We start from the raw sequence: 271,434 nt of genomic DNA, 5'->3' as shown, positions 1-271,434 counted from the left end.
AAAAAATTACATTTTGTATAGAGTGAATGTACCTGCTGATGTGAATATAAAAAAAATGTGGAAGAAAAAAAACAACTATGAATGTTTTTAGTAATGTAGTTCACCATTCCAACATTACACCCAGCAATGCTGTGGGGTTTCCCATGTTAAACTGTCAAGCTAAGGTATAACGGACATTTTGTTGAAAGCCATATCTGAGTATGCTCTGAGATCGTGTGATATGTGTTACTTTATGAACTGACTGTACCACCGATATCACATTACACCATGACAGAGTGAGAAATTATGAAATCACCGAAATTCAAGTTTGTTGTTTCGACATTAAGGAAGGTTACTTCATCAGTTCCTGTTTTATATAGAAAGTGTCGCCATCCTGTCACACAAACTGACAATTTAAGTAATGTCTGTACCAATGTCCATGACTTTGTTAGGTGTTGATAAATTGCAGCAGCCTTTTTGAAAACAGTGTCAGCTCCAATTTGGTCATTTTTAAGGATCCAGCGAGATGGGGGCAGTCGGGTAGCCTAGGGTTGAAGCGTTCGCTCGTCACGCCGAAGACCCAAGTTCGATTAGCCACAAATGTGTGAAGCCCATTTCTGGTGTCTCTCACTGTGTTATTGCTGTAATATTGCAAAAAGCGGCATAAAACTAAACTCACTCACTCCAACAAGATGAGTTTAGTCTGCAGAGGGTCACATGGTCTCCTATGTCAGACATTGCTGGAGGACTAACACAATCTAGCTAAAGAATCAGGACAAGTCCTAATGTATGGAGAGACACATACCTGTCACTATTGCTCATTATTTACTTTGTGATATTTACTCAACTTTATGTACATAGTTTGTAGCCTTGAATTCTTTTCAGAAGAAGTCCTCCTTGGGGTACTTATGAGCATTAAAATGTCCATTTTGAAACCTACGACAGTTGTAACTATATTTCAATAAAAATATTTACAAAACGAAAAAACATGTTCTGCGCTTATGAGACCACCCTACAGGTATGCCCCAGCGAAGTTCCCCACAAGCAAGAGCAGGTAACTCTAGCCGACAACCTCGCATACCTCACTTTTCATGCTGTCGTCTCAGAAGACAGACGTCGTGCGTAGTTCATTGTGAAAAGGAAATCAAAATGAGTGTTACAGAATCAACTAATGTATGTATGGTTCCTCTTTTCTCTCGCGAGACGGCGCTAGTGGAATTGTAGGTTGATTTTTCATTCATGATTGTTGTAACTTAGTCGGACAGGCTCCATTTTCCAGCCATGCGTGCAGGCAAGATGGCGGGGTCGGCTTGGTTTCCTTCTAATCCACGGTTGTAACTTTTTAAGTTACATCGCTAGGGGAGGAGAGTAATTTCTTTGTTATTACTATGGTAGGCTTGCCTAACGTTTACACTTTCAGCAAAAGGTGAGTTAGGGTAAGTTTTTTCATATAACATTTACACTATATATGTTACATGGGAAGCTTGCATTTTCACCCTTGTTCATGATATGTTAAAGGGTAAACCTGCCTTTAGCTTTTCACATAGGGTTTATCGCCTCGCGTCGTATTATATTTCACGGTAAGTTGCATATATGTGTGTTTTAGACTGTACATCAGTTTCCATGATAAATGGTTCTGTTTTGTTACAGTTTCACCCGTATGCGTGGCATGTCGCGGCAATGTTGCCCCTCAGGATTCGCGACGATGTGTGTGCCTACGTTGTTTGGCTGTTGAACATCATGATGATCAATCGCGTGAGAACTGCCAGATTTTCTCACCAAAGACGCATTTGAGCGTCGTTCCAGACTTTTGTTTTATACAAATCTGCTGCAGGCGGGGACTTATGGGCACAGGACCCACCATCTAAAGTGGCTAAAAGTAAGAAGAGTTCTTCTTCTTCTGGCGGGGAGTGGGGTAAAAGCGGGCCAAGGCGGGCGTTAAACCTTCTTCCCCTATCCCTCCACTTCCACCACTCAATCAGAATCTGCACCCATATGTAATAATGATTTAACATCCATATTGCAGCAACAGATGACTTGGTTAGGCTCGCTGATCTCGACGCGATGTCCGGTCTCCGTGAGAGGAGATCGGGCTTCCGCTCGGGAGTTAAAGCGGTGCTCGGAATGCGTCTGTCGAGGGTTCCTCTGCCTCGGGCTCCGGTCCGGGACGGGTTTACCCCTCGAGTGGGGTTACCTTGAGCCTTGTCTCTGGTGACCCTCTGCTGGTAAGCGCCTGTGGCTGGCCCGAGCCGGCTCCGCTCAGCGCAGAGTACTAGCGCGTGTTGGATACGTGGTCTCATTACCGCTTTGCTACCAACTCACAAAGGCGGGGTTTCCCTCGAGCCGGTGCTACCGGTCGACTGGGGCCTTCACGCTCCTTCGGGGAATCCTGTCACCGGCAGGCTCTTCCCTGGGTCCTCGGCAACCTGGCTCAACCTCGAGCCTAGGGTCGGTCGGGCCAGGCTGCTTGGCTCTTATGGCTCCCCTATCTTTGTCTGTGGAACCCGACTTCCGTGCCCTCGGGCTTGACTCTGGATACCGAGTAGTTGCTGCTGGGGAAGCGGGAGGAGGAAAGCCATGGATGACGACGGGGGCATGAGACGTCGGGGAAGGTTCCTTCGCTTGGTCCGTCCCTGCGGCAAGTAAGGGAGCGCGTGCGTCCTTTTGCGCGGGTGGTCGTGCCGTCAGGCGACCCGACCCAGCGGAGTTTGTCTCCTGGGGAGGCGTTTGCTCGATGTCGAAGTCGCCGAGGCCCACTTTAGCGTATTTTACCGTCACTGATCAGTGAGGTTATTAACCCTCTCCTCTCAGGAGGCGGTTACGCTTCGATCTTCGGGGAGCTGAACCGGCGCTACCTGATGGGAGAGGGGCTCTGACCCCCGGTGGTAGGCGAGTGTATTTATGCCTCAGTTAAGCCCTGGGAGGGTCATCTGGCCATAGCCACGCCAGGCGATAAAACTTCGTCAGGGTCGGCGTTAGCCTCCCTTTACTTCTAACAACCAGGTGTTGAAGTCGGTCTATCGTTCCTTTGAGGAACAATACCGTAACGCCGTTCAACACCTTAAGGTTTCAGTCCACTCAGCATACCTCTCCGGCCCTGCAGAGGAAGCTGGTGGACCAGGAGGCGCGTGGACGACGGCGGAGTTGCGCCCGTCCGTTAGCGGTAGGCAGCTCACGGGAGGTGCATTCACATCTGGCACGCATAGCGCCATTCGATGCGTCCGTCGCTAGCCAGATGATGTCTGCTTGGTCATGGGCCTCCGTCGGTTGTGTGGCTGTCTGTGGCCAGATACTCACCGGCTACACAGCGAAGCTATTGTCTTTGCCGTTCAGGATGGGCTCAACCCTGTTCCGGGGGCATTGACAGTGGTCAGGGAGGCAGCGGAGGCGGTTAGCCAGTTTAAGGACTCTAAGCCCTTACTGGAACAACCCTCACTGCTCGGCGCCCGGCCTTCCGTCCTTGCCTCAGCTTACCCTTCCTCTTCAGGAAAGGAAGCCGAAGTGGGCGGCTCCACTTCCAGGCACGAGAGCAAGGGCAAGGGTAGAGGTAGAAGGGGGAGCAAGGCTGCGCCTCTCAGCAGCATTTTCAGAGGAAGGGGAAGTCGGCCCCGGCTTCCCAGTAAGCATTCCTCGGGCCCTTTGTTGGTCCCGCACAAGCAGTTGTTACAGACTGCGCACTGCCGGTTCACTGTCTCTTACCCGACGTCCTGTAGGCGTGACCGGCTACCTCTTCAGCCGGGAATGGGAGAAGGCCACATCAAATCCCTGGGTCCTGTCCACACTCAGGGATGGGCATATGCCACAGTGGAAGCGAGGCCCTCCTCCTTTCTCGGGATTCGTTGCGCCAGTGCCGAACTCTCAGGAAAAGGCCGATGTTCTCTCGTGCGGAGGTCCAGGCGTTGCTGGACAAGGCAGCCATCGAGGTGGTTCCGAGGGCCAGGGAAATTTAGGGTTTACTCAACCTATTTCCTGGTTACCAAGAAGGGCGGAGGGTTCAGACCCATTCTCAATTTAAAGGGTCTGAACCGGGCTTTTGCTAGAGGTACCGTCCCTTCAAGAGGTGGAGACACTGCGGTCGGTGATCTCATCTGTGGAGGCAGGGGGATTGGCTTTACGCCAATCGACCTCAAGGACGCTGCGATACCTTCATGTACCAATGCACCCCTCGAGTTCAGGAAATACCTCGGGTTTTCCCCTTTCGATGGAGAGTGCTATCAGTTTCGATGGTGCTCCCCTCGGCATCTCCACGGCCAAGGGTGTTCACAAAACTAATGTTAGTGCCAGCTCAAGTCACCAGGGCACAGGGCAACTTTTGCTACCCGTACCTGGGCGACTGGCTTTTCAGGGTGCTTGCCACTCACTTGAGTCGGGACTCCACAGACAGTGATAGATATTCTCACCCAGGTTGGGTTGGGTCATCAACCTCAAGAAATCCGAGCTGGTTCCACCCAAGGATCTGGTTTTCTTGGGAGTGATTGAGACACAGCAGGCATAGTCTCTCTGTCTCAAGACCGCATTTCCAAAGTCCAAAGGGTTGTTTTACAATTCCTTCAGTCCCCAGGGCCTCAGCTCGCACATGGCTTCAGTTGCTAGGAAACATGGCGGCGGTCCGGTGGGCGTGGTTTGGCGTCGGCGCATCTGAGGATCACGGCCAGTTCAGCAAGCGTTAGCACAGCTGTGGTCACACTTTCGGGGAGCTCTGAGACTATCCTCAGAGTGGCTTCATCCTCACCTCAGGTGGTGGACCGACACCGGGAATCTAGTCAGGGGTATCCCTCTGGAGACCCGGTGCCTCGCCACGATTCAGATGGGCCTTCCCTCACAGGGTGGGGGTCCTAGGGGACCTCACAGCTTCCGGACTTTGGTCCGTGAGCGAGGCGACCTTACACATCAGCGTGTTAGAATTGAGAGCGGTCCGGCCGGGTATTCGAATGCTTCATGGAACAGGTTCGAACCGTGTGGTTTAGATCTAGAAATGGACAATCAAGCGGCGATGTCCTGTATCCTGAAGCAGGAAGTGTCTGTTGTCTCCGTCACTCCTCAGGAGCGTGGCAGTTTCTGCTGTGAGTGCGACCCGGTTCAACACGGGTATTACCTGTGTATCTCGGGGAGGACAGCGTCGCGTGCAGATGCACTCTCACGTCGTATCCTGGCCCTCACGGTGGTTACTTTCGACCGGGAGATATCTCGGGCTATCTCCCAGTTGTTCGGTTGCGTTCCAGGTGGATCTGTTTGCCTCTGGGGTGATTTAACCAGACTCGGTGTTTTGCTCAGGATCCCGGATCGGGGAAGCGATCACCTCGATGCCTTCCAGCTAGATTGGGCCGGACAGGGTCCTGTGGGCGTTCCCACCGATACCTCTGATTCCCAGAGTCCTATCGCAGCTAGCCACCCAACCAGCGCGACTACTTGTGCTTCTTGCACCTCTGTGGTCGTCTCAACGCTGGTTCGGTAATACTCAGATCGCTAGTACAGCCTCGGTGCTGTTACCCGCGACCGGGACCTCCTATCCCTGTTAGGGGCCTGTTATGCTTGGCTGGTGTGGAAACAGAGGGATACTTGATCCCTTTTCTTCCGACTGTAGTGAAGTTTTGGAGATTTTACAGTCTCGGTTAGAAGCCAGCCTAGCGGCGTCTACTATCCGAGGCTACTCCACAGCTATTTCAGCTTTCCACATTCCTACGAGGGTGCCCTTTTAGGACAACACCCTCTGGTTCAGCGTTCTTAGCAGGTGTGGACAGAGTCGCGTCGATTCGTCCGTCGGACCAGTCCACCATGGGATCTGTCCATCGTTTTAGATTGGCTATCTAGTCCTTTCTTCTCTGATAGGTCGGAGTTGTTGGCTTCAACTGTTAAGTTGGAAGCGGCATTTTGGTAAGCCATTACTTCAGGTAGGCGGTGGGAGACATTCATGCTATGTCTTCAGACCGGGCTTACCGTTTTCATAAGGATAGGGTAAGTATTAAACTACCTGATTCCTACCGCTAAAAATCGATAAAGCGTTTCATGTCACGCTCCTATTGATTTACCTGCCTTTCACGCTTCCTGCTTCGTCTGGTAGCATAAAGCGCCAGAGTACATAATGTTGGATATGCGATCGTAAGACACTTAAGGCGTATGTCAAGAGAACACAGTCAATCCGTGAAGATAAGCGGTTATTCTGCTGTTGCGAGGCGGTAAAGTAGGTCATAGTTACCACACAGACCATATCGAGGTGGATCGTCGGCAATATGTATGGGTTACATACACAAGGGTATGACTCCCCAGAGGGTTTAAAGGCTCATTCGGTTCGAGCAGTTGCCGTCCAAAGCGTATCGCGGCTGCTCTGCCCATTGAGGAGATATGCTCTGCGGCTATTTGGAGCCGACCGGGAATCGTTCATTACGCCATTATCAGCTGGACAAACATTGGCGTGGCGTGCTTTCGGTTTATGGCCAGGCGATTCTCCACAGTGGACAGAGTAGCGCGCCTCAGGCGAGGTAAAGCCTTGTGGCTGATTTACTCATTGTTTTATACTGGTGTCGGGTATATTCTCCTATTTTGCACTGGTGAAGGTATGTGGTGGCGGTTTTATTTCCGTTCTTTTGGTATGGTGCCTTTGGCTTCTATTTTCCATTTTTCCCGCTTGGCTAGCGGTGTGCTATGGACAGTAGTTTGTTTTGGCGAGTCCCTAGTTTTTACTCACCTCCACCAACCAGGATGGGAGGTGTAGTTTTATCTTGGGGGTGTGTACCCGATTGACCAATGGGCTTCTAAGCTTTGACCTCCCAGGGTCCTACGCCTTAGTCACGCCCGCCTTGATTGACATTGGCGGACCGCAGTGACTGGGTAAGTGTTCGATTTCTATTTTCATCACGGCTGTACTCGTTACTGCGTTAGGACCAGTGTGTCAGACAGAATGCCACTCCGGTTTTCTGATCTTTGGGGAGTCTGTTTTATGCTTATAAAGTACCCCAAGGAGGACTTCTTCTGAAAAGAATTATACACAACCTGTAGAGGTTATGAATTCTTTGAAGAAAGTCCTCAACTGAAGTCTGACTCCCGCCTCCCCTCATTCTGTCTGATCCGTTCAGCATGAAAAGTGAGGTCGCGAGGTTGTCGGCTAGAGTTACCTGCTCTTGCGGTAGGGGGCCAGCTGAGAACCCTGTAGGGAAATGGTCTCATAGCGCCCAGAGCGTGTTTTTCGTTTTGTAAATATTTTTTATTGAAATATAGTTACAACTGTCATAGGTTTTCAAAATGGACATTTTAATGCTTATAAGTACCCCAAGGAGGACTTTCTTCAAAGAATTCATAACCTCTACAGGTTTGTATAAATTTTACAGAAGTCAAAATGTTTAGTCCACCTGACACATTGATCCATCTGTCCACCTATTCTTAACATTTATATGGTGTGTTTTTTATTAATATGACAATGCCATTGGAGATTTTGTAGCTAAAACTACACTTTACTTGCTGACTTGCCAACAGAATGGACCATATTCATCCATGTTTTATGTTTTTATCACACATTTTTATAAAAGATTTATATTCAGCAACAAGAGCAAGACTCATAGGCCATTTTAGCTAACCTGAACAGTTGTTCAGCTGAATCTCACCTGGGAGTTGGCAGACACTGGTTAGGTTTTAGGTATTTCATTTATAATTTTATGAAATATTACATTGTTTTTTTTAATGTCTTTGCTTTAATGAAACTAATAACCAACTACTTTTAAAATATTTGTGAATCCATAATTTTATGTTTGTTAGTTTGCTTGAATATAGGCCAAACTACAGTTATATTTAGAAGGATGTTGACAGTGACATGCAAAGGAAAATAGCTAGAATTCTAGAATACCTTATACCTTTGTGTTCTGTCAGATTTTGTTTTATTTACATTGTATAGAAGAAACACTTTAAACCAATAAAGATGATCACATATACAACATTCTCAATTATGTAGCAAATTTTGCCATAGATTGGATAGTCAAAGAATTTTGGACAGCTGTGAAACCTGTTTAGGGCACAGACTATCTGGAGCAATAGAATTCCTATATGATGCAGTTACATAACCAGTCATTGATTTTACATTTATGTGTTGTTTTGTGATTTGTAATATCATACAGTAGACGTGATTTGACACAAACCTCTATAACAGTTTGAGACACGGTTTGGCACTGGAATCAGCTGAAGAGAGTTGCGTCCCTTGGGCAAACCAGAGAAGCCTTATTGTGGGTTGCAACCAAATTATATTGGACCGATCTACCAGCAGCGGCAAAACCTTTCCTGGCTACTCTTGTTATCAACTGCATCCATTATGCACATCTGGAGTTCTGTTGTTTTGGTCCTGACGTTTTGGATTTACTCTTTAACAGATTTGATGGTGGTTGCTGTTTAAAATTTGTTTTGTTGTTTAACTCACCAATATTCCAGCTATATAATGGTGGTCTGTAAATAATCGAGTCTAGACCAGACAACCCACTGAGTGATGCCATGAGCATGATCTACAAAATTGGGATACAGAGTAGTATACACAATGGGGCTACGGGACCAGGTCCCCAAAGGGCTCAATTTAAAAAAATGTTGAGCCCTTGGGAGATCCTAATCCCGTAGCCCATTGTGTATACCTACTACTGAGCATGCAAAATTTGATGAAAATCGGTCGAATAGTTTCTGAAATATTGAATAAGTGAGCATGGGGTTGGTGGGAAAAGGCAAAATGTCCAACTTTTTGTCGTAATTAAGTCTTAATTAATCTAATGAAGTCATTGAGAGTGTTCCCAATGCTGTTTTGCTATAGCATAACCATCTGCCGAGATGCATGCAAAATTTCCCGAAAATCGGTCAAATAGGTTAGGAAATAATAACTTTTTTAGTGAGCATGGGGATTAGGTCTGGCGAAGGCTAACAATCCAACGTATTATGCGTACTTGTTATATATTATCGGTAGAGGGTGTTTTTGCGAGATGAAGCGCGGGTCTCGGAAGTCATTACCTCGCTACCGTCTCGGGGGTTGCTTTGGCGGCCGTGGGCGAGTATATAAGAGTGTGTGTCTCGGCTCGGCTATAATGATGATGCGCGGCGGCTGACTAAGCGAGGCTACAGATGTCTGAAAGTGAATGAAACACATCTCTCCGCAGTTTCCTCCAGTTAGTCGTCTCCAGTATCACCCAGCGAGGCGAGGTGTCGCGCAGTGTGTGGCTTCGGCAGCGTACAGCCGACTGGCTGGCTGACTGAAAACAGCGTTATGTTGATCTCAACTAAATCATAACGCATCTCGGCAGTTCCCCGCGAATCGACTTCGCTCGCGGTCTCCCAGTGGCATTGGCGGCTGTGGGCGCGCGAATATGTGTATGTCACCGGCTCGACTATTTACCTACAGCTCGCTGAGATGGCTGGCTACGTTATGTTGATGTCCATGAAACAGTTTATTGTGAATCTCCTATGATTTGTTTGGTTGTGCGTGGTTGAGCGATTCGATTCAAATATGCGTGTGGGCGTGTTAGAGCTCAGGCATAAGCGGCTTTTCAGCATCGTGAAGGGACGGATTATGACATGCAGAAACAGTTAGTGGCTAACACCGAGGATGCCATTGCTAGACCGGTTGATCTACCGAGTGCCATTGAACGCTATCAAAACTGCAGCTAGAATCGCCGGTCGAAAGTCGACTCGTGTTCAGCGGCGAGACTGTACATGACTTCGGCCATAAGGCTTAGTCGATGGTTTACGCCGCGCGATGATTTGTGATCGGAGAGGATTCCTGGTTGGAGGCGGCTTCCAATCTGGTCCATCTCTCGTCTTCCAGGTCGCGCAATCTTTTCTCGATGATGTTTTTCATGGCTTCATCGTCGTCCACGATCCTGAGTTTTCTTTTCTCGCGAGCGATGTGCTCGTCGATTTCGTTCAGTTTACCCATGTTGTTCACGAGTTCACTGGCTTCGTCTAGACCCCGAAGTTCTCTAAGAGGAAATTTGAAACCGGGCAAGTTCAAGTACGTGACCAATATTTTTTAGATTTCGTCCGACGCTTCTTTGGCGCACTGGGAAATTTCTCTTTGATCGGCAGCGCCGGCATCACCGAGTTCGGTCCTTACATTTTGCAGATCTCGGACGACCTTCAGCGGAAGTTGTTTTGGTCGTGCGCTGCCGTAATCTAGCAGGTTTAGTTTGTCGCAGATCAGTTGACTACAGCCATGGCGACTGGCTAGCATCGACAGGGCGAGCGGTTTTCTCGTGTGTTTGTTCATGAGATCGACCTCTGGATGAGCTTTCAATCACAAGCGTCCCTTTCGTTTGTCGATTTTTGAACCCGGATAGTCGCGACCTACTTGTTTGGCGTAATTTTATCAGCTTTTAAAGCATGTCGTAATACTTTCGTCCACAGCCTGCTTTAAAAGCTCATTGCCCACGGTGTCCCCCATGAATGAGGTGTCTATGGCTGCTGCTGCATCATCATCGTTGTTCACCTGGTGTCGCGTCCGAAATCGTTCATGGGAATATCGTCAGCCATTTTATATTAAACTTATAATATACATAGTTTCAATATAAACAATATGCATATCTGGGGCCGAAAGCTAGATCCTTTCGAAAAAAAGAGATCGCTTCGGTGTAAAAGCCGTCGTCAGTCGGTGACCATCACCAGCAATCCAAGCACAATCGATCAAAACCAAGCGCTGCTGTTTTTGATTCCCCAACCTGGTAGCGACGGCGTCATCGACCCGGCGCGACTCTACTGGCTTTCACATCACTTTGGAGTCAGCGGACGACAAAGCGCGTATTGTGAACAACCTGGAGTGGTGCCATCGTCAAGAAAACCACCATCAAAATCAGCGGGAACGAGGTGCTGAGCATCGATGACAGCGACGTGTTTTACTGTTACGCAGACCTCTGGAGAACCTGGGAAGAACGCGATGACATGGCGTATCAAGGACTTAGTCGGAATAACGACATATCGAATGAAATCCGTGTGGGGTACGGTTTCATGCAAGACAATCTCGGCAATATAACAGCAGGAGAAAAAGCCGTCGCATACCGCTCGACTTCGAGCTGCTCGAGGGGCACATGACGTTTTATCAACCTAATGAATGTATGTCTTTGAAACGAAACCACTTTGTACTTACAATGTATATTAATGCAGACTTGTTCTCGTCACTATATGGCTGGAATAATGCCGATGTGACGTAAAGCTCAACTCAACTCAACTCAACATGACGTTTTACAAGGCCGCGCTGGGCAACAGGCTGGAATACGAACTCATTTTCAACGACTACAGCATGATGGACATGATCACGAGCGCACAAATCTGGCCGGAGATTAAGCACAAGTATCTCGCTGGACATCCTGTATGGCGAGCGGCACGGAATCTGGTCAAGGACAAGATTAAGCACGTTGTGGAACGGAAAACCTGAACCTGCCAGCTTGATCGATGATTCGAAGAGACAGCGAACTCACTTGGAATCCCGAGATCGCGAAAGTGGAAGTGACCGTCGAGGGTGTGCCCAACCAACTGTTCAGCCAAGGCATGCGAGCTAACCAGCAGTGGGATGAGATAAAAAAAACTATCAGCCATCAAGCGACACTCTCCTGAAGTCAACGACGTCGTCAAAGACCTGGGTTTCACCTATGTGACGCTCAGCAGGTACCTGGATAAGCATTACGCACTGTGGCTGGACATGCGATCCACGGATGTCGACAGACTACGTGGCAGCGGACGTCGCATTGACAACGGCAGCGAGGGGATCACCATCCAAATTACAAAAAAAAGCTCAAAATCCGGCCGGCAAGTTAAATTTATATTTGTACGTGATTATGGATTCTCGGGTCGACACACGAAGCACAGCATTTGGGTTCTGACGCAGAAATCAACTCGGTGCTGTAAGATTTATGGTCGGTGGTGCATTAGTCAATGCCCTCGCATTTTCAGGCAGCAATTATCTCTTCTCCAAATTATGAACGTCGAACACAGCCGAAATGGAAGCGGAACGTCAAGATTTGGCCTTGGAGAAACTGCAAGCCGAGTACACCACAAAACGCGTGCAGAGAATACAGTTCGTGGAAAAAGGCCTGCGAGGCGGGATTTCCATGACCTCCAAACGATACTCCAAAGCCAACAACAAGTACGTTCCAGGTCACGACCCCTGCAAACCGACCAAACACATACTCTATCTCGACGCCAACAACCTGTACGTCTGGGCCATGAGTCAGTATCTCTCCACCGGGTGATTCAAATGGGTCTCCTCACCCGATATGATTGACGTGAATAGCATCGTGCCGGATTCGAACAAAGACTTCGTGCTCGAAGTGGCTTTGACTATCCCGCAGAAATAAAAAAGACGCACAACAGCTGTCCGCTAGCTCCCGAACGATTGACGGTGAACGCGGACTGGATGTCCGAATATTAACGAAACTTACTGGGACACAACAAGCTGGCTAACGTAGAAAAACTTGTGCCGAACTTGATGAACAAGTCAAAATACGTCGTTCACTATCACAATCTGCAGCTGTACTTGTCGCTGGGAATGAAACTCACGAAAATACACAGGGCGCTCCAGTTCGATCAAAGTCCATGGATGGAACCTTACATTTGGTTGAACACGAATCTGCGAAAACAAGCCACGAGCGACTTCGAAAAAAACTTGTACAAGCTCATGAACAACTCAGTGTTCGGCAAGACGATGGAGAATTTGAGAAAATGCGTTAACGTGAAATTAGTCAGATCCAGCGAGGAAGAAAAACTGAGGAAACTTATAGACAGCCCGGCGTTCAACCGAAGCAAGATATTCGACGACGACTTGGCAGCGCTGCACATGAACAAAAGCCACATCAAATTCAACCGGCCCATTTACGCGGGGATGAGCATCCTCGACTTATGCAAACACTTGATGTATGATTTCTACTACAACGAGCTGAAAAAGCAGTACGTTGACAGGTGCGAAGTGCTGTACACGGACACAGATTCCCTGCTGATGGAAATTCACACCCAGGACATGTACAAAGACATGGAGAAACACATGCACCTGTACAACACCAGCGACTACCCTAAAGATCACCCTTTGCACAGACAAGTCAACAAAAAAGTGCTCGGCAAGATACAGGACGAATGCGCGGGCACGCCGATCGCTGAGTACGTCGGCTTGACACCCAAGATGTATTCCATCAAGAAAGCCGACGACGATGAAAGGCGAAAGGCGTGAAAAACCGTGGTGAAAAAACACCAAGCACGCCAGATTCAAGGAAGCCCTGTTCAAGAATAAAACACCAAATGAACATGCAGAGAAGCGACGGACACAGGATATACGGACTGAGAATCATAATTTCTAATCATAATTTTAAACACAATTTTATGTACAAAATTGCTGACCCCCCTAGTACGTGTGTACAAAATTGCTGACCCCCATAGCTTCCCATAACAAAATGGGTGGGAAACACCCCCACCCACCTTTAAAATTATCATCACCCCCCTAGCCATAAATTATGGACGGTCCCTAATGGTTGTAAATATCGTTTTCAAAATGGCTGCGTGGGCAACAAGGTCTGTTGCATTATATCTTTCAGGATATTCTTTGTGGAACAATACAATTTTCATACACGCTGAGGCCTCTACCTGTAGAATCAGCCAAAACGTATTGTAGGTTTGAAGCTTTGGTAAATATCAGTTGAAGTTGTACAAATGTTTTGTTTTTGTATGTGTGAGAGCGAGTATGGTTTTACGCTGCTTATAGTAATATTCCAGCAACGTCATTGCGGTGTACACGAACATACGCTTCACACTTGGAAGAATCGAACCCAGGCTCTTGGCTTGACAAGAGAACGCTTTTACCACTGGGCTACCCTGCCGACCTTTTTTTTATGTGTGAAAGTGTTACAGGGGAATCTGGGGCTCCTTTTACGAAGCAACTTTAGTCTTTTACTAGGTTAATCGTAACTCCCATTCTTTAACATTGCACTAGGGTTACCTTAGTGACTTACGATCACCCTAGTACTTTGTGAAATGAGGCCCAGGGTCTCCTTTCACAAAGCACTAAGGTGATCGTAAAGTCACTAAGGTAACCTTAAGTACAGTGTTGAAGAATGGGAGTTAAGGTTCCTTCGTGAAAGGAGCCCCTGGAACATATATTAGTTTATTTCCATATGTGCCTGTAACAGGTGTAAAATTATCAGTATGACGGAATCATGGTTGGAGAAGTTTATTCAATGAGGCAATCGTTCTGGTTGGGATTTTAACATCATTTGGTTCAGCGTTGGGGTAATTTCACAGGAAAAACCTGACGTTATTCGGAGATCACATCCTCTGTGTTTTACTTAAAGTAACAGCAACAACAACCACAACAACAATTTGAAAATGATAAGTATAAATGTTTTCGGAGTATCTTCCGAATTCGTAAATAATTGGAAACCGAAATCTAACCGAGATTTCATTAAAGCGAGTCGTGGCCTGGTGTCTTGGTATGTTTCCCAAGGCATGTTTAATCAGTCCAGTTCCTATCATCTTTCATTATCAATTAAGCGTACAGTTGTTCCAGCGGAATTAATGGCTTTCCCGACAATACCCATCACATCTAATTCCCTAGCTGATAAACATTAGGCGAATCTGTATGATGGACTATTTTCAGAATCTCGCCGAGTGAGTGAATTTTCTTTTATGCCGATTTTAGCACTATTCCAGCAATATTCGAACGGCACCAGAAATAGGCTTCACACATTGTCCCCATGTGGGGAAGAGAACCCGGGTCTTTGTCGTGTTCTGTCGTTAACGAGTTATTAAAACATACAATTTGCAGAATCGAAACATTTACGGCAACAGAAATTACTATAGATACGGATTGTGCTTCTCTGGATAAAACAAGTCAATGTTTACATTTTCATCCCATCGTCCAGATACATTTTGATCCGATCGTCCAGATACAGTTTGATCAGATCCTGCAGATACATTTGATCAAATCCTGCAGATACATTTTGATCGGATCCTGCAGATACATTTCGACAAGATCACGCAGATACATTTTGATCAGATCCTGCAGATACATTTTGATCAGATCCTGCAGATACATTTTGATCAAGATTCTGCCTGCAGATACATTTTGATCCTGCAGATCCAGTTTGCAGATCCTGCAGATACATTTCGATCAAGATCAAGATCGCAGATACAGTTTTTGATCAGATCCTGCAGATACATTTGATCAAATCCTGCAGATACTTTTTGATCAAGATCCTGCAGATACATTTTGATCGGATCCTGCAGATACATTTTGATCAAGATCATTTTGAGATACAGTTTTGATCAGATCCTGCAGATACATTTTGATCAGATCACGCAGATACAATTTGATCAGATCCTGCAGATACATTTTGATCAGATCCTGCAGATACAGTTTGATCGGATCCTGCAGATACATTTTGATCAAGATCACGCAGATACAGTTTGATCAAATCCTGCAGATACATTTTGACAAGATCCCTGCAGATACATTTGATCAGATCAGATCACGCAGATACAGTTTGATCAGATCCTGCAGATACATTTGATCAGATCAAGATCACTGCATACATTTTGATCAGATCCTGCAGATACATTTTGATCAGATCCTGCAGATACAGTTTTTGATCAGATCCTGCAGATATCAGATTTTGATTTTGATCAAGATCATTTTGCAGATACATTTTGATCAAATCCTGCAGATATCAGTTTGATCAGATCCTGCAGATACAGTTTGATCCATTGAGGAGTGAGTCACAACTCATCATAGGTCCAACTGGGCATTTAACGAGAAGACATGCAGTGAATAATATCATGGGATCTCATCTATGCAACTGGGACAGGATGTCATGCAGCAACCAAGTCTATTCTCGTCGGTCGCCTCCTACATGTGATTCGTGAAGATCCGGGTTAGAATTGGTCTTCTGCAACCTATGCAGCAACACAATGCTGCACTGAACAGATTTGAAGTGAAAAAACAACCAGGTGAATTTAATTGTTTTTAAAAATTGAGCCCTTGGGAAGTACCTAATCCCGTAGCCCCATTGTGTATACTACTTACGGTGACATGTATCAACCAAGTCAGTGAGCCTGACCACCCGATCCCGCCAGTCGCCTCCTACGACAAGCATGGGTTGCTGAAGATAAATTCTAACCCGGATCTTCACGGGAAGGTTGTTTCTTAAAGTCCACTGTGGTTGTTTTTTCACTTCAAATCTGTTCAGTGCAGCATTGTGTTGCTGCATAGGTTGCAGAAGACCAATTCTAACCCGGATCTTCACGAATCACATGTAGGAGGCGACCGACGAGAATAGACTTGGTTGCTGCATGGCATCCTGTCCCAGTTGCATAGATGAAATCCCATGATATTAACCAATGTATTTTATGTCTGTACAGACTGCCATCATGTTGCTATCTAGAACATTACTGATTGCGGCTGTGAACAAAGCATACCCAAAATAAACAGAACACTATTGGTTGGTTAAATACTTCGTTCATTTACTGGATTCTTGTTTAACACCACAGACAGCCCCACAAAAATCGTATGTGCGAGAAAATAGCAATTGTCTCACACTCACCTTCAGGGAACGACGACACGCAACAAGCAAAGACCGATTCGAACCATCTCTCATGATGAGCGTAGGTTGCTATGGTTACCCGTGAAGATCCGGGTTAGAATTGATCTTCTGTAAATTTTAACCCATGCTTAAGCTTATAAGAGGCGACTAACGGGATCGGGTGGTCAGGCTCGCTGACTTGCTTGTCACATGTCATCGTATCCCAGTTACGTAGATCGATGCTCATGATGTTGATCACTGGATTGTCTGGTTCAGACTCAATTATTTCCAGACCGCCGTTATATAGCAGGAATATTGCTGGGTGCGGCGTTAAACAACAAACCAACCAGCCTACTGTGGCACGATTCTAAGACGAAGATGACAAGAGATTGCATACAATATCCCTTTATTGAAGACAAGTCGAGGTTATTTGGTATTTCCAGTTTTTATTGACAACAAGCACACAAAACAAATAATATACCGGTATATAAATAAATATATATATAGGAACTTAGTGAATGACACTGGCCTAAGGTGCACCGGACTCCAATATATTCCATTTTACATGATAATTCAGATGCTTATCTCACAACACTTACAACACCCGGCAATACTTATGTACACAACAAAAATACTCTGTATCCTGACTGGAATTATACTGTGTAACATCATCATCACTAAAACATAAATAACCGTAAAGATCCACAAAATATTGTCTCAGTTCATGATTTTAAAACCCTGGCCCAAAACATCCGCCACACTGTAAACAATGCCTTGACATTGTAGAACGTACAAAGCGATCGCAGAGCTACGACTGTCGTAAGTCTATGTTAAAGCAGGGATAATTTACGTCTTCCATTCTCCCTGGTTAAAGTGTGGGAAGTACGATCGTCTTAGCACTACGATCCCTTTGTGAAATGGGGCCCTGGATCATGGTCTTGCTCGCGATTGACTTTCTCCAGCAGTTCTACATTTATACATACATGCTTTATGATGTATATGCATGTGCTTTCTATGCACGTCTTTTACTTTAAGGTACCTTACGAAAATTTCGACGCAGAGCCTAAAAGTATCAGTGCAATGTATGATGTGAAAAATGTTTCGACCACCGCAAAACTATATACCAGGGTGCCATTGTACAAAACAACCTTAGCGTTAAGACTGTCCTAAGTCCATGTTAAAGTATGGGACTTATGATCACCTTAGCGCTGAGGTTGTTTTTTACAGCGATACTCTCAGGATCCTTGCACAGAACGATCTTGGGTTAGGCTATCATGTGAATCTTAGCGCTAAGATCGCTTTGTGCAAGTGGATCAAGGACTAGAAGTCACCAGTTCCGCATTTGAACGTAAGTCCATATGGGTTGCCTTGGTAACGAACAAATTTGTGTATTGATCAGAACATCTAAAATCAAATATGTTCTTTCAGAGGCTAGAGTCTTGATCCCAAGGCTCCCCTATTCAAGGACTCTCCATGACCAACGTTGCTTAACTGTAACTGATGTGTGACCTAGTCTCCATGCACAAGACCACACTCGGGACCAGAAACATGAAACATGCAAAATATTCAATAAACAAATACAATCTCGATATCTACAAACTATAATGCACATGTATACGGACCAAACAATGTTTCAACTCTGAGTCCTATATTTCTTATAAGTGGAATTATTATAACGCCATAAATCTTTTCCTATTGTTTCACAAAACACGCACGTCATCATTCAGAGTAACGTCAGACCGAGGTTTAGCTTCGTCACACTGGCAGTCTCAAAGATGTATATAGTCTACCTCACAGTCCCTGAACCGCATTATTTTCTCTTCCGCCCAGCCCTTTGTGCAATAAATGAAGCAAGTCTAGATTTATTCAGGTTCTGAATGTTCAATTTTACCGGGACTGATTTTCAGCTATTTTTTTCTTCCAAGGAATTGTTTGTTTCTATCAAAATTAGGACAAGGATCTTTACAGAACTAAAACATACATTTTGAAAGAAGATAAGAACACTGGGGTACACTTTGAGCAAACTGGGTTATTGGCTAACGTGACAGTAATGTTGTCGGATTCGAACCTCTTCGACAAGGTCTTTTATCTTACCTCACACATAAATGTCGTTTTCTGATTGGCTGAACGCTCGTATATTATCTTCTATTATTTTTAATGTACCCCGCTTACAAGCGAGTAACATTTTCTATGTAACCCGCTGGGAATGCCGAACTGAAAATCTAGTATTGGCTAATTGCCTAACTCTGGTACTCCTTACTATGATCCGATACCAGTGCTTCAAACAGTTCAGAATTAACCTTGCGGTATTCTGTAGGATAAATACGTTGTTCACTGGTCACTCAGGGCCCTTCGGGCTCAGGATAACACAAACAAACATAAAGGGTACATCAGCCCATGCCCCCCTCGTGACCAGTGAACAACTTAGTGTCATCATCAGAGGAAACAAGCTTCACTGATGCCATTGTTTCAGAAGGGATACTGTTTAAAGTGACAGGCAATTCATTTTTACAAAATATGGGAGAACAGATTTAACAAAGCAAGATTGAGTAATTTTCATAAGGATTATGAATTTCCAGTTAAGTGCAAAGGTCAAATCAAGGTCAGAATGTTAAACACTAAATTACGGAACACATAAATTGAGTGCCACTACCAACAAGACACATACCAAATTTCATGACATTTTGAACACAAACGACTAGTTAATGGACCGTTCATAATTTATGGCTAAGGGGGGTGATGATGATATTTAGAGAAGCATGTACAATGTGAATGACACCCCCCCCCCCCCCTAAAATTTGTGTACAAAATAAGTGACACCCCCCTGCATGTCATGTACAAAATCAATCAATCTTTGTGAAACAATACAATTTTCATACACGCTGAGGCCTCTACCTGTAGAATCAGCCAAAACGTATTGTAGGTTTGAAGCTTTGGTAAATATCAGTTGAAGTTGTACAAATGTTTTGTTTTTTTGTATGTGTGAGCGAGTATGGTTTTACGCTGCTTATAGTAATATTCCAGCAACGTCATTTGCGGTGTATACGAACATACGCTTCACACTTGGAAGAATCGAACCCGGGCTCTTGGCTTGACAAGAGTTAACCTACCACTGGGCTACCCTGCCGACCTTTTTTATGTGTGAAAGTGTTGCAGGGGAATCTGGGGCTCCTTTTACGAAGCAGCTTTAGTCTTTTACTAGGTTAATCGTAACTCCCATTCTTTAACATTGCACTAGGGTTACCTTAGTGACTTACGATCACCCTAGTACTTTGTGAAATGAGGCCCAGGGTCTCCTTTCACAAAGCACTAAGGTGATCGTAAGTCACTAAGGTAACCTTAGTACAGTGTTGAAGAATGGGAGTTAAGGTTCCTTCGTGAAAGGAGCCCCTGGAACATATATTAGTTTATTTCCATATGTGCCTGTAACAGGTGTAAAATTATCAGTATGACGGAATCATGGTTGGAGAAGTCAATGAGGCAATCGTTCTGGTTGGGATTTTAACATCATTTGGTTCAGCGTTGGGGTAATTTTACAGGAAAAACCTGACGTTATTCGGAGATCACATCCTCTGTGTTTTACTTAAAGTAACAACAACAACAACAACCACAACAACAATTTGAAAATGATAAGTATAAATGTTTTCGGAGTATCTTCCGAATTCGTAAATTGGAAACCGAAATCTAACCGAGATTTCATTAAAGCGAGTCGTGGCCTGGTGTCTTGGTATGTTTCCCAAGGCATGTTTAATCAGTCCAGTTCCTATCATCTTTCATTATCAATTAAGCGTACAGTTGTTCCAGCGGAATTAATAGCTTTCCCGACAATACCCATCACATCTAATTCCCTAGCTGATAAATATTAGGCGAATCTGTATGATGGACTATTTTCAGAATCTCGCCGATTGAGTGAATTTTCTTTTATGCCGATTGTAGCACTATTCCAGCAATATTCGGGCGGCACCAGAAATAGGCTTCACACATTGTCCCCATGTGGGGAATAGAACCCGGGTCTTTGTCGTGTTCTGTCGTTAACGAGGTATTAAAACATACAATTTGCAGAATCGAAACATTTACGGCAACAGAAATTACTATAGATACGGATTGTGCTTCTCTGGATAAAACAAGTCAATGTTTACATTTTCATCCCATCGTCCAGATACATTTTGATCCGATCGTCCAGATACATTTTGATCGGATCCTGCAGATACGTTTGATCAAATCCTGCAGATACATTTTGACAAGATCACGCAGATACAGTTTGATCGGATCCTGCAGATACATTTCGACAAGATCACGCAGATACATTTTGATCAGATCCTGCAGATACATTTTGATCAGATCCTGTAGATACAGTTTGATCATATCCTGCAGATACATTTTGATCAGATCCTGCAGATACAGTTTGATCAGATCCTGCAGATACATTTTGACAAGATCACGCAGATACAGTTTGATCAGATCCTGCAGATACATTTTGATCAGATCCTGCAGATACATTTTGATCAGATCCTGCAGATACATTTTGATCAGATCCTGCAGATACAGTTTGATCGGATCTTGCAGATACATTTTGACAAGATCACGCAGATACAGTTTGATCAGATCCTGCAGATACATTTTGATCAGATCCTGCAGATACATTTTGATCAGATCCTGTAGATACATTTTGATCAGATCCTGCAGATACATTTTGATCAGATCCTGCAGATACAGTTTGATCAGATCCTGCAGATACATTTTGACAAGATCACGCAGATACATTTTGATCGGATCTTGCAGATACATTTTGATCAGATCCTGCAGATACATTTTGATCAGATCCTGCAGATACATTTTGATCAGATCCTGTAGATACATTTTGATCAGATCCTGCAGATACATTTGATCAAATCCTGCAGACACATTTTGATCAAATCCTGCAGATACATTTTGATCAGATCCTGTAGAAAAATTTGATCAAATCCTGCAGACACATTTGATCAAATCCTGCAGACACATTTTGATCAGATCCTGCAGATACATTTTGATCAAATCCTGTAGTTACATTTGAATCAAATCCTGCAGACACGTTTTGATCAGATCCTGCAGATACAGCTTGATAAGATCACTCGGATCCATTTTGATCAGATCCTGCAAATCCATTTTGATCAGATCCTGCAGATACAGTTTTATCAGGTCCTGTAGATACATTTGATCAAATCCTGCAGATCCATTTTGATCAGATCCTGCAGATACAGCTTGATAAGATCACTCGGATCCATTTTGATCAGATCCTGCAGATACATTTGATCAAATCCCCCAGATAAATGTTGATCAGATCCTGCAGATACATTTTGATAAGATCACTCTTATACATTTTGATCAGATCCTGCAGATCCATTTTGATAAAATCTTGCAGCTACATTTTGATCAGATCCTGCAGATACAGTTTGATCAAATCCTGCAGATAAATTTGATCAAATCCTGCAGATACAGTTTGATCCATTGAGGAGTGAGTCACAACTCATCATAGGTCCAACTGGGCATTTAACGAGAAGACATGCAGTGAATAATTTTGCTAAAAATGTTGATTGAAGTTACTTCTGTTTGTGTTTATCGCGTAACAACGTATAAAAGTGATAAATACGCGAGTCGTAACGCTTTTTCATGCATTATACACTAAAGCAGAGTCCATGCACCTTTGATGCCTGTAAATAAATATCCCTAAATAAATGTAGCTGTGCAAATTCATAAAGATACGCCGAGTAATTACGATGACTGTTGCTATACAATTGTTCTCCAAATTTCTTATGCCTACTTAATTTTATTTTGCTTATTTTACCCAAATACATGGTTCACCAGGAGCTTAGACAAGTCATGTTTAATTTTTTAAAATCCAGATCACCTTTATAGCTCAAAACGTTAACATGTATCAGGCTTATTTGTAGCCAAGGTCGCATAAAGCGTCAGACCGGCTTGCGTTTTGGAGGTCTTTCACAAGAGCACCGTGCAACTTGTTCAAACAGTTAACAAAACTAAAGTGTTGTTATTTTCAGTTCAGAAAGCCATCATCCATTAGTACTTCCCTTTCTTGCCTTTGTCAATGGACTTTAAGACGTCGGTGGATTTGCTGTCGGGCATGTAAGAAGAACGTTCGTATTCATCGCATCCGATCACTTTCTTCACGGCGGACCTGAAGGACCTGTTGCAGATGGTGTAGACGAGGAAGTTGGAGCTGGAGTGGAGGTGGGCGAGAAGGGTTGCAAACAGGTGCACTTCCATCGGCATTTTGTCCTTGACATCCAGGGCAATGACAACAGCGTACGGGACCCAGCAGACGACAAACACGCTAAAGACGACAAACAGTGTTCGAGATGTACGGAGGGTTTCGTTCCAAGCCTTCTTCATACGTTCAGGGTCGTCGGTGTCGATGCGGTAGATGTTGACCTTGGTCCTGTATATGTGGCAGAAGATGAGGATGTAACAGAGACACATGAGGAGGAGTGGTGAGCCAATCAGCCCCACGGAGACGACCATGGTGTAGGAGAAACTAGCGGTGCGGTCCCAGATACATTGGTGGTTTTTCTTGTCATAAACATGGCCGCCCCACCCGACGTGGTTGGGGAACTCTAAAAAGAACGCTGCAACCCATGCGAGGACACACATAATTATGCATACCGTGCGCGTGTAGATCTTGTCGTAGACGTGTTTGTGGCAGACGAAGGTGTAGCGGTTGATGCTGACGAGGGTGAGACTGAGGAAGGCACAGAAGCATGCCGTGAGGCAGAGGGTGGCTATGAAATCACAGAACCATGGTTTGTCATCAAACCATTCCTCTCCCTTCACCACACCTGGAAGAAAAGGAACACTGATTACACATGGCGGTTTCATGTTTACGGGATCTGTAACTGAGGTTCTCTGGGTGAAAGGCTGGTTGTCTGGTATAGAGGAGCGGAGGGCGTATGGGCTATATCTACAACACTCATGGGAAGTTTTTCCATATTTTCCATGTAGGAAGAGTCGAAAAAAGTTCTTTTAACATCACAAAACAAATAAATTCAGCAATACAATCATGCCCACAGGCCCTCGTGTCTTTGCGAGGATAAATGATTAAAAAGTTTATTTTGAGATGACCCCCGACTCTCGACTGACTGACTGACTGAGTGAGTTTAGTTTTACGCCGCTTTTAGCAATATTCCAGCAACATCACAGCGGGGGACACCAGAAATGGGCTTCACACAATGTACCCATGTAGGGATTCGAACCCGGGTCTTCGGTGTGACGAGCCAACGCTTTAACCACTAGGCTTTCCTCCTCCTTCCCCGCCGTGGAATTGCTTCACTGTCCAATATATCATGATATATTGTACTGTGAAGCATTTCGAGTCAGGGTCATCTCAAAATATATATTTTTAAATCATTTATCCTCGCAAAGTTTGTTAACGCTTATACTTCCTATCCAAATTGAAAGTTCGCGTTCCCTTACTTTTTTAAAGAGTATATTAAAACATATTTTTGAGATGACCCCTGACTCGAAATGCCCGACAGTACAATGTATCATGATATATTGTACTGTGAAGCATTTCGAGTCGGGGGTCATCTCAAGATATATTTTTTAATCATTTATCCTCGCAAAGACACGAGGGCCTGTGATCATGCCCAGTGAATATTTTCCTTCGATATATACTCTTTAAAAAAGTAAGGGAACACGAACTTTTAATTTGGATAGGAAGTATAAGCGTTAACAAACTTTTCAAAGACATACATCTGAACGCACCACCATTTCTCTTATCATCACCCCTACACACAACGCATGGGACGCACGTGCACAACGCAGTAGCCCCATACTGACTGACTGAATTTGGTTTTACGCCGCTTTTAGCAATATTCCAGCAACATCACGGCGGGGGACACCAGAAATAGGCTTCACAAATTGTACCCATGTGGGGATTTGAACCCGGGTCTTCAGCGTGACGAGCCAACGCATTAACCACTAGGCTACCCCACCGCCCCAGTAGTAGCCCCATACACGTGTATGGGGTATTATTCTTGATTTTGACGGTTTTCAAGAAGGTTGATTAAGCACTGTAGACCATTAATTTTGGCAATCATCTTGCATCACACAGTTGTTAGTGTTTGTTTCTAGCTGAGTTTGTTTTCTTTGCAAATGAAACTCGTACACATGCAAATTTCACGTCATACACCAATCATCTTTCAAGAGCGATTACTGTACAAACAACTATGGTCATAAGGAACTGCAAGTGGTGATGTACTCTCAAAACATTCATTATAATCATATCAACATAGATTGACTCCGACATATTTTCCATTTTTTTCAATCGTACATTAAAAATGAAGTTCCCCTACCTTTTTCTGAAGAGTATACATAGTGTGCAGGAAACACATCAGATGAATTCGGACAGTGACGCACATTAGGTCCGCGAAACCCAAGCCGACACAACACCACGTCGACTCACAGATGATGACTTACCAACGATGCACATAGGGTCTGCAAAACCCAAGCCGACACAACACCACGTCGACTCACAGACTTACCAACGATGCACATAGGTTGTTTGAGTGGCATTTTAGAATTTGAGACGTACAATATGGAACAAGTTTTTATGGATAACAACTTCTTTATTTCGTGAGTGCGACGTTTCGATACAGATTCTTGTACTCTTGCTTGACAACGGTACAAGAATCTGTATCGAAACGTCGCACTCACGAAATAAAGAAGTTGTTATCCATAAAAACTTGTTCCATGATGCACATAGGGTCTGCAAAACCCAAGCCGACACAACACCACGTCGACTCACAGGTGATGACTTACCAACGATGCACATTAGGTCTGCAAAACCCAAGCCGACACAACACAACGTCGACACACAGGTGATGACTTACCAACGATGCACATAGGGTCTGCAAAACCCGCTACGCAGAGGTCAGCAATGGCGAGGTTGACGATGAACTCCTTGCCCACTCTGTTCACAGACTTGACCAACAGGGACACGAGGATGATGACGCTGTTGCCGATGACCCCGAGGAGGAGAGCAGTCGCCGCGATGCAGATGTAGATGATGGCCAGTGTGGGAGAATCCTGGAGGAGTGGTGTGCGGCGGAAAATTGCGCCATTGTCATCTGATGCGTTCTGTGCTAAGACACTGCAGTTGGAAGTAACGTTCTCGATAACTGTATCCTGTAAAGTGAGTGAGTGAGTTTAGTTTTACGCCGCTTTTAGCAATATTCAGCAATATCTCGGCGGGGGACACCAGAAATGGGCTTCACACATTGTACCCATGTGGGGAATCGAACCCGGGTCTTCGGCGTGACGAGCGAACACTTTAACCACTAGGCTACCCCACCGCCCCTCCATCCACATCTTTAAAGAGTTAGTGAGTTGGGTGTAACATTCATTTATACAGTTGTTCAGTTCTTTTACGGCTGTCGTTGTGGGATAATCTTTAAGTGGGCTGGCACATTTTCACATTGCCGAACCTCCAAGTGTGATACTTGATAGAGCAACGATCATATTCGAAAAATGGAACCAATTATCATCGAATGTTGGCTTTCAAGGGAGGTAATTGCATGGAACGGTGGCGGCCTAAACATGGCATTCTGTGTTATTAGACACAAAGGCATGTGGACATAATTATCATAGTCTGGATTAGGAAACATAGTGGTCCACATCATGACTATCAGCCCACACCATCCGATCACATATTGCGTCCACCCAAAACCAAGCTCATAGACCCGGGATCTGTTTTGTCCAGAAGACAACTTGGTGCGGTGGGGTAGCCCAGTGGTTAATGCGTTCGCCCGTAAACCCGAACACCCGGGTTCGATTTCCATTGGTAAACTGTGTAAAGCTAAGTCCATTCCGGTGGTACCCATCGCGTTATTGATGAAGTATGGCCTTACCATATGTACTCCCTCACTTACTCCTAAAATATGACACGTGAAAACACACCAACCCAACAATACAGTTATAAACCGAAGTGAGGTATAAGATATGTTCAGATGAAGATTTCCTTTCCTAAACTGTACGAAGATTATCGAGAAACCAAAGGATAGGCTTATCGAAATGAAAGAAAATGCTATATCTGGAAACGTTGTGCCGGAAGAGCTATGGTTATGAGTTCCAACCCCGATTCGTCCCGATTATATTTTCAGGTTTTTCAGCACCATGCCCGTACGTGAGAGTTTCATTGAAGATGTAAACGTGTTCCATCTAGCTGACACGCCCTGGTGTGACTGGAATCCTGTTCAAAGTGGACATAAACCCAAGTCACTCTTGCGATGCGATTTGTCGAATCTAGACTCGATTATTTACATGTCGTGCTCATATACTGGAGTATGGCTGACTGCGACGTCTAACAAACAAACACACCTCCATGAACAAAGAAACACACCTCCATGAAGACACAAGCACACCTCCATAAACAAACACACCTCCATGAACAAAGGAACAAACAAACACACCTCCACGAACAAACACACTTCCATGAACACACAAGCACACCTCCATGAACAAACAAGCACACCTCCATGAACAAACAAACAAACACACCTCTATGAACAAACCAGCACACCTCCATGAACACACAAGCACACCTCCATGAACAAACACACCTCCATGAACAAACACACTTCCATGAACAAACAAACAAACACACCTCCATGAACAAACACACCTCCATGAACAAACAAACAAACACACCTCCATGAACAAACAAACAAACACACCTCCATGAACAAACAAACACCTCTCCATGAACAAACAAACAAACACACCTCCATGAACAAACAAAGAAACACACCTCCATGAACACACAAACACACCTCCATGAACAAACACACCTCCACGAACAAACACACCTCCATGAACAAAGGAACAAACAAACACACCTCCACGAACAACACACTTCCATGAACACACAAGCACACCTCCATGAACAAACAAGCACACCTCCATGAACAAACAAGAACACCTCCACGAACAAACACACCTCCATGAACAAACAAGCACACCTCCAAGAACAAACACACCTCCATGAACAAACAAGCACACCTCCAAGAACAAACAAGCACACCTCCATGAACAAACAAGCACACCTCCATGAACAAACAAACAAACACACCTCCATAAACAAACAAACAAACAAACACACCTCCATGAACAAACAAGCACACCTCCAAGAACAAACACACCTCCATGAACAAACAAACACACCTCCATGAACAAACAAACAAACACACCTTCATGAACAAACAAACAAACAAACACACCTCCATGAACAAACAAACAAACAAACACACCTCCATGAACAAACAAACAAACAAACACACCCTCCATGAACAAACAAGCACACCTCCAAGAACAAACAAACACACCTCCATGAACAAACAAACACACCTCCATGAACAAACAAACAAACACACCTCTATGAACAAACAAACAAACAAACACACCTCCATGAACAAACACACCGCTATGAACAAACAGACCCACCTCCATGAACAAACAAGCACACCTCCATGAACAAACAAACAAACACACCTCTATGAACCAAACAAACAAACACACCTCTATGAACCAAACAAACACACCTCCATAAACAAACAAACAAACACACCTCCATGAACAAACACACCTCCATGAACAAAGAAACACACCTCCATGAACAAATAAACACACCCACTTCCATGAACACAGAAACAAGCACACAACCATGAACAAACCAACACACCTCCATGAATAAACAAACAAACACACTTCCGTGAACAAACAAGCAAACACACTTAGATGAACAAACAAACACACTATTTTTCAAGCAAGCACATATCAACCAAAAGGAACAAAAAGACAACCAACTACGAACAGTAAAACAAACACAGAAACACAAAGACTGGCACGATCACGTGAGGTCACTGTTCCATTTAAATGACAACATACGATAGACACAGTATAGTTTCGCCATGACCATTAATCTGCCGTGCTGTAGCTTGGTAGCTCTCTGCCCACTCAAGTCACTGACGCTCAACCTCGGGCACCCAGGTGTGAATTTCCAGCCCAAGAAATAGACTTCCTGCGAATTGCATTGTCCTTCCTTCCTCTTGGAGGTGCCAGATAATGAGTCTGCGACTGCTCCGAGCTGTTCTTCCGCTAATGTTCTTCTAATGAAGCCATTCATCTACACGATGGCTTCTGTTCCGAAGACAAATACTATTTTCCTATCCACGTGTGGTTATGTTTTACATTGAACTGTGTTTGAAGTGTGTAATTGTGTGCTAACGTTAAGATACCTCACTAATGAAACATCTTCACGAATATGACCGTCAATATATTACATTGTTACCCATACATGATACTAATTTATGAATAAAAACACATCTCTAACAATATGATTAACAACATCAACAAGTAATCAGCATTGTCCTCAGAAACTCAGTAGTATAGACAAATGGCGACATTAAGAATATACTAGAAGGTAATGTACACGATAAACATTCTGTACAGAAGAGCCAAGGACGTAACAGTAACATAATCCCAATCCTCATTTCAGCAGATGGTTTCGGACACACAGTAACTAGATGAGCAATATATCAACGTTTATGTACCTTTCTTTGCAAGCTAAACTTATGTCCGGTCAACTAATAAGGCTGGGTCACTATAAGCATATGAGCCCGTGAAGATCAGGGTTAGAATTGATCTTCAGTAACCCATGCTTGTCGGAAGAGGCGACTAACGGGATCGGGTGGTCAGACTCGCTGACTTGCTTGACTACATGTCATCGTATCACTCGAATCAAACAATTCACCATCGGATAACCCATTTATTGTGTATTTCATTTTTAGCCACCTTCTTACGTGGGTGATATTATCTGTCGCCCGGTTTTTACATGTAATCTATATAAGATTTCAAAATGTATCTTCTAAAATCATTTGATATCTTTCATGTACATAATAAATTAAATATTCACATCATGTATTTGTTCTCTGTCCTATATTTACTTACACAATTTATTACCTCCCGAAACCTTTCATACCTTTAATGTGCATATTTAGTATTTCAATCATTTACTTGTTTTGTGAAAAGTCGACTTTTAGACAGATCTTTCTGATCAGTTCAATTGAATTGAATCAATAGGTTTCGATTAATGCTGTCCTTTTGAGGGCTAGCATGAGAACTAGATTCCTATTGAAAGGAAGTCCCAACACTATATAGCGGTTCCACACTGCTAACACTTTGACAACAGGGGACCGCCCCCTGGGGGGTTCATCAGAGCTGTCATTCGGACCAGGATTAGAATGGGTCTATCACAGACTATTGCTAAATTGGGCGGTCTGATATGGTGATTTGAGGGTCAGTTCCTTGGTATTTCTGTTTTCAAATATATTTGTTCCAGAAAAAGTAAAAAAACTTAATTTGGCCTCAGGTTTCAAAAACGTATTCATGCAATGTGTTGGATTTCGTAACAAAATATGTTTGGAAAACTGTCTTTCTGTTTATAAGAAAGGCATTATGTTGCATTATATTCCGTTTACAACAATGGGGTACAACAAGGACTGGTCGGCTCGGAGTCAGTATAATGTGTCTGAGTGGGGTATTCATTCATGCTTCACTGCGGAAGAAGTTTGGAAATATAAACTACTCATGCATGGTATCTCAGTGGGCTAGCACTATAAAACCAGCCTAAGTCTGGGCTAGTACAATTTCAGCCGCACGTACATATACACACGCATGCACGTCGTCATATGAGCGAAATATTCTCAAGCACGACGTAAAACCCAATTTTACCTCACCTCACCTTACAACAATGGGAAGACTTGGTGCATGATAGCCTTATAGGCTCAGATCATGATTGGGTGATTAGACTTGCCTAGATGGTGATGATCACACAACTGGCTAGCATCAATAATACATCGTTGTTAGCCATTAATTGCAACAAGGAAGTTAATCCTATTGAAAGGTTTGATAGTAATACGATGTCTTGAGGCGTTGCCTGATGTTACCGTTACAGCTTCAGTAATAACCGTCTTTATTGCTGGAAACCTGTGAGGATCAGGGTTACAACTGGTCTTCAGCAAGTCATGCTTGTGTAGGAGGCGACTAACGGAATCGGGTGGTCAGGCCCGTTGACTTGGTTGACACATGTCATCGTATCCCAATTGTGTAGATGGATGATCATGCTGTTGAACACTGGATTGTCTGGTCCAAACTCGATAATTTACAGACCGCCGTTATATATACTGACCAGCAATAAAAACGCAACTCAGTTATTCAATTCATGAAAATTGTACTTTTTCAGCATGAGTTTGGATTTGATACTTTAACACAACTGTTTTGATTTCTTGAATTGCGTTTCTTTTGCTGGTCAGTATAGCCGGAATATTGCTGAGTGCGGCTTAAAACTAAACTCACTCACACTCACTTCATTGCTGGATGTGTGCATTGTCTGGATGCCTTGTGCTCACGTGTTGGTCAGTTGCTTTGGAACTAGTCACAGAGCCATGCATCACGGTCATGCTATACAACATCCCTACCCGTGGGAGGTCCGATAATATAGATGACCACCAATCTGTGATTAGGGACCGTTAAGTTATCGCTAGGGTGGGTGATGATGATTGTTATGGAGAAGCATGTAGAATTGCACAAAGTAAGTGAAAACCCACTGCTTGCTATGTACAAAATCGAAAAGATTAAAAGCTTGCATTGTCTTTGAGGATTTAGATATACCTGTGCAGTCACCTGTTTTGAATATAATACATGGTTAAGATATTGAATAAACTCGAAATTGTAGCCTCCGAGCTGAAGAATATATTGCCATGTCTTACAACTTTGATGTCAGGAATAAACATATCGGGTAGGGTAATAGGGGGTGGGGTACCCGGGTAGGAAATTTGGACCCGTCCCAAACCAACAGGCAAGGTGATCCGACAATAAATGCAAATATGATTGAGGGATATAATACTGGGCTATTTCATTCTGTTTCCGCACAAAGGAATAATAGACGCTGATTACCAGGCACTGGCGTTTTGTAGTTTCCCGACTCGCGACTACAACTTATGCCAATTAACGATATACACCATCTATAATTTAACAATTGAATGAAAGGTGTAAGAATCGTCTTGGCAACGCCTGAAAGGCTCCCCCCAGTAAGCCTATTATGATCCCTAAAGGCTCCCCAGTAAGCCCTAAAGGCTATTATGATCCCTAAAGGCTCCCCAGTAAGCCTATTATGATCCCTAGTAGCACACTGACCCTTTAGTTAACTGACGTGGAGCGGACACATGGCATGCATTTAAACAACATTTTAACAACAAAACAACAGATTAACAGCAAAGGTTTAACAACAAACAACAGATTTAACAACAAAGTTTAACAACAAAGCAACAGTTTAACAACAAAGCAACAGTTTAACCACAAAGCAACAGCAACAGTTTAACCACAAAACAACATTTTAACAACAAAACAACAGATTAACAACAAAACAACAGATTAACAACAAAGCAACAGTTTAACAACAAAGCAACAGATTAACAACAAAGCAACAGTTTAACAACAAAGCAACAGTTTAACAACAAAACAACAGATTAACAACTAAACAACAGATTAACAACAAAACAACAGTTTAACTACAAAACAACAGTTTAACAACAAAACAAAACAACAGTATTCAGGCAGCGATGCAGTGTTACTAAATAAGCACCTTCCCGTAGGCCCGTGACAGGTAGATCTGGTGTCGCACGGGTCCTAATGGCCCGTTGTAAATGTCTATTTATTTGTTTCAATAAGCTGCAAATTTGTTTTGTTTTTTTACAAAGAGGCACTGAATAATTTAGTCAGTGAGTACTGCATCTAAAGTATTTAGTACTGGTGGCTGCCTGGTTTAATTTCATTTCACACACTGCAGTAATAATTACACAATTTTACAGGGTCGGTGGGGGAGCCTAGTGGTTAAAGCGTTGGCTCGTCACGCAGAAGATCCGGGTTCGATTCTCCACATACGTACAATGTGTGAAGCCCATTTCTGGTGTCCGCCGCCGTGATATTGTTGGAATATTGCTAAAGCGGCGTAAAACCTTACTCACTTACTCATGCAATATATTACACATGCAATTATATTAATGGCGTATGGAATCTGTACAATGTTAAAAGAATCATGAGATAGAAGGCATGACTTGTTCTACAGGAGGCCCTGAGGGCTCAAGTCTATAGCATCGGTCCTGAAACACCTGCTGGTGGTACAGGAGACTCACTCACTCACCTTAGTTCAATGTAATCGAAACAGGCTTGATTGTCTGGTCTACTTCGATTATTCAGTCTCATTGTATACGGGCAGTTTGATTAGGACCAGGCACGTGTGTCTATAGCAGTTTGGTATTAGTAAGACTCATTTTAAACTTAAAATCAATTTAATGCAATGTTTTCAAAATAACTACAAACCCCCATAAGAGCCTGTATAACGTCAGATACTAACCCAATGTGAGGCCATTTGCAGTCACAAGTAATCATTTTGGGTTTTCTCACATCAACGTGTCATATTTCACATAAACATTTTAGTAGAGACATTCGTTAACGACAGTTTTTTTATTTTTTTTATTTTATTACTTGCCAGGGCATTATTGTTTGGTACAAAAAAACACCTGGAAGTGTCACTTGTATCGGAAATACCTGAACTGGTCTCCTCACTTTTACCTATTGTCAATATCCAGATTTAACTTTGACATGACGTGCAATGAAGATAATAATAATAAAAATAATAATAATAATAATGGAAATTTATATAGCGCTAAATCCAACCACTAAGTGGGTGCTCAAAGCGCTACAAAATAATAATAATGTTTGAATAGAGTTAATAGTGCAGTGAAAAGAGGTGCGTTTTAAGATGTGGTTTGAACGCAGCAAAAGATGGGGACAGTTTTAATGCGAGGGGCAGTTCATTCCACAGCGATGGAGCACAAACACTGAAAGAACGCTTTCCATAAGAGGCCAGTCTTTAAGAAGGAGTTTTCAAAAAGAATCTGCTTTCAGATCGCAGTTGTCTGGATGGTTTGTAGGGGGTTAGCAGTTCACTTAGATATTCTGGTGACATGCCTTTTAGACTCTTGAATGTGATACAGAGTACTATAAACACTATCCTCGCCTCAACCGGAAGCCAGTGTAATGACTTCAGTATCGGCGTAATGTGAGAGTACTTTGGGGCACGTGTAACGATTCTTGCCGCTACATTTTGGACTTTTTGAAGTCTCCTCAGAGATCCTTTACTGATGCCTAGAAGCAAACTGTTCGCATAGTCCAACCTCGAGAGTACCAAACACTGTACTAATGTCTTGGCTGCATCAAGTGATATTAGATGACGAATTTGACTGTCACATCTGAGAAGATAAAAACAGGTATTGCACAAATTGTCAACTTGATAATCCGTGGACAACTCGGAGTCAAAATAGACACCAAGGTTTTTTACCCGGGACGAGAGTCTACAACAGAGTTGCCAATCAGAAGTTTTAAGTTCTTGTCAGTTGACATCTGAAGCTGTTGCTTAGAGCCTACCAACAGAGCCTCGGTTTTTCCATCATTAAGTTTCAGTTTGCTACATGTCATCCAAGATTTTATCTCTGATGCACATACACTTGTTTTCTGAAGGGATTCAGCAACTTGTGAAACTTCAAAACTATCCAGGACTTGAGTATCATCAGCATATGATTGGTGACCGAGATCATGCCGTTTTATGATCCCACCAAGTTGATTCGTATATATCACAAAGAGTAACGGACCCAGAACCGATCCCTGTGGTACTCCACATGTAAGATTGGCACAGCAAGATTGTTTGTGTCCTATGATAACATGCTGACTTCGGCCGTCAAGATAAGATTGGATCCAGGTAAGAGGAACACCAAGAATGTTCATCTCATCCTTGACTCGTTGGGGAAGCTGTTGATGATCCACTGTGTCAAACGCCGCTGAGAGATCCAATAATGTAAGAGACGCCATATGGCCCTTGTCAACCTTGGTCCTCAGTTCATTCAGTACCCGCAATAATGCTGTCTCGGTACTGTGATTGGTGCGATAAGCAGACTGAAAGTCATCCAGCAGTTTATTGTTCACCAGATGTTCTCTCAACCTTACATGTGCTGCCTTCTCCAAAACATTTGAAAGAAAAGTAAGATTAAATACAGGTCTATAATTACTTAATGAATTTCGATCCAGGTTGTTCTTCTTTATAAGAGGTCTGATAACTGCCTTCTTGAGGACGTCCGGGAAAACACCTGAAGACAAGCTAGTATTTATTATGTTAGTAATGGCCGGCAGCAAGATGTCCAAATGATCAAAAAGCAGTTTGGTAGGAAGTGGGTCCAACAGGCATGTGGTCCTCTTTGAAGACTTAAGCAGCTTCTCAACTTCCTCTTGGGTGAATGTTTGAAATTGCACAAGATCCTCAATTTCACGAGAGCTATCACTTGATGTCTTGGGAGGCAGATCATCATGTTTGAAACCATCCTTGATCTTTGCGATTTTATCCTCAAAATAGCCTGAGAAAGAGTCAGCAAGAGTCTTCTTGCAAGTATGATCCGGTAACTTAGGATCCTCTTCTCTACCAAGTAGTTGCTTCATACAATTATGAAGTTTACCAGGATTCCCTTCCATTCCCTTTATCCTATTTGTAATCACTTCCACTTTTACTGTACGAATAATCCGGTTGAGATCATTCCTAGCACTCTTGTAGATCTGTCGATGTACTTCAAGGCCAGACTTTCGCCACTGACGTTCAGCTATGCGACGTTTACGTTTAGCCTTCAGAACACGTTCATCATACCAGTATGAGCTTTCCCGATCACTCACTTTCTTTGTAACAACTGGAGCATGTTTCTGAAGAACATTTGTCAGAGTTTCATTGTAAAGTTGAACCAATTCATTCACATCCTGCGGTGGATTACATACAAGTTCAGAAAGAGCAATATCTCTTCTAAACTCTTCAACGTTCATATTCTTTACATTCCGACAGTAAATAGTCCTTGAGGAGTTCTTTGGTTTCCCCATATTCCAGGACATTGTTATCACAAAATGGTCCGACAATTGCATATCAGTAACTGTAGTTTACATTATGATGTGACCATTCTCAGATGATATAACCCAATCCAGGGTAGGACCAGATTTATGGGTAGCACTGTCCACAAACTGAGATAGGCCATGACTTGTCAATAACTTCACAAACTTCTTAGTGCCACTGCGATTTTTGTCCTCAAAATGCACATTAAAATCGCCCAAGATGACAGTATTCTTATTCAAAGTATAATCAAGTAGTGTTTCAAATTCTTGATAAAATTGGGCATGACTGAGTTTGTTGTTCTTGGATGGCGGAGGTCTGAACACACAAATAACCTTAACACATGTTGTTTGGGACCTCACTCTGAATGTAGCATCTCAAAAGAGCTGTACATTGAATTATCCTTACAAGCAGTAACAAGTTCAACATTCAATGAATTACGATATATGACTGCAATACCACCGCCTGTAGCATGTTTCCTAGGGACATGGAAGAAGTTGTAGTTCTGAGGTTCCAATTCCCTGACCTTAGCTTCATCGCCAACCTCTCTCAGTCAGGTTTCAGTGAGAATTAGTAAGTCAACATTGTTTTCAAGTATTAGTTCACACATTGCAAGGGTCTTATTTCTAGACGACTGTGTATTACACAAACATACCTTTAGATAAGGTTGGCACGAATTTGGACGGACACGATTCAGGTTTGAGAAGCACTGTTTTTGTGAAGAACTGGGAGATGTTTTAGCAAGAGCGTCAAATACACCATTTAATACTGTATTGTGTCTTTCTTGTGTATCCTTAACAGTCATTATATGTTTTAATTAAAAAGGCCGAATGTAAGGCCATACCGGTCTATTGACTGGAAAACCACCGAATGGATAGGTGAAGTACGGCAGAGGGACTTGAGGCTGTCTTGGTTCTCCTATGTAGGCATTGTGAATGTCATCTCTGAAGTGGGGTCTTGGGGGTAAGGGAATCATCGGTTCCTGATATTGCACTGGAGCAGGTGTAGACGGGAAGGTGTGCTCGTCACATTGCTTATCAGCACAGGACACAGACTCCACTATAAGTCTGCTCAGAAGTTTGACACCACCACGTGCTAAATGAATTCCGTCAGGATACCAGCCAGTGTAAACTTATAAACCTAAAATAATGTCTTTAATTGACGTGTACAGTGCCATTTTAGGTCAGCAGAGAAAAATGACACATCACGAAATATTTGTCGGCTAATCTGCCACTGTATACGTCAACAAGGACACCGTAACTGATTATTTCTAACGCTCATGTACGAGGGACGTCTGAAGGTTCTGAGCCTAACTACCAAGGATGTCGACTGCACTCATTCTAGTTTGCATGCAATACGTTCCACGCTTACTGGAACCAAATCTAATTTACACAACCGGGCTACACATTTATCACAAATCAAACTGATTAAATATTCTCTGGTGATGAAAATGGAGAAACATTGGCTTCCGTGCTTTAATCTTGGTTTTTAGAATGAAATGGCTAATTCGAAATGCATTGCACGCAGACATGATGGCAACTTGGGGATGATGCTATGGAATCCTAGGAGGGACATTGTCGCGTTGTCCCATGGCCGCCCTTACAAACACAGCAAGAATTGACAAAATTAACCAAATCGCGACAACACAACATATTGCCCATATGCCGCCATGTCGCGTTGTTGCGTGTGTCTTTCTGTTCTACGAAATGGCGACAATACAACAGTTTGCAAGCTCAAAAATTCACGCTGTGTTGCATTTTCGCACTTTTGTAGAATATTAATTATGAACATTATTCAAAGCGCGACAGTTGTTCTCTTTCCGTTGCGTCTGTGAAGTGAGTCGATGATGAGTTCGGTGAAGATAAAACCTCGAAGATTATCAATGATTATTGAGATTTTCAACTAGAACCACGCAGGAAAATGTTGATATAATACATGAGACGATTATGGATGATCGACGACTCGCCGCACAGCGAATACATCAGGTTTAGGTCAGTGAGTCTTCATCCCTACGACTTTAGGTTTCGGCAGTCACAAGACGACAGTTAAACTGTGAAAAGTACAGATGTAGAATATGAAGCTCCTCTCGTAATCAAACTTTTAAAATTTTAGGTGCAGGTGCCACGATTTTACAAACTGCTGCGACTCTACGTGGTGGGGAGTCGTATTTCATACAGACATAATCAGGTCGTAATCACAATTGACTGTCGATTCTAATTCTAATTCACGTTATCAAATCTTGATGATATTTATCTCTATCAAAATGGATGTTTCTTGAAAAGCGCATTATGCAATTTTTGTAATCACTATAAGAAACACCCCTACAGTTGGAATGGCGTATTTTCACCTTACGGACACCTGTGGTCAGAGATCATTGCTAAATTTCTGGCGAGAACTATATCGGTGCGTGGTTCTATCAGAACAATGCACTGGTTTCCGAGTGTTGTCTGGCTGCAGTGCATGCTTTTGAATTTAAATGCATTGAAAATCATTCACCAGATGTGCACTTCTTTCCAAATTTAAACTAAGAACTGCAAATGATCCAAGTGATGACGTCCTTTCTGCAGTGGGAGCCGGAAGGAAACCTTCCGGTAAGGCAGACACTCCAGCACCGTGGGCAGAGTGGACCTCGGACGGAATCGTTTTGAAAAATAATTATCAACCTGCTCCTTCAAGTCCATCATAGTTTGTTTCAGAGTTTTTCAGTCACCCCTCGAATATACGACATTTCATGTTTTAGTTTTTTATTAAGTGATCAATCATCTGACCATGTAATAATTTTTTGTGAAACTTTCACTGATCAGTTTTACATCAAATTATAAAGAAGAAATATAACTGATTGTAGGAATTCACATCAAATGAGGATAATGACAACAATCTATCAGATTGTATTTGAGAAGTAAAGAAAGACTTACCGTGTCTGCACATAGCGCCGCCACCATGTCCTCGCCGGAACCCATTGCTCGCGGCTCTGCGGTCTACGTTGTAAATGGCATATGTGACGAGTCTGCCGTAGATAAGATGCTTCACGGCTAGCAAGGGTGATTATAGCTCAATTTACAATCACCTTCGTTATCGAAACGGTCGGTGACGTCACTAACTAACCGCCCGGGAATTATAGGCAAAGTGGGTTTGGTCCAGAGGTAGCGTGAATACAAACAGGCTCATTTTTGACAACACATCTTTGTTAGAGGCATGCAATCAGGCAATGACTTGGAAGGTGTTTGAGCAAATCTGTTGATAATGGTGTACGATAACAGAAAGCCGGGTATTAGCGGGGACGGTCAATGGCGTGATTGACCGTTAATGAGGGGACAATTGTAAGAACATTAGAACATATTTCGGGTGATGTCGCATTTAATTAATGTACCCAAATCGATGGTGTTGGTAGTGGAAACTCATTTCCACATACATAAAAGTTACTTTTACTTTACAGAATGGAGCAGTATTGTGTAAATTAGGATGTAATGAGTAAAACAATTAAGTTAAACACGTGTGCCGTTAAACGCAGATGTGAACGTGTGTATAGCAGACATTGACAGTAACATAGCCGTTATTTCTGTACGTGCAGTAAATTACGGAAGCCTTTTAGGACCATGCGTTCTTTTCTTAAAATTTCAAGATACTAAGTTGAAATTTGAAAGATGCTAAGTTGAAATTTCAAGATAGGAAGTTGAAACTTCAAAAATCATGCTATTCATTTGTATAGCGCTTATATCTAATGTAGCAGTGCACAAAAGCGCTGTTGTCCATGAGTCACGTTTTGTTGTAGTGGGCACAACACAAATGAGTCTTTAGTTTTGATTTGAAGACATCAAGTGTCTGACTTGTTCTGATCTCTTCTGGCAAATTGTTCCACAGCAATGGTCCAGCAATTGCGAAAGATCTGGCACAATAACTCTTGGTTCTGGATTTGGGCACTTTAAGCAGATGTTGAGTGGTAGATCGCAGGGTGCGGGGAGGTTCGTATGGCTGAACCAGATGACAGATGTAGGCTGGAGCAAGATGATTAACTGCTTTGTAGACAATTGTTAATAGCTTGAAAGTGATTCTGGTCTCAACGGGCAACCAATGTAGGGACTTTAAAAGCGGAGTGACATTTTCGAAGTTGCTAGCTCGATAAATAGCCCTGTACAACCCCAATATGTAAAATCAAGACAATATGTAAAAACTAACGCAATATGTAACAACTTAACGCAAAACGTAAAATATAACGCAATATGTAAAATATTAACGCAAAATGTAAAAGATGTCTTTAACGCAAAAAGTACAACACCTAACGCAAAATGTAAAAACAATTTTTAACTTAATATGTAAAACATTAACGCAATATGTAAAATCCACTTTTAGGTTTGAATATTAGGGGTGGCGATCGAAATCCATTTTTGTCACAAGTGTGGCAGAAATTGACTTTATTTACAAAAACTAAGATATCGCAATGTTTCTTACAAAATAAACTTCATATTACATTTATTTACAAAATTTTACCTTGTTCAGTATACATGTAAGCAGAGTCGATAAACATATAATTTCCTTGTATATAGAGATATTTTAATCGATCTTATAGTCTATTTTCGAAAGTTTTAAAGGAATAATTTTATTCTTCAAACTTGTTTTCATAAATGGTATTTTGGGTTATATTCATTATGTCTTATTCAAGAAGGTTTGACCTTTCCTTCAAACTGTCCATTCCGTTGTTGATAATCTGTGATTACCGAATTGGGTTTTTAAAGAAAACCACTTATTGATCCTTCTTAATTTGGTTTGAAATAACATGCATGTTGTAGCAATGTTTCACCTCTATCATAAGAACAGAGAACCAGGTGATCACCATATGTCCCGTAAATGAGTTAATAAGGTTAAACACCCCTTCAGCATTTTTTCAGATATTGAAGACGTTAATTACACTGAGATAAACAATAGAATAGCTGGTTCCATTTGTACTAATGTTTGATACTACGTCAAATAATCACAGGAATGTCACAAAATACACAGCGAATGGCAATCTATGTGATTAAATGGTGAATTACGATAATAATTTCTTAGGCGTGGTTTGTGATTTTGCAATTCTATACATGTATCGTTGATCTTGGCTTTGGCATGTTTGATGGATTCAGTTTTCTGAAACCTAAAACAACAAGTCATGTTACCATTTACATCAATATTCCATATTACTTAAATTGCATCAAATACAATAACTTTATTTCATTAAATTTGAGCGATCAACATCGGGATCCAATCTCAATGTCTCTGGTATTACTTGATTTCATTGGCAGCAATATTACCTGTGACTTGATTGAAGGAAATCAGATGTGATTGGAATGCAAATACCCGAATCACTGCGATGCATCTTGCATGTCCATTATACCTAAAACTGCAAGATGGATTTACCATTTCTAAATCAAAGATATTTGTGTCCAGCGACACATTTATACTTAAACAGTAATTTTTCACATTTTGGAGTAATATAATATTTGTAAATACACCATCATAAATATGATATTTTCTCTAAAATTCATTCAAAGTGTTTCTGAAACTAATTCCCAAGTCTCTTGTAATTTCTATGGGATGGCTCAAACTTTTTATCAGGATTTGTTGCATTTCATTTGTGTATTTTGAGGTGAGATTAAAAAAACACTGCCACGAAAATAACTAATACATTAATTCCATAAAGGAAATATCACCACTAATAGGACAAATTTGAAAACAAAACTGGTCTCTCAACAAAAACAATGAATTCCAAGTTGAACCTTGGTTACCGTACCCAATGCGGAGGGTCATTTTATGTCCCCAACTTTGCGCTACATGCGCCTTGTGGGATAAAAAAAAGGCCGAAAGGTAAAACCTCCTAGGACATAATGAATACAACCCATATGACCATTTATGTAAAAATACTATGAAGAATTAAATTATTTCCTTGGATACTGTCGAATATAGATTATGATATCAAGTATCGCTATACATGTATATTACACAATTATCGGCTTTACTTTGGTGTTAAACGACCCAAAAGATCAATTAAGTCAGAAATGAGGTTAATCTTGTCAGAAATATTGCAATAGCTTAGGTATTTTAAAACACAATAAAGTAAAGTTTCTAAGAAAATAAATTTCAGTCGCCAAAACAATAAACAACAATAAAGCTGTATTTTACAGATTCCGTTAATCTTTTACAAATTGCGTTAAAAATTGTTTTTACATTTTGCGTTAGGTGTTTACATATTGCGTTATATTTTACGTTTTGCGTTAAGTTTTTACATATTGCGTTAGTTTTTACATATTGTCTTGATATTACATATTGGGCTTGTACAAGCCCTGTGTGCTGTGTTTTGTATCCGCTGAAGTCTCTCAAGTTGATGTTTTGGTAATCCATATAGGAGAGAATTACAGTATTCAAGCTGTGAGATAACTAGGGCTTGCATAAGCGATCGTTATCTTGAAATTTCAAAACAATATGTTGAAATTTTGAGTTACTGTCTTGAAATTGCAAGATAAGAAGTTGATATGTCAAAACAAAATGTTGAAATTTCAAGATACTAACTTGAAATTTCAAGATAATTTACTTCCAATATATTTTCATTTCGTATGGTAACTACATATTATCTTGAAATTTCAACTAACTTATCTTGAAATTTCAACTTACTTTTCTTGAAATTTCGGTTCAGTATGTTGACATTTCAAGAAAAAAAACGAATGGCGCTAATAAAAAAGACTTCCATAGTAAATACATGCACTTGGAATAATCAGGTTTGACAGTGATTGTTGAAGATCCGGGTTAGAATTGTTCTTCAGCAACCCATGCTTGTCGTAACAGGCTACTAATAGCATCGGGTGGTCAGGCTCGCTGACACATGTCATCGTATTCCCAATGCATGGATCGATGCTCATGCTGTTGATCACGGGATTGTCTGGTCCAGACTCGATTATTTACAAACTGCCGCCATATAGCTGGAATAATGCTGAGTGCAGCTTCAAACAAGGACAAATTACAAACAATTACCTGCAACATCTCAGTTGTATACTAGCAGTTGCAATCACTCACTCGCTGTTTTTTATCTATTGAAAGTGGAAACTTGTGAATTGTTTGTTTCCATGACTCTATTACTCATGTCTTGTAAAGTGTTGATGAGACTATTTTCCACGCTACAGATGAGATGACAACAGATCGTGATATGACTCCAGCCTCTGAAAATTCTCTAGCTGCGTTCCTATCCAATGTGTTACCTGACACGCCTCCAAGCAATAGCAACAAGAACGGTGACAAAAATACTGCAGAAGAAAATAGAGGTGACTTATTTTTTTTAAGGCAAATCTAAAAGTGAAAATAATTCAAATTAATTATTGAGTGGGCACTTCCTATTTCTCTTAGATGTAAAGAGTTTTGTTATGGATAAAACAGATAGCTATATTATGTTTTCATAAATATTTGCATTTACTACTTTTAATTGATATTTATCCCCTGTAATTAAGTTAATGTCTTACAGAAAATAATGCCCATGTTGCTTTGTTCTTTTGAGGTTCATGTACTTCAGACTACTGTTGATGCTGTGTTTTTGTCACTGCCATTATGTGAAGTCTCTTTCTTTGTACAGACACTTCTTCATCAGGAGCAGAACGGTAAATCTATGTTCCAAGGAAAATTACCTAACCCTATAGGAAAAGAAAGAGCTAATAGCATATCATCAAAACAGGTACAGCTTGTTCAGCTTGACCTGAGCTACTCTACATATGCATGACCCGGGAGGTCAAATGGCAGGTCGAGTTAACTTCATTAAATAGGGGTGCAGAGAATGTAATTAATGTTGCGTTCGTGCGAAGCATGGATACATGGATTCGTTAGAGAACTTGTCCCGGAAAACAGCACTTCTGAAAAAACAATCATTTCATGTTTTAATTGGATTGTTTATATGGTCATATGCTATCTATTTTGGTTTACTAACTTTACAACGTACACACGTCAGTTACTTTCGCAATCCGATTCACTCTCACTATCACTCTCTACACTCAGTTCAATTATCACTGGAAACACCGGCGTACCAGTTAACTGTTGCTGCTGCTGCTCGCTGCCTAATCGGAAACATTAAACCAGCTGTAGCTTCTTGTTTAAAGAAAGTTAGGAAATGTTGACAATCAACCGACAAAGGTGCACCCCTTTACAATAATAGACCCAACCAGTTGTGACACGGTCACGCAATGCATTAGTATTCACTTGATCAGGTCAAGCTGAACAAGCTGTAAGTATAAATGTGTTCGAGTTCCTTCTGGGTTTAGTTAAAATTGTTCAAATGAGTTCACTGATGAAGTTGTGATCAGCTCATCTGTGGCTTTTGTTGGGATGAGCTTTGTGTCTTGTTCCGTTTCTCTCAATTCCTGGCTCTGCGCTGACATGGCTTATCTTGTCTAGGTCTTTTGACTCGATTATTTACATACCGACGCCATATAGCTGGGATAGTGCTGAGTGCAGCGTTAATCAACCAACCAACATAACAAGTTGATTTTGTGTACGAAGGTGGTCTTTCAGAGTAGTGAAACAAATAGACGGAGATGCGGAGGAGGGCTTGACGATGCTTTGAAATCACATCTTTCCCTCACTCATGTTACTAGTATTTTCTCGTCAGTAATTAAAGTATTTGAAATAAATTCTAATACTGGTATATGAATTTGTTAAGCGACTCTACTTAACGGTACTCTCATACATATATAATTTAATTATAGCTTACTATATAATGTGTTTTCTTCATTAAATAAACATTGTCTGGTCCAGACTGGAATATCTGCAGACCGCCGCCATATAGCTGGAAGTCTCTCACTCACACATTAGAAAACGTTAAGTAATTATGGTATCGCCTGGTGGTATAATACTGAGTTTAGTTTTTCATTTTTCATATTTAGGAGCTGCAGTTTCTGTCTGTAACTTTGTTGTTGTCTTTTTGTTCACTAAATAATAATAAGAGTACAAGTGTGGGTGAACACCCAGAATCCGTTTCAGCAAAGAGTGAGTGAGTGAGTGAGTTTAGTTTTACGCCATACTCAGCAATATTCCAGCGGCGGTCTGTAAATAATCGAATCTGGACCAGACAATCCAGTGGTCAACAGCATGAACCTCGATCTACGCAACTGAGAACCGATGACATGTGTCAACCAAGCCAGCGAGCCTGACCACCCGATCCCGTTACAATGTGGTGATGGTTACAAACTGTCTTTCGCTTGACAGTTTAGGTCATTCAAATAAACTATTTTCATTTATATACACATGCATATTTATGTTGTTTTGTTTCCAAGGATAGGAGGGCGGAGGGGTAGCCTAGTGATTAAAGCGTTGGCTCGTCACGCCGAAGACCCGGGTTCGAATCCCCACATGGGTACATTGTGTGAAGCCCATTTCTGGTGTCCCCCGCCGTGATGTTGCTGGAATATTGCTTAAAGCGGCGTAAAACCAAACTCAGTCAGTCCAAGGATAGGTAAATGATGTTACATGTGCATTTCACTTGTCCAAGGCTCCCAGGGAAGCCTCAGCTAACCAATAAGGATCGATAAAGCAAAAGAGATCAGTCACGCCATACTAAGAAACTTTTCTGAAGATATATCTATTAGTATAATTCAATTCATTGGATGGCGAACGAAGTTCTAAACAGCACCTGGCATTGTCCAATATTGCAACACAGGAACTTGTTATGTATGGCCTTTTCGCCAGTGACTATTATATTAAAAGGTATATGATAAATAGACATTACTTGCGTACTGTCTCGCATGTTCACCATTATCTTTTAAAGATAATGGCTTGGCTCACGAAATACAATGGCCATACCGAGCATGAGGTATGTGTTTTAGGTGAATGTATTGGGGAAATGAGCACTTAATTGTATTTATATGATTAGGACCATGTCGTTCAGGGTTTGGGGATTTCTTCAGGTGTTATTTGTACAGGGACAGCGGAGATGTGATATACTTACATGTACATATACATCCACGTGTGCATTTCAATACTGTGTAACAGTACATTTTCAAAGGATGTCGTTAATGACTTGGCTTATTTCTTTCTTATTTATTGGTTGCTATAGTGACGTACGTCAATGCTGATTTGAATGTCTCTCGCCAGAGAATAGTCAGTTTGGATTATCCGCGGAAACAGATTGTCTCAGTCGTAGACAAATGAAACAGTGAAACAGTGAAAGCTAAACTGTTGCGGTTATGGTGGTGATGGTTGTGGGGATGATGGTTGTGGTGGTGGTTGTGGTGATAGTTGTGGTGATGGTTTTGGTGATGTTGGTGGTGATGTTGGTGGTGATGATTGTGGTGATGGTTGTGGTGATGATTGTGGTGATGTTGTGGTGATGTTGGTGGTGATGTTGGTGGTGATGTTGGTGGTGATGATTGTGGTGATGGTGGTGGTGATGGTTGTGGTGATGTTGGTGGTGATGTTGTGGTGATGGTTGTGGTGATGTTGGTGGTGATAGTTGTGGTGATGTTGGTGGTGATGTTGGTGGTGATGTTGGTGGTGATGTTGGTGGTGATAGTTGTGGTGATGTTGGTGGTGATGGTTGTGGTGATGTTGGTGGTGATGATTGTGGTGATGATTGGTGGTGATGTTGTGTGGTGATGTTGGTGGTGATGGTGGTGGTGGTGTGATGTTGGTGGTGATAGTTGTGGTGATGTTGTGAGGTGATGTTGTGGTGGTTGAAAGGTGATGTTGGTGGTGATAGTTGTGGGTGATGTTGGTGGTGATGTTGGTGGTGATGATTGTGGTGATAGTTGTGGTGTGATGTTGGTGGTGATGTTGGTGGTGATAGTTGATGTTAGTGGTGATAGTTGTGGTGATGTTGGTGATATAGTTGTGGTGATGTTGGTGGTGATGTTGGTGGTGATGATTGGTGGTGATGTTGGTGGTGATGATTATGTGATGTGATAGTTGTGGTGATGGTTGTGGTGATGTTGGTGGTGATAGTTGTGGTGATGTTGTATGATGTGTGATGATTGTGGTGATAGTGGTGGTGATAGTTGTGGTGATAGTTGTGGTGATGGTTGTGGTGATGTTGGTGGTGATAGTTGTGGTGATGTTGTGGTGATGATGGTGGTGATAGTTGTGGTGATGATTGGTGGTGATAGTTGTGGTGATGTTGGTGGTGATAGTTGTGGTGATGTTGGTGGTGATGGTTGTGGTGATGATGGTGGTGATGATAGTTGTGGTGATGATGGTGGTGATGATTGTGGTGATATTGTGTGGTGATATTGGTGGTGATAGTTGTGGTGATGTTGGTGGTGATAGTTGTGGTGATGTTGGTGGTGATGGTTGTGGTGATGATGGTGGTGATAGTTGTGGTGATGTTGGTGGTGATGATTGTGGTGATAGTTGTGGTGATGTTGGTGGTGATAGTTGTGGTGATATTTGTGGTGATAGCTGGTGAGGTGATAGTTGTGGTGATAGTTGTGGGTTGATGTTGGTGGTGATAGTTGTGGTGATAGCTGGCGGTGATGATGGTGGTGATTGGTGGTGATAGTTGGTGGTGATGTTGGTGGTGATATTGGTAATGATAGCTGTGGTGATGTTGGTGGTGATAGCTGTGGTGATGTTGGTGGTGATAGTTGTGGGTGATGCTGGTGGTGATGTTGGTGGTGATGGTTGTGGTGATGATGGTGAGTGGTGATAGTGGTGGTGATGGTTGTGGGTGATAGCTGGTGGTGGTGATGGTGGTGATAGATGGTTGATGGTGATGGCTGTGGTGATAGTTGTGGATGGCTGTGGTGATGTTGTGGTGATGTTGGTGGTGATGGCTGTGGTGATGGCTGGTGTGGGGTGATGGTTGTAGTGGTGATCATTGCCGTAGTATGGCTGTGTAAGACGGTCGTGGTGATAGCCAGGTGATGCTGGCGGTGATGGCTGGTGGTGATGAAGCCAGGCAGCGACGCCCGCGGCTAGCTGGGTGGTGACAGATGGCGGTGGCAGCGATGGCTGTGGGTGGACGAGGTGATGGTTGCAGTGATGGCTGTGTTGATGGTTGTGGCACGATGAGGTGATGGCTGCGGGTGATGTGTGCAGGATGATGGTTGCAGTGATGGCTGTGCTGATGATCAGGCCAGGTGATGATGGCTGTGATGGTTGTAGTCGATGGGGCGGTGTGGTGGAGATGATGTATAGTGATAGCGATGGTGATAGCTGTGGTGATGATGGTGGTGGAAGCTGGTAGTCAGGTTGGAGGTGATGATTGGATGAAGGATGGCTGGTGGTGATGGACAGGTGATGATGATGTGGTGCGATGGAGGTGGTGATGGTTAAAGTGATGGCTGCTGACACGGATGGCGGTGGTGATGATGGCTGTGGTACGTGATGTATCGTTGCAGGCGATGATGATTGTGGCAGATGGACGTGGTGGTGGTGGTGGTGATGGCTGTGGCTGCGGATGACGGCTGCAGTGATGGCTGCGTTGATGATCAGGTGATGATTATCGTATAAGTGATGATGGTCATGGTGATGATGGCTGTGGTGAGGATGTGATTGTGATGATGGTCATGACGGCGGATGCTTTTGTCCCTCGAGGGCCAATCTAGCGAATGACATTGAAGAGCCGAACGATCAGCACGTTCAGACCGTCATCAATCCATCATCCCTGTCCTGATCGAAAGGGTAGTGGATACGAACGATCTGATCATTGACGGTCCCATGGTGATATGACATCATGGTGACGATCTGACGACGGTCAACCAGTGGCGGTGGTGACGACGACCACGCACGGTCAGGACGCCAACGGTCCGTGCTGACGGCCGGGTGATAGCCACAGGTGGACGGCCAGGTGACGACGGTGGACGACGGTGACAGGTGGATGATCCACACACACACAGCGGAAGGGTGGATGGACAAGGACAGTAGTGGAGGACAGGATACGACGACACACAGGAAGGTGGATGGTGGATGACGATCCCAAGGAAGGACACATGGATGGAATGGTGGATGGATGGCCAGTGTGGATGGTGGATGGTGGACAGACGGATGGTGGTGGATGGAACACACAGGTGACAGGTGGATGATGATAGGTGGATGGAAGCGGATAGACACACAGTGGCATGGAAGACAAGGATGGTGGTGGTGTGACCAGGACACAGGACGACACAGGATACATGTGACCATGGCCAGGAATGGATTTATGGTGGATGGAAGGTGGACACAGGTTGGTGGTGGATGGATGGTGGACATGGCCATGACGTTGGATGCACGATCAGATGATAGATAGGCGGTGATATGCATGGATCATGGTATCGACGCATATCGAAATGACGTCGATATGATGGCCAGGCATGTGGTGGATCCCGGATCATCAGGTGGATGACGACAGACAGTGGATGGAATAACGTGGTGAAGGTGGATGGATGGACAGGCAGGAGGAACAGTGGTGGACCCAGGATCGACCACAGGTGGACACAGGTGGTGGTGGTGACGACACAGGTGGACGATCGACAACGACACACACGACGACCGGACACGACGAACGGACACGATAACGGAATGGCACAGACGACGGACGACGACAGGCGGTGGACAGCGGACGACGATCAGGCGGACCGACGACGACGATAAAGATGACGGACGACGACCAGTGACAGCATGGAGACACAGCGGACACACGGTGGTGGTAAAGGATGACGACCACGGTGACACAGGACACCGACACGGTGGATGGTGACGACAGGTGACACAGGACCGTGGCCAGGCAGCGGACGGAACACAGGGTGGTGGATGACACAGGTGGAGGTGGATGACACAGCACCACAGTGGTGGTGGATGAACAGTGGTGATGGCCAGCAGGTGGAGATGACACAGGTGGTGGTGGATGGACAGGGATGGAGGAAGGTGGCAGGAAGAAGTGGTGATCCAGGACCACACAGGAGCGGACAGTGGACGGACAGACAACTGACAGGAAGGACACATGGTGACGATGATCAGGATGGACACCGACAGACACAGGTGGAATGGCCAGGACACAGGTGGATGACTGTGGTGACGACAGGCACAGTGGTGGACTCATGGACAGGATGGACAGTGGACGGATGGAGGTGGATGGCCACAAGGACGGTGGATGACAGGTGGATGGACACAGGATGATGGACAGTGGACAGACACACACAGGTGGTGACAGCTGTGACGTGACGGACTGCCAGGACGGATGACACAGGACACAAGGTGACGATCAGGACGACGACAGTGGACAGACACATGGACCGAGGACAGGAACACGATGACAGACACTGACAAGGTGGACACAGTGGACAGGAAGGTAGTGGATGACAGGAATGGACATGGACGTGGACAACACGACCAGGTGACAGATGGCCAGGCTGTGGACACAGTGATGGACCAGGACACACAGGATGGCAGGCGGTGGTGACGACCAGGACAGACACATGGCCAGGACGACGACACAGGTGATGGACAGTGGATGGACACCAAGGACACAGCAGTGGTGGATGACACAGGTGACAGTTGTGGTGGAGGTGGATGGACAGGAAGGATGGTGGATGGACAGCGATGCATATGGTGGACATGAGTGTGGTGGTGACAAGATTATAAAGGCAGTGGATGGCTGAAGGATGATGAAGGATGAAGGATGGAATGGTGGATGATGACAAGGTGGATGGACACGTGGATGGTGGAAGGGTGGTGGTGGTGGATGATGACAGGTGGTGGATGGACAGGACACTGGATGGACAGTGGATGGTGGATCATGGAAGAAAAGATGGAAGGTGGATGGTATGGCCAGGTGGATGGATGAAGATGGAAGATGGATGATCAGGGTGGACACTGGACAGGTGGTGGATGAATGGATGGAAGGGTAGTGCATGGAAGGAATGGACATGAAGGATGGACAGTGGATGGTCGTGGATGGATGGAAGGTGGATGAATATGATGGTGGAAGAAAAGTGGATGATGATTAATGTGATGATGGTAGTGGACAAGGAGGAACAGTGGATGCTCGTGATGGATGATGAAGGGTGGTGGATGGATGGTTGGAAGGTGGACAGTGAAGGATGGAAAGGTGGTGGAAGATGAAGATGGATGGAACAGGAAGGATAGTTGATGGTTGATGAAGCGATAGTTGTGGTGGAGGTGGATGGATGGTTGTAAGCAGTGATGGTTGGATGTGGTAGCGATGATGGTTGTGGCAGCGATGGATTGTGTTGGTGGTGATGATGTGGCAGCGATAGTTGTGGTGGTGGTGATGATGGTGGCAGCGGATGGATGTGGATGCGGTGGTGGATGGAATAGGCGGTGATGGTTGGTGGTGGTGATGGCGGTTGTGGTGGTGATGATGATTGGTGGCGGTGATGGTGGTGGATGCCGATGGTTGTGGTATGATGGTGGATGGTGGATGGATGGATGGTTGTGGTGATGATGGTTGTGGCAGCGATGGTTGTGGTGGTGGTGATGATGGCTGTGGCAGTGATGGTTGTGGTGGTGGTGATGATGGTTGTGATGGTGATGGTTGTGGCAGCGATGGTTGTGGTGGTGGTGATGATTGTGGCAGCGATGGTTGTGGTGGTGGTGGTTGTGGCAGCGATGGTTGTGGTTGTGGTGATGATTGTGGCAGCGATGGTTGTGGTGGTGGTGGTGATGGTTGTGGTTGTGATGATGGTTGTAGTGATGGTTGTGTTGATGATTGTGGTGATGATGGTTGTGGCAGTGTTGATGGTTGTGGTGAGGATGTGGTTGTGATGATGGTTGTGACGGTGATGTTTTTTGTCCTCGAGGGCCACCCAGCGAAGGACAGCCCTCTGTGTATTTGAAGGGAATATGAACAGTGAGCGGTACACAGATATTCTCGAGGGACATTTACTTCCATCTGCTCACGTGTTCTATGGAAATGTTTGGATTTTCCAGCAGGACAACGACCCAAAACATCGTTCAAAGCAAAATATGACATTATTAGATTGGCCAAGCTATAGCCCTGACCTAAATCCAATAAAAAATGTTTGGGGACTTATGAAGGAAAGTGTTAATAAGAAAAATCTGACAAATATTGCTGAAATGAAAGAAGAGGTGGTCCGATATTGGGACAGCATGGACCACGACTTTCTAACTTCTTTGATCAGTAGTATGCCCCGCCGCATTGAAGCCTGCATTGCTGCCCATGGTGACTTGACAAAATACTAACTGTTCACCTGTCTTTAAATCTGGAGTTATGTTCTGCTAATATTCACATTTAATACGTGAGTAATGAGTGAAAAAAGAAAAAATACAATCTTTAAATTCTCAATAATTTGCACACAGTTTGATATACATGTACGAACATTTCTTAAAAACCATTATGTTGTTAATTGTGAACAGTGTAGAGACTGTGACGATTTCTTGGGTTACGAGATCTCAAATGATGAAATCTTGAATGCAGTTAAGAATCTGAAAAATGGTAAATCTCCTGGGGCTGATGGTATTCCGACGGAGGCCATTAAGGAAACTTGTTTGATACTATTACCTTTCTACAAATGTCTTTTCAACGAGATTCTCAACACTGGTAATTTTCCAGACTCTTGGAACCTTGGTCTTATCGTTCCGTTACATAAAGCTGGGGATAGAGAGGATCTCAATTACTACAGGGGTATTGCTCTACTTGACATAATTAGCAAAGTATTCACAAGTATTTTAGATACACGTATAAAACTTTGGGCTTCAACACAGGATATCATCTCCGAGTCGCAAGCAGGGTTTAGAGAAGACTACAGTACTATTGACCAAATATTTGTTCTAAATTCGATTATCCACAAGTACATAAGGAAAAAAACGTGGAAAATTTTACTGTATTTTTGTTGATTTTAAAGAAGCTTTCGATACCGTCGACAGAAACAAGCTCCTATATATACTTCTCAACAATGGCTTACATGGTAAAATTAGCACTGTTTTACGTTCAATGTATACTCATGCAAAAGCAGCTGTTAGGTGTACGAAGTACAGCATGTCTGAAATATTTAACCCAGTGACTGGAGTACGACAAAGTTGTATCTTATCTCCAGTCCTATTTATTATGTACATTGATGAATTAGTTAACGACATCATAAACAGCGACTATAGTGGCGCTTTTATTGATGAGACTATAAAGGCACTGTCAATTCTTCTGTTTGCGGATGATGTCGCTATATTTGGAGACAGCGTCGTGAACCTACAGAAAAAGATTCATATCTTAGAACAGTATTGTACGAAATGGGGATTGTCAATTAATACAAATAAGACAAAGGTCATAGTTTTTTTTAAAAGGTGGTAGAATAGCAGAAAGAGAAAAATGGTCTATTGGAACAGAGAACTAGAAACTGCCTCCTATTACAAGTATCTGGGATTAACGTTATCCTGTAGAAATGTATTCACAAAAGCTTGTGGTCTTTTGTGTAAGCAAGCAGAGAAAGCCTTATTTCCTATTAAGAAATTCATGTACAGATATAAAACAATTCCGCCCGATATATTTTTCAAAATTTTTGACTGTAAAATCCAACCTATATTATTATATGGAGCAGAAATTTGGGGAACTGTTATCCGTCATGGAATAGAAAAAGTACATTCAAAATTTTGTAAAAACGTTCTAAACGTTGGCTATCGCACACCGAACAAGGCAGTTTTAGCCGAATGTGGGAGGTATCCTTTACATGTAACGTATATGACACGAGTTGTTTCGTTCTGGATACGTCTGCTTCGGCAACAAGACACACGTTACTCACGTCGCTCGTATGATATGTTGAAACGTCTAGACGACAATGGAGATATTAACTGGGCTTCGGCAACCAGACATACGTTACTCACGTCGCTCCTATGATATGTTGAAGCGTCTAGACGACAATGGAGATATTAACTGGGCTTCGGCAACCAGACATACGTTACTCACGTCGCTCGTATGATATGTTGAAGCGTCTAGACGACAATGGAGATATTAACTGGGCTTCGGCAACCAGACATACGTTACTCACGTCGCTCCTATGATATGTTGAAGCGTCTAGACGACAATGGAGATATTAACTGGGCTTCGGCAACCAGACATAGGTTACTCACGTCGCTCCTATGATATGTTGAAGCGTCTAGACGACAATGGAGATATTAACTGGGCTTCGGCAGTACGATCAATGTTATTTCAACATGGCTTTGCTTATGTATGGATATATCAAAATGTTGGAAACTGGGAATTGTTTGTAAATCTTTTCAAACAACGTTGTAAAGACATGTACTACCAAGAATGGACACAAGATATAAGAAACTCAAAATCATTATACGTGTATGTGTATTCTGCCTTTAAAACCGATATTGTTCCGGAATTGTATTTGATTGCACTCTCTTCGTTACATCTGCGCAGAGTCTTAACAAAATTCAGATGCGGCTCCACAAATTTGAAAATAGTTTCGTATAGAAGATATAAAGACAATGACATTAGTGTAGCTATGTGCGATATAAATGTGTACCAGAAGATGAGTATCATGTGTTAATGAAATGTCCTTTATATGCAGCGGTAAGAACTCACTACATACCAGGTACCTATATTATGAACCCAAATAAACAAAAAATTGTACATCTTCTAAATACTAAGAACCATAATATAATACTCCGCCTAGCAATGTTTGTGAACAAAATCATGTCCATGCGCTCTGAAAAAGTTTAATCTAAGTTGTCATTTTGTACTATTGGCCTCATGGCCACATTTATGAAATAAACCTGTCTGTCTGTCTGTATTGTATTACTCTACCAACTTCTAAATGCCTATCAAACATCTTATTTTAGAATTTGGTTTGCGTGTATCCCTCTTCTGTCTAAATTGGGGTCGTCCATATGTATGTCGGTCAATATTTGTCAAGCTACTATCGGTGTCCAAAGATGAATAATGAAGAGGAGATTCAATATTTCTTATCAATTTCATCCAAAATCATTTTTGTCAATGAAATTATCGTCTACGTTGGTGTACGTATCATCTATATTCACTTTTTATTTATTTGTTTATTTTATTTATTTGTTTTTATTTATTTATTTATTTTATTTATTATTTTTATTTTGCTGCTATTTCAGCTATATATTATGGCAGACTGTAGGCTAATCAGTTGACTTTAGACCAGACCGTTTGGTGAAAGACAAATTTAAATAATAATGAGTGAGTGAGTTTAGTTTTACGCCGCACTCAGCAATATTCCAGCTATATGGCGGCGGTTTGTAAATAATCGAGTCTGGACCAAACAATCCAGTGATCAACAGCATGAACATCGATCTACGCAATTGAGAACCTATGACACGTGTCAACCAAGTCAGCGAGCCTGACCACCCGATCCCGTTAGTCGCCTCTTACGACAAGCATGGGTTCACTGGCCATTTCTAACCCGGATCTTCACGGGTTTCAAATAATAATGTTCAAACTCGTGTATCAACGCACAGACCACATGTCATAATGGTGTGATAATATATGGTCTCCGATCAGGCAGTTGCATGTCACAGAGTCTGGAATCACTATGAGTTATTTCTCATATATAACAAGTCATTGCCAGGAAAGTAGAACATTTTTTACATCTAAAGCTTATTTCCTGTGTGGTGATCAAGAGAAGGACGCAGGAGGTGTGCGTGTGTGTGGTGACGCCAAAATATCTCGCAATCTTGGGAGTAATCACTGAGACCATGTTGCATAAAATAGGGAGTGAGCGCGCGCGTGTTCGCGAGCGCGTGCGTGTGTGCGTCTGTGTATGCGCACACACAAATAATAAATGAACGTGCAGTCACTATATGAGTTAAACAACAAAACAAACAGATTTTGACAGACAAAGTCGTGCAAAAATTATTCGGAAACTTGACGTAATTTCTATGGACTTACATGTTAATTTAGTGTAGCATAAATAATTTTCTTGAATTTAATTTTCGTAAGATCCAAGTCAAATTTTGAACATTTGTGGGGAATCATCTTACCTACAATCACATAATTTCTGTTTAATTTTCCGTTGCTTATTTATCGAATGGCAACAATTTAATCAACATATGTACAGTGCTGTGAACTCCTTTAAAATGGCGGCCTGTGGGATTGTGCATTGTGGAACCATACGTAAGTTGATAAATGTGATGTCATTAGTTAAATAGTGGTTGGAGATGATTTCAAATTTGCCTGTCAAATTTGACAAAGATCGATCCTAAACTCATTTCATGAAAATTATTTATGCTACACTGAAATAACATGTAAGAAATGACGGCGTCAAGTGTCCGAATACTTTTTGCACGACTCTGGATGTTACACCATCAAAATGAAATAGATATCTACATGCATGCCTGATGGATTATGGACATTTTCATATGAAAATGCTTGTTGAAATATTACCCTAGTTTCAAATATTCACATTGTAGCGACCTAAACGCCGATAAGTACAACAGACATTTAATAGACAGCCCATGTTGTTCTTGTGGACATCAGAGTGAAAACGCCCTACACTATTTCCTCACTTGCCGTAACTATACTCGGATAAGACTTAATATGTATTTTTACACTACCGGTTATAACCTGGATACCATTCTTAAGGGAAACAAAGAACTTACTCCCTGTGTAAACCAGAAAATAGTTGAATCCGTCCACGATTATATAACCAAGACACAACGCTTCAAATTTTCTCAGGAAAATAATTAAATTTACTCAACAACCTTCTCATGATTGATTTATATTTCTACAATGGCTTGTTAGACACATACAACTGTAACTCTCTAACTTATGACTACTTAGAGAATAGTTGTATTTCATGTAATCTGTATATATTTATATATATTTAAAAATATTATATTTATGCAATGGTCAGTATCGATGACGTCAAATCCTCCATTTCATGTTGTATTAGATCTATATCTTGCATGGGAGCGGTGTTAATATAAGCAGTAATGCTTGTTCACCATCCCAATTCATCTTCATGAATAAAAATATGTTTAAATCAAATATTCACATTATAAGCGACATCTCGATTTCCATGGTTTCATGTAAACATCGCCGGTCTTTATAAAGCGGAAGTGACGTTTTGCTTGGATTCCATCAAAGCTTCAAAATGGCGGACCAGCGAGCAAAGCTGCAACAAGGGGGTTTTTGGAGTGCCCCTCAAGTACAATATAGTAAACAAACACATGATTTATTGAAAGGTAATCAGTCAAATATTATGTACATCTTTGATTAAATTAAATGTTTAAGTATGTCATGTCCCTGTTATTTCAAAGCAGTCGAAAAAGAAGAGAATTCATCACGTTATACCTTTTTCAGATGAATGTGTTATCATCTTTTCTACCATGACGACTGCTTGACTAAGATTGTGGACCATAATAATACCGATAATGTTTTGTCTCCTACGGACACAACATGGTTTATATCTTGAATTCATAAATTGTAATCATTTATGATATTAAAGTGTCACCATTATCCACATGCGATCAAACATGTATTCTCTGTAATTTTACACTTTCCGCCATTCTGATACCAGACTATAGAAAAGTATACTGGCTAGCGAACAGTTATCGCCATATTTTAGCGGTATTTACAAAATTAGGTAAGACTACAGAATACAAGATACCTTCCGCCATCTTTGAAAGCATGCGAATTTACTTAGGGTTAGAGTATGGGTAAGGTTTAGGGTTAGGGTAAGGTTTAGGGTTAGGGTGGCATGACACTAAACAATATGGCTGGTAGGTATCCGGTATTCTGTAGGTGTACCCAAAATTACTCCGCCGTTCATTAAATTAATGAAACAGAATTAATTATGATAATTAATTAGCTATTCACTGATGTGTCCAGCCCTTTCACTGCCGCCGATCGTGTATTTATATAACGCGGCAGAAGGGCATCATAGCAGTATAAATAGATGTTTTCTCACAACTAACTGTAACAGTTATCACCATTTAGAATTTCTCATGTCATTCGTGAAATAATATATATATCATATATATCATACAACAATCTCGATTAATTGATTGTGTGACTATTTGAGTGTTTCTTTTACAGTAGATTGATAGAAAATAAATCAATTAATGACTTGTGAACTGGAACTTGCTATTATATTGGTCGTGGGACATCCCCCTGACTAAGTTAAAATATGTTTATAGGGTTCATAACTTTATCTTTAATTTTTCTCTTATGTTACTTACCATGAAGAATTTTCTTTTGCTGTCCTTTATTGTTGTCAAATACCATGGGGAAGAATACTGGATTTGTAATTGATCGGGAATTGTGCACGTGTGATACTAGGGGTGACTATTGAGGGGGAAACTACTATTGCGATAGTGATAGTCTATTGCAACATACTGTTGTGATAGCGATAGTCTATGCGACCCACTATTGCAATACTATTGCAATTTTTTTTTTTTCTCCTTGAATTGTCTCATATGAAGTCATTTCTCAAATGAATGTATAGTTTATATGAAATAAAATCAAGTTGAAGTAGTTTCAGTCTCTTTTAATGAGTGACAAGAAACCTGAAACCCAGATGAAGTAAATAGTTAAAACAAACTCAATGAAGCTGCAAGTCTGCACCCAAACATCCTGTATTTTGCACTGCACATTTATCAACAGAAGTCAATAACTAAACTATCGATAGCCAAACATACTATCGATGCATTGATAGTTTTTCGTTTCTACCATCAATTAATTGCTATCAGAGACTCAACAATTGCAATGCATCGATAGTTCGATGCATTGTTACAGCCCTATGTGATACTGATGTATTGGTGATAACAGATGTTTGATAGGCAAGTATTAGCCCAGAAACGTCGTGTGTAAATAATAAAGAAGTTGCACATCCATATCAAGTGTGTGGTGATAACAGTTACGTGGCAATAACTGTTCGCTAGTCACTGTATGTTGCTGTTGTTAATGAGGGAGAAGACATGTTTGCATGAAGTTGCTGTCTGTTTGTAGAAAATCACAAACTGTCAGTCACAACTAGGCATAAACATATAGATCAGTAATAAATAGCCATAATAGTATCACAAGTGGTGTAAGATATCCTCATGCTCTTTAGGCCATTTGTTAAATATGGATATGGTTTATCCTAACTGAAACATTATTGTATTGTATTTCTCAATTGATTACCTATTTAATAAAAATAAATTAAGTGGTATTAAATTATGAAATCATAGCATATACATACAAACTATCATTTTTCTGTGGATGATTTTATTTTACAAGGAACAGGTAGTATTTGATGTATCATTTTGAATCTTCCCAAACCCTGGGTTATTATCCATTTTTTTTCATTTTTAGAAATGATGAAAGAGTCAAAATTAACCAATTTTCAACAAAGACATCTGGAGAAGTCTCTAAGAGGTAAGTACAGCAAATGTCTCTTGGAACATTCAATATAGGTTTCAAATGTGTTGGGCTTGTCCTACTCATAGGATCATTACAAAGGTCAAGATAGTTATAACCTAACAACAACAACAGTGATTGCATGTAAAATAGTACTACCATTGTCAATGAAAATGAAATCCATGTAGTTATGTGTATAGATATATTAGACCTGTGGGGGCGGTGGGATAGCCAAGTGGTTAAAGCGTTGGCTCGTCACGTCGAAGATCCGGGTCTGAATCCCCACATGGGTACAATGTGTGAAGCCCATTTCTGGTGTCCCCCGTCGTGATGTTGCTGGAATATTGCTAAAAGCGGCGTAAAACCCAAACTCAGTCAGTCAGTCAGTCAGTATTAGACCTGTGAAGATCCAACTTAGAACTGGTCTTCAGCAACCAATGCTTGTTGTAAGAGGTGACTAACGGGATCGGGTGGTCTGGCTTGCTTAAGTTGCTGACTTGGTTTTTGTATGTCATCGTATCCCCAAAATGGAGATCAGTGCTCATGATGTTAATCTCTGGATTGTCTGGTCTCGACCTGATTACTTGCAAACTGCCATCATAGAAATTAGAATTGGAATGTTGCTGAATGTGATGTAAACCAAAACACAAACTAAAAAATAGATATATTAGGTGACTGAGTTCAAATATTTCAACATCCAGGCTTGATATGTACAGGAAGTATCAGATTAATTTTGTTTGGAACATCATTCTTTTGTTGATTAAACTTGAAAAGATACATAGATTTTAATTGACACCTACATCCAAGATACAATAAGTAAAATGAGTACTGCCTGTCTTGAAATACCCTGTTTTAAAAACATGTTTAGTGTAACTGCACTAAGTTTCCTTAAAATTGAGGATAGAGATCGGTAATGTTTCTACCAAATGCAGTCAGTTTTGTTAAACATGTGAACATTCATTCATAATTACTGCATTTATCATAAAAACCTAAAATGCATTAAAAAGAAATTTTGCCACTCAAGTAAATTTTATATGGGCCACTTCGCAACGAACAAAAGAGCAATTGGTTGCCAGAAAGACATATGTCCCACCTCTTCAACCTTCACTTTCAAGTCTAATAAAATTCAAAATATATCACACACAAAAATATGCTTCACAGTTTTGGATTCTGTGGGAAATGTCCTGTTTCTTGATACTATCCATTATCATCCTAGGCAAACAAAAGGTATGAAAATGACCACTGAAAATTGAGTATTTTTGCCATTTTTGACACAATACGAAATTTGGATTCACAGTGTTATTTGGTGTATATGTTTTGAGATGTAAAATGTGGAATGTACAATATAGCGTAATAGTAATCACTGATATCTGTTTTAATCACCAATTCTAATTCTGAAACTTCACTGATAAATCTAGAATCGGTTTGGATGTTTCACTTTTAGAAGATGCACAAACACAGTGACCTTTCTACCATATTGAACCAGTTATGAGATGCCTATTACGTCACATATATTTTACACTCATGTGTGATAAATACACCATTGAATTCCTCATGCATTTTAGAATAGGATAACAAATAGTCTTTGTCACCAATACCAAGTGTGTAGATGAAATCAAATGAAATTTATTGGGTGTGAAAATTAATGCTGTGCTTGTTAGAGAGAACTTGTTGGAATTGTAAACAGAGAAAATGAAAATTATGCACTGTGCAGCATTTTATCAAATTTCATGATGTCAGAAACAGGAGAATATGAGAATCTAAGAATGAATTTACATATTGGATAGGGCCATCCATTTATGTGATTACGCTGTTATGTCATTTCTCCTGTTGTATGATTTCAACATTTCCTGACTTTGTGATGCTACCAAAATGTATCCAGTTACAATGTGGATCTTTGTGTAAACATGGTATAGCATAGCAGAGTTATGCCTTCTCATCATCATCTGTGTGGGACCTGACTATTGTCTTAGAGGAAAATCCATTTTCACCATTTAGGGCAAGCCATATTTTATATTGAATATATAACATTAAGCGGAGAAATTTGCTGTGACACTAAACAAGATTTCAGACTACTCTTACCAGTGTCCTTTCTTCAAAATGCCTAAGTATTTGAACTTGAATTTACCTCATCTGACAGAAAATTTATTATTCTACATTTCTGTGTAATTTTATAGTCTTAGGTAGTAGAAACAGTATAGCACAATTCTCCAACAACGCTCAATTTTCAGAAATTGTGCCTCAGAAAAAAGCCCTTGGCATCCAGGAGGTTGAAGTAGCCAAGGAGCATGAAGCTGAGCAATATAATGCAAAGTGACAAGGACTGAAAATAATTACACTGATTTCCTGGCTATATTGTGTCTATGGCTTGTGACATAACAGATGTAAATTTTTAATGCCATTGTTTTTAAAATGATACACCATCTGGTATAAACCTTATATTAGAAGCATGTTTGACATCACCATGTTGCTTGTTGCTGATAGCCTACTGGTATGTGTAATAGGTGGGAGCAGCCTACCCACAGCATGTGCTCCTACTACCAGCGCCAGGCCGAGACAGAAGAAACCCCCTCCAAAACCAAGCAAAATAATCAACCCCAGGTAATAATAAGTATGATAAGACATCTGTCCACCATCCAGTTTTTGTTTCCAGAGCAGACCTCCTCAACTGTAGAATTGTTCTTGAAACCTGCTACACAGATTAGTCTACTGGCAAACAAGGATAATTTGGACCGGCGCAGAGAACGCGTCTACGAGAAGTAGGCGGTGCACGGCAATGAGCAAACCCATTTGGTTTGTGAAAGGTAGAGCAGATGTAGGCTAGTGAACGTGCAGTGCATGACGATGGAATTGATTCCGCACGTAGCTGCACTCTCATGTGGTTGGTGTAGCAGTACACTTGATCATGGACAAGCTGGGGCCCCTTCGCTCACAATGGCTAAGCGCCAGTGGGCGGCACCCACACATGCTAATACAGGTCAATTTTCAGGTCGGTGCTCAACTTGTCCTTGTTTGCCAGTAGCGGTGAAGTGGTGCCGTTTGATGACTTGGTGTTTTTTTGCATGACAAGTTGGACTGAAAATGTGGGTTGTGCTGTATGTATGTTGGCCCTGATTGAAAATACAACACATAAAGACACTCACACACTTGCTGTCTAGTCAGTGGACTGGTCAGTTTTGCATCCGGTCCAGTAATCATTGTGTTGTTTTGAGATTAGGGGTGAAACAGTACGCTCTTACCACGATACGGTACGGATTGCGTTATAAACCCTTCGGTTCGGTCCGTTCCGGTTCTGTATATGAAATATGATCACAATGCAGAAAATTGACAAGAGCCAAACCTTACATTGTTTAATAACATCGGAAAAAAATATTCATAAATGTTTGTTTTTTTGAATAAACAAAACTGTCATTTCTACTAATACTGTGGCATATCATTTACCTCTACTTGAGATGTTATCAGATGTATGGCTTGCCTTCGACATACAAACTCCTCTGTTGTAGTTGACTTGCCTTCTCCTGTATATTTTAGGACATTATAACTCCTGTGTTGTCTATGACATATTCACCTGTATGTCATCCTGATATTTTGTTCCAGGACGTACAGTGGTGGTGTCCGAACAAAAGACACAATGGAAGAAATGGGAGCATTTCAAAAATCAGATTATGTTCCACCAAGACAGAGTAAGTTTGAATAATTTACACCACCTCAGGGACTGGTATTTTGTAGGATTTCATTAACAGATTAACGAAGTTTGCTTACTGATTTTCTGTTGTTCATGTTAGTGCATGTATTTAATATTTGCTAGTATTTTTAAAGCATTGAACACATTTGCATTGATGTTGTGCCAATGCTCTTTATTGAGGTTATGGTTGAGTTCCCATATTAATGTATGTGAATTCAAACAGAGAGGGTTCGGTGTTGGGTTGGAAATATTAAACAGACCTGCTATGTTGTCAGTATCATTCAGGGATAAATGAACATTATTTGATTTTCTTAAGACACACGGTCAGCTCGTGAGAAGGAGAAACTGGCAAACATCATGGCCTATGGAGAAGACATGGACCCCATCCCAATGGCTCGGGTACGGAAACGTGTTGACATGGAGATTGGAGAAGTGTCGGATGTGGACAGGTTCCAGGAATGTAAGTACCCTGACAAGCAGACTGTGTTATAGTAGTACAGAGAACACAAATTCTTAGTACCCATAAAACCATTTATCATGTAATCACTTGCTATTGATGTTGTTGCTGTTGAAATGTTGAAGTTAGGTAATCATTAAACGTATGTGCATTGATCACTGCTTGTGTCCAACAGTGCAAGATGAAATTAATGAAAGACGGAACTTTCTGGCTGACATGGAGAAGTTGGGACAAGGAGCTAAATATAAAGGCATCATAGAGACCGAAGTCTCTCAGGTATGTTCAGAACCAGATGTGGATACAGGTTTGAAGAGTGATAAATCAGTCGTTTGAGGCTTAATTAGTCTGTCATACAGACCCTCAAAACAAATATATCCAAGAAAGCCCATGCAAGTCTAGGGTATGTGGCAAGTCTAGATTTCAACAGTTTCCCTGTGAACTAAACCTTTCGATCAGATGACATGACTGTCTTAGTACTTCCAATTAAAGGTTTTCTCCTGTATGATACGACATCACTGTCACTTATAGTGCAGATAGAACCTTTGGATTTTGGGAAAATGTGAGTAACTTTATTGCCCTCAATATTGCTAAAAGTGGTGTAAAATTAAACTCACTCACTCACCCTATTCTTGTGTCAGTTCTTGTTGGTGTCTTTGATTAATGAATAGCTGATAAAAGTTTATTTATGCTTTGGTATCTCCTTGAACTTAAGCATACACCTGCTGATATTTATTACTCAATGATTCATGTGATATAAGTGAAGCAGTGGGATTCCTGGGTTCGATTCCCTTTTTTGGTAAGTTTTCCTGTGTGGCTTGCCAAATTGCTAGAAGTGAAGTGAAACCCAAAATATCGGATAAATACATGATTGAGTAAAGGATCTTGAACTAAACTTGTGTTTATTTACACAGAAAATCAGAGAAATGGAAGTTATTGACAACAAGAAGACTGCAGAGCTGAAACGTCTGATTGAGGAAGATGACAGAAATAAAGCTGTATCCAAAGGAATCCCGCAGCCATCTGTCTCCTGAAAGGGGAGAGAACTCTGACTCTCATGAACCCAGCCAGAAGCTGTAACGTTTTATTGATCACATGGAGAAGTCAAATCTCAGGCAAAATGTGGGAACAATCTTATCACTGTGATATCTGGACATGTTGATTCGGGGTGTGTAATCTGTCATGGTATTTTTTCTAACCAAACTAATAACTCATTGATGACAGACTAAAAATGTTTCCAATACACTGATCAGGTTATAATGGTGTCATGAAACTAGACAAGCGATATCATCACCGGCAAGCTACATTGCCGTTATATGCCAACATCAATACTGTTCTTCATACATTTACTTGATGCTCATGCTGTTGATCACTGGATTGTCTGGTTCAGACTCAATTATTTACAGGCCACTGTCATATAGCTGCTATATTGCTTAGAGTGGCGTTAAACAACAAACGAAATCAACCACTACCGACTTCTCTAACAGAAACAGAACATCCAATTGTGAGGAGTACTTAATATTGCTGCCTTCCACATTCTAATTTATGTAAAATATACTGACAGAGCCCAGTTTAGTCTTCAGTATTATTGGTTTGAAAGACAAAGAAGGATTTTATACCATTGCAAGTTAATTCAAGACTTCCACTTTCACTGTGTCTGTAGTTCTATAGCTTTTCATCGCGGCCAGTAAAAGATTCATTGTTATCCCAGCCTCACATTGTTACACATAAATTATTGTCAAGAACATTTTTTACTTGATTACCATACACATAATCCGTCCAAACATTCATCTTTCATGCGAATGGACAGCGTATTACAATGACCGAAAATCTGATGTTTAATTTTATGAATTATTTATTTTTATTATTATAATTAACAGGTGATTATTTTTATCTCCTAATGTATGCATTTACAATCACATTCCACCCTTGCTTGATTGTTATCATAAAAAGACCCATTGTTTTATCACTATTATATTATTTTTCACAATAATCTGTTTACGTGTATACTAAGTACTATGTATATTAAATATTTTTTTCAACTTTGTGTATCATCTTATTACTGCTTGGTGTCAATAATAGCCACCATATGTTCTTTCAACAGGGTCAAGTTAAATTGTCTGTCTAAACCGGCACCCCACGAGACCGAAATAATGCCGGATTAGACAGGGTGACGGATTAGATAGTGACGATCATTTTCCAACATGGCTGCCATTTACACTCGATAATCTCTCAATCTACTGTGCCGAGAGGTGTGTATTGAAATAAGGGACCAAAATTGTATGCCGGTTTTGACAGTGTGCTGGATTACACAGGTGCCGGTGTTGGCAGGTTTCACTGTAGTTTGTTGTCAGAAAGAATTAAAAGAACAGTGCTCACTGTGTTACGCGATAACAACTACAGGCAGCATTGTCAGGTTGCATTGACCCACTGCATTATCAAGGTTTCATCATTCGAAACTACTCGCCTCTTTCCATGACCTACAAGCTTGCCGGAATAACATGAGTAGTTACGAATGGGTTCTTCATGTCATTGGAACTTTGATTACCTCCAGTTTTGTTAAGTGACTTATGTTGTCAGAGGACAGATGCTGACCGCATTAATGATCTTTACAAAAGAAAGGATTATGGCTTTTGTGTACTTTAAAGTAGTTCCTAGCGCTTTACGTTTTTATGATGTATCAAACTGATAGCTGCCCGCCTTTCAGTCTGATAACTGTTGCACAATTTATGGAAAGTTTATACTTCTAGCTTTAAAGATATCACTTTTTTTGTTTTAAGCACATCAGCAAGATTAAAAATTCCATGGTTTTCTGTGAAAATAAAAGGTAAAAACCTTGTCACATCCTCCTTAACAGAAAAAATCATTCATTTACAGTAAGTGACTTTCGAAAAGGGGAAAGAACCTACAATGTTTATTGCTTTTTATTACACCAGATCTACATCAATGTGAGGCTGTCAACAGTTGGTTATAACACAGTTTATTGATGCCTCAAAAAGCAATGTCAATAAAATGCATAACATCATTCTATTCATTGTCTTTGATTGGGGACAGGAAGAATCTGCATTTTTCACTGCTATTTGAGCATTTTCAAGTCGGATTTGCAAATGAATTTGTGTTGGAAACACAGGGACTTGAAAAGCTAAAAACTGCCATCAAGGTATATACTGTCACTGACAGAGTCTTACAACCCCCGTCAGTGACAGTCATGACAAGAGATAAATTGGAATACTGTTCAAAATGATAGTACACTTACTCTTACATAAACATGCTTAATGTAAGTCTAGTGTCTAGAAGAGCAAGTATGTACAACTGACCATCATGGAATTTATGAACACAAAATTGGTCAAATCCTTGATTTATCTAATAAACCCACCATAATATTTCTGTGTTGGAAAAAACACAAATTACAATATCATTACACATTTTATTGTCAAAAAGAGCAAATATGTTAATATGTACAAATGATGTCAAACCAATGCTCTTATTTTATGCATTTTGCCAAGCAAAAAGGCAAGAAATATGACAGAAGTTTACACAATAGCACCATTACAGAGGAATAGTTACAACACAATATTATATATGTGCAGCTGCTGTCTTATGAACAAGCTTTTGTGAGTGTATAAGTGATATGCAAAATATGATCTCTAAAATATGACAACACTGACTAAATACTCCAACATTTGTCATTTGTTACATCTGGAAGTATGAAGTTATACAATTGGGTTACTTCATTCTCGCTGATGAATATGTTGAAGAATGTATTCAGCTTTGTCTTGTTTTAAATGTCATATATATTGAAGTGTACACTGAAAGTACAAGAACTTTTACATTGGATTTCCACTGCAGTATTGAGCAGAAGGAAGTTATAGCAGGCTGCCTCAGGCACACAGGTGTTCCAATGTACAGTGATAACACACTATAGACATATCATTGTTGATTATCATGACAAGATTGGGACATGTTAAAGTTCATGTGAAAACTATGGACATAAGAAATAGTTTTTTTCCTTTTGGTCCCTTTGTATTACGTCCCATAGATTCAGTTTGGAAGAATCCCTAAAGTAAATGTTACCCATTCATGGTGACATGCTTGAGAATGGTGGATTCATGCAAGGATCACAGTTGGGAGAATCTGAGATTTGGACACATTAACAGATCCTTTTACTACAAAGGGGCACAACTGTGCCCAGCAATGTGCAGCTCCTAAGACCATGTGTACCTCCCCTAATAATTCTAGATTTCTCCAAATCTAAATACATGAATTTGTAACCATTCTGATGAAAATAATATATAAGACAAATTTGTGTGAAGTGTTATGATGGTTTTTTGATTGCCACGTACATGCAATGTCATACGCCATATGATATGATATGGTGAAATATAAATGCTGGTTTATCAATTGAACGAATCAAATTGTAAATCAAACTTCTCATTTTGCCATTCTTCCATTTTTATGACAAACATATTCAAAAGTTGATGGGACCTTTTTTAAGTTTATGAATAATTTACTGAACATGATTCCTACTATGACTAGTTGATGTGAGACAGTTTGTTTTACTTCACAATGCATTATTGTACAAGTTATACAATTGTATCTATTACATAACTCAAAACTGCTTATTATTTATTTAACAACTGATTACAATTATTCTATGAAAATTGGGTTATAGCATAACAGTTTTAATACCATGTACACTTATGGTCAGCTATATTGCCACTGTATCACCTATATTTTCAATGTATCACTGCTGGCATTTACCCCGAGATACACCAGCGATAAACATCATCACAATGATGACTGCAGTGATATAATTAATTGTGGAAGGAACGTATCCGTGAATTATATTTTGCAATTGACACATAAAAATCTTCACACAACCGATATCAATACTGTCAATAGTGTAAAATTGAAGTAATCATAAATATTGCTCAAGGCATTTATTTTCTAAATACCCATATTTATCAATCCTGGAGAACCCAGAATGCACACCATGCCTGTACTTTGACAAAAAATATATAGAATATTTTGAACATTTCAGAACTTATTATTTATTTCACTTATCAGGATGCTATTACAAGGTAAATATCTCCACATCATGACTGTGTATTGTTAGAACTGATTTTCAACTAAAAACCATGTGTTAAGAAGATACCTATTGCAAATAAAATTGTTGCTTTAAGAAAATATATTATTCACTATCAACACTTCATAATGTTGATGAAAACTGCATCAAGTAATAAAATATACCATAAATCTATACCATTAGGGACTGTTCATAATTTATGGCTAGGGGTGGTGGTGATGGTTTTTATGGAGAAGCATGTACAATGTGAATTGAACCCTCCCCCCCCCCCCATTTATGTACAAAATAAGTGACCCCCCTGCAAGTCATGTACAAAATCAATGACCCCCTACCCTTCCCATAATTTCTAAGCATAAGTTTATGTACACAATTGCTGACACCCTAGCTCCACAAAATGGGTGACACCCCCAATTTTTTATCAACCCCAATACGTTATGAATGGTCCCTTAGCATTATCTCAAGGCACACTTCAAGCTTGTACAATGGAAAGCCGTTCTGTTTAATAGCATACCAACTTCAACAGATATTTGATTGTGTAATATTTTGATCTCTGCACTTGTAATATTCAAATCTATTTGATGGTCATCACATCTCACAGAGAAGGCAACGCTACTGTGATAAAGAAACAGTTTAAAGGACACATTTGAAAGACGAAAAGTTCAAAAATCAATTCTACTAGCTAATGTATGGATGTGCTAATTTGTACTGGAGACATGTTGATAAACTTATAGATTGTCTGGTTCAGCTTTTCCTATATTTGTTTTAAGATTCTGTTTTCTAAAACCAATGGCTGGTGTTTGAACAAGATTAGAAATAAGTTACAAAAAATATATGTTACTACATTAGTGGTCGTTAAAATCATGCGTGAAAGTTAATAATAAACAAACTAACTGAGAAAATGTGTTCAGATAGTGTTTCTTTTCTGGAGTCAAATATTTCCTTTCCAATATATGAGTAACATTTTGTTAGACTGGACTTTAATTTTTACAGTTATTGCACATTTTAATATCTTGGTTTAATCTATAATCAGAGTAGGCTAATAAAAAACATTTGAAAAAACTCAAACTATACATGCAAATTTAAAACAATACCACAAAAGTCTATGGAAATGCAAAGTACCTTATTTACATATTATAATTCAAAACATTGTCAGAATAACCATTTTCTTACAGATTGTCTTCCTACCAGACACTCCTGTGTAGCTGAAGTAAGATCATATTTCATAAGCAGTGATACAAATGAGTGACGTCAAGTTCATTTGATCATTAAATATGGAATTACTTCTACCACACAGATTTTTCTGAAAGAAAGTCAACGAAAATGGTACACCAGCAAAGTTTTGATAATTTATGACCTTACCTCAAATGATAAATATTAATCATACAGTTTCTAAGTAAACTACCATAGTCTTAATACATGAGAATAGCATATTATATATAACAGCACTATAAGGTTTAAGCACAGTAAAATGAGACATTTAGTTATTACATTAAAACCTTCATTATTTCAAACATACATTGTAGTTGAAATACAAAATACCTCTTACTGCATTTGTATACATATTTCTGAAAGGACAGTTTACTATTATGATATAAATACCTTTGTTCTGACTAGTCTCAAACAGGAGTGTTGGTGTTTTAATTACATAATAATGTTCTCTGTACATTATAAACTTCCGGACACATTAACACATTATCCTTATTATTTTAAACTTCTTGTATGTCATTAGGTGCAGTATTTACCTGTATTACAGATACAATATATATCAAAGGTAGGGCCAGAATAATTTCATTACTTGCTTTACAGAATTATAGCCTGGGAAAAAAAAATTATGAAAAGAAAAAACAACACCAACACAATGACTAAATGCTCAACTGGGTTTTTGGTGAAGACACGACTATCCATATTTGCTTCAGGTGAAGTCTTTGCTGGAGAATATTTGGGCATCAAAAAGTCAATATAAATTAATGAACACAATTATCCCATGGGATTTATTAATTCTTTTGTCGATTTGGCTAAAAGAGAAGTCTTTAAAGGAGTAACAAAATTACTCTGGCCTGATATACAGGGTTATCTCCCTTTTTGTCACTGACAACTACTTGACGACCCTCAAATCCAAATGGTGGTATAGTGTGTCATCCATGGTTGTTCTGCTTGATATTGGTCACTGACATGGAGTCAATGTTAGATCAAGGTGTGTATCAACATGTTTAAATACCTCAGAAATGTGCACCTATTGATAGATATACATCATCAAGAGTCAGGTTTCATGCTTCCCCTTGAAATATTGCAGCAATGTTACTGTGGACATGGATTGTAAACCACACAAAGTCTCCTGCTTGCAATCAACCCTTGGTGTTGACAAGCATCCCAATGGCTGGGACTTGGGTCTGATGCTGTATGTGATAACAATTAAACACTGTTGTCTTGGTCAGATTCAAGTATGGTTCTGGACACACTCTATTGCAGCTAAATAATGAATTAAGTATTTGTGTCTGACCAATGACAATCAGGCATGCCCAGTCTATTTGTCTGAGTTGAGACCTCCTTTAATGGTGTTCAATATGGAAGGGACACACTTGTGTGTGTGTACCACCAGGTGGGAGATACTGCCACATCAGTAATACAGAGTAAAACCACTGGACTTTGTTTTCTTCTCTTGATTCCCTTTGTGGGCCTTGGAAAATCCTGAAACAGATAAATAACAGTGTGCAAAACTTGAAAAACATTCACAACCATTTTCCCCTCCATAATGACTGAGGATATGAATAACAACATTTCATGGTCTTTGAGAGCAGCTTTGAACACTGAGCTTCTGTTCAAATCACATCATGGGAATAGAATTGTTAATATTTAAATGAAAATCTTTTATGTTTAGTGTAATTAATTCGGTCAATACAGCCTGATAAGCCACATATTGCAGATTGATGAAAGTTATGATGAAAGGTAATAATGTATACTCTCATAAAGTGAGACATGTTTTAAGGCATAATCCTGTGTTTTATAATGGCCATAGACATAGTTATATAGCCACTGAAGAGTAACCATTAGGTCCACATTTTGTAAGATGTTCAATCTGAAAAACAGAAATATGGTGGCAACTAACATGGGAAGTATCTGAGATTACACACCAATGTAGTAATCTGCCATATTTAGATGTGTTTAGTTTATATATGATTAGTTCTCATTATATGTACTTTGTCAACAACAGATACATTTGAGGAGCGAATATGTGAAAGATTTGTGCATAAAAATTAAAAATATATACATTGAAAATTAAAAACAGGCCACAGTGTCATGTACTTAAGCACATCCAAAGGTGGCCTCAGTTGCCAGTTACTCACCACAAGAATAATACAGTTGAGTATATACATGTTCCAAATTCCACTGTTTTAACTGATAACCCATTAACCTGTTGTTTTAAAAAACCCGTAAGATCCCTAAACATTGTCTCTCAATTCATCCCAGTATGTGACAGGCGAGAAACCTGATTGTCTGTGTGCTGTGAAACATTGAAAATAGCAGTAGAAGGGATCTTCCTCTAAGAAATGTGAATGTGCACAAAAAGAGGATGAAATAGATTAGAATTCTGTTAAAATCGACAATATTGGTTGGCTGTTGTACATGACTGAAATGACATGGGAAATGATTGCGTCTATTTTGTTCATATATACCAAATATTTGACCCCTCACTGCTATTATATATTACATTGATTGAGTGAGTATGGTTTTATGTCGCTTTAAGACAATATCAAGGTGGGGGCACCAGAAATTGGCTTCACACATTGTACCCATGTGGGGAATCGAACCTGGGTCTTCTGGGTGACAAGCTGACACTTTAACCATCAGCATTACATTGCAAGGATTACACGGACGGAACATATAATTAGTACACAAGCACACAGCAGCTATATTGCAATTGCAGCATTTCTCAAGCACACATTCAGCATGGTTACTTAAAATACATTCTTGTTTGAATCCTCGCTTGTAGCTTTGTCAATAATCATGTGAAATGATACAGCAGGATCATCACTGTTCACAGGTTTGAATACATCCATCCATCCCCTGTTAAAATGTTTGTCATCTGTGCTGTGGTGTAGCTGGCCTGGTTCAAAGAAAACCAGCTGCTGTTTAATCCAATGAGTGTATATTGTACAAATAGCGATGTTTCTGACTTAACATTAGTGTTGCGTCTTTGTGGTGTCAGATCGGCACATTGCTTCAGTACAAGAAGGGCTCATTTGTCTTTTATGTTTTAAAAACAGACTAATGTTTTTATTGAGACAAAAGACAGGCACATCTCCACTTGGGGCAAACATTTACAAGGTCACAATACGATGCATTTCTTGATTCATTTTGTGATATTTGACAAAATGTTGAGGGTGGGAGTGTCAAAGAGTAATTCATTGAACAAGTTGTTCGTCTTTTTCGTCAGCAAACAACATTGCATGAAAGCTAACAATGTACCAGCAGAGTAGTGTTTCGTTTCGCACCTAATCACCACATACTGACCCACTGTATTCACAGGTGACGGAGGAATTAAGTGTATACAAACCCATGATTTACTGACGATGCCACGACAAATGAAAAAGTCATACTACATAACAGTTCTGAAGGTGTCAAATACTGTACAGCATATTCACCACTAATTTTACTCCTTCAACCATGGCTTGTGAAGCCAAACACTTTTCTTACCTTCACTTGGAACTATAAGGCTTAAAAATTTTTAAATGTTGTGGTTCCGATTCCGAATTCTGGTGCCGACCCTACTTTTTTTTAAGCTGAATGATACCATTTTTTTTTTTCCAGCACCAACAGATATCTATCATTTTGATAGAGAAAGTTGATATGATGGCTGCAAGATTGATTTAATAAACAATTACACATTGATAAATGTGTTATTAGTTTGTACGTTACTTCTAAAAAAAATATGTAATGTTTTTTTAAATTCTGACCTACCTACCCTAAATTTTTAAGAGGTGTAATCGGAACCACAACATTTTTTCTATTTGGCCTCAAAAAGATTATATTCTCCTAAAAAATTCCAATGACCTTAAAACTTTCGTGACTTAAATATCATTATATAATATTACTAGTATATACAGCAAGCATTTGATTATAGAGTAAGTTAATATTTTATTTTTCATCATTGAAAGAATGATAAAACAAATTAGACATACACATGACATAAGTTTGAAAGAAGAACACCATCTTTGTGAAGATTAAAAGTTTTGTCTTGACATAAAATGAAAGAAATCAGAAATCAGAATGTCATGGACCCTAAGAGAGATAAGAAGTGAAGACAGAGAACGGTGCACCAAGAACTGACTAATACTAAAAACCTCACAAAACACATGTCAAATTTAAGTGAAACTGTGAAAACTATTCTGTAGGACAGATTTCTTTTGTAAATCTATGATGAATCATCACAAGAATGAGTTTGCAGTGTTGAAGAAGGCAACAAGACAGCGTTGTTGACAAACACGTAAGACCCAAACCCACCATGCTGCTATTAGCACAACTGTAACCATCATGCACTAGAAATACTACCTAAATCCACTGACGGCATATATGGGCACGTACGAATGCCCACCACCTCTGAATCCAACCTTGAACATAGCCTTGGCGCATGTGCCTTTGTCTGCTTCTCCGCACTTTAGACAAAACAGATATGTGAGATATGGTGGCCATTTTGAAAATGGGCGGGTCTTTGTCTTGTGTGAGTTGGTGTTATGCCATTTGCAACAGTATTTCAGTTATATCATGGCGAATCAGTTTTGGTGTGGCAGGAAAATCCAAATTGACAGAAGTTCCAGATCATCAGATCAACTGGCAGCTTAGAGATGCAATTCTGACAAGCAAGTTGCAGTGCAGGAAATAAGGACACCTACTGGAAGCTTGTGTTTATGGTGTTTTGTAACTACTATGTTATTTTGGTGCCTTCAAGGTATTCTTGAACTAAATCATGAACTAAACTCCTTGCTCTCATATAAATTCCGCCCTTTCCCATCTACTTGTGCAGTGAACTACAGAAGCTTGCATGTGATGTCATTGATGCAGAAATGAATCCTGATGCATCCTTGCAATTAATACTTTAAGTCAACAATACAATATGCCATAATCTACATTCTGTATCACTACATCCTTCCATAGCATGTAACTATCTGCATATCAAATGGTCTTCAAGGTTGAACTCACTGATATTCTGGCCGATATAATAGTTCCATAATGTATTGTTAAAAAACTCATTGAAATTCAATATATACAGATTTGGCAAAAATAGTATGCTTTTGTGTCCTAATTTGCATTTCAAAATTAGAAAAGGCTTCAAATGTTGTATCACAATATGTATTGTATAGTGACTTCAGTTATCGTTTCAGCTCGTGTATACTAGATGCTTCGTAATGGAAACGTTTCTGTAAATATCAAACACCAGTCTTGTCCCAATCAAAAGCTGAGTCCAACAAGCTCAATTTCCTTACTCCTATAAAGAAACATGTTTAAGTGAGAGTGAAGCAGTTTCATGCCTTGTTCATACTGCTATGTAAGTGTCTATGCCCGAACCTCACTCATCACACCGTCCTATACATAGCTTTACCTTTTGCTTCCAACATGATGGCAATATCTTTATCTTCTTCTTCATATCTGAAACCATTTAAGAAGATATTAGTCACCACTGTACCAATGTTCATTGTTACTTACGACTAGATAAACAAGAGTCATCAGAAGATGACATATCCCCCCAGCCCCCACATCTTTGAAAGAACAAATCATAAAGTCCAGCTTGATTTTAGACTAAGTGCAAATCGTTTCCATGGAAATCATGAAAAAAATAAATGACAAAAATCTGCAAATAGCAAAAAGCACCTCTTCAAGATCTGCCTCATATATCTGCCAAGTTTTGCTGAAAGATATTAAGAAGTTTTCGGGTTGTGCTCCGGAAACAAAACCTACCCCTCCCTTTTGAGACTAAATCCGAATCGTTTCCATGGAAACTGCGAAAAATAAAAATGCCAAAAAATCTGCAAATAGCAAAAGGCACCACTTCAAGTTCTGTTTGAAATATCTACCAAGTTTTGTTCAAAAATATTGAACGGCTCTTGAGTTATGCTCCGGAAACGAAGCCCCCCCCCCCCCCAGACTAAGTCCAAAACGTTTCTATGGAAACCGAGAAAGATAAAAATGACAAAAATCTGTAAATAGCAAAAGGCACCACCTTAGGTTCTGTTTGATATATCTACCAATTTTTGTTGAAAAATATTGAACGGTTTTTGAGTTATGGTCTGGAAATAAAATGATTACGGACGGACGAAGCGATGACCATATCACCCCGCATTATAAAAAGCGGAAAGTAAAAAATGTAATTTTCTGACTAAAATTGACATTTTATACTTATCCTGACTCATGCTTATTGCTTGTCTCCCTTTCCTTCCGAATGCTAGTGGAACACTTGAATCCCCTTTTGAAGCTCCCTTCAAAAAAGCGGACGTAAAATCACTTACCAGGAGTCACCTCCCTTGCCAGGTTTTGGCGGGAACGGCGCCACCCGTCTGCCATGCTCTTCACTCTCTCCCTATTATAACCCGACACACTGGTTTACTGGGAAATCCAGAGTGCCTTGAGGGGAGGTTGGGAGGGCTTACCTCATGAGTCAGGATAAGTATAAAATATCAATTTTAGTCAGAAAATTACATATTTTTCCTTATCCTGACTCATGCTTATTGCTTGTAGAATCTGACGGTATAGGTGGTGGGTCAAGCCACCTCTGGATTCCTTAGTGATGAATTTACATCCTATATACCCCCATGGGAACTTAAAATGGCACTGCTGCTGTTGATCCATATGTCGAAATAATTTGGTAATTTGGGGGGACCACAATATATCTCTTCTGTAACCGTACATGTGGATTTAAATAACTCTTGATGGTCGTATCAAGTGGAGTAGTGACCCTAACCATGTACAAGTAATTCCTTACTAGTACAGGGTCCAATATTCATGCTAGTCTCTTCTAGACGTGTACATGGACTATAAGCTCTATTCCTTGGAGTACGAGCTTTGCATGACATGCGGTAAAAGGGCGAGATACATCTCAGCGCCTTTGAGGGACCGTCAGCTGTTGAGCTACAACCAGAGGTCCAAACTGGTGGATACCGGAGACGTCCTCGGTAGCAAAGTCTCTGAGGTAGTGGTTAGCAAATACTGTCTCCGATTTCCAAAAACACCCTTCCATGATCGTGGATATTGAGCAGTTTCCATGTAGAGCGAGTGTAGATGCCAGTGCTCTAACTTTGTGCGGATTGGAGGCTCGAGGAGGCTCAAGTCCCGCTGCCTTGTAGGCTCGTAGTATGATTGCTCTCATCCAAACTGATATCGTAGTGCGTGAGATCTCTGTGGGTGTCTCCGACGATATGGGGATGAAAAGGCGTTTGAATTTTCGTCTCCTGGTTTTAGACTTCTGTAGATATATTTTCAGCGATCTGACTGGACATAGGGATAAATCTTGTATATCCTTTGGCCCAAGGATTGTAGATAATGCTGGGATGTGGGATTGTCTGTCCAGTTGACCTGGCAGTTGATTCTTAGCTATGAAATCCCACCTCAATCCTAGACGAACCGTGTTATGACGTGTGTCAAAACGTATCCGTTTAAAGTCCAGCCCATGTATTTCTGACATACGCGCCGCTGTAGCCAAGGTGGTCAGAAATAGCGTTTTCTGTGTAAGAAATTCGTAAGAAGTTGTTTCTAGTGGTTCTTACACATCACTGGTGAGATGTCGTAATACCACGTTGAGATCCCAAGCCGGCGCTTTAAATTTCATTTGTTGGTCTTCCAGTTTAAAAGAGCGTAGCAAGGCCAGTAACTCTGGCACCTGGGTCAGTTTCACTCCTGTCTTCATAGTGATAACTGAGCTGAGAGCCGCTAGGTATGTAGATAATGTCGAACCTTTTAATTTCCTCATTTGTCTGAGATGACAAAGATATTCCGCCACTTGAGGATGTGTTGCTTTCACTGCAGTGAAACCTTTCCTCGATGCATTTTTCTCAAAGCTTTGCCACTTGTCGGCATACAAGTTACCAGTAGATCTGCGTAAAGCTAGTGTAACTGCTTTCGCTGCTCTGGCGGAGTATCCTCTTTTCGACAAGCAATTCGTGATACGTTCCATACGTGTAGGTGGAACAATCTGGGATACTTGTGAACTTGCTTGGTGTGAGGATGAATTAGTAGGTTCGGCCAAACTGGAAGTTGTATTGTTGGTTTTCCGATTTCTTGTAAAAGAACGGGAAGCCACGTTCTTGCTGGCCAGTAAGGCGCGACCAAAATCAGTTGTAGATTGTTTGTCTGCCTGATTTTCTGTAATACCTGTGGTATTAACACTGGCGGAGGAGAACGCAGACGCTGCGTTTAGCCCTTCCCATGGGATGCTTAGAGCGTCTGTCGCCCATGCTTGCGGATCGGGGAGAGACGAATGTTGCCAGTTGATTGTTGAATCTCGTGGCGAATAGGTCTCACGAGTGGAGATCCTATCGTCTGTATGATGCATCTGAACGCCTTGTGGATGTAACATCCATTCTGTTGGGGATGGTTGATGTGGTCGAGATAGCGCATCTGCTATTACATTCCTGGCTCCCGGAATGTGACATGCTTTCACATAAATGTTGAGATTGGTTATTATGTTGAATAGTTGAAAGCTGAGGTCTAGAAGATTGCAAGATCTTGTTGATCCTTGTTTGTTTATGTAGAACGCCACTGTTGAGTTGTCCGTATGGATCATCAATTTTGCGTTCCTTAGTACTTTGGACCAATGTAGTAGGGCATTTACTATTGCTTTCATCTCGAGCATGTTGATATGCAGATTCATTTCTTGTTTCGACCATTTCCCGGCAACCACTTCTTTGTCGAGGTGTGCTCCCCAACCGTGCAGTGATGCGTCTGTGTAGAGATGGACGTTGCACCCCAGCTCTATTAAGTAGTTTCCGTCGCAAACATTTGACTTCTGAGTCCACCATAGTAGATATGGTTTTAGCCTGTCTGGTATTCCGAAGGGATCCAGACTGTGTAAGTGGGCATTCCACAAATCTCTGTAGTGGGCGCAGTTGTAGTCTTCCTCTGCGTGTCATGTCTTGAGCTGACGTGAGGAGACCTAATAGGCTCTGCCATTCTCGTAGTAGTAACAGAGAGAGTAGAACTTGAGAGATCATTTGTTGAATCTTGATCCAACAATCCTCTGGAACAAGAATGCGATTCTTCGTTGTTATAAGCCGTATTCCTAGGAATTGCAAGTCCTGAGTAGGCTGTAGTTCCAACTTGAGGAGATTTACTAGCCATCCTAGTTGAGTGAGAAGTCTGATGGTGAAGTTCAGTTGCAGTCTGAGTTGACTGGGATCTTGCTGAGCTTGAATCCGTCGTCTAGGTAGAGCGCACTCGTGAGACCTCGGCGATGTAGATATATATTGATGGGCTTTGTCACTCGAGTAAACAACCAGGGGGCCGACGATATTCCAAATGGCAGGACCTTCCATTGGAAATGACGTCCGTTGAACAGGAATCATAGATATTTCCTTGATTCCGGATGGATCGGGATGTGTAAGTATGCATCCTGTAAATCTATGCTGGCGAGATAGTCTAGCGGACGTATGAGCTGTCGTAGCTGTGGAAGATGTATCATCTTGAACTTTGCGGGTGGTAGGAGGTAATCTTTGTTGAATTTCCTCATGTTGTAAATGAGTCGGAACTTTTCTTTTGAATTTTTCTTTGGTACCAGAAAAATTGGGGAGTAGAAACCTGGTGTGACGCAGTGTTTTATCTCTTCTATTGTACTGGAACGGCTGGGGGTGGAAGACTCCAGTCGTTCAGAACCTGTATTTCATCGTCTGGAACTTCTGGCGCCTTGAAAGGGCCGACCTCTTCCGTAGTTACCTCTTGGAGCTGCGGATGGGCGACAAAAAGAATCCTTATTTCCTTTAGCGTTGCCTGATTTCTTATCCCTTGCTCTCTGGATGCCTGCAAACTTCGATTTGCCGGAATAACGTTGAGAGGTCTGACGTATTACACTGGCCAGTGTATCGATAGACTTGATCATCATTACTTCTCGGGAATCTTTAGCGACTTCATCAATTTCTCCTGCAAAAATGGATGGTGCTGACCAAAGGGCTCTGTAGAGTGTCTTGGTAAACTTCTCGCTCCAAGTACATGAAGATAACAGTCCTTGCCTTCTTGATAATGTTAAGCCTGCAGAAATGGATGATAGATGTTCAGACATGAACTGATGATCCTTTTTCTGTGTAAGTAGAGCTGAATAAATCATTCTATCTTCCTCTGAAGTTGAATTCTTAAACTTCGAGATGAGAGTCTCGTTGACAGCTCTTGACCTGGCTAGGCCGAAGAAGGTTCGTCTGGTTACTGTGTCTAACTGTGCCAGCTTTTAATCTTCTATCTTGTAAGCTTTAGTCCGAATGTCGTTGATGATCTTATAATTCTCATCTATCTCTGGGGCCTTCATGAAGGGTTCCATGTGGGGTAGAGAGAACTTCTTAGAGTTGAACGACGGAATACTCTGAGTCTGGTATTTAGTTGCCTTCTTGAAGGCTGTGCTGAGGTTGTCTGGAACGTCTAAGACTGGGTCGATAGGTGGCATCGTGAGTGAGTCTATATCATCATTCACCATCAAGTATGATAGTGCTTCGCTGGTCTCCTTAGGGGGTGATGCGAGTTCCAAACCGTTGGCCATCCATGACTTGATTTCCGAGTCGGAAAATATAATTCCGCCGTCATCTTCCTGCTCTGAGGATGGATGTCTTCTATTGTCGTCTGAACGAGGAGATCTGTAAGGTGATCTGTAAGACGATCTGTGTGGTGACCTGCGTGGCGATCTGTAAGGCGACCTGCGTGGTGACCTTCGTGGCGAACCATACGTTCGTGAATGTGTTCGTGACATCCTACGTGGGGACCTGCATGGAGATAGAGACGACCGTGCGTGCCTTCGCGCGAACCTGCGTGTTGGTTAACGGCTTTGTCGAGGGTTGGAGTCTTGTGAGGAATCTCTATGCCTTCGTACGGATGTTGATTCTCTTCTCCTTGGTAACGAACCGTTGCGTGCAGGTTCGTGACGAACGTCCGTATCTGACGTCGATGAAGATCTGCGTGGGTTCGGCGAAACGTCTGGTCCTTCCGTCGAACGTAGTTGGTGCGGAGTCCATGTTGGTATGGCTGCCAGGTATTCGTGCGAACGCTGTAGTCGAGCTGGAATCTTCCTGTATGCTTTGCAGGACGTTGGTTCCCAACAGACGTGGTGTGCTGCTCAGTTGACCTTCACTCGGGTTCGTCGCAGACGTCGGGTTCATCGCAGCTCTCTCGCGTGCGAACCGTTGATCCAACATCTGTTGGGTAAATTGCGCCCGGGTTGAAGGTCTGCGTTGTCTGTTGTACTGACGACGCATCTGAGATGGATGAGGCTTCTTCCGAAGGGCGTAGAACCTTCGTGCCGAACGTCTGCGTTGATAGGGTGACCTGCGTGGTCACTGTAGATAACGTCTTCGCCTTCTTCTTAGATGTGATCTCAGGGATGAGGATGGGCGGCTCATCGTAGACATCTATTTCTTCCAGCGGGACGATCTCAGTTGAAAAAGATCTTGTCTTCTGCGTTGCCCCCGTGTGGAGACTTCGCCAAAGTCTTAGCTGTAGCTGCCTTCTTCCTCTGGGAAGACGATGCCCTAGTCTTCTTAGACTGCGAAGAGGGTGTCTCAGATGTAGATGACCTCTTCCTCGAGCCAGCGTTGTCTAAGTCGGCAACCTTCTCTGTAGACGACCCCGGTAGACCACTGGAATGGTGTATCTCCAACTGCCGGTCCTCTGCAAGCTTAGCCGGTTTAGACATGTCGTGTAAATCTCGTCTGGACCTGTCCTTTGCACGTCTAGACAGATAATATGAATATTTGTAAAATGCAATATCAGACAGGTGAAAACACAACTGACAACGAGTGTCAGATAAACATATAGGCTTGCAATTAGGACATAGGTTATGCGGATCAACAGCAGACAAACGATACCTACAATTAGAACAAGATTTCATCAAATGTAAACAATGTGAATAATCACGTAAAAACGTGACAAAAACGGAGAAATTTGAGAATTAATTCTGTACAATATTGTAGGTAAATGTTAGCTAAAGCCTTATACAGCTAATTTAGAAGAAAAGCCTAAATAATAAAAGGATATAAAGCCGTATAGGGGACCAGGTGCTCTCACAACCGCCCACTCGGGCGAATCAGGAGAGAGTGAAGAGCATGGCAGACGGGTGGCGCCGTTCCCGCCAAAACCTTGCAAGGGAGGTGACTCCTGGTAAGTGATTTTACGTCCGCTTTTTTGAAGGGAGCTTCAAAAGGGGATTCAAGTGTTCCACTAGCATTCGGAAGGAAAGGGAGACAAGCAATAAGCATGAGTCAGGATAAGGAAAAATAGGTCAGATACTGTTCCTTTGAGCATTTTTCCAATGACGAACTGAAGAGTTACCTCCCTTTCTTTAATGAAAATATTTGGAATTGTGTTCACAAATACCTATATTTGTTCAGAGACAAAGAAGAAACAATGTTCGTTTTGAAACTTTGGATGCATGGATGTGTCCGCAGCTAAAATATAAACTCAATTTGGTTCAATCATACATCAAAACTGATTTGGAATTGGAAATACAATATACCTGATCCTGTCTTCATCGATACAGTCGACTATGCTGCTGCGGCGGTTGACAATATCCAGCTTCTTCTCTATAAGATCATCTACCCTCTTCTTCTGACTTTTAGTCTTCTCCAATTCTGGGGAAATATAAGTCTGTTAAATCCTGTTTCAGGCCTGATGGGCCAATCAGATCTCCAGGGTCACGATCCACAAAACGTTTGTCGCCCCACAACATTCTTAAGCCTGAGATAAGCTATAGAGTTACAACAGGTTGTAACTTTACGGATGCTTTGTGGATCAGGATCCTGGAGAAAATGTCAGTAACCTGTGTGAATGTCTGATCCTGCTGAATATAAGAGTTGAACTAAATCAGGATTGGGTTGTGTGCCCTTGTGTATCACCTTCACCTGACAGCAAGTGACCTCCTGTGGTCAAGGTCAAGGACTGGAGAGGTTTGTTGAGTGAGTGAGTGAGTTAAAATTTAAAGTCGCTTTGGCAATATTTCAGCCATATCGTGACTAAAACAACATATATATTAACAATAATTAAAGATAGAGTATAAAATCCTGTCAACGAAGGACAGTAAAATAACTAGAACATCACAGATATAAATGTAAGACTAGTAATTAAATCTAAAACATTTTAACTTTAGAGAACAACACAATATAAAAATAGGCTATAGATCACCAACAACTGAAGGTAGTTCACCATACTAGGGACCATGGGGACTTACAGTACCTTTGCTACCTGCATGGACCCTAGTTGGATTTACACCGAGAGCTTTGTTGGGTGTGGCAAGGAGGTGCAGGGTTTGTTTCAGAGTGTCCAGATTAGATTGTCTTGTTGGAAACAAGCTTTACTGTTAGTTACCTGGTATCGCCACAAGAAAATTCAGCATTTCATCGATGTCTTCCTGTTCATCCTCCAGATCCTGCTGTTTGGATCTGTCAATCATAACATTTATAGTATTAGATTAGGTCCATCATAAAAATGCTATGGAGCAGGAACTTGATATGTTCTTGTGTGGCTGCTGTTGAACTCTTTATGCAAACTCAGAACTTAACATTTGCTTGAATCTGCTTAGTGTGCCAACACAAGGGTGAGGTGAAGTGAAATGGGGTTTAACGTAGTACTTAAGAATATTTCGCTCATATGACGACGTGCATGTGTGTGTATGTGTGGCTACTTGTACTAGCCCAGACTTAAGCTGGTTTTATAGTGCTAGCTCACTGAGATACCATGCAGCAGTGAAGCATGAATACCCCACTCAGACACATTATACTGACTCCGAGCCGACCAGTCGATGTTGTACCCATTAATGCCGAGCGCCAGGCAGGGACCAACAAGTACCATATTTTAACGTCTTTTGGTATGACGCTGTGGGGATCGAACCCGTGACCTTGGGCTCTCCGGGTGAATGCTCTAACCACTACACCACGGAGGCGGTCCCCTCGACATGGGAGGGATGCAAGCCTTAAACATTTACCTCTCAGGTGAAACCCCCTTGCACCACAACTATTCATAATGAAGGATAAAGGTGATTCCCACCAAAGATCATTGGCGATGGTGAGAATTGGGCTTTATGCCTTTCTGGATAATTCCAGCAATAGTGACACCAGTAATGGTCGTCACACACTGCACCCATCAATCCAGGAGGGAATCAAATCCAACATCCACAGGGTGTCCCGACAACCATGGTACACCAGGTTCCTCAAGAGCCTGCTCAGACGTAACGGCCGCACACATACCACATTGTCCTTATGTCCCATTCTACCAGGTACGTTATGCTAACATAGAGTCACTAGGTTTAGGAGACAATCTTATGCAATTATTGGCAACATGATGATAGAAGAGAGCAAAATTGATCATTACAAACTGTGAATTCACAACCTATTTGGCAAAGTTAAAGGGCTATAAACCACATTCTAATGCTTGTCTGAGTTCCTGCTCGTATTTTCACAATATGTGTGTATATATATGACACATAATGACATATTCTGTGTCAATGGCAAACGTCACTACCAATTCCCCGCACTCACATGTATATAAGGTCAGCCTCTTTGCGAACCAGCTCGTTCTTGGAGTTGATGAGTTTGAACCATTCAATCATCATATCATCTTCCTCCTCTGTAGTATCCACTGAAAAACAAAATCAGATGCTAAACCTGAACCTGTGTCACACAGACATGTCACAGCTGTCAATCAAACCAAGAACTTGGAAACCGTCACGCAGAATACCACTCACTTGACACAACACACTTTTCGTATCCAAATATCCACAATATTTTTAGAGGCAATCATTCTGCGCTCATAAGTGTTATCTCCCTTTGTCTCCAACTGTATATGAAATAGCATATCAGTTTGCATACCAGGTATTTTATATCAGAAACGAAAACTGATTGTTTTCTTGGGTATCTGTGACATGAAGATGCTTTATGGTTTGACGCCATGACAGTGTTCATGTCTGTGGAAAGTCTTGGACTCTGTGTGACAGTCAATGTGCAACAGACAGTGTGATAATAACAGGGAGGATAAGGGGGTGAGACATAGCATCTCTAGATGCATCCAGATTAGCTTCAGATTATCTAGGTGTCACACTTGGGATTTCTGAAGACGAATATAGGAAGCTACATATTATACATTAATATAAAGATTCATCAACCATAAATATGTTATTTACAAGTTGAATTTTGGATAATTCTGTTAAGAAGCACGATAGGAAAGTTTTGGGAAAAAGGATTCAAGCCAATGAAATTATGTGGTTCTTAAGGTAATCCTTCAATACAGAGATATTGCTGCTCTTCTAATTATGTTTTTGCGAAAGTGCTATAGTAATGAGATCCATATATGACTAGATTGTTCACTGCAGGCACTATCAAGATATTCAGTTGTGAAACATGCAGAAAATGTAATACTGACAGTTTCTATCATGCATATACTCACTCACTCACTCATGGAAGGATATAACAAGATATACTTATATTCATACCAAAATAACAATTTAGTATCTAACATTACGCAGAAAGTAAGGTACTGTTACAACATATTTTCCATGCATACCAAGTATCTAGATATTTAGTGCCGAACTCAGCCACTGTCATAGAAACGATTATATGAGGTATATATTTCTGATATTTGCACCCAAATGTTTTTCTGGGTGCTCTCATAATGCCCAATCAAATCAATTCAAATACATGGTCCACACCCAGTTTAGACTTGTTAGGTGAATTTTGAAACTGGAGTTAGTGCCATTGATATGAATTGAAAGTACAGAAACCAGGTCTTGTTAAATGGCTGAAGAAAGTTCAGAAGGAAGGGAGATATATTTGATATCTTCACTGTGTGCAAATAATGTCTATAATCCTGTTTGTTTACATGCATGTATACATACATCATAAAACATGGTAATAAAATCAAATAAAACAGTTTTCTAACAAATTTAAAATATTACGGTTTAAATCATGGCATACATGAATGATTGCACAAAATAAATTCACTTCCTCTTCAGCTTTAATCACACATTAAAATACATGTAAATTGCAAACAGATTAACAACACTGTCAAGGCATGTTTCTTAAAACTACAAGAACATTCACACTACTGACAAAGCAAAAAACAAACTACATAACTATTCGACACAATAAGTTAAGAGAGTCGTCACCAGACAAAAGGCCTGTGTAAAATGCAAAACTGAAGAAACCATTACAAAGTATTCCTTGGATTCCAACCGAAGAATCTGGCCATTGAAGGAAAAAAATGTCACGCACAGGATGAGGTGGGATTATTTCCTGGGGGAGGTTAAATGAAGCATTGTACAGAAAAACATAAAAATTGAAATAAATAAACAATTGGCAGTATTTTGCATGATTGTCAGTTTGTTTTGATTTTGACGATGAAATGAAATGAGGTTCTCGGAGACACATGATGACACATGGGATGACACTGATGACACGGGATGACATAGATGACATGGGATGACACATGACAACATGATGATGAGGATACTGACGATACAAAGGGAGGTAATAACCTTGTCACCAGGTCTGAAGTACCCCAGTGCTGTACACGGTCATGCCATTACACTACCGGAAACACAACATAAAAAGCAACTGATGAAAATGGTTACCCCAGGAAAATCAACTTATTCTCCTTCTTGCCTCTCTGATCTGAAAGGTTAGAATAGCACATGAAATTCATTAGCGTAACAGGCGTGTTAGGCAAGGAGCTTCAGATGAGATTTTCATGCATGTTGATCTGCATCTCCCAGCGTGATGAGTGTTTAATGGATGATCACATGACTGGCACGAGGCATTCATAACAAACACCAACCAACGTACAGCAGAATGCTGAGAAATTCACAGGTAAAAGAAAAGAAAAAGAAACAGTGAAAAAGATGTAAAAAAATACAGGCGGAAAGACAAAAACAATTCAAAAAGTTAAACTATCTACTATGAATTGATAAAAAAAACCCAGCATTTTTTTGTTTATCCTCATACAAAGAAAAATCCTATTTTGCATTTGCCCAAAAAATGTTGTTTGTAAAAATGATACTTCAGGAATTTTTAAATACCAAACCATTGAGACTTTAAAATAAATTGTAATGACATTAAGCAATTTTTCATCAGGTGTCAAAAGGTTGAATTACCAAGAATTATTCTTCATATTTAAAATACATGTGAATTTGTCTGCTGTAAGTTAATCAGAATGAACAAATAATAGAATAACTCTTGAATATACAAACAATTAAAGCATACAGCTTTGATTATAAGTTTAACATGTTAAAGAACTGCAGTTGGCATTCTCAAACAATGGTGTATCTACTGAGTGGTTAGTGATTGGCTAGTGGTTGGCTACGGCAGGTGATACATGAAGACTAGGTGTTATAGACTATGGTACAATTGCTAAATAACCTACCATGTTATGCAAGGCAATGGTGATCTCTTTAAACAAACTTGGTGTTATCAGAATTCAAACAAAGTCAATTAATCTAACTTGATTACAATCGTGCTGTCGTGAAATAAAAACATCAAAATATCTTACAAAACTAGATTTATTTTGTTGAATTAATAAATAAAATCATGCTGTTGTGAAACAGAACAATTCATCTTACAAAACAAATTTAATATTTTTTGAATGAATACATATCATGAGTTTGCACTTGTGCAATTATGATAGATGCATATCTAAATATATTCACTGAAACCCAATATCCTTATATTTAACCTATAAGGCAATATTTAATAATCACAAATACGCATTTAATCCTATTTTGCTGATAATGTAGCCAAGGTGAAGCTAAAGGCAATAAGATGATAGAGTTATTAGTCTTAACAGTACGCACAATCAACACTGGAACAATGGTCAACACTCAACATGGGAGAAATAACAATGACGGATGTAAAACTGGGACGGCAATGTTCGGGTTACTATGGCGATATTTACCATTTCGGATTGAGTCCTCCAAATCTCGTCCTCTCATTTCCAGGTTATTCAGTTTCTTGTCAATGTCATCAAGCTGACGCTGGATTATGGCAGGAGACATTCGGCCTGGACTGACGGTCTGAGGACATTTTTAAGAGAAGACTATTTACTGGTAGATGGCAACATAACAAATACCAAATCAATGATTATTTTATGTTAAGGTCAGCGAAATATAGAGATGTAAAAATAGAGACTGCATGTAATTAATAACGAAGAATGACCGAAAGCAGTTTTGAAAATTAAAGGCAATACTTTTATCATTTATGGTTTGCAGACTTCTGTTGTTGCAGAAAAATAATCAAGAAATTCTTGTTGCCCAATAGTTTAGCATTCTATCTGGCATAAAATTGTCAATTTAGTGATGGAAAACATGCATAAACTGTTTGAAGTGTTTAATATTTTTACTGTGTCTTTACTTTTGAGGAGCCAAAGTTCATCAGTGATGGTGAGTACAGACAAATACAAAAACATAAATCAACTTATTTAATTCTATTCTGGAATTTGATTTTGAATCTGGTGTGTCAATTCCTAGCCTGAGGAATAGAAAAAATGTTGGACCATTGGATTCATGATATATACTACCCATCAAAAGTTTAGACTCACTTAAAGCACTCACTATATGTTATGCATATATATGTGGTTACATTGAAGATGAATTTCACCACTAACTTGAGGGAACAAACTGCAAACTTTATGCAGATGAATTGCACGAGGATCATGCATCAAATTGCTGAAAAGCATGTGCAAATATTGTGCATGTGAACAGCTGTGTTTTGGTGTAAAGTTTTGTTAAGAATTTGCCAATTTTCACTGTTTTGTATCAACTACTGAACTCATGACAATAATCTTTTCAACGTTATGAATTTGTTTTACAATACATCAGTTCATGTGTAAACAGTACCATTTAACAGTATGGAATATTTTGCAAAATGTAGTTTAGAACAGTTGCCTGAAGTAAGTAGCTATATTTACACTAGTGAGTCTAAACTTTTGATGGGAAGTATAGTTTATAACCCTAAGTCATTGAAAATCAGATCAAAGTGATTTTCAACAGTTTTTACCTTAGAAGGACTTCCCTTTGGTGCTGGGGGACGTTGAGGTGGAGTCTTCACTGGTGATGGCGGCTCCTTGTTCTCCTCCATGGAGTTCAACTCAAACCCTGGTCCAATTGAGATCTTTTTGAGCTGTCTGACAGGGGCTTTGGGACTAGGGGGAGGACTCGCTGCTTTGGGTGAAATCTTTAGCCTTGGCGGTCGTATGGGAGTGTCACCTATTAGGTTGGATGTCCTCGGCTTCTTCTGAGGAGCTGTTTGTGCTGGTTTAGAGTCAGCTGAATCTGAATTTACAGCCTTGCCTTTTTCTGGATCAATGAATGCTTGCTTATTGTGAGCCAATCGTCTCTGTGCTTCCAGTTGCCATGAAGGCTTCTCTGTGGAATCATCCAATATACTTGCTGACTTTGCTCTTTCTTTAACACCTGGGGAGCCTTGCTCATCTTTAGGCTTTAGTCTCAATTCCACTTGATCAGATTTGCCCTGTTTCTTAGAGGCAGACTCTTCTAACAAAACATCAACTGACTTTGGCCTTGCCTTTTCAGCTTTTCGTTTCTCTAAAGCCTTCATCCATTGAGGTGTGTCATCATCAGCAACAGGCTCAGACTTGTGTGTTGTGTTACTGTCCAGCAGCTGATCTGATTTATGCTGACCTTTATCTTGCATTCTCTGTTTCCATGCCGGAACTTGGTCTGATGCTTCCAGCTTTGACTTCTGTTCTGACTTGCTATCCTGCAGCAGATCAGATCCTCTTGTCTTTGAATGATCAGTTGTTTTCCAAGATCGTATATTATCAGAGTTTTTGCTTGGAACATTACTGTCCAGCAGCAAATTGTTCCCGTTTGATTTCTGATCCTTCAAACCTGTATCCTTCTTCCAACTTGGCACACTCTCCTCTTGTTTTGACTTACTTGTGTCCTTACTTTTTACCTTCTCAGCACCAGTTGTCAAATTTACACCAGAAGATATTGCACTTGTTTTGCTTGAAGAAGAGTCTGTGACTTTAGAAGTCTGTTCACCTTTTAATATTATGCTGTCACTCTCCTTTTTGTCATCCTTTTTGAAAATTCCTATTTTATCCGACACAAATGAAAAAGGGGACTTACTTTTCTTGTCCCTAGCAGTTTCCTTCTTCTTGGACACATCAGCCACAACTTTTGTTTTTGCAACACTCAATTCAACTTTAGATTTTGGAAGAGCAGATTCACTCTTTGGTCTATTTGAAGTTGTCTCCGTCCTCAACTCTGTAGTTGACTTAGCAACAGAGGGCATGTTATGTGATGATTTGTCTGTTGGTGATGTCACATCGTCTGTTTTACTTTGTCGAACATTAGCTAGACTTGCTAACAGTCCACCTAAAACCCTCTTTTCCTGAACCGGGTTCTTCTCAGTGGGGCTGACTAACACCGCAACTGGTTCAGACCCTGGTCTTGGATGCGAGGCTTTATGTAACGCCTCGTCCACATCCATCGGGCTCTCAGATCTACCATCGGCTCCGTATAACCTGGGGGGTTTAAGAGGTGCTACACTGGTTGAGGTCGTGACACTTACAGCGGTGGTGGTGGTGCCTTTCAAAACATTAGTCGTGGTGCTCTTTGGAGCATTGGTTGTGGTGGTGGTTTTGAGGATGCCCACCTTGTTTGTTGGTTTGGTGGAGGAGGTGGTGGTAGTGGTGGATAGGTTGACTGTACTGTGAGTTGATTTATAGGAGGATGGGGGCATGGATGAGGGGATGGGTGGAGCAGCCTCTGTATGTGGGGTGTACTTTGTGGCGAGTGCAGTGGGGGTTGTGACGTTGGGAGGGGAGGAGGGGGAGAGTCGGGTGTGGTCACCTTATCTTTGGCATGAGATTTATCATTGGATAACAACAACTTTTTCCCAAACAATGGTGATTTGTGTTTCACCTGGTCAGGTTTGTGGGACTTATCATTCTTTTTATCAAATGTCTTCTTAACAGGTGTTGGAGACACATGTTTTAATTTTGCTCCAAAAGGTTCAGATGTGTCCATTTTTTCAACTTTTGTAGTTTCCTTAAGGCCTAAATTCCTTGACTTTGGCACAGGAAAGGCTGCCTTACTACTTGTCTCTGTGGGCTTAGAAGGTTCCGTTTTAGAGGAAAGGAACCCTGACTTTGTTTCTTTGGGTTTTGATTCTTCAGCCTTTGTATTTGATTCTTTATTCTTTGAAAGAAAACCAAATTCATGTTTGTCAAACTTCTTTGCATTGAATGTTGGTGTGGGAGGCTCGGCTTTCTTACTATCATCAGGCTCTTTTGCGGCCGTTTGTAAAATGAGAGGACGATTTTGCTTATACTTCGGAACATCACTTTCTTTCTTGTCGACTTCCATCCTGCTTTTCAGCCGCTCCAACAATGGATCAGGTTTTGATGATGAACTTCCAGCTGCAGCTGTTGGCTGTGATCTTGCATCAGATGAAAACAAGGACTTACTTGGATCACTTTTACTGTTCTGCGACGGTTCCACATGCTTCAGTCCATTTGACTTCACCCACGATGGATTCTCATCAGTTTTACGCACCTTCGCTTTACTGGCAAAGTCGTCTGAAGGTGAGGTAAGAGATGATTTAAAAACCTTGGCAGTCGGGGATAGCTCACTATGGCGGAAACAGGATCTGTGGTACAGTTTGCCATTTTCAATCTGTCGTTCCAACAAATAAACTTTGTTGTTGCAGATCACACATTTATCTCCTAGAGTACTGGTCTTCTTGGTGTCATCGCTTTTCTTTGATGCTGCCTGGATGTAAAATATTACCAAGAAATCAGAACAATACAACAACATAGGATACATGTTCCCGAGAACACGGAATATGGTTTTACGCTGCTTTTAGCAATATTCCAGCAATATCACGGCATGGGCACACAAGAAATGGGATTCACACATTGTACCCATGTGGGGACTCGAACCCGAGTGTTGACGAGCGAACGCTTTAACCATTAGGCTACCCCACCGCCCCGTTTCTGAGAACAAGTATTGGTATTCAAACTACTGCTTTTATAGTGCTGAAGTGATTGCAACTCCCCTACTTTTTAACATACGCTTACGACTGTCGTAGCACTACATTTGTTTTGTGGAACAGGGCCCTGAATATTAACCTGTATTTTACAGTTGAACCCTGCTAGTTTGTGGAACAGGGCCCTGAATATTAACCTGTATTTTACAGTTGAACCCTGCTAGTGTGAAAAAACAACAACCCTACTTTCTGGAATATTAACATGTATTATCAGGGATGGCAACATTAATATCTAGTTTCAGCTGAAAACTTCATACTGTGTCTTTGAATAGGGGGTTTAGATGGATCAATGGATTTAAATGATTCACAGAATTGATCAATGGATTTAAATGATTCACAGAATTGATCAATTTGAAATAAAATCGTCGGATCAGCGGAAAATTGCCATCCCTGTATCATACATTGAAACCCTGTTAGTCTGAAATAAAACCTTTCCAGAATATTAGCCAGAAGACAATAGCAAGAATGAAACGAGGTCCCTGACAGAGTAGGTTATCACAAGAAGCGAGTACATGGATTGGGTGGTAGAGGGTAGAGACACGGTTGTTACTGTATTCCAGTTCTATGGATTGATGCTCATGATATCAGCTGCTGGACTGTTTGGTCCACACATGATGATTATTTTCAGGTTATGTCATTTGTGGAATATTGCTGAAGGCAGCAGTAAACAAGAAACAAACAAACAAATTTGGAACATAAATGTTGTGACAGTGCACTTATGTTAGAGTTATTCATGCAACAAAGACATTATCCTATTACAGAGAGTTTTGTATTAGACAGAGACAGTGTGTGAAATAGTTTCCAAATTTTGCTAGTCAGTCGGGCTAGCAATGCCAGAAAGTTACTAGCCCACAAAATAATTCACTAGCCTGAAATTTCACGTAGACACAGGTTTTGTCATTAAGATGCTAATATGATGAACAGTTTTATCAGGCCATAATCTTGCATGATTTAAAAGTGTATTATAACCTAACAAGTCGGAAAGAGTGATATATTTACGAAATGACCCCATGAAAATACACTAGCCAGTTGGGCCAGTGACTGTGGATATTTACTGGCTAAACTGGATTTTTACTAGCCACAGGCTAGCTGGCCAGTGGCTATTTTGCACACTGGACAGAGATATTGAAGGGATACTACTGTGTACCCATGATTTCACTTGCAAGTGTACCATCTGGAATAATGAGTTTCAATATATGAAAGAACAGGTTTCACTATCCGAAAGAATGAGTTTCACTGTAGACATTTCAGAGATAAATGTGAAATGGCATTTCCTAACAACAAGAACATTTTATTCATGCTTAGTTTGAAACAAGGAAAAACATTTTCAACCACATTTTCATATTTGCCACAGTACTTACGGATTCCACATTCCTATCATTGGCTGGAGCAAACCGCTTGATTTCTGGCCCAGTGACTGGTTGAACAGCAGGGGATCTCTTGTGTGAACTGCTTGACGTCTGCTTGGCTGTCACACCTGGTCCACCTACTGATAGGGCAGAAAATGGTGATGTTAGTAGCTGCTGTTGATGTCACTGTTCCAGCGTCATTAATAGTCTGTTTCTATTAAGAACTTGGTCAACCAACAAGGGGTTGGCATTTTATAGAAAAGAGGACAGTCTACATTTTCTTTCAGGAAAAGTTAGCATATGAAGACACATTGCTGTCATTGACTTAAAATACACTTAAATATTACTGTTCACTACACTGCATGCACTGTTCCAAATCTTTGAAATCATGACAAAAGGTTTTGGGAGTTTAATTTGTCATATATTGTACAAGATATCAAAATGGTTTCTGTATATGTAAAATACATTGCTGCCTGTGCATATCTTTATCTCATTCAGTATCTTTCAATCTTCGCCCAATAATTCCTATGCTGTCTAGGACTATGTGTAAGTATCTTACTCTGCGGAGCATCCTTGAAGAAGTTGTAGTACTGGGACACGTAGGTGACAACGCTCAGCTTGTCTGGAACACGGATGTCAACCATGTCCTGCGCTTCCAACAATGCCGGGATCCCCAACTCACGCTCCGCAACCTCAAATGCCTGAAACATCAACAACAACATGTCTGACAGCCTTCTGAGTGAGTGAGAGAGAGTGAGTGAGCGAGTGAGAAAGCATGTGAGTGGTTGGGCAAGTGGCTGAGTGAGCTGTAATTGAATGAGTGAGTGAGTTTAGTTTTACACCACACTCCAGCAATATTCCAGCTATATGGTGGCGGTCTGTAAATAATCGAGTCTGGACCAGACAGTCCAGTGATCAACAGCATGAGTGAGTGGGTGAGCAAGCAGGTGAGTGACTGGGTGAGCTAGTAGGTGAGCGAGCAGGTGAGTCACTGGGTGCAGGTGAGCAAGCAAGCAAGTTGTGGGTGAGCAAGGTGAGTGTGAGTGAGTAGGTGAGTGAGTGGGCAAGCAAGTAGGTGAGCGAGCCGGTGAGTGAGTGGGTGAGCGAGTAGGTGAGTGAGCAGGTGAGTGAGTGGGTGAGCGAGCAGGTGAGTGAGTGTGTGAGTGGGTGAGTGAGCAGGTGAGTGACTGGGTGAGCAAGTAGGTGAGTGGGTAGGCGAGTGAGTGAGTGAGTGGGTGGGTGAATTTTGGGGCAAACGATCCAAAAAACCCAAAACCACTTAAATGGAGGTATATAACAAATTTCTTGCAGTTTGTTATGACCATGTTTTGCGGAGTATCTTGACTGCACAAGTAAAACTTTATCATTTCTCTCCAAACCCAACTTGACGTCAACTTTTAAAGTTGAAACATGGCGACACCAAGAGTCAGCAGTATGTAATAATTGAAATGTTTATACAATAGTGTTCTCTGAATAATTCTCTTGTACTACCTTGACGGAGCAGATTGGAACATTTACTGACTGAGGCCTAAAATAAACACTAATGTCACATAACATTCACTTGCAATCTGAACAAATCACACACTGAACCTCCACTACCACGGAAACCTATATGGTTTGACATTAAAGTTGAAAACAGCTTTTTGCAAAACCCCAAACAAGATATCACATCACTTTTCTCTGGAACACCTGCATAGAATAAAATCTATGCACCAGTATCTATTTACTTATATCCCCTGGCCTCACACCAGGAAGTTGGTTGATAAACATGTTTTGGTCACTGCCCTGGTTTCTGTGTGACCTTGGGCAGGTAATAAATTAGTGCCATTCTGACCTTCACATTTCCCTCACAGGTAATTAATACTCTGCAACCATTAGTATATCAATTAATGAATCATTAATACATTATTAATTATTAATGAATTTAACAGCACAATGTTGAATAAAAAGACGATTTTAGGTAAAGGTCTCATTGTTCTAAAATTCGCTGTCAATCTGTAATGATCCCTGTTATGCAATTTGTAACATGCAAATATACATTATTAATATTCATAAAAAATAAAGTTGATTCAGATCTGAATATTTACATAATCAAAGTGAATATTTGCAGCTTAAAGCTTATTATCAACTAAGACACACACACAGGAAACTCAGGAGGGCCAATATGTGGATGGCAACATGCACAGTATTAGATTTACATCCCTACTATACACCCTTCATTCTAATGTCACGATTAGTGCTATCTTGGTGTAGCTTGGTGACAATAGACTTTGCTCATCACCCTAAAGATTGTGGTTTGGGACCAACATGGGCACAATGTCAGAAGCCCATTTCGGGTCTCTCCTGTTACAATATTCGAGAATATAGCTAGAATTATCATAAAACCTCACTTACTTCCTTAATTAATAAACCATGCTATATATACTGAGTGAAAATGCTGAGGGATCAAATATATTTTACTGGAAGCAAGAGTCCACAATTTTTATGAAACATCCCAAATATTCATAGTCGCTAATTTGTTTTGTTCAGTATATGTAGTCAAACCAAACACCCAAGCTCCACGTGAAGAAAATCTGTCTACGGTTAATATACAAAACAAAAATTTCTCCAACCTTACATTTCTGAAAATATGGACCAAATTTATGAATATATATGCATCAAAGTTTTCCGTCTTACATTTTTTTCAACATTTTCATCATATTTCTCAACTAATTCAATCAAACAAAATTTCTCCTGCCTTTTTTCTGAAAATATGGACAAAATTTATGAATAAACATGTAACACAGTTTTCCGTCTTACAGTTTTTTGATCAACATATTCACCACATTTCTCAACTAGTTCAGTCAATAAAGAAACCAAGTTCAGACTTAAAAATCACTAAGTTCAGTTTGACTGTCTGCCTCTTTTAGCTGCTATATATCCTAAATACAGCCCGAGTCTCAATACAATGTTTGTGTGCTTGACCGCAGATTGGTGTCTATATGTGGAACAAAATCAATAGTGCACTTGTGCACAGATGGTAGATAAAATCCCGATCTGACTGTACATTGTATGCTGTGCTGTTTTTCACCACATATGTACATATCTAAGTGGATTGTTCCATGCATTTTGTGGGATAAGCAGTAAATCCATCTTTGATATCAAATATATAATAATGACATTGCTCTGATTTTGTGTTCATATATAATGTTCATATATAACATATTGTCCACAGCATGTATATTGTTTGTGGGATTTGAATGATGGATATCTTCAATATCACATGTATAATAATGGACTATTTAAGTTTCACAACATTGTGTTATTTTGTGTTACAACATAATACATGCATGTTCATATATAACATATTGTCCACAGCATGTATATTGTTTGTGGGATTTGAATGATGGACATCTTCAATATCACATATATAATAATGGATGTAAATGATAGATATCATCATTGACTATTTAAGTTTCACAACATTGTGTTATTTTGTGTTACAACATAATACATGCATGTTCATATATAACATATTGTCCACAGCATGTATATTGTATGTGGGATGTAAATGATGGATATCATCAATATCACATATATAATATTGGACTATTTATTTAAATGATTCACAACATTGTGTTATTTTGTGTTACAGCATAATACATGCATCATGAATCGATACAAAAATGATACCTTACAAGGTTTGATAACATTTGTATCTTACTGCACTAAGTTGACTGATAGCAATGTAGACATTCTCTGTCAATTCAATCTGAGGAATTTCCTCTCTGTTTCCGGTTGCTGATGATATCTCCACCACAAGATATCTCAGATATCTAAACTGACTTGTGGACCTGACGTGACATTACCTACATACTGCAACATTACTGTAACAAATCAGCCATTGTTTAATAGGTATTACCCAGGTGGATTGTGCAGCTTCAGCATTAATTCCAATTAATAAAGGAAAAGGCCCATTAGAAGCAATAGACACAAAGAAAATTAAGTCAATTTTTAAATTGGAACTACAAACTTATGTTGACCATTACTCTCAGCATGGTGTTTCAGGGTGCTTGTAGGAGTTACGAGTGAGTATGTTTTTATGCCAGTTTTAGCAATATTCCAGCAATATCACAGCAGGGGACAACAGAAATGGGCTTCCCACATTGTACCCTTGTGGAGAATCTAACCTGGGTCTTCAGCGTGACGGGTGCTTGTTTTATATAATTTATATTAATTCTGTATTAAACTATTTGAGCTTAAATTACATTCATACATCATTAATTTGCCATTTCAATTACATAGTAACCAGAGATATACAAATCAACCACTTCATTTCGACAAGACTGTTGTTGGCTTGTTTTCTTACATGAACTCAGGCTTGCTGAGCTCCAAATTCATGAAAAGGAAGGTCTGCTCCCATTGCAAGATTCACCGTCTTTATCCATAGTATGTTTTGATTAAAGTGAGCGAGTCAGTGAATTTGGTTTTAAGCCACTTTAGCAATATTCCAGCAATATCACGGCGGGGGACACCAGAAATGGGTTTCACACATTGTACCCATGTGGGGAATCGAACCCGGGCCTTCGGCGTGACGAGTGAACGCTTTAACTACTAGGCTACCCCACCGCCCCTGTTTTGATTAAAATGTCATTTGCATCTTTAAACATTTGGCACCACAACTATGTTGTTGATTTTCTGACCCATGTTGGAAAAAAATGACAGTTAAATTATATTATGACATAAGCCAATCAACAGTTTTGTATCAGTATCAATAGCAACAGCAATGCTGTATTCTACAATGAACACTATCCTAAACATAAGCTCTTCTAGGTGACCTTACTATGACCTGTTCAGGGGACGATTAACTCTGCATCCGACAAATATTGACCCAGTCGCTGCAACGTGGTGTCCGGATGCTATATAGACACATAGACTTCAATCTTCGGACTGTCTGGGGGTGTGAGTGTGTTGAATATATCTGCATCTTTTATGCTTTGCATTTGAAGTTTGGCGGAGTAAGAGTGATATGTAAAAGGAATTTGGTTTCACGATCATGCTTTGGTCTCTTGCTGACCATGATAGGTGACTGAGTGAAACTGGACCACTAAGACCGACGAGCATGTATGTGGGGCTGACACACCTACAGTCAAGGTGAACCAGGATTAAATCCATTATCACTGGACCCGTGAAGGTCTGAGTTAGAATGTGCCTTCAGTAACCCATGCTTGCCGTAAGAGGCAACAAACGGGATCGGGTGGTCAGGCTTGCTGACTTGGTTGACACATGTCATCGGTTTCCAACTGCGCAGATCGATGCTCATGCTGTTGATCACTGGATTGTGTGGTCCAGACTCGATTATTTACAGACTGACGCCATATAGCTGGAATATTGCTGAGTGCGCCATAAAACAAAATTCACTCACTCACTCCATTACCACTGGTTTTAGTTTGCCCAAGGGATGCAACTGCACAGCAAATATCAACCCCTTGCCGAGTAAGTACATGCGTGAGTGAGTGCATGTATGAGTGAGTGCACGAGTGAGTTAGTGGAAAGTCAAAGATGAGTCATAAGTTGGTGTCTGTTGCTGAAACACTGGGATTTTCTTTATTGGGAGGATTTTGAAACAGAGAACAGCAGATTCTGACAGGAAATAGCTAAAACTTTTAAATGAAAACATAAGGACAAATAAGATCACGACATAATCATTTCCTCAATCTGTGCAACTGCACTACGAAGTCTGGCAAATAAGGAAAGTATTTGTTCTACTCACCAGATCATTGTTCTCGAAGATATTTTCCTTGGACAGGGAATCATAGTCACTGCAAAAACAAAGACAAATCTTTAAACCTGGGACACAGGTGGAATCATTTGTATAAAAACTTGAGTGAGTGAGTGAGTCTAGTTTTACGCCGCACTCAGCAATATTTCAGATATATGGCGGCGGTCTGTAAATAATCAAGTCTGGACCACACAATCCAGTGATCAACAGCATGAGCATCGATCTGCGCAATTGGGAACCGATGACATGTGTCAACCAAGTCAGATAGCCTGACCACTCGATCCCGTTAGTCGCCTTTTACGACAAGCATGGGTTACTGAAGATCAATATTCTAACCCTGACCTTCACGGGTAATAAAAACTTATTTATCAGTTTAGCCGAAACTGTTTGTTGTATGGTGGCATGCAAGCTTGATGTGCTGGGCAGTAAGATGTTTATAAGTATCAGGCATGAGTTATTACATGTTCAGCAAATAATACATAGGTTTCTGACATACCTAAGGGACACAACTCTGTACAGAGAACTGTGTCAAGTAAGACAACTGGGCCATCAATGACATTTTAATCTTTTCTTAATACTTCTAACAGCAGAAAATTCTGACAGAGGTCATATATTCAGCCATCCAGAAACTACAACACCATGAACATTTAGATTTGCATGCAATAATCCTGACGAGCCATACTTGCTGTGACATGATGTAAACTGTAGTATACTTGAATATTCAACTGACTGACTGAGTTTGGTTTTACGCCGCTTTTAGCAATATTCCAGCAACATCACGGCGGGGGACACCAGAAATGGGCTTCACACATTGTACCCATGTGTTGAATATTCAATGCCTGACAAAGGCCACATATGTCATCATGTTCTCCACACACAAGCACATTCGTAACTTCACTTTTTGTCCTCCTTGAAACATTAAACCTGCAGGTGTCACTACTCACTGTGTCTATTCATATACACTGACCGTGTTTATATTTGAGATTGTGACAGTAGGGATACAGGGAGGTACAGTGCAGATGGCTAGTCAGCCTTTTTATGTTTGATGGTTTTGTGTTGTGCTGCACTCAGCAATATCCCAACTACATAATGGTAGTCTGCAAGCAGTCAAGTCTGGCATAGACACACCAGTAGTTATGTCAACTAATGTCCCATATCATGTCATGTCAAGTCAGGGCATCAAGACATAATATGCCATGTCACTAAGCCTAACTGACGACCGATTAGTTGCATCCTATGACAAATGTCAGAGTTGGGGATCTTCCATTATCCTTCAGAACAATTTTGTCTTTCTACTACAATTTGCCATTAGAGTTGAAATATTGATTGAATTTGGTATGATAGTAAAATGAGTGATGATTATTGATTGTGTTTTTTTGCACCCAGATGGAGCAGTAAGATATCACAAACACTTGGTTTGTATGGCCCAAACTTAATCTTTTACAAGCAGTCATGAGTCAAACTTGGTATTGCTCTCAGCAGTTGAGAAAAGAAAGGCACGGTGCAAAACATTTCCCACATTTGTGAAACCCATGAAGATTTAATGAAGCTGACAGACACTGACAGTCACGGCAAACCATGATCTGAACCCAGAGCCACTGAAAACTGTTGCACCTTAAACCACTGGGCCACCCATGTGTGTTTCACAAGAACTAACATATCCCTTTATTCTGGGTGTAACAGTTAATGATCAAGGCTTACACTCAAACATGCAGTGCGATTAAACTGTGTTCCCAGTGACCTGCAACGAGTGGGAGTTATCTGTCACGGTTCAAGTACTGTCTCCAGATTGAACTTTTCAGTGTTTTATTGTTCACAAGTTGGTGGGAAACCACTCCACAGTATTTGTTTGATATCCAGGGTGGAAGTATGTAGGCAGCAAACAACACAAACTCAAAAGACAGACAGTATAACACAGGCCATGACTCACCAGATAGAAACCCCACATGTCATAAGCATACTGTCACAATTCATTTTTTTTTACAGATGTAATCTCACAAAAGCCAATTGTCCCCACATGCGCCATAAATATTTCATACAATTAAACTCACCATTCTGGAAGTATGAAACATTTTTAAACTTAAATTTTTAAACAGTATTCTACAGATTTCTGGGGTCACTGAGATGGACCCAAACACAAATGATGTTTTCCATCATGTAAAAACTCCATACACTGCAATAAACCTGAATAAATTAATCACAACACTTTCAACCTGCTCGCCTCACAACCAAACATGTCTTACATAATCATTTGCCCACAAGTCCATCCTATAAAATGAATGCTACCCTGTACATGTGTCCCCATCTCTCTCGACTTGGTGAAATACATTTCATGCATTGTTCTACCAGTCATGCTCTGTGTGAACCAAATCTGTATACCAAAAAGCTTTCTTCCTTAAAAACCCCCACAAGAAACAAAGAAAATGGATATTTAAAAAATAATTTATTGTGGCCTTAAGGTACTGATTGCTATGTATAGAAAAGACAGCAGAAGTATCTTACTTTGCTCCAGTTCCATACAGAGTTTAGTACTGCTTTGAACATGACTTGGGTTATATCACAGCATTTCATCAGCCAAATGTGGGGGAAAGACTACAGGTGAGGTGAGGTGAGGTGAGGTGAGGTGAGGTGAGTTGAGGTGAGGTGAAATTGGGTTTAACGTCGTGCTTGAGAATATTTCGCTCATATGACGACGTGCATGCGTGTGTACGCGTGTGTACGTGCGGCTGCTTGTACTAGCCCAGACTTAAGTTGGTTTTATAGTGCTAGCCCACTGAGATACCATGCCGCAGTGAAGTATGAATATCCCACTCAAGACACATTATACTGACTCCGAGCCGACCAGTCCTTGTTGTACCCATTAATGCTGAGCGCCAGGCAGGGACCAACGAGTACCAAATTTTAACGTCTTTGGGTATGACGCGGTTGGGGATCGAACCCGCGACCTAAGACTACAGGCCTGCAGACAATACCAGTTGACCACTCTACTCTGGTTAACCCACAGCACAGGTATGGCAATGACAGACCAAGGATGATAATCACAAAGAACCAGGTATTATACACCACCAGACCTTGGCATGGTTCAGCAAACCAGGTATAGTGGCATGAATACACAATGCCATTCAGAAAGTGGTCAAATGTAACATATGTTATATGTGGGGTTACACTGTCTCAGTTTAATGGCTGAATGGGTCAGACGGCTGACTTTGTGTACTGCGATTAGGTGCCTAGCTCTGAGGGTGTGGGTTCGAATCGCGGATGGACTCAACGAACAAAAATACTAGAATCTGTACCATACTGAGAAAGTGTAGTACCAAATATAACATGTGATATAGGTAGTGTCAGATGCAAGTGGACACTCAGACACCGATGTCCACTTAATACCTGATGCAGTAGCATGCTTCAGAAATACATTTCTAAGACCCCCCCCCTAAAAATATATATATGTGTGTTTAGGGTAACATGAAACAGGGTCGGTAGGTAGGGTTTATCTGTTTTTTCTTCTTACATTTTATTTTAAATGCACTCGCATATTTTTCATAAAATCACATAATTATGTAATATCAGGCACCAGTTTTGAAAGAAAAGAAGGGAAACCAGTATAAAATTTCAATAACTGAAGCATCAACACTTTCTAAATTCAACATTTATGAAAAACAACAGTAAGTGAGCACAGGTCACATATGGTCGCCCCCAACATTGGGGAGTACATACTGTTGGAATAGCAAAATGTTTCGCTGTCTTTTTAAAAAAAGAAAAAAAGTTTAGGGTCTGGAAGTTTGTGATGTGGTCGGTCTGGAAACTGTAAACACACACATTTTTGGGGGGGGCCTAAGAAAACTCAAGTTCAACATCAACTTCAGTCAATAACTAAGACTACACCACAGATTCCACAAATCTGTCCCCTACTCCATCACTACAGATGCATGTGAACACTGTCAAGTGTTTTCAGTTGAACTTAACCTTCTGTAAGTGGTATGTACAATTTGACAAATATTTGCCTCGACTTTGCAGTGCCTTCAATCACGCGTCACCTTCTGCATCATCATATTCCCCTGTGGCAGGCAGGGGGCGGGGTACCTGGCAATTAACCTGTGCAGGTAATTGACAAGGTAATTATGACAGGTATGTTAGCAATGTGTTACTGCACACTGATACACAGGTTAAATGTTCACACTCTGACCTGGCTGATTGATTTCACATGTAATATTCTCCTACTACTCATCATAGTCATTAATATCGCCATTAGTAATTAGTCTTCATTACTTGTAGTACAACAACCAATAGACCAAATCACTGGTCTAGCAAAATTAATTTTGTCTCCATTAAGTCATAACCGGTTTGTTCAGAGAGAAATCTACAGAAAAGATACCACATGGCCTTTATTGGTTTTATCTTAATTGGCTAAATGCCTCATACCCTATTCACTATATCTGCTATTTCTTCGTTTCAGTTATATATTTTATTAATTCATTCAAGATATTTATTTATCTATGAAAATCAGTATTGCCCATCATGCACTTATGAATTAATTGTAGACGGCTTCATTTGATTCTGTTACCAGGCTCTGGTTCTCATGTAACCATAGTGACATATTGATGGAACGACCGTGTCAGTTTGGATAAACATAAATGGCCATTTATTTTTATGTCACTAACATCTTATTCAGGCCATCGACTAGGGATACTTCCATAAAGCAATTATACTCCAAAAAACCAAACACTTCTTGTAGACATGAATTGAAGCACACTATCAATGCATTTTTCAACTACAGTCCGTTTGAGTCAGAAACGGACCGATGAATTGCAAATTTTATCATTGTACAAAATTGCCACATAAATATAAATAGTACACATGTTTATCATTTACTAATACCCAACAGCTAGCTTTCTTATATTTGAAAATTTTCCGGACTCCACCAAAAAGTTTGTGCGAGAAAGGATGGAGACGGCACAGCACAGGCTAATGAATCAATAACTTGGTGGGCACTTGTGCTTCTCTAACACCTGGCTGTCCCTTTCTCTGCACTCCTCCCTCGTAACAAACAGTGAACTGTGTCAAAATTTTAATGATAGTTTCTTAAAGAACTTTTTAGGTGGAGTCCAGAAATTTTCAAATATAAGAAAGCTGTTGGGTACTAGTAAATGATAAACATGTGTACTATTTATATTTATGTGGCAATTTTGTACAATGATAAAATTTGCAATTCATCGGTCCGTTTAACTTTTAATTTTTATATTTAAACTTTTTCAGGGTTTTTTTCTATGCAGATTCAGTTTATGAAATCATTTACTTTCAAAATTCATGTTTGAAAGTTTATTTTAAGTAATTAATTTCCTTTAAGGTTTACCAAAGCATGCCATTTTCCCTGTACAGTTAGTATTACAAAGCCTGTCCACCTGCAGGAAATCAGCTTCATTGTGGCTTGACAAAGGGCTAAACAAGACTGGGGATACACCTCTATTCTCACAGACTAACCCTGCCCAGTGACCACAATGCTTTCATCTAGAGTGATTTCCTGTGGTCAGCAGAACTAGGTGGCTGTATTTACCAGCCTGTATATTGTCATCCAAGTGTCAGCTGTTTTTGTTTATGTTTGACCTTTCCTGTTTTGATCCAGCCCTGTTAAATGTTAACCAACTCCACAGTGGGAAATGTCCTTGTGCACCTCACACAATAGTCCAGGACACGCTAGCAAGGTACACCTGTAGCCACTAGTACTTGACCACAAGGGACTGACTGAAACATTTAACTCTTGTTTTAATCCTCCCTAAGTTAGGGGATATCTTTTTTTTCTCAGAATAAACACTGCAAATTAAGAGAGTTTTCTTTTAAATGTTCTTGATTCAAATAATTGTCTAAGATATTCCAATTCGTACACACGTATGGACGGACAAACGGAGCCTAATACTATATCCCCCGCTTCGCGCTATACATGTGGCAGGGGATAATAACTGGCAAAAAATTTAACTTGGAGATTTCTTCCCCATTTAATTCCTCTTATGATGACCTGGAATCAAAGCTGAAATTTTAATCATTACACCATATCTCTTGGTATGGTGCTAGATTAACATCCAGTCTCTGAAATGAACATATTTTAGAAAAAAAAAATATTTCTTCTAATTTATGTTTATAGAATATAATAAAAAGCAACAACAGACTTTCTCCATTTACCTGAAACTGTGGTAATCTAAACTTGCCACATTTTAGACTTGCATGGGCTGCATTGGGTGTATTTACTTCAGAGTGTATGACAGACTACCAGACATCCCTCTTTTTTGTGTGAAAAATCACCACACTTAGCAATATTGTAATAATCTAGACTTGCATGGGCTGCATTGGGTATACTTATTTCAGGGTCGTTATGACAGACTAGGTATGGTGCAAGTTTGCATGGTGGGGGTGGGGATGGCGTTGGGGGTGGGGATGGTGTTGGGATGGGGGGTGTTGAGAATGGCTGTCTAAATGCCTCATCCCCCTTCTCAAACACATCTTGAATGAATTTCAGTGAGGAAAAGCAGGTAATTCCATGGGGGAAGTCAGTTATAGCTGCCACATTGGCCACTTCACAGCTAATATGTTGAACTACCACTCAACCCAAGTCTGGAGGCTATGTTGCAGGGCCTAGATTTTCTAAGCTCTCTTAGCGCTAAGACAGTCATAAGTTAATGTTAATGTATGGCACTTACTATCCTAGCGCTAAGAGAGCTTCGAAATCTAGGCCCAGGTCTCTATGCATGACATACACGAACATGTCAGACTTAAATCTGACCAGTACTGACACCTACATCAAGTGCTGTGTCCACCTTCAACTATAACGCAGCCTATTTTTGCCATTAGAATAATCTTCCCTGTCTAGCCTATGACAGCTGGATATATATAGCCTTGTTTGGCTGTTCTGGACACAACAAGTTAATTTTACTCACACATCAGATTTGTTTGGAGGAGTATTTACCTCTTTAGGGATCTGGAAAACAATCGCCTTCACCTTTTTATGTGTATCTACACAAACATTATTCTTATAAACGTCCAACTTAAACACAGTGAACGGTCATCCTTTGTACAAACAGGTGCTGGCAAGCTGAATTACTTGACTAAATGGTCTCAAATAGATTTTAGTGAGAAAATGTAACAGTACCATGAAAATAAAGCGTTCAACTCATAGCTCTTTTATTTGTTGTGTGATGATTTGATCCACTTTTAAAGCTATCATCCAGCAACATCACCGACACAAAAAAAAAAGCTTTTCCATTTTACCAATGAGGGGATCAAACAAAGGTTTTACACATATCAAGCTAACACCTTAACCACTGGACTATTCCATTAGGTCATGATATGGAGTTTGATTTGTTGGCAACAGCGACGTAAGTCCAATGAAACCAATGTCCATCATCCCTTACTAATTATATTTGTCCTTGATGTAAGCACCACCAAGTTGATCCTATATAATCCTCCTACAGTTTTATGCATATACCATTAGCAGTCCACTAAATGGCTCATGGCTGGTAGGTGAGGCATTGTCTCCTAGGTGATGTGGCATTGTCTCCCAGGTGATGTGGCATTGTCTCCCAGGTGATGTGGCATTGTCTCCCAGGTGATGTGGCATGGTCTCCCAGGTGACGTGGCATGGTCTCCCAGGTGATGTGGCATGGTCTCCCAGGTGATGTGGCATTCTCCCAGTGATGTGGCATGGTCTCCCAGGTGATGTGGCATGGTCTCCCAGGTGTGGCATTGTCTCCCAGGTGATGTGGCATGGTCTCCCAGGTGATGTGGCATTGTCTCCCAGATGTGGTGGCATTGTCTCCCAGGTGATGTGGCATGGTCTCCCAGGTGATGTGGCATGGTCTCCCAGGTGATGTGGCATGGTCTCCCAGGTGATATGGCATTGTCTCCCAGGTGATGTGGTATTGTCTCCCAGATGTATTGCATTGTCTCCCCCAGGTGATGTGGTGGCATTGTCTCCCAGGTGATGTGGCATGGTCTCCCAGGTGATGTGGCATGGTCTCCCAGGTCTCCCTCCCAGGTGATGGTCTCCCAGATGTGGCATTGTCTCCCAGGTGATGTGGTGGCATGGTCTCCCAGGTGATGTGGCATTGTCTCCCAGGTGATGTGGCATGGTCTCCCAGGTGATGTGGCATTGTCTCCCAGGTGATGTGGCATTGTCTCCCAGGTGATGTGGCATGGTCTCCCAGGTGATGTGGCATGGTCTCCCAGGTGATGTGGCATGGTCTCCCAGGTGATGTGGCATCTTATCCTGTTTGCTTGCAGATATGCTGGATGTATTCTAGACTAATGCTTAGTGTGAGTGAGTGAGTTTAGTTTTACGTCGCTTTTAGCAATATTCCAGCCATATCACGGAGGGGGGACACCAGAAATGGGCTTCACACACTGTGCCCATGTGGGGATCAAACCCGGGTCTTCGGTGATGATAAGCACTTTAACACTTTAACCATAAGTCTACGATATACTCTACTAATGCTTAGTCTCTGAATATATATATATATATTGCTTCATTTCGGGCTTTAGCAATTCAGAAAGGGCTGGGCAGAAAGGAAAGTAGTACAGTTAAGGGACTGTGAGACAGACTAGATGTATTCCTACCTGCTCCACTCCCACCAACAACTTACCAGATATACATAATCAATGCTTCACTCTATATGTAATGTATGACAAGCCACATATCTAACAGCGGTCGCTCTTGACAACCATGTGGTAAACAGTACAGAAAACAGTGAGTTTATTCTGAATATTGATCATAGCTTTCTGAGCATGAATAAAGTCATTTGATGTTGGCTGTCACAAGGATCTGTCCCCACCACCACAAGCGATCTGCTTACAGCTAAAACATTTCTCATAAATGGTATATTTGGGGTAACATTCTTGGTACATCTTTCTCAGGTACTTCTGACCACTTTCTGAAAGGCATTGTGCAATCACAGCATTTAAAACATCCCTGATACTTATGACACATCCCCTACCAGGTGTGACTCCATGATGGGAGCAAAGGTCAACTTGCATCTGAAACCACATTAATGTGCTCACACCTAAAGCATCCCCTGACACTTATGACATGTCCCCTCTCAGGTGTGACTCAGTGATAGGGGTGAGCGTCTAACTGTATTGCAAACCATCTGGTGTGTATAGCTGAGCTTGTAAAGCTCTCTAGCAACAGATGCACTGACATTTTCCACTACAACTAGGCCTAATGTCTACTGTTACAAATGTACACCTCATCCCTTATTTTGGGGTGGATAAGCGAAAAAGAGCCGGAGCCAAAGGCAATTATGAGATACTGGGGACCTTGCCCCTTGCAAAATGATGCCACTATCATTAGGTTCTGGGTACATTTCCGAAAATGAAGATAATCATGAGGTACTATGCACCTCTTTCCCAAAGGGGAGACAATCATGAGGTACTGGATGTCTTTCCCAAAAGGGAGACAATCATGAAGTACTGGATGTCTTTCCCAAAAGGGAGACAATCATGAGGTACTGGATGTCTTTCCCAAAAGGGGAAGATTATCATGAAGTACTGGATGTCTCTTTCCCAAAGGGGAGACAAGAGACAATCATGTACTGGAGAAAGGGGAGAAATCATGAAGTACTGGATGTCTTTCCCAAAAGGGAAACATTTATCATGAGGTACTGGATGTCTTTCCCAAAGGGGAGACAATCATGAGGTACTGGATGTCTTTCCCAAAAGGGAAACATTTATCATGAGGTACTGGATGTCTTTCCCAAAGGGGAGACAATCATGAAGTACTGGATGTCTTTCCCAAAGGGGAGACAATCATGAGGTACTGGATGTCTTTCCCAAAAGGGAGACAATCATGGTACTGGATGTCTTTCCCAAAGGGGAGACAATCATGAAGAACTGGATGTCTTTCCCAATAGGGAGACAATCATGAGGTACTGGGTCAGTGTTTCTTCTGGGAACTGCATGAATGATAATCTGACACACAACAACAGCGTAATGTTTCAATGCTTTATCACATTCCAGCAAGGCTACCAATGCTACAATCTTACTGCTTGTTAACACATTTATAATTCCCCAAATAACCTGCAAAAAACCATGGCGAGATAGAGATTATGACATAGAGAGACTAAACATAGCACACTTTGAAGATAAGGCACAGAATGACCCAAATATGAGGTAAAATGTCATGATTCCACCATTAAATTGGGGGCATTCTGGATAAGAGCTTCACTACAAGCACCAATAAAAATCCCTCTGTCTCAATCATAAATCAAAAAGTCATGAAATACCAGCAATAGATTTCTTTTGAAGACACAATGTTTAGGGAGAAACTATTTTGTCCTAAAGTTTCATAAAAAATAACATTAAGATATTGTTCACAAATGAATGAATGTTTGGGAAAATAAGTGTTTGGTTCCATTCTGAGGAAATAATCCAATGCTGACTAAACAGATAACAAACAAAACAAAACAAAACCAGGTCACTGTTCCCCACTCACAGATATAACACATGGTTGTTCCGCCAGGGTCCATTATCATGATACAATCTGCACATCCAATCAGACATTACAGATCATTACAAACATGTAACACAATACCCAGCAGAAAATGGGTACCCGATGGGATAAGTCATGTGACTATAACCTTCTAGCGCCTAACAGACAGCTTGGGTTATCCAGGGTAATGTGCTGTGTTATTCACTGTTAGCACTATGAGCATACCTGGTGTGGAGGAGTTTGGCACTATATCAATGGACACATTGTTCTTCTTCTTATTATCATTACAGCATTTTGACATTTTGGTTTAATTTTTTATACCTTCCAATGAGATGACAAAGATAATTCAACCACCTTACTGTCTAGTTTCCTTGATTTCGCAGCAAAGTGGAAATGATTCATTTCAATCAGCATATATCTTATACCTTCCAGTGAGATGACAAAGATAATTCAACCACATTATGGTTTAGTTTCCTTGATTTCACAGTACAGTGGAAACGGTTTGTTTCAATCAGAATATCTTATACCTTCCAGTGAGATGACACAACATATCAATCACACCAATGATATACATTTTACGGCAGGAAGGACATTGCCAATGTTTCCTGTGTCTCTTGTTTCACTGATTTAGAGAAACCATTCCTCACTGATAAAAGTATATGTTAGAAGGACTAAAGACAATCTGAAGTGCTCTGATACACGAGACAAAGAATCAACAGCAGATGTTTCAGTCCTTGATAACCATTAAATCTGAAGTAACAAATCTTCATGCACTTGTGAACAAATATATGCTGTTAGAAGTTAAACAAGGATCCTGATCCTTTTGACTACCGTGCATCATGTACCTGACAGACCTTTTCAATCAATAAGTTTCAAATTCATGAATATGAAATATAAAGGTACTTGTAAATTCAAAACAGTTTACATAGATGCAACTTAACTTCAATGTTTCATAGGAACATTTGACACAGAAAATTATAAGAACCTCTTTGATACTTTGTCAAGTATTTTTATCAGAAGAGATATGTGAAACTGGCCTGGGTTCAGGCTTTAATCTTGTCCAGAAGTAGCGTATTTTGATAACACTATCTCAAAAGGAATGAAGACTGTTTGAATTGCTGCGACCCCAAGAATAGACGTAAAATCTGGCCTACCATGGTGGCTGGTGTACAGACAGACATGCTGATAAGGACATCCATCACACCACTCCAGTGTGTTACTCTTGGACACCCAGAGACATATACCATATATATGGCAGGAAATAAATAAACATTTAGTTTCACATACATTAGATGATCTGTCTGTGTGCCCCTTCTTTCTACAGGCAGCAGTATAATGAATTCGGACAGACCACTGCCATCTATGTGGTATTTATAATTTGCTATCTTACTTTTCACTAAAAGCCATGGCAAATCCAGATCAAACTGAAATATGGCAAGCATTGACTCCACATCACAAATTCTTTTTGAATTTAAAAAACAAACTTGTTCCAAAGGAATGTTTGAAAGCCTAAAACCAAAGCTGCTATTGCTATTTAAAAACAAATACTGATGTCAAATTTAGATTTTATCTGTACATTCCACTTGGCTGAATCTGGACTGAATATTGTGAATCATAAATGCTGTTTGGAAAGCAACAGATGTTTGAAATAGACAACTGATTGTGAAAACGAAACATACACAAATGAGGCCTCAAATTCAAGGTCTCCTGCCAAGTGGATGTCCAAGTTCAGGTACAGATATCAGAATCAGGAATGAAACTTAGGCATTGTAAGCGAGTATACAGGGAAATAATAAACTGCTGATTCACACACAAAACATAATTTCAGCTGGCAGGTAAACAAGCATGGTTTTGTAGATGCATAATTGAAATCTTGAGTCAAGTCAGTTTGTAATGTTCTATGCACTGTTCTTCCTATACAGGGTAATGGCTTTCTAGCCTGAATATAGTCAGTCTCTAACCTTTGAATATCGCCAGCTGACATTTGCTGATCCTGTGAAAGACCTCTGTATTTCTACTAAAAGGTTTTACTGCGAACATTATATTGCTGAATCAGCATTATCCTGGCTGGAAGAACACTTGAATGCTAATTTAACAAAACTTAAGGCAGATTATCTTACCATGTCAAAATCCCCATCCCCACTGACCAAAGGAAACAACTTTAACATTCACTTCAAAGCTACCTTGATAAAATTAAGTAAAGGAAAAGAGGGAGAAAGGTTATGCTAGTCTTTAGTTAAACTGTGTTGCATTACAACATGACATGAAATGTCAATGTCTTAATATAATACTCAAACGAAGTTAAGGAATAAGAAATAACAAATTAACCATGGTATTATGAAAGAATCATGTTCTCTTTAAAGGAGAATATGAACGAAAACAAAACTTTTGATATATTGTAAAGGATATTCTAAAAGTCACATTCCGTGATTAAAATTGAACAAAAAGTTTGTAAAATAGCAATAAAAAAACACAAAAACGTACTCGTATTTCCGCCTATTACGGAAACACCCGACAGTTAATGAGTAGAGGGGGTATCACGTGACATGACGTCATAAGTGCCTGTTGCTGATGGCTTTCTCTTTGATTTTACCTCACAACTTAACAGTGTCTGTGGATTCTGAAGCAGTAAAAGCTGTTCCTGGTGTCATTTCTGAAATGGATGTTAGACCGTATCAATATGATCTGATTTTACATCTTGCAAAACAATCTTCCACTGAAGATGAAGAAGAAGAATCAAGAGAAATGGAGGCACCGCTTGAGGTCAAAATAAATATAAAAATAGACCATATCATTTAACAAGATTATTATTTCTCAGCAAAATGTCATACAGTTCCAGCCAGCAAACTCACCCCTATAAATATATGACCAGTCACTAAGAATTATTTTAAAAAAAATGTGATTACAGTTCATTTTGTATCAAATGGGTGACTGTAGGGTGTCTGGGATTTAAAAACAAAATAATTATGCTTCAGACGAGGGAAAATAAAAATTATCTGCTCCAAAAATTACACTGGAATTATTTTGTTGCAAAAAATTAGGATCCTAGTTCTCATTAATAACGTATCAAGTCTCGATACAAGATCCCAGCCTGGTCGAGCAGAGATACCGGTAATATTTGCGACGCAGATAAGTTATTCCCCGAAAACTGGTGGATTATAAAATACTAGTCAGGACAACGTATGTTTCCCCATTGTTTGGTTATGGAAATAGTTATGGTACTCGGTCATAGCCTTAGAATGACATCTTGTCAGTCAATGAGAATACAGAACAACTTTCACGGCACACACTACTGATAAATAGCGAGTCTGATTCCGACGTGTGTAATTGGACAAAATGGACAAATATGAAAGCAACAAGTACTTCCTGATTTGCCGTTGTATTCGGCAATGTTTCGAGTTGACTGCATCATTTAGGGCTCCAAACCGAAAAGAACGTTATAGCGAAACATTTTCAAGCTCATGTGAAATCACTTACTGATTTTGATAATATATATCTCATGTGTACCAGTCGAACTGCCCCAGCTACAAAATGCCTCAGCAAATTTGGTCATTCATTCTAATTTGGTCCAATTTATTTATAATGATTGAATATATGCCGAAAATGCATAATTTTTGTCAACTTATTATAATATTATGTTCTTCATATAAAAGTTATTAGGAAGTAATATTTCAGATAAATGTTTCATCAGTAAACTCATAACTATGTATATACTTTTATATGAAGAACATAATATCAAAGTTGACAAAACTATGCATTTATGGCCATTATTTATTCATTTTAAATAAATTGGGGCATTTTAACTACCCCACTGGGGCAATTTGACCAAATTTCCTGGGTCATTTTGTAGCGGGGGCAATTCGACTGGCAACCGGACTTGATTAAATTTATGTTAAAAATACCACTGACAGTAAGTTGTTACAGGGAATGATGGAGTATAAATGAATCTTGTGGATACTTTTTCCTTCTTCAGCCTAGCTTGGGGATTTCCATACCCCATGCGTGCATGTCTCTTTCATATGCGTCCAACTCGGAATGATCGGCGCATTTCTCCTGCCGAAATCTGTCATTTCACTTGGAAAACGGAAGAAATGGTGGTTCTTTCCCCATGTTCAATGATGCCGTGCATCCCCAGGCAACGCATAATACACCATCGCATTCCATTTAAAAGAACGACAGAAACAACACGATTTGTACTGTAACTGTAGCTCTTGGTCTTTGGCAATATGGCGGACTCCAGGCACATTTGACGTCACGAGCGGAAAGGTCACGTGGGTTCCAGTGAAATATGCATAATGGCCGAAGCTGAGATTTACAGAAACTGTTTTCGCGATTAAAACATAATTATACATAATTTTTAATTGAAAATTTGGGAATATGTTTCTGATGACTTTATCTTTCACCCATCAAATTATTGCAATTCACTTGTATTCTCCTTTAAGTTCTTTTGAGCAGTAAAAATTTGACATTCTTGTAACAGAACTTGTGTGCACTTGAACTTGACATATATATCTCCTTACATTCATATTTAGTTCGTTTTCAACTAATAAGAAAGGATAATTTGGAACTCTGATGTTTAATCTTACTATTGTGACTTGTCAAAACAACAAATTTCAACACATCAGTTTCTGGTTCACATTCAGCCATATATCATTACGTTCTATTATTAGCTATAACATATTTCGACATACAAAGTCAAAACCATCTACGTCGATATTTCCTATTTGTTTGGACAGCTAATCCTTGGACAATACCGTGAACACTGAATTCCAAGTTTTAATAAGCAATAACAAGTGGCCATTCATCTTGTAAGTCATTCTTCTGTTTGCCATACAGAGTATATTGTGAGCACGGCAACTAACTTGACCCATGTGTGGAAGTGTTGGGAGGGGTACCCCCCTCCTGGACATTGTTGAGGATATTAGTCACCCATGCACAGGACCAAACGGCCAGGGTCCATAGCCAGTTTAATAGCCTGGTCAGCCATGTTTACTGTCACGACTCGGTGTGTACTGGATTAAATATTACTCAACTCTTTACGTACATAATGTGACAGTCAGAAGGGCAGCATGGTGACCAATACTTATTGCTGTTTTATTACATACAGATTGTTACACAATAGAGTTGTTAGTGGCTGATATTGAGTGTATACCATGGGAAACTGGTCTGGTATTCTGCCAGAACCAACAAAGGGTAATGGGTGGGTGGGTTTGTGTTGGGGCACCGGGACACTCCCTGTTCTGTCACAGCTGACAATTACAGGTTGATACAACCATTTCCTTATTTCTATAGTTACCACTCTTGAAGGCATGGTCTGTTGGCCGTCCTTGTGATATGTACCTAAGTCATTCAGACACCCCTTTCATGGTTTAATTAAAAACAGACAGCCCCAGCCTGTTAAATCAGGCCATGATGTCCCCCTTATAGATGCTTAAAAAAAAACATTTGAGGAAGATGACATCGAAGCAAATCAACAGATTGTTTTGAAATGCTCAAAAGATTTTCACTGATTTTATATTTGTTTCGTCATTTATTTTCTGTTAACCAAATATATTCACAGACGTGTGATGACATTAGAGGTCATTGTTTTCCTGTTCTCTTCAACTTCATAATCATTTGACGTTTCTGTTACAGGTTGGGAGTGGGAGACGTCAGGATGATTCATATTCCAACTAAACTCTCAGATTGGAAGACATTTTGCTACAAATGGATCTAAAAGAAAATTGTAACAAATAACAATAGTAACTTTTTAACAGAAACCTTTACTTCTTGTTGTTGTTTCTATTATGTCAGTTGAAATATGTCAGCTTACTGCAAGAAGTACAAGGATGTTAATTGTACCCTCACCAATTTTGATAGATTAATTGTAGATTCATTTCTAGAAATTCTAGTTTGTTTAAGTTAGATACTTAAAATGAGACTTTGATGCTCAAGGGTAGAGCCAATATTGCTGTAGTGTATGGGATAGGATGGGAGACTTTGCAGTTTGCGGGTCACTGTAACCCATTGGCACGGATCATTGGTCAATCACTGGGACGTCTGGACTTGAATAATTATAGAATGCACTCAAATATCTGGAATATGGCTCAGAGGAGTTTACAACAACAAATAAAATCAATATTTAAATAGTAGAAAACCTCTAATCCATATCAACAGTTGAGTAGTGCGCTCACTAAAAACATCAAATGTAATGTCTCATACCTGACAAGTGGAACTGGCAGTTCAATACGGCAAAGGATATTAATATTTAAACATGATCCATAAGCCTAGTATTAGCAATATCCTGACAAGAACACTGTATGACATTATCCAATGTAATTAATTTCTTTTATATGTTATACATCAAGAACTCTGAGCTGTTATCGATGTGGATGAGGCCTAGACTTGCACAAGTCTATAAGGTGAAAATTGGAAGTTTAAATGATAATTTCTAAAAAATAATATAACAGACTGGGGTCCTCAGAGAGCTAGTCTTGACTTGCCTCTTTGAGGGGCAGAATTACTATACATCCATGGACTCAGATTTCAGTACAGCCTTGGAGCAAGGCTAGATGAGGCCCAGCAGTAGCTTAGTTTGAACAGCCAAGGCTTGGTCACGTATCACATATCAGTTTATTAGTTCCCCAGCTAGTCAAGTTGCCAGTATTCAATGGCTAAAGGGACGTTTAATCATGGGGGTTATACAGAGACTTATCTCATGAGTGTACATACACTTGCTTCATGGTTGAGTTACCATGGAATTTACCTACAAATTGTTTACTCCTTGCAGACATGTAACATCTGACAGGATATTTGCTTGTTTTTGTACTTATTCTTAATAATTAAAAAAGTCTTCTTCATTTTAAAAACACATAAAATGTAAAAAACAAGGAAACTGTGTTTTGAATGTTGAATGTCGTATTCTTCAAAAAAAACCTGACCCGAGTGAAAAATAAAAACTGAAAACATAAAAGTGACCTCTGTGAGAACTGCTCATTACACTACTGGTATATACTCAACAAAACAAAGGTTAACTCCCCCCTAATTTTCAATATTAAATTATTTAATAGTTCACATCATGATCCATATAACACCTAAATACTGAATATTGGGTATATAGTGGTGGTGGTCCGATTAATGGAAATAATCAAAGATTGGTCACAGTAACTAAACGACAAAGCAATAGATCATGTTTTCTCATAATCAAACACAAACAATTCTGGAACACTTGTTTGCATTACCAATATTTTTCACAAGGTTGGTTTTGTCTGTTACATTCCATGAGCACTATAAGCTTGCTCAAAGTCATGACTGAATTTATCTTAAAGACTCCAGGGAATTTATGTTCCTAACATACTAGTCATCCTTTAAAGATGTGCAATTTGCAAAAATACCCCAAAAAGACTGCAACAGGGTTTTTTCTTTATTTTATGTGCATTAACAAAAATAAATTTCATAAATGATGCTAACCAATCATTTTCGATGATTTATCGGTTGTTATAAACCAATCATCAATTATGAGATTTTCACCAATTCCCAACACCATATGCAATTAATTTCTCTGCTACACATCAGTCTGTGGTCTGACAGGTAGAGGGTTTGTGCCTTTATCTCATCTGTTGTTGTGACCACCATTCCTACATATATTGATTAAATACTGTCACTCATCCGCTATCAATTACAATTTGAGATGTGGTGAGTCACAGATATATGATAGTCAACTTCAAGGTGTTGTTCATTCATAACTCATTTGTTACTGAGTATCCTTCAACAAGATTGTGGTGTTAAAACTAACAAAGGTGACATTCCATTTCCTAGGTTTTGCTTGATGGTGTCTACTGATACAGATACATAATACTTCCCCATAGAAATGGATACCTGTATAATCTGTGGATGAATATCATTTGTTTGTTTGTTGGTTTATTGCTACGCCACACTCAGCAATATTCCAGTTATATGGCAGTAGTCTGTAAATAATCAAGTCTGAATCAGACAATCCAGTGATCAACATCATGAGTATCTATCTACGCAATTGGGATACAATGACACGTGTCAACCAAGTCAGCGAGCCTGACCACCCAATCCTGTCAGTTGCCTCTTACCACAGACATGGGTTGCCGAAGATCAATTCTAACCGTAATCTTCACAGGTTAGAAGAATATCAAACAATCAAATAAAAAACTGGAAAAATTGTTGAATTTCAAAACCACACTTTAGTACCTTTCTACTTACTCTGAATAACAACTACCTGTCTGAAAGTACTACTCTTGGGGTGGCCTATATCAGCAACCCTTCTAACAGAACAATTGAGGTGTCATACGAGGGCGGACTCACCACTGATGAACAAATTTCACAGGTACTCTCTACATTAGGAGAGTAATGGCTAAACTACATACAGCAACACTGAGGGAATATACATTTGTACAGTTCGTTCAGTTTGAAGTCTTCCACCTGTTATCACCCAACTCAAACATATCTGGCTTGAATACCGGACATACTTCAGAAAACACTGAGATACAAGAATAAATGTTTCTTGACACACAACACATTCCACCATGACTGGCCTATTTTTAGAAAGAAGTGAACAATGTAATCTAAAAGTAGCCTGGCAACCTTTAGAAAAACAAACAATTACTGAATAAGCCACTTATGACATAAATGTCTGGTGTCAGCATGTTGGTTACATCAGAAAATGCTTACTCACTCGATTGTAATGAATTTTGTTAATTCTTGGATTTAACAGAATAACTTGATATGCACAGGTTCAACATTCTGAGTTTGTCAGATTCCTATAGATTCTTATCAAAAACATTTCTATAAAATCACTTACAATGCATTGGTAATATGAGGCAAACAGTGTTCTGAAATGTGATACATGTATCAGAATGCAGTGAGTTGCCATATTAAATCCTGAATGTGGCCAGCACTTGTGTGACATCTAGGCAGTGAAGGAGTGGGTGTAACTCCGGGTTGAACATGTCTCCAGCAGTCTGTACTAGTCGTGAAGCTACTTTAATGCTACTGCAGGACCAGACTGTTGGCTAAACCCCCATTGCATGGCGCATACCATCAACCACTGGTTCGGCCAAAATAATTAATTTCAGGTTGCAAGATAAAGCTCATTGGAGCCTAATCCAACATTCACTCACTCACACTCTGCTATTGTAAAAAATGTATATGAAAATAAAAGAATTACGTTTGCATCGAATGATCATTATTTTCATTGATATGACCAAACACAATATTTCATGACATAACAAGAGTACGTAAACATAGGATTGGCTTATAGATTCAACTTTTGTATTCTCTTTTGCTGTAGACCAAAACCAAACCCTGCCTTCAATGATACTACAGTTTGTTACAAGATGCCACTTCGAGATAGGGAATACACCTCCAGCATCCAGTGAGCATCTTGTCAGATGGATACTAGGCTATATAAATGAATAATTATTATTTATTAACCATCATTTTATCACATAGGCAGTGGGGTAGCCTAGTGGTCAAAGCGTTTGCTCATCACATCGAAGACCTGCGTTCAATTCCCAACATTGGTTAAAGCCCATTTCTGGTGACCCCTGCCATGATGAAATCCGCTTAAAACCATACTCACTCCTACATCTCCAACAGTTCGAATGAGTGACAACTAAACCATTTTATTCCCTTACCTTTATAGCATACAAGGAAAAGGATTAGAAGTCGAAAATAAGGGGGCACTTTATACTTGGACAAAAGCATCTATCAGTTAGTCATAGCCTTAACATGAGTGGGTATGCTGCCACATTCACCGAAGATAAAGTGTGTAGGCTTCCCAGTGTTCAAAAGCCAGTGATAACTGGGACTTCATGGCTGATGATTTTGCACATACATTGTGGAGCAATGACTCAAACCTTTGTGACATACATCCACCAGCAATCTCTGTGTCATCAGTTTCACAAAGCCATGGAAAATTCAAACAACTGAGGCGACATCTGACTTCACATAATTTGATGATGAGAGCCACTGTGTTGGAACATCATGCTAAATTTGCCAGATTCAGTTGGTGAATTTGGCTGTGAAATGTCCAAACCTTTTTCTTCTGATAAAATTCACACAGGAATGGAGTCTTTCATCTCATTCCTACATAAAACTGGTCACCTGTAACTTATGCTGTTCTACTGTATGGACTTTGGATAAATGTGGTCACTTGGTCATTTCATGTTTCCAACAACATCGTTTGTTGATAAAATTAAATCACTGGTTTGTCTGGTCCAGACATGGGACATCACATAGCTAGAGTACTGCTGAGCACAGTGTAAAATACCAACTCCACCCACCCCAACTAGTGGATATTATTCAGGTGTATATGCTGTTTGAAGTCATTACTACATGTTCCATGTTTGGTAAAAATGTTCTGATTTGTGATTATAAAATAGTTACCAAAACATACTGATGGAAGAATATCCTGTTGAAAGAATATTTTTGGCATAATGATTAGGGAAACCAAAGATGTATATATTTCTTTGTCGAAACTTAGAACAAGAAATATACTGGTGTGCCTTTACCTGATGTGAGAAGAAACAGCCAGGAGTCGGGAGTCGATGTTGACTAGGGTGTACAGTACACAAGTGTTATTCTAAATCTTATCTCAACTCAAGTGGCAGCTTCAACCTCACAACACAAGTTGACATTTTCTTGATTTATCAGCACTGGTACATTTAGTGTGTTAAAAGCCTGTCATACATGCCCTGAAACACATATCTCCAAGAAAACCCATGCACATATAGAATGTGTGGCAAGTCTAGATTTCCACAGTTTCTGAAAATGAAGAAAGTCTCTAGGCTCATTTTCATAATATTTTATGATTATTTTTTATTAACAGTTTATTTTCTGTAAAATATGTTCATTTCAGAGACTAATTGTTAGTCTAGTGTCTTAACTGCTGATATTTTATAAAATGATAAGTATATTTGCTTGAATGACTGGTTCACATTTGGCATATGATAGGTGTGTTAAGATCACACAATTTATTGCACAAGCCATTTAGGTCAGTAGATATGTGATAAATTGGATCTGCCTTCAATGACATCTGTCAGTTGGCCTACCTATTTAATATCTATCTGTGAATGTGTGGCCATCTGTTTGATCTGTGTCTGAGCTGGAAGTACTGGTTACTTTACTTCTCACTAATCAGTTAATTATTCAGGACACTGTACACCTTGAATCAGTGATCAATTGTCCAAATTGGGAATCAGTATTCAGCTAAACTGACTGCAATGAGGTCAGTCTATATATCAGTGTGTAAACACTCTGGATTGGTCTGATCATCCACTATGTGAAGAGTCTCAAGCCTAAACATGCCTAAAACATTGGTAACATTGACACAAATAATTGATAAAAATGACTGATTTTACAATGGCAACATTACTCCTATTTCTTTTCAGTGTGAGATAAATACATAGTATAAATCAGAATTTGCAAGACTTGGGGTAAACATTATCTTCAAAATGATAAAATATTTATTTCTCACAATAATCTTCATCACCAGTTGTTGTATCCCGGGATGTTGGAACAATATGTCTCCATGCCATATTTTTATTGGTTGTGATTAAATGATTATTTTCAGTAAACTTATGGAACCATATCTCCCTGCCTGAATATTTCCTACAATTTCTTTTTACGTGAATCTTTATTGAACACACGCCACATCATCAACATTGCCAATAACGTCTTCTACTTTGCAAGGAGGAAATTGATTGCTCGTCTTTTGCTTGATTAAACTCGGGTCTCTTGCAGCTTGGACTTAATTATTGATATATATTGATACAGCAGGGATGTAATGATCAGGGCTGAGCCACCGTCAGGTATCATGTTTCAAGTCGATACCTATGGTATATGAAATTTACCCCAAACTTCACCTCTAATACTTAACAACATAATAGTCTTGTGTGCTGTTACAGAAACATAAATGAATCATGATGCAAGAAAAATCATTAAAATATTCAGTTGCTAAAGTTACAACGGATTTCAATTTATCAGTGTCAAAGAAGATGATATGAATGACTTGGAGGAAGTAACAGCACCATGAAGCTTGCTATCTGCCTTGTTTCTAATGGGTGCTTGATCATGCAATCCTTAAATGTCCCTCTCAATCCAGCCTATGCATCACAATGGCTGCAAGCTTTGCTATATCAGGAACACAACACATGGGGTAGGTTCCTGACTTAGTGCTCTAGGTCATGTACACCCAGTAAATCTTACTGCTCTAGGTCATGTTACACCCAGTAAATCTTAGTGCTCTAGGTCCTGTTCCACCAAGCAAATCTTAGTGCTCTAGGTCCTGTTCCACCCAGTAAATCTTATGTTCCACCCAGTGTGTTCTAGGTCCTGTTCCACCAAGCAAATCTTAGTGTTCTAGGTCCTGTTCCACCCAGTAAATCTTAGTGCTCTAGGTCCTGTTCCACCTTAGTGCTCTAGGTCATGTTCCACCAAGTAAATCTTAGTGCTCTAGGTCCTGTTCCACCCAGTGAATCTTAGTGCTCTAGGTCCTGTTCCACCAAGCAAATCTTAGTGCTCTAGGTCATGTTCCACCCAGTAAATCTTAGTGCTCTAGGTCCTGTTCCACCCAGCAAATCTTAGTGCTCTAGGTCCTGTTCCACCCAGTAAATCTTAGTGCTCTAGGTCCTGTTCCAAAAAGTGCTCTAGGTCATGTTCCACCAAGCAAATCTTAGTGCTCTAGGTCCTGTTCCATAACTCTTAGTGCTCTAGGTCCTGTTCCACCCAGTAAATCTTAGTGCTCTAGGTCCTGTTCCATCCAGCAAACCTTTCTAGGTCCTGTACCACAAAGTTATTTTAGAGCTTTAGGTCCTATTCCATAAAGCAAATCTTAGTTCTCTAGGTCATAAGGCATAAGACATTCTTAGTGCTCAAGCTTCTGTTTCAAGAAGCAGTCACTGCACGATGTCTATATGTAAATAATACAAAAGTGTAATCATTCCAAAGATGGAATGGAGACCAGGCTGTCCAAAACATAACTTTTGATAAAGATTCAACTGAAATAACATAACTTTTTGTCAGAAATACATCACTTTGCGAAAAGTTGCTTTGCAGATTCCTTGAACATAATTCTGTTATTAGTTCAAGATATCAAGAATCTTCAACGCATAATGGTTCTTTTAACAGACAACAAAACATCAGTACACTCATTATATCACAAAACAAGTTCAACCGACAGCAGGTCAACCATACCTGATCTTATGGTCGTTACTGTCTATTTTCTATATTTAGAGTCTATATCCATCTAGTCATTGTAAAATTCGGTCATTATGAGAGTTATCCACCTCCACAATTTCCGTCAGAGATACAAACAAGAAATATTTGATAAAGAATTTATATCCCCTCTATAGATCTCCAATGAGTTTGCATACATTATTTGACCTAATTTCAAGCCCACGTTGTGAGGTTTTCATTGAAAGGTAGCGTGGGAATCCTGAAGAAACACACCTCCCGTCTTACTGCAGTGCAAATAATTTCTACGGGTACCTGGATGTTTATGTAAGATTGAACCAATTGTCACAAATCATAGCAGGAGTGGTACATAATTTCATTAATAGTTGTACTGTCACATACTTCAGCAGTGTATGAAAGTCAAAGGGCCCTTGTCAGAACCCTAATTATAATAACTGAAAAATTTGTATATTGCACAAAATGAAAATGATAGTGATTTCAACAATACATTATGTATCACAACAATTTTTAAATACTGATAACAAATTCAAATGAAATCAAGTATATCTGATTTCAAAAGACTTTCGTTAAAAACGTAGACATTTATGAAGTATGAAAGGTGACAGTTTGAACATAACAGGCATTTATGCTTTAATTTGATCTTAGAAATGTTCTACAAGCTTCTGATGATGTATGTCGCATATATCTATCTGCACTTTCAGTTTTATCAACGTACTGCATTTGTAAATATTCTGACAATGACTTCATCATGAATGTATCAATAATATTACTTGTTCTTAATTCATAGGCTTTAAAGATTTAATTTCACCGGAGACAGAATAAACATTATTATCTTATTACACTGAAAGTCATTGAAACTGTATGACTAATTCATGATATCGTAAAACTAATAAGCATATCTGGAGACACTTTAGTGTAAAAATACATCATATTTCACTTCCATTAATGGCAGATGATAACCATAGTCTTAAACCCAAGAATTCAAGCACCAGATTTGTAGCCATGGAGACTGACATTGCTCATTTGATGTTCACTGGTGATAAGACATTATGAATTGGCACTTCAGCTGTACAAGTGATAACTAGTTGTGAAGGAGACGTCATATAACTACCTTCCGTCTCGTTAATGTAAACATCACAGCAACGAAATGACAAAGAGCAATGCTGGGAGTGCCTTTATTTACCCTAATCATTCAGTGTCCATGGGTGTCCCATGTAAGAGTAGTCCCACGCAAAATATGCTGGTTGTAATTGTGTCTTGGCTGATCACTTGTTTTCATACCATCATGCTCTTAATATCAACCACTGTTTCGTATGGTTTCAAACTGTTACTTGCAGGAGGGGTGGTGGGGTAGCCTAGTGGTTAAAGCATTTGTCACACTGAAGATGCAGGTTCGATTCCCAGCATGGGTACAATGAGTGAAGCCCATTTCTGGTGTCCCTTGCCTTGATATTGCTGGAATATTGCTAAAAGCGGCATAAAGCCATACTCACTCACTCACTACTTGCAGGAGGGGCGGTGGGGTAGCCTAGTGGTTAAAGCATTTGTCACGCTGAAGATGCAGGTTCGATTCCCAGCATGGGTACAATGTGTGAAGCCCATTTCTGGTGTCCCTCGCCTTGATATTGCTGGAATATTGCTAAAAGCGGCATAAAGCCATACTCAGTCACTCACTCACTACTTGCAGGAAGCTGTCATGTGCCTTTATATTGCTGAGTGTGGTATTAAATGACAAAGCAATCACACAATCATACATGTGCTCAGAGAAGAACGGAAACATTCTCTCTCACAGTAATGTCACTGTATTTTGAAATGGCAGATTTACATGCCACAGGAAACATCATCAAAAAAATTATTTTAACTCTGCTGAAAAAGTAATCTGACATGGAAAAAATTCCATATTTTCTGTTGAACCATGAATTTGGATGCTTTGTTTTTCTGATTTGCCCAACAAGGATAAAAGAAATTCCGTGCAAATTTGTTCACTTGACACCACTGGTTTGTATTCAGAACAAGGTGTACTGGCAGGGTAACGAAGGCTCACACAGGTAATTGGTCAGGTAAGTGGACTTTGTCCAGGTAAGGAGGTGAGAGGTGTAGACTATTTGCTAATGGACTTGTGAATGTTGAAAGTGGACTGAGAATAAGTGGGTATTAATGGGGTTAAAATGCCAGGCAAGGTAGTTATCTAAATCTCAACACTTAAATAATCAACAAAAGTGACCAAAATTTCCCAAGTGAAAATAAACATGGGTTGAAATAAAAAAATTCTAAACTTTTGCAACTGAAACTTATCAATGGTTGATGAGATGTGAACACTTTGTAATTGAGTGTAGCAGTGAGTGACCCCAATGACCCAAGCATGTGTTGTTAACATGGGTGGTTCGGGTATAGGGAAGAGGGCTGAATCAACACCTTGAGGTCATGCCGTACATCACAGAGGGCTCAAGTGCAGCAAACAGGGTGTCTCGGATAAACTGATTCTAAAGTAACAAAATACTGAAGCCCTGGTACCTTACTGTAAATACCTGATTAAAGGTGTTGCTGTTTAGTTTGTTCAGACACTAAAGTGACACTAGCAGTGACTAAACGACCAAGCAATCGATCATGTTTTCTCATAATCGAACACAAACAATTCTGGAACACTTGTTTTCATAAACTAAACATAAATAAAGGATATATGTGTCGGGAGACACAGGTGCTCTCACGTCCAGCTCACTGGGCGAAGAAGGAGAGAGTTCAATTGGGAGATACACGTGTTCCACTATGTTCGCAAGAAGAAGAAGACAAGCAATAAGCATGAGTCAGGATAAGGAAAAATAATATTTTTCAAAAGGTTGGTTTTGTCTGTTACATTTCATAAGCACTAAAAGTTCGTTTCAAGTCATGATTGATTTATCTTAAAGACTCTAAGAAATTTATGTTCCTGACATACTAGTCATCCTTTAAAGATGTGAAATTTTGCCAAAAAACCCAAAAGAACTACATGTTTTTTCCTTATTTTTATGTGCATTAACAAATTTCATTAATGACGCTAACCAATTTTTTTCGATGATTGGTCGGTTGTTAGAAACCAATCATCAATTATGAGATTTTAACCAATTCCCAACACTCCATAATTTTCTCAGGTATGAATTCCAGAATCATACAAACATTAATATATTCCTAAGCTGATCCCAATCTGCCCAATATTTTGCAGATACATATATATGTACCAGAAACACATCCAGTTGCTGAGTGTTAGCTATTTATGGTATAAATAATCAGTGTTTGGATCTAATGCAATAGGTGCTTTTGCCCTCCAAGAAGCATTTAGTCCAGGTAACACCTTGATAGAATGAAGGATCAAATACAGGAATCATGCTTCGGAATATTTGAATATTTGTATTTCAAATTTGAAAAATTATTGCTGATCACTTACTATTAAAGAACATATAAACTTGTTTTTTTGTACTCTTTTAACCATTACATATGAAAGATTTGTGGTTAGTCTTAGGCGGAACACCAAATACATTCTTAAAAAACTTGTGGTTAATTAACACCGAGCGATCAAAAGTTGCCAAAAAGTCGCCTGCTTCACTTGCGCCCGCCAACGAAACCACAGACAGGTTACGTAACTCTGTTGCCAGAGCACTGCAGTGACGTCATATGAGGAACGATTTTCAGTTGGTTGTATATAAAGTGTGTAGCAAGCTCGTCATTTTGATGATTTCTGGACATCAACGAAGACATGCCGAATCGTTGCGTTGTCGTCAATTGCTCCTAAGGTTGGGGGATGGTGTCACCATGCACAGATTTCCACAGGACCCCGCAGTTCGTGCTAAATGGGTTGTTTGTGAGTGCGAAATGATCGAAATGAGTAGTTTTAATGACGGGGTGTCATTTATAACGATGCCAATTAGTGATTTATATATTTGTACCCCCCTAGAGTATATGTGATCTTTAAGGGAATCAACGACAAGTTAACTTGATTATCCTTTATTTACTTCAGGAATACAATCAAGTAATTCCCAAGTGGAGTACACTTTTAGATTTTGTGATGTTATGCTGAAATGATTCCATTATTGAGACAAGATCATCAAAAGGACATTATCAGACAGGTTCCTCACAGGTTTTAGTGTTACATTTTAAAAAATTACATAAAACAGTAATAAGAAAGAAATTTGTTTTTTTTGGGAAGGGGAGGGTGGTGGTTTGGGCTGGGGGATCACATTGATCGTAGAGGAAACCAACCCAACACATTTGATGACAACATAGTAAATGGCAATATTTGGAAATTAAATGTTGAAGTGGCATCAGAATCAGCTTAAGGCACCCTACCCAAGATCAACTGACTAAGCCCCTACCCCCTCCCCAAAAGCCAGCTAACGGACAAACAAACCCATATATACAGATGGGCTTTTAGTCTCTTTCACAGACCCAGAGCATATATTGCTATACCACCATTCAAAAATCACTGCCTTTTCAGCACCAACAGCCTACTTATACTCTTTTCATCTCTGTTAAACTAAAAGATTTGAGTGATGCTCTAATACTTGTGGATTCTGTAGAAGTTCCTATTGACCTCGTACATTAATGTATTTCTGGGACAACATGTAAGTCTAACGGAGGTGGCGTCGTCAACAGCCAGGTGGGGTCACCACGACCCAGAGATACACTCTATCTCCGGTGACCAGACAGGAAGGTCACATCACTGCTACTGATGACACCAGCCATGTTAATGATGCTGTGTGACTGAATGCCAGTGTTACCCTCTTCACAGCACCGCCATGCTGCAGGCTGGGGTAGAAGACATGGCTGAATCATCACTAGCTGGTCAATCATGTCCGTTATATGACAGGTTGTCTGTTATATGACTATTTTTTTCCAAATTTCATGCATGAGTATGAATTTCATCAAAACGTATTGATGAAAAAAGTAACTGGATCAGATATATAACTTTAAGCATCAGCAAAAAACAAGAATGGATACTATTGATGCAACATAACTATTTTTGGAAAGTGTCACTTGTCACGAGACTGCATATGCGTAGCCATGTTTAATCTGGATCACCATATTGTCCAGGGTTAGAAATTAAGTCATGTTCTTATCTGCTACAGATTGCTATCTGCCTGGAGGTAGAAGTGGTAGTACTGAAGGCAAATCACTTGCCCTTCTTGAATTTTACTATTCTCATACTAGAGGATATACAAGACCAACATTTAGTTGATGAAATGACAACATTTTCGTAAAACTTGTTTTAGTATATAACATATAGGACTCCCATAGTCTCTTTATCTTGAGAATTGAAGAAACATGCTTAATAAAGTATAGGAGACTTCCAAGGATATTTCAAACATTATTGTGAGGTCTATATGAAAGTTTTTGGGGAAAAAACTACTCTCCACCTTTCACATGTTTTTGAGTCGTGTACTGATGTCTGTGATCCAATGGATCGAGCATACAAACTATATTATAACTGTCCTGTTAAACTATATTGGTGATATTCTTTCTGAATTATTTCTTATTTTAATGGGGACTTTGCAGACATGCATGGCCTGTGATAATTGTCAGTCTTAGCAGGAATGATTGAAGTTGTCAAACACAAACAACGTATCACCAGCTGTAATGAAGGGAAAACCTGAATTGATCTTATCAATCAATGTCTACACCTCAAAGACACATGATCGGCCATGATGTTTTCCGATCAAACAACCGTAAACATTATCACTGCGATACAAGAAGGCTTCCAAAAACCACCACCTTTGATGTTTGCTGCAATAATTTGTCTTATTTTTTTCAAACTTTAGAAAGAGGACCAGTTATCAATCATGACCTGGTTTTTTTAAAACTAATAAAATATTGAAATTGTTGTGGTTATTGTTATGGCAAGTCTGGCAGTAGAGTACCAAGAACTAAAACATGATGCTGTTCACCTCATAAATACCTACTTGGTCTCGTCGCTATATGGCTGAAATAATGCCGATGTGACGTAAAACTGCACTCAAGACACATGGATGCATGTTTCTGCAGGCCTAGTCTGTCTCACTGTGCCTGAACCACATTATTTTCCCTACAGCTTATCCCTCCCTGCAATGCTAAAGCCCTAAATGAAGCAAGTCTAGATTTCCTTACGTTCTGAATCTCTGGTCTACCTGGGGCTCCTTTTCAATTTAAACGGGTTTACTTGTTACAATCAAAATTATGTATATTCGGAGACTAAGCGTTAGTCTGCTGCAGGACATACATAGCCTTTAACTTCAATCTTGCCTGACCAAGATCAGCTTGTTTTTCATTTATTCTCAAGAACAAGATACATGTTATCACAAACAACAGCATGGATGACAGTTTAGGGGCAGTTTAGTACAGGAGTACAAGCTAAAACTGAAAAAAAACCCAAACAAAACCCAACATACTAAAAATGCTTAATATGTCAAAATGAGGAATTACACCATGCTCAGATTTTCACAATTTACAAATATCTCCAGAACTGAAGCAATTTATCAAAAATTAATTCAAGAAGTAATCAATAACTGTACTTATGACAATGATAACTAGAAAAAATTATATAAACTTATAAACAATTCAACAATTGTTATCTTAAAGAACAAACATTATCAGCACTTGTTCTCAAAATGGAGATGAATTGAAAAACCTTTTTGCAAGAAAATTTATCATACTGAAAAGCACATTACAAAATATCTCTGTGTCAAAAATACTGAAAGTCACAGAACATGAATAATCCAGTTATACACTGCGACGAGCAGGACATTAGACGGTCATGGTCTGGTGAATCCAGAGGGATGCAGATAATACATTATTGATCATACAATGCAGTACAGGAGCATCTGGTAGAACATAACCATCACGCACCTGCGCACATTGCATTACTTTCACACGAGCTGAACTATAACTGTACATTGGCCATACTGACTGGATCCACATGTAATAGTCGGTCACATATGTCAAGTCATGGATTCTGTGACTCCACATATGCTTATCCAAATTCATATATGAAATCACGTATATGATTAATGCTGAATAAGCAATATTGCACCTACCAGCCCACATTCCCATACACTTGATAAAGGTTCAATACACTTGACAAGGGTCAAGTTGGACAAGATAGTTCTAATAGTGATCTAAGTTTGATTTCAGTTATTCACAACCCTCATTACTTGTCTGTTAACTCCTATTTGATGTGTATCAACCTAACAATTAATGATCATCCTTATTACACAGTGACAATGCTTCAGCTTCAGACACAGCAATAACATTTTCTTCTAGACCGGACAGAGATGTAATTGACCAGGGTCCAAATCCACAAAGCGTTAGTAACGTTACGACATATCGTAACTCTAAACTTTACCACAGGCTTACGAATGGCATAGTGCTATGAACATTTCGTGGGTAGGGTCCCAGATTTAATTGTCCAGAAATATATCTCCTATTAAAATTTAATAGTGTGTAATGTTGACTGACTTGGTGCATATTTTTCAAACCTATGTTGTCAGGATTATTCAGTTACAGTGTGCACGATAACGTCACTCCTGCCTTTAGGAAGAGATTACTGTAGCCACCATGTCAAGCATCAACCAGCGACAACCGCCAGGATTAGATAAATGAGACACTAGGTAGAACTCAAACAATGATATTTATTCAGATATCGTCAAACGCAAGTGAAGGATTGTTTGGCCTTAGGAAAAGCAAATGTCAAATAAAAGGAAATGGGTTTCTAAGGATGCTGTTCTGTTGAATGTTGTTCTGTTGTGGTCCTGAATACTCTTGCTAAAACTATATATAGATAAGGCTTAACATCCTAACATCACATTCAAAGTCAAATACATTCAGCCAATGGATATAGGAACAGAAGTCGCTTCACATTGCCATAGAACCAAACTGATGGTTAACATCTGTGTGTCAGAAATACAGGTAAAGTCGAAGTGTGTCACTGAACTCCTAACGTTCGATAATCGTGAGGTGGTCAGCACCTAGTGTTTGTTTTATCCCCCTACATCTGAGAAAGTCACAAAAGCTTAACGGATGCTGTTGACCAAACAATATTTGCGTGCCTCACACAGGTTAGGTTGTGAGAGTACACAAAAACCAGGGAGCTTAATCCTTGGTCAGCAAACTCGCATCCTTAACTGACATCCCACTAGACCCCGATATGTAATATGAGGTTAGTTTGGCTTTTAAGTGGGACACTGTTTTCTAGGTCTGTTACCAGTGAGGTGAGGTGAGGTGAAATTGGGTTTATCGTCGTGCTTGAGAATATTTCGCTCATATGACGACATGCATGCGTGTGTATGTGTATGTGCGGCTGCTTGTACTAGCCCAGACTGAAGCTGGTTTTTTTATAGTGCTAGACCACTGAGATACCATGCCGCAGTGAAGCATGAATACCCCACTCAGACACATTATACTGACTCTGAGCCGACCAGTCTTTGTTGTACCCATTAATGCCGAGCGCCAGGCAGGGACCAACAAGTACCATATTTTAACGTCTTTTGGTATGACGCGGTCTGGGATCGAACGCGCCACCTTCCGCTCTCCGGGCGGACGCTCTAACCACTACACCACGGAGGCAGTCCTGTTACAAGTGGCAAGGAATCATATATAATATACACTAACTATCGTAATAATGGCCTCATCTCCAACAAAAAAGGCCAAGCCCACATATCTAGATGGTCTTGACAGAAATTTTATGAAATTTTCCACCTATTCATAGTGAGCAGTTTCATAGGAATATTGGACCTGAGTTTTAACATAAGCAGAAAGTTAAGGACCTTTGTCACAATGTCAAGGTCAAAACAATAACTTTTATTTGTCACTTCAATAAACATTTAATATTGTAGCTAATATATCTCAAGGACCAATGGTTACCATTTGCAATTTCCTGGAGCAGGTAAACAAGTGTATAGTGTGTATACTCTAAACACAGTAAGTTGGGACAGAAAGACACACAGTCCTAGGGGTCACAACTGCGTCGTGTGGACACCCATTAAACTATCATACAGCATTTTCATGACATTTTAGCTATGATATCACTTCTGATGGTTACAAGTACGACCAAATAGACTTTCAGATTTATACGGAAACTCTTACCAGGTTCCCATTGTCATTATTGCTCAATTCATACATCCAAATCAACTATAAAAATATCAATGTCAACAAAATATTTATGTATCTAAAACACTATGCTAGTTTTTCCACCTTCAGAGTTACATGCATACGTTTTTCTTCTGTTTGTTGTTGTCTGCAGTTAGCAATATTCTAGCTGTATGGTGGCGGTATGTAAATCATTGATTCTGGGCCAGACAATCAGGTGATTAATATAATCAGCATAAAAATCAACGAAAGTGTGGTACGGTGACATACTTCAACCAAATCGGCGAGTCAGACCAACTGATCTCATAGTTGCCTCTTACGACAAGGCTTGGTTGCTGAGGATCAATTTTAATATCGACCATCACAGGTCTTCAGAAAAGAATGTAAGACACACACAAACTGGAGATCAACCCCCTAGTTAGTTCTTACAAATAAGGAAGCATTTCAGAAGGTTTTCATTTCCACAAAATAAATCAGTATGGAGGACATAAGACACGGAGAAAAGATAAATGATTAGAATCAGTTTCACACAGCATCACCGTACAGCACACTATGCAGAAACGTCTCATGTCAGCAATACCACCAAAAATCCAAGCACTGACATGGTGAGATTAAGATTTGATCTGTGTTAGATTGAAAGATGTATGCAGAACTGGACAAGATAGGTAAAAGAAATATGTCTCTTCCCAACTTGTACAGCAGACATGTACCTGGTCATATGCAATGTGGACAACCTTGGCCTCATATTGGGCCCTTGTACTCAAGGGAATTGCTGCAGAAAGCACCTCACTGTTTATTGTTAATAAATAATAGCAAACTTGAAAACAAAACATATGGTAAACAAAGAGAGAATTGTCTCAAATCAAATTCAAAGCAAAAAAAGTTGTGAAACAAAACGAAATTATTTTTATGAAACATTATTGCAGTAAACACAGATTCACTAATTTTTTAAACCATTCACAGATCCGATCTCAAGTCTTGCAAACATACTACTCCTTGCTCCGTGAAATGTCTGGTATTGTAAATTCACCATAAAGAAATGTATTGTATTGTAATTTCACCATAAAGAAATCAGTTTGAAAGATGAACACTTACATTAGGTCTGGTCTGAACTTGTGTATAAGTGCACAGAAGGCCAGGCCACTTTTCCAAGACTTGGTCATGTCGACGACGTTGACGTCCCGGTATCCCTCAACGCGGCGCTGACACCACATCTGCAGCCCCTTCACCTTCGTCATTGCCATGGCTGACTGCGCTGTTGGCCCTAAACTCTACTGGTCAGTCAGCTAGCAAAGAAAATTGAAATACTGTGAGTCATGAAGTCCTCATCTTTGAAAAAATGCAATCAAATGGCTTCACTGGAAATTAAGGGGCCCTAAGGGTCCTTTATGTTCACTGCTGTGGTATTTGGATTCAGCAACCCAAAAAATCTGCAGTTTGTTACATTTGGGTTATGACAGGAGGCCTTATTTTCATGCTTAATCAAAGACACTGAATCAAATTGTTATTGCTTCCCCTGCAAGAAAATAGATATTTCTTCATTTTCTTATTCTAGAAATCTATTGCTATGGTCACCAAAAACAAAAAGAACTAACATTCAGGAATTGACATTTATGAAGTTTGTCATAATGGACTAATGCCCTGGATGGGGAGAAAAACATAATTAATTCAAGATTCAACTCGTTACAAAATATATCACATATAATACACACAAAGTAAAACAAATCTATTTTTCACTAACGAGAATCTCTGTATGGAATTGAGACAAAGCAAAACAAAAGTAGATAAATTCATAAATTTACATCCATAAGCTGATAAAAGCCAATTACAAAATGGAAGAAGAACAATAAAAACCCATTAACCCCATCGTACTGAACATCAGATCATTATTTTAAAATATTATGACTAGATAGTCACTTGAGGTTAAGCCATTTGAGCATGCTAGAATGAATTGTCTCTGTTGTGTCTCAGTGTATGCGTAAATAAAAGCCCTATCCATTTTTACAACCATTAATGAAATTCATATTCCAATTTACCAGGAAAAACTAACATAAACTATTGGTACATTGTAATCTACTGTACAATGACATTCCTTGACTGTATAATTATTAAATCTTTTAGTGAAGCCAAAGCATGCTTAGGAAGTAACCAGCAAACTAACTCCAATATCATGCTGGGTTTCACCACACTCAAAAGAACATCACTGACAATAATTTACCTGTAGATTTCTCCCAAGATTTAGCTGATATTTCTCTTATGATAAAGATGTAATTAGGTCTGAGAGTCATGCCAAATTTCTTTCCCTCAAGTACAGTGTTGTGATTCAAACCAAGAAATCTCCATTTATGATTTTCATTGGGCATAAAAACTGTCACGCACCATCACTGCGAGTTTCATAATAGAATGTATTAACAATGATATGAATGATACATTTATTTAGCATATTCATTCACATCATATAAATCATGGTCTTATTCTATAAAGTGATCTCAGTAATAGGCTAAAATTGAGAAAATACTAAACACCTTTGTCCTTGAAATGGAGTTGTCAAGGCCAACATACGAAATTACAAATGTACGGAAATCAAATGCATTAAAATGGCTCTTAAATGCAGACACAAATTTAATACCTCGCCTCATGTGATATTGTAATAAAATTGTAATCTTTTGTGTCATTTTTAAGTTTGACACAAGATGCATGCGACCAGGCATGCAGCCTCCCCTTCAACCGTGTGAGTCATCCCCCAAATCGACAGGGGGTGATTGGGTTTCTCCCATATTTCATGTCTTTCTCTCTGCTAGTTGTCACAGCACAATGAATACAAATATACTTGATAAGTAATTACCCTGTCTTAATCTACTTCTCGGGGCAATCCTTCCAGGCAAATATGAATGATCACCACTAATCCGATTCAATACATGTCAACCTGAGATAAAATGTCAATAGTCTCTGTTTATTTTAAAAGTGATTTTGTACATATTATGAATAAACATTTTTTTTTAATGAACAAGGTATGAATTTAGCAGTCACTAAGTTCAGGTGAATTTGAAATCTTATTGATTTTGCTTGATGTCAGAAGAACTCCACTTTGTATGCTAACTAAGATGCTATGCTTCATACAATTACCCTAATTATCAAAGGACAGTGTATCAATCATTTATCAGACAACATTTAATGAGATGATACAAATTTAGAACATGGAGCCAAGTCTGTTTTTAATAGTAAATATTTCAATAATTGATTGAAAATTGTGACAACCATTCAGTCTACATGCAAAGAGTGAACTCAAACTATTAAATCAAAACTTTCCTTAAAACAATCAACTTATGCTGTCAGATTTATATTTAACAAAAACTGTACATCATTCATTACTACTTTGTATGACAAGTGTCTAAAGCTCAGTATGAAACCTATATCAAAACAGACAAGTAAAGACACCAGATTTTCTCATAACACGCACAATACATTATGAATATTTAAGTGGCTTGACATGGATCAAATGGATAGAAAAACAAAAACATAATTAAACTTAATCCAAATTTCAAAGTAATTGACAGCAAATTGAAACTCACAGCTGCTCACTTCGCCTCGCACATCATGTAAACACGTCTTCCACGAGGCTGGCCAAGGAAGTGTAATCCCACGACTAGATACACAGCCCTCCAAGTGAGGTGAGTCAACTGCTGTTTACCATGATCTGATAACTGATGATATAGCTATCCCACTGAGGAACTGTGAGGCCCCCGCTCTCTGACCTGACCTCTACCCTTAGCGATTGCTCGTCTACCAGCCCTCAAGTGATAGATTATACGTGTGACAGATGTAACAAAATCATGTAGGAAGCAGCCTGGACATACTGTCATATATATTTAATTTATCATATGACCCAACTTGCCATCAGGTCAGACACGGTTACTTTCTGATTATGTTGATAGTATTTAATAATTTAATATTTAGTATTTCAAAACTAGAATGTCTGATGTTACATCACAGATGCATGTCATTGGAATATATTTTTGGATGGACACAAAATGAGGTTTGAATATTGATTTTTCTAAAGACATCTGTGTTGACATTTAACTATTACCTTTTACAGAAGTTTTGTAATCTAAAAACATGATAGAACAGTGGGCACATTGAACCAACATATCAACAGAACTACCTTCATGACTTTCAGTGGGTGAGTTTAATCATGTTAAAAACAGAATTATGGTAATATGAGATTTAGTAAGCTTTGAATAAGATGATTTAAAACATGTTAAAAGGAGGCACAAATGATTAACAATCATAAATAACTACCCTCAGAATTATGAATTTTTTTATTTCAAGAAGCAGGTATTTTGTTTAACAGGATTATTATTAGAACTTGCTGAACTAACAACAAAACAGAATTTTGAATGAGGAAACAGCAACCACTTCAGGTACGGTTTCAGATCACATACATATGGCAACAGCAAGTATTAACACTACAGGCACATGCTTTTCAACACATACAACCGAGTCAATCTTGGTAATCAGACTAGTTCCAAGGGCAAAACTTCCAAGTATTTCCTCCCTAACTTTGGTGAACAGTGAAGTATGGTTGTAATATGTCCAAACAACCCGGTGGAACTCGTGCCACCTGTAGATGAAATAGCTTCCAGACAAGTAGCAACGCTTTCCCTCCTAATGGTCATTGTTAACATGGAAACAAGGTCCCATTTTCAATTCATAACGGTTGATGTTTCCAGCATGCATGATTTACAGGTTGAATGTGGTTACGAGCCAATGGATGACTTGGAAACCATAACGGCTTTTGACAAACATTAAAATTTGTTTTTATTATGAACGACAAATAAAAGTTTCAGAAATGTGATTATTTCAGATAGAACAATGGTTAAATAAATATAAGTTTCACTCATTACAAATTTGTGACTGGTGTTAATAGCTTCTCATTTACATAACAAATTTACATTTTAATCACTTTGGACGTTGGTATTTACCTTAAACTATTGATTTGGAAAATATTATGAATACATAATCAAAACTAACGTTCTGAGTGGCCAAATGTGTAATGAATGTTATACATATTGGAAACTGACTCAGGAAATTATGAAAGAAATATTTTTTTCAAAGGTTTATAATATATTGGGAAAGAGTTCCTTCCGTTCCCCCAACCCTAAACCTAACCCTTAACCTTACCGAACTCTTACCAAATATTGCAAGCATCAAATAGCTTTCAGAAATTAAAAAACATTTCCTCCTCAAAGTAGATAGATAACTAATATATTTTAAAAACCTATATCAGATCTGTATATAATTTATAAACAAATCTTTAACTACCTGTGATTTAATTTAATTATCAACTATGTAACTGTCAAAATTAAGTCAATGCTATAAATTAAATAACTATTAAAATTAAGTTAATGCAGATCCATTGAAGTAAAAATTCAATAATTTATTATTTTGAATTTTTAAATTCATAAAAAAATCTAAATATAAGTGGTATTCAAAATATTGGTTTTCATATTGATTACATAATGTCATAAAACCCCGAGCTATTGCGACATATGCAAATGTTGCCAATAGTTACCATAACTAATAGCTGATACAGCCAAACGAGTCAGCTGACACATTTGAAAGAAGCACCTGTTTATTACCTTGTTCACTGATGACGTCGGCAGGTACACTATTTCGCGGGTAAATCAAGACAGCGACAAATATACTGATGATACACAAACAACAATATACATCTTAAATATCAGATCGAGTAAACAACTTACTTTCATTACACATCTCCTTAATAACTGTTATTCCTTCCGTGGCAACTTGTCGGCTCTCTCATCGTTATCCCTCTCATTTCATTAGCCGACTACAGTGTACGAGCGAGGCAACCAACATCGGAAACGGAAGACGCGCAGAAATATCAGCGCACGGGGACGGAAGTATGGCGGCAAAACCAAAACAAACTTTCTGAATGTGTCAACAAACTTACCGATTTATGATAAAGAAATAGAAATCAAAAGATCCAGACATGGCACATCGTAAGTTTTTGCAAAGGGACGGCATTTGGCAGTTTTTTGTTGTTGTCGGTTCCTCTAATTATGTTATCGGCGATGTCATATCTATCCATTTCACACACGATGTCAAAAATACTGTACAAACCACTTTTATAACACTAAAAGTAGCAATTGTAACTGTAATATGAAATACGAATACGATATGTTTCGGGAAATTGACAATAGATGCTACAAAAACCATGGATCAGATGATATTTTGCAGATTTTTGACTGAACACTGGGTGTATTTTTACAAACATGTTCAGACTTGTTGATATTTTATGTGAGCTTCAGAGTTGGCGTATATAAGGTTTAAGATACAACAAGACAAGAATAATAAACCCCATGACAGCTCTTGGCAACCACATACTGTCTATGTATATACAGCTAATATATTAAAAGCTATGTGTGTAACTGTGACTTACTGTCTTTCTGAAACTGCAGGTTCTGAGTTGATAACTAATAATTGTTGAGATACACACCCTAAATATGCTAAATAATAGTAGTTAATACTTCCATGTACTGCAGGTATTTATATTCATAACATACAAACCCAAAATAAATTTACGATTTATGTTCATAACATTTTGTACATAACCCTTATGATGTGTTCTTGCAGGGATTTGCCTTGAGTCCTCTATTTGAGAGTCCCTGGGACTTGTACTCTTAATTTTCAGGGGTCCTGGCTAGCTATTCTCCAAACGTTCGTAGCCTTACGAACTTCTTAAGCCCATTCTTAACACATTGGCTACGATCAAAGTTAAGAATTCTTAAGGCTACGAACGTTTCAGAATAAGGGCCCTGGACTTCATTGCGTCCATTGTAAATTTTTATGTGTATAGGACGCAGGTATTCGCGTCCTGTAAATCCCTGGTCTTGTTAGACATAACCTGCCAATAAGGTACTTCTACATTGCTGCAGCATAATGATATTGATAATAAGGCCACTTATATGGCGCTAAATTCCACACTGCAGGGGCATGCACTGAGCACATAAAACATAATGGACATTATTTCCATGGTTTACCTAAGTGGCCTGTGAGGCACTAGAAGTTTAATAGTCATACCGGTATGACTTATCCCACTGGTACCCATTCACTACTGGGTGAACAGAGGCAATTTGGAACAAACTCACTTGCCTATGGGGCAGGACTGAAGCATAGAGCATTTTTATATGCAAAATGTTCAGTGAGTTGAGACACCTGTAAAAAATAATCACTTGATATTATTATTCCTATTGTAGAATTAATTAGAATTAATATGCACAATATAATGTGAGTTTGGAGACAGAAGAAACTATGTTGAATGTTGGAAATGACAGCTAATCCTGCACTCACTCCCCTCATTTACCTATGTTTTATAACGAAGACACTATTCTTATGCATGAATAATAACAGTACATGACCATGATGACATATAAGCTTTTCTCATTTCAGTATGGCAGCATCCCTATGTTAATGTTTTTAAACATTTTAATATTGCATCATGGAAGAAATCAACCAAAGAGGGAGAAGTTTCATCTTCAATGGTATGTTGACATTGTTTACACTCTGCTGATTGATGGTTGATGTATTACTTTAAACTCTTTATGAGGCTCTAGAAACCACTGCAACCATAACCATCTTAACCATTTAAAGGGGCGGTGGGGTAGCCTTGTGGTTAAAACATTGGCTCGTCACGCCGAAGACCCGGGTTTGATTCCTCACATGAGTACAATGTGTGGAGCCCATTTCAGGTGTCTCTCTCTCTGTCTGTGTCTGTCTCTCTCTCTCTCTCATGCAATTAACAATTAGTCTGGCAGTCAGTGGACTTACAAGTGTGAAATGAATGATCAAGTGGAATCGTCTTCCTGTAATTATATTAAAAGACTGCTTTAAGGTGTCAGTCACACTGAAATAAGATCTTTTACTCACTTCTGATAAATTTCTGTGTAAAGATGTAGAAGCCTTTTGTAGGACATATTGCAGGTCAAAGATCTGACTTCAAGACGATTGTTGAGATGGTTGCTTCTATACCAGAATCTAAATACTGTATTCTTTCTTTACTTTAACACAAACACCTGGTAACCTGTGAAAAAGAAAGAAGCATGGTGCTGATGTTAGACATAAACATTAATAGGAGTAAATTTGCTGTTTGGTTTTGTACCACTAGTATTTCTTATAGATGTTAGAATTTCAAGGTTTTTCAAAATCTAATCTGCCATTAATTTCTAGGACAAAGTCATCAAGGGCACAGTTTTTCGTGTAACTGGCTCCATTCCTGCCGGAAACTACATCCAGCTTCCAAAGACAACTTCACAATCTTTGGGTTTGACAGGCCGATACTTTTATCTGATGTTCCGTCCAATTCCATCCAAGTATTTTGTGGTTCACCTGGACATTGCCACACAAGATAATCTTGTCGTGAGGATATCGTTTTCAAACCTGTTCAAAGAGTTTAAGTCTACATCAACATGGCTACAGTTCCCATTTGTCACCAGCCCCTTTGGAGGATCTGTCCACTCCTCTTTCGGGAGCAGCTGTAGGGGTGAGTATTGCAGAACACGGACACAGGACAACTGTAAATGGGTCCTGTCATCCTTAATTGAAAGCCAAAGATCACTATGCATCAGTAAAAAGAACGAAAACTTTCAGTGAATGTTCATTGTTTAAGTCTCATTTATAGCAAATTTAATTCAATGCCTCTTTACTTGAGGAAAAGAAAGAACTACCTTCAGTCATCAGAAGTGTTCAACATAACATTCTGAATTTTTATCATGATGTAAGGCCTAAAAAAAATGTTGTGGTTCCGATTACCTGACCGACCCTTGAATTCTGGTGCCGACCCTATTTTTTTTTAAGCGGTATGCATAAAATAAGCTGTCAGATAGTATTGTTTCTTCCTGGCACCAACAGACATCAGAAAGTCGACATGATGGCCGCAAGTTTGATTAAATAAACAATTACACATTGATAAATGTGTTATTAGTTTGTACTTTACGTCCAAAAAAAATATGTAAAAAAAAAATTCCTACCTACCCTAAATTTTAAAGAGGTGTAATCAGAACCGCAACATTTTTTTTGTTTGGCCTAATTATTACTACCTTTTTATGTCAGTATGCAGTTAGTTTCCCTTCTTCTATAATCCTACTGCAGAGTGAAACTCTTGACACAAACACACCCCTGAACAATTGAAATTGATAATTTTGTTCCCCTCCTTTCTTGAACCTCAGAACCTCGTCCTTGTGCTCAGAAATTATACCCTCGTCATGGTTACTGTCCTTGCGTTGCAATAGAGAAGCAGGTGGATCAAGGGCAGGTAACTCTGAGCTGGTGACCATGGTTGAGGTGTTTGAGTTTTCACTCTATATTATAAGTACTGAATATATGATGCAAACTTGATACTATCACAGGCAGATAGGCATGATAAGTACATAATATATCATCTATGAAATTCCCAGATTTCTGTCAGTATCTCTGTAATTATCTTCCAGGAATTGTATTACTCATGACATCTACATCTGAGATCTGAATAGAATTGTTCTTGATATACATCGTTTATTCTGAATTGTTTTTGATATACATCGTATATTCTGAATTGTTCTTGATATACATCGTTTATTCTGAATTGTTCTTGATATACATCGTTTATTCTGAATTGTTCTTGATATACATCGTATATTCTGAATTGTTCTTGATGTACATCGTATATTCTTAATTGTTCTTGATATACATCGTTTATTCTGAATTGTTCTTGATATACATCGTTTATTCTGAATTGTTCTTGATGTACATCGTATATTCTTAATTGTTCTTGATATACATCGTTTATTCTGAATTGTTCTTGATAAAACATCGTTTATTCTGAATTGCTCTTGATATACATAGTTTATTCTGAATTGTTCTTGATATACATCGTTTATTCTGAATTGTTCTTGATGTACATCGTTTATTCTGAATTGTTCTTGATATACATCGTATATTCTGAATTGTTCTTGATATACATCGTTATTCTGAATTGTTCTTGATAAACATTGTTTATTCTGAATTGTTCTTGATATACATAGTTTATTCTGAATTGTTCTTGATATACATCGTTTATTCTGAATTGTTCTTGATGTACATCGTATATTCTGAATTGTTCTTGATATACATCGTTTATTCTGAATTGTTCCATTTTGTGTAGATAACAGTGGTCCCACCCCGATGTCTGTGAAGTGGACGGTGTTATGTCTTGACTTCCATTACATACTATCCATGTACCTCAATCGGAAGTTCTCGTACCTAAAGAGCATCCGACTGTGTGCCAACATGACTGTCAAGAATATCTTCACTAGCGACATGTTGTATGATCCTGGTATGTAGTTATGTGAAGCGAAATATCACATGTTTCCTAATTACTGCCAACCTTAACCTCAAGCCCCTGGACTAAATTGCCTTTCTTGTTTTCCCCAGTTGCACCTTTTTTAATTTTCTATCATATGTTTGAACTGTTTTTATGTACATCTCCTATGAATGTCAGCTAAGGTTCAGGACTTACTCATGTTAAAATTAAAAAATGGACTTTTCCATTCACGATAGGTATTTTTATGTTCTTGATGATGAGGGAATGGAAGTCTATACAATTTGTTATGAAAGTTATCAGATATATGAAACACTAAACAAAAAGCTGAGGATAAAAGGCATCAAATGATTTCAGAGGTTTTAATGGAGCATATTGTTATAACTTCAAACATGTCAGGAGAAAGACTTGTAGCAAGCTGAGACTAAAGATAAATATTTCATCTTATGTTTGTGTTGTCTTTATATCAATCACCTGCCCTTTTTCTAATATTTATAAAACTGATTCCTGAAAACATCTTTGTCTTCCTTCTTAACACATTTTAGCCATATGTTTTCATTTTGTATTATTGTTGAGTGTAGAACATTCAAAGTGCTTTCCAAAGAGTTCCACATTTCATAAGTTATGCAGACCCTGGGGGTCAAAAGGGTGGTGTCTGTATTGGTTGGAGCGTACATTGCTACTGGTGATTAAGGTGGAAGTAGTTGTGATGAGCTGTTTGAACTGTGTAGGTATGACTCTGGAAGAAGCCAAAAAGAAGGGGCTGCTTGGACATGGAATCACACCAATGCCAAGAGAAATGGCATATCCACTTTTCAAGGGAGATGACTGGCACGATAATTATGACCTTATCAGGTAGGCATGGTGCTGCTATTTGTCTCATTGCTGAATTAAACAAACATGCATCTGACAAAGTCTAGAAAGGAAGATATGATGCATGGATCATCTAAATACTTTCTAGGGCATTTTGTAAAATGTCTTTTGTTGATTTGACAACGATACCTGTATGTCATGCATTTATAGGACTAAATGAATTTATATGACTGTTTCACTGGCATGAATGTCAATCTGTGCATGCAACTTTTAGTATAGGTTTGTCTTGTATGAATTACATGATTAGGTGATTCACTCAAGTCAGGCTTGAAACTAACTGAAGTTGAGACTGGAACATGTATTTCAGGTTTCCTTCTGATGGAAAGAAGAAGCCACACGATTCTATCCAAACTTTAGAGACCAACAGTAACCATGGTAACAAGAATGGTGTGTGCATAATTTGTATTTGTTTACCTGCTGTACTAATATTTACAAATACATAATACAGTGAAATCTGGTGTTGAATAGTACCATATTTTTCATAATAATTTATTGCAATTGTAAAGTTTAATGTACAGGCTTGTAACAACATTCAGTCTACATTTTAATATTGTAAATTTTGATAAAAATTGAAACAGTTACCAGTAAACAGGATGATACCATCATTTACCGGGACACACCTTGAGACTAATATGATCATACCTTTCACAGACAATGTGCGAGGACCCAGCCCCAAGCGGATAGCCCCCCGAACAGTAGATGTCAGTAAATGTGTGTCTGAGAGAGTGTCCATGATTCACAAACTGACCAGCCCCCGAGATGTGAGTACATGTAGTTGGAATGGAAAATGGAAGCCTAAACATAGAGAAACTCTTGTACAGATATAAATCTATGTGATCTTAAGATTTGCACAATATCACACATTCCTGCAAAACCATGATTTAGGGAGGAGAGAGGGGTGGACTGTATTTGTGTACAAATGTGTTCTGTAACACATTATCAGTTCCTGTAGGGTGAATAATGGGCATTGATGGCAGCCTCCAAAAAGTAATGAAAAATTGAAAATATCTCCTCCCCTCTCCTCCTGGATTTATCTAAGATTTACACTTATATTAAGGTCTCAACCTGTTTTCTCCCCATAACAAAGTTTTAAGCGTAGATAGTAAAGTGAGTGAGGTGTGGGGTTGGGTGAGTGAGTGAGTATGGTATTATGCCGCTTTTACCAATAATCCATTCATATTACAGCCATTCAAGCCTATGCATTTAATATTTTTGGAATCTGATACCTGTTGTATAAAAACTTACCTTTTTTCCATTTCTTGTTATTCAAGATGGTGCAACTCTAGAAATGTTGTTTTTCAAATGATGTGTAATAAATGGTATTAATAAAAGAATAACAATTCCTGTAACAGAGATTGATCCATGGTTTTGAGAATGTGGTGCACCATCAAGGAAGTGAACAAAAATGCATGACAGGTTTACCCATAAGATGATAACGTGTAAGGCTGGTGGTGTCAGGTAGTGAGCGAACCTGCACCATCCTGGGCCCACTATCACAAAGCGATCTTAGCGCTACAATGATTGTAACTCCCATTCTCCAACATACTAGTAGGCTTCAGATAGTCGTAGCGCTAAGATCGCTTTGTACAAGTGGGCCCTGATCGGTATCTGCCAGTCTCTCACAGTAGCAGTTGAATCTGTTTTGTGTTCAGAAACCACGTCGGCAGACTGTCATCGTCAGAGCTTCCATCTGTTGGACTGGACAATCTATCAATTCAGCAAGATAAGGGTGGTGAGGTGCACATCTTCGCTCATCCGGATGAGGATCTGGTGCTGCACCACAGAGACAGACACAGAGACAGACACAGACAGGGAGAGGTGGGAACAGTGTTGTACATCCTCACAAATTCATGATGACATTTTATAGAATACGACCCGTGAAGATCCGGGGTAGAATAGGTCTTCAGCAACCCATGCTTGCCACAAAAGGCGACTATGCTTGTCGTTAGAGGCGACTAATGGGATCGGGTGGTCAGGCTTGCTGACTTGTCATGTCATCGGTTCCCAATTGTGCAGATCGATGCTCATGCTGTTGATCACTGGATTGTGTGGTCCAGACTCGAATATTTACAGACCGCCGCCATAAAGCTGGAATATTGCTGAGTGTGGCGTAAAACTAAACTCACTCACACACTCACTCATTTTTATAGAATACACAGGTGTTGTGTCATGAACATTGTAAAACATGGTGTTGGCCCTTTGGATCATCTAACAAGCCTAAAGTTGTAGTGATCTTTCCACAACTATCATGCATCCAGTACTATAACAGTTGCTGGAGACAGTTATGGTTCCAAGTCCTGCTTCTTAATGTGGAATGAGGACTTCACTCAAGACATATTGTGTTTGTGGCTAAAGTTATGGCTAATTGCTAATTCATCTACATAAAAAGGTAAATAAACATGTATTCTTTCAACATGCATATGTACTTTGTTTCTGGAGCTACCTGGGGCGGTGGGGTAGCCTAGTGGTTAAAGTGTTCGTTCATCATGCCGAAGACTCGGGTTCGATTCCCCACATGGGTACAATGTGTGAAGCCCATTTCTGGTGTCCCCAGCCGTGATATTGCTGGAATACTGCTAAAAGCAGCGTAAAACTAAAGTCACTCACTCACTCACTCTGGAGCTAACTGTGTCTGGTGTATTTCAGGGTGTACACATTGGAGTGTCTGACTCGGCTACATACCTGCCTCCCAAACCAACATACAAGGTGAGGATGTCAGACTGGAGGATGTCAGCATGCATCGAGTCAGCATTTGCCCCGTCCAGTCATTTCTAGAAATTCATTCTTTAAAGACTAGTCCACACGATTAGTGGAAACCATATTACACAAGTTCTTAGACTTTGTAGTGGGATGAAGACTAAAAGGTTTACTATGTTGCCATTTTCTGTCATTTTTATGGAGTTTGTAGAAGCATTGTGGAACTGGATCAGAATTATTGCCCGCAATAGCTGCTAGTAATAGAGGACTACTGTCATTGGATTTTTCCTTATTCTCAGCACTAGTACCCTTGGGTTAGCAGACTTACATGATTTTTGAAAGCTTGTGAAATTGAATAGAGATGCAGAAGCAGGAGTAGGGGTGGGGGTTCCTTTTTTTTAGCTCCAGTATCCAAGTCCAGGGATGTTCAAGTTTTTCTATTTCTAACCATGAGTGTGACACAATATGGCCCTCTTGACATTCTGACTAAGATGTACATGGGTATTTCAATCAGACAATGGTACTTTTGAAACAAAAGTATTCATTGAGTTCTTTATGTTGAACCACCAATCCCCCACCCATTGAACCACCAATACCCCCACCAATGAACCACCAATACCCCCACCCATGGAACCACCAATACCCCCACCCATGAACCACCATATACCCCACCCATGAAACCACTATACCCCCACCCATGAAACCACCACTACCCCCCCATGAAACCACCTATACCCCCACCCATGAAACCACCATACCCCCACCCATGAAACCACCACCCCACCCATGAAACCCCACTACCCATGGAACCACCTATACCCCCCACCCATGGAACCACCACTACCTCACCCACCACCTATGGAACCACCTATACCCCCCACCCATGAAACCACCTATACCCCCCACCCATGAAACCACCTTTACTCCCCACCCATGAAACCACCACTACCCCACCCATGGAACCACCTATACCCCCCACCCATGAAAACCACCTATACCCCCATGGAACCACCTATACCTCCACCCATGAACCACCTATACCCCACCCATGGAACCACCTATACCCCCACCCATGGAAACCACCACTACCCCACCCATGAAACCACCACACCCCCCCATGGAACCACCACTACCCCCATGGAACCACCACTACCCCACCCATGAAACCACCACCAATACCCCACCCATGGAACCACCTATACCCCACCCATGGAACCACCAATACCCCCACCCATGAAACCACCTATACCCCCACCCATGAAACCACCACTACCCCATGGAACCACCTATACCTCCACCCATGAAACCACCAATACCCCACCCATGGAACCACCACCTATACCCCACCCATGAAACCACCTATACCCCACCCATGGAACCACCTATACCCCCCACCCATGAAACCACCTATACCCCCACCCATGAAACCACTTATACCCCACCCTTGAAACCACTGATACCCCACCCATGGAACCACCAATACCCCCACCCATGGAACCACCAATACCCAACCCATGGAACCACCTATACCCCCCCACCCATGAAACCACCACTACCCCCCCATGGAACCACCTATACTCCCACCCATGGAACCACCACCCCACCCATGGAACCCCCTATACCCCACCCATGAAACCACCTACCATACCCGCACCCATGGAACCACCTATACCCCACCCATGAAACCACCAATACCCCACCCATGAAACCACCAATACCCCCACCCATGAAACCACCACCCCCACCCATGAAACCACCTATACCCCACCCATGGAACCACCTATACCCCACCCATGGAACCACCTATACCCCACCCATGAAACCACCAATACCCCACCCATGGAACCACCTATACCCCCACCCATGAAACCACCAATACCCCCACCCATGAAACCACCTATACCCCCACCCATGAAACCACCAATACCCCACCCATGGAACCACCTATACCCCACCCATGGAAACCACCACTACCCCACCCATGGAACCACCTATACCCCCACCCATGAAACCACCAATACCCCACCCATGGAACCACCTATACCCCCACCCATGAACCACCACCCCCACCCCATGAAACCACCTATACCCCCACCCATGGAACCACCTATACCCCACCCATGGAACCACCTATACCCCACCCATGGAACCACCTATACCCCCACCCATGAAACAACCTATACCCCACCCATGGAACCACCTATACCCCCACCCATGAAACCACCACTACCCCCACCCATGGACCATCTATACCCCCCACCCATGAACCACCTATACCCCCACCCATGAAACCACCTATACCCCCACCCATGAAACCACTATACCCCCACCCATGAACCACCTATACCCCCACCCATGGAACCACCTATACCCCACCCATGGAACCACCTATACCCCCACCCATGAACCACCTATACCCCACCCATGAAACTCACCACCTATATACCCCACCCATGGAACCACCTATATGAAACCACCTATACCCCACCCATGGAACCACCACTATACCCCCACCCATGAAACAACCCCCCACCCATGGAACCACCTATACCCCCACCCATGAAACCACCACTACCCCACCCATGAACCATCTATACCCCCACCCATGAACCACCTATACCCCCACCCATGAACCACCTATACCCCCACCCATGGAACCACCATACCCTCACCCATGGAACCACCTATACCCCACCCATGGAACCACCACTACCCCACCCATGGAACCACCTATACCCCCACCCATGAAGCCACCACTACCCCACCCATGAAACCACCTATACCCCACCCATGGAACCACCTCTACCCCACCCATGAACCACCTCTACCCCATCCATGGAACCACCTCTACCCCACCCATGGAACCACCCCCAGCTGCATGTCATCACTTGTTTATTTCCAGACCTTGGAACCTGATCCTATCCTCAAGTTGAAGAGAATTGTTGGTTTTGGAGGTGGCACATACAGAGAGGTAATTTGTTATTCAGGACTCAAATAAATGAGAAATTAGGGTTGTTAAAACCTTAAAATGAATGGAAATTGAAATTAAAAATAATATATGAAAGATCTGCCACTGTCATAACTGGAATACTACTGCGTGTGTCATTTAGCACACACATTTTTTATTAGTTTTAACCGAAAGGTGCCATACACACATACATCTTGTGGATGGAATAGTATACTCAGTGAATTAAATGTCCCCATTCTAACCTGATTAACTGTTAGTACTGAGATAAGTAATTTTTAAATTCAACAGAATTTGAACCATTTAACTGGTATTCATTAGTCATCTGTCTTTAGTACACGCTTCACATGTTGAATCCAGCTTACGGTGCTGGCAACACTTGTTGTTCTATCATCCAAAGATCAGAACAAAAGAAGTTCCAATCTTGCCTAGTAGTGTGTAAATGGGGCGATGGGGTAGCCTAGTGGTTAAAAAAGCGTTGGCTCATCATGCCGAAGACCCGGGTTCGAATCCCCACATGGGTACAATGTGTGAAGCCCATTTCTGGTGTCCCCTGCCGTGGTGTTGCTGGAATATTGCTAAACGCGGCGTAGAACCATACTCACTCACTCACTCACTCACAAGTCATACAGTTCATGGGCAGTCCAACACAAAGGCATGTGTTTAAACGTTTATTAAGCTACTGATATTATTGAAGTAGCTTGTTATTTAAACCAAATAATGCACTGTAATCATTCAAGTATGTTCCACCTCTCCTCCAGGCAGTCTGGACTCTGGATGGGTCAGCGATTATCTACCCTTGTCATGCTATTGTGGTCATCATGAAGGTCTCCAGTGGACAGCAAAGGTTCCTGATAGGACACACAGACAAGGTACGGACCCAAGGGATGAACCAGATAATCCATTACTTGTAGACTCAAAGGGCACTGGTTGCCAGTTATCTCAGGCACTGCATTCTTCTGTGCAGAGTTGCATCCCTTGGGAACGCCAGAAGCCTATGATGGTGGGTTCAAATCCCAGATTCGCCTTGAATATGTTTCAAGGTTTGTCATCAACATACTGGTGCTTATTGGTTTCATGAAAGTGGAAAACATGTAAGACATGAATCACTATCTTGCTACATCAAGCCAACACTCTGATAAAACTGAAATAATGTTCAACGTGGTGTTTTAGTGAATATACAAGGAGCAGTACACTTTTCAGGTCATGTTTGAAACTGCATGTTGTAAAATGGTACTTCGTAAGGATGGGAAAGCCGCAATAACTTGTGCGCCTAGTGGCTGCAAGAGTTGTATGCCCCCAGGGAGTTGAGATTGATAATACGCTTTGCCGTTGAGATTGACATCCAATGATCTTTAGCATGTACTAGTTGTGTGGATATGTGCGCTATATAAATATCCTATAAAAATAATAATGATAATGATAGGTTTTTAGAAAACTAAATAGTAATTTATCTAATCCTGCACTACTTACTTCCTGCACTTATTGCTTACGACTCGAAACATGGCTGTGCCAGATGATTGATGTTGAAAGTGTAGACTGTGATCACTTCCTGGTCTAGGGATCACTTCCTGGTCTCCGTCTGCGCACTCATCACCGGAAATTGACGTCAGCCACCTCAGATTAGTACTATTCTCATGCCTCGCAAGACGTGGTTTGCGAGCTCGACTGATTTGTATCCTATGAATTGTGTTTATTGATAATAAACTGACTTTTGGGTGTTTTCCTTTATTCTTCAGAGGATGTAGGTATTACCCTTCTGTTTCGTCTTTTTTGTAGTACTGTTGTAGTGATGGTGTTTGTAATAAACACGATAATTTTTCATCACTATTATCGGTCACTTCGTCACTTCGCCATTCAGAACACGTGGCTTCGATGTATTCGTAGTGGCTTGTTCTTGGCTCATGCTTATTTGTTCTACTATTATCGTATATTATTATTAAGCCTTAATTCTGGTCTGCAGTGTTTGTCAGGATTTGTGAGACGTTTGTTCTCCATTATGCTGTTATACCCCATTACTATTATACTGTTTCCCAGTGTGTTCCTCATTGCTATTGAATTTTTTTCACCGTGTTTGCTGGGGTTTTCTGCTATGTTGCAGTTTCTATACGGCACGCGCTGTATAGTTTGTAAGGCGGGGTATCTCATAAGTGCCTTCATTCATATTGTTTGAATTGCACTTTTCTGTTTTCTCCCCGTTTTTTTTCACATGAATGAATGTGCTTGTTGCTCAATATATCATCTTAATACCTTTTTTACCGTCTATGAAGCGCCAAGTCCAACACCGACGTCGCCTAGGGCAAGTACACAGATACTTGCCACGCCACTGATGTCCACTAACTCTATGTTTTCTGGCACAGCCATTGCAACCAGAGTTTCTTGACCTAGTTAGCAGGACCGACGTCAAGCAGTCACTGGATGTTTCAGCGCCCATTCTGCCTGTTCATACACTGCAACAGCGCCACTGCTGTTCATAACTGCACGCCTGTATGGCGCATCTATCACATCGACTACGACCTCGGCAGTTGGTGTCAGCGTCTCCGTCGCAACACCTACCTGTTCCAGCTTCGTTCCCGACTACAGCAAATGTATGGTCTACCTGATCCAGCGCCTGCATGGTGCCTGTAAACCATACTTACTCACTCCAGAGCCTGTATGGCGTTTCCACCAGATCCAGCGCTTGTACGGCGCGCATAACACCATACTCACTTGCTCACTCCAGCTCCAGCTCCGCTCCAGTGGTTCTATCAGATCCAGTGCCTGTACAGCGCCTATAAAACCATCCTCACTCACTCCAGCCCCTGTCCGTATTTATTCTACCAGATATAGCGCCTATACGGCGCTAGCAGCTGTACGGCGCCTCTTAGAGATCCAACGCCTATACCATCATACTCACTCACTCTAGCGCCTGTCTGGCTTTTCTACCAGATGCAGCGCCTGTACGGCGCTACCAGCTGTATGGCGCCTCTACTAGATCTAGCGCCTATAAACCCATACTCACTCCAGCAGGCAGACACTGCGATGGAACAGTGTTGGACTCTGAATACTGTGTTCCAGTGGCGTTTTTTACCAGATTCAGCATCTATATGATGCCTCCACTATATCCAGTGCCTCCAGTGTTTAACATACTGTGTCACCACCTCCCAACATCTTCAAGCGTTCGACAGCTGTTGGTTGCGCCACTGTCTCTGATAGCCCCTACGTTGGGAGACAAACACATCTTGCCCTCGGAGATTATTTTGGCATTTACGCAATCAATTGTCAAGAAATTAAGCGCGTGACAGTTTTCTTCATACAGTGCGTCTTACAAGGTGTTAGTCTCAAGGGATGACAGCCCTTGATTTGGAACTCACACGGATGTTTCATCCTATCTCAAACTTAGCTTCGGCTATTAACACTGTCTCTCCAGACCTGACCTGAGATGAATCCGTACAGGATCGTCACCTCGCTTCTATGATGGCTTGGTAGTGGATGGTCCTCACTGTCCTTGGCGAACACTTACGGGCAGATCTCGCCAATGCATGTGTTATTTGAGGTCAAGGATTTCCCTCCCCTTTTCCGGTTGGGATTAAAATTTTCGGTGGACTTGATCTGGCCAACCCTAGTCCTTGACTACCATATTTAATAACGAGATCAAGGACGTCTATCAAACAGTGTGCGACTTTCCTCAGAGGAAGATATTGTTGACGGCCTTCCAGCAAGTCCAACATCCCTCATCACATGAATCCAGTACCTACTATTGCCTCGATGCCACACAGTTAGGTGGGCTTGGAATCAGGCTCCTATCCATGGTTGGAGACGTGGTGACAAGTCTCATATCGACAAGGGAGGATATGAACGTAGCTGCGTCCCCTTCAAGGGTGACAGAAGCAGGGGCAAATGAAGCTCAAGATCCACACGACTGGACACTCCCTACTCCAGAGGCCCTTGAATTATCCATACACCCGTACATTGGTGACTACTGCGTTTCTGATGTTATTGGTTATTTCTTGGGGGTCCATACGTCACGACATCTGGAAACATGTGTTCCGGCTCCTCATAGCTCTGCCTCTATGATGTGCCGGGTTCCAAAGTTTACTTTTCGACCGGAAGTACATGCTCTTTTACTTCAACAGCTCCATGGTTATAAGCTCATATCATAATGCAGCAACAGTGATAAATTTTTCCTTATCCTGACTCATGCTCTTTTGCTTGTCCTCCTCTTCCTGCGAACATAGTGGAACACTTGTATCTCCTTATTTGAAGCTCCCTTCAAAATAAAATCACTAATTGGTACTCACCACGAGTTGCTCCCCTTTGTTTCCCCTGGCGGGAACAGGTGTCGCCACCCTCTGGCCCCCATGCTTCACTCTCTCCTTCTTAGCCCAGTGAGCAGGATGTGAGAGCCTGTGTCTCCTTACACACTATATCCTTTGCTTTTCTTAGTTTATTATTAATCCGGGGTAGAATAGGTCTTCAGCAACCCATGTGCTTGCTATAACAAGGCTTACTATCTTGTCGTAATTAACGGATCGGGTGGTCAGTTTCGCTTTGACTTGGTTGACAAATGTCATCGGTTCCCAATTGCGCAGATCGATGCTCATGCTGTTGATCACTGGATTGTCTGGTCCAGACTCGATTATTTACAGACCGCCATATAGCTGAATATTGCTGAGTGCGGCGAAAAAACTAAACTCACTCACTCTTAGTTTATTACCTCTTATAGGTTACTATAGAGGTATAGCTAGTATCCTTCATTAATTTGCATTGATATTTAATCGTTATTTCTACTGTTTATTCACGTGAGTTCGTGATTGTTCAGCTAGTTTTACGTTGATGAAAATCTGTACGATTTGCAATTTACGTTTTCAATTGCTGACCCGCATGTATTATGCCCTAGTTGTTCTACGCCTTAATTGTGCTTGATACACGCGATTGCAGTTACTGCATTAATCTATCCAATTCTGCTTTTCATAAATATCTTTGCGTGCGTGAGACGCACCGCAGATAGGTCACGCAAAACAAGGGTTAGACATGGCCGATACATCGGATTCCCCTTCCAGTCAGCTGCTGTCGATAGACCTCTCCCGCCTGGTGTTCTACGCTAAGAGACTCCGCTGGAAGATGGCGCGGGATGCAGTCCGCCACCGCGAAGAAGCGACCTGCCTCCCCAGACGTCCCGGCATCGCAGATAAAGTCCAAGAGGGCCTCGGCGCTCTTCTCAACGCGCCAGACTTCGAGGACACCCAGGGCAGCGTCATCCTTCCAAAGGGAAATCCACTGAAGTCGTCAAAAGAACTTTCTCAGCCGAGATTGTTCCAGCCGCCCGAACTGGGCCTCTACGATGATCAGCCGATCATCATCCCTGACGTCACGCCAGAAGAAGCGACCGGTGACAGCTACAGTGACATCAGCAGAGATCGCCATGCAGCCTGATGCCTCTACACTGATGTCAGACGACTTCATTGAGGGGTCAGCAGCTGTCATCGCAGAGAGGGCACCGACTACTTCGTCGCAGACCATCCCAGACGACATGATCGCGGCAGATCATGACCATGATGGAGGGCCACTACAGTCGGGAAGCAGCCAGCCCAGGGCCCGAAAGCAGCATAGACGATACCCCAGAGGCAACCCCAGTCAGCGTAGCAGCCACGACGATGCAGCCTTCGAGAAGGAAGTCACAGACCACCTCAGCGGAAGGACGCAGATGTACAGTCGTCGCGAAGGCCTTCGCGAAGACGGAGAGATCGTCATCATCTCGGCCTCGTCCTCAGATGCAGACTCAGACCACCAGACGTCACGCGGAAACCGTCCGCGAAGTCAAGGCGCTGCTCCCCAGGTCGGACGCCAGAGGAAGCTGCGAAGGCGTCGCCACACAGATCGCCATCGCATCCAGAAGGACGCGCGAGGGACTATTCAAGAGCTTCAATGAGCCGTCAACATTCTCCTCGCAGATCTAGGTCTTCCCATAGACGCATCACCTAGACGATCTCCACCGTTCACCACGCCGATCTCCACGCATACATCACCTCGCAGGTCATCACACAAGTCGGCACACAGGTCTACACTCAGGTCTCCCGAGTGTCACCCGACATAGAGATAGCAGCCCAGAGGTCACCATCAGAAGAGCATCAACCTCTTGTCTCCGATGCTGGTACAGAAGATGATGGAGGCATCATCTTCTCTGATGCTGAGATAAGATATTGGATGGTAAACAACCTAGATTTATCTTCACCATCCAAATGTGGCAACTCAGCACAGACATACCTGATGAAGGAAGACGATGCAGATGCCATCACTCTACCTCCGATCGACCCGATTAGCTGCGGTGCCACATAATCTAGATACAGCTTTCATTAAAGCTACGAAAGTGCAGACTCCACATCTGCCCAACTTTCAAGCTAAAGAAGTTCTCCACGCACAACATGGACTCCTTCCTGAAGGCACAAGACATCGATGAAAACTACAAGATGATCAGCGATGTTAAGAACAAGAACTACAAGATTGACGATCGCAAAGTTGGTGCAGATAGAAACCATGACGAGGCGCGATGTTCTTTGGCCTAAATAGATCTAGGACGATCAATAAGACACTTATCACTAGATTTACGTATTCCACGACCTCTGAAGATGATAGGATGATCTACTCTGCCTTACTGATGCAAAAGAAGGACCAGCAGTTCCTTACAGATCATCTTACATCTGTCTCAGCAGCACTGACCTTAGCTCGTCGTCAAGGCCTCCTCGCCTCCCTGCAGCTGGGGTGAGAACTTTACAGCTCCACTCTATACAGCCCGTGGTCATCCCCAAACATCTTTGGCGGAGGAATAGACAAAGTCTCCAAGGAAGTCACTAAGGACTCCAGAGAAGTCCTTATGATCAAGTCGATGGACACGCTAGCCAAGCGTCATCAGGTCAGACTTCACAAAGATACTCAGGCAGATCTAAGTTCTCGGGCCTACAGAAAGCAAGGGATAGGAAGATAGCCAGCCAGGGGAAAAGATTCTTTTAAATTAAGCCCATATGGCAACTATAGAGGAGGGTCAGGAAGAGGCAGGACACCCAGAGGTTCCCGCAACTATAAACGCTGAAACACAGGTTCGAACGACTGGAGTCTTCCACCCCAGCCGTTCCAGTACAGCCAGCTCAAGTGGGTGGACGCCTCCAACTACACTGGGGAAACTGGGGAATGTTAAAGACCCTTATGTCTCCAACATTCTTCAACACGGATTTCGTATCCCACTACAGGCCAAGCCTCAGCTGACAGTCAACCCTTACAAGTTCGATTTACAAGCGCAACAACTACCAAAGTTAAGAGAGGCGTTTCATCACTCATAACCAAACAGGCCATAGAAGTACTAGATCAAGTAGACGTCGAACCAGGTTTCTACTCCCCAGTTTTCCTAGTACCCAAGAAAACTCCAAGGAGAAATACAGACTCATTTACAACATGAGCTTTTTCAACAGGAATTATCTACATGCGAAACCACCAAAGTTTCGTGATGATACACCTTCCTCAGTTACGCCAGATGATTAGCCCTATGGATTACATGGGCCAGTATAGATCTGCAAGATGCCTACCTACATATCCCCATTCATCCCGAATCCAGGAAATATCTAAGATTTTCACTAGACGGGCTACATTACCAATGGAAAGTACTCCCATTCGAATATCATCAGCCCCTGGCTATTCACGAGGATAACGAAACCGATTATCACCTATCTACATCGTCTAGGGCCTACGCAGTCGCGTTTTACCTCGACGACGGGATACAAGTAGATCAAGATCCACAGCATCTCAAACTACAGTTAAAATTACATCATAAAGCTACTAACACAGCTAGGTTGGTTAGTAAACTTACTCAAGTCGGACCTAGTACCATCGCCAAGATCCTGCAGTTCCTAGGCATTCCATTTATCACAAATCACAACCGTATTATGGTATAGTACCAGAAGACCGTTGGCTCAAGATCCAACAGACCATTCCACCAGCTCTACTCTCTCCGTTACCACTCTTAATAATGGCAGAGCCTCGTTAGGTCTCTCTCACATCAGCCCAAGACATGACAGTCTCAGGCAGATTACAGTTACGTCCCATTACAGGTCTCTCATAATGCACATCTCGACGACCTACAACCATTCAGTCTACCGAAACATCTCAGACCTCATCTACTATGGTGGACCAAGAGGTCGAATGTTTCTGCGAAGGTATTTGTTTAGAAGAGCAGGAATTCAAAACCCATCTATATGTAGACGCGTCACTCCAAGGTTGGGGAGCTCATCTCACCAACCGGACGATATCAGGGTTATGGAATCAGCAAGAATGCAAACTCCATATAAACAGTCTAGAAAGATGAAAGCTGTAATCAACGCCATTCTACATTGGAGCACATTTTCTACAAAATGCGCACTTTAATGATCCATACAGACAATTCGACAGTGGCGTTCTATGTAAACAAGCAAGGCTCAACGAGATCGATGAACCTATTGACTTTAAGCTTTCAACTGTTCGATTTAATACAAGATCTAAATCTACATGTCAGAGCATGTGCACATTCCCGAGCCAGAAATATACTAGCAGGCGCTCTCTCGGCCACATCAACCATCACCGACAGAGTGGATGATCAACAGGGAAATTTTTGCACAGATAATCAAGCAAATAGGGCCCACCGCTAATAGACCTATTAAGCGCACGATTCAACAATCAGCTACCGACATTCGTGTCACCAGTCCCAGACCCACAAGCATGGGCAACGGACTCTAAGTCTATCCTGGGAAGGCCTCAATGCGCACAGCGTTCCGCGCCAGCAATAATACCTCAAGTGTTACAGAAAATCAGACAAACACAGAGCCTCCAACTCACTTTGGTCGCCCCTACTGGTCGGCCAGAACGTGGTTTCCCATACTAATTCAAGAAATCGGTCAACCAACACTGGAGCTACCCAAAGCGCAAAACCTGTTAATTCATCCACACACCAAACAGGTGCGGAAACCTAGCAGTATTCCAACTACACGCGTATGGACTGTATACAAATGTGTTTAAACAAGAGAGGATATTCTGCCAGGGCGCAAAAGCGGTCACGCTTTTGCCTTACGTTATTCAACTTGTAACAATGTACGGCGACAAGTGGGCACAGTTTTGAAAATTATGCAACAAAGAAAGGGATTTACAGCAAGAGATGCTTCTCATCCACAAGTGGCAGATTATTTGTGTTACTTTACGCCAAAACAAACATTTAAAAGGTTCGACGATATCAACATATCTTGCCAGCTTAGTTCTGTAATCACCATGAGAACGGTGTCAGAATTAACAAGATCTCCAGAGTTACTGGCCTTACTACGAAGCTTTCCGATTGGAGGACCAAAAGCGGAAGTTCCAGCCCAGCTTGGGATCTGAATGTAGTGTTACAACACCTCACAAGTAAGGCTTATGAACCGCTGGAATCGACAAACTTTGAATTTCTCTCACAGAAAACACTGTTTCTGCTATCTCTAGCCACAGCAGCCAGAATGTCTGAAATTCACGCTCTGGATTATGAGAGGATACAGTTTGATGACAATCATAACACAGCACACCTGGGATTAAGATGGGATTTCATCGCCAAAATCAACTGCCAGGTCAACCAGACAGAATTATTTCATATCCGAGCATTATCCTCTATTCTCGGATCACAAGATACACAAGACTTATCACTGTGCCCAGTAAGAGCTCTCAAAGTTTATTTACTGACGATCCAAAACAAGGAGAAGATTTCTCAAAGCGTTTATTCATTCCCTTATCGGCAACAACTCAAACAGAAGTGTCACGGACCACCATATCTATTTGGATAAGAACTGTCATTCTCCGTGCCTACAAGGCAGCAGGACTTGGACCCACCAACAGCATCAAATCCCATGAAATCAGGGCGTTAGCTTCCACTCTCGCCTTACGGTAACTGTTCTTTGAATACAATTATGGAAGGATGCTTTTGGAAATCTAACATGGTGTATTTTAGCTAATCACTACCTGAGAGATATCACCACCGAGGATGTCTCAGGCATTCACCATTTAGGACCACTGGTCCTCGCTCAGCAGTTGACAATCCCTCGTAACGTTAAAATATTATCTTCACGAAGATTAATATGTATAATTATTACATGCATTATCTAGCTTATAACTCTCACGGAGTTCTAGCAGTATGTATATATGTTCAGTGGTATTCAACCTTAAGCATATACAGAGTCAATTTCATATTGTTGTTTATAATATATCAGTATATTATTAATGTAAATAATGTAATTCCCCTTTATGGCATTATAACCTATGGTTTATAATAGAGGAAACATCCTAAGTCTAAGCCTTCATGAAGTTCCGTAGGGTTATTACAGTTAAATCTATACAAAATCACTAATTCTATAAATCCAAAGTATTCTGTTTTGCCCACCTCTGTTTCCGTGAGGATTCTACAAACAAAGAGCATGAGTCAGGATAAGGAAAAAAATATGTAATTTTTGAGTAAAATTGATATTTTATACTTATCCTGACTCATGAGGTTAGCTCCTCCCATCCTCCCCCACATAACACTTTGGATTTCCCTGTAAATTCAAGTGTTGGGCTCGCATAAAATCAGGAGAGAGTGAAGCATGAGGCCAGAGGGTGGCGACACCTGTTCCCGCCAAAAGGGGCAAGGGAGGCAACTTCGTGGTGAGTACCAATTAGTGATTTTACATTGAAGGGCTTCAATTAAGGAGATACAAGTGTTCCACTATGTTCGCAAGAAGAAGAAGACAAGCAAAAGAGCATGAGTCAGGATAAGTATAAAATATCAATTTTACTCAAAAAATTACATTTTGGTGATTTCACGTGTGCTCTCGCATGCATATGGTGTAATTTGCATCACGAGGAGCAGTCGGTTAATTAGTTGGGTTGACTTGTCAACCGGGATGTTCGGACCTTGTACCATCACACACACTGGCGTAGATTTGACAGGCAGAGGTTAGATCAGCGTGTCAGTCTCCTGCCTCACTTACCTCAGTTTTTGTATAATTCGAATGGATATAGTCGATGCCAATTCCGTCAAATCGTAATCATTTTGATTCCAGAGCATAACTCAAAAAACGTTCAATATTTTTCAACAAAAATTGGTAGATATATCAAACAGAACCTAAGGTGGTGCCTTTTGCTATTTACAGATTTTTGTCATTTTTATTTTTCTGTTTCCATGGAAACGTTTTGGACTTAGTCTTAAAGAGGGGGTGGGCTTCGTTTCTGGAGCATAACTAAAAAACTGTTCAATACTTTTCAACAAAACGTGGTAGATATATCAAACAGATCCTTAAGTGGTGCCTTTTGCTATTTGCAGATTTTTGGCATTTTTATTTTTCCCGGTTTCCATGGAAACGATTCGGACTTAGTTGAAAGGGAGGGGTGGGTTTCGTTTCTGGAAAACTTCTTAATATCTTTCAGCAAAACTTGGCAGATATATGAGACAGATCTTGAAGTGGTGCCTTTGCTATTTACAGATTTTGTCATTTTATTTTTAGTTTCCATGGAAGCGATTAGGACTTAGGAGGGTGGGCTTCATTTCCGTGCACAACTCGAAAAGTGTTCAGTATCTTTCAACAGAACTTGGCAGATATATAAGGCAAATGTTGAAATGGTGCCTTTTGCTATTTACAGATTTTTGGCATTTATATTTCTCATGATTTCCATGGAAACGATTTGGACTTAGTTTTAAAAAAAGTCAAGCTTGACTTTAAGTAACTGTCAGATGATTTGTTCTTTCAAATGTGTGGGGGCCGGGGGGATATGTCATCTTCTGATGACTCTTGTTTTTTCTTGTAGTGGACTCGCCCATAGATGTCATAGCTGCAGTCACCTTGAATGAGCGAGTTCCGAACTACCTATGTTTAGGTTGCGCCTCCATTCAGAGTTGAGGCGCCCCCCCTTACTATATCTGATAATCTCAGGGTTTCGGTCATGAGGTCAATCAGCAGTTTGGAGCTCTAGGCAGTGTTCCTCGCTGTCCGTCACTGGGCACATTATCTTACGGGCAACCCGATTGTTGTGTGGTTTAACAAGAGTTTGACCGGGTTACTGTTTCCAGAAGTTCCGTCTGTTTTCCAGTAATAGCCGACACCCATGTCCGTCTGATAACTCAGCATATTCCTGGGTGTGGGTACATCTTAGCGGACGCTATATCGAGATCTGACAGAGTTGCTTTCACAGAATGAATGCTACACAAAGAGATACTGGTTTATGTGTCTCTGTCTCCAGATTGTCAGCCTGGGCAGTGGATGGCTTAAGCCTTTCCGGGGGGAGCTACATGCAAAATATGTTTCGTCCGGTCTTGCTTCCAAATGTTTTCGTGCCAATCAAGAATTAACAACTTGACTTTGACTATATTTAGTCGGTCCCAGCAGAAACCATATGATATCAATTATATGGTGTCTGGCCCCAGATAACCAACCAGAGGTTGGTTTCCGATAGTGCATCATCCTATTGTGCATCCTCATCCCACGACAGAACGGTTCAATTAACACACTGCATCTGCAGGCGGCATTATGCGCCAATTACTTTTCAGCCAGAGCATTGTTACTGCATTGCTGATGACTCCCATCAGGCACATGTATAACAAGGGTTAGTCATTCGAGCAGTTGTGTTGCCACGAAGCAGGATCAGCTGAATACACCCCCCCCCTGTTTTTAGCAGTTTCCCTGCTGTATTTTTAGACGGAAGGCGTTTCAGGAGGGACATGGCTGCCACTTCTGTTAGTGGCAATTCCCTTCATTTTAGCAGTCCCCATTGACAGGAGCTACCGTCCATGCTTAGTTTATTTAGCACTTGTGTACCCAAGCTGCAGTTTTGACCACCCACAAGGAATCTCAACACGGTCCTGGACCTCCTACGCCAACCTCCAGTACTTCACACACTCGCCTCTACTGTGGCGCTTCACTGTAACTGTACAGTGGCATTGATAATGCAAGAGTGTTTCTAGAAGTCGGACACAGTTTTCACCAATCAGTATCCACACCATATGTGTCCAACGCTTCGGACCATTGGTGCCAGACCAGCACCTCACCAATCCCCAAAGGATATCACATCCTACATTGTTGTTCACAACGAAGCATGACAGTTCTGTGTGGGGGAATGGGTATGTCAGTTTAGGAGTAACACTTGGATAGACTCAGGTCCATGCTTCTTACTGCACTCCCTAAAGCTAATAACGCTTTAAAAATCATGTGGCCTTTTCCATTTAAGTGTACATGGCTTATATGCGAATTACCACTGAGATGTTATCCCTTTCTGTCGACCATTCTTCCAGATTCCACGAAGGTGTCTTCATTCATGATGTTTCTTCCCACGAGGCATGATGTCGCCGTGTGGGAAAAAAGTTGTTCCGAGGGAAACAACTGAGTGTGTCAGATATGGAGTAACACTTGGAAAACTCAAGTCAATGCTCTTTACTGCATTTCCCTAGCTCGCTTTAAAAATCACATGGTCTTTTCCATTTAAGCCTACATGTCTTATATGTGAATTATCACTGAGAGATAGTCACTGTCTGTTGACTATTCTGCCAGGTGCAGCGAAGATACCTTCCACCATGCTTTTTCTTCTCATGAAGCACGCCGACACCATACGGGAAAACAGTTGTTCCAGGAAAACAACTGGGTGTGTCAGTTAAGGAGTCACGCTTGGGTTAACCCGAGTGTCTGCTTTTTACTGCGTTTCCCTAAAACTAATAACGCTTTAAAAATCGTGTGGTATATTCCATTTAAGACTGCATGTTTTATATGCTTATTACCACTGCCTGATTGTCACTCGCTGTCCGCTCTAGGTGCGACGACAGTTTTCCACCACCGAGGCGCACTTGATAACATTGACCGAGCTGTCTTTGTTTACCTTGTGAGGTGATCCCCGCAGATGACACGCCCTCCATCCTGCCTGTGCGATAAATGTGCAGGAAGTAAGTAGTGCAGGATTAGTTAAAAATTTAGTAAAATCTCAATATTTTTTATATTTGTATACTTATCCTGCACTACTTATGATAAGGGCCCACCCTGCGCTTTAAGCTACCTCCCCTCTTCGTTTCCATCTGTGGGATTTACGGCAATAATCAATCGTCTGGCACAGCCATGCTTGAAGTAGTGCAGGATCGTAAGTAATAAGTGCAGGAAGTAAGTAGTGCAGGATAAGTATACAAATATAAAAAATATTTAGATTTTACTAATAATCTGTTGACATTATTAGGGTGTAACTACCTTTTTAGTTATGTTTGACACACTGCATGTTGAAATGATGTTAGGTTTGTTTGACTTGTCATACTGAAACACTGCATGTTGAAATGATGTTAGGTTTGTTTGACTTGTCATACTGAAACACTGCATGTTGAAATGATGTTAGGTTTGTTTGACTTGTCATACTGAAACACTGCATGTTGAAACGATGTTAGGTTTGTTCGACTTGTCATACTGAAACACTGCATGTTGAAATGATGTTAGTTATGTTTGACTTGTCATACTGAAACACTGCATGTTGAAATGATGTTAGGTTTGTTTGAAAACGAATTACTGTAACTTGCACAGATGTCAAAATGAGTTCCTTGTCCTTGTCCCTGTCTCTGTGATCTAAGTTCTTAGATTGTTACTTTCACACTTTAACACATAAAACAATAAACTGATTTGTGGAGCAGGTCCCTGTTCTACTTTGGCCTGTATATTTAGTTGTGATATAGATATTCAGCACATTTACCAGTGTTCACATGTCCTGCAGGTGTCATGTCTGTCGATGAATGGCAGCTCCACACTGGTTGCGTCAGGACAGACTGGGCAGATGAGCGTGGTGCGGATCTGGAAGTTCCAGACTGGGGAATGCCTGGCCATGTGCAAGACTCATGTACATTCTCTCAGCAGTCTCAGGTGAGCTGGCGCCATTGGCTGTCTGTTGATGCACATCTCTGTGGTTTATAGTTTAATCAACTTGCTGTCAAACGACAAGGAAGTAAATAGAGAATACTACACTAGGTCTCATTACATACGAATTATACGAAACGAGTGTCCTTCCTATGGTATCTGACCGAGCGAAAGCGAGGTCATAAACCATAGGAAGGTCACGAAGTTTTGTATAATTCGTATGTAATGAGACCTTTGCTCGGTCAGATACAATAGGAAGGACACTTTCGCTTTACATTATAATTCGTATGTAATGAGACCGAGTGTGGTATTTTATTTATTACCCACGTCTTACATGCATTGAATTGACAAAATAGCGTATTTTTGTTATTGTTATGGTTTCAAAACGAAACCGGTTTCATAAAGTGGTTGCAGAAGTATTTTGTTCTGACGTACACTTTTGCATGACGTCACACTGTATTGACGTCAATACGCCATTTCTCGTCTGTCCCCTTGGTAACCGACGTCACGATGCATGTCAGTTGTCATCGCCTCTCGTACAGCCTCCTTCAGTAAACTACTCCGTAGCACCCTGTTTCTTGGTTTGCAACTGCTTCACCTCGGCTAACATCACTGGTGGAAACATTGCGTTTATGTTTTTCGACGCATATAATGTCTCAGTTCGACTCACAATTAAACAACGACACGGCAACGTTCGCAATGTTTACATTCCCACAATGCATCTAAGTTGTAGAATGAATGAATTCACGTGTTTGTTATGAATGAACAAGTAGTTCCGTCACAACGTGACCTAACTGAGAGGTCATCGGTTATCCAATCAAATCGTTAGAATCTCAGGTCAAGTCGTTACGATACAGGTCAATGTGATACGACACTCGTGTGACGTACGAGATTAGTATGCAACTACCCATACGTTGACCACATGGGTAATAAGAAGCTCTATCTGTTGTCTCATACTTTCATTGACATGCCTTTCTGCTTTGTTCCAGTTTCTCACACAAAGGCAATGTGCTCTGTGGAGTTGGCAAGGACAACCATGGGAAAAATGTAAGAATATCATCTTTCAGACATGTTATGGAACGAGTTGAATCATTTAATTCTAAAGTATCAAGATATATTGTGTTGTTGTTCTATGGCTGTAGTGTTACTGATGTGAGTACGGATGTACTGACGTGTTTTTCAGACAGATGGATTGAGTGTTGTATAACGCCGCACTCAGCAATATTCTACCTATATGGCGCCGGTCTGTAAATAATGGAGTCATGACCAGACAATCCAGTTATCAACAACATGAGTATTGATCGATGTATTGGGATACAGTGCACATGTGTCAACCCAGTCAGCGAGTCTGACCAGCTGGTCCTGTTAGTTGCCCCTTACGACAAGCATTTTTCATGCAGATTTTATTACTCTCTAATGCCAACAAACCCCCAAACAAAAGTGATAACGTAGTAAAAGACTTCTCCCTGTTGTAGATGGTAGTGATCTGGAACACATCACGTGTAGCCAAGAGCAGGGAGGTGACTGTCATGGCCAAGGCTCATTCTGATGTCGACATTAGCAGAATGAAGATTGCAGCATTTGATGACACAAGGTGACTTTTAGGCTTAAAATATGATAAAAAAATTTGTCTGGTAAAGAATAAGCACCAAGTGAGTTGAATGAATCAGCAGTCATGCTTTAGAGGAGTGAGAATGCATGTATTTTCATCACAGATTTGACCACTTGACTTGAAACTAGCTTACTACCCAGATAACTGATTGAAAGCTGAAGTGATATAGCTTGTGTGAAATTGAACAATGAGACAGATTTGTCATTTTTGCTTTTCTTATGACCTTTGGTCAGCTGACATAAGCATCAGAGTAAATGATGAAATCTAACAGAAAATATTACATGTACAACATAGACTGCCTATGGCATAAAACATGTTGTTTATTTCATTCTATGAATGCCTTAAAGGTCACATGCAACCAAAAAATCAAACATAATTAAAACACAATTATCACTTATTCATGACATATAATATACATTGCTGGTTATGAAAAAACATATAAACAAAATTATAAGCGTACAATCGCAAATCAAAAGTGCAATATTGTGTACTTGGGTTTACTTCCCAAGAAACAAAGCAGCCGGGATACCGAACCCAGTCAGAGCGGGTGGGTGTGCACTCAAGTGTAACGGCTGGTTCATTTGCAGATGCTCTCACGGCTCTTTGTGTGTGTGTATATAGAGATGTTGGGTTTTGTAAATACATGCTCATTTTTAGTGTATAACATTTTGCAATCAACAGACATCATAACATGTCATGTGTACAAGTATCACACCTGCCTGTCTGTGTAATTACATAATGTGACAGAGACCGAACTTGGGCCATAAATCAATGCGTTTTGTTTATGGTGTATAGCCTGATTGGTGTTAAGTTCAAATTGCATGTGGTCAGTGATCGCTGTTGTGTATTGAATATTGTCATTAGCAGACAGGCAGACAGACACACAGGTGTCAATAAAACAAGACATTGAGTTTTGTCTGTGACAACAACATATCTATATCACAGTTAAAAATTCTGTCAACGCTAAATAATGACATTGCTTTTAAGTATCGAACTGAGAAAGTGACTCGGTAAGAAGAACGCAGGGTGAAATAGACAAATGAAATTATATAAACAGTTAATTTACTGTCATAACATATAAAAGCTCGCCTTCGTGAGATATCAACAAAACATTAGGAAAATAGCTCACACCAAAGTCTTCACCGAGTATTCACCGGACAGCCTGCTTCCAAGTTGCGCGAACCTATTTCACTGCGCACGTGCTATGAGCCCAGCCCTGCTGTTGAAACCAGTTTTCCCCCGAAAAGTCGGGGGAAAATTAGTGAATCGTTTGAACTCTGATTTCGCGCGGTTTTTTTCATCGCGTTATTTTTCAACTTTATAAGTTGAATTTGCATTTTTGATGATTTGTTTCTGAAGTCCATCAGAAGTTGTGTTTTACGTTGCATGTGACCTTTAACATAACCATTCAAATGATGAACCAGTACAAGACAAAGCCTTCCATACCTGGGGTGTCTAAGCAAAGTAAGATTGTGACATCACTTTTCAGCCATGACACCAAAGAAGACATTGTCACATCCATAGACTGGCAGAATTTACAACAGCTTAACCGCTTGACCAGCTGATCAACACATTTATATGAATTTATGAATTTCTATTCAATATTAAATTCAGTGTCTAAGAAAGTTTCAGATCTTTGCTGCTTCAATCAACTTGTGCTAATTTGTTTAATATCAAAGTCACTTAGGTGAGATTCTTTGTATATCTTATCTTCTGTATCCTACGTTTTTAAAGATTCTGTGTAAGGAGTCAGTTTTAATAAGAACACTTTTCTCCATGGGATAACACAGGTCTCTCATGGGTATATGGTTACCTGATAGACGTTGATAAATATGCCCTGGATAGAGATGATATATTCTCCAAGAATATAGAACATATTTTCTCTTATTTTCTGAGGATGGTTTCCTGTGGCGGGACAACATCCGTTGTGTCGGCGAGTGAAGGAAGGGTCGCTGAGGTCTGCGCCGGTGCAGCTCGGCGAAAGTACCACAACATGGAGTTTACTGATGTCAGCTTCGAGGCCCGGGCTACCAGCCAAACAAAGCCCCAGAGGAACGTATTGTGTAAGTAAGGACAGACATAAATGTTGATTTCAGTGTCCTCAACTGAAAATCCAGTGAAATCTGTTAGATACTTCAGAATAATCTAATAAGGTTGCCCACCCTTGATCATTTGATGGGCTTCTTACCAGAGGAGGAAAGGGGAGATTATGATAAGAATACAAAGTTTGGTTGACCATTTAAAGCAGTTAACTCAAGTTTGTATGTTACCAACATAAACTGATGGAGTGTTCTAACTTACAGAAACATCTAATTGCAAGAAATACCAGAGGACAAACAATGACTCAGGATACCTTTTATTGAAACATTACTGTAATTGCGGTATACAATTATTGTTTTAGCTTACCTTCAGCCGGACTAATGCTCATACCTACCTGTTAAGCTACCTACCTTAAGTCGAGTGGAAAACGAGGTGTAAACACAAAACAACCCCACCTGGCAATTACCTCCCCTTCCCTGTCACCAATCTTTCCTGCGCCTCGTACCTGTAGGACATGTGGACTAGAGCTCTGTATTTTCCTTTGTTGGAAGTGTTGTTAAAGTATGAGTAGTTTTTACTTACCTTTTTTTCTTGGTGTAAATGTACTTGTTGCTTTGGTAACTTTTTTCCGTGACTTTGAACACTTTTTGCATAATATCTTGTGAACACTTGTTGTTGAACTGAAGCATGGCTTCCAATTGCTTAGGGGCGGTGGGGTAGCCTAGTGGTTAAAGCGTTGGCTCGTCACGCCGAACACCCGGGTTCGATTCCCCACATGGGCACAATGTGTTAAGCCCATTTCTGGTGTCCCCCGCCGTGATATTGCTGGAATATTGCTAAAAGTGGCGTAAAACTAAACTCAGTCAGTCAGTCCAATTGCTTAAAATGTCAACGGAAGCTTTCTAAGGCTGACCCCCTCAGTAGTTGGCCGTCTTGCCTTGAGAAGGATGGCTGTGCTCCATGTTCTGTTGAACTGAAATGCATCCTGTGTGATAAATTGTCCAAGGAGGATTTCAATGCATATCTGAAGGCTATTGCTAAGCGGGAGGCTGATCAGTGTTATAAGAAGAAGCGTCAAAGATTTATCGTCCAGAGACAGAAGTTCGACTGAGCCAGATTGTTATCGTGCCAGCAGTCATTCGTCACGTCAGTGGGATGCTTTGTTGGAGTGTTCTGGTCGATATGTACGGAAACGATCGACGTGGACGAACGCATCATTACGATTCAGCAGATCGAGGTGGTCGTTATGAGCGTTCCAAGGATCGAATCCCTGAGCACTATATGGATTTTCATTATGACGACCATGAAAGAACCAATACTGAGTCGTCTCGGCAGTTTGGCAATTCTTGTCTCTCTCGGTATGATCGCCCTACTCATTATGATTGTGACAGGTCACGGTCCGCTACCCTCTTCACATTATGGACGGAGGCGTTCTTACGAGGATGATTTCTCTTCTCCACGTCATTGTTCTCCTTATTCTTACATGTGTAGTCGTTCGCCGCGATGTCGACCTCCTATGGCGACTGTTACTTCATCCAGTGTGTACCCTGATGTCTCACCAATTAGTTCAGCATCAGCTCCTTCTCTTACCGTACCGGCCAACAAATTGTCACAATTACGTACTGTGCTTTTTCCGTCTGTCGGCCCTGTTGTTCAGCCGACTTCATCGTTCTCTACGGTGCCTACTGCGACTCCGCCTTTGTCATTGACTGTTCCCTCCTCACCTACACTGGTTTTGGATGCAGGGGATGATAGCCCACCTCGACCTCCATGGGACAGTGAAGTGTTGGCATGGATCTCAAACTTTATGGATGCTTACGATGCATCAAACCCCACAGCTGGGGGTTTTCAGCTTGGGGACACCCCAGACTCTGTCCGTTTTCTGCCGCCTTCCTCATTTACGAAACTTCCTACAGACATGAATGCGTGTTTTTCATCAACGTTGCCGTCTCAGCCATTTGCTAAACCTGGATTGCGCCATAAGTTTTCCATATATGGACTATACTGCTCCTGTCTCTAAATATCATGACTGGGCGATTGATGACAAACATTTGGAATCTGTAGACGCTTAGCGGCGCAGCATCAACTGTTGGCCATTGGCCATGGTTTCCACTACGATAGATTGTCTCAATAAATTCTTCGAGGTTAAGGATGACCTATCGGTGGCTGTTGACGTCAGCACAGGATCTCACTTCTTGCGGTCGACTCCACTTTCGTCCCCTGCAGAGGTTTCTTTTACCCACAGCTGCTGTTTCCCGATCGTCTGCTTCTCCTGCCACTCCATCTCCGTCGTCATCTGGAGTGGTGGCTCCTGCCGTCGAACTTTTGCGACGGTTTCTCTCTGAGAGTGCCTACATTTCAGTCTCATCTTTGTCGACGCTTCCCTGGAGGGCTGGGGAGCTCATTTCGACGACGATCAGGTCTCTAGGCGGTCTCGAATTCGAAGCAGTCATTCGGGCCATTTGACATTGTGAATGTTGCCTCTTCGGCAACTCACAGTCAGACGGTCGTCCACTATATCAACCCACTAGGATCGACTCAGTCATCTGCTGTCCTTGACCTCATGTTTGAGTTCTTTGCCCTCGTTGACGCCTTACACATGGAGGTCCGGGCCTGCCACATTCCCTGGGCCAAAAACATGATTGCCGATGCTCTCTCTTGACCATCTCGTCCCTCTCCCACAGAGTGGATGCTCAGTCTAATCACCTTTTGCCTTCTGACGGAGTATTTCTGGACTCCACAGGAGGATCTGTTTGCGACACGACACAACAATCGTCTTCCTCACTTCATGTCACCTGTCCTGGATTGGCTGGCTTCGGCCACGACGCCCTGGCGATATCGTGGGAAGGTCTCGGCGCTTATGCGTTCCCTCCAACTGTTCTGTTGCCTTTAATCTCCCATTCCGGGAGGATCTTCTGTTGCATCCACACAGCAACGCCCTGCATGTACGATTACACAACTTCACGGGTGTGATTGCTCAAAGCCTCGTTGATCGAGAAGGGTTACTCGGCTAAGGCTGCCAAGCTTATCTTCTCTGCTCATCGTGTCACAACTTATAAACTGAAGAGGAGTGGAAAGAGGTTGCTGAAGGTTTTAGTTCCAGATGGATCTACCACAACTGTCTGTGGACTGTAGAGGCAAGCACGTTGCTATGAAGAAGCCATCCACATCTGGATCATTCTACTACAATTATATGGGCTTCTACAGCATTGTGGTCATGGCCCATTTAGATGCTTGAAACAAGTTCTTGTATGTTGATGTTGGGGCAGAGGGTGGTGCTTCACTGTACTTTGCACAAAGCTGTCGAGGACAACCGAGCAGGACTGCCTGGACCAGCTCCGCTCCCTAACGATGACAAGCCTGTGCCATATCATTTCGATGTCCATAATTGGGTCTTTGCAGTGACATTCAGCCAATCCTTCTGCTTTTGTTGAACAGCTGGGGGTGCTGCTTAACAAATTTGGCCAGCTTCATAGTTCCCTCATCCGTCTATTTTAGTCCAGTATTTCTTTCTTGCTAACTCTGATCCCTGTTTCTGCTCTGTTTGGGGCTCTTCTTGGGGCTCTCCTTGAGGTGCAGAAACATCAGCACTTGAGTGGGATGGGGGAGAAATATCCCTCTCACTCTCTGCAACCTCTGTCTCTGTTTCTTGTCCGTGTGTTCTTCCAGTCTTCTATCCACTGCTGGTCCCACTCTTTCTCTGGTTGTCTTCTTCTTCTTCCTGGCAGTCATCTTGTTGACTGTTTGCTGTCTAGTTGAGGAATGTGGGGACTGGCGATGGGGGCGCTTTTATGTACGCACTGTCAAGTTGATTCGTGCACTAACAATTTGTGAAGTAGGCGTGCCCAATGCGTATCTATTATGTGACATGCACAAACTATTCGTGCCGTGCATGACCATGTGAACAAGTCGTGACAATACGCAAGTCCCGCCCGCCATCTTCACGACAAGTTAGAAGGCGTGAACTTTGCGCAGTCTGTCGCTGTCATGGCGCACAGTTTGTGATCAAAGCGGGAAAATGCGTGACACTGCATGTCAATGCGCGCAAGGCCGGAAATTGACACGCTTTGATACGCATCGCCAGCAATGTTTACGAGTAGGTTTGCGCAATGTTCACGACTAGTTCATGCAAGTGGCAGGAAGATTATGCGTTCCAGAATTTTTGAACATTTTAAAATTGTCTTTGCGCACTTGTACGCAGCCCCGCACAGTTTATGCACACTTCACAACAGTTTGCGCCGAATTTACTCATTGGCACGCAAAATTGCGTACCAGTGGGGAGACAAAATTCGTGCAAGTGTCAAGGTGGCTTTACTAGTGACTCCTTTGAACCGCTGGATACAGTCTCTTTTGACCTTCTGACTCGAAAAGACGGCTTTCTCCTCTCCTTAGCTACGGCGGCTAGGGTATCTGAGCTTCATGCTATCGATTATGGTCGGGTACAGTTTGACCAATGTGTCCACGGCGATGTCCATCTTGGCTTACGGTGGGATTTTCTAGCCAAGAATCAGCTTCCTGGCCAAGAGGCTAGAATGTTTCACATTCCTCTCCTTTCCACCATTCTGGGTTCTCAAGATCATGCTGACTTGTCCCTTTGTCCAGTGCGTGCTTTACGCATTTACCCTCAACGTTCTGAATTATGTCGAAAGAATTTTCGTCGTTTGTTCATCCTGTTATCAACAACCTCCAAGTCAGATCATCAGGTATACTCTTTCTTGCTGGTTACCGGCTGTGATTCTCTGGGCATATGCTGTGCAGAATATGGACCCACCGTCCTCTTCCCACCCTCACAAAGTTCGAGCGCTTGCGTCGAAATTAGCTCTCCATGGTAACTGCTCCCTACAGGCTATTATGGAGGGCTGTTTTAGGAAATCAAGCTTGGTTTTTCGCCTCTCACTATTTGCATGATATCTCTACGGCAGATGTTGCAGGCATGCAGCAATTTGGGCTCTAGTTGTCGCGCAACAACTTTCCAACACAACTTTCTTGACTCCGTGTAATTACTGCAATATAACGTTGGTGAACGTGATTCACTCTTGTTCTTTATTGCAAGGCAGTATTATGATTCCATGTTTTCCTTCACCGTTTGTTGTGGTTTAGTTCACTTGGTCATTGATCCAGCAGGACGTTGTTACCTGGTATACTGCACATCTTCGTTGTTCTTAGCGAGTTCTGTCGTTGATATTTGCATCCTCGATCATTCATCTATTTTCTACTTGCTTACATAACGAGCTGGCCAGCCTTATGTTCTTGTAGATTGTTGCGATCATGTAGTTATTGTTCTTTCTTTGCGACTTTGGGTAAACACGACCCTCTTTGTGAAGTCTGCCTCTTTGTGAAGTCCGTGTCACCAGGATTGTGTCAGCTTCACATAGACAATTATACTGTTTGGGCCTTGTATCCCACCACCTGCCAACAGCTGAATGTATCGGTAAGCCATAACATGTTTTTTTTAGATTGGAAACATTGTTTTAACAAGCTTACATTCAGACGTACGGTTTAGTCCCACCCCTCTGGACTTTGGCCTTTTTGTCGCTCTGTTATGGCTTTCTGGCCTTAGACTCTGGAAAGATTGGTGACAGGGAAGGGGAGGTAATTGCACAGGTGGGGTTGTTTTTGTGTTTACACCTCGTTTCCACTCGACTTAAGGTAGGTAGCTTAACAGGTAGGTATAAGCTTTAGTATGTCTGAATGTATGCTTGTTAAAACAATGTTCTTAATCTAAAAAACCCATATATTTGGTTAGCTGTTTTATATGTGTGTAAAATCACAAAGATGTATTTCAATAATGGATTACCAGACCTTTCTCTCTGTTGCTGATATTAGTGTTGATGTTTTAGGTATGCAAGTAGTCGGTCAGGCTACATATTTGAGATTGACTACCAGAAGTTATCAATCAGACATGTCAAACGTCTTCTTCCAACTGTCAAGTCAGCAAAACGAGAGAAAGAGACATTAAAATCAGGTGAGAAAGGCATGGTTTTTGCTGACTCAGGAATCCTTGTTTTTTAAAGCTGTATGAGCTGTAATTATCTGAATCAAAATCACTCCATCGGAAAGGGCGTAACTAAACGTTCTTTATGATATCAGTTATGTAAACAATTTTGGTATTTGAGATTAGTAAGAACTTTGTAAGTGGTGAATCCAGGTCCAGTATTCTGTACGAAAATGAAAAATATATATCCCTCTGTATAATGGGAAATTCTTATGTATTGACAAGTACTTTTGTGTGTTGAGACTTACAGTTAGTTGTGAAACTGTCATGCCATGTACTCTGTGAGCTACAAGGAGTATGACCGCCTCTGTGGTGTAGTGGTTAGAGCGTCCGCCCGGAGAGCGGAAGGTCGCGGGTTCGATCCCCGACCGCGTCATACCAAAAGACGTTAAAATATGGTACTTGTTGGTCCCTACCTGGCACTCGGCATTAATGGGTACAACAAGGACTGGTCGACTCGGAGTCAGTATACTGTGTCTGAGTGGGGTATTCATGCTTCACTGCGGCATGGTATCTCAGTGGTCTAGCACTATAAAACCAGCTTAAGTCTGGGCTAGTACACGCAGCCGCACATACACATCAACACGCATGCACTTCGTCATTTGAGCGAAATATTCTCAAGCACGACGTTAAACCTAATTTCACCTCACCTCACAAGGAGTATGAATTTACAGGGACCGGTATTGGCATCAACAGCATCTCGGTGAATGAGACGTTCTGTGTGACAGGCTCTGATGATGGCTACCTCCGTCTATGGCCGCTTGACTTTGCACATATCTACCTTGAAGCTGGTAAGAGGAACACAACCTTGAGAATGTTTGAGATATTTTCAAATATTCAGTAGTGAAAATAATCCTAGAGTTGAAATGTTTACAAGTTTGTTTATCAAAAGTGTAAGAAATTGTAAGATAAAATAGGTGTGCCTGATGAAGCCAGATGAAACAAGCCTGACATATCACTGACATATTTCAGAGCATGAGGGCCCTGTAACTGTGGTTGACTTGTCTCCAGACGGTCTCAAGATCCTGGCCGGCACAGCTTCAGTAAGTATAGTGGTACTAGTCAGTAACAGTCAAAATGGTTGATGATACATGTTTCGGGTGGGACAGGTTTTGAACAGAATTTAGAAGTGATACTCATTAAAGGTGAGAATTTATGGATGTCAATGTTTGGGGGTATATTCTTACTTCTACATCAATTCACCTGATGATGGAGTCAGAATAAACTCCGAAACATTGTGTTACTCATAAATAGATAGAAAAACATAAATCACAGTAGTTTGTAGATAAAAATCTCACCTGATGATTTGTTTAGGGCAACTTGGGCACCCTGGATGTGTCAACCAAGAGCTACACGACTGTGATGAGGTCTCACACTGGCCGTGTCTTTGGTGTTGCTGTTGATCCCTACCGGAAACACCTGGCCACTGTGTCGGAGGACCACACCATCAGAGTGTGGGATGCAGACAGTCTACAGCAGGTGGGTGGACATAAAGTATGCTGGAATACACAGGGGCCATGGTTTGTATCTTGAAAGGAGAGCATGAAATTACATGTGTTCTAAAACCTGTTTCATAAAATCATGATATTTAACACATGGATGTAATAGTGTCATGGATATAATATCCATCCAGTCATTATACTTATTTCATTGAGAAATCTGGTTGAAATGGACATATAATTGTTTCCTTATCCAGATGTGTATGACATTTGTGTATGACGATCAGCCTTGTTTGTTGTTTCAGCTGTATGACTTCAGCTCGCCGCAGGAGTGTCCATGTGCTATCAGCTACCACCCATCACGCCAGATTGTGGCCTGCTGGTTTTCAGAGTGGAGTTGTCAGAGTGTTCAATGTACAGACTACCAGTATCCTAGCTGAACACAGGTAGGCTTTAACATACTCCAGTACATGTAGCCAGTGTTGAATCTTGCTAGAATATAGGTAGACACTGACATACTCCAGTGTTGAATCTTGCTAGAATATAGGTAGACACTGACATACTCCAGTGTTGAATCTTGCTGGAATATAGGTAGACACTAACATACTCCAGTGTTGAATCTTGCTGGAATATAGGTAGACACTGACATACTCCAGTGTTGAATCTTGCTGGAATATAGGTTGAATCTTGCTGGAATATAGGTAGACACTGACATACTCCAGTGTTGAATCTTGCTGGAATATAGGTAGACACTGACATACTCCAGTGTTGAATCTTGCTGGAATATAGGTAGACACTGACATACTCCAGTGTTGAATCTTGCTGGAATATAGGTAGACACTACTCCAGTGTTGAACATACTCCAGTGTTGAATCTTGCTGAATATAGGTAGACACTGACATACTGTGTTGAATCTTGCTGGAATATAGGTAGACACTGACATACTCCAGTGTTGAATCTTGCTGGAATATAGGTAGACACTGACATACTCCAGTGTTGAATCTTGCTGGAATATAGGTAGACACTGACATACTCCAGTGTTGAATCTTGCTGGAATATAGGTAGACACTGACATACTCCAGTGTTGAATCTTGCTGGAATATAGGTAGACACTGACGTACTCCAGTGTTGAATCTTGCTGGAATATAGGTAGACACTGGCGTGAATCTTGCTGAATATAGGTAGACACTGACATACTCTCAGTGTTGAATCTTGCTGGAATATAGGTAGACACTGACATACTCAGGGACACTGACATACTCCAGTGTTGAATCTTGCTGGAATATAGGTAGACACTGACATACTCCAGTGTTGAATCTTGCTGGAATATAGGTAGACACTAACATACTAAAGAATGTATAGCCAGTGTTGAAGCTTAGCAGAACATAGGTCATCATTGACATACTCCGGTACATGTAGTCAGTCAGTCAGTGTTGAATTTGGGGTGGTGGGGTAGCCAAATGGTTAAAGCGTCCGCTCGTCATGCTGAAAAATGTGTTCAATTCCCCACTTGGGTACAATGTGTGAAGCACATTTCTGTCTCCTGCCTTGATATTGCTGGAATATTGCTAAAAGCAGCATAAAACCATACTCACTCAGTGTTGACTTGTGGAAGTACACACAGGTAGGCATTGCTGTCCTCCAGTACTTGTAGTAAAACAATAATCAATATTGGAAGACTGGGTTCTTTGTGTTCCATGAGGTTTTTTCAATTAATGGACCTAATGAAAGTTTATGATATTGAATACAGAACGATTGTGATGTTTAAAGTCATACTGATTGCACAGTCTGAATTGTTTGAATCATCGGAAATGCAAAGTATACATTTATCTGCCAGCAATGGTGGAGGCAGACAGGGCTAACTACATAGAAAATATCTAACTGAATGGTACCATGTTTTGTCAGACAGCACAGAGGCAAGATAATTGGCCTTTCCTACTCCACATCTGGCGACTACTTGTACAGTGCATGTTCTTTGGGATCTCTCGCCCTGTATGATGCCAGCTCCAACAGCTACAACATCATCCGAGTGCTTGGCAACACTGTTGCACGTGGGGAACGACATGGTCCAGATGCACTTGCAGTGAGCCCCTGTGGAAGACGAGTGGCTTTTATTGGTCCCTCTGATCTCACTGTCAGCATTGTGGATGCCAAGAGTCTGGACGAGGTCTGTATAGCTGATTTGAAACTTTAAAGTAGGGGTTAACATTTCTGCAATTGGACCATGTGAATCTTGACAATAACCCCTTGGACCCCTCAACAAATAATCACTGTAGTTCATTGTTCCAAAGGGCAGTGGGGTAGCCTAGTGGTTTTGCTCGTCATGCTGAAGACCCCGGTTCGATTACCCGGGGACACCTCACTGCTTTTATTCAGGTTACTAGTGCAGATACTACTTACTAGTTACCGTGAAGATATGGTTTAGATTTGGATTTCAGCAACCCATGCATGTTGTAAGAGGCAATTAATGGGATTGGGTGGTCAGGCTCGCTAACTTGTTGATACATGTCATCATATCCCAATTGTGTAGATTGATGCACATCCTGTTGATCACTGGATTGTCTGGTCCAGCCTTGATTATTTACAGACTGACACCATATAGCTGGAATATTGCTGATTGTGGGGTTATTAAATTAAAAAAAACAAATAACACAGAGAGTTGTGTCTTTTATTACCCACGTGGTCAACGTATGGGTAGTTGCATACTATTCTCGTACGTCACACGGGTGTCGTATCACGTTGACCTGTGTCGTAACGACTTGACCTGAGATTCTAACGATTATATTGGATAACCGATGACCTCTCAATTAGGTCACATTCTGACGTAACTATTTTTTCATACATAACAAACACGTGAATTCATTCATTCTACAACTTAAATGCATTGTGGGAATGTAAACATTGCGAACGTTGCCGTGTCGCTGTTTAATTGTGAGTCGAAATGGACATCATATCCGTCGAAAAACATAAACGCAATGGTTCCACCAGTGATGTTAGCCGAATGAAGCAACTGCAAACCAAGAAATGGGGTGCTACGGAGTAGTTTACTGTAGGAGGCTGTACGAGGCGATGACAACTGACATGCATCGTGACGTCGGTTACCAAGGCAGTGACATCATTACAGTGTGACGTCATGCAAATATTGTACTACAGTACAAAACTCTTATGAAACCGGTTTCGGTTTGAAACCATAAAAATAACAAAAATACACTATTTTGTCTATTTAATGCATGTAAGACGTGGGTAATAAATAAAATACCACACTCGATCTCATTACATACGAATTATACGAAACTCGTGACCTTCCTATGTTATCTGACCTCGCTTTCGCTCGGTCAGATACCAAAGGAAGGACACTCGTTTCGTATAATTCGTATGTAATCAGACCTCGTGTAGTATTCTCTATGTATCTAACCACAGGTGATGAAGTTGGACATCAGTAACATAAACCCATCGAACAGCCTGAAGACAACTCTAGACACGGCTGTCAGAGTAGCTTATGCCCCTTACAGTGTCGGACATCTCCTCGTCACCACGTCAGAGAACAAACTCATCAAGTTTGATGCCTCATCGGGAAGGCTTTTAACAGAGGTAATATTTTTATCATTCCTCTTTTATTGATGTTTCTGATGATGTAGGATTTTGTTTCGTTTGTGTTTATTTTGCCAGACAGGAAGTAGTAGATGTAATGGCTTTTGATGATGTGATGGATGTTTAAAGTTGGTGTTCCTGTGTCTGTGTGTTCCCAGGTTGAGCACATACATCGCAGCGGGTGTACGTCACTCACTACAACAAGTGATGGACGCTACCTGGCTACAGCGGGGGACCGAGTGGTCAAGATATGGGACTATGCAATGAACCTTGATATCAACTTTCAGGTCAGTCTGACCACTCTCCTACAACTGACAGAGCCTCATTAACCTAATGACAGAATCTTGTAGGTGGAAGAGAGGATAGAATGTAGAACTAGATTCTGATGTGTCACATGTATCCTTTGTTACAACTTTGTCTATGCTGACAGTCTATCCAAAGAACAACTGCCCTTAATTATACAAGCACTATACGTATCCTTGGCCAAGGGACAAAACAGATTGTTTCTCTTAGAATTCCTTAACCTAGCATATTATATTCAACTTTGAATAAATGATGTACTTTATTGTTTTGGATGTTTCACCTCTGTTTACATATTTCCAGGTGTTCATTGGTCACAGTGAGAACATCTGCCGAGTGCTGTTCACCCCAGATGGGGAAGGGTTTCTCAGTGTAGGGGAGGCACTGTACCTGTGGGACTTCCTAGCGGTCAGGCCACCAACGCCCACTGAGTGAGCACATTGTATACATTGTTTTACCATGGGGGGGTTCAGGGTTAGAAATGCAACAGGTCATCCTCTGTGTAAAGAGAGGGTGGTCAGGCACAGTGACTTGACTGATTGCTTGTTATCATACACCAATCATTATCAATCATAATAACAATCACTAGATTGTCTGTGTGTACAGTCTTCCATATTTGGTTTATTGTTGAGTGTGGCATTAAACTAACTGTGTTATACAGATGCACACTTAAGAAAGTTATATCATCAGGGCAATTTCATGGTTAATTTAAACACAGCACTTGATATATAAAGTTCAACACCTGTTCATTATGCATAATGTGTTGAGGCTACTTCTTCCACTAAATCAGCTGGACTCGTGAAGATCCAGGTTAGAATTGGTCTTCAGTAACTCATGCTTGTCGTAAGAGGCGACTAACGGGATCGGGTGGTCAGGCTCACTGACTTGGTTGACATGTCATCGTATCCCAGTTGCGTAGATTGATGCTCATGCTGTTGATCACTGGATAGACTGGTCCAGACTCGATTATTTACAGACCGCCGCCATATCTGGAGTATTGCTGGGTGTGGTGTAAAACAACTTACCAAACCAAACCAGAAACTAAGTCAGCTGGATGATGAGTACCAATGATGATTCCCTGGGTCTTGTCTGCAAACGGTCTTCGTGCTTAGACAATGATCACTCCTATGCTTTAACATAGACTTGTGGTGTGACAGTTCTAGGGCGCTGATCACGTTATGGAACAGTATCCAAGACCTGTACGTGCTCTGACTGTTGTGAGGATTTGCTGACTTATGGGAGTTGCAGTTGTCCTGCTTAGATTGTTTTGTGGAAGGGAAGCCAGATGAGGGAGCAAGATGTAGCTTCCAAACATTGTGTATCTCTGTGGCATGTTAATACTTACATGTAGTGTTATGAACATTTATGTATGATCTTGGAGGTGATAGATATAGTGAAAGGAAGCCCATGCTCTTTTTTTACAGAGGTCGGCATGTGGACAAGGTGTATGGAGCCAAAGAAATAGGTATGTGATCTTTTTGGTGCATTCAGTTTTTGTATTGCAGTGTTTCATGATGATACTTTGCCAGTTTAAGAGCTGCTTTAATGTGAATTAAGGAACATTTGTAGTTGCCATTTATTGTGACAATATCGGACATATAAAAGGCTGTCTTTTAAATTTTGTTATTAATTTGGTGCGTAATATGCTATATGGCCATGTCTCAAACTAACCTCAGCTTAGAGTTTTGTTTTTATTTGTAACTATTGATTGTTTTTTCTTGTAGATGTGACATCACAGTTGGAAAACATGAGTCGATCGTTCGGCGGCTCCTACACAGACCTACCCAGACATACGCCACCCAAGCCAGCTTCGCGAGGATCTCCTGTCAGGGTGGAGGACCTCAGCTCCATATACAAACACTCAAATGGATGTATGTCACCTTTGAAATACATTTCATATTCAGGAAAATGAACAATTGACATATTGACCAGGGATCTGTTGCCATATGAAATGATGCTATGAACTATCATCAGGTGGAGTAAAGGGATAAATCTAACTGGACTGATGACTTTTGAACTTTTGCTGATTTATTGGTCGGTATTCAGAGAAATATGTGTGTCATGACAGTAGGAGCAGATCTTAGTGACAAGCTGCTTATTTGTGGAAACTTATGCGAAATAAATTACCATTACCCAACAATTATGAGTTGCCTGCATACAAATGTGCATCCTTGGTAGCATCACTTCATTTCTAACTAAATGAAGCCTTTCAAATTGTATTACCTTACGTTACTTTACTGATTGGATACCAGCATCTCGGTTCATATATATACACATGAACTTAATGTATTGAATAATGACCGGTACAAAAGGTGTTACTATGGATGATAATGGATAAAATTCCTTTCTTTCAGTCAGTCGTCACCAAAACTATCAATTGTCGTAGTTCAGTTTAATTTTCTGTTATGTCCAGATCATGATGATGTAGAGTCTGTGACCTCTGACAGAGAGATCATTGTGAGGACCGAGGCCATGGACAACAGGCATGCAGACTCTGAGGAGGAGGAGAACCACCAGGTATGTCGTCATAGAAACAGAACAATCATATATCCAAATACCCAAATATTACGGCATATGTCTTATGAAATTTTGTTCTTTGAAAATGTTCAGTCAGTAATTTAGCAACCTCGTGTAAATGAGGATGATTCTAGCATTTGTCATAATTTATTTTTGCTTCTGCCACACTGTTGAAACCATTCAGTCCCTGGACATGTCAGGATATCATATAAAGTTGTACCCATGGGAATAGTGTATGCTCTTGTCTAATTAAAGTCAAGATAATGTCTCTGTGCAATCAGTTTTATGCTGAATTGACGTTTAGCATGAAAGTTAATACAAAGGCATGTGATATACTTGACAAAAGCTAATGAGATATAAGAGATTGTAGGCAATCTGTCTCAAGTGAAGGTACCCGTGAAGGTCCGGGTTAGAATGAATCTTCAGTAACCCATGTTTGTCGTAAGAGGCGACTAACAGGATCGGGTGGTCAGGCTCGCTGGCTTGGTTGACCACATGTCATCGGTTCACAATTGCGCAGATCGATGCTCATGCTGATGATCACTGGATTGTCTGGTCCAGACTCGATTATTTACAGACCGCCGCCATATAGCTGGAATAGTGTTGGGTGCGGCGTAAAACTAAACTCACTCAAGTGAAGGTTGTACCAGGGAGACTCATACCCTTACTACTCATTGTCATGTTAAGAAAGAAAAGTATGAAATGTTGACCCTGCAGTTTAGTCTCACTGAAGGCAACTTATTCTTCAAGTGATGTAAGGTTATCTATTTGTGATGTTATTTCAACACTCGATCTTCTGGGGGGTGGGGTTGGGGTAGCGAAGTGGTTAAAGCGTTCGTTCGTCACGCCGAAGACCCGGGGTTCGATTCCCCGCATGGGTACAATATGTGAAGCCCATTACTGGTGTCCCCTGCCGTGATATAGCTGGAATATTGCTAAAAGCAGCGTAAAACTAAACTCACTCACTTGATGTTCTGTTGTATAGTTGTCAACAATCAGCAACATACTGTCATATACTGTCATCTGGTGAAGTATGCTGGGGTAGCCCAGTGGTACTTGGTCATCATGGGAAGACCTGGGTTCAATTCCCCACATGGGTACAATGAGTGAAACCCATTTCCTGTGTCTCCTCCCATGATATTGCTGGAATATTTCTATAAGCAGCGTAAAACTAAAATCACTCATCTGGTGAAGCATTCTGAAGCTCAGAAATGCCCTTGTGCAAATATTGGAAAGTCATAACACTTCCTCTGTTACACTCACTACCTCTCTGCCATGGTAATGAATATATCTTCCTGTGTCAGTGCTTTGCCCTAAGCCCTGCACCTGTGTAATCCCAGTGTGAATTTCCTGTCCTAGCATGTGGGAAGGGGCAGTCACTCCACTCAGATCTACCAGCAGTACCAACGCTCACAAACACACACGCCAGTCAAGAAAGGGCCCATCACTCCAACAAGGTTTGAGAAGAAACCTCTGGTTGAAACTCGTCGTTCTCCGACTGTACATAAACATTTCACCAAGCGAGAAAAGGTTGCATCAATGGCTCAGGTATATAATAGGGAGTGTGTGAATGTTGTTTTGTGGCATAGAGTCCAATAGCAATCCTTGGATTGTCTGGTCCAGACTTGGGGATGTATCTATAAAGATTTGTAAAATCCTCCGTAGTTAACAGTTAGCTCCAAGAGTTATCTGTAAATGTTTTGAGACAAACTTTTAGCTCCGTCCTAAGGGTAACTCTAATTAAAATCCTTGGCAAGTAAGGACTATTAGAACTTTCTGATTATCTAATTATCTGCAAACTGACATCACACAACATGTATATTGCTATGTGTGGCTTAGTGCAGGAATGATTGCAGTGCAGGTAGCCAGTATGGTACCAGAATAGACAACCAGAGGATGTTAACTTTGTAAGGAGCAATGGTAAGAATTAGTCCTGAATGATGCTTGATTCAGGGATAAATTGGCCCAAACTGTTGATAGCCATCATGCATATTTCCCAGAAGGAATAATGTAAGTGTCAAAGCTAAAGTCTTCCTATTTTCAGAGGCGATATACCGCCCCACCCAACCAGGCTGGGTTGAAACTGAAGTCAGTGATGGGTTACAATGGGAATGGTCGAGGCAATATGGTGTGGCATGCAGAGACAGGTTGGTCTTGTTCTCAAGGTCCATAACATGGATATATACAGTGGCCATATACAGTTATACACTACATACAGCAATAGTAACAATAGTGTGCTGATAAATGATGGTTGGAGGGTGGAGACACTGATATGTCTAGCATCACTAATGTACTCCTGGTGGTGTGGTATTCCTAGCCATGTAGTGATCCATGGTTTAATTCTGTATTGATTTTCAAATGTCATTTTCATGGAAGTTTGCAGTTACACTTTCTGATTCCAAAAGACCCAGCCTTACATTATTCCCATAAAAAACAACAATTTATAAACCTGATTGCATAGTATTGCATAATAGTCAAAATTAACCAGTTACGTACGTTAAATACAAACCGGCCGATAGCAAAGACTTTTTATACCCCCGCTACGAAGTAACGGGGGTATATAGCATTCATTCTGTCCGTCCGTCTGTCCGTCCATCCCGAAACTTTGTCCGGAGCATATCTCTTAAAGTTTACATGCTAGGTTCACCAAACTTCACACACATGTTAATCATTACCCATTGATGTGCCTTTTGCTATTTTAAAGTTTTTTCAGAATTTAGGTTTTTTGCTGTTTCCATGGAAACACAACTTAGACTGTGACTATGAGGATGTCATCTTGTCCGGAGCAGATCTTCCAAACTATACATGCTAGCTTCATCAAACGTGGTACACATATCAAACATGATCCCTTGATGTGCCTTTTGGGGTTTAGATCCAGATATGAATTTTATTTGTTGCTGTTTCCATGGAAACATGACTTAGTGCCAAATATGTTTGATTATTTTGTCCAGAGCATATGTCTTAAAGTTTACATGCTAGGTTCATGCTAGGTACATGCAAAATGTATTTGATGGTTACCTGACTATGACATATCATCGAAACTATACATGCTAGGTTCACCAAACTTAATACACAAGTTAATAATGACCCACAGAAATGCCATGTGCTAAAAAAAGCAATCTTCATCTACGTCCACTTCATTGTGTGCAACATGAGACAGTCAAGATCAGTTGTATGTCAGGTTTCAACGGAAAACACAAAAAATCTAGTTTCCATAAATTATTACCGTAGTCAGTACATGCCAAAACTATTATCTAACATGTATATAAAGTTTAGTAGAGTCAAAGAGAAAGTCTTGTGAGCTGCTGATCCTTGTCACATTATATATATCAATATCAGTCATTTCCATGTCCCAAAGTGGGAAGCGGGGGTATGTGAGCTTTGCTCACTTCTACACTTGTTTAGGTCACATGTAGATTTCACTGATAACGGTGCATATTACGTATTGCAATAGATGTTGTATCTCACGTATCAAGCTGTGTATCAACATGCCAGGTGTGACATGTCCCTCCTCCTGGAGCCTCTGTATGTTGTACATCTCACTGTCTGTATTGCAGGCTTGTTGTATCTCACGTATCTAGCTATGCATCAACATGCCAGGTGTGACGTGTCCCTCCTCCTGGAGCCTCTGTATGTTGTACATCTCACTGTCTGTATTGCAGGCTTGTTCTTCTACACCAGTGGCTGTGTCGTCATCATGGAGGACCTCAACAATGGGGAACAGAAACATCTCATGGGTAACATGTCGCTACATGCTGTTATTATTTTCCCCCCCCCCCATCACCTCGTCCGTCTGTCCGTCCGTCCATAATTATTTTGTTTCCAGAGCATAACTCCAAAACCTTTCAATATGTTTCAACAAAAATTGGTAGAAATATCAAACAGAACCTAAAGTGGTGCCTTTTGCTATTTACAGAGTTTTGTCATTTTTATTTTTCTCGGTTTCCATGGATACGATTCGGACTTAGTCCCAAAAGTGAGGGGTGGGCTTCGTTTCCGGAGCATAACTCAAGAACCATTTAATATTTTTCAACAAAACTTGGTAGATATATCAAACAGATCCTAAAGTTGTGCCTTTTGCTATTTGCAGATTTTTGGCATTTTTATTTGTCCCGGTTTCTATGGAAACGATTCGGACTTAGTCCCATAAGTGAGGGGTGGGCTTCGTTTCCGGAGCACAACTCGAAAACTTCACAATATCTTTCAGCAAAACTTGGCAGATATGTGAGGCAGATCCCAAAGTGGTACCTTTTGCTATTTGCAGATATTTGTGATTTATTATTTTCTCAGTTTCCATGGAAACAATTCGAACTTAGTCTCAAAATTGAGGGGTGGGCTTCGTTTCCGGAGCACAACTCGAAAACTTCTTAATATCTTTCAGCACACTTGGCAGATATATGAGACAGATTTTGAAGTGGTGCCTCTTGCTATTTACAGATTTTTGGCATTTTTTTTTTCGGTGTGTTTTCATGGAAAGGATTCAGACTTAGTCCCGAAAGGGAGAGATGTGTTTCGTTTCTGGAGCACAACTGGAAAACTTCACAATATCTTTCAGCAAAACTTGGCAGATATGTGAGGCAGATCCCAAAGTGGTGCCTTTTGCTATTTGCAGATTTTTGTGATTTATTATTTTCTCAGTTTCCATGGAAACGATTCAGACTTAGTCTCAAAATGGAGGGGTGGGCTTCGTTTCCTGAGCACAACCCGAAAACTTATTAAAATATTTCAGCAAAACTTGGCAGATATATGAGACAGATCTTGAAGTGGTGCATTTTGCTATTTACAGATGTTTGGCATTTTTATTTATTTTGGTTTTCATGGAAACGATTCGGACTTAGTCCCAAAAGGGAGGGGTGAGCTTCATTTCCGGTGCACAACTCGAAAAGCGTTCAGTATCTTTCAACAGAACTTGGCAGATATATTAGGCAAATGTTGAAATGGTGCCTTTTGCTATTTACAGATTTTTGGCATTTATATTTCTCATGATTTCCATTGAACTGATTTGGACTTAGTTTAAAAAAAAAGTCAAGTCAGTAACTGATTTGTTCTTTCAAATAAGTGGGGCCCGGGGGGATATGTCATCTTCTGATGACTCTTGTTACACAGTTATAAGGTTTTGTGAATAGCCTGTAATTCAAATGTTATTAGTTTTGTTTGCTAGGAACCAAACTGACGCTTTAATGGACAATATCTGTGTTTCAGGACATGTTGAAGAAATCTCAACCATAGCTCTGCAAAATGATTGCCAGGTAAGAAGTTTGAACTCAAGTAATGCTGTTTTCGTAGTCTTCTTTGAAAATGGTAAAAAATGTATCAAGGTACTGTTATTGAATTTGACTGCCAAACAAATTGCTTGAAAATCAACATTGCCTTCAAATTTTATTGAAAGGGACATTCCTGCATTAAAAATTGTTTATGTAAGAGAATTGCTATCCTGATGCTTGAGTCAAAATAGCCATCCAATGGAACGAGGGAGACAGGTTAACTTTGTTAGGAGGGGCCATAAAAAAATTAAAAGATTCTTTACCAAGGGACAGGTTATTATTTGATCAATACTATCTCTAGACTTTACCCTCATTGGTAGATGAAAGTATTTGTGGTGTGTATTGATGTGACATGGGTCCAGTATGTCAAAGGTTATCAGCTTTGGGAAGTTGGTCATTTACATAAAGCTCATCAAACATGCCTTGTCCTCTGTTTTCGCTAATTAAAGAATACTTTTATACAATGATGATAGGACTTGTTAGTTTTCTGTGTGCAGATGGTGGTGTTCAGGTGTACTGACTATTCCATATGCCTATTTGCAAATGCTGGTGTCAGGATGTACTGATTAAATAATATTGCTATGTTGTAATGGTAGTGAGTGAGTGAGTTCACTTTTATGCTACTTTTAGCAATATTCCTGCAATGCTACAGATGCTGGTGTCAGGGGTACTGTACTGACTGGTGTCATTCCATGCCTCTATATACAGATGCTGGTGTCAGGGTGTACTGACTATTCCATGCCTCTATATACAGATGCTGGTGTCAGGGTGTACTGACTATTCCATGCCTCTATATACAGATGCTGGTGTCAGGGTGTACTGACTATTCCATGCCTCTATATGCAGATGCTGGTGTCAGGGTGTACTGACTATTCCATGCCTCTATATACAGATGCTGGTGTCAGGGTGTACTGACTATTCCATGCCTCTATATACAGATGCTGGTGTCAGGGTGTACTGACTATTCCATGCCTCTATATACAGATGCTGGTGTCAGGGTGTACTGACTATTCCATGCCTCTATATACAGATGCTGGTGTCAGGGTGTACTGACTATTCCATGCCTCTATATACAGATGCTGGTGTCAGGGTGTACTGACTATTCCATGCCTCTATATACAGATGCTGGTGTCAGGGTGTACTGACTATTCCATGCCTCTATATACAGATGCTGGTGTCAGGGTGTACTGACTATTCCATGCCTCTATATACAGATGCTGGTGTCAGGGTGTACTGACTATTCCATGCCTCTATATACAGATGCTGGTGTCAGGGTGTACTGACTATTCCATGCCTCTATATACAGATGCTGGTGTCAGGGTGTACTGACTATTCCATGCCTCTATATACAGATGCTGGTGTCAGGGTGTACTGACTATTCCACTATTCCATGCCTCTATATACAGATGCTGGTGTCAGGGTGTACTGACTATTCCATGCCTCTATATACAGATGCTGGTGTCAGGGTGTACTGACTATTCCATGCCTCTATATACAGATGCTGGTGTCAGGGTGTACTGACTATTCCATGCCTCTATATACAGATGCTGGTGTCAGGGTGTACTGACTATTCCATGCCTCTATATGCAGATGCTATATACAGATGCTGGTGTCAGGGTGTACTGACTATTCCATGCCTCTATATACAGATGCTGGTGTCAGGGTGTACTGACTATTCCATGCCTCTATATACAGATGCTGGTGTGTCAGGGTGTGTACTGACTATTCCATGCCCCTATATATGCAGATGCTGGTGTCTGACTATTCCATGCCTCTATATACAGATGCTGGTGTCAGGGTACTGACTATTCCATGCCTCTATATACAGATGCTGGTGTCAGGGTGTACTGACTATTCCATGCCTCTATATACAGATGCTGGTGTCAGGGTGTACTGACTATTCCATGCCCTATATACAGATGCTGGTGTCAGGGTGTACTGACTATTCTATACCTCTATATACAGATGCTGGTGTCAGGGTGTACTGACTATTCCATGCCTCTATATACAGATGCTGGTGTCAGGGTGTACTGACTCATTCCCTCTATTCTATATACAGATGCTGGTGTCAGGGTGTACTGACTATTCCATACCTCTATATACAGATGCTGGTGTCACAGATGCTGGTGTCAGGGTGTACTGACTATTCCATGCCTCTATATACAGATGCTGGTGTCAGGGTGTACTGACTATTCCATGCCTCTATATACAGATGCTGGTGTCAGGGTGTACTGACTATTCTATACCTCTATATACAGATGCTGGTGTCAGGGTGTACTGACTATTCCATGCCTCTATATACAGATGCTGGTGTCAGGGTGTACTGACTATTCCTGGTGTCATGTACTCTATATACAGATGCTGGTGTCAGGGGTGTATTCTATACCTATACAGATGCTATTCTATATTCCCCTATATACAGATGCTGGTGTCAGGGTGTAATGACTATTCCTGTACCTATATACAGATGCTGGTGTCAGGGTGTACTGACTATTCCATGCCTCTATATACAGATGCTGGTGTCAGGGTGTACTGACTATTCCATACCTCTATATACAGATGGTGGTGTCAGGGTGTACTGACTATTCTATACCTCTATATACAGATGCTGGTGTCAGGGTGTACTGACTATTCTATACCTCTATATACAGATGCTGGTGTCAGGGTGTACTGACTATTCTATACCTCTATATACAGATGCTGGTGTCAGGGTGTACTGACTATTCTATACCTCTATATACAGATGCTGGTGTCAGCTAGTGGGTCGTGTGGTCTCAGCAACAGTCAGCTGTGTTTCTGGGACGTCCAGCAGCAGGTCTGTAGGAAGGTCATCAACCACCATGAGCAGGACGTGGTCTGTCTGGCATACTCTCGGGATGACAGGTTCCTCATATCTGTGGGTGAGTCATCGTGCCAGAATCATTGATTAGTGTGTTATAACTGTATCAGTCCTTGTATTCACTAGAACAAACTTATTAATGTGCTGTCATGTGGAATTGTTTCTGGCAAAACAACTATTAATTGAACATTACCCCTTGTGAGAAATCAATGTATAATCTGTTTGCAGTGAAAACATACCGATGAATTTCATTTTAAACAAAAAATGTAAATCAAGTAAGTGAAATTAATATTGTGAATCCTCATAATTTTACCTTCCCAATTGAACATTCAAATCTCAGAATTTTATTCAACTTAGATAAAAGTTGTTTAACAAACGATCATAGTTTCAAATCCCTATTTTTGCTTTGTATTACAAGAGGGTACACGCAGTAGTTGGAACTGTGAAACAAATGCATGTGCAGTACGTGATGAGCATTAACTTAGACTACCGTAGAAACCAACCCTATTGTTTTCAGGGTTTCATTTAATATGCATACCCCCTTGTAATACAAATCAATAATAGCGATTTGAAACTATGATCATTTGTTAATAAAAAATTCTGAGATTTTAATGTTCAATTCTCAAGGTAAAGTTATGAGGATTCGCAATCTTAATTTCACTTTATTTGATTTACTTTTTTTGTTGAAAGTAAAATTCATCGGTACGGTTTCACTGCAAACAGACTATAGGTATGATCCAAGAGCTGAAAATAATGCTATGGCATTCCTGAGTAAGTACTAAGCACTAGAACATGGAAGCTTGTAGTACATAGAAACTGTTGTTGTGGCAGGTGACTACCGGGAGTGTTCCGTGGTGGTGTGGTGCACACACACCCTGTCACTGCTGGCGTCCACGAGGACAGCATACCCTGTGTTTGACGTCAAGTGGGACCCCTACACTGTCAATGAGTTTGCCTCTGTGGGAGAGAAGGGGACTATCTTGTTCTGGCTGCTGGATGAGACAACTAGCGATGTCAGCCTCAACGTTCACGAGGCGGAGGTTCCGGAGGAGCTCCTGCAGGCACATCATATGGTATGTTTGTTTGTTTGCTTATTTGTGTGTTTGTTTGTTGTTTAACGCTGCACTCACCCATGTTCCAGTTACATAATGGTCACCTGAAGATACTCATCTTGACCAGATAATCCAATGGTCGATATTTAAAGGAACGTTACATTGATCAACCAGGTCACTGAGTCTAAACACTTGTGAAGATCCGTGTTAGAATTGGTCTCCAGCAACCCATGTTTGTCAGAAGAGGCGACTTATGGGATCAGGTGGTCAGGGTCACTGACTTGGTTGACACATGTCATCGTTACCTAATTGTGTAGATTGATCTTATCATGGTACTTTTAAAACTGTTATCATGGTACTTTTATGCCTAGCACCCCCTAACAGGTGTTTATGAAATGCAGGGTATAGTCCAGTTATGTCAGCACCCCTTCAGAATATGAATGTGGTGTCCATAGTGTCTGTCCCTATTGCTGCTACTGTGTGATATAACTTGCAGGGTGTGGGGCAACTTATGTCCTAGCACCTTCCAGAATATGAATGTAGAAAATATGTAATTTCAGTTATGTCCTAGCACCCCCTTCAGAATATGAATGTGTTGTCCATAGTGTCTGTCCCTGTTGCTACTGTGTTATAACTATGATATAACTTGCAGGGTGTGGGGCAGGTACATTTCACATCGCTGGTGTTTGCGGGTGACAGCACTCTGTATGTAGGCAGCAACAATGGGAAGGTGTCTGCCTGGGACACCCGCCACAACACCTGCTTCATGCACTGGGAGGCAGACTCCTCAGAAATAGGTAACACAATGAAAAACTCAGAGGCCAGAATAGAAGTGATCTCATTTGCCACTGAGACCAAGTTAATTTGTATGTTCAAATGATATTATTGGTGTTCATTAACAGGTACTGGGATAGAGAACTTTGACAATGTGCCATTTTCAGGATTATTAGCCATTTTCTGCATTTAGAATGGGCCAATGCCCTTGTATCAACAGTAAACTTCAAAATTTTAATGGGCCATATTTTTATAATGTGCAAAATGGCCCATGGCCCCTGCCTTTCCCAATCCCTCCATTAAAGGGCAAGTTTACACGACAATTAACCTTTTTGTCTTGCACTTTTTCATCATAAAAAGTGTTTGTCAAATAGTTTTATAGCCCAAACAGTACAGATATCAGAAGCAACTAATTTATTTTTTTCGTTATATCCATTCATATTTTCAACATTAACTGAGAATTCTATCTCCATAATAAACACACCATGGCCTATGTCCCTTAGAAATGACATCATTGGTGCCCGACTGATAAACGAATGACGTTGTTAGACCTTATTAGACTCATTTCATGTGGTGCAGGTATATGTGTGGTTCTTGTGTCTCGATGTGCAGACTACTGTTTTAATCCACCTGTTGCCTGGCTGTCAGTTGGCTTGGTGATCAGTTCCACACTGTGATGACGTTGAAGTTTGAAAAGAACATACATTGTACAAAACTTGTTACCTCGTAACTAAATTGTACAACATTCAACTGGAGTCGGTCTCCTTTCCAGCAGTATCTTCACGAAACTAATGTATATGCACTACATCTATGGGTGAATGTGCCGGCATTCTAAGTTTTGTACTTAATTCCCAAATAAATCGTATATGTCCCACTCCTCTTCAACCTTCATTTTGATGTCGAAACCATATCCAAATACATCACGAAGATAAATGCAATATGCAGTTTTGAATTCTTTTTCCTTTTATATTATCCATTCATTGTAGGGCAGATTTACTGAAAATTACATGCATCGTATATCTCGCCAGTTTTGACACATCACTAAATCACCATTCATTACGTTTTGCGTAATTTATATTTTATGGTTCACCAGCCTGTTTTGTACATTTGAGTGGAGGAAATGTTTACTCTCATTACAGGTCTGTTGATCAGTCGAGGTGGTCGACTGTTGACAGCAAGTGTGGGTCGCAATGTCCGTTTGTGGTCAGTTGTTGGGGTGGGTGAGATGAGGCTTCCAGGCGAGAATAGCGGGATGAGGTCGGGGACTCACCATGGAGGACGAGATGACACTGGACGGACCCATCACATGCACAGCGTTTGATGATAATCTGGACATGGTGAGGCAACAGTATGTGAAAGAAATCGTGCAAATTACTAACATATCTGACTTCTAAAAATATCTATAACATTGTATGGCTTCTACTGTGGATTTGTAAGTACTGAGCTTCTGAAAAAGCATTGTTCAAAAACTATTTTGACACCTTACAAGGCATGTTTGGCTCAGCTGCTGCTATGCCAAGAACATGGATTTGAATCCAACATCCAGATTGGTCTAGCAACAGCACACCCATGCCTGTAGTTTCATCAAAGTGGTAGATATATAATGACTTTCTGTATCCCAGTAAATATTTCAGTGAGAGTGTTTACAAGCTGTGTGTGTTTTCAGGGTATTGTAGGGACAGGTGCAGGCACTCTGTGGTACATCAACTGGTCAGAGAGGACCAGCATCAGGCTTGTGTCTGGACACATGAACAAGGTGGGTAACTATTAGTGATGTGGATAGCTGCTTCATGATGAGATAACCGCTAAGTGATGTGGATAGTTGCTTAGTGATGATGATTTTAAGGGGGTCACCCATTTTGTTTTGGGGAGCTGGGGGCAGCAATTTTGTACACATGCACTAGGGGTCAGCAATTTTGTACATAAAAAATATGTTTAAAATTATGCTTAGAAATTATGGGAATGGGGGGGGCATTGATCCTGTACATGACATGCAAGGGGGGTCACTTATTTTGTACATAAATTTTAGGGGGGGTCATGCACATTGTACATGCTTCTCCATAAAAATCATCACCACCACCCTTAGCCATAAATTATGAACGGTCCCTAAAAAATATAGGAAGACAGTTTGGTGTCCTACAAATATATTGTGGGATCCAGTCTAATCTACCCCATGTTTGTTGTTACATAACTGTGCCTGTGTTCCAGGTGAACTGTCTGGCTGTGACGGAGGGCAACCTACTAGCATCGTGTGCTGATGATGGTAGTGTTCGGGTGTGGTCTGTCAAAGACCGGGAACAGGTTCTGCAGTTCCAGGTTATGGAGCAGGTGAGTACCTGAGGCAGTGTGGTTGGACTTAAGCCAGTGGAGAGCAAGCCATAGTTAATCAATGACACCCTTCAGTCAGTCTTCCTTGCCCTAGATGGGTGGCCAAGTGGTTAGAGCAGTTTGCTCTGCATGTCAGAGGGATTGTGGATAGCAGAATGCATGCTTGCATGTTGGATACTTTAAAATACAGAAAACCACTTTGTCATTGTAACTGATATAGAGAGATAAAAATACCTGATTTATCATCTTCTCAATGGCAAGACAAAAATTAGAAAGTGGGTATGAGTTAAAATTCATCAGGGGCAATTGGGTAGCCAAGTAGTAATCATCTTTGATGATCAAAATTGATCTTTATAAAAAATGGATCACTGTGTTAGTATTATCCGTCATATGGCTGGAATATTGCTAGAAGCAGCTTAACATCATTCCAATGCTCGCTGACTCACTTTTATTCTCCAGGGGCAGTAAACAAATTTAACCAGAAGCTCATGTGGCATAGGAAGATTTAGTATTACTTTCAGATCTGAGCACATTAACTCAGTGTCCTAACTGACAATTTCCTTTTCATATTCAGTCCTGCACATGCCTGGCATTTGCTCCCAACAAACCAGAACTGACCATGTCCATCTTGACCCCATCTGACCCCAACGTCATGTCCCACTCAAAAGTAGGTGATAAGGCCATCCCCTACATTGTGGCCGGCTACAGTGACGGCACGGTGAGGATGTACGACGTCAACAAGGTGGAGATGGTGCTGAAGATGCACCCACATGCAGTGACTGTGACAGCCATCTCCTTCTCTTCAGATGGTAGGTGGGGATAGGAAATCTCAATGTACTAAGATGTTAATTGTTACTCAATGTTATCAGGGTAGCTAAACATAATTGTTGATCAATCAGTTGAAGATCAGAGCTACAGATAACTTTTTGGGTCATTGAGTTAGGTACTCACTTGTGTTCATCTCAATTGGGTATCCTAATTTTCCTTTGAGTAACCAAATAAATTGTACCCACCTCACTCAATATAAGAGAATATGAGAAACGATAAGAAAGACTGCAAGTTGCCAAGTTTATGTACCTTAGTTATGTTATCTATTCACCAGTACGCAAGCTAAGATTATATATTTTTGTGTGTACGCATGTAAGATCACATTTATTGAGTATTTACAAAAAATCAAGCATAGTAACACACAATAAACTTAATTGGAATTGAGTTTTCACAAATATTTGCGTAATTTACGCAGATACCTCTGAAGATTTAACATCTTTCCTGTTATGCATCCATCGTGTAGCCATGACATGATTTGCTTGTCTAGATCCTTTGTTTTTGAGTGTATTAAATCACCGCTTTTAAAATGATTCATACCATTGACCCATATACATGTACCACCATACCCTTGTTTTTAATCTCATTTCAATGTCTTGATGGTTCTTGATTTGAGTTTCATGCTGTCTCAAATACAACTGCAAAGTTTCCTGTTTATTATTACTCAGGGAAACATCTTTTCCGGCTGCAATTTCAATTTCTCTTAATTTGATTGAATATATTGAGGACTAAATCAGACTAGTTATAGTCAGAAGTCAGAAGCGGTATTTCAGTTGCTCACTGCAAGCTCATAAGCAAAGCTTCCAAAAACAGAGGTGTATTGTAGTGGACAATCAAGGATGGTCTGTCACCTGGGCAACGTGTTCACTCATCATTCTGCTGATCTGGGTTTGACTCCCACATACAGAGTGTGAAGCCAGTTCTTGATGACTCCCACATACAGAGTGTGAAGCCAGTTCTTGCTGACTCCCACATACAGTGTGAAGCCAGTTCTTGCTGACTCCCACATACAGAGTGTGAAGCCAGTTCTTGCTGACTCCCACATACAGAGTGTGAAGCCAGTTCTTGCCGACTCCCACATACAGAGTGTGAAGCCAGTTCTTGATGACTCCCACTGTGATATTGCATGAATGTTGCAGAGTGGTGTAAAACCATACTCACTCAAGAGATCAGCACTATAGCTGAAATTGTCAAGGTTAGCAGAGATATCACTATGTTTGGAGGTTGAATTATCCTCATTTTTTCGAAAGACATGAAAGGTATCTCCCTAAAACAGCAGTATATGTCTGCTGTTGGCAATATCATCTAGTTGTTTCTCAAGACAAAGTGACAATGGACTATTGTATGTTGTCATGTAAAAAACAGTACAAATTAAGCAAGTTGGCTGGTACAACACTTGTCTTGGACACTGCAGGTCGTATGATCATCTCTGGTGGAAGTGACGGCCTGATAGCTGTAAGCAGCCCTACAACAGGGATGACCGTGAGGGTGATCACTGACCACAATGGCACACCCATCACCAACATTGATGTCACCTTCAAGCAGGTAGGCCAGTCTAAGTCATAGCTAGTTTAGTTTAGCTTAGTTGGTGTCATCAATACAAACATCAGGGTTTATTCTTTTTCAGAAGAAGTCCTCCTTGGGGTACTTATAAGCATTAAAATGTCCATTTTAAAAACCTACGACAGTTGTAACTATATTTCAATAAAAATATTTACAAAACGAAAAAACACGTTCTGCGTTATGAGACCACCCCTACAGGGCCCCTGTGGGGCCCCCTACCGACAAGAGCAGGTAACTCTAGCCGACAACCTCGCACCTCACTTTTCATGCTGTCGTCTTACAAGAGAGACGTGCGTGTCGTTCATTGATGAAAATGAGTGCTAAAGAATCAACTAATGTATGTATGGTTCCTCTTTTCTCTCGCACGGGCGCTAGATGGAATTGTAGGTTGATTTTTTCATTCATGATTGTTGTAACTTAGTCGGACAGGCTCCATTTTCCAGCCAGGTGGCAGGCAAGATGGCGGTCGGTTTGGCTTCCTTCTGTCCTACAGTTGTAACTTTTTTGAGTTACATCGCTAGGGTGGTAGGGTATTTTCTTGTACATTACTATTGTAGGCTTGCCTAACGTTTTCACTTTCAGCAATGTAAGGTGAGTTGGGTAAGTTTTTTCATATTTTTTTTACACTATATGTTGCTTGCATTTTCGCCTCTTGTTCATGATACATGTTAAAGGGTTAAAACTGCCTTAGCTTTTCACATAGGGTTTATCGCCCGTGCGTATTATGTTTTACTTGTGTTGCATATATGTGTGTATTTTAGACTGTACATCAGTTTCCATTAAAATGGTTCTGTTTGTTACAGTTTCACCCGTGCGTTGCATGTGCGTCCATGTTGCCACCACAGGATACTCACGATGTGTGCCTCCGTTGTTTGGCTGTTGATCACCATGATGATCTAACTTGTGAGAGTTGCCTGCTTTTCTCACCCAAGACGACTAAGTGTCGGTCCACTGCTGCAGGCGGGGGGGGGGGACTTATGGGCTCAGGACCCACCATCTAAAGCGGCTAAAAGTAAGAAGAGTTCTTCTTCTACTAGCAGGGGTGGGGGTAAGTGGGCCAAGGCGGCGGATAAACCTTCTTCCCCTATCCCCTCCACTTCCATTCAATCAGATTCTGCACCCCTCCGTATTACTGATTTAACTTCTATTTTGCAGCAACAGATGACTTCGGTTCGCTCGCTGATGTCGGACGCGATGTCCGGTTTCCGTGAGGAGATCGGCTTCCGTTCGGGAGTTAGCGGCGCTCCGGGGTCGTCTGTCGGGGGTTCCAGCTGACAAGCGGGGGTTTCCCGAGCGCCGGTGCTACCAGTCGACTCGGGGCCTTACGTTGCTTCGGGGAATCCTGTTTCGGCAGGCTCTTCCCTGGGTCCTCGGCGACCTGGCTCATCCTCGAGCCTAGGGTCGATCGGGCCAGGCGCCTCGGCTCTTATGGCTCCCCTATCTTTGTCCGTGGAGCCGACTTCCGTGCTTTCGGAGGTGACTCTGGATACCGAGAGTTCGCTTCCGGGGGAGCGGGAGGAAGAAGCCATGGATGAGGATGGGGGGCATGAGGCGTCGGGGGAAGGTTCCTTCGCGCTTGGTCCGTCCCTGCGGCAAGTAAGGGAACGCATTGCTTCCATTTTGCCGCAGGTGGTCGTGCCGTCAGATGACCCCGACCCCGCGGAGTTTCGTCTCCCTGGGGAGGCGTTTGCTCCGTGTCGGGTCACCAAGGCCCACTTGCGTATTTTACCTTCACTGATTAGTGAGGTTATTAACCCTCTCCTCTCAGGTGGCAGGTCACGCTTCGATCTCCCGGAGCTGAACCAGCACTACCTGATGGGAGAGGGGGCTCTTTATGACCCCGGTGGTAGATGAGTGCATTTATGCCTCAGTTAAGCCCTGGGGTCATCTGGCTATAGCTGCCGTCGGCTTCGTCAGGGTCGGCGCGCCTCCGTTACTTCCAACAACCAGGTGTTGAAATCGGTATATCGCCTTTGAAGAACAATACCGTGACGCAGTACAACAACTTAAGGTTTCCGTCCACTCAGCATACCTCTCGGCCCTGCAGAGGAAGCTGGTGGACCAGGAGGGCGTGGACGACGACGTGTCCACGTTAGCGAGGCAGCTCACGGAGGTGCATTCACATCTGGCACGTGACGCCATTCGGTCGTGCGCTAGCCAGATGATGTCTGCTGTTATGGGCCTCCGTCGGTTGTGGCTGTCTGTGGCCAGATATTCACCGGCTACACAGCAGGCGCTGCTGTCTCTGCCATTCAGGATGGGCTCAACCCTGTTCCCGGGGGCATTGACAGTGGTCAGGGAGGCCGCGGAGGCGGTTAGCCAGTTTAAGGACTCAAAGCCCTCAAAGTGGCTTGGCCACTGTCAGGAGTCGCCTCCATGCGAGCAGAATTCCTGCACCAGTTGCAGACACAATTCTGGCTTCGCGGAGGGATTCGACTAACTTACAGTATGAGGATAGATGGGCCTGTTATGCGCGCTGGTGTGGAAACAGAGGGATACTTGATCCCTTTTCTTCGACTGTAGTCGAAGTTTTGGAGTTTTTACAGTCTCGGTTAGAAGCCGGCCTAGCCGCGTCTACTATCCGAGGCTACTCCACAGCTATTTCAGCTTTCCACATTCCTACCGAGGGTGCCCTTTTAGGACAACACCCTCTGGTTCAGCGTTTCTTAGCAGGTGTGGACAGAGTGTGTCCGGTCGTCCGACGGACAAGTCTGCCATGAGATCTGTCCATCGTTTTAGATTGGCTATCTAGTCCTTTTTTCTACGATATGTTGGGGTTGTCGCTTCAACTGTTAAGTTGGAAAGCGGCATTTTTGGTGGCCATTACATCAGGTAGACAGGTTGGGGACATTCATGCTATGTCCTCAGGCCCGGAGCTTACCGTTTTTCACAAGGATAGGGTAAGTATTCGTTTACCTGATTCCTACCGCCCAAAAATCGATAAAGCGTTTCATGTCACCGCTCCTATTGATTTACCTGCCTTTACGCTTCCTGCTTTGTCTGGTAGCGCGAAGCGCAGAGTACATGTGTTGGATGTCCGTAAAACACTCAAGACGTATGTCAAGAGAACAATGTCAATCTGTAAAGAGAAGCAGTTATTCTGCTGTTACGGGGGCGGTAAAGTAGGTCACCCAGTTACCACACAGACCATATCGAGGTGGATTGTGTTGGCGATTTGTATGGGTTACATACACAAGGGTATGACTCCCCCAGAGGGTTTAAAGGCTCATTCGGTTCGAGCAGTTGCCACGTCTAAAGCGTATGCTGCTGCTCTGCCCATTGAGGAGATATGTTCTGCGGCTATTTGGATCCGACCGAGTACGTTCATTCAAGATTATCAGCTGGACAAACATTCGCGTGGCGTCTCGGTTTGGCCAGACGATTCTCCATAGTGGACAGAGTAACACCTCAGGCCGAAAGTGAGCCTTGTCGCTGATTTACTCAGTGTTTTATACTGGTGTCGGGTCTATTCTCCCTATTTTGCACTGGTGAAGGTATGTGGTGGCGGTTTTATTTCCGCTTCTTTTGGTATCGGTGCCTTTGGCTTATATTTTCCAGCCATGGCTGGCGGTGTGCTATGGACAGTAGTTTGTTTTGGCGAGTCCCTAGTTTTACTCACTTCCACCAATCAGGCTGGGAGGTGGAGTTTTATCTTGGGTGTGTGTACCGATTGACCAATGGGCACTAAGCTTTGACCTCCCAGGGTCCTTCGCTTTAGTCACGCCTCCCCGCTTTGATTGACATTGGCGGACGCGGACTGCAAGTGTGATTTCTATTTTCATACGGCTGTAGTAAGTTACTGCGCTCGACCAGTGTGTCAGACAGAATGCCACTCGGTTTTGATCTTTGGGAGTCTGTTTTATGCTTATAAGTACCCCAAGGAGGACTTCTTCTGAAACCTGCTCTTGTCGGTAGGGGACTACCGGGGCCCTGTGAAATGGTCTCATTCGATGTTATAAAACACATGCTGTTGCCTTCAAAGAATCATAACCTCTACAGGACCAGGATGTTCTATGGTGTTATAAAACACATGCTGTTGCCTTCTCTACAGGACCAGGATGTTGGTATCACGGCACCACTGCTGTGGTTGGCTACTAGTGCCGACAGACGTGTCAGTGTTTGGTCAGCTGATTGGTCGAAAGACTTCTGTGAACTGGTTGACTGGATGACGTTCCCTGCTCCTGCATTTGCTCCTGATGGCTCCATCATAGACAAGGACGATAAGGTTGGTAGGGCTGACAGTGGGGGGAAGGTTTTGTTGCAGATTAGGCCAGACCAATATTACTATGTACTGAAACAAAATGAAGGCAGAAGACAAAATACAAATTGAAAAACTTGTCTCAAATATACAGAGTTGGAGTGGAATATACTGCATTGTTTACAACTACTGGTATTTTGACACTACTGTATCAGGTTCACCACTGGCTGATCAGCTGTTTATTAGACCCACTGGTGGCCAGATGTAACTGAAACATATGTTCTTGCTCTCGATCTTGATACCTTTGCTGTACTCTTGTGTTATATGTGCTGGTGTGTCATGATTTGCCTTGTCACAAATTCTTCTCTAATGTGATTGTTTCACGACTTTCAGCAACCTGGTTAGAATATAGTCAGGTGATTGGGTAGTGTGGTGGTGTAGAGTATTAGTTCATGACTGCAAAGACAGAGATACAATTAGTGAAGCCCACTGTATTGGTAAAAGCAGTGTACGGCCATTCTTTACATATGTTGAATGTGCTGTCTCCTGTTACTCTGGAACAGCCACCCTATCAGTATCAGAGAAATCAATTGTAAAGACTCTTTCAAAATAGCCCTAAAACCCACCTGTTTACAATATCCCTCTTATAGGCTTTTCTTACTCTCTTCTTCAGCCTGTTGAGCAAATACTTTTTGGGAGCAGGCACTATATAAATTCATTATCATTATCATTAAACAGCAGGCCCAGTACAGCCTTCTGCCTCCCAGCATCGCCAGGTTCTCTCCATGAGACTGACCTCACCCACCCACACCCCACTAACCACTCCCTCTACATGCTCTGCAGTTGATATATAGAAAGTTCTTCCTCCTCAGGCCCAGTACAGCCTCCATGGGTACAATTTGTGAAGCCCATTTCTGGTGTCTCCCGCCATGATATTGCTGGAATATTGCTAAAAACGCCCTAACACCATACTAAGTCAGTCCCTCTACATGCTCTGCAGTTGATATATAGAAAGTCCTTCCTCCTCCAGGCCCAATACAGCCTCCTGCCCCCAGCATCGCCAGGTTCTCTCCAGAGGAGACTGACCTCATTGTGTACACTGGCTATGGGATGCAGAAACATCTCCAGTTCTACAGCCTGTCTCAGAGAAAGGTAAGGATGAAGGAAATGAACTCAACTTGTCATGGCATTCGAGGTCTATATACTGTAGAACATTGTTACAACAACCAGGTAATGAGAAACTGTTTTAAGAGTACCAAGCCTTACTATATATGCTATATATATAAAAATGTTTATACATACAACAGGAATATTGCTACCAGTGGTTAAACTATATTCCTTCACTGGGGATGCTGGTCTTCATTTAAGATGACATGTTTCCTTCGCTGGTGCAGGTTGTGAGGACCACGGCTCTCACTCACTGGGCCAACTGTCTGGATCTGGCGGCAGACTCCTCCCTCATTGCCATAGGAACTAATGGTAAAGTATACTAGGAATTGGATTGAAGGTCAACCCATACAGTTTTGTAGTTTTGGTTTTAATACTGGTAATTGTAAGATAATTTATTAAGAAATCATAATATATTTAATGCATTTTTAATAAATCTTTCTCAGATTTGTTATTACAATGCATGTGGTGTGTCCGATGCCCCAAAGCAGTTGTCTCCTGATGTAGACACTATGTTGTAAAATTCTTTGGCAAGATATATAATGTTTCCTGTTTCCGAGGAATCGTAATATGGCACCACTAAACCCCTTTATTTTGTTTTCTTAAATTGCATAATTTCTTGTTAACTGTCCTGGTATTATCTGAATCTTATGCCGCTAGTTTGAATGTATTTCACAGCACTTCAGATACACCAGCCATTATATTTATTTGAATGCAGACTTTTTTCTTCAAAGAACAACAAATTGTTAAAAACACCTAAAACATGAGCCTACCCATTCACCCTATTTTGGGACAGTCTGAAATGCAATACACATATGTTTATGGCCTTTCAGTCTGTAAAAAAGAATCTAAGGGAAATACTTTTTTGAAAGAATGAATAATATAAGTACACATAAGGCAGCATGTACCTTGAGTAGGAGATAAGAAGAGTGAGTTATATGCATAGGTAATCTATCTAACGATGATGTGGTATCAGCAATATGGTTTACTGTATGTATAGAGTCTGTTCTAATTAAGAAGGACTGTAAGTTCCTTATCTTCATGGCATACTGTAATGGTTCTGTTAACATCTTCTTTGTTAGAGCGCCTCTTGAAGCTGATGGACTACTACGAAGGCAGTTTCCAGGACTTCATCGGCCACAATGACTCCGTCAACATTGCTAAGTTCTCCCATGATGGCAAGCAGCTGTTGACGTCGGCTTACTCTGAGATCTTCGTGTGGGAGGTCACTGTGTAATAAGAATGTTGTTTCCACCCAGAAGAGCAATGGTTCTATCCATAAGAGCAATGGTTCTATTCACAAGAGCAATGGTTCTATCCATAAGAGCAATGGTTCTATTCACAAGAGCAATGGTTCTATCCATAAGAACATTGGTTCTATTTGCAAGAACACTGATTCTATGCACAGGAGAAATGGTTCTATCCTTAAGAACATTGGTTCTATACACAAGATCAATGGTTCTGTATACAAGAGCGATGGTTCTATCCAAAATAGAATCTGCCTATACACAGGATTCTATTCATACAAGCCACAATTACAGATCTGAGCTTTTCCAGAACCATCATGAGAAATAACTCGTCACAACAAGAGTGTGCAGCGTGTTCTTCATCAGAAGAGCAGATGAGCAGAACTCTTAAAGATGAACAAGTGATAGACAGTGCCACCTTGACAGCACAGAGAGTGTGACTCACACATGTACCATTCCGTCCAACGCACATGCATGTTCTTGTCATTCCACAGTGCTCAAAAATACTGAGTGACCAGACCTGTCACTATCAGTTATCCTTGTGTGCCTTTTCCATATAGTTTTCCCACCATATTCATGGATGATGTGTTATATAGTGACATGACGTATTGATTAAATATAGTCTACTTGCCAAAGTAGTCATACGCTTTGTATTTGATAATGAAGTGTATACAAACTCATGGAGTATTAAAGATGGGTATCAAGTAGTGGTTATAGAAAATAGATTTATATAAAGTAGCTAGAATCCCTGGTCCATTCCATGTACAGTTGTACAGAGTTTATGCAGGTAACTCAGTAACTTATTATTGTAACATGCTGCATTTTATTTTTCAGCTGTAGCCAATTGTATATCAGACAACTACTTCATTTTATACTCAGTTTGTCATTAGCATGTTAAATTTGTTTTAGCTTCATTATTGTTTTAGAATAATAAAACAATACCTGACTTATCCTTTAACTTCATTTTTATGAAACTGTTAGAACTCATATTCCATGCTTGTCATTTCGGCAAGTAAATTTGAGATTTGATCTTCACAATGGATGCAAAGGATAGTTTACTCAGATGAGAAACCATATAGAATAGAATACTACTTTAATGCGTTTTCAGGAATTTGTGTTAAATCAGCAGAGCTACTGACACATTAGAGAGATACCAAACATATTTACATAAATTCTTTGATTTAGGTATCTTCACATTTGTTTAAGAGAGATATGGTACTTGGAATAAAGGATGTACAGGCTCTCTTAGTTTTCACAATTGGAACTTTGTAGCGCCGGCCTGAAGGGAGGAGGTTGTATTCCGAATTTAAGTAGTGAGTACGGTCAGATATGATTTTGACAGCTTGATTCACGATTTGCCGCTCATGTATTGATGATAAACATTCAAATCTGACTCAAGTGATTTTACTTGCAGTGTTAACAATTTTGTCAATTTTAGATTTGAGATGAACTGAGAGAGACCCGTACCAACAATGGAAGGAAAATGTTAAAATACTCTGAATAAATGCTACATAAAAAGATGACATCGCAGATGGGTTAACATTAAAAGATCTCAGTTTACGCATGAGCTGAAGACGTTGTTGACACTTTTTGTATAGGGCTTCAGTGTTAGAGTTCCAGTTCAGCTTAGAGTCAATGAAGGTTCCCAGATACTTCTACTCCGACACTGTCTCAACACATTCACCTTTGATTATCACTGGAAGCATTTCTGTGGGTTTACTCCGAAAGTCAGTTATCAGTTCCTTTGTTTTTGTGACATTTAAGAGTAAGATGAGGAGATGATTGTCACCCTATCAACCGCTGGTTTCTTTCCCTGCCAAACTGCTTCTGGAACTGCTTGATGCAATAAAGCTAACATTGTGGAGCAGCAAGATTATACTTGTGGAAGCACCTTTGGCATTCAGTACCACATCTTTTCAGGAGGATGATTTTTGTCCTTGGTCAAGAGCCAGTGAGACAATAGACAAATCTTGAACACACAACCTTTGACTTGTCAGGATGACTAGCTAGGTATCTGGTCATCTCAAACTTCGTACATGACATAAAATAACAAAAGTATTTATTCCTAAAATTATATAAAAGTTATTTTACAAATTGCAACAATATGTAGAGTTTTGCTTTAGTAACAGTCAACAAATTTGTCATCTTCGATGTCCTTGTCTTCAGACAAAATGTCCTCCAGAAGAGCAAGAGGGTTCTTACTGTACTCATCAGAACTGCCTGAAATTATGGACAACTGAAGTTCAATGTCCACATCTCTTAGGAGGTGAAGAACTGTTGTCAGGCTAGCAGTGCCTAATTCTGATTCTGAATTTGTACTGTGTTTGCCATTGGTTGTATCACCATTTTCAACTTTTAATTTCTTCAGCTGATTTTCATTAACATCATCACCAATCTTTGCTTTAAGATTCTTCAGTATTCTGTAAGATTTTTCACGAACATGGTTGTCATAGTCCTGTGTGCCTGATACGATGGCTTCACAAAAACCTGTCCGGCTCAGTACAATCAGATCATCGCTCAATGTGCTGCCATTATCAAACTTTCTCTTTGTGCCACTTGGTGAAAGATCTACAGCATAATCAGGAACATTTGAAGAAGGGCACTTTATCTTCTGATCAGAGACACTTTGCCAGAAATCTAGAGTATTTGCCTTCACTTCCCAGTCAAAGTCTGCCATTGCTTGGACCATCGCTGAGAATATTTCCCTGACAACTGGTTCCAGTATTCTTCTGTTAGAGTAAATGGTTTGTAAGCTTGAAACAGCAGCTCTGCGAGGGAAGGCTTCACTGTCCGTTTTTATTATGTCCAATAACTTGTGAACAATGTCTGCCTACAACAAAATGGTTCTCAATGAGATGAGACGAGACAGAAGAAAAGGTTAATATGACAATAATGAATACCGATAAATCCCAACATGTGTAATCTTGAGTTCGAACACTATCAGTATCTGAAGTTATTGCTGTTGGGAAAGCAGTTGAATGAGGATGGTTCCACCCTGCACTGGAACTGACAATGTTGCAGCTTATCAGGGTGAGATAATCTATGAAGTGTTTCATTGTACAATATAGACAAATTTTATGAATAACAACTTCTTTTATTTTGTGAGTGTTTTGTCAAGCAAGAATCTGTATCGAAACATCGCACTCACAGAATAAAAGAAGTTATTATCCATAAAGTTTATCTATATTGTACTTCTAAAATGCAACTGAAGGACGGTTCTAGTACTCCAAGTACAATCTAATTGACCTTATTGTCTAATCACTGGAATGGTTTACTTGTACAATTTACATATTGCTTTTCAACAGAGGTACATCTGTAATAATAGAACACAAGGAAGCATATTTGATTTGTTTCCAAAACATAACGTCATACGGTTTGTACACCATACAATCAGATAACCTGCACCCTCCCCATTTCATCAAATTATAGCAAGTAACAAATTGTAGTCCTCATTTTTACACAGAGTTACAGCAGGAATCATTTATCACCTCTGTTTGTTTGAGCTGAGACAGGAAGGCATCCCAAAGCTGTGGTGCCATGGCAACTGCAGCAACTAGTCTGATTGCGCTGAGCTCGGACGTAGCTGTTGCTGTCTGACACACATTGCCAGGCTGACCCAAAGATGTGGCTGGACATCAGTAGATCACCAGCAACAGGAACATCTGTAGTATTGTTAAAGAAAGCACAGAAATTAACTGCCATATAAGAAGCAGCTGAAACGCCACAATAATAAAGAAAAATGTTTACAAATTAAAAAGTCACAGTCATAGACAACAATCAAGGTGATAACTGCTTTTCAGGGCATATGACATACTGAGGCTATATGTTGCTTTCAGATTAGATCAGCAAAGGACCATATTCAGTTTAATCTGACCATCAAACATCACTTCCGTATCGGGTTTATTAGTGTGGTGATAATGGATCAGGTTAGATTCCTGGAACCCCATGCTAATATGTAGGGCTCCAGGGCTCCAGATAAGGGCCGTATCGGCGTATGTACTGATAAAAATTATGCATGATACGGTAGGAAATATTTTGAAAAACGTAGCAGATACGCACCACAGCAATGGTGTACGGTCTTAGAATCATTTACACTCGTATTTATGGGAAAAAGTATTGTTTTATTGTTTATTGACCTGTTTACACAAGAGTAACAATGTTGTGGTGCATACATGAAAGGAATGACAAGATTACCGAGAGTCCATTTATTTCCATTCAGTACTCTGAATGTACACTTAAGGTTTTCCACTACTCTTATATTGAAAAAATAAGGAGTACGTACTCCTGATGTTGAAAAATTATCTGGCACCCTGGGGATCTAAAGTGAGTACCAGGTGCCTCCAGTTTGGTTTATTAGGGCGCCTTGCCTCTAGGCAGGAGACCTATTGTAATCGTTCGGATTATTATCATTATTATTTATTATTCCACCGATATTTGTACCAAACATAACTCCTAAACCAATGCTCCGAATCGCCTACAAAAAATCACAGATGCGCACTGAGGTGTAGATATTCCCCTTAAAAATCTCTAGGCTCTAGGCCCAATAGCAAATGGGAGATAATTCAAAATTAATTCCAAAATTTCAAAGTTTGACAGCAAATATCTCAAGAACTAATTGTTCCAACACTTCCAAATCTCTTGTACAGATGCACAATCGAATTCCCAACAATTTTGCCTGGACGGGTCAAGTCACTAAAACGTATCATTTGGCAGTTATTTGGTTTCAGTGTTTGGCCAGTGTGGTAGATGAAGGCTTGGGGATTCCAGAACACTAATTGTTTTGACCGTAGACCCAAGAAAAACTGAGATACAGCCTTTTAAAGAGGGAACTATTTCTTCTCCGGAACTTCTTAAAATGGTACATGACCCCCATGACCCCCGTGACCCCGGGGGCTGTATTTGGAAGATCCGCTCGTCTGTCAAAAACGTTTATTAACGTATATTTCGGTTTTGTTTCTTGTTTAATGCCACACTCGACAATGTTCCATTTATATGACCGCAGCCTCTAAAAAATCAAGTCTGGACCAGACAATCCAGTGATTGACTTCATGAGCTCAGACAATACGTAATTAGGACACAATGACAGGCATCAACAAAGGTAAGCGAGCCTGACCACCCGATTCCGTTAGTCGCTTCTTACGATAAGCATGGGTTGATGCGGACCAATCCTAACCCAGATCTCCACAAGAAGATGGTTGTGTCCTGGTGCCCTGGCACAAAGTGAGTGAGTGAGTTTAGTTTTACGCCGCACACAGCAATATTCCAGCTATATGGCGGCGGCCTGGCACAAAGAGACATTGCATAGCCATACCTGTTTACTGTCTGTAGTGATATCACAGGAATATTGTTGGCAATGAAGAAAACAGTCAATTATGATCCATGTCTTACAGAACTGTCAAAATGATATTTACTTACTGTGTAGGTTGGTGAGTTTGATAATGGCTTCAACAGCAGTGTCCCTGTTCTCCCACTGTGTGCTCACGAGATGCCTGTCCAGCTGGCCCACAATCAAGGGGAGGTAACTGGTCAGACATTCACTTCCACATGCTGCACATGCCAATACACCCAGTATAGAAAATACACAGTCGAAGCCTTTTTGTTGTACCTGAAATATACATTAACCTGCAAGGTATAATGACTGAATTAACAGTTGGTTACATTCATAAACTGAAACCAATTTAAAATATAACTGTCTTATGCCTACATTACCTATCAATGGCTTTCATGCTTAAAGAGCCTAACATGTTCCAAGTATACTGAGAGAAACAAATAAAGGAACACATGAAAATTCAAGCGTTCCTTTAATACTTTCCAGTTTTCATCACCAGCTTTGAATAGTACTGTGGAGGAAATCTGGGAATAAATAAAGGAACACTGCCATGAAGTGGTGTTCCCTTATTTGTTTCCCTCAGTATATTTCAATTAATTACAGACTTAATTATTCGAAAAATGTACATAGAATTTTACAAACAATATTTTGCATATTGAATGTATTTGATACCAAAACTATCTTTCCAGAACACTATTCACTCTGTTCAAAAGAACAGCTTATACATTGAGTACAGGTAATCTGTTCACCTGCATTATTTGTCCTTACATCTTTCCCTGTAAATTATTAATGGTGTCTTAGCCCTCATGATCCTCAAACACAATCATGCCATGCACTCGACCAGTTCATCAAAACTATCCCTTGTAATGTGATCGGCAGTCTGTACTTCAGCAGGCAGTGGAACAAACGTTATAACTTCTACTCATCCCGATCCTCATTACTCAAAGCTGCATCCTGATTGGTCAGGCCTAAACAAATTGTTGTGGTTCTGATTACCCGACGAACCCTTGAATTCTGGTGCCGAACCTATTTTTTTTAAAGAGGTGTGGAAAAATGAAATTTTTAGAGTAAAATTAATATTTTATACTTATCCTGACTCATGCTTATTGCTTGTCTTCTTCTTCTTGCGAACATAGTGGAACACGTGTATCTCCCAATTGAAGTTCCCTTCAATTAAAAAATCACTAATTAGTACTCACCACGAGTGACCTCCCTTCCACAAGCAGGAGCGAGTAGCCACCTGAACCCATGTGCCTCACTCTCTCCTTTTGTTTCGAGCCCGACACTTTATTTTTCGAAGAAATCCAAAGTGTTAAGTGGGAGGAGGGGGAGAGCTTACCTCATGAGTCAGGATAAGTATAAAATATTAATTTTACTCTAAAATTTCATATTTTTCCTTATCCTGACTCATGCTTATTGCTTGTAGAATCCGACGGAAAAGGAGGTGGGAATATATATACTTTGGATTTTAATAATTAGTGATTTGAACTGTGATGATTGTAATAACCCTATGGGAACTTCACAAAGGCACTGAACTGATGAATTCCTGCTGTTTAACTTATCAGCTGCCATATAAAGGTTATTACAATCTATAGAATATGATAAAAGCATATACAACATTAATGTAAGCTGAAGCTATTAATGTGATAATATACACTTCTGTGAGTTTATAGTGGATACTTTTATAAATTAACCAAAGTATTAAGCTTAAGATATGCATATATTTAAGCTTTAATAGTATAGTACTGTGCTTAAGATATAATTATAACTTAAGCTGTGTAATAGTAACCAACTCCTTAGAGTTTGTTAGCTAATACATTTATGCATATGACCATATGACTGAGCTTAAGGATTGATGAAACTTAAGCTGAACATATATATATAGTAGCAAAACTCCTAGGAGTTGTAAGCTTATATATAGTATGATATAAACACCATAGTACTGAGCTTAAGATAATAAATTAAACTTAAGCAAAATATATAGATAGCATGTAGCTATTAGTACTGTTATCAGATAAGTATAAAATCTGTAAGATAGACTTATCTTCTCCGTGGAACTGTCAACTGTTGGCGAGGACCATGGGACGAAATGGTGGATACCTGAGGCGTCCTCGGTGGTGATATCTCTCAGATAGTGGTTGGCAAACACCATATCGGATCTCCAGAAACATCCCTCCATTATGGTATTCAGCGAGCAATTCCCATGTAGAAGAGAGTTGAGGCTAGCTCTAATTTAAGTGAGGATTAGAAGCTCTTGGAGAGTCGAGTCCTGCAGCCTTGTAGGCACGTAGTATGACAGTTCTGATCCAGATAGAGATTGTAGTGCGTGAGAGTTCGTCTGCGTGGCTGTAGATATAGGGATAAATAATCTCTTGATTTTCCCTCTGCTCTGTTTGGATCGTTGGAGATATATTTTCAGTGCCCTCACTGGGCATAGTGATAGATCCATCGTATCATGCGGTCCAAGTATGGATGAGAGAGCCTCGGACGTGGAATAATCTGTCTGGTTGACCTGGCAGTTGGTTTTAAGCTATAAAATCCCAGCCAGTCCCAGATGGCGATGTTATGAATATCATCAAAGCGTGTTCTCTCGTAATCCAAAGCGTGAATCTCTGACATCCTGGCGTCCGTAGCTAGTGCTAACAGGAATAAGGTTTTGTGGGTCAGTGATTCCAAGCGATGTAGATAGCAATGGTTCATAAGCCTCACTAGTGAGGTGTTGGAGACACTATATTTAGATCCCAGGCTGGGCGTGAAACTTCCGTTTCTGATCCTCCAATCGGGCAGCATCGTAACAAAGCGAGTAACTCTGGTGTTTTTGTTAACTTGGCCCGTTAAGCATAGTTATGACAGAACTTATGGCTGCAAGATAAAGTGGACAAAGGTTGAGCCTTTTAGATTCTTAGTTAGCCGTAGATAACATAAGAAATCTGCCACTTGAGGATGTGTAGCATATCTGGCTGTAAATCCTTTCTTAGCAGCGTAATTGACAAAACTGTGCCATTTGTCATCGTTACAAGTTACGAGTTGAGTTATGTAGTGCAAAGCGTGACGCTTTAGCAGCTCTGGCAGAATAACCTCTCTTATTCAGACATGCCTTGATACAATCCATGCGTGAAGTTGGAATGCTTCTGGTGTTTCGTGCACTTGTTTGGTGTCGCGGATGTATCAATAGATTGGCGTTGTGGGAGCTGAAGAATTGGTTTTCCCATTACTTGAATGAGATCTGGAAACCAAGTTCTTGCTGGCCAGTAGGGCGCGACTAAAATCAGATGGAGGCTCTGCGTTTGACTGATTTTCTGTAAGACTTGTTGGATCAACGCTGGAGGCGGGAAAGCGTACGCGTTGAGTCTCTCCCAGGATATGCTTAGAGCGTCCGTTGCCCATGCTAGTGGGTCTGGCACTGGCGACACGAATGTTGTCAGTTGCTTGTTGAATCGAGTGGCGAATAGGTCTATCAGTGGAGATCCTATTTCCATGATTATTTGATTGAATATCTCTGTCGGCGACGGTTGGTGTGGCCGAGAGAGAGCGTCTGCTAATACATTCTTTGCTCCTGGAATGTGGCAAGCTCTGACGTGTATGTTTAGATTGTCGATTAAATCGAACAGTCTGAAACTTTGAGTCAGTAGGTTCTGTGACCTTGTTGAACCTTGTTTGTTCACATAAAACGCCACTGTTGAATTGTCTGTGTGAACCATCAACTGAGCGTTCTGTAGTATGTTGCTCCAGTGACTTATGGCGTTTATGACTGCTTGCATCTCTAGCAGATTTATGTGACATTTGCTCTCTTGATTGCTCCATAGGCCTGACGCTGTCCTGCCAGCAAGGTGGGCTCCCCAACCTTGTAGTGGCCAGCGTCTACGTAGAGATGTGTGTTAGTTTCAGGCTCTACTAAGGAGAAGCGCCTGCGCAAACATTCAATCTCTTGGTCCACCAGAGTAGATGTGGTTTGACATAATCTGGTAGACTGAATGGTAGAGGGTCTCGAGATGAGCATTGATGAGGACTTGTAGCGGACGTAATTGAAGCCTGCCTCTGACTGTCAAATCTTGAGCTGATGTGAGTAGTCCCAATAGGCTCTGCCACTGTCGTGAGTGGTAGCGGAGAGAGAGTAGGACTTGAGAATAAGTTGTTGGATCTTGATCCATCTGTCCTCGGGACTACAATACAATTCTGAGCTGTTAGAAATCGTATACATAGAAATTGCAGATCTTGCATTGGTTCTAGGTCCGACTTTAGTGGATTTACTAACCATCCTAATTGTGTTAGTAGCTTGATTATAAAGTTCAGCTGTAGTCTGAGACGCTGTGGATCTGGATCCACTTGTATACCGTCCTCTAGGTAAAAGCGCTTCGAAGACCTTGACGATGTAGGTATGAGACAATAGGCTTGGTCACTCTTGTGAATACCCAAGGGGCCGATGTGATTCCGAAGGGAAGAACCTTCCATTGGTAATTTTTCCCGTCTAGGATAAATCTTAGATATTTCCTTGAGTTGGGATGAATCGAATGTGTAGATATCGTCTTGCAAATCTATGCTGGCCATGTAATCTTTGAGTGCGAATTAAATGCGAAGTTGCGGTAAGTGTATCATCTTGAAACGTTGGAGGCTTGCAAAGATATTCTCTGTTGAAGATGCTCATGTTGTATATGAGACGAAACTTCTCCTTGGAATTTTTCTTCGGCACTAGGAAAACTGGGGAGTAGAAACCTGGTACGATGTTTCGTTGATCCAGAACTTCTAAGGCCTGTTTGTTTAGTAGAGTAAGTACTGTTTCTCTTAACATAGGTAGTTGTGCCGGTTGAACGTTGAACCCTGGGGGGTTGACTGTTAACGGAGGCTTGGCCTTGAGTTGTATTAGATATCCGTGCTGTAGGATGTTGGATACATATGGATCAAGCACTTGAGACGGTTGTACTGGAACGGCTGGGGGTGGAAGACTCCAGTCGTTCCGAACCTGAATTTCATCGTCTAAATCCACGGGCACCTCTGGATGATCTGCCTCTAGCTGATCCTCCCCTAAATTTGTTGTATGGGCGACGAAAAGAATCCTTGGGATCTTTAGCTGCAGCTAATTTCTTGTCCCGTGCTTTCTGTAGCCCCGAAAACTTGCCCGAGTATCTCTGTGTTGACTGTTTAATAACGTTCGCTAAGGTATCCATGGATCTGATCATAAGAACCTCTCTCGAGTCTTTAGATACTTCTTTGGAGACCTTGTCTATGTTGCCACCAAACAGTAAGGGTGATGACCATGGAGCTGTGTATAGAGATTCTGTAAATTGCTTATCCCAAGAGCAGGAGGCTAGTAAGCCTTGCCGACGAGCCATGGTAGTAGTTTCAGTAAGCGCTGATAGGTGCTCTGTAAGAAATTGGTGGTCTCTTTTCTGCATGAGTAGAGCTGAGTAGATCATTCTATCTTCCTCCTCTGTAGAATTCTTGAACTTGGTGATGAGAGTTTCATTAATCGTTCTAGATCTATTCAATCCAAGAACATCCTCCTGGCGATGGTATCTAGTTGGCGAATTTCGCGATCGTCTACTTTGTAACTTCTGGACTTGGCATAAGCTGATTAATTTAAAGTTGTCATCAATATCCTGGGCCTTGAAAAAGGGGTCCATATTGTGTCCAGCAAATTTCTTGGCATTGAAGACCGGGAAATGTGTAGATTGGACTTTTGAAGATTTGGAACAGGCTGTATCCAAATTAGCTGGTACCGCTGCAATCGGGTCAATAGGAGGTAAGGTGATATTGTCTACATCATCATCCTTCATCAGGTAAGTCTGAGTTGAATTCTCGTTCTTCGATGGGGAAGCCTATTTCTGGTGTCCCCCGCCGTGATGTTGCTGGAATATTGCTAAAAGCGGTGTAAAACCAAACTCAGTCAGTCAGTCGATGGGGAAGCAAGTTGTAACTCATTCACCATCCAGTATCTGATCTCAGCATCTGAGAAAATGATACCTTCTTCCTCTGATGTAGGGTCACATGTCGGAGTCCTAGATCTGTAGGAAGATCTATGAGAGGACTGTGGTGAACGGACTGACGAGTGGCTAGTGTAAGGAGACCTTGGAGGAGACATCCTCGGCGAACGCTGGGGACTTCACGAAGCTCTTCTACATCTTCTGGGCGAGGTAGATATGGAGCCACTTAGCCTTCGCGACCTTCGCGAATGTATCGAGTCAGTGTCCGAATCGACATATGAGTGCTTGCTTCGCGAACGACCTCTGTGTTCTACAGGGTGTGGGCTCGGCGTAGCGCTCCTTCTCTGCGATGTCCCTCGCAACTTGATAGGCTCTAGCTCCTTCGCGGAGGCGGCCTGGGACTTCCTTTGCGAAGTGATCGCTACGGGCTGGGTTGCCCTTCGCGGAGGCGCGTTTGTGGGCTCTGGGGCCCCTCTGGCGAAGCCAAAGGCGGACTCTGGGGCCCTGTATGACTTATTAAGGGTTGGGCTCTGGGGCCCGTGGCTCTGGGGCCTCTGTAAAACGTAACGGTCCTCCATCAGTCTCATGATTTGGTAAACCAGGTCGTCTGGGACGGTCTGCGCTGGCGTTGGGGGTGGCCTCTCTGTGAAAGTGGCCGGGACCCTCAATGCGTAAACTCAGGCGTCAGCGTGAGGCATCTCTGGTTGCGTGTTTATCTGCGCTGTAGTGGCGGTAGCAGATACTGGGCGTTTTCTTGGTACATCTGGAATGATAATCGAATGTCATCATCATATAAACATAATTCTGAGACAGGTAGAATATCGGAGGCAAAATTATTTGTAGCTTTCGTAGATTTCCCTTTTGACGAAGCTGTGGACCTGGGGGTTCGAAGCGTACGTTGAGATGATGTGGACGCTTTCCTAGTCTTAGACTGTGAAGACGGAATGTCTTGAGATGCAGGTAAACTTCTTGGACATAGCGGACTCGTCCCCGCTTATCCCGAGAGAAACTCCGGCATGCCACCAGCGGTGGCGGGTCGTCAGTCAACAGTTGACAGGGTATATTAGCTTCCGATCTATTAGCCATGACTGAAGATTGTTTGCGAGATTTATCTGCCTTCCGTCTCAAAACGGAACATAAATATTTATCAAAGGCAGAAATTGGTAAATTAATACATAATTTACAACGAGAAACAATAGAACATGGAGTAATGCAACTAGGGCATTTTAAGCGTGGATCGGTAGCGGAATACCGTAGTTTACAACCTGTGCAGATTCTCGTGCGTAAACTGCTGAACAAACCGGCGAACCGTGAATAAAACAGCAGAAACACGACTAATAATCAATGCAAGTTGAATAAGGATACTAGTTACACCTCTATAACTGAATATAAGAGGTACTAAACTAAATATAAATAAAGGATATAGTGTGTTGGGAGACACAGGCACTCTCACGTCCAGCTCACTGGGCGAAGAAGGAGAGAGTGAGGCACATGGGTTCAGGTGGCGCCCTCGTTCACGCGCTTGTGGAAGGGAGGTAACTCGTGGTGAGTACTAATTAGTGATTTTTTAATTGAAGGGAACTTCAATTGGGAGATACACGTGTTCCACTATGTTCGCAAGAAGAAGAAGACAAGCAATAAGCATGAGTCAGGATAAGGAAAAATAATAAGCTTTCAGAAACCATTGTTTTTTTCCCCGCCACGGCGGACATCGGTCATTCTGATAGAGAAAGTCGACATGATGTTGCAAACTTGATTGAATAAACAATTACACATTGATAAATGTGTTATTAGTTCATACTTTACTTCTAAAATAAATGTATAAAAAAAATCCTACCAACCTACCTACCCTAAATTTAAAACAAGTGTAATTGGAACCACAACATTTTTTTTATTTGGCCTCATGATTACTACAATGGCATATTCTTCAGACCTCACGGGCAGAAATAAAAAATGACAGACTGATTAAATCCTAAAGATATTTTCTGTTATCAGTCCCTTCATAGACAAAACATTTGTCTTGCAAAAAGTCTAAATCTTGCTCATGTCTCTCAGAAAGTATGCGATGAGTCATGATAAGGCCCACTTCAACACGGTTAGAAGAAAACCTGAGATACAATGTTCTTACTGTATTGTGAGTGCATGTTCCACTTGAGATCTCCATGGTGACATCAAGGGCCTTGGTAAGCATGGCAACAGGAACAGAGCTTTCTGATAGGGTTAGAAATATATTCACATGTTATCAAACGGCAACAACATCAATGTCTGGCTCATGTCACAGATGATATGTTAAAACTTGGATGTCATGATGAAGAAACAACCCTAAACCAGGCATTGTATGTGTTTGTTGCTTAATGCTGCACTCAGCCATGTTTCAGGTGTATGAGGGTGTGCCTATAAATAGTCAAACCTTGATCTGACATTCCAGTGATTCTTATGATCGATGTCATGTTTAAAATTATTATTGATGTGCATTTGTGTGGGCACTTCCATGGTTTTACAGTACTAGACTGACTGACTGACTGGGTTTGGTTTTACACCGCTTTTAGCAATATTCCAGCAACATCACGGCGGGATACACCTGAAATGGGCTTCACACATTGTACCCATGTGGGGATTCGAACCCGGGTCTTCGGCTTGACGAAGCAACGCTTTAACCACTAGGCTACCCCACCACCCCTACAGTACTAGGCCACTGAGGTAAACGCTGCAGTTACACATATATACCCCACTCAAGAAACATGTTACTGACTCCAAGAGAACTAGTTTTAGGAGGTTTGTCTTATTGGTTTCATGTTCAGTGTCAGCACAGTAACAAGTAATGCCTTCGAACCTATTTTTGTATGATAATGCTGGCATCGAACTACCATCAACATACAGTTGACAGTCAACTATTGTTTCTAAAACATACCAATACTGCAGTTGATTTTGTCCAGTAGACTGAGCTGCAGACGTCTGTTGTCTACAACATTCTGTATGATGTCACTGGACAGACGATGTCCCACCAACACATCCACTCTCGGGTGGGTCAGCTCCAAGATCTCCATCATCTCCTGCAGACGTCCATCCTGAAATACAACCACCACTCATACAGTCAAATATGGCCTGCTTCCTCAAAACGCAGCAGCTCACAATCGATTAATTAGAGACGGCGGCCATACAGCTGCAATATTGCTGAGCGGGGCATCGAACAACAAACAAAACAAAAAAAATAAACAAACACAATTATAGCAACAGTACTTTCTTACTAATGAATCTGAAAACAGATGAAAATGTGAACACCAATCTGATTTATTGCACATGGGAAAAGGGATTTGATACTCTGATGTCTGGAATTTTTAGGGTGAGGTGAGGTGAAATGGGGGTTAACATCGTACTTAAGAACACTTCGCTGATATGACGATGTGCATGTGTTTGCATGTGTGGCTGCCTGTACTACCCCAGACTAAAGCTTGTTTTATAGTGCTGGCTCACTGAGATACCATGCCGTAGTTAAGCATGAATACCCCACTCAGACACATTATACTCACTCCGAGCCGACCAGTAGTTGTCTTACCCATTAATGCCATATTTTTACGTCTTTTGGTATGGCCGGCCGGGGATCGAACCCGCGACCTTCCGCTCTCCAAATTTTTAGGGCACATTAGTCAATGCATTTGAGATGTTGTCATGATGCCATAATATTCCACACCCAACTTTTAATCTTCATAACATTGAGTTGTTATTAATACATATATACTGCATGAATGTGTATGGCTGTTGTGCAATGAATTAGTGATATATTGTTTGTTTATTGATGCACTCAGCAATATTCCAGCTATATGGCGGCAATCTGTAGATAACAGTCTGGATCAAAAGCATGTGCATTGATCTAAGTGATCGGAATACGGTGACATGATAGCGACCCTGACCACCTGTTCCTGGTAGTTGCCTCTCACTCTCACCTGCTTGAAAACCTTCACTCTGCATTATGTATACAGTCAGCAGCCATCGACCATTGCAAGAAACCATACAGTTGTGCAATGTCAGCTGAGCACTGAGAGCTTTCTGTCATCATTCTCAATGAAATCCAGACATGTGCTTACATTGTTGGTTATACACTGTATATAGAAGCTGTATGTATTCACAAATGATGGAAGGAAGCATTCTCAAGTCAATATTTACCTTCAGATCTAGAGAGTCAGTTGTGTGAAGAAGCAGTTGGATACACTGTGCCTTGTTTATCATAGCTTGTCTACATGTTTGAAGCAGGCTGGTGTCCACTGACAGGGAAGAAACCCCCAACATGATGCTGTACGGCAACAACACTATCTCCTGCAGCTCAACAGACACAGCCAGCTCTGGAAAACTACCAACACAGAGTATGTCATATATGTAGTCATATGTGCTTGTGTTGGACCTAACCTTCCATTGTGAACAAAACATCTGTTAGAATAGTCATACACTCGCTGTTTCTGTGAATTATTAAGCTAAATAATACTATGTAGGTCACCTACTTCAGGTCATCCAGCAATATTGGAAGTAGGTACAAATTGTTAGTTTTGGTTACTTTTCCTTTCTTTGAATATAGTAATTAATAATAATAATAAGTCATCTTCTGTAGCGCACAGTCTCCAAACACCAAGTGATTGCTCACGGCGCTTAATCAGAATCTGATTCTTATTACCCCGGATAACCCAGCTGCCTGTTAGGCGCTAGAAGGTTATAGTCACATGACTTTATCCAAAGGGGTACCCATTTTCTGCTGGGTGAACAGAGGCAATTTGAACAAACTCACTTGCCTAAGGTGAGACAACATGCATCACATGTGCTTCATTGTGGGGCAAGACTGAAGTCCTAGAAACTCTCAGGAGTCAAGCTGCCAAACATGGTCACCCATCCAAGGATTGTCCGAGCTCGACGTTGCTTAACTTCAACTGATTCGTGATCTGAGCTCTGTGCACAGGACCACGCACCACCAAGATAATTTGCAAGATACCAGTAAATTCCTGCTTTCTGATGAAAACAGTGACTGGTTTTATCTTCACTGAACAAATTTACACTGAATATCAGACAATGCCAGTGATAAAATTATAATGTTACTACTAAAAAGCAAAAGACAAAAGGATTAGAGTCAAAGAAATACATATTCATTTTCTAGGCTATTACAAAGCATATTTAAACTTTAAACAATGAGACCCGTGAAGAGCTGGGTTAGACTGGGTCTACAGCAACCCATGCTTGTTGTAAGAGGCGACTAACGTGATTGGGTGGTCAGACTCGCTGACTTGGTTGACGCATGTCATTGTATCCCAATTGAATAGATCTATGCTTAAGCTGTTGATCACTGGATTGTTTGGTCCAAACTCGATTATTTACAGACTGTTGCCATTTAACTGGAATATTGCTGAGTGTGGTGTTAAACAACACCCAAACCAAAACTATAAACAATGAGTGATAAAAATCAAGTTTCTATGTAATGCTGTTTGTTCATGCAGCATTCAGCAATTGTTTCTCTTCACTATAATGTCAAGACCAGAACATCCAGTGACTGACATCGTGAAAACCAATCCCTGCTGTTGGTTAAGACTCCACTGAGTCCTTTTACAAACAGGATACATTGCTGGGGATCAGTCCATTGCTGGGTTTTAATACGGACAGTCATATTTACAGCACTACAAAGCTGAATATCTGATGTCACTGTACCTTTGGTGTATTTTGACTGCCAGCTTGTGATACTTGCACACAGTTCTCTGTGTTAGTCCATTACCACTGTGATCGAAAAATCTCTCCATGAAATCATCAAGCTTGTCATGTCCTCTGAAAGAAAGAAGCCACAGTGCAGACCACATGAACTGAGTAATGCATTTCAAACTTGTGTGATTGAAGGCAATTTAAGATGGACTGACTGAGTTTTGGTTTTACACCGGTTTTAGCAATATTCCAGCAACATCACGGCGGGGGACACCAGAAATGGGCTTCACACATTGTACCCATGTGGGTATTCGAACCCGGGTCTTCGGCGTGACGAGCCAACGCTTTAACCACTAGACTACCCCACCGCCCCTGGGAGATAAAGAACTTGAGTGTCATGAGCTACAAGGTTAGGTTACAGTTGTTTGGGAAACCTAATCAAACAGGTTCAGCCATGAATTTGTTGTTTTGGTGGTTTCTAACTAACTCACATAATATACATTTACAGATACACACAGAGGTATCAATATGGCAGTTTGTTAATCTAGCCCTTGTTACAATGTAAACCATTCATCATCCAGTCTGAAATCCAACATAGTCAAACAATCTCATTTAAACAATGACAGGTTTTATTTGTAAAGAACCTTTGTAAATTATTTAGCAATGTTTTGGAAACGGAGTGGGCAAATGAGATTCAAGATACCTTTCCTCATATACACCCAGGCATTTCAAGAGTGCCTCTCCACTAAGAGAGTTTGATCCTGATCGCCTTCCAAGACAGATACGCAGCAGACTGTCCACAACATCCTCATCACAGACCTCTTGCAGTAGACCTTCACTGGAGACAAGAACAGATAGAAGGTTCTCAAGGTACAAAGTCAATGGTTTATCTGGTGAATCTGCTGCCTGTTGTAACTCTCTGTGAATGTCCTGAGACAAGAGGCTGCATACTGCTGCTTGGCTTTCTGATTTGTTTTCTTTTGTGTCCATCTGTGAGTGGTTCTGTTTTTTTAATAACACAATGACCAGTTTCCTAGCTGAAGAGTGTAGAAACAGACTTGTGTCTTCTTGTAAAGACTGGATGGCTTGGTCCACATAATCTGAAATACAATTTCTGAACATAGTGAACTTCTGCAAATTTATAAACACATGTGCATTCACAACATATTTTACTGACTGACTGCGTTTGGTTTTACGCCACTTTTAGCAATATTCCAGCAATATCACGGCGGGGGACACCAGAAATGGGCTTCACTCAGTGTACCCATGTGGGGATTCGAACCTGGGTCTTCGGCGTGACGAGCCAACGCTTTAACCACTAGACTACCCCACCGCCCCACAACATATTTTACTTTTTATATAGATCTCAATGTTTTTAACTGAAGGCCACCACAATTAAATATCTCTAAACTTGTTTTTCAGTAACTGTTGAATCTAAGCGCACTCAGATAGCAACAAAGACAGTGTGATGTCACATTAGATGCAGTGAAGTCTCAAGGGTGAGTGAGTGAATATGGTTTGACGCCACTTTTAGCAATCAGCAATATCACGGTGAAGGACACCAGAAATGGGCTTCACACACTGTATACCCACGTGAGGAATCGAACCCGGGTCTTTGGCGTGACGAGTGAATGCTTTAATGACTAGGCTACCGCACCACCCCTCAAGTCTCAAGGTCTTACTGGATATACAATATTCATCATATTGATTCCTATACTCATTGACCATGGAGTCCAGTGAGATGCAACACTATCACTGTTTCAGTGTTTGCTTCATAAACTTAATTCAGTTGTAGCATGCATACCAGTAATGTCAATGTTATATTGTCATCAAGCAAGGAAATTTCAGTATATCCCTATTATATTCATAAGGCTTAAACATACTTTCAATTATAATTGTTAGAGTGGTGGGCCACCTTTTTCATTCCTAGAACCAAGAAACATTATTCTTGAAAGTCCTCAATATTCATAAATGGATAGCACTAGGATCCAACCTTAAGAAGATGTTATAGATTACATAACAACAGTTGACTTCTGACAAGTTCAACTCATGGATGAGAAAAGCCAATCATAGCTACAAAGTGTTAACAAACAACAGTCCACTCAACTTTCTTATCATCACTATCATGCCTGCTTAAAGTGTACTGAAAATAATCAAACAAATGCATACTGATTTAAAATTTTAGAAGTATCATTCCCATACAAGCTCCATCAATTGCACTGCAAACTGCAATCAAATAACAAAAATTTGTATGTGAATATTCCAGGCTGCCTGTTATACCGATCTATCAAACTAAATACTGTCATGAATATGATGAACAGTATTTGACACACGATGGTTTTTTTACCTTTCTCTTCTATTAGCCATTTCCATCCATTTGAAGTCCTTGCCACCTGGCTCAAGCTATCAAAGTAGGATGTTCCTATAGATATATCCTTCCACAGACCTTTGTTACTGATTGTCTTGTACAGATGTTTGGAAACAGCTGAACCCTCTGTCTGCACTTCTTGTCCGGCAAGCTGGAGGGTAAATGTCACAATGCTTGGCTCCAAAGTATCAATTTTCTCAGTTGCCTGTTCAATAAACTGACTTCCTCTTTCACATTCTGTATCTGAAACTGAATGACAAATAACCTAATATTTATAAACAGAGAGGTGAGGTGAGGTGAAATGGGGTTTAACATCGTACTTAAGAATATTTCACTCATGTGACGATGTGCATGCGTGTGTATGTGTGGCTGCTTGATTTATAGTGCTAGCTCACTGAGATACCATGCTGCAGTTAATCATGAATACCCCACTCAGACACATTATACTGACTCCGAGCCAACCAAGCCTTGTCCTATCCATTAAAGCTGAGTGCCAGGCAGGGGCCAACAAGTACCATATTATTACGTCTTTCACGCTCTCCGGGTGGAAGCTCTAACCCTCTACACCACGGAGGCGGCCTAAAGACAGAGATGCATTCTAAGAAGTTGTAATAGGAATGACAAGTCTTTATGGATGATCTATTGCTCAAAAGAGAAGTTTTGTCATTCCTATTAATATTCTCAAAAGAGAAGGCTTGTCATTCCTATTAATATTTATAGTGTCAAACTTCATGTTTTAAGGTAGGTTAAGGATTGGTCCCTCATTACCAAGTTTTCAAAGTATTTATTTTGACTAAATCCAATAACTGTTTCAAAGGTTGACAAAGCAATAACACTCTAATCTCAATAATGACAGTTTGGGGATATGTCAGTTACAAACGATCAAACTCGGAAAGTATTAAAATTATTCATGAAAGCATCGCAACAACATAGTCAGCTTGTTCTAACATTTTTCCTTCAAGATATCCAGAAGTCTTTGGAGGCATGTGTCGTCAGCAATGGGTTTCTGTATACCCAGGAAAAAATCAAAGACTTCTGACAATTTATTAACAAATTGTTTGTTATTCATTGTGATTTCTTAGTTTGTCTCTTCTCAGTTACTCGCTTCTTGTGCGTTTCAGCTCTGAAACTCAACACAGCGATAGTCTATTCCCCGAATTCTAATACTAGAGGGGAGCGACAGTGTCCCGCACTGGTGAGGAGCTTGGAACAGGTACTTGACAGGGACAGGTAACTCTATATTCCAAGGGAGATAAACGTCAAAAAGATCACGTGACAACCGCCATTTGCCGGAGCTCCGAACTTGGGGCAAGTCAAGGGCAAGTTAAGACCATGGCAACTCGAGCATCAAGGAGGTTTATGGGGACCCTGAAGGTATCGATAAACGACACTCACTTATATTAGATTTGTGTATATATTCATTTTAGATTTCACCGCAAACACTCTCAAATATTCCTCGTCTCCACGTGAATACTGCTGATAATCGAACGTGTTGTCAGCTTGAAATGTCCCGTCGAAATTTGAAGGAAGACAAGTGTCATCGTGTCCTTTTGGTTATGAAAGAGAAAAGTTTATTTTGATAAAATGTGTGTTTTTGAAATATTCACATGTTCATGACATTCTTGATCGCTGGTATTTGTCACCTTTATCAATGACATGCGTTATTTGTGGGAATCTCTTGATTATAGGTTCCATTCGCCCCCAGTGTATACATGTTACAAGAACAAGATATAGCTCCAGACAAATCTTTAGTATCCCTTCACTATCCCTTCACTGATGTCTCTTGCCTCCTCCTCAGCGTTAGTTATGTTGTGGTTAGTGTAGAGTTTCTGCAATCCGTTGCCCTTGGATTGTTAGATAAAAAATGCTAACGAACGAAATCAGTAACAGGTCCTTGTTCACAGATCTTGCATGCCTCTACGACCATTAGGGTTAGCTGAATTTGTATTAGGTATGCACCTAACTATCCTTTGGGAAAGATTTCCGCCCTAAACCCTAAGCCTCACCTAACCCTAGAATCTAACCCCAAACCTAACCCTCGAAATAATCCTAATAAATTGAATACATTTCAAACGGGGGTTACGGGCGGAACTCTTACCATCCTTTGATCCCCTTTCATATCATGAGGGTTAGGTACCCCTTTCCAATTAACATCCCTTCATGTTACTTAGCAGTGTTCACAAATAGTGTTTCAAAGTAACAGGACATTGGGTCCTGTAAGCTTCAGATGTGTGTCTGACCCATTGAAAATTCACAGGACCCAAAGAATAAAATTAAACATACATTTCAGATTTAGCCTTTCTTATAATTGACATTGAAATTATTAACAAACATAAGATTTATAAACAGCAAACAAGTGTCACATGTCACATATAAAACAACTTCAGATAAAGTCATCGTAAAATATACAGTCAGACACTGGGGCCGGCGGGTTGTACAGTTCTATCAGACCTTTGCTGAATCTGCCGGATTTGTCAGAGGGTCAGACGCTATTCGTGAACACTGTACGGTCAGGCACCCCTACACAATCCTTAGGGTTAGTTGTAAGCTTGTGTATGTATCAGCCAATAAATCCAATGCAGTTTGAATGAGTGAGTGAGTTCAGATTTATGCCACACTCAGCAATATTCCAGCTATATGGCAATGGTCTGGAAATGGTTTTACAGACAAGCATGGGTTACTGAAGATCAATTTTAACCCGGATCTTCACGGGTCCAATGCAGTTTGAGGAAACTCAGTACATATTTATCAGTTTGGGAGTTTCACGGAGAAAATGGAGTATGAGCATGTCCACTAAGCAAAACAATCAAGTGGTGATGACTTAGTAAACAAGCACTATTTTTGTGTGAGATCACCTGTTTACCTATAATATCATGTTAGCCAAGCTTAGCTTTAAAGAAAAAGAAAGAGATTTCTTATTCATCTATGCAGCAATGATTGAAATAAAACAAAAAACATGCACCTGATATAGTGCTCAACTCCCCATGATTGAAAATGTCAAGACTGACCCACTAAGTATGTCATTATTCATTCACTCACTTGGCATGCTTGATGCAACCTGTCATCTTACAACAATGCAAGTCATGCAAATTTGTCTGATCTCTGAACCCTACACACGATATAACATAATGAGTTAATAATCCCCAATTTTGTTTCAAGGTTGTTTTAACCTCATGGATACACATACTATTATATTAGTTGAAATAGATTGATTGCCTGATTTGTATTTCTAACCTGGACCTTTTTATGTAAAAGTAAGAAATTATGATATCTATGCATGAAACTGAAAGCAACTATGAGTATGAATGTTAGTTTTTACTTTAGTATTATTTCTTTGCTATGGTACATAGTTCTTCATACCACTGTAAAATTTCGTCTAGGGTCGGCTGATGTCAAGCCAGGCAGCCACAGCACAGTCTGAAGCAGGGGTCAGTCTGCCCAAGCAAGCACCAAAGGTGAGCAATCTCTCCTTGCAGGAATGAATAGAATGATGAACTTCAAAAGTATTTGGGATCAATTGTTTGTTTGTTGTTTAACGCCACACTCGGCAATGCTTCAGCTATATGAAGCAGTATGTAAATAATGAAACTGGACCAGACAATCCACTGACTGACATCATGAGCATCGATCTCTGCAATTATAATAATAATGTTAAAATTTGTATAGTGCCTGAATCCAAGGTTTGGCAAAAGCTCTATCGCCATAACTCGCTCTGCAGGTTACAAGCAATTAGGAAGTTTAGAGATCGATTCCCATTATGCTTCACTACAAATTACATATCTTTGAAAATCATTTACCAGAGATATTTTTCAGACTCTTCTTGATGTTTATGTTATCAGTAAGTAATATATTGATATAGTGTTACCTTTCAGTTTCTACATCATGTATATATCCAAACTGAAAATTAGTGAAATGCCCAGTTACAGCTTAACCCAGTGGAAATGTAATAATTCAATTTCAGCTGACCAAGTTGCCCAATGGTATGATAGTTGCCTCCCTTGAGAACTACTCTCCACTTTCTAGTGTGGCTGTTGTAGTGAATGCTGGATCTAGATTTGAATCCGGAGATAACCTTGGCGTGACTCATTGTCTCAGAGTTGCTGCAGGCCTGGTATGTAGACTGACTTCCCTGTTTTCATTCCAATGCTCAGCAGTGATTTAATTCAGCTTGATCATGTTAAGGACCACAATCTTGATTGTACGAAAGATTAGATTTTTACAGCTTCCTATTTTTCAATTACCAAAGTGGAAATCTTCTAGGACTTCATGCCTCTTTAATGAATGAATTTGATGTTTTGTTTTCATAATCCTCTTGTTAACTGTTTCAACAACAAAAATATTGCAGGGCAGTACTTTTCACTGGAGATTTGCTTTGATAAACATTATAAAATTCCAACTGAAGATTATAATTAGGGTTACCTAGCCTTTAGTTAGAGTTAGAGGGTGTTGAACTTTCTTATGTCTGTAAACACTGTTGCATACCTACAGTTTGGTATAATTTCCTTTGCAGAGCACACAAAAAGCATCACAGTTTAAAATAACTAGAAGCATTCAACAGGTTGGAGGAAACTTACAGTAAGTCTAATTATCATTGTCATAGCATCAGTATAATCAGAACGGCTCAAGTGAGATTTTGGTAATGAGATTTGAAGCCAAATTAAGATTGCAGAAACATTTGATTGATGGAAATATGTAATCATGACCAATCCTGTTACAGTCGATAGGTAATGGCATGGTAAACATGGTAAAAGGTGTGCTATTTTGGGGTATTATGTCATAATAACATCACATCTTCGAATCAGTAACATGATTGTCATCATTTGATGTAGTCTTTTTCATTTCACTTTGTTTTTTGATACAATTCAGTTTTTACACTTTATTACACAAATATTTCAGGTGCACTACTTCAAGAGAGTACATGTCTTACAGTTCAGACTGCACCAGAGACAATGTGTGAGTCCAACTTTCATCCTATTGTGTGCATGTGTGTTTGGGGTTGTGCCCCAGCTGTCTCCAGGATGTCAATGTGTTGTATGGAGTTGTGCCCTTTGGTCAGTATGTGTTAGGAGTCTCAGGTTCCAATCCCAGATTGGGACTTAGATCAAAGTTTTCAAGATTACACATCCTCACATCACTTGTAAAAGTATATTGTGTTGTACGGATTGACTAGCATAATTCAGTACATATGTAATAGTTGTCCATTGTTTTATTGATTTTCATTTTGATCCATGGACTCTGACATCCGTTATGATCCTTGACTTATCAACACAAGACCCAGCAGTCACATGCTGGTTACAGTATTTGAATCGTGCATAGGTTTTCAGTATTTTATCCAAAGAAAACCCATTACATATGTAATCTGGCATTAGTGGCAATACAAAGTCAATAAAATTTTAGATGTGAAGAAGTATTGTTATCATATCTGTGTTATGTGTGGTATCACTAAATATAAGAGGAATGTTTTCCTATACTTTAAAAATAAGTTGAAACATTGTTTCTCTCCAGAGATGAAGTTGTTGACTTTTTACGTGACGTCACAACCAGCCCTTCCTTTAAGCCATGGGAGTTGGCTGATCTTCAGTCCAGACTTGACTTGGATCTGGCCATCTTGGATGCCCAACCACAAGTCAGTAAGTACACTCATTACCAGACTTGTCATCATCAATGACAGGGAAGATGTGGGAGCTGCTGGAGCTGACATATACTACTCACACTTTGCTAAGGATCACCAAAATTCACATCTTTTCTGAAACATAGATTTATATTTTGAAATTGTATCCATTTAAAACTGGATAATTAATGATATGTTAATCCCTCTTTAGGCAAACAGCCACTTTAATCTAACCTTATGCACTTGATACATCAGTAACCATAAAAATGGTTTTCATGGCACCAATCAACCATTTTGCATATCACGGAATGAGTCATTGACAAGTACACAACACCTGTCAATAGCAGGTATGGGATCCACAAGATGAAATTACATGTTGAAACCTAGGATCCATGCTTACAATAAGCTTAGATATTTAAACCAAATTGGACCCCACATCATAGTTTTCTGTTGAATCCATGATTTGATCCTTAGCAAAGTATGAATAGTATATTTAATTGTCTGTGTGATAAAACTGCATCGACCCGGGTTAGAATTGGTCTTCAGTAACCCATACTTGTGGTAAGAGGCGACTGTTTTCATTCACATAGATTGATGTTCATGCTGTTGATCACTGGATTGTCTGATCCATATAGCTGGAATATTGCTTAGTGTGGTGTTAAACAACAAGCCAACCACCTTAAAACTACATGATGTATGCTACTCAAGTTTAATTATAGGAATACTAAATATTTAATGGTTTTTGCGTATACATGATGTTCAAAGTTATTGTTGAGTATTTCTGAATCATCATGTAGCAATATTCCACCTATAACAATATTAATTAAGGTGGATTACTCTCAGAATGCGTTCTTGCAGTAGGCCCAAAACTCTGTGATAAAATTAATTGTATGCATTTTTAAACTGGTAATGAAGTATGTGTACCAGTTAATTGAATGTACAATGTATAATTTCTAGAACTGTTTGAGCTGCTCCACCAGGCAGCATTCAGGAACACCTTGGGACGGTCTGTCTATGCTCCTGAGTTCATGGTTGGCAAGTACAGCCCAGAACAGGTTAGTATACATCAAGCATGCAGGTAAAATGCACACTTATCTAAAATGATTTGTATCCTGAATATCTTGGGGGATATGTTCCTGTAGTGAAAAGGGAGGATTTTCATTTTTCATTGAGCCATGTGGACAGACAAGGATCAAATTTGATTTGTATAATGAACCTCCAAAAGCAAAACCTCCTTTCTGACTTAAAAAAATACCTTGAGGACCTTATAGATGGAAATTGGTCAGTGTCCTAAAAATTGTAATAGATCATAAACATTGATCATGTCACCTGCAGCTATGTACATTGCAAAAAAACCTCTCCAATACATGTTTCCAAAATGAGCATCAAACACTCTGAAGGTCTTGTAGTAACAGGTTATGGTCGATGGACACTCCACTTAGAGTATTGGGAAAGTGTAATCATCTTGCCTCTATCTTCTTTCTCGCAGCTGCTTCATTACATCAAGAACTACTACACTGGTGAGAGGATGGCACTGATCGGTGCTGGGGTCGACCATGATGTTCTCGTCAACCTAGCCAAGAAGTTCACCCCATTCAGCTCTGCTGGTGCCGCTTCAGAACCGGCTAGGTATTATGGAGGAGGTATGCTAGAAATAGGGAGTACTTTTGTGATGTGTTGAGTTTTCGTAATAGACAGGGATGATCAATAATTTCCATTGTTTAAAATGGCTGACTAATCTAGCTATATGATGACAGCCTTTAAACATTTGAGTTTGAACCAGACATACCAGTGATTGATATGAGAAGCCTCCCATGTTGTCTCAATATGATTGAGCCAAGTAACTGAGCCTGGCTCCCAATCTGTATTTTCCTCAAAAGACAAGCATCATCAAGCGGGGATTATTGAAAACCAAATGAATGCAATACATTGTGTAGGTTATTATAAATATGCAAGTGGATTAGATCTGATGATGAACAGTACAATAACTTTCGTTAAAGCGTTCGCTTCCCACACCAAAGACCTGGGTTCGATTCCCCACATGGGTACAATGTGTGAAGCCTGGTGTCCCCCGCCATCATATTGCTGGAATATTGCTATAATCGGCTATAAACGTCACTCACTCACTCACTCTTGTTACAGGGGAACTCCGTGTGGCCAACAGCAATCCTCTGACATATGCTGCAGTGGCAGTTGAAGGACCAAGGTTAGTGACTCTACTCCATAACTAACATCCTCGATAATCTCCAGGGTATACGTTACGATCACTCTCCACTATACCCTGGATGCATCCACGGCTTGGCCCGATAATTATATTACCTCCCTCTGCTGGCTCCGCATTCTCACAGTAGCCAATCAGCTAAGCCGCCGTTACATCCGAGCTTGCCAGTGTCAACAAAGATAGCGGTCGCAGTCGTGAAGGTTTGTATGCAGTGCCACTCAGATTTTTAGGAAATAATACAGACAAATTGACAGATCTGAAACTTTCAAAAATTATATAAAAGATCTCCTTCTACCTCTTTCAGAGTACCTCTGCATCAATTGTGTTGCCAAGTTTAAACGGTTAGATAATTTAAGAAGCGAAAGTGAGTTGTGATTGGTTCGCTCAACTTCCCAGCGTAGACACCTGATTGGATAAAAAGCCAGCTAAGGGAGGTAATAAAATCATCGGGCCAAGCTGCGGATGCATCCAGGGTATAGTGGAGAGTGATCGTAACCTATACCCTGGAGATTATCGAGGATGCATAACTAATCCGTGAAAACAGTCTTCTCTTGGGTTGTTTATGTCACTCAGTTGTGTTCAACAATCCCTTAAATGTTCTTTTGTTATCATGCTTCACTAACGATTCTATAGACATGATAAGACATCACTGCAAAGGACTATATCGTTACACAATAACTTGACTGTTTAGTGATGACTCCTTTTGTGATCGTGGTCATATCAATCTCCATGTCACCTTCAATGTTTTTGATGCAAGGAAATGCATGTCTGCTGCATGGTGAATGAAACTGTTGACAGTGAACTGCTTTAGGTTAAACAGGTTTTTCCAGCTTAAACCTTGAATATCAGTCTGTATGATTGCCGAGACAAAGATATTCGGAATATGAATGATAAGTTTCACTCTCTAACTAACGCTGTAGAGCTGCTTCTGTATCACTTCTTCCTGTACATATACTACTCACACTTTGCTAAGGATCAAATCATGCATTTAACAGAAAACTCTTATGTCGGGTCACATTTGGTTTAAATACCTAAGCTTATTGTATGCATGGATCCTAGGTTTCAGTATGTCATTGCATCTTGTGGATCCCATACCTGCTATTGACATGTGTTGTTTATTTGTCAATGACTCGTTCCATGATTTGCAAAATGGTTGATTGGCGCCATGAAAACCATTTTGTCATCCATTCCGTTGCCATGTACAGCAAGCATAGGTTACTAAGGACCAATTTAAACACCAGTATTACAGGACGTCCTCTTTGGATAAAACTTGAAATAGAAATATAACTAATAACAATAAATGCTTATTTGTGTGAAAGCTGCCGGCCTAGAAAACAGGGAACGAGAGGGTAGGATGTCTTTTAGTTCTGTTTGTTGTTGCATGATTGTAATATTGTTGTTGCTTGGGTGAAAATTTTGACTATTGCATGGTATATAGAGTGTTTGGAGATGCTAATGTTAACTGACCTGTAAACTTCCCTTACGTGGCGTATATAAGCTGTGTTCTGTAATGATTAAGATGTATTGCTCCCATGTGTAAACGAGAAGGACATCATGACAAGTGGCATTCTTGATCACTATATTCACCTCTCTATATTGGAAAGGGGTTGAGAGTGTTCAAAATGTTAGCATATCATTCTAATGGCCTGTGTTTTGATTTTCTCTTTGTACAAATATATGAATTCTCACCGTTATACTGATTTATTAAGAAACGAGGCATAAGCCACACTAACTCCTGCTTTTCTACAAAGCAGGGAGGGGAGTGATGGGGTAGCCTAGTGGTTAAAGTGTTCAAGCGTCATGCAGAAGACCCGGGTTCTATTCCCCACGTGGGTAAAATGTGTGAAGCCCATTTTTGGTGTTCCCTGCCGTGATATTGCTGGAGTATTGCTAAAAGTGGTGTTAAACCATATTCACTCACTACAATGCAGATTATATTTGGCTCTGTTTTCGATTGATTATGAGGCAATGAAAATGGTATTGTCAAAAATTTCTTATCAACTGCCTAATGCCCTTAAAATCATCATAATTATGAACAGTCCTTTATTGTCTCTTTTTCTTCGCAAATTGCAAGGTTTCATATGATGTTCAATATCAGAAGGCTGATGTGATTGAAAGTTGTTATTTGAACAAAGTATCAAAATGTTTCCTGTAGTGTATGATTGCTTAATTTCAAATCATGGCCCTTTAAATAAGTTAGCTTGTTAAGGTAATATCCAAATCTTGGAATCTGGTCAGTGTTGGAGGTTGTTCTTGTCAGTTGTAGATCTACAGATTTCAGTCATAATGGGGTTACTAGAAAAGTATATATGTACACATACATTCAATATGTGTGGTTTTTGGTACTTGCAGCCTTGCTGCCAAGGAGTTGCTGCCTGTGGGTGTGCTTCAGAACATCATGGGCATTGGCCCATACGTAAAGTACAGCCCTAACACCACAGTGTCCAAACTGGGACAGGCGGTGTCTGGGGCCTGCTCTCAACCTTTCGCTGTGAGTTGTTGGTGTCATCAATACATGAAATAATAACTTTTGATCAAAATTGAAGTCATTTTTTGTTTGGATAAAAATTGTACCACTGTCGCCTTCGGTCAAGTGAGCTAAAAGTTCTCATAAACTATCCTACCAGTAATATGTTCTTGACTGTCTTGTAACCAAATTGTCCTTTTTCAGTTGTACAGTTTACAATGATCACCAAACGTAGACCCATTTACTGAAGATTTTACTTCTCATAGCATATCTTACCTTTGTATTGTTACCAATGGCTTCTTTTCGTTAGCTCACTCACTGATGAAATTCTCTATTTATTACTTTTTTTCGGACAGGTTTCCTGCATAAATGCCAACTACACAGATGGTGGGCTGTTTGGATTCTCTGCTGTAGCTCAACCAAATGAAATTGGACAGGTATGGTCTTGTTGCATGTTCATAGGACTAGTAACTCTTCAAGTCTCACCTGATTATTACAAAGTTCTTTTGGTCACTTGATGTTTTGTGTATATTTTGGCATGCTGAAATTTGTGATTTTCATATATGTAATCAGTAGTATCACCATTCAGTATTTGCTCAGTATTGGAACAGAAAAGGGGCCAAGAATCATGTGAATATTGATTTTACCATATGATATTCTGTTGGTGTTTTGGATACACCTACAGTGTTCAAAATTGTTGGCAATGCATATGAAGACACGTGAGACTGTTATTAATACGTATTCCAGGTATTGAGAGCGGCATTCAACCAGTTTGCCTCGGTCACCAAAGGAGTCACAGATCAGGAAGTTGCCAGAGCCAAGTAAGTTACTGGTCATTTTTAAACTGTGTTTTGATTGGAGCAAATGTGTCTTGAATATTTCAAAATGTTGAAAAGATTGTATGGATGATTTATAACTGTTGAAGGAAAACACGACAGTTATTGCCTTATTGAGTTACCTGATAGTTCTGTCCTTGCTGTGTACTTAAATGTCATTATATATGTCTAGACCCACGAAATAGTGGAAATAACAAGGAGGCATGGATTTGGGTCAGTCTTATGCCACATGTGACATTTGCATTTGTTGGGTACGTTACAATTCAGATCCCTCAGAAGTCACATGACATATATGTTTCACTGAAATTGTGATGCTATTTAACATGAAAACTGTACGCGACAGAATCCAACTGAAGGCCAACGTGTTGATGGCCGTGGAAAGCCAGGCCGGAGTCATGGTGGATCTGGCTGAACAGGCTCTTGGTCACCAACAAATCATACCAGTAGAGGAGGTCGCCAGGATGATCGACTCTATCACCACGGCCGATGTAGTTAATGTGAGTATGCCATTCAAAGTGATGTACGATTGTCCTTGACTTTTCTAGTGGTTAATCGTAGTGGTGTTCGATGATCGGAAAAATAAAAAATCGAGTGAAAGAAGGATTAATAATGATTATCGATTGTACAAAAAATATTTTTGATTAATTTTGAATTTTGTTGTTTTTGTATAGCACCCTTGAATTAAGTATACTAACCATTTAATTTGATGAATATTCAAGAAATTGGTGATTACATTAAAAATGTATATATTTCGATTATAATCGATAATCATTCTCCACAAGTCCTCCGATAATCGATAGTGGATTTGGTTTTCCAACACTAGTTAATCGTAAATAACTTATGTAGCTTTGATCAATATAGTCAGTCACTCAGAGAATCAATTGCAAAGACAATACTAGAGAGCGTTACTGCAGGTAGAAACATTACCTTAATGCTTTAGACTAAAGACCTGACAAATTTGGACTGGCCGTTTTTGATGCGTAACTGATGGAATAGTTACAAAAAAAAATGGACTGAGCATTTGTGAATAAGAGTTCTTTGCCAATGTCAACATTGGCTCCAACTAGGTCCTTACTTGTTGTCAATACTTGTAATAAGTGAAGACTAACAGCAGTGGTCAGACACTGTAACATGTCCATTTTCATGTCCTTTACGCAAATGGTGTGGCTATTGCTCATGATCTTGGTAATATTCATGAGTGCCTGGCTCAGATCCATGTTTCACAGGTTGACAGATACAGCTGAAATATTGCTGACTGATGGACATCTTATTACAGACCCTGTATAGTCAGTTGCCTGGAACACATCAGGTGTGATTAGCAAATTCAGTGTTTGCCTTGTGTTCAACAGGTTGCCAAGAGGATGATCAACGGCAAGCCCTCCATGGCTGCAGTTGGAGATCTCTCTGGAACTCCCTACCTGGATGAGCTGTACAAGTAACTCTGTGGACCTTAGGACATGTGTGTTAAAGTGTATTGTGATCGGGGTCAGACATCTCCCCGAGTCCTCCATTCAGACAGTTACCATCCAACTGCATTGTTATTTATGGAGTCTTTGGACATTATTTGAAGACGTTCAACTGTGTAAAATAGTGAAACACAAGTGAATAAATGTTTATGAAAGTGTGTCTTGTTGGTGTTTAAATCTTTCACATCAGATAAACATCCATTGAAGCCCAAGTAAATTACAAACAAGTCTGATGACAATGATTTATATACATGTAATGGAATGACAACATTTACAATCTGTATACACATATCTTTCTTTGCTTAGTTTTTTAGCTGGCAACATAGAATCTTTCTGCAAAGCATTGTTTTTTTTGTGTAAAAGTAGAAAAATATATTTACAGTGACCGGACTCCCTTTCAATAATAATGAGAAAAATTCCCCAAATACCAATCTGGAAATGCTGTCAGTTTATTTAAAAATTGGAACATAAGGCCCTATTTACAAACATGCACCTTCAAAGTGATCTACTATCGTGCATTCCTGGGTTTGAACCCACCCCGTCCCATACCCCTTCTCATGTTGCCCCGGCCTGGATGTCCCCCTCTCATGTTGCGATTAGAGTGACCTCCCCTTTGTTGCCCACCACGGTTGTTTGAACCTCTCCCTTGACCCTTTCCACCCCGATCTGAATTATTATTTTTATTTTTGGGCTGAGGGGACTTTGGTCGAAGTCTCTCAATCTCCTCTGTACATCCCGTCACATGATGAGACTCATCAGGAAACAATCTGGCATAAACCTCCGGGTCAAAGTTACTGCTTGTGACTTCCGAACCAATAGACAGCCAGCCTGGTCTGATGGTACTGTCTCTGGCAAACAAATGGATTCTTCTCCTCCCAAGACAGAAGTGTTCAATGATATGGAATATTTCCACAGGCTTGTCCTTACAACCATAAGCAGGCTCCTCTTCAATAATGAGGTCTATGTCAACGTTGGCATGGATGAAGTCTCCATCTGTGCTTCTCTTCACTGTACCCTTGATCCCCATCAGACAGTGTTCCTGCACATTAACATACAGATAAGCACACTGTGAACACTCTTCGCTAGATTCCTGAAAGCTGGACTGCAGCTGGGATAGTTCAACTCAAAAATTAGATTAAAACCAATTCTCTACAACTAAACGGTACAGACAGGTTCTAATACTGACATAGGTACCCAGATGGTATTTTGAGATTATTATAAGAGCAAGTGTGTCATACGACTTATTGAAACGAGTGTGAAATTTTTGCACGAGTTTTGTATAAGTCATGACACACTTGCTCGAGTGTAATAATTTCTTTATCCATTTTATTCATGTACATTTGTGCAGTAAAACATGGTAAGCAAGTGTGAGGGCCCACTTCATTGATGTCATGTTCAATTGTGTAATGACATCACAGACGACGAAACACAGAAACAATGGTTGCTCGGCAAAAGTGATATGTGCACATATGATGTATGACACTTGTTATGTTTTACCATATGGGTAATAAATGCACATAGGTATTACTTTGAAACTTCAGATGGTTGTGCCTCTCGATAAAATCTGTTTGGAGCACAGCATCTCTTTAATTATGGTGTCTATAGCCTGCACATTTTCAGTCCTGGTGTAAATGGTGTAGTGAGTGCCATATGTGTGAAACATTATCTCTGGCTTACAGAGTTACTCATTAACTGCTAAATTACTTTACATTTTGATTTTGCTTGGACTGCCTATTTAGATGGAGCATAGTCCCCTTTAAACTTTTAATGGACAGTTTGTAAATGATGCTCTTCTTCAGAACAAGTAAGATGATAGTTTTGACCACTTGATCCATACATATCTTTGACAGCTTCATTTTAGGTGTATGCTCATTATATTCTTCACATTGCTCAATCAATTTGAACATATTGCCCATGCTAAAGTCTCACCTTTGTTCTCTGGAAGATAGCATTGGGTTCCAGATTTTTGTTGTGTCCTGGATTCTTAATATTAGTCTTGATCCAACAAATATCTTCACATCTCCTGAAGCCCCATCTCTTCAGACACTGAAATAATGCAAATTCACTCTTGTAAATATCAAACTATCTTAGTCTGAACCTGTCTCCTAGAAGGGTTACTAATTTCTGACAAATGAAAAGCCTGTATACCAAACATTCAGCTGCAAGACAAAATTAAATTCTGCACACATGCTCAGAAATAGTTTGAAGAAACATGCATGTCTATAGGAATTTATCCCAAAAAATATGTAAACTCAGATTTAAGAATAGTCCTTAATCTATATGCATGAACTTCATTACTGCTGTATATGATAGTGATATCCTGTGCTTTGCAATGTAGGAGTATCCCCACCTGTCTGCCTCTCTCTAGGCCCTCAGCATTGCCACACCAGATCCACAAGAAGGACCTCTGGGCAGCTATTGCAGGAACATCCAAGCGTTCAATCTGAAGCAGCATCAAATCTAATGAACCAGGTCTATACAACATACGTCGTTACCAGTGTTTTCTGTGCCTGGCAACTATAACTGAAGACATTATTCCAGGATTTCCAAAGGCTTGCTTAGAAGCTCAGAGGTAAACCGTCCTCAAAATGTATTGCTATCATTAGCACTACTGTAATAATCAGATGAACATTGAAATGCAGGAGCATCATTCCTTCCATTTTGAAAAATGGAGTACAAAGTTGTCAAATGTATTTGTATTTCAGTAAGCTCTTCTTCATTTAACCTGATGTCAATATTTACAAATTAAGTTATCAAGTTATGATTAAATTTTAATAATTTTCTTCTGATTGTAGAATAAATGGCATAATTTGGTCATGGAACTATTAAAGTCAAACTACTTCCAGAATTATAATTTTGTTGACATACATAGTAAGCTAGCATAGACCGAAATTGGCAGTAATACTATCGCCTTTGTGGAAGATGGTTCGACCAAACATACCTCATCCCAGTTCCAGTACCGATCAAACACAACCCCTTTAGTTCTCTGGTACTCCACCAGAGGGGGTTCAACCAGGATCACATCAAACTTGCACTGAAGCTCTCGAAGATCAAATGTCTCCAGGTCACAGTTGTAGTACCTGAGAAAATAATCAACTCCAAAATAGTGAAAGCTGAAATGTGCAATGACTCAATAAATACATCTTTGGTTTGTTTTTTTAATGCTATTCCAGCTATATGGTAACAGTCCGTAAATAATCAAATCTGAACCAGACAACCCAGTGATCAACATCATGAGCATTGATCTACACAACTGGGATATGATGACGTGTCAACCAAGTCGGCGAGCCTGACCACCTGATGCCGACAAGCACGTGTTGCTGAAGACCAATTCTAACACAGACAGGTCAAACATATATCAGCTTCAGTGGTGTGGTGGTCATCAAATCAGAAGATTCAGGGGTGATTGTTGTCATTTAATACCTCTGATTGACCAATCAGAATGGTGTTATTTCCAAATGTATGTTAGATTTAGGTTTTGTAATGTGTGGAACATGCCATACTGTGATAAGAACAGCTATTGTGACTTACATGGGAGGAGAACTGGTTTTGGATATGAGTTCATCCTTCAGTCGAATGAGTTCTCGCAGTTTGGGGTACTCTTCAAACCTGTTGGCTAGACCTACAGTGAAATAACAAAAGAATCTTTAACTCTGTGCTGCTGATGCTTGAGGTGATAGTGCCATTGCCATTCAGAAACTGTGGTGGTGGAATTGGGTTTAACGTCGTGCTTGAGAATATTTCACTCATATGATGACGTGCATGCGTGTGTATGTGTATGTGCGGCTGCTTGTACTAGCCCAGACTTAAGCTGGTTTTATAGTGATAGCCCACTGAGATACCATGCCGCAGTGAAGCATGAATACCCCACTCAGACACATTATACTGACTCCAAGCTGACCAGTCCTTGTTGTACCCATTAATGCCGAGAGCCAGGCAGGGACCAACAAGTACCATATTTTAACGTTTTTGGGTATGACGCGGTCAGGGATTGAACCCGCGACCTTCCGCTCTCCGGGCGGACGCTCTAACCACTACACCACGGAGGCTGTCATAGTGACAGTGAGACTCCATAGTAGCTACATCCTTAATAGTTTCAGCATGAAAGTTATTATTTTTTACGTCAGCTATCGTTTATAATGAAGCTACGTCTAATTTCAAATTGGGCATTTAAAAGTGTCCTTTATAATACAATATCGTCGCACACTAATTTGCATAAAGCCATGGTCTGTTCCAAATAAATCGTTTTGGACTTCGACAAAAACTGCATTGCTCATTTCTGCACTCATCTCTCTTAGTAAAGTCCTTGTTCTACGTTTCCTATGTCCCTACCACTGAGACTGTTGTTAGGCCGAACTTAGTTTAAGAGATATTTCACACTTGCACATATCAACTACATAAATTGTAGAGATAAATGAGAAAATACAGTTTTTTTCTATTTCCGACAGTACTTTAGTTTGTGTGCTCACCTGAACAATCATCAATTACATAATCACATTATCATTACTGTCAGAACATTCAGATGAGCTAGTTATAGAGATATGCTTCTCAATTTCATTTGTTTTTGCTACTTATTTAATAAAATATAGAAAAACATATTTTTATTAATGCAAAGAAGCGACATAAAATGCACCCAAGTTGTTAGTAAGTTGGGTTTAACAACAGTTCTCACAGTATTCAGTTTATAGAGTCACAGTATATGTGGTAGAAAAGCCTGACGCAGGTCTTGGACATTAATCACTATGGTGAAACACATGCATGACAAGATAGGGTGAACCAGGATTCTCTCCATGATAACAGGCTTCCGGCATGTCCAGCTGATACAACTCTGCACAGCAAATTGTTGGCCGAACTCAGCAATATTCCAGCTATATGGCGGAAGTCTGTAATAACCAAGTCTGGACCAGACAATGCAGTGATCAACATCATCTACACAATTGGGATACAATGACATGTGTCCACCAAGTCAGCAAGCCTGACCACCTGATCCTGTTAGTTGCCTCTTACGACAAGCATGGGTTACTGAAGACCAATTCTAACGCAGATCTACACAGGTGCACAGCAAATTGTAGTACCTTGTGCAACTTGACCACCTGTGCCCCCACAGAACAATGACACACACATCCACAACACATACTGTATCCACCTCCTCCTCACTGCAGGAGATACCATGAGATCTTATCTACCCAACAGGAACATCTCTTACCAACATCACGAATGAAATTCTGGGGTCTTTCACCAGTGTCTACAAAGTTCTGGCAGTAGTCATTGTGAGGATTGGCACTCTGCAACCCCTGAAACCAGCATCATCAGATATTACCACAAACAGAATCGGTCTCAAATGGTTGAAAAGGTCAAGAAAAGATTATGCCTAGCAGTAAATGAAGTACTGACTATACAAACATGACCCCAAGCTACAGAAGCTATTTGTACCATCATTAACATTAATTTTTGTCATATGAGCGAAATATTCTCAAGCACGACGTTAAACCCAATTTCACCTCACCTCACCATCATTAACATTAATCTTTGTATCTTTTTAGCTTTGAAAAATGCTTAGACATAGACAATTAAAGTGTCCATGTCTTTTGAGTACATCCATTTATAACATAAACCATCCTGTTTTTCCATTCATATACGACTTGGTGACTTACCTTCAGGAAGGTGCTAGAGTCTCTATACATCTCTTCAGTATCAAAGTCATCTTTTTCTCCATCATTCTAAAACAAGACAATATAACATTCCTAAATTCACAAACAAAAGCAACATCACAGTACAGACTACATTCAGTCCCTTCACTCCCTAAAGCCCTGTGACCAATCTTCAGACAATCTGTATAAGTAATCTTTGTAAATACTAAGGTCACAAATTTACACTTGTCCTATTTTTGGTGCATGTTAGTTTCTTTCACAGCATACACCAGTCTAGAAGTTGTATTCATTATTTCAAAGTTTTCAATGAAACAGTTTCATTTTCATTTAAAGTAAGCTTGATCTTTACCTATGTACAACAAATTTAACAAGTTTATAGTTTTAATAATTGCCCCCCTTTGGCCACCTTAAAAACGCTAAGACTCTAAATACACTGTATGATGAACGCAGTGAGTGAAACCATGCAAACCTACCATCACTCCTCTATTCATCATGTAGTGTTCTAAATTATTGGGGATTCAGCCCTCCACCCCCAAATTATAACATTTGGTATGGCAAGAAGCCGTTGACTTTCAGGCTTAATTGTAAACATTGTTAATGTTTTCATTAATTGATTATTTCATACATTATACAGCATGTTACGAAGAATGATTGTTCACATTCGAAAGCCTATGGTAAACTATATAGTTCCAATAGCTTGTACTGATCCTAGGACTGCATGGTATTACCAGTATCATGCAATACGCTTTTAAAACGATACACATTGTAATAATTTGTCTGAGAACCAGTATATTGGGTAAAAAACATATGAAGTATGCTTTGTGGATTCTGATTAAAAAAACCAACTTTTTTGACGTCCATTGGGTTCATTTACATGCTTGTGATTATGGATATTCATTTATTTCTTTAATAGATCAGTCTGCTATTATCATATTTATGACTTAAAGACTGTAGGTATGATACTGACATCTTTCTGTTTTTGGTTGGGATCACTCCAGACATGTGGTTCCTCGGCCTGCTGCTCCTCTGTTCTTTTCTTCACAACCGGGAAATCAGGTTGGCTGCTTCTGAAAAAGACAAACTGCAATCATGAAGAGCTGCTTGGTGATATTTTTGTACAGAAAATTAGGATGCTAGTTTTTCATTCACATCATCCATACTTCACAGGTTTTGTATACACTATATATTCACTGTCATGTCATTCTTGATTCTTTCAACACACTTACACTTTTAAATCAAATCTGGTACTAATTAAAAGAGTACCACAGTATATCAATGTGTCCTACATGAAAAAAATTCGTCTAAAGTTTAGTGATCAGCTCCAGTTTCTTTCTGATTATGGAAATTTATCAGCTGCCGGTAATAAACTTAAGGATTTCACCCGAGATAAAAAAATCCATGGCCTGCATCGTTTAAGTTTTCTGTCACACTACGTAATATAACAGTCTGTGCCAAAACTGTCCACTGTGTCCCAAATGTTCTTTTGAAATGATTTTCAGCAAGATTTCTCTCTATACTTAGTAACAGTCATAAGCTTACATTATGGGAATGAAACACATTTGACTATACCCTGGCTTCTGAATATTCTGATTCAAGATCTTGACACTGACAGTTTGTATACCATGGCACATATCTGCAGTATTAGTCCCCAGAATGAAACACATACGTCGACGGCTTTTTCTCTTCTTGACCATCTCCTGTCTTGAGTACTGTTTTTAATCCATCAGGAGAACTGACACCCAACTGAAATACAATACACACATAAAATAAAACATATCACTGAACAGAAAATTGTAAAGATTTACATCAAGTTACATAGTTTGTTAAAAGAAGTGATATAACTAAACCTAACCAACAACTAATCCAAAAGGGTACCCTGCCACATGTATCACAAAGAGGTGTTTGATTTTCTAACAACCACAAGGACTATTATAGGGTGTTTAGGGGCATACTACCCTAAAGACTAAAAGTGAGAGAGTGAGTTTGGTTTTACGCGCCGCTTTTAGCAATATTCCAGCAATATCACGGCGGGGAACACCAGAAATGGGCTTCACACATTGTACCCATGTGGGGAATCGAACCCGGGTCTTCGGCGTGACGAGCGAACGCTTTAGCCACTTGGCTACCCCACCACCCCAAGGACTAAAAGGGTTAACCTACCTAACACTAACATAACTACTTCTAAAAATTAGCAGGCATGCAAGATTAGTAAAACAAGAGCCATCCCTGACAGCTGTAGACTGCCCAGTAAACTATGGTCTTGCTGCACATGGTATGGGGTGTCTGTGATTTGAAGAATAATTGGGTCCAAAACTTGCCACAAATCTGATGAAAAAATAAGTATATACTCTGTTCCTCTTAATAAAGAAGTTGACATCCATAAAATCCTCTTCCTTAGATCAACAACAGTCTGTTTGGAAATTGGTTGCAAAAGGGGATAGATGTTTTCAATCTGCCTAAGAGTTCCAGTATTCTCACCAGATACAATGAAATTTACTATAATTGGCTAAGGTTGCAAGGCACAACTTCACAACTGTTCTTCCGTCCTGAGGGTTAGTTGTGTTACTTTGGGTAGGTTACCCTTAACTCTATCCTTAGTCCATTTTCAATCAAGCACACCTATGTGATCATTAGAATATCCTTTTGGGTCCTCAGAGGTCTGAATGGGGTACAGGTTGACTGTCTCTTTGAACAAATTCATTCAATGTAACTTGAGGAGAATCTGTAAATTGTTATCAAGTTTAATGGAGAAAATGGCTACTGGCTATGCATGTAAACCATCATTTGCTGATCACTTGTTACACTAGCACTAATTATTTATGAAAAAAACTAGTTGTACAATGGTAAAGCTTTGACTGATTACATTAACTCTTCAGCTTTGGTGAGTTCCAACACAATCATAGCTATAATGGTACTATTTACCAATATGTTTCCAATTTATCAAACATAATAATTGTAATGTTTTAACAATTTTACTATCATATTATTATCCAAAAATTAGAAAGAACCAATTTACATGTCTACATTGGATTTTGAGGAAATAATTTAGACACATGTCTTCATTTAATAATTTAACACCAGTTAAAGTTACACTCTACGAGAGTAATGCACTTTTTTTCCCCGATTTGTGCGGTGTGGAGGATTGAACTCACTTTCCCTTCCAGCTGGAAGCTATGTCAAGAGTTAGTTCTATTAGCCAACACACTACCACAGGACAAAGGCTGCTATCACTTACAATCAGTTCTCATTTACCATGTCATCAGCACGCAATTGTTTACCTTTATGCACAGTAGACAAAAAGGAAACTTGATTTAATACTACTGTATGGAGTTTCCTCAAACTGTGTTAGCATTATTTAGTAAAAGAGATAGCTCTGTACATCGACATACTTGCACCCTATGAAAGTAAAACTACTTTCATGAAAGTACATGAAAGAAAAACTGTGAACCCTTTTTAGTGTTAGTGCCGGTACTATTGTTATATCCAATATTATTCCCGGGGACGTTCATAGATGCTCCCTGGGCCTGACATCAATAAAGATTATTTAGTATGAGCGATCTAGTCTTACTGTCATGAAAACAACAAAAAATACTCCAATCATATGGTCTCTGAGAACAATGTCCAGTAGGCCCAGTACTCCAACCAAAACAAACTAAAACCCTCATGCTTACGGCTTGTGCAAGAAGCTGCTTTCGCTTCAGTGATTTCTCACGCAATTCTTTCAAACGATCACCCATTTGTGAAACCAAATACTAATGAAACAATATTAAACCTATCACCACTCTTCTAAAAACTTTACTGCTTTTCCCTCCAACGGAAATAGAGCCAATTTGTGGCTGTCGTTGACTGGGCGTCAGTCTAGTGACTACTACTAAACGGCTAAGTTGCTTAACAAAAACACCAGTTATGCATGGAGGGTTAGAAAACAAATGTTGATCTCATATACTGATATAAGATTGGGTTCGACAATAACCGAATGTTTAAAAACCAATTCATAGACTGAAACCAAATCGTTACATATTCCCGTTTGTCCGGTCACCTTTATTACGACAACCGGATTACGGTCTCTATATTACCTTTTCCTTCCTAAAGTTCTTAGTAAGAGTTTCATTCAATCCTTCCATGGATTTGTATAAACTTACCATGAAAAATGTTTTCTTACAATAATCAGTTGTATAATACAAGTTATTATGAAATATATATAACGGAATTGTTTGTATTATATGAAACACATGTTGTGGATACAAATACGCCATAATCACTCTCAGGAGTAGTTTTGAGACGACAAGTATATTGCTGTCTGCTGAAAATGCATGGGAAAGGCATAGTTTTCTTCGTTTTATGACTGTGATATTATTAATTTAGAATGATTTGAATACATTTTGGGTCCTACATTTCATTAACACATTGTTTCATGATGCCTCGTTTGACAGGTGTTGTAAGTGCCGGACTTAAACCTTTGAAAAAGTTTAAGAACTATGAAACAGTGCCGACGTATAAAATACTTTTACCTCCTATACTGAAGGACTCTGTGCCAGACACAGGGGGGAAAACGAAAGGTAAGATTGTTTTAATCAGTTGCTCATCGCAGGGTCAGTATATGTTGCTAAAATGGAATACATTTTCACTGAATAGTGATTATTCTACAATCTGGCAGGAGTAAAGTAGTTAAAAGGGTTAGTCTTTCACCTTGTCCTCAGATGTTCAACATTTTGGCTTGATACAGGCTGCCAAACAGTTAACAGTAGCACGCGTGCACAGTTCCGGTCAGTTACAATTCTGGTATTTTGTACCACGATATTTGAAAACAATAAGGGACAGCAAAAGAAAATTCTTGACAGTAAGTAACAAAAGAAAACATTTAAAGATAAAGTTATGAACCCTATTAAAAACATTAACTTTAACATCAGGGGATGTCACACAATCTATATGATAGCAAGTTCAAGTTCACAAAAGTCATTAATTGTTCCATTCCCTTTCAATCTGCTATGAAAAAAACACTAAACTAGTCACACATTCAATTATTCCAGGTTACTTTATGATATAGATAAAATGTATATATTATTTCACAAATGACATGAGAAATTCTGAAATGGCGATAGCTATTAAAAAACTTGTGAGAAAACATCTATTTGTACCATCATGATTCCCTTCCGCCGCGTTATATAAAAACACAATCGGCAGCAGTGAACGGGGTGGACACATTGGTGAATAGCTAATTAAGTATCATGACTAATTCTGTTTCATTAATTTAACGAACATCAGAATAATTTTATAAATAACGCTAAAATATGGCCATGCTTGTCATAAGAAGTGACTAAAAGGATCAGGTGGTCAGGCTCGCTGACTTGGTTGACACATGTCATCATATCCCAATTGCATAGTTATTAATGCTCATGCTGTTGATAACTGGATTGTCTGGTCCAGACTCAATTATTGACAGACCATACAGCTGAAATATTGCTAAGTGTGGCATTAAATAACAACCAACCAACCTTTTATATTATTTATTAATTTATGTAAATGTTATGATTCTGCAGATACCATAAATATCACTTCAGTTTTCCTCTTCATTCCTTTTAAAACTCTACACCAAGCTTTGAAAGATTTCCACCCATATCCCTGGAATATGAAATTATGACTGGGTGAGTGCGGGCATATGGGCGGATGTCTTACCAACTGTATCCTAACCTTGGATCCCCTTCCCAATCAAAACACTCTCTTTTATGATCTTTGGAGTTATGTACCCATTTTGATTTTTTGTCAAGATAATCAGGTGCTGATCCCAAGGTAAATGAACACTGTCAGGGTTTTACATAGCTCTTTGAAACTGGGAGTCCTGGGGACTCAGGGCATATTTTTTTGAGAGTCCATTTCCAAAATTGGGGGTCCATCAATTTGCATGAAATCAATGATCATGGATGCTTCCCATTTGATAATGATTATGTTATAATATGTGCTTCTTTCAATGTCATTAGAATAATGATTGTAAACAGAATGTTTATATTTCAACATGGGATATCATTACAAACTCAGAAAGTTCATTCCCAGAAAAAATTATATTGCATCCACAAGGACGTACTGGATTTTAGTTTGGGGGTACTTCATCAAATTTCTGCGTCCAATACGCAGGAATCCCGCGTCCCCTAAAACCCTGCACTGTTTTGATGTTGTAGCACCCCTGGTAAAGTGATGGCCAAATAATGGTCTCATTGCTCCAGCCTAGCCAGGTAGCCAAGCTTCTAACTGGCAATGCAGGTTCGATCCACCACTTTGCTCTAATGAAAAGCTAAAATGTGTGACCAATTAAGTACAGTTCATCCAAAACATTTGCTGGCCTACTGTTCCTTATGAATATTTGTTCTGTTTGATTTCAGTTGCAGTATGCCTACAGCAAATGAACGTCATGATGGCTTGTTGGAAGAACAATGAATTTAATGAAAGGAAATGTTCAGAAGAAATTAAAGCCTTTAGTGAATGTATGGAGAAGTCAAATGTAAGTATTACTTACAGTTTAAATTTATGATATAAAAATAACAACACCCAAACTGGCCATGTTATGAGCACAGGCCTTCATGTCTTTGCAAAGATTAAAGATTTAAAAAATTATTTTTTGAGATGACCCCAACTTGAAATGCAACACAGTACAATACATTATGACAAGGCCGGACACTTCGGATGCACCCTACCTGACTGCTTTGCCCATCGCTACGCTACCATCAGATGCAATCGATTAAAACTTAATGTAAACATAATCATGAATGATTGGCCTATCAATCACCACTCATGACACCTACCAATTCTTTATTGTTATTTCTGCAAGTCGATTGAATCCCGATTTTGACCTTCAACTAAATGATCTTGACACAAATGGATGACGATATGTCCACACAAAACGGGGGTATGGTCGAAGCAAGCCCACTGATTGGTCAATGCTTGTCGATTTGCACATTCTTTATAAATTTGCGTGAATTTTTCCTTTCATCGACTGCTTAATGTAAGAATATTTTTCAAGCAAAGGCTTCTCAAAAGAAAGCATCAGTTGTAAATGTCTCCTCAACAAGGATCAACCAACCAGAGGGCTTGCTTCGACCACACCCCGTTTTTTGCCTGTGGTTGAGGGTTTAACCCAAATGGAAACTGACTTGGTTGACACGTCATCGGTTCCCAATTGCGCAGATCGATGTTCATGATGTTGATCTCTGGATTGTCTGGTCCAGACTCGATTATTTACAGACCGCCGCCATATAGCTGGAATATTGCTGAGAGCGGCGTAAAACTAATCTCACTCACTCACCCAAATGGAAACCTGCATCAGGCTCCCACATTAAGCTGATAAGTTGTCTTCTGATTGTAATACTGTTAGACGCAGCATTTACCAAACTCTCTCCTTTTCAGAAACAGATCTTCGTAAATGTATAAAGAAAATTAATCTTGGAAATGTTTTTATTATTCTGTATCTTAGTAATTCTTACTCTTAGAGGAAGAGATAATGAATAGAGGAACCATCGTACTTTTGTATCCAGTGCCATTGTTAAAGTTTTGTGTCAGGTGATCTTTTAATAAATGAAAGATGTGTTGTTTTTTCTGTTCAGACAGATATCAGATTTCTAAAATGGTGTAGCATATTTTGGGGTTTTTCAAATTTCAAATTTAGCATATTTTGTTATTAATTTGATATGGAAATTTCAATTTGTACCAAGGACACCCCATACAGAACAAAAATAATGTGAGTGAGTATGGTATTACAACATAAGATGACTATCTACTCTCTACATTGCTTCTGTATCATTGCAACGATAGTGAGTGAGTGAGTTTAGTTTAACGCCGCTTTTAGCAATATTCCAGCAATATCCATTGGGGACACCAGAAATGGGCTTCACATATTGTACCTATGTTGGGAATCAAACCCGGGTCTTCGTTGTGACGAGTGAACGCTTCAACCACTAGGCTACCACTGCCTCTACTCCCTTGTGGGTATAGATGTTATTGCACTCCTGGAGACTGGGTGTATTGAATGCCCTCAACAATATTATGACACTGACTTATCATTTTCTGTGATTTACATATTGGAATTTGTGCCTTGGTGCGTAATCGAGATACCGAAATCAGATATGCAACTATTTTGCATTGCTTACTGACTCGTACAACCCTTGAAATAGAATTGATTTTCAGCCACCCATGCTTGTCATAAATGGTAAGATGTGACTAAAGGGATTGAGTGGTCAGGCTTGCTGACTTGGTTGACATATACAGAGATCAATGCTCATGCTGCCTGGACCGACTCGATTATTTACAGACTGCCACCATATAGCTGGAATATTGCTGAGTGCGGCTTTGAACAACAACCAAACAATACTGACCCAGATAAATGAACCCTATTTGGGTATTTTTAAGCGATTTTCTATGTAGGTGACCTCAGATCTTCTTGCTGAGATGTATCATGAGTAAAGTCAATGAGGTTGATGTTTTTATTAGCTGTACTCAAAGTTCTCATTTTATCATGATTATGTGAATATTTGAATTTCACAATTAATATTCAAGTCTTTGACATTTTAAATGTATAGAATGTTGTAACATTCAGATATAATGTCCTTGTGTCCTGTTGGTATGGACATTTGGTTACTAGTTATGGCTGTTGGCTGGTTTTCATATGGCTAGAGTATATTCGATATTGCAGACAGCAGCATTAGCTAAACTAAACAAGACAAACAATATATTTTCAGTGACATCATGTGACATTTGCATGTTGAAGACAAATTTTGTACCAGTTATTGATGTTGAAATTTATGGCATTTTGCGGAAGTGCGGCATAAAACTAAACTCACTCACTCACTCACTCACTCACTCCTAATGCTAATATCACACACAGTTAATGATGAGTGTTCTTGGTGCTTTAAAAATATGATTGAATGAAAAGGAAATGAAATCATTTGAAAAATAAAATATGAAGGAAAATAGACTTGATTATGTCAGTTGCATGTACAGTTTAGGGGACATAACTCTTCATGGCATAATTGATGTATCGGGATAGTATGGGATTATATTCATTGATATATTCATGTTACCAACCAATGATATTTTTACAGTTAAACAAGTCACCAGTTGATAAAACACTTTGCATCATAATAAAGTTTTGAAATTAGAAAGTGCCTAAACTGTCAGAATGGTCAGTTATGTCCATTTTCAGAGCTGTGATGGGATTTTCCTTCACTTTGTTTGGTTTGGTTGTTGTTTAATGCTGCATTTAGCAATAATCCAGCTATATGGCGGTGGTCTGTAAATAATCGTGTCTGGACCAGACAGTCCAGTGATCAACAGTATTAACATCATTCTACACGATTGGGATACAATGACATGTGTTTACCAAGTCAGCAAGCCTGACTACCCAATCCCATTAGTCGCTTCTTTTGATAAGCATGGGTTGCTGAAGATCAATTCTAACCTGGATCTTCACTTTGTACCTGAAGGAGCAGGAAATGTAATGTTCTATCCCTTTCCTCCAAAAGTTCAGATATTCTATCATCTGTTATATCTCATTAAGTTCATGTGAGTTAGCTGCATAATTATTTCAAAAGTAAGGGTTCACCTTCTCTTCTATGTTCCAATCATCACATAACTGAAATATTGTTGTAATTGGATGCCAGGTTGAAATATGTGTATAGCAACCTATGGTTGTTGTAATATACAAGTAACATATACATGAGTATCCAGCACCACTTGATTCCAAGTCTAACTTTGAAATATAATGCCAATGGATTCAAGCACTGCACCAGAGGGTCCCTGTGCTGAAAATCAAACATGTGAACTGATCATAGGGAGATGAAATATCAAATTCAAAATCAGCATTTTCTGCCATATAACGTGTCTATGACATACACAAGAATATCAATTTAGCCTGATTCCAAATTTATCTTTGCAAAATTATGACAAACAATTGAACGCTAAGTTGTAAGCAAGTTGTTTAAATTATCAGCCAATAAGTGAGAGCTGTAGACATTTATCTTCAAACCCTGAATGAACTAATCCAAGCACTGGACAAACACATCCCAGTGTTGAAAAACAAGCATTCATGCTGAAGCTTCAGCAGATCAAATATCAAATTAAATATCTATATGTCTTGTGTCCGTGGCCTGACATAACCAGAGTTTCCCCCTAGTTTAAGTAGCATTGTTTGCATTTCTTATTTTATGGAGTTAAGCATATAACAAATGTACCATTATAATTATTGTAATTATGCAGATTAAATTCATGTATCTGAGAGGGTTTGAGTGGTCTTGGCATGGTCAGGCTGGTTAGGTTCACTCTCAGTTCAGTGCCCTTGCCCCTTTACACAGGAACAAGCACATGGGACTCCCAGGTAGCACTTCCTAATTGAACCCACCCAGAACTAGTCCGAAAATATGTAAGAAGGGTTGTATTCTTGGCAGCGAACTTGTGTACACTCCAACTGTCAGTCAACAGAGTTGGAGGTACCAAACATAAGGCTTGTGTCAGCGATTACTTACTCTCTCAACCCACTCATTGTAACATGGTGTCTACCCTTGTAATACTTACTCCCTCAACCCAACCACTATAACATGGTGTCTACCCTTGTAATACTTACTCTCTCAACCCACCCACTATAACAAGGTGTCTACCCTTGTAATACTTACTCTCTCAACCCACCCACTATAACATGGTGTCTACCCTTGTAATACCTACTCTCTCAACCCACTCACTATAACAAGGTGTCTACCCTTGTAATACTTACTCTCTCAACCCACCCACTATAAAATGGTGTCTACCCTTGTAATACTTACTCTCTCAACCCACCCACTATAACAAGGTGTCTACCCTTGTAATACTTACTCTCTCAACCCACCCACTATAACATGGTGTCTACCCTCCACCCTTGTAATACTATAACACTTACTGTCTACCCTTTGTAATACTTACTCTCTCAACCCACCCACTATAACATGGTGTCTACCCTTGTAATATTTACTCTCTCAACCCACCCACTACAACATGGTGTCTACCCTTGTAATACTCTCTCTCAACCCACCCACTATAACATGGTGTCTACCCTTGTAAATACTTCTCAACCCACCCACTTACTCCTCAACCCACCCACTATAACATGGTGTCTACCCTTGTAATACTTACTCCCTCAACCCACCCACTATAACATGGTGTCTACCCTTGTAATACTTACTCTCTCAACCCACCCACTATAACAAGGTGTCTACCCTTGTAATACTTACTCTCAACCCACCCACTATAACATGGTGTCTACCCTTGTAATACTTACTCTCTCAACCCACCCACTATAACATGGTGTCTACCCTTGTAATACTTACTCTCTCAACCCACCCACTATAACAAGGTGTCTACCCTTGTAATACTTACTCTCTCAACCCACCCACTATAACATGGTGTCTACCCTTGTAATACCTACTCTCAACCCACCCACTATAACATGGTGTCTACCCCTTGTAATACTTACTCTCTCAACCCACCCACTATAACATGGTGTCTACCCTTGTAATACTTACTCTCTCAACCCACCCACTATAACAAGGTGTCTACCCTTGTAATACTTACTCTCTCAACCCACCCACTATAACATGGTGTCTACCCTTGTAATACCTACTCTCTCTCTATAACACCCACCACTAATAACCCAACAATTATTGTCTCAACCCACACCCACTATAACAAGGTGTCTACCCTTGTAATACTTACTCTGTCAACCCACCCACTATAACATGGTGTCTACCCTTGTAATACTTACTCTCTCAACCCACCCACTATAACATGGTGTCTACCCTTGTAATACTTACTCCCTCAACCCACCCACTATAACATGGTGTCTACCCTTGTAATACCTACTCTCTCAACCCACCCACTAGAACATGGTGTCTACCCTTGTAATACTTACTCTCTCAACCCACCCACTATAACAAGGTGTCTACCCTTGTAATACTTACTCTCAACCCACTCACTATAACATGGTGTCTACCCTTGTAATACTTACTCTCTCAACCCACCCACTATAACATGGTGTCTACCCTTGTAATACTTACTCTCTCAACCCACCCACTATAACATGGTGTCTACCCTTGTAATACTTACTCTCTCAACCCACCCACTATAACATGGTGTCTACCCTTGTAATACTTACTCTCTCAACCCACCCACTATAACATGGTGTCTACCCTTGTAATACTTACTCTCTCAACCCACCCACTATAACATGGTGTCTACCCTTGTAATACTTATTCTCTCAACCCACCCACTATAACAAGGTGTCTACCCTTGTAATACTTACTCCCTCAACCCACCCACTATAACATGGTGTCTGCTGTAATCAACTCCCCTCAACCCACCCACTATAACATGGTGTCTCTTGTAATACTTATTACTCCCTCAACCCACCCACCCACTATAACACTCACTCTAACCTTGTAATACTTACTCTCTCAACCCACCCACTACAACATGGTGTCTACCCTTGTAATACTCTACTCTCTCAACCCCCACCCACTATAACATGGTGTCTACCCTTGTAATACTTACTCTGTCAACCCACCCACTATAACATGGTGTCTACCCTACTCAACTTATAATATGGTGTCTACCCCTTGTAATACTCTGTCAACCCACCCACTATAACATGGTGTCTACCCTTGTAATACCCTTACTCTCTCAACCCACCCACTATAACAAGGTGTCTACCCTTGTAATACTTACTCTCAACCCACCCACTATAACCATGGTGTCTACCCTTGTAATACTTACTCTGTCAACCCACCCACTATAACATGGTGTCACCCCTTGTTGTACTCTCTACCCACTCTCTCAACCCACCCACTATAACATGGTGTCTACCCTTGTAATACTTACTCCCTCAACCCACCCACTATAACATGGTGTCTACCCTTGTAATACTTACTCTCTCAACCCACCCACTATAACATGGTGTCTACCCCTTGTAATACTATACTCTGTCAGCCCCCCACTATAACAAGGTGTGTCTACCCTTGTATACTTACTCTCTCAACCCACCCACTACTAACAAGGTGTCAACCCACCATGGCTACTATAACATGGTGTCTACCCTTGTAATACTTACTCTGTCAACCCACCCACTATAACATGGTGTCTACCCTTGTAATACTTACTCTCTCAACCCACCCACTACAACATGGTGTCTACCCTTGTAATACCTTTACTCCCTCAACCCACCCACTATAACAAGGTGTCTACCCTTGTAATACTTACTCCTCAACCCACCCACTATAACATGGTGTCTACCCTTGTAATACTTACTCTCTCAACCCACCCACTATAACATGGTGTCTACCCTTGTAATACTTACTCTCTCAACCCACCCACTACAACATGGTGTCTACCCTTGTAATACTTACTCTCTCAACCCACCCACTACAACATGGTGTCTACCCTTGTAATACTTACTCTCTCAACCCACCCACTACAACATGGTGTCTACCCTTGTAATACTTACTCTCTCAACCCACCCACTATAACATGGTGTCTACCCTTGTAATACTTACTCACCATTAACTGCGGTGTGGCTCAGGGTTGGTGTTCACTGTATGAATGAAAGCCATATTTTATACAACGCCAACAAGTGGGACATTGTCCCTCTTGTCTATGGCAATTTTCTTCATATTAGATGTATTTCTTGGCTCATAGAAACCGTCCCATTCTGCAGGTATGCCAGGCCATTACCATTATTCACGTGGATGGACTTTGAAATTTAAGTTCTGGAGTAGGATGAATTAAATCGGCTCTTTATAGGCCTGTGCACTGAATCATCTGGTAGACCCTTTGATCAGGACCTGTTTAAAATTCATCTCATGATGTTGATGGTTATTTGTGAGCAAGGGAAATAGAAACAGTTTTGTTTCTTAGTGTCTATCAAAGAATACTTAACTGGAACCATACTTTGTGAAAAGCTGAGAGTCTAATGAGCGAGTTTCAAGTCGAAGCAACATATTGTCTGCCACTTCAGACCTGAGAAAAAACATTTCCTTAGGGGCCATTAAACAGGCCATAAAACACAGAATTACCAGCTTGAGTAAATAGATGATCACCCATGCTCAACAAGAAGTTGTAATAAAATTGATGGACATTATCCACAGTGTCAGTGTAACTGGATAAATTGTCTGAATGGTAGATTGTTGACAACAAGGTTTGGAATGCATGCAGGTTTTCCTTGATAAAACATACCACATTTCCTGTAATAAGAGCCTGGATGAGTTGTTTTGACTGGAAAACAAAAGGTTTTCAAATTGTAGACATTCCAATTTTTGTTGGGTAAAATTCATGAACTGATCGGTTGATAAGTTGATAAATAAGATATTACATCTGATTTGCATGGGAACCTATTGCAGAGTTCATAGAACAAACTCATCCTAGTGTAAGTTGATAAATCAAATGTAGCTGTTTCTTAGCATATGGATTTACTGTGGAGCTATATTCATAGAACAAACTAATCCTAGTGTAAGTTGATGACTAAAATGTAGCTGGTGGCATATGAACTTAACTGTGGAGCTATATTCATAGAACAAACTAATCCTAGTGTAAGTTGATGACTAAAATGTAGCTGTTACGTGGCATATGAACTTACTGTGGAGCTATATTCATAGAACAAACTAATCCTAGTGTAAGTTGATGAATAAAATGTAGCTGTTTCTTGGCATATGAACTTACTGTGGAGCTATATTCATAGAACAAACTAATCCTAGTGTAAGTTGATAAATAAAATGTAGCTGTTTCTTGGAATATGAACTTACTGTGGAGCTATATTCATTGAACAAACTAATCCTAGTGTAAGTCAATAGATCAAATGTAGCTGTTTCTTGGCATATAAACTTACTGTCAAGTTACATTCATGGAACATACTAACAGTAGTGTAAGTCGATAGATCAAATTTGATGCTGTTCATTTCATGGTATTGTCAGCTCCATTATAAGTAGCTGGTGATGGAGGGACATTACTTGGAGGGAATAGACTGTAAATGTACTGGTAGACGAAGTGCACCAGAGGAGAGAGGAGAAAAAAATGAGAATCTGTTTGAGTGAGCTATGCAGATAACACCTGGTTTGACAGCCTTTGAGACTCGTCTGTGCGGGTATTCAATATACCAGTATGTATCTTTTGAATATCGCCACATTTCACAGACATTCCGCCACGTCTTGCTCCCATTTGTTTACCCTTTGTCATGGAATGATGTAGTTTATTCACTGATAATGTTACTGTACATGAAATTTGACTCTAATGTTAGAGAAGCCTATCATCTTTCCCCAAGCTGCTCAGAAGATGGGAAGGAATTTGATTTATTAAACAGGATTGCTACACATTGATGTACATAACTTTAAAAACTTTTGTCAGTTTTTTATTGTACGGGGAATAAATCATCTTTGATGTCTTATTCAGTTGTTGCACTCAGTGACATGACAGGGTTTCATTTGACAGCCTACAGGAAGCTGTGTCTGGCTTGCGATAAATTAGGGGTGGGTCTTGCTAAACTCCATATTGACTGCAACTCATAATCAATTCATACCATCCAATAGCCTGGCAAGACAATTTAATTTGTTATGTCATGCAAATTGTATTTTTTGTGCCATGGTTTATTTGAGGTTATTTTCCTTAAACATCTTTGAAAGTAAGCCAAACTAACTTGACACAAACTCATTGAAAACAAACATTATGCCCCATACAGGAAACATTCTTATAAAAAATATAAAAAAATAATTAAATCCTTACTCCCCAAAACATTTTAAAGGAGAGGCTGAAAAGTTCTTAGTGAGTGAGTATAGTTTTACGCCGCTTTCAGCAATATTCCAGCAATATAACGTCCGGGGACACCAGAAATGGGAACAGTTCTGAGACTGACAGTAAAGGATGTACACTATATGCTGGACAGTTTTCTTGCAACAAATATATTACTTTACAAATTGTAGGCTGCATTTTAAACCATTCAGACAAGCATATTTCTTCAGGGATCAAAGTGGCAAGGTGATCTCTGTTGATGAAACTGGACAGAATTGGCTACTGAAAAGTCGATAGATATGGGAGCATAGTGTCAATGTAACCCGTGAAGATGTTAGGTGTTATGTTGAAAACTATTCCCCCATTGTCCTTCATAGTCAGCCCCAGAACTTTCAGCCATCCCTGGCAATATTCTATCAGGCCATAATTAGCTGAGTAAAATCATTTATGGAAAAAACTGTGTATGAAAAGATATAAAAATATCAATTACGCATTCTAAAATTTGATATCAGATTGTATGTTTAACAATAATTGCAAGAGTTTTGTAGATACTATATATGAAATGTCTATGTATCTTACACAGATATGAACTATTGTTTGTCAGTAGTTTAGTAGGTTACCTGAAATAGACAAGTTTGACTTTACTCTAACATGAGTGTATTGAATCAATTTTTACCACAAGATACAAGATATTTCAAAGTGTTTTGCGTCTTGAATGGGCTGTCAGTTTACTGTAAATGACCAAGCAGTCGAAGAATCCATAGCAGATTAATCAGCAAATACTTGTGTATGGGTGAAGCATGATCCAGTTTGATTATGCTGATCACATCCCAACACCTGTGCTTATACAAGTCTATAGGAGTTCTGACTATTGGAAGCTCTGTATACACAGAGGAAAACCCACAGGTGTGGCGATGGCTGTGTAAGACAGGAGCCCAGTCAACAGGTATCGCATTCCTGTAAGTTAGATTTAATTACACAGGTGATAAGATTATTTTATCTTCTGTTAACTCTTCCTGTTGAGTTTGAAACATCTTGAAATGATATGTAAATTATCGGAGACTCTAAGAAAAAAGGCTTTTTAGATATTCTATAGGAAGGGTTGCTAATAGTATAGTTTTCAGATTGTGTGTTGTTCGTACCACGAATAGAGGAATCATGGCTGATCACCTGTGTAAACAATCTTAAGGCGCTCAGGTGTGAAAAACATCAAAGCCATTAAATGACATTCAGCGACACTCGAGCAGCAATTGCGACAACTGTTTACCAAGCCATCACCTCTAATCACACAATCATCTTGACACTCAACAACGGTTAATTCATCGTGTGTGAATACAACTCCTGACAACCCATTCACCATAAGGTAAACATCAGAAGCCATGACAGGCGCAGAGACTTGGCATTCAGCTGATGGGTTCTGAACATTTTGTTTGAATTGAAACATGTCTCCTGTTCTCTTCTCATTGATTTTCAATGTTGTATGGTCGGTTATATGGTCCGTACAAGCAGGACTGTGAAACTATCACAGGGTGTGATCGCGCAAGTAATTTTTGATCTAACCGTAAAACGTGCACGTGCATAACTCTGTACTTCTATCATTTTGTAATGAAATTGTTGTGGCAGTGATGTATATTCAAACAGAACAGTGTGCTAGCAATTCAGTCAAGTTGCTTCGCTTGCAAAGCCCTCGGAATAATGTTTCAATGAGGTAGCATAGAAATAATATTGAATAACCTTTGGCCCAAGAAATCACCACACCTTGCTGTTTTCATTGATCTGATTACGAGGTTGGTGGTTTGTATCTCCATGATCAATAGGTTGTGTTGACCCAATTTTAGGCCCTATAACATATAAAAAATAAACAATCAACAAGGCTGTTCAGCATTTTATATGGATTTATTAGATCCAAAATTTACAAAATTCAAAACTGTTTTGAAATGGGAAGATCATTTCCAAAAAGAGTATACTGACACAGAGTGGAAGAATATTAATCTTATGATGAAAAGTTGTACACAAAGTAGTGACCTTAGATGGTTTCAATTCAGAATCATTCATAATATATCAGAGACCATTGATTTATTGTTTTAGATGGGATATATATATAGAATGTTCTTTATGTAATGATCCACTTGAAACCATTATACATGTTTTATATGCCTGTCAGTATGCAATATAATATGGAGACAACTTTCAGAATGGCTTGCAAAATACACTGAAGGAAACATTGATTTCAGTAAAGAGAATATATTGTTTGGATTTAAGGGTATGAATAATAACCGTTTGAATGCAGTTATTCTTATAACAAAATCTATGCTTTACTGATTTAATGTTAAGAAAGTTAAACCAAACTTTAAACCTTTGTACTATCAAACAAGCAAATTTACTGCATTCTCGAACTTTAAACATGCAAGCTTTCATGCCTTCTGGTCTTCTCTCCATATGCTTTTCAGAAATCCTCTATAAATGTTTTAAATAAGACATCTAGATGACAATTCTATGTTTATGTGAGTCTACATGCACATATATGTATTGATCAATTTTGAATTGATTCAAATGAAGTTAAACATGCCCAAAAAGAGGGGGGGAAAACAATACAAAAAAACAACAACAAATAAACATGATCAATAGGTAGTGTAGCAATATTAGGACCCTGGGCCAAGACTTTCGAAGCTCTCTTAACGCTAGGATAGTCGTAAGTTAATGTTTATGTATTGCACTTACGACTATCTTTGCTCTAAGAGAGCTTCGAAAATCTAGTCCCTGGTTGGGTACAGGGAAGTACCCCGGGACTATAGAGCCAGGAGTAGTAGCATCCCGCAGTTATGTCCCCTGTTAGCTGGATTTATGTGACCTTGAATCACTGTAAATAATTAAAATGTTGCAGAAGAGATAGGTTTTGGAAGTGTTAAGCTGAACTGTAAAGAAACTGATAGGGAGAACTATAGCAGCTTTGGTGCTATGACAATAGGGCTGCATTGTCAAGATTGCCTGGTTTGTTATACTTTATACTCTGTAGATACTAGTGTTGGGAATTGGTTAAAATCTCGTAATTGATGATTGGTTCATTACAACCGATCAATCATCGAAAATAATTGGTTAGCGTCATTTATGAAATTTTCCTGGTTATTTTTGTTAATGCACAAAAAATAAAGAAAATACATGCAGTTCCTTGGGGTGATTTTTGCAAATTGCACATCTTTAAAGGATGACTAGTATGTTAGGAGCATAAATTTCTTGTCGTCTTTAACATAAATTCAGTTGTGACTTTAAACGAGCATGTAGTGTTCATGAAATGTAACAGACAAAACCAACCGTGTGGAAAATATTGTTAATGCAAAAAGTGTTCCAGAATTGTTTGTGTTCGATTATGAGAAAACATGATCATTTGCTTGGTCGTTTAGTCATTGCGACCAATCTTCGATTTTTTCAATTAATCGGACCACCACTAGTAGATACCATGAAGGAAAGTCTATGAGCTTATGCCATTGTCTGTCAATTATACATACTATAATTACTGAGAGAAACAAATACAGGAACACATGAAAATTCAAGTATTCCTTTAATATTTTCCAGTTTTTGTCACCAGCTTTGAATAGAACTGTGGGAGGAAATCTGGAAATAATTAATGGAACACTGCCATGAAGTGTTCTTTTAATTGTTTCTTCCAGGATATATTTACATTCATATTTTATCATGCCAACATATTGTCACTTTAACGCCATTGTCAGAAATGATGCTTCGAAGAAGAATTATTTTCCTACAATCTTTATCTGTTGACACACTTTATAGTGGTAGGGTAGCCTAGTCTTTAAAACAATTGCTCATCACTTCGAAGGCCCGGGTTCAATTTCCTACAAGAGTACAATGTCAGGGGTGGAAATAACCCATTGCCCAATGTCCGAGTCCAGTCTTTTTTTCTGTCGGGCAAGCAAATTTGTATATCACACTGTACCGGTGTCCAGTTGACTTTCCAATGTTAATTATGTTGTTTATTTAAAAAATCAACAAGGAAACGGACGGTATAGTGGAAAAATTATCAGGGCAAGTGATTTTACATGTGCCACTGTACCGGAGTATGCTAGCAATTTTAAAGTTATTTCCACCCCTGAATGTGTGCAGGGGCGTAGCTACCATTGTGAAAAAAAAGCCTGGGCTTACACATGATTGTTGCTAACACAGTTGGGCAAGCACTCAATACTATCTAAATATAAAGTTGTGCAACCTATCAGGCTTACACGAAACATTTGGCTTGCTACGTGCCTGGTGTGAAGCCCATTTCTGATGTCCCCGCAGTGATATTGCAGGAATATTGCTAAAAGCGGTGTAAAACTAAACTCACTCACTTACTGCTGACAGACTTAAAATGTTTGTACCAAAAATAAGGTTGAAGTGTCATAGAAATAAGGCTGATGACTTATAGAACATTGTGGCTCTATTTTGTTTGGTTTGAGTTATTAGTGATGGACTTCAATCTTTCCTCCATGTGTTGTTTCAGATTGAAGCAAGGACTCTTCAAGAAGCCGAGAGACTTGGCCAGGCTGATTCTGTTGCTGGGAAACCAACATCTCGTATAATCAACAAGCTATTGAAACGTTACCCACAACCCCCTACAACAATCAAAGTGAAAATGTGATGTACGTTTTGTAACTATCTATGCATCCCTGGTGCATATGGGGATAATTGTTTGGTTGGTTGTTTAACGCCACACTCAGCAATATTCCAGCTATATGGTGGTGGTCTGTAAATAATCGAGTCTGGACCAGACAACCCAGTGATCAACATCATGAGCATCGATCTAAGCAATTGGGATACAATGACATGTGTCAACCACCAATCCTGTTAGTCGCCTCTTATGTCAAGGTATATGGGGATGTTTAAACACTTTGTCAGAATTTAACCATTGCCATTTCAATTTGTGTTCAAAACTATACAGTTTTTGAATATTTCAGGTTCATAATACTAAGGATATCTCCTTTTTAATTCTTTGGAATTATTTTGTGGCATTGATAATGATCAAGGATCATGTTAAGGGTCAGTTAAATCAAATTGGACTATGATCGGGAAAGGTGAAGGTGTCATGGGAAGTATGTTTGAAATTTCCTCACAAGTACTATAAATCTTATGGTAACAACAGTATGTCATAATTTCATTAATTCATGTCACAATTCCGTTGTATTATTGAATTCCACCTACATATATCATGATTAGTTCAGATTTTGTATGGTGTTTGGGAATGCCCAAAAAACTGGTAACAAATGTCGAAGGTCAAATTCACTCTCAAGGTCATGCAGTCCTAAATGTGTTCATGATGACTGTTCATATTTTGGTTGTTGGTGAAACTTTGTCATTCATATTAATGTTGAAGCTTTTAGTCTGTTTAGTGTTGAAGCTTTTAGTCTGTTTAGTGTTGAAACGTTTAGTCTGTTTAGTGTTGAAACGTTTAGTCTGTTTAGTGTTGAAACGTCTAGTCGCTGTTATGTTTATGATTTTAAAGTTTCACTATATGCAAATCACACCAATGAAAACATAGCTTGATAGTTCCAGCTATGAGGTTTCTTGCAATTGAAATACATCCATGTTTCATTTTATTCTCAAAATTGTCCAAATCTAATTGTCCAACTTTTGAAGTTGGCATGTCTGAAGATGGTGATACGTAGTTATGACATGTTAATCTTGAATTCAAGAAGTTCAAATAATATCATTTGAAGCAGTTTAAGATTTTCAAGGACAAATTAGAAATAAATCCTGTGTAGACAGACCAAATTTACTTGTCAAGTGTTCTTTTATTGGGAAAGTCGATAATCTTTTGTCTCAAATTTGAAGTAATTATTGAAAGGTTAATTACCTCTATCATTCTCATGAGTTGCTATACGTGCTAAGAAAAACAATTATAACTCCAATAAACGTGATTTAGGAGTACTCTTGATTTATTATACATGTAGCCAGAGAAAGATGACCCCTACAATGGGATTCTCACATGCATTATTAAGTAGTGTTAGATAGCCTCATGGCTATATTGGAATTGTGTCATGTGTCTGATAGCTCACCTGGCCTCCACAGTGTGAGAATGGCTCTTGTAAGTTGCTCTTCATGTTGACAGCTTCTTTCAAATTATCTTGGTGGACTCAGCTGATATTTGCATGTGTTCCTGATCCTAAAAAGGCTCATATTTGTTCATGGTATGCAAATCAGAATTTCAAGCTGGCGTCCACGGCCCCATTCACAAAGCAATCATATCATTAAGGTGATCGTAACTCCTATACTGTAACATAGACTTACGACAGTCATAGCACTAAGGTGATCGTAACTCCCATACTGTAACATAGACTTGCAACAGTCATAGCACTAAGGTGATCGTAACTCCCATACTTTAACATAGACTTACGACAGTCATAGCGCTAAGGTGATCGTAACTCCCATGCTTTAACATAGACTTACGACAGTCATAGCACTAAGGTGATCGTAACTCCCATACTGTAACATAGACTTGCAACAGTCATAGCGCTAAGGTGATCGTAACTCCCATGCTTTAACATAGACTTACGACAGTCATAGCACTAAGGTGATCGTAACTCCCATACTTTAACATAGACTTACGACAGTCATAGCACTAAGGTGATCGTAACTCCCATGCTTTAACATAGACTTACGACAGTCATAGCACTAAGGTGATCGTAACTCCCATGCTTTAACATAGACTTACGACAGTCATAGCACTATGATCGCTTTGTGGAACGGGCCCAAGGAGGCCATCTTAATTACATGTATTCCGAATGTCTTGTGTTCTTTATTTTTTGATGGACTCTTGAAAAAGTATGTATTGAAATATTGGCAGACGTAAGAAACTTGCTATAATGTTGTGTAAAACACTTCTTATTATAATAAGCAACATATTAATAATAAGCAGTTCCTTGTATGAGAATGCCAGTGGCACTGCCATAATTTAATTCCTGGTTCCTGACTGACAACTATGAAATAGATTCTCTCACCAAAATATCTTTTAACAATGGTTCTTGAAATAACTGGTGACATATGTAAGTTGGACATATACATGGAAAAGGAGAAGGCTTGACCTAGAAAGGGACAAAGCCTTCTAAGTTAAACCTGCCTCACAATGGAGTAGACCCATGAAGATCCGGGTTAGAATTGGTCATCAGCAACACATGCTTGTTGTAAGAGGTGACTAACAGGATCTGGTGGTCCAGCTCCCTGACTTGGTTGATGCTTGTTATTGTATCCCAGTTGTGTAGATCGGTGCTCATGATATCAATCACAGGAATGTATGGCCCAAAATCGAACATTTCATGACTGCCATCGTATTGATGGAATACTACTGATTGCATTGTTAACAACACACAGACTAATTGTATTTTATCATTAATGTATTACCGAAGATCATCTATTATCTTCTTGTATTGAGTGAGTGAGTGAAAGTTGCTCTTCACTGCATCAGCAATTTTCAGCTGTTCACAGCACCATATGTATTGATCTAAGGTTGTCATGTCAACTGTTATAGAATAATGTTAGAATTTTAAAGATTAGTTGACAGTTCTGTAAAGCAAGGTGAGCTACACGACCCCTATAATATTTTGCTTTTCATTTCCACTTACCTGCGTGTCATGGCTGTGAGGCTGAGACCTGTTGCTGTCAATGCTGTCTGTTTTGATAAGCGACTTAGTGTTTACGGAATTAGAGAGGTGTTAGTCAAGAGAATTGATTTGGTAAAAATAATTGTTATTCTTAATGACCCTAGGCAGTAGCCACATAGAATGAACCCCCGATGCAATGCTTAGGAATGACAAGTGTTTATGGATGAGGGATAATAAGTCTTTTATTGCATCAATAGAAAGCTAATATGAGTGCATATGCCCCAATATATAATATAGGCCAAGATATTGTGGAAAGTGTGTGGCATTGTGCCTTTAAGGAATGTGTTCTCATTAATAATGAATTATGAACTGTCATCGAAATATCCAGATATTATTACAGAACTGTTACCTTAGTAACATGCAGAATGGGTCTTGACACAATTTATCTCAAAGCTTGGCTGAGTTGATATCAATCATTTATGTATTTGTCTAAAACATTGGACTCAGAAATATAACTTTCATGAGAGCGAGTTAGTAGGGTTTTGTCACTTGGAACAGTATTTCTGTTATATCTGAGCATGTCATGTGAAAAATGGCCTACATTATGCAGACCTCTAGTGTTTCCCACTCTTGGTGAAACCAATGACATGGCTACAGAGCTGACCAGCCTAAACAGTGATAGGTCGAATCTGAGATTTGGACCTGTTGATTGTGGCTTTGTCTAAGCCAGTCTGCAGAGTGAGTGTGAGTTTAGTTTTACGCCACATGCAGAGTGAGTTGATGCACCTGAGATGATTGGGCTACCTGTGCAGCTCATATTGACTAGAACAATTAGAATAATTAGAAAACTTGAACAGGGAAAAGTGCAGTGACTAAGCTCAGTCATTTATATAAAGGTCTGTATTTTTTCTGTCATATTTTGTTTACACTAAGCCCAAAGAGGTCTGTAGTTTTTAATATAATCTTTTGCCGCTAACTGTACTATCTATGTTGAGTTTAATTAGGAGACAAACATGCTGTGTCTGAAGATTAGATCAATGTTAGACCGAAATGATAGTCACTAAATTTAATTTCAAATGGAGCACGTAGTGTCTAATTTTATTGACTGCACGATAATATTTGAGCATTTCACGTAGTCATAGTAGAATTTACATTTGACATAAGTTTCCTCTCTATCCTGCAGCAATCGTATCTCCTGTAATTTTGATAAGCGGCCGAAGACTGTGGACACTTTGCAGTGCATATGATCATGACAATAGCAACTGTGTCAACAGCTGACATGTATATTATATAGCACCAGGGCAAAATGTAAAATTAATATGATTATAAATCAAGCTGAAATCATCTGAAACATTTACTGGCATGATTAATGATAAAATATACAAATACCAATGAAAAATTTAAATTGTGCAAGCAATCGGAATACTTTACACATCCTTTTGCTATTTTCAATCCTACAAAAGTATTTGAGTCTAAGGACCCATTCCTCCTCTAAACACCCAACAACAAACACACACACACACACACACACACACACCACACACACACCCCCCCCCCACAACAACAATAACAACACATGTACAAGGACCAATTTGCATACATTTATAATTTTTGCACAACAAAACAAAAGGTAAGCCTTAAGCAAGTACAATAATTTTGGGTGACTCTGTGAATACATTTTGTCAATATATCTAATGAATAGTTCAATCATCATCCTCTTTTGTGTCTCCAGCTATTCCCAACAATAGCCTGGGGTTGTGTAGCAAAGCTTTGACAAGGGTAGGTAATCACCGTGTTTTGTGAAGCACTGTTGTCCCATGTTCCCCGGTCAGGGGGATTGACTTACAGCGGCAGGGTCATGTGACACAGAGGGGGAGCTACGATCACCAATTACACCTAATTTCTTGAACCAGACACTGCAGATACAAGAGGTGGGAGAAAAAGACCCAGATATACTCAAAGCTTGTGACTCCTGTTGCCGCAGACAGCGGATTGAGTTTCGTCATGATTGAGAGAAAACCTGAGAGTGTCTTTGTGAATTCACAAGTGAATGGCTGTATTTAAGATTTGTCTGATCTGTGCACGTTTTTTAGATAACATTCTGATTTGAGTGCTTCATTGCATTTGTAAAGATATTAATGGGTGGTCTGTCGGCGTGTTGCAAGTTGTACTACAGGTGGTGATAGTAAATCTTCATTCGTCTGTACGCCCTTTTTTGGGACTGGTGAATGAGGTATGGGTCATAATTTGTATACCGTTTGGAAATTCGGATCATATTTCACAAGGACTGATCTTAAAATCTTTTATTGTGTTAACAGTTGAACACGTTTGTTAATTCAAATGTGAAAATTATCATCGTAACTTTGTGTGAATGAAATTAGGGTTTCTTTGCAGGGTGCTATTCATGAATCCAGTTATTATGACCAGGTTTTTGCCCAGAGCAACTTGTACATGAGAGTTTTAATGATCTTTCCTTCATAAACCAGTCATAAATGTCAGGATTTAAAAAATGAACCAAGCATTTAACAATTTTCAGGTTCTGAAATAAATCCTTAAACATTGGACAAAAAAGCAATAAAATCATTTCACAATAAATCTGTTTTGAAATGTTAGGCATTGACGTATTAAACGAAGTAAGCCACATGATTATGAATTGCCCTTGTTGACAACCTACCCGTAATTCAGATGATAGACACACCTGAGAGACTTCAAAGCAACAGGTGCAAGCTGTACAGGTAAGCTGCATCAGTTAATGAGCACTGAGCAGCAACTTAATTGAGTCATCTGTCCCACGATCACTCACTCAAGGCATAATGGTGACCTGGCACCTGCGATGCCCCTACTGTGCCACAATAGCCGTCATAACCTCAATTTGAGGTGTCGTCGCCTCATGAACTCCCTGTATGCCTCCTGGTGTAGGCTTTCTCATACAGTTCTCGGGCTTAAACCAGGCTCTCAATGAAAAGCCAACTCTAATAGGAACCTTAGCAGCAATAGGATTGAGGCTTGCTTTAAAGGATGCTGCTGTGGGCTTAAGTTTCAAGTTTTGTTTTTGTTTTGCAGGCTAATTCTGGCATGAATGGAGTCTTAGTGGAGGTATCTCTGGCAAGTGTGTATAGAAAGGGACATGGTGAAGATCCTCGACCTCCTGTCATACACTTCACAGCTTTGTCCTGATTTAGATAGAAAAGCATGTACACTCGCGGAATCCTATAGATTATTTTTATGAAAATAAACATCTATACAAAGAACACCTGTTCATCTTTTATATTGGGCACCTGTATTAATATTTTGCTAACAAAACGGCTGGAGTTGGCGGGATGGTGAGTGTTTGTCTGTGTGTCGTCAGTGTAAACCGGGGTATGCAGCTACGCCCCCTTCCTCGTCATCTCAGGTGCACCATCGCCGCAACACGTGCCACATTGCTACCTGTATAAAGGAATGATTGTTTATTAATTATCGGAGGCTTAGGATACTTTTTAAGAGACAAATTTTGTTGGCAACAGTGTTTCGCCTTCTTGTTAACATGGGATTCTATGTCTGTTTTTAATATTGAAAAATAGTGTGTTTATTTAATAGAAGAACAATGACACCGTTGATTTAATTACACCACACACACACACACACACACACACACACAGACATTTGATGTAATGAGTGTGAAATGTCCAGATTTTAGGGAATTTGAGTATCGTCTGGTCCCTAGCAACCTGTGTTGGTTGTGAAAGGCAACTAAACAGATCAGGTGGTTAGGCTGAGTGACTTGGCGTGTCATGTACTCCAATAATGTGTATCACTCGATTATCTGGTCCACAGTCAGTTAGTCCACTGTCATTTATCCAGTGAAGGTGCCGGTTGAATTGCTCTTCTGCACCCCTTGCTTGTCGTAAGAGGTGACTAACGGAATCGGGTGGTCAGGCTCCTGACTTGGTTGACACATGTCCTTGTATCACAGTTGCGTAGATCGATGCTCATGATGTTGATCACTAGATTGTCTGGTCCAGACTTGATTATTTACAGACTACCGCCATATAGCTGGAATATTGCTGAGTGTGGTGTTAATAACAAAATATACCACTGTCATTTAGGACTATTGCTAAGTGCTATGTCAGTAAACAATGATCCACTTACAGTAATGAGGATCGTGTTGTATATTGTTGCTATGAACCGCTGGCATTGTGGCTTATAAGACTGTGCACAGACTGACATATGCTTGAATATTTGAGCCTTTCTAAAAGCAACATTCGCTTGAGATAGCTCAAAAAGTGGTAAATTTTCCCTTTAAAAAACTACATTCTTTCACTTAATTTATACTTGTGTTGTTTTGTGACCTTTTGCAGAAATTCTGTGATAAATGTGTACTTACTGTGATGACTAGGTCTGCACACATACTAGTTCACAGTAAGTTTGCTGCTTCTTTTCAGTCGGAATGTATGAAATGATTTAGTTCTTTGTAAACTGTGTCTACTTCTGTCTACCCAACATGTTCATATCATCTTCCTAGCTTAATGTCAGTTCAGACACATTTAAAAAATCTTAACAATAAATTTGAAAATTTGGAATGCAATGCTTACTAGGGCTATGATGAAAGGTCTTGCATCACGCAGACATTGTAAATTCCTGAATGATGGATAGTGTTTAGTTATTCATTATATATTCTAAATCAGCTGAGTATGTAACAGGAGTTATATAATTGGTCAACCCTATAAATTTCCGACTGTATAATCAGCATATATGGTTGCAATTTAAAAACCAATTCACCCAAACTGTTGACTGTATCCCTACACTATAGGGGTGACGCTGTTTTCAGGAGACTAACATTTGCAGAAGCCCTAGGTCTTCAATTTACTCCCTATTATAGCTAAAATGGATGGAATTTGTGTTAAAAAAGACAAAACAGTATCATAAATTTAATTGTAAGTTTACTTCAAACGACTCGCAACTGGCTGTTGACCCAACATTGTTAAGTCATGGAACAAGATTTATGACGTCATTATGAAGATGACATCATTTGACAACAGAACTGATAATGGCCTGTCGTTGGAATCAGCGGGCTATTATCATTTGCAGTGGCCCGCTTATTTCTGATTACCAGAGGGAGGTTTCATGATGATTCCATCCATTTTAGCTATAACACTATGATCTATTCATCATTGTCAAATTTAGTCAGTGTGCAAATAATAAACGTGTTTATTGTTATTATTTGACTTGCTATTCAGTTTGTTGAAGTTTAAAAAGGGAACTACTTTTTCTGGCAATAGTTCAAGAAGTGATATTATTAACCTTTGACCTTAAATTTTCGGCTATATAACCACCGGTATACGTCCCCAATATTCGTCAAACACAGTACAGTTATCCCCTAATTGTAAGATGCTTCGGGGAAAGATCAAAGGCGCCGATAGTACTTTATCAGACGATAATGTACACTTTTTTGCATTACGTCACAATGTATTAGCGTCACTGCGCCATTCTAGTCTGCCCCCGTGTAATCGAACTACCCTTGTTAACCGACGTCACGATGCATGTCAGTTGTCATCGCCTCGTACAGCTTCTTACATTACACTTCTCCGTACTACCCCGTTTGTTGGTTTGCAGTTGCTTCCCTCGGCTAACATCACTGTTGGTAACATTACCTTTATATTTTTCGACGGATATAATGTCTCAACATTAAACAGCGACACGGCAACGTTCGCAATGTTTACATTCACACATCCGTGCATTGGCGGATCCAGAGGGGGGATTCAGGGGTTCGACTTGCCCACCCCCTTTTGAAAATGACTTAAGACCACATTGAAGTTTTGCATTGGTGGAGCCAAGGTGGGGTTCAGGGGGTTCGATCCCCCTGAACCCCCCTTTTGAAAATTCCTGGATCCGCCTATGTCGTGTGTGACTTGTCTTGTCAGCTCATCGGGATGTACTGATCTAAACTAAACTTGGTATAACACCGATGTAATCGCAGATGTAATTAATTAAGAGAAGATATAATAGAAACTATAAAATGAATGATTTATTTATCAAAACATTGATATGTAATACAATGCATGAATGAGAATGTAAAAGAACAAAATAGCATGTCTTTTAGCGGCAATTAGAAGTTGTGCATAGATGTCCAAGATATTTTTATGGATTAAACTTCTGTTTATTTCTTATTTTAAAAGAAATAAGAAGTTTAATCCATAAAAATATCTTGGACAACATAGATATCAGTCATTTAAATGTTTAAATATTCTATTCAATGTTTACGGGACGGTTTTCACCTATAATGAATGAGACAATTTTTTGTCGTTAAGACGTTGAGCTGTTTGGAAAACACCTAAGACAGCAAAACTGTCTGGCATATACGTGATACGTTAGAAGCCTATTACCCAGTAAGGGAAGATTACACCCACATGAAATTTTTATGTTTTTCTGCCTGGTTGGTAAAAGTTTCTTTATATTTTTAATGTTCACCAAACCAGGACCTTTTGAAACCCATATTTATTTTTCTTTTGACACTGTATATATGTTGCCAGTGGTATTTACACAGTTTACACATAAGTTCAAATTATTGGAATATTAAATATTCAAGCTACTGTACCGTAAGAAAATATGTAAAATATGTATAATTACAGTACATATGTACGTAAAACACACATTGCGTTAACGTATCGAATGATCGCGAACCACTTGCCTATCTCGTTTGTAATACAGAACCCCCCGAACCCCCCTTTTGAAAATTCCTGGATCCGCCTATGTCCGTGCGTGACTTGTCTTGTCAGCTCATCGGGATGTACTGATCTAAACTAAACTTGGTATAACACCGATGTAATCGCAGATGTAATTAATTTAGAGAAGATATTTAACCCGAACGTAAACCGTCATCAAACTGTTTATCATTTGTGTTTCTGGTAACGTGCGCCTTAACGTGGGGTCGATAGAACAGCGCGTCAGTTAGCCCTGAACGTGAATTATTAATTTTGGTCATCCACGGCGTCGCTTTTCTGTTTGCTGTCTGTCTTAGATTTATCGTCGGTAAGTATGAAATTTGACATCTTAGAAAAGAAATACAGTTCGCTCTACCACTATGTATAGTGTAATAAAGCACACTTTCGCCCTGAACTATTATAACGCTAAAGCACTCGGACGCAAGAGGTGGGTTAGTCTAGTGGTTAAAGCCTTCGCTCGTCATGCCCAAGACCAGGTTTCAATATATTTAATATTCCAATAATTTGAACTTATGTGTAAACTGTGTAAATACCACTGGCAACATATATACAGTGTCGAAGGAAAAATAAATATGGGTTTCAAAAGGTCCTGGTTTGGTGAACATTAAAAATATAAAGAAACTTTTACCAACCAGGCAGAAAAAAACATTAAAATTTCATGTGGGTGTAATCTTCCTTTACTGGGTAATAGGCTTCTAACGTATCACGTATATGCCAGACAGTTTTGCTGTCTTAGGTGTTTTTTCAAACAGCTCAAGGTCTTAACGACACAAATTGTCTCATTCATTATAGGTGAAAACCGCCCCGTAAACATTGAATAGAATATTTAAACATTTAAATGACTGATATCTTTGTTGTCCAAGATATTTTTATGGATTAAACTTCTTATTTCTTTTAAAATAAGAAATAAACAGAAGTTTAATCCATAAAAATATCTTGGACATCTATGTACAACTTCTAATTGCCGCTAAAAGACATGGTATCTTTGTTCTTTTACATTCTCATTCATGCATTGTATTACATATCAATGTTTTGATAAATAAATCATTCATTTTATAGTTTATTATACATATTCATTATGAAAAATACTTATACTCCGTGATTTTACTTGAATTTTGCTAATTGCGGCGTAAAACTAACCTCATTCATACTCATTTCTCATTTTGTGATGTAATATCACCATCTACGTTTACTTTCGACGACTTCCGACAAATTGGAGTTGATTGGACTATTGATTTTATCATTCGGATTCGAAACGAAGATATCATGGCATATAGGTGATTTTTTTATGGAACGGAGATATACAAGTTGTTCACTCGATAATCAAGGATGCTGGTTAAAAAACCTTTGTTGGAAACGGAAGACGATTGCCTCAGGGCCATGAAAGTATCTTGTGTTATCTATTAAAAAAGATTTAATGATTTTCATAAAAAAATTTATGGCCCTAATAGGCTTCCGTATAAACGACGACCATGACGTCATGATGGTTGACACTACGTCACAGGGGAGATATATTGTAGTTAAATATCTATTTCAAAGTCAGTATAGGAATTCCGTTTCATTCCGTTTTCAAGACGTCACATCAGAATAATAGGATTACGTTTTCAAACATTTTCTTGCTTAACATACCAATGGGTAATACGTAAAAAGGCCATTAATAATTAGTGTCAGTACCTTTGTGATGAAACATTCATCTTCGTTCCTTACATACGTCGAAATTCACTACAATGATATACAGTCCGCGCGAGTCTTTCTAGAGTTTCATACATTAATGTCTGTGCAGCAAGCAGAATCCTGCCTGTGAAGTTCACTCGTGATTCCTCCGAAGTATTATTGATTTAGAAGAATGCTATGCCACACAAAGTTTAGGTCACCGATTGTCCTCAAATATATGCATGAACCTGATGAAGAGTGAGTGAGTTTGTTTTTACGCCGCTTTTAGCAATATTCCAGCAATATCACGGCGGGGGACACCAGAAATGAGCTTCACACATTGTACCCATGTGGGGAATCGAACCCGGGTCTTCGGCGTGACGAGCGAACGCTTTAACCATCAGGCTACCCCACTGCGAGATGTGATGGTGAGATGTAAAAGTATGTGTTTTGAAAGTGTAATTAGTAGTTGCATCTGGCTGATGGTGCGCTGTTGTTTCACAACTGCACAAGGCGTTGCTCAGTCTGTCAAC

General features: G+C 40.4%; 7 protein-coding genes across 9 annotated transcripts; 4 read left to right on the top strand and 3 right to left on the bottom strand.

Annotated features, from left to right (window-relative positions):
- Nucleotides 1-56,510: 56,510 nt before the first annotated feature.
- LOC124289366 (UPF0193 protein EVG1-like) lies at nt 56,511-64,964 on the top strand. 2 transcript variants are annotated; one of them, XM_046725985.1, is made up of 8 exons: nt 56,511-56,628; nt 58,739-58,801; nt 61,288-61,384; nt 62,381-62,466; nt 62,785-62,928; nt 63,101-63,201; nt 63,837-63,956; nt 64,053-64,964. In XM_046725985.1, the coding sequence occupies exons 1-7, from the start codon at nt 56,538-56,540 to the stop codon at nt 63,954-63,956; spliced, it is 702 nt and encodes a 233-aa protein (XP_046581941.1). In that variant the 5' UTR covers nt 56,511-56,537; the 3' UTR covers nt 64,053-64,964. The 2 variants fall into 2 exon arrangements, with proteins under 2 accessions (XP_046581941.1, XP_046581940.1); XM_046725984.1 differs by having other exon boundaries at nt 63,837-64,964.
- A 5,636-nt stretch (nt 64,965-70,600) lies between these two features.
- LOC124289383 (MICAL-like protein 1) lies at nt 70,601-137,008 on the bottom strand. The gene is given in 14 exon segments (XM_046726005.1): nt 70,601-70,696; nt 73,559-73,662; nt 74,607-74,653; nt 81,702-81,816; nt 82,550-82,623; nt 83,719-83,818; nt 87,122-87,239; nt 88,222-89,856; nt 89,859-90,965; nt 92,604-92,731; nt 93,151-93,292; nt 98,344-98,392; nt 132,212-132,402; nt 136,879-137,008. Coding segments are annotated over 12 exon segments (3,768 nt in total). The 5' UTR covers nt 132,361-132,402; nt 136,879-137,008; the 3' UTR covers nt 70,601-70,696.
- A 14-nt stretch (nt 137,009-137,022) lies between these two features.
- Nucleotides 137,023-202,579, top strand: LOC124289382 (WD repeat-containing protein 90-like). Its single transcript, XM_046726004.1, is given in 50 exon segments — nt 137,023-137,139; nt 138,590-138,681; nt 139,367-139,679; nt 141,318-141,488; nt 142,205-142,328; nt 142,654-142,733; nt 142,998-143,107; nt 143,999-144,019; nt 144,021-144,164; nt 144,993-145,052; nt 147,946-148,014; nt 148,770-148,880; nt 162,739-162,884; nt 163,868-163,925; nt 164,354-164,472; nt 166,387-166,402; nt 166,404-166,472; nt 166,475-166,513; nt 166,516-166,553; nt 172,371-172,495; nt 173,200-173,316; nt 173,498-173,568; nt 173,840-174,004; nt 174,270-174,344; nt 174,346-174,410; nt 175,870-176,131; nt 177,385-177,555; nt 177,714-177,842; nt 178,159-178,286; nt 179,280-179,320; nt 179,580-179,726; nt 180,269-180,372; nt 181,732-181,920; nt 182,417-182,519; nt 184,035-184,109; nt 185,575-185,621; nt 188,380-188,536; nt 189,307-189,548; nt 190,180-190,324; nt 191,441-191,561; nt 191,563-191,638; nt 191,968-192,057; nt 192,510-192,629; nt 193,204-193,438; nt 194,869-194,999; nt 199,069-199,242; nt 199,957-199,991; nt 200,280-200,367; nt 200,610-200,694; nt 201,465-202,579. Coding segments are annotated over 50 exon segments (5,658 nt in total). The 5' UTR covers nt 137,023-137,129; the 3' UTR covers nt 201,620-202,579.
- A 1,092-nt stretch (nt 202,580-203,671) lies between these two features.
- Nucleotides 203,672-222,126, bottom strand: LOC124289305. Of its 2 annotated transcripts, none has more exons than XM_046725913.1 (10): nt 221,869-222,126; nt 220,900-221,169; nt 219,256-219,652; nt 218,565-218,678; nt 217,044-217,227; nt 215,791-215,947; nt 215,008-215,090; nt 207,045-207,234; nt 205,118-205,291; nt 203,672-204,459 (listed from the first exon to the last, which is right to left on the bottom strand). In XM_046725913.1, the coding sequence occupies exons 1-10, from the start codon at nt 221,987-221,989 to the stop codon at nt 204,413-204,415; spliced, it is 1,737 nt and encodes a 578-aa protein (XP_046581869.1). In that variant the 5' UTR covers nt 221,990-222,126; the 3' UTR covers nt 203,672-204,412. The 2 variants fall into 2 exon arrangements, with proteins under 2 accessions (XP_046581869.1, XP_046581870.1); XM_046725914.1 differs by having other exon boundaries at nt 220,900-221,163.
- A 23-nt stretch (nt 222,127-222,149) lies between these two features.
- Nucleotides 222,150-233,679, top strand: LOC124289306 (cytochrome b-c1 complex subunit 2, mitochondrial-like). The gene is made up of 14 exons (XM_046725915.1): nt 222,150-222,294; nt 224,301-224,375; nt 224,882-225,031; nt 225,431-225,495; nt 225,817-225,873; nt 226,426-226,550; nt 227,489-227,586; nt 228,021-228,174; nt 228,674-228,737; nt 231,105-231,243; nt 231,576-231,656; nt 231,967-232,040; nt 232,399-232,552; nt 233,405-233,679. The coding sequence occupies exons 1-14, from the start codon at nt 222,253-222,255 to the stop codon at nt 233,492-233,494; spliced, it is 1,368 nt and encodes a 455-aa protein (XP_046581871.1). The 5' UTR covers nt 222,150-222,252; the 3' UTR covers nt 233,495-233,679.
- Nucleotides 233,680-233,749: 70 nt separating this feature from the next.
- On the bottom strand, nt 233,750-243,015 carry LOC124289307 (N6-adenosine-methyltransferase non-catalytic subunit-like). Its single transcript, XM_046725916.1, has 10 exons — nt 242,844-243,015; nt 240,839-240,915; nt 240,140-240,239; nt 239,176-239,241; nt 238,728-238,815; nt 237,053-237,143; nt 236,463-236,601; nt 235,872-235,964; nt 235,451-235,567; nt 233,750-234,560 (listed from the first exon to the last, which is right to left on the bottom strand). The coding sequence occupies exons 1-10, from the start codon at nt 242,907-242,909 to the stop codon at nt 234,030-234,032; spliced, it is 1,368 nt and encodes a 455-aa protein (XP_046581872.1). The 5' UTR covers nt 242,910-243,015; the 3' UTR covers nt 233,750-234,029.
- A 312-nt stretch (nt 243,016-243,327) lies between these two features.
- LOC124289308 (coiled-coil-helix-coiled-coil-helix domain-containing protein 1-like) lies at nt 243,328-265,795 on the top strand. Its single transcript, XM_046725917.1, has 4 exons — nt 243,328-243,731; nt 245,550-245,668; nt 259,451-259,589; nt 265,608-265,795. The coding sequence occupies exons 1-3, from the start codon at nt 243,587-243,589 to the stop codon at nt 259,586-259,588; spliced, it is 402 nt and encodes a 133-aa protein (XP_046581873.1). The 5' UTR covers nt 243,328-243,586; the 3' UTR covers nt 259,589; nt 265,608-265,795.
- The last annotated feature ends 5,639 nt before the right edge of the window (nt 265,796-271,434 follow it).

The sequence above is a fragment of the Haliotis rubra genome, unplaced genomic scaffold, assembly GCF_003918875.1.
Source record: "Haliotis rubra isolate DU_JTF1 unplaced genomic scaffold, ASM391887v1 Scf44, whole genome shotgun sequence".
NCBI classification, from domain to species: domain Eukaryota; kingdom Metazoa; phylum Mollusca; class Gastropoda; order Lepetellida; family Haliotidae; genus Haliotis; species Haliotis rubra.
The sequence above is the reverse complement of the archived record's forward strand: the minus strand, read 5'-3'. Positions and strand labels throughout refer to the sequence as shown.

Coding starts and splice junctions, on each gene's coding strand:
- LOC124289307 (XM_046725916.1), bottom strand. CDS start 242,909: ATGGGTGATCGTTTGAAAGAATTGCGTGAGAAATCACTGAAGCGAAAG. Junction 235,568..235,871: donor GCCTAGAGAGAGGCAGACAG/GTGGGGATACTC, acceptor GCATTATTTCAG/TGTCTGAAGAGATGGGGCTT. Junction 234,561..235,450: donor CTATCTTCCAGAGAACAAAG/GTGAGACTTTAG, acceptor GTTAATGTGCAG/GAACACTGTCTGATGGGGAT.
- LOC124289306 (XM_046725915.1), top strand. CDS start 222,253: ATGGCAACTCGAGCATCAAGGAGGTTTATGGGGACCCTGAAG. Junction 228,175..228,673: donor GGCTAGGTATTATGGAGGAG/GTATGCTAGAAA, acceptor CTCTTGTTACAG/GGGAACTCCGTGTGGCCAAC. Junction 228,738..231,104: donor GTGGCAGTTGAAGGACCAAG/GTTAGTGACTCT, acceptor TGGTACTTGCAG/CCTTGCTGCCAAGGAGTTGC.
- LOC124289366 (XM_046725985.1), top strand. CDS start 56,538: ATGGCGGACCAGCGAGCAAAGCTGCAACAAGGGGGTTTTTGGAGTGCC. Junction 56,629..58,738: donor AACACATGATTTATTGAAAG/GTAATCAGTCAA, acceptor TTTCATTTTTAG/AAATGATGAAAGAGTCAAAA. Junction 62,467..62,784: donor TTATGTTCCACCAAGACAGA/GTAAGTTTGAAT, acceptor GATTTTCTTAAG/ACACACGGTCAGCTCGTGAG.
- LOC124289308 (XM_046725917.1), top strand. CDS start 243,587: ATGATGCCTCGTTTGACAGGTGTTGTAAGTGCCGGACTTAAACCTTTG. Junction 243,732..245,549: donor CACAGGGGGGAAAACGAAAG/GTAAGATTGTTT, acceptor GTTTGATTTCAG/TTGCAGTATGCCTACAGCAA. Junction 245,669..259,450: donor AATGTATGGAGAAGTCAAAT/GTAAGTATTACT, acceptor GTGTTGTTTCAG/ATTGAAGCAAGGACTCTTCA.
- LOC124289305 (XM_046725913.1), bottom strand. CDS start 221,989: ATGAATAACAAACAATTTGTTAATAAATTGTCAGAAGTCTTTGATTTT. Junction 207,235..215,007: donor GAACATGCACTCACAATACA/GTAAGAACATTG, acceptor TGTATATTTCAG/GTACAACAAAAAGGCTTCGA. Junction 205,292..207,044: donor CAAACTCACCAACCTACACA/GTAAGTAAATAT, acceptor ACAATACTACAG/ATGTTCCTGTTGCTGGTGAT.